Here is a 287744-nt window from a genome sequence, read left to right as displayed (position 1 = left end):
ATCAACTACTCAAATGATAAACATTGAGCTTAAAGTACTTTTTGATGCTATACAAATAAACTAAAAGCAACAGACAAACAGTGACCTTTTATGATGTCAGATGTGTTCTGCAGGTCCTTTTTTAACACTTTTAAGAAATAAATTCTGGTAACGTAAAACCAATGAAAATAGGAGTCGAACATGTTATGTTGGGTAGTTTTTAAAACTTAGTCTAGTCTTAATGTCTGCTCTGTTATTTACTGGATTTTCATAGGCTTAATGCAAATTAAATAAGTATCTTTAATTTGTGCTTTATTTTTTTTAGATGATTAGATATGCTGTATTATGATGAATAAAACCTCTTTGTAGTTGGCTAACATTTCAGATGTACTGTGAACAGAGAGCATCTCAGCCTTCACTTCAGCACAGGCTGTGAAGCTGGTGTCTCAGTCTACTGCTGCTGCTGCACTAAGCGTTTCTGTGTGATGGATGTTGTCTCTGAGCATTGTGAACGGCTGTTTGCTAATGAACAGATCTGTTTAGCCAGCCGCTCTGCTGACCTCTGACCCCACTCAGTCTCCACGCAGAGGGAAAATAGTCCACAGCAGCGCTCGGTAAATATATGAACGAGGATGGAAAATGCAATTATTGGGCGGGAGTGTGGGCCCAACATGTAGAGAAATGATTAAAAATGATGCAAAAAGTCATATTTCAGATGTTCAGTGTTGGAGCAGGAGGGACTGATGATCATTCACCAAACAGGCGGCGTGTCCTCCACTTAATTACTGAGGGAGGGAGAAAACAGCCAATCAGCCGCCTCCATTTCTTATTTCTATTTCTATTTCTTGCAGTTATTTTTTGCTCACATGGCATTTATTTGCTGTGTTTGCTAATATCAAATAGAGAGGGGAGAAGTTTAATTTTGTGGTTTTTGCTGAGCAGAGGAAGAGCCTCTCCTCTCCATGGATCTCTGTTTCATAGTTTGGTCACTGAGGCTGAAAGTAAAATGTTAGAGATGTTCACAAGCTGAGCTTCCTCAATCTAGTTTAATCTAATTAAACTGAAATATAATGTTTAATATCCTGTCTGACAGAGTTGAAATCAGTGGGATGAAGTTTGCAGCAAGTTAACCTCTTCAGCAAATGGACCACATTTACCCCAGATTGTCAAATATAAGGTGGTAGCAATGTGAGGCAAACACAAATTTGGTGATATTTGTTTTTTTCAGAGCCGAAAAAAAAGCTTTTTGGGGGTATTATATTTTGGGCTTCTATGCCTTAATTAGAAAGGATTGGACAGTGGATGCAGGAAGAGAACCACATGTTGGAGTCAAATTGAGGCTGCCTACTTGAGGACCCCAGTCTTACGTGATTCATGCAGCCTAACCACAAGGCCATAACAGACCTGCATGGGCTGTAAAACATTTAGCTTTGACACCCCAGTAAGTTGTAAGTAAGTAATATCAGTAATGAATTGCATTTTAACTTTATTTGAATACATTTTTATTGCATTCAAACAACATTCTCACCAGTGTCTCAAGAGATTTTGGATAAAATGAGTGCAGTGATATAGCTGCACTCCATAATTGCACTCTACCACCATGCGTTCGCCTGCAGACTCCAGTCATATTGGCTGCACCTGTACCCACAACTCATGAATGGAAGCTCAGATTCCCAATACTTTGGTAATAACGTTTAAATCATTATGATGCAGAGTGCAGAATGCATTTGTTTTGCAGCCTGGTCGACATTTTTTCCAGTGAAACTTGACATTCATTCGTTCAATGGTGCCGTTATTTTCCATTACAGTAGAAGCAGAAAGCAGCACAACATGTTTGCTTTATCGAAGTGCACTGAACCAAAGAAAGGGCACAATTAAACAAAACAAACACTGGATAAACAAATATCATACTGATCATACTCATTAACACTATTGACTTGCCTATAGTTTTGTTTTTATGCAAGTTTATGATTTTTAAAACTTTGAAAGTCAAAACTTGCCAGTAACTATTGTAGAGATACCAGTGGCTATTGTAAAGATGCCAGTGACAATTGAATAGATGGCAATGACTACGGAATAAATGGCAGTGACTACCGACTAGTTGCAACTGACAAATGTAAAGATGCCAGTGACAACCATATAGATGCTAGTGACTATCAAATAGATGCGAGTAACTACCTAATATCTGACAGTAGATGCCAGTAACTAACAATGCGTTGCTTTGTGTTTTCTTGAGGGCACGGATATGGAGGTATGTGTCTGTATGTGTACTTTTTCTGTGCAGACAGTGGCAATAAATTTTCCTGTGAAGGACATTAAATGATCTATCTTTCTATCTTATAAATGCCAGTGACTATTGTAAAGATACCAGTGAGTATTGCACAGATTATCGAGCAGTATCTTACCTCGAAAGGCCCATCCCTAAATATTAGGGACAGTTTTTATCAAGCATGGTTTGCATGACTCTGGTTAGTTTGTACAATGAAGGCATCTAACTGGAAACTACATAATGAGATCTCAATGAGAGATCTATCAGTAACTGTGCGCAGGGCAGAGTTGCAGCCTTCCCAGCTGCAAAATGCAAGTTCCAAAAATGGGCATCTTAATTCAGGTGTTAAAAGTTTACTGCAGAACTTTGGGCCACCACAATTCGAGCAGCTTTGGACCATGGTTTTTAAATACCTAAAGTTTTCTTATTTGACAGTTATGGGACAAGGAGTACAGCTAAATACATCAGTTGTGATTTTTCTCATCACTCATTTGTCATAAAGCTGAAGGCTTACTGTGCAGATTATTTGACATCAATACATTCTGACAGCTTGAGACCAAAACATGTAAAAAACTGCTCTGCAGCATCATTGGTTATTTCTTTTTGTCAAGGAAGCTGAAAAAGAAAGAAGACAATCAGAGGCCACTGTACCTCACACAGTCTGAGTTTTATTGAGGGAACAGTTCAACTGGAGTGTGCTTGTTGAGTATTTATCAGCGTGTCAGTGTGAGGAGGTTAAACAGCTGATTAACACAGGACTGAACACGTGCAGCTCCAGCAGCTCCTGCAGCTCTGCTCCATCTCTCACTGTTATGTTAATGAGCTCATTCAATATGCAGATTCAGTCCTCAGAGGCCGCATGCGATTAATTGTTCTTGTTGACTCGAGTAATTGTTTGTTTGCAGATTTAATTTGGAGATTCAGAAAGTGTTGATGGCATATGATTTGTAGTTGTGTGTGTGTGTGTGCGTGTGCGTGTGTGTGTGTGTGTGTGTGTGTGTGTGTGTGTGTGTGTGTAAAAGCAGGTTATGTAATCTAGACCTGCAGATCAGCTGATGGTGAGGGTGAAGCATTCAGTGAGGCAGTTTGGAGGAAGGACAAGGAGATAAAGCTGTTTGTGGACTGTGTCAGTTCAATCTGGGTTATTTACCATTTTACACAGTTCTCTGAGTGTTTTCTTTCTTACAACTGCTTTAAAAGTCAAATTCAAGTATCAGCTTAACCCACTGAAACAGGAAGTCACTGGGTACAGTCACTTCAGTTAACCAGATACTGTGATGATCATGTGGTGGTTATGTGATAAACTGGGCATTACTGTATCATAGTGTCGTCATTGTGGTTGGACAAGTGTTGAATTGCGTCACTTCACTTTGCTGTATTTCTTATCCTACTGTGACCTTCTTTTTTTCATTATTCTTCATTTCATAATTTTTTTCTATCATCATCTTTGTTTGAAGACCAAAAAAAAGTCTGAAACGACAAACAATTCACAAGAAAAATTAAAACCTTCCTATCCAACCTTATATTTTTTTCTTTTCTTTTTCTTTCTTTCTTTCTTTCTTTCTTTCTTTCTTTCTTTCTTTCTTTCTTTCTGTTCCAGTTTCTCTTGTTTTTTTCTTCCTCCCTTCCCTCTTTCCTTTGCCTCCCCTTTTTCTTTCTTTCTTTCTTTCTTGCTTTTCTTTATTTTTTTCCTTCTGTTCTTCTTTCCTTTGTTTGTTTCTTGCTTTCTATTCCATTGTTTCTTCTGTCATTTACTTCTTTCTGTCTTCTTTTTTTCCCGTCCTTCCTTCCTTTTTCTGCTTTTTTCCTGTTTCCTTCTTTTTATCCTTACTTTTCCTGCTCCCTTCCTTGCTGTTTCTTTTTCCCTTCCTTCCCTACCCCATTGCTTCTTTTTGCTATCTTTTGCTGAACAGCAAATCTGCAGCAGAGTGAAGTCCAGAGTTTGTCTGCATTAAACACAGCTGGGCTGAAGAAATGAAAACAGACTTTATTCACTGTTTTTATAAACACATGCTGATTTTTACCTGAAGTTATCACAGGGAATACATCAGTTCACACCTTAAACTTAACTGTAGATACCCTCCAGCACTAAGGTACACTGTTTTTTTATCATTTGTTTGTGTGTGTGTTTGTGTGTGTGTGTGTGTGTGTGTGTGTGTGTGTGTGTGTGTGTGTGTGTGTGTGTGTGTGTGTGTGTAAACACACAAACAGAGTCTGTGAAAGTAAAGCTCCTCCTTTCCTTTGTCCTCATCATGAGGCTCACCGTCTGAAGTGAGAACGTCTGATTTATGCTGATTATCTCAACATGTGTGCAGAGTGTGTGAGTGTGTTTACTGATGGAAACCTCCAATATTTCCTCAGAAGAAGACACACAGAGGGTAGTCTGTGTAATTTGGGTGGATTACTCCTTTAATCCTGCAGCTCTCTGATGTCTCAAAGCAAACAGTATGGGTGTAATTAGCAGCATTAGTGTTAATTAGCTGACGGTAATCTGAAGTCAAACACGCAGAACATGTTTCTGATTCTCCGTATGAAGCTGCTGTTTGGTTTGTTCACGACGTTCAGACGGAGACTGTCTGATCTGGGATGTCTGGAGCACAGAAACCTCCATGAGTACCAGAGCTCTTAGCTTCCTCCAGCCGTCACACACTGTTACTCAACCTAACTATGTTTGCATTAAGGCCCACTTTACGTACCAAAATGTACACGTCCCTTCAAATAATGTTACTGTCACTGTTCACATACTTCCATGCGTCCTTTAGGTTGGCCTTGCTGTCAACCAATACATCATCGGGGAGGCTTAATCTGTATCCCTATCCGGACCCTTTAACAGGCCTTTATGTATCAAGTAAAGAGATGGGTTTTCAGTCACTTTGCAGACAGCTGCTGGGTGTCAGCCATGCCCTCATATGGACAACACTCGTAAGTTTAATAGCTTTAATTGTGGAGAGAACAAATTTTTCTCCTAAAAAGTGTGCACTGTCGGAGAAATTACCTATTAGGATTAAAATAATCTTTTGACCAAACCTGTTTAATTCAGCCATTAAGATCAGCTTTTGAATAGGTGTGTATGTGATTTCTGCTGTTTCTGCAGCCAGCCTCTAGTGGACACTGTAGGAAGTGCAGTGCAGTTTTTAACACATTGGATTGACTTCATTTTTAACTTTAGGGTTCAGCTTGGTCTCTTTTTGTTCACAAAAAATAAACAAAAAAAACTAAGATGATGATTGGAAAACCTTAAGCTTTCAAACAGTAACACACAAATCAATGGGTGACGCCCATCCAACTCTCACCCTCACAGGAACATGTGTGCAAGTGTTTGTGTGTGAGTGGGGACCCTAAATCTCATGGGATAACTGTCCAGAAAAATGAGTAACTTGATCCATCTTTTTAAAATGTGCCAGTTAATAAAGACACTGAGACATAATTGAATTTGTGGCTGAGTGACCTTGAAGAAGTTCAAACATAAAAAATGATGGATGAAACATCCACACACATAGACATCTCTACACACCCTCAGTGGATTACTTCTGGTCAGCTGGCTGAATATTTTTAAATATCCTTCCATTTTTTAACATAATTGATACTTATAATGAAGCTTTAAAGGTCAGAGTGCTGAACGTATCAACAGAAAAACACTTCTTTCAGCAAATTCACAGATTTTTAGACTTTTTAAGCTGAAAATATTTTGTATTTCCAGTGATTGTGTGATCACATTTTCCACATAAATGAAAAAATGAAGCAAAAGGTCAAAACAGTATGGGGTTGGACTCATGGCCTGTACATGGGGCGCATGCTTTATTTTTTTTTTTAAATCTCTGATTCAACCAGTTTGGGATTCTTCTACCGTCCACCTGAATGTATATATATGTGATGTTTGAGTGCATGTTGTTTATTTATTCTGCTTTATTTTGTTTGATTTTTCTTTTTTTGTTGAGCGTTTTCACAAAGTTACTGGTGAACCTCGAAGTTTAAATATGATCCTGGATCAGATTTTTGTCTAGATAGCATCCTACTTAAGACAGAGCTTCATCAATCAGCTTTGATTGATATGTAAATATTCTGTGAGGTTTAACACACACACACACACACACACACACACACACACACACACACACACACACACACACACACACACACACACTCTCACATTCTCTCCACTTCTTCTTCTTTGAGTCGTGGTCGCCTAACAAACCGCAGCAAATTACATATTAACTTTCTTTAACGCTACGCTCGCCTTTCGTCTCCATAATAGAGTCGACTTCGCCGCACAGTCTCATCTCCTGTCCGAGACGACTGAAGCTGTAAGTCATCTCTTCATACACGACACGAGCGACCTCCTCTCAAAGTATTTTATGAACATAATCAGACGCATCCATCACGGCGAGGCGGTGAGGCGGCGGGGCCTGTGTTAATCCTCTGTGTTCGCTCCGAGTTTGGAGTTAAATGGCCCTAAAGACTAATGAAAGAGCACTCTGAGCTCTTCTTCCTGCAGGCTCAGGGATTAATCTCCTCTGTCACTGCTCAGTCAGTGTTGAGCACATCCAATCATCTTTCAGCTCCAGATTAAATCACAGTTTCAATTTAGGGGACATTTATGTGAGAAGTTACTGGGCACAGAGCGGGAAGTTCTGCCAGTTTAAACCATGAATAAAAAGGCTCTTTTAGTTAGAATAATTAACTAACTGACTTCTGGAATATAGGTTGCATCTGTCTGTTATCGGGGTTTCTATGAGGTTAAAGTTCTAACTGTCTTTCTACACTACTATTCCTGTTGCATCCGCAGCTTCTGTACAGCTGTGTTGCTCTTACTGCAAGATTTCTCTTTGAGGGAGAGGTCCAGGATCAAATCTGGACTGTTGCGGGTCATAAACTGCATCTAAAGCCTCTCCTCATTTAAATGTGTCTCTTTCTCAGGTAAGTATAACAGACAGTCAGGTGCGATGATCGCGGCCCCGGTCACGCCTGTCGCGTTGAGCGAGTGCTCTCATTGAACTGCAGGCCGCAGCACACATGTCATCAGACTCATATTCATCCGTCTTTATCTGCAGCGGTGCGGACAGATAGCGACCACCAACCGCTGAGGAACAGGAAGCGTCTGATTGGTCAGTGTATCATGAGAGAGGGTGGGCAAAAGGAGCAGATACCTGTGGTTAGGATCTGAAATAGAGAAGCTACAGCCCCACAAAAGTTTGAGCTCTTCTCACAGAGTGCCAGTTTGTAGTGAAGGCAGGAAAGAAAGAGCATAAAAGACAAAGCAACATTTGGGTTTATGTGCATCCACAGCTGTAGAGAAAGATCAGCTTCCTGGCTCCTTTTTTGTCAGGTTATGACAACAAGTTACAGAAGGTTGAAGAGCAGAATTCTGCAGCAGAAAATGTGAACAGGAGGTTTGTGTAAGAATGATGGGTACATGCAGGACATTAGGACGCAGCAAATATACAGCAGGTGTAGTAACTCCACAGCTGGCTTGTGCAACACTGCTACTTTGTGGACTGCGTTAGAGATGAGTTTTGAAGTACAGAGTTGGCTGTTGTCATATTGGAAAAGCTTGACTCAACTTTACGTTGTTCAAGTTAGGGTGAGGTGAAGAGGCGGAGCTTTAGTCCCTTTGCAGACAGCTACATGATGCCTTCCCATAGGCCCTGGATAGAATGGACAGCTTGGCTCTGTCATTTACCATTATGCCATTTGAAGCTAAAATACCCCTGTCCCAGGTGCCACCAAAGACTATAAAGGACTCTGAGAGAATCTGAGTGGAGCAGCGCGACAAAAATATATATATTTTTTCTTTCCAAAGTCTGATCTCCTCTTGACTCTCCCTCCCGACGTATTTAACTAATTCCGAAAAAAATTATGCCATAATATTTAACCTCTAATAACTAATAAAAAGAGGACTTGAACACAATGCAGCCCAATCATATCATCATATCACCACAGCATACAGGTGTGAGAAACATTTTGTGCTCTATTTATTGTTTTAAGTTTTACTACAGCTCATCTGGAATGAACGCAGAGACAGAGAATTTGTAATGAGGACACAGCAAAACTGATGAATTTATTGACTTCAAAATACAATCCTCTCCCTATCAGCTTTTTGGATGGGTGTGTATGTGGTTTCTGCAGTTGCTGCAGCCCCCCTCTAGTGGACACTTGGAGAACTGCTGTTCTGCAATTTCCTTAATTTAAAAAAAAAAAAAAAAAAATGGATGCGGGGGGCTCAGCCCATCCTTATATATGAAACTGATCTTTTATACCTCCAGGAAGGTCTAACAGCCAGCCTTTTTTTGCTTTTTGCTCTTAGACCTAAAACTCAGGACACTTTATTGGTTGTTTAAGTTAAAACATGAAGATTTTATTGTTTTACAGGCATTGTTTATTGATTTTCAATAAAATAAGATTGGAATATTGAAGGTATATGGTGTCAGTTATAAAAAATAAAAAAATAAAAGTCGGTACCTGACCAAATCGGTATCGGCAGGTCAGGCTTTTTAAAGGTCGGTGATCGGTGATTGGCTGGAGAATTGTGATTGGTACACCCCTAGTTTTTACTTTTTTAAAGATTTCTGAAAACCTATGCAGCTACTTTGGTGAGTAAGAACAGTCAAACATTTTAGTAATTTAAAAATGTTTAAATCACATCTATCATACATATCACATAATATTTAAAGTGTTTTACAGCATCAAGAAAAGTGGATTTAAAGTTAGGGACTAATATCTTAAAATACAATTGCAAAAAAATGCTTATGCTAAATATCAGGGAAATTGTCAAGAAAAAAGATTACAAAAAATAAAAAATTGGGATAAGAATGTTTGACCCACAACGCTTTTCTCTCACTACGCCTCTGTAGCAGGGTTTATCAAGGAGCACCTCCTTCTCCTCCTTAATTTAAAGCATTATTTATCAATATAATTGAATTGTGGCTCAGCAAGTCAAGTCTCTGAGTCAGACTCAAAAAGAAGAAGGATCGAAAGAAGCAGGTAGAAGTGGGAATAAACTGCTGCTAATTTGATTTTGACTTAAGATCAGTTAATTCATTAATTTCATTTCCTACAAACCTTTCTCAATGAAAGTTCCCCCTTATTATGTTTTTAAAATGTCTTTACTCTGAAACAGCCATGGCAGGAAGTGTTCAGAGGTATGTCACAACCCAAGCTAAAACAAAGTCAAAAATATGTAAACATACAGTTAGAGGCTACAACATACACAGACAGTGTAATGTGTGTGTGTGTGTGTGTGTGTGTGTGTGTGTGTGTGTGTGTGTGTGTGTGTGTGTGTGTGTGTGTGTGTGTGTGTGTGTGTGTGTGTGTGATGGATGGCTCCAAACGATCCGTTCACTTACAGGAGGCGACGCAATAATCTCTTCGTTTGTTGGCTTAACTGGAACGCCAATACTGTATCGACTGAAATGTCACACACTGAGGCCTTCATTAAACTGCTGTATGTCACACACACACACACACACACACACACAATGTATGTCACACATGACCATGACAGAGCCTGTTAGCAGTGAGTTTAAACTGTCTTTAACCTCCAGCCTTTCACACATTACTCTGCCTAGCCTCGATCTATTCTGGTGTTCTTAGTCTTTTGGAAACAGAAGGTGGTCTGAAGTGTCATGTAAATGCTTGATCCTTTACACTATGACCATTCTCCTGGTAGACTGAGAGTTGGATGACTGACCCGAGGAGACTCCACGCTGTGAAAGTCAAAGTTTTGTGGTTAAAAGTTTGTCCCACACTTTTCCCCTGAGCATCCCTCTCTTCCTCTTCCTCCCCTTCTTATTTAACAACCACAGAGCCCATTTGGTTCCACCGCCGCCCTTTGGTCCCACGTTCCCTGAACACATCAGAGCAGTAATGTCGGCAGATTGTGTCACATTACAGCTTTGGACCATTTGAATGGTCTGACCCCCCCTCCGGCGTCTCTCCTGGCTCTGCACACACCTTGTTAAATCCCACTTTGTTTGCGTCCCTCGTCCTCTGACAGTTAAAGAAGTGACGAATGGCCATTATTATGGAAAGAAGGTTACTTTTATACACGGCTCGCGGCGCTGAGGGGGGGGCGACGGCGGCTGCTCCATCACTGTCAGGGAAACTAATGATAAGATATCATAAGACACAGGACGGCCATGTTAAGATGGAGTGGCCTCCCACTGAGTTTTCATCAGCCGCCGTCTGTCTGCGCTCAGCATTCATCTTGATTCTGCATCTACTCGCACTTATTTTGCTTTACACCTGCAAAAATGCATCAAACACTCGCAGCCTGGGTGGATTTATAAGTGGAGGAATCTGCTCGCCTGATTCAAATGAATAATGATGATAAAAAGTGTCGTTTCCACTCGACTTTTTCACAGCTTCTCTCTGCAGAGAATGCTGCGTGTTTGCACACCAAACAGTCAAATTTGTTATAAAAGTAGAGTTAATTCAAACAGCTCTGGATCGAAAACAAACAAGACAAATCTGAGCTATACCAAAGCAAATTTCACAGGCAGCGGTGACTGTTTGGTCGTGCAAAAATCTTGGTTTTGTGTGTACTTTTGTCGAATTTAAAGGGGTAGTAGGAATACTGTGCAGGACAGTTTTCAACAGATTCCTAAATGTTAAAGGTATATTCCAGTGTTTATGAAGTGGGGTTGTTTGAGTTTCACACCTTCAGTGATTGTGTTCCTGAAAAATGGATGGTGGAAGTAGTCCTGTGAAAAAAACAGCAAGCAAGCCCACATTTCCTGCAGATAGCGCAGAGTCTGAACAGTATTTTAGCAAATTTTTGAGAGACTTTGACCAAAGTACTTGAGTGTACCCTCTACTGAGATTTTTTTAGCACCATAAAAAACGGATATGCTTCTCCACCGGCAGTGGTAGGCCCAATCTGCAGACAACTGTAGCCTGTGGCCCCGTTTCCGTTACAATGTTTCTCCCAAAAATGGAAAAAATTACAGTAAAATTCAGTGTTTACATAGAAACACAAGCACAACACAGTAGTCCTCCATTGTTGTTTCATGGTTCAGAATGGCGGTTTAAGGTGCCACAATGTCAGTGTTTCCACTGAAAACTCAGGCTTGCTGTCTGCATAGCACTGGTGACCATGGCATTTAAGAAAAATTCCACTCTGGTGGTTTTCAAAATTTTCCATTTTAGGCTGGCTAAAATGCAGTTTATGTGTAAATGCAAGGCAACAATATCTTTGCATTTCATCCTAAGGTTTGTTGTGTATACAGCCCATAGACTGTATAAAAAATGGACATAGTCTCGCCGACGTCACCCGTCTGTTTCTGAAATGGAAAATGAAGCACATTGGCTATAGCGGCCGTATTGGTAGTGGCAAGGGCTTTGCCTACAGCCATAGGGCGCTGGCCGTCACGTGACCCTCAGCTGTGCCTCTTATTGGGGGAGCTCGCGATCTTAATATCCTCCGAATGGCCAAGTTAGAAAAAAATTCACCCCCCGTACAGTGGGTGCTGGTAGTAAAATTAGCGACTCAGAAGGAGACGTTTTTTGAACCAGGCTGTAAATAGGTTAATTTCTACTTTGAAAATGGCTTTTTTTTGGCTTGGTGTGTATGTGACGTCCGCTACTTCCGGAGCCAGCCTCAAGCAAACACTCCCGAAACAGCAGATTTTAGCACTTCCGCGTCGTCTCATATTCTCAGGCTGGAGGTTGCCGCTTGATACAGCCCCTAATTTCGTGGTTCCCAAAGTGAGATTGTGGAATGTCGTCCAAAATCAAAACTGTTTACATTTGCAAATTTCATCCATTATTGTAAAAATAAAAACACGTTTGAATGTTACATTTATTTTATACTGTGTCTCCCAAGTTCATGCACCCCAATGGGCAAGATTTTTGTCTGTTTGACCTGGTCAGCCAGGCATTGGGAGGCTGTGCAGTTAAGTCACCTGTTTGTGGTGTTGTAATTCTTGGTTGACCATGGAGCATGTAACCATTTTCAACTTCAAATTTATTTATGAAGCACTTCAAAATACCACAAAGTTGGTCGAAGTGCTGTACAGGAAGCCAGGAAGAAAAATGTGTTTTGAGGCCGATTTAAAAACAGAGAGTGAGTTGGCATTGGAAAAGGCATGGTCAACCCTCAGCACCCTATTTGTCTTTGGGACAGCTAAAAGAATTCAAGCAAGACCTTGAAGACATTTAAAAGTAAATGAAATGATTTTTAAATCAGTCCCAAACTGATAACCAGTGGATTAAGGCTTAAATAAGAGCGATGTGATCCAGTTTCTTGGCGCAAGTTAAATGTAGAACAGAAGCGTTTTGGACAAGTTTAGGTCACAACAGAGGTTTTTGACAGATTTTTGATAGTCCAGGTGAGTTGTGACAACGCATGGATTAAAATCTCAAAGAGACGTTCAGAAAGAAGAGGCTTACCTTGGGACACTTCAGATGAAAAATGCTGGACCTGATCACTGACTTTATCTGAGCCTTGAGGTTAAAGTCAGAGTCCAGTCGAACACCTATATTTGTTTTGGTCTGTGTCAAATGTTGGCTCAAAGGACCTAGATCAACACAGATATTGGAGGCATCACTGGGCTCAAACAACATGTCCAAATGTAAAAGTTTACCGACATCCACGCCTTGATTTCTGCCATGCACTCTAGCAGCTGGTTACAGGAGGATGCATTTTCCTGTTTCAGGGGCATGTAGATTTGACTATCATCTGCATAAAAATGGAAGGCAATGTTATGTTTCCTGAAAATAAATCCCAGAGGAAGCAAATAAGGGGAGAAGAGAAGGGGGCCATGAATAGAGCCTCGTGGCACTCCGAAAGTGAGAGGTGCAACATAGGACTCACTGGTTGCAATGCAGACTGAAAAACTTCTATGGTACCATGGTAGCCAAACCAAAACCTGGAAAGGCTGCACTTTTTAGAGCATCAGGTCCATGCACAAGCCATTGCCTTGAGCAAGTCTGGGAAAACTTGCAGGAAGGTACCTCAGGACCTTGGGAGAAGAGGTCAAAGAGACACCAGAGTTGTGACTCCCTTGAAGACAAGCCCTGTGCAGGTTGCCCCTCAGCCCTGAGTTCAAGGGCCAAGGACCTTGTTCAAGAGGCCAAGAAAAAGCAGCACTAATATTTCCAACTCCCAACAGCCAAAATGACCCAAAGGGAGTGCCAGCTTTTGAACAAGTCAAGTTCAGGGCCCTGATCATGGTCTGGAGGGGGCGATGTCATCTTCAGGGCTCTCTTGAGTTGCATATGTTCCCCAGAGCACCACCATCAATGCTGAGTACAATGTCAAGAACATTCTCCAACCAGTGCTGCACCAGAAAGAAGAAGCCAGGCCCCATCACAGCTTGGAGGACATTCACCAGGTGTGCAGAAATGGTCTTCATGCAAGATGCTGATGGTGGTGTTCCAGGCAGCTTCTTGGCTTCCTACACAAAGAGGAACAGCCACTCAAGACAGGACCCTTTTCAGCCTGCAGCCTCAGTGATTCAGGCTGGATGAACTTGATTTGTATTTAACTTTGAACATAAATCTCACATACCATGCTTCCATTACCTGAATCCAGGCTCAGGATGTGACACCTGCTGCTTCAGTCCATCAAACGACTCAAACTCAGAGTTTTAGAGTCGTGTCTCTCAGGGCTTGCTGGAAACAATCACTTACTGCACCGCTTTAGGAGACTCGGAGCTGAGCAATAATTCATCAAACTTTTAATCAGAGTGAAACAAACAATGATGAGTCCAGAGATCCATGCTGCATTCAGGGTGTGTTAAAAGAAAACGGACTGTGAGGATTCTCCTCTGTGATTGTTGGATTAGAGGCTCAGATTGTTTTCCTGCTGCTCTTTCATTGAAGTTTCCTCTGATTTAATTGAAAGTGTGTGCTGCTTAAGCCCTGGAAAAACACTCCCAAACACGGCGTCTCACAGTTTTCACCGGACCATCCTGAGATCTGACGCCACGTATTTGAAGAGGATTTTGATTTAATTACAGCATGCACACAGGAATGGGACGGAGCTGCGCCGCTTTTAAACCAAAGTTAATATCAAAACAAAATCACACGCTAATCTTTAGATAATTGAATCCTTATTTATTAGGCAGCTTTTATTTGTTTAATCAGCAGCAAAGGAAATGAAGTTCCGCTGCAAATATATGCACAGACCACGACTAAATAAAAGCTTATCTCCTACTAACACAGAGGAAAAGTAAGTAAGAGTTAACGGAAAGTATACAAGTAGACAAAAAGAAGCTGGATTCACTCCCTAACTTCATATAATTCTGTTAATATTTAGTTTCTACTTTTACAAATGTTTCCTCATTCTCATATAGTCAGATGTGTAAACACTTGTTGTGATAAAATACTTTTTACACAAAATGCACAGATACAAACAACATCTACAACACATACAGGACTTTACGTCTTTTTACTGCGGGATTTTAAATGCAGGAATTAAAGCTATGTCTGTTTTACTGTAGTTTTCCAATTTTTATTAATCTGAATACCACACCCAACACTAACATAATAAGTTTATCAATTATTATTAGTTGCCTAAAACATAAAGTGGTCAGTTACTGAATATGAAAAAAAAAAAAAAATATATATATATATATATATATGGGGTATTAAACTTTGGGACTCCATAGCTCCCATTCTATATGAAAGCAAATAACAGTAAGTGATGTGTAATTCATGAATGATGTGTTCAAAACGAACAAATCATCTGGGTGAACAAACTGATCTGAATCACTTACTGAAAGTAAGTGAGTAAGAAAGTAAGAAACTTTAGTTGCGCTCCCCTGCTTTGTGTTTCTCTCTATAGACCAAAGGGGTCACCCAAGCCTGTCCTCCCTCTCCCCATGTCAGTGATATGTACTGTCTACACCAGGGGTGCCCAAATTATTTTCAATGGAGGACCAAAAATTAATTGGTGCCAAAAGTAGACATTATTTTTTTTGTGCATTAATTAAAAAAAAGGAAAATTAATAAAAAACTAAAAAACCTTCTTCATATTTTTTTCCCCCATAAATGACTTCTGTATTTACATTGATTTACAAGGATTATACTCTTTCAAGACAGCGACTGTATGGAGCCAATTTCTGCTAAAAGTACTCATGTTTCCAACTATTTTTAAACTTTCTCTTGCCTTGACTCTGCATCTTCTCAACCTCTGGTCTTGGACTTCAAGGTTTTAGCTGATGGGACTAGTGCTACTGTACTCCTAATGTAACAAAGTGTTTACAATTATTAATGAATGAGAATAAATGAAAATAATAACAAAATTCACCATATATATATATATATATATATATATATATATATATATATATATATATATATATATATATATATATATATATATATATTTTTTTTTTTTTTTTTTTTCAAACATGAACGGGGGGGGGGGGGATTCGCTGGCAGGCCAACTTTGGCCCCACTTGGACAGCCCTGGTCTTAACCAAAAGGACAGAGTCTTGAGCCTCGACAGTTCCCTCACCAAAATCAAGGAAGCAGCAAATATTCTATTTAATATTAAAGATTTGCAAAATTATATGTGCAAAAAACTTTGATAAGTATTTCTACATAAGGAGGTTCAAATATTTTTCCGACAGCACCTCATACCTGTCACCAACATCTGTTGAATGCACTTTCCTAGTTTTCATTGCATTTACCCTGACTGAGGTTCAGGCCCCTGATTGGTCAGCTATGTGTCTTGTGAGCAGGACATAAGGAAGCGTGGGAGTTGTTTTACTGGTTAGGTGTGAGCTTAAATGAGCTTTAAAAAAGTTACCAGAGATTTGATTCTAGTTTTTGACTCAAATCCTGAAAAACTGCTTACAATGGAGAGCAAAAAAATGTGAGTGAACTTTTATTTCTCTTAATCACGTTATTGGGCGTTGAACACCAAAAGCTGTCAGGTTGTCCTAGCCGGAGGGCCCTGGAGATATTTCCTCATCAGTATTCCTCATGTATCTATTTAGCTAATTTTCTATAAAAGTATCTAATAACACAATAGCACAGCACCTTATGTAACCAACTGAAGTTAGTGATGAGCATTTACCACCTGGTATTTGATTTCCCCATATGGAAACAACAAAAACAATAATACAATGCCTTGATAACTAAAATCCCGGGTCGATTCATTTTTATAGTGAACATAATTGATCCAATCTACTAATCATTGCATTCCTAATCATTCTGTGTCCAAAAGAGCATGCTGTCAGGATCCAAGCATGCATTTGACTAGGTGAGCTTATGGACTGTGATTTGTGTGGAAATCTTTGCAGTTTCAAAGTTAAAGCAACATAATTTTTAGTTAAAAAGAACACAGCTTTGAATTCCTCGTATTCCATTAGCAAGATGTGCAAACTGTTGATAAGCAAACCAGTGGTGTTTTCCAGGAAGGTTTTTAAACCTCCAACATGAAGACATCAGCAAGTTCAGTTTTAACACCTTTTTGAGTTGAAGATGAAAATGAAGACAGTTCTGCAACAAACAAAAAAAAATGCAAGAGTGGCAAAAGTTGAGGTGAGACTTGAATCAAAGCCTACAGCAACAAGCTTGGATTTTCTAGGGACTTTTTACCTGCTCTGCTTAAGAGGTTTACCCTACCGTGGAAAATTATCTGTATACTTTGAAATAAAAAATGCTGGATAGCTGTGCAGTTCACATTTCTCTCTCTAGAATTTTTTTTACAATAGGTCAGATTTTTGCACCCGGGTGAGACCACAACTTCTCAGGATTTTCTCCCTGGTTAAGTATAATCTTCATCACACATCAGGGATAATTTTGAAAACCAAGACAATAGCTAATCCAGTAGAGTATTACAAACTCATGAAGGCATTTGAAGGAGTTATAAATGGCCGTAATGAGGCTGTGGTTGTGTCTGTAATCCTGCAGACAGCTCTCACTCCCCTCACAGCGTCTCTGACTCTGAACCCAAACGACTGCGCTGTGTAAAGACCATCATTTCCTTTTGTCCCGCGCCATCTTCTGTCTTTATTATTGCATAACAGAGGAGTAAATACAACAGATTCATCCTCTCTAATGACTTCCTTGTCGGCCGTGTCCTCCCTCGACACCCCTGCGCTCGCAGTGATGAATGCGGCGCGGCGAGTCCGAGCTGGAACGCCGGGGGGAGGACGGAGGAATGAGACAAAACAACAACAGGAGGAAAACAAAACTGCTATGGAGAGATCACGAGAGAATTGTACAAGGAGCGTCTCGTGTATCAGAAACATTAAGAAATGTAATGTGCTATTACTCTTTGAGCTGCCAGCCACCTTCCTCGCGGCTCAGCTGATAATAGAGCCGGGCTTTAGGACTCGTCTGCAAGCGCACAGGCCTACAAGGGCCCTCCACACACAGCCCCTTTAATACCAACCGCTCCTGGCGCTCCTCCGACAAAAATTGACATCGTCTTGAGAGCAAAGCAATCAACCAGCTGGGTATTACCGAGCATTTATGTCTGAGCCAGGCCCCAGAACAGCAAATCTTGACCTTAAACAAGCCTGTTATTCCATTTCTCTTCCAGACAACTCGGTAACTCCCTGTGAGGGGATTTCCTGCAGGTTATCTGTGGGTTTAATTCACTGACTCCAATCTGTTTCCTCCCAATGCCGCCGAGAATGAGCAGCACAGAAAGAAAATATGAGCAGAGACTCTGACGTGTTGATATACGAGCCGGCACAGACACCGAGCTTCTGTTTCTCAGAGTAAATACTCCTGAGATCAGCTGCTGAGCTGCACGGGGTGAATGTGGAGGAGAGCAAACTGACACAGAGCGGAAATTCTTATTATGAGCTGATCCTCCACACTGTGACACACCAAGATTTCAGTCCGAGAGCGATGATCAGACAGATGTTATCCAGGAGATCACAAAGAAACAGGACGAGAAAAACGCTTCTGCTGTTCCTTTTTGAACTTTAGAAGATAAAAGTTTGTTTTGGAAGTACAGACAGTTAAGGTTAAAAGAAACATCTTACTTTCAACACACTTTTAGTGTGACACCAAAGAAATCAGCGCCTGTCAGCAGCGAAAACAAAAGCTTTTGTTTGGTGATTGGACTATCATCAAATTTCATTTTACGAAAGAATTTCTATAAATCCGTCAAAGCTAATTGAAGAGCTGTTAGACACATTCATTCAAGCCTTGGTTTTAACCTTTTATAATTAATGAAAGCGAAACTTTTCAGAAAAAGAGGACGTGAATACAAGGCAGCCAAATAATGTCTTTAAATCACCACAACAATCAGTTGTGAAAAAAACATTTCTACCAGATATAATTTTTCTTTGTGTACTGATTTTTTTTAAGTTTGACCACAGCCTATCATGCATGGCTGGGGAGATAGATTTTTGACCTTTATTTCAGCCAGCCACTAGGGGGAACAGTTTTTGTGGCAACCCCACTTCAATGCTAGCAAGATGACATTGATTTTTTTTCACAGTCTATGGTGACCATATACAGAATGGACAGTGTGGCTCCGCTTTTACTATTATACAGTATTGAAGCCATAATACCCACATCATAGGGGCTGTCATTGTGCAGCAAGAGTCTGCACAGGGGAGACTATGAGAGAATCTGAGTGGCGCCGGGTGACAAAAATAAGTTTTTTTTTTTCTTCTTTGGAAAGTCTAAAGCTGCGTTTCCACCAAGCAGTCTGGGTCGGTTCAGTTCTGTTTGGGACAGTTAAGTCTGATCCCGTTTGCGTTTCCACAGCAAACTGTGCCCTCTCGTGGTGGGCGGGATGTAAGCCGGATGCTGGAAGCCGCAGCTAGTAAACAATAGCGCTACGCCGTAGCAGCTTACCCCGCTATTAAATCCAACAAAGAAGAAAACGCGACACAGTAAACAAAGAGCATGGATGGAAGACATGCAGCATTTCGTCCTCTCTGTGATTTTCATGAAACTCTCTGTTACAAAGTGCAATCAAGCTTCGTTTCAGAGAAGTCTGTGTGCCGCCAGGAGAAATGCAGCTGCTGTCGGGGTAAGTGACGATTCTTTTGACCAATCAATCGTCTGCAGTGTGTTGCTCCACCTCCCGAGAGCGGATCGGTTCAGTCTGGCACTCATACGAAAGAGTCCCAAAAAAGTGGGACGGCTCGTCTCGGTTTTTAGGGATCTGTCCCGGGATGAGTCAGTGGAAACGCCGCTAAAAGCGTACCGTACCGAGACGAACCGACCCGGACTGCTTGGTGGAAACACGGCTTAATATCTTCTTGGCTTTTCGGCCCAATGTGTTTTACTACTCCCGAAAAATGTACACAAGAACAGCACCTGTCATTCGTTGTTAAACCTGACGTAAAACCCTGTTTTTAATCTCTGATGACTATTGTAAAAGAAACTTTTCCAAAAAAAAGAGGACTTGAACACAACATAGCCCAATAATCTCTTCATATCACCACAGGATACAGATGTAAGAAACATTACTACAAACTGTTTTTATATTTTAAGGTTTGACTGCAGCTCATCTGGACTGGGGGACAGTGTTTTTTTTTTTACCTTTACTGCAGCCAGTTGCTAGGGGGAGCAGTTTTTGCGGTGAACTCACATCGAGCGGAGAGATTGGACATCCATTTTTCACAATCCATATGCTATGACGTATGAGAAGTAAAAACTATATATATGATAATAACAACCAGATACCCAGCTGTGTGTGGATATGTTATTGGGTGCACCACTTGTCAATCTGGTAGGGCTTGTACCCCCTCACGTTCACCCTCAGATATGCCCCTGTCTGGATCCCACATATCTAGACCTGGATCTGTCACAAGCTCCATGCCGAGTCTCCCAAGGTTAGATCTTTTTAACTTTCAAGACCCACTTTGGCTAAAACTGTTTATCATTTATCTTCACCTGAATTTCCCCAGCATCACATTAGACCTGGAGGCTGTGCCAGCCTCTCCAGGTGCTTTCAGGCTCATTAGACCTTTCTTCAGGTCAAAGGTGGACAAACCCTGCTTTATTTAACCTGTTAACCCTCCTTTCATCCCTTTCTCTCCCTTTCCCTCCTCCTTTTTCCTTCATACCTGCAGAGAGTTGGAGTATTCATCTAGCAGCACACCTGAACTCTGCGTGTACTCCTCCTCTGACCTTCTGACCTTTTCCTGTTAGAGCTGTGGAAAAAACTGAAGTGGAAGAAAAGACATCCTTTTTTCCCTCGTTCCAACTCAGACTGCTCCTCCGGCGGTGTTTTGCCATCGTGTCCTGGGATCTGCCCGTCAGTAAACACCTCCCGGGTTGACCCAGACATCCAGCTAACGGCCTCTCTGCCGCGGTGTGAGCCGTTAGAGCCGTGGACTCCGCTCAGAGGAGACGGCATCATTTCCTCCTGCATGCTCCCTCTGGGAACACTCGCGGCAGTTTAAGTGATTTCTCTCTGAGCGTCCCCATAAGTGCAGCAAATATTCCCCTTTAAAGCCCGTGGATTGTAAAACATGATGTTTCTTCTTTTTAAAAAGCTCAGCCATCACCGGCCGCCATCCGAGGAGATGAGCTAATTAAATTGGTACTTTTTACAAGTCTTACTCAATAAATCTGAATAAATTAACAAGGCATTACTAAGGCTGCTACATTAAATTTGCATAGTGCATTTAATGAATATGCAACCGCGAGTGGAAAGGTCTGCCACTGTGAACCCCGCTGAATTAGCATAACTACTTCCAGCATGTTTCTTAAATAATGCTCTCATTTGCACATCACTGAGTTGGCTAATTCTGGCTTCGGCGAGGGCGGCCTCGTAATTAAAGAATCCCACTTTAATTTTTAATGAAGTTTATGTTACATCAATCCTGACAGTAATGAGGGGGACGTAGAAACAAAAAGCCTGCTAATAATTAAATTCACAAACCAGTTTGAGGGATAATAACTCCTGAGGAGGAATTACATGACTAATTATTAATTAAATATTCATAGTATCGTGCAGCAGAGGCGGTGGCGGCGGTGATGGTGGCAGCAGCAGCAGCAGCGGTGGCGATGGCTCACTGTAAGCAGCCGCCTTGGCGTCGGCGGAGCCCAGATGCCAAACGGCTTTTATCTGTGAAGGAGTTGAGAGGCGCTCCAGACTGTCATTAATTATAATGACCCGAGAAGAAAAACAGGCTGTAATTGGAGGGTGTCTGTGGCGGTGGGACGTTGGCGTAGTTTCAGCCACAGCTGGGGCTGGAGGTTTCAGATTCACTTAAAGCACAAAGGTCTTATCTTTAAGAATGTATGCATCCCTTGTAACAGTGGAAGGAGGGGGTCCAAAGTTTCAGAGTTTAGGGGAAGGGCCAAGTTTTAAAAAAATTAAGGACATGTTACAGCTCATTTTCCCCCGTTACCTTTGTATTAGCTCTTAAATCCTTTAAAACTTTATTCAATGTTAGTCAAATGTCTCTCCTCCCTCAGAGGACGAGTTGATGACAAACCTGTGTTTGACTCTAAAAGACCCGTGCGGGTGTGTTTGCAAAAATAAAGCCAGGTAGTGGCAGAGTAAAAGCTCGTCTGACTGCAGCTGGTGAATAAATAAATGCATCCCTGTGACCTTTGACCTCTGTAGACTTAATGAATCATCATATTTTGACCAGGATTAACAGAGAGATCTCTCTAAAGGTCTAGAGATGGCCATGTTTGTCTCTGTTTTGTACCCATCAGTCAGGCCTGATACCTGAACATTGGCTGATTAAAAGAGGTCTCCCTCTCATGGCACAGACCTAGACCCAGACCCAGACCCAGACCCAGTTCTGCTGCTGGCTGCTCAAGGCTTTTTTTTCAGAAACTTCACATTTCCGTCTTTCTTCAAAATTCAACCTTCAACCTGGGGGAGATTTCCAGTTCCAGACTGGGCACTTTTGAAAAGTATTATTAGTTGTATTATTATTATTATTATTATTATTATTATTATTATTATTATTATTATTATTATTATTATTATTATTGTTGTTGTTTACAATAAAAATACTACTACTACTACTACTACTACTACTACTACTAATAATAATAATAATAATAATAATGATAATTAGTATTCTTGTTATTATTATTATTGTTATTATTATTATTATTATTATTATTATTATTATTATTATTATTATTATTATTATTATCATTATAGTATATAATAATACTATATATTAGTAATATTATTATTTACAATAAAAATACTACTCATACTACTACTACTAATAATTCTAATTATTAGTGTTATTATTATTGTCTTATTTTTTGCTTTTTTTAAATATTTTATTGTTTTCATTCATCATGGACAGCAAAGACAGAATTTCATTCACAGGGAACATGTTCCTTTACAGTGCACATGACAAGAAACATTTTGGACCTTGAATTTTTGAAGCGTCCACACAGCATAGTTCTCCCACCATCATGTTTAGCTGTGGGGTGGTCTTTGGGTTCTTTCTGCAAACATAAGCAGCATCTCTGTGTCTCTCCAAAGAGCTCTAGTTTGGTCTCTTCTGACCAAAGAACCCTTTGGCTGCTTCCAATCTGCAGAATCCACCTCCAGATGGTCCTGAGCATCATCCAGTCTGCTGGCTTGAGGGTGTCTCTGTCTCTTTCTTCTGTGGACTTGGACTTTTCCTTGGCCTGCATCCTCCACAGCAGTCCATTTCTGGGACATCAAGGCTCTAGTGCTGGTTTTCTTTGACACTTTGATAATCCCTGACTCGGCTGAGTCCTGAACTTGTGTAGTCTGGGCTACATTTTTATCTCTCTGGTTTTTCTAGTCTAGTCTGAAATCCTTGTTTTCCCACTTGACTTGGTCTTGACTGTGTGTCCCTCTCTTTGAATTTTTTTGTGATACTTCTCATTCCACTTCTTGACACTTGGAAACAATGCTGATATAACTTTGTACATCTGTGCTTGTTTGATGATAGAAATCAAACAGGTCATGTGACTGTTTAATGTTTGATCAATAAGCGACAGTAATAGAATATATTTTAACAAAACAGTCACAAAAACTGTTTCTTACTTCTATTTCTTCAATCACATATCCACAATTGGAGTTTTTACTCCTCTGAATTTAGACAGAGAGGCACCCGACGCTCTGCGGTCCAATCACAGCGGACAGTTTCTGCCATCTTTAGAAGTTAATTTCTGAGGTAATGAGCGCTGAGCTCCCGCTAATTCAGCATGGCGCTCTGATTCAGATGGAGGAGGTGGAGGAGGGCCATCCGCCCTTTTCTCATTACAGACTTGTGAAACATTCGCATTGCTCGTGTATTTAATTGAGCTGCAGAAATGCAACATCAGGAGGACTTGGGGATAAATAAGGAGAGCTCCCATTGGTCCCACTGAGGAGCTATTGATGTTCCATAAATCCCAGTCAGGAGGAATTAAATTGAGTTATACCACGCTGAATTACCTTGCATCTAAATGGCGTCCAGGTCCAGGCAAATGGAATAATTAGACCTCGCCAAAATGTTATGGAGTGTTATCCCGAGTGACGCGGAGCTGCAGATATTCACAAATGGCGCTGCACTCGATTGGCTGCATTTACCGGGAAGCGTATCAGATAACAAGGCCGAGCAGGGAGCACTTGACGAGTTCAGAGAGGAGATGCTGAAAATAACAGCTGCCTCTGCGGAGACGTCGTGAAATAGTCTCCAGAAATACTCAGTCCCACATTCAATACTAATACCACAGCCCACAAACTCATTTAACACTTTTTTATTGTGGGTGTATCTAAATTTCAGCATCAGTATAACATCTGATTTGGCTTTAGCGGATCTCTTCCAGATGTTTCACATCCTGTAAACCCCCCGATCGTCTCTAAAGACGCTCCTCGGAGTCTGTAGAGCTCTCTACAACACGTTTTTATGAGCTGACAGAGTTCACAGGTGCCTTCACTTCAGGCTCTTCTCTCGCTCTGATGGGGTCGCCGTATTGGCAGCCTGGTGGAGTAATAATCTCTTAACGAGCGCCGGCGCCTCATTCGCTGCTCTTGACAGACGCTAATCGGCGTCTTAATTAGCAGCTCTCCTGAAGACCGCCGCTCATTTACTAATCAGCCTTCAATTTGCTTAATCAGTGGTTTAATTGAGGTAATCTCCTCCTGAACGCTGAAAGCCACTCAAGTGTGAGACCGACAGCAGAGACAGGCCTGCTGAACTTGAAGATGCTGCTGGGATGCAAACATCCAGGAAGTGTCCAGAGGTTCTAGAAGAGGGACGCCACCATAACAGAAACTTAGGCTCTAAATTTGTTTGGAGTGAAACTTTAGATACATCTGGACCTGATACCAAAGATAAATGATCTCTAAACTGGCACTGATCTCTTGAGACATTTTTTAGTCAAAATGTGATTTTTAATCTGATTTTATTCAGTTCTGTAGCATTTTTAAAATTTCATGTAACAGAGGGTTTTCTCATTTTGAAGAATATTGTTTTGAAAAGTTTTGGAAGTAAAAATATTTTTGGATGGATGAATGGATAGATGGATAAGTGTGAATACATGAATAGGAGGGTCATGGGTAGATGGGTGGATGGATGGATTTTGGAGTGGATGAACTGGGTGTACAATACTGAACAAACAGATGGACGGATAATGGATGGATGTGAATACATGAAAAGGAGGATGGATGGATGGATGGATGGATGGATGGATGGATGGATGGATGGATGGATGGATTACTGAGTGGATGAACCGAATAGACAGGATGGACAGTAACAGACAAAAAGATGGATGGACAGTGGATGAAAGGATGATGGATAGGTAAATAAGTGAATTCGCGAATGCATGCTTTGATGCATGGATGGATGGGCTGGATGGACAATTGGCAATGGACGGATGATGGATGGATGGATGGATGGATGGATGGATGGATGGATGGATGGATGGATGGATTGATGGATGACTGGACAAATGCATGGATGATGGACAGATGGATGCATGCATGGATGGACTGATGTATAGATATACTAGATGGTTGGCTAGATGGACTCATAAATGCATGGATGATGGGCAGATGGATAGAGAGATGGATAAGAGGATTTATGAATTGATGAATGATAGATAGATAGATAGATAGATAGATAGATAGATAGATAGATAGATAGATAGATAGATAGATAGATGGATACATAGATAGATACATAGATAGATACATAGATAGATGGATAGATAGCTTTTTAGGACAGCCCTTCAATAGGGGTGTGACAAGATCTTGGGAGATTAAATTGTGATGATTTTTCTTGTTTCAATGAAAAGCTGCCTTGTAGGTACAGAGCAGAAGCCTATCAGCATACACATGTCAGACAGCGAGCTGTTCAAGTTTCTATTTGTGACCTGTGGGGGCAGTAATGCACCTTTGCATCATCTAGTCTATCAGAAACTGACAAAAAGAAGGAAAGGAGCAGGAGCAGCAGCCTATCAAGCACGGACCGAATGATGTGTCTTGTAGTTTGAAATTATCAGCACCCAGTGGAAATAGCAAACTAAGTGACACGGACAGTATTTAACAACAACAACATTTAACATCGCAGCACACAAAGATCCACGGCAGTTTGCTACTTGACTCCACTGCAACTGTGATAAAAACTGTCAAAGGCCAGACAACACCGGCAGACACCTTTGCATCTTAACTTCCTTCCTTAACTTAAAAAAAAAAAAAAAGGTCACTCAGTTGGAGGGCAGATAGCCAAGTGGTTTAGGCCGCGCTACATGAGGTTTGCCCTTGCACGGGTGGCCCGGGTTAAAATCAAGCCAACGGCCTCTTTCCTGCATGTCATTCTCCACTCTCACCCTGTTTTGCGCTCTATCAAAAAAAAATGATCAGTCTCTGTTTGCACTTTTTTTGCACTCTGTAAGGACAAAATAATACTTTCTTTACAGTTTTGTCCATATTGCTAGCACTTAATAAAAATAAAAAATATATATTAAATTTTATTTGTGGAAAGCAAGTTCAACAGTGAAAAGCTCGTGCCTGGGTCATGCATGAATGCAGTGCTGTAAAACAACATCAGGAGCAGCAGGAGGTAAATCTCACACTGCTTCTGAACACACTCAGGGTCAGGAGTGTGTTCTTAACCTTTGACCTTTGCTCTGTCTGCGTGTCTTTTTTTTCTGCTGCTACACTGAGGCAAGGAAATAAAGTCAGCGTGGGTGTGCAGTCCCTTTAACAGCCACTTGAGGCTGACTCTACGAGTGAGTCAGCCTCCATTTGGTCTCATAATGTGGACTAGCTGCTGCATTAGGACAGAGTAACTGACTCTCATTGTTTCAAGTGCTCTCCTCCTGATAAATCAGCAGCTTCATCAGACTGAGGATGGAGGGGGGTTCACGTGGAGGGACAGGGGTTGTTGGAGGCGTGCTGGGAGGTAACGGCCATGACACATTAAGTAGGACCCATTCATTTATTTCATTATAAGGGCTCTGCAAACCTGCGGCGGCCGGATCACGAGAGGGTCGTCATTAATCCATCACAAATGAGAACCTCAGCTGAGCAGCGTGAGTGGATATTTACATATGTGATGGAGAAAACACACACAGGTTCATGATGTTGGGTTAGATGGTTACAAACACGCACTGACAGAAAAAAATAGTTGTTGAAGAAACAGTTTTTAATACATTAAAAAAACATCAATTTGTAAAAAAAACTAAAAATACAAAACCAGACACATCTGTAATCTGCTGGTTGGATTAACATCTTGAAGTGTGACAACCTTTTTAAGATAATACACAAATTATCATCTCTTGGTCTGCCTCCCAGACGCTACATTTGTGTGTGTGTGTGTGTGTGTGTGGAGTGAGTTTGTGCTTTAATATGCAGAGTAGCAGTGGCGGTCGTGGTCCTTCAGCACGCTCCTCATCATCCCCGACACTTGAGCTGCACTTAGAGTTAGAAAGGAGGTAGACCACACACACACACACACACACACACACACACACACACACACACACACACACACACACACACACACACACACACACACACACACACACACACACACACACACACACACAGGCCATTATTTAGTAGTACTGGATCTCCAGATTACCAAAACAAGAAGCCAAACTCCCACAGCCTGAATTCAACTGAGTGAGCGTTTTATTTTAAAGATCTTTATTAATCAGATAAAATTCCCGCTCACACTCTGAGGAAAGTTGATGTCAGGTAATCCTCGGTATGAGAGCTCAGCATCCTTCAATGGATGCAAATAAGAGCAGAAAAAAGCTGCAGTGTAGAGGAACCACTGTATTAAGACGCAGTTCCAGGATAGAAAAGGCTGGAAATATTCCAGGGGAAGTTAAGATGCGGTGCACATACTTGTTTCTTGTTTTTCTGACTTTGCAGGCCAGTTACACATTTACACATCCTGGTTTAGAGGGGCATTTGTTGAAACGTTGATGCTACCAGAAGACGTGTTTTACTCCATTATCCGAATAGTGAAACCTGAAACTTATTGAAGGACACAGATTGAGCCTGTGATCTTTTTCCCTTATATGTTTCTAAAGCTCTGAAACTAAACCAGACTTGTTATTGCAGTTTGTGCTCATGAACAACTTTTTTGGCTTCTGTCGTTTGCTCTTGAAAGATGACATCTAACAACAACAGCCCGGTGCAGTCACAAACCAGATGCATTTGTCACATCGTGTTGGGACATTGTGTTTTAATTCAACACTTATGTTTGTATTTTATTCTATTCTATTCTATTCATAATTTATTTTTTACTCTGGCAAAATAGTTTCATGATGATGATCTTATTTTATACATCAAAGAAATTACAAAGGCCTATAACATTATTAGGGCCTAAGCCCGCCAACAACAGGTGCAGCAAAGGCCCTCTTGAAACCGTTCTGATTATTCTTTCTTTCTTTCTTTCTTTCTTTCTTTCTTTCTTTCTTTCTTTCTTTCTTTCTTTCTTTCTTTCTTTCTTTCTTATGCTGCTTTAACTCCAAATTGTATGCCTTCAGCTCGAGTTATATATGAAAGCTCCACGCTACAAAAGTAAGTCATGGCAGAAAATGTATGCATCCAGTGTTTTGGTGCTGATACCTGCTCCACAGCGCCCCTAGGTGAGGACAAATGCACCCCCTCCTGCTACTTTGAGCTACAGGCCTAAATTTTGTTTTGTGCTAAACAATCATGCCAAGACCTACAAAAATAGTCTCTTACAACCACAGTGAATTGGGAAAGGGAAGTGTGGAAATTGGAGTTTCCAATGGAGTTGGAGTTAAATTGGAGTTAAATTTTACGTAATATTTAGATGATTTACAGGGCACGTATTTGAATGAATTAGTCCCAACTGTTTCCTTTTTTATTTCAGGAAAAAATCCTTTAAGATACAGACTCTCTCTAACAGGAAACCCTGGCAGAGGTAACAGCAAACAAAAGTTTCAAACTAGAACTTATTTTATCGATGAATAAATCAAAAGTGTTTAGCATCAAAACATGTACACCCACACACACAAAGATGAGACCATCTTTGATACCCAATCCTGGCTGTCGAGTGACCCTGAAGCTCAGACCAAAACGAATCAGTTGCAGTTTTCCAAGTGGACCCTGTGACTTGGTTCTGAGAGTGTTTACAAAGTCACGATCAAGCTGCAATTCCAGATCTGAAACTATGAAGCTATGAAGTGTTAAAAGCTGCAGTTCCTCAAGTGTCCACTAGAAGCTGTCTGCAAGAAGCACCAGGAACCACATACACAGTTATTCAAAAAGCTTATTTTTACAGTAGAAATTAACATATTCAAAACTTGTTGATTCAAAACTTATTTTTAATCTGAGTAGCTCATTTCTCAATCAACACACTCTGCTGATTTTTTTTATAACTCGTTATTCAACTCGGGAGTTTTGCCCATATAAGGACATGGCTGAAGTAATGTTTCTGCACATTTTTAGTGTTTACACTTAAAGTTATTCCAATTAAGTTCTGAAATGAATCTTCTTTTTGTACAGTTGACCTCCACATTTGTCTACAAAGCAAGGGCAGAGCCAGGATTTCAGTTTTTCGTGGGCCTAACAAATATCATTTGGCCCCTATATTATAAAAGTAAGTAGATCACTGAGATACTACTGTCACAATGTGTGGTTTTGATGCAGATTTAGTCACTTTTTGCACCTTTAATATTTGATTGCAAATGTTTTAGTGCAACAGACAGACCCGTCTCTTTTTTTAATACTCTAAAAAGATTGCCAAACTTAGCTGATTTTATAAAGACAGGGCATCTAACAATAACAAAACAAAGATAAAATGACAGTGAAAGCAAAATGGATTTGTTGTTTCTCCATCTTTTAATTTAAAAATAAAGAGCTTCAACCGGTGTGTGAAAGTAAAATCAAATACTAAGAGGTATTAAGCAAATGATATAAAACTGCCAGCACCATAAGCAAACTAATTTTATTCATCATCTAAGACAGTTTGTAAGTTAAAACACTAAATCTATCCCACAATTCTGCATCATGGCTGGATGTGCTCTCCCTTGACTGTAAAGTTAAAATCTTTGTGTCTTGGTCGCTTATAAATCAAGTTATCTGACGACATCACCTCAACCTGAGGGGGGAAGACTTTTTTTCTTTTTCAGAGACGTCTCTGCATTATTTATCTCCAGCCTAACGTCATGTCTCAAGTTGCAGGTCTGCTCTGTAGATCATTGTGTAAGCACAGTGCAAGCTGCAGCAGCTCCTTTAAAAAAATGCACTTTTTGCATTTTGACCTTTTGAACATGTCACACTTTGAACCTTGCTTTATTTCAGCTCCCTGCACTCTCCCTGATGTACTTCATTCTTTTAGCTCTGGACTAAAACGGTCTCTTGTTTTCCTGATTCTGGTCGTCCTCCCTTCGTTATGCACTGAAGGGACATCCCTCCTCTGTTTCTCCTCCTGTGCTCTCTCACATTCTTCCTGATCAAGGCTTTTTGGGGAGTTTCTCTGCTCTGACTCCAGGCAGTGAGGACAGAAGGCGTCGTCTGCTGTACAGACTGTAAACCCCCCTAGAGGTTAAAGTAAATAAATAAGTAAAACAGACTTGGTTTGACGGTGACACCAAGACAAGGTGTGTTTTTGCTCCGTGAAATCGGGGGGAGTCAGTGTTAGCCTGATTTTGTGGAAGTGATGTGGTTTAAGGGATTGAAGGGGAAGTTTGGGGTCATCAGGTTGTGTCAAACAGGTTCCACAGAGTCCAGATGTGTGTGAGAGGAAGGGACGAACGTGTGTGAAACCAGGAGAATCTGCGATTGCAGCATCTGCAACAAAACAGAGAGGAAAAGAAAAAAACAATTTAATTAATGTTTTCTATACACACACACACACACACACACACACACACACACACACACACACACACACACACACACACACACACACACACACACACTAACAAGCTAAATGACACAAAGAGGACTCGTTGAATATTCATCGCTGTTCATGTCACATTGGCTGTTTTGCAGAGCAGAAATAGAGAAAGAATATTCATCAAAAAATGAAACAGTTTGTGCTGCAAAACTGTAAATTTCACAAAAATAAACAAATAATCTTTATAATCGCCTTTAATTTTTTTTTTATATTGTTAATGTTGCTATAAATGTATTATTTTAATCACTGAATACTATTAATGTGATGAATCTGCTGTTTTTGCCTCGTGCTCTCTGAATAGCTGCAGAGAAGCTTTTGGCAGGAAGTTAAAAATATAAAACTATAAACCTTTAATTGCCTTAAATGCGAAAAATGTCTTGAAAATTTTACAGTTATTTTAAATACCAGACCTCTCACACACCTAAATTTTTTATTTGTAGATGATTTTTTTTATTTGTTGTATACATAAGAGCTGCAGACATCATGAATAAACTGTTAAACTCGTTTTTTTAAATTAAAATTTGAAAAAAGAAGTTGAATTTAAACCACTTATAATGTTAATAATGGTGATTATATTTAACTTAGTTGTTATAACAGCCATAACTATAACAAAACATTAAAAGTAAAAAAAAAACTGCATCTCTAAAACAAACAGAAACCACTACTTCTATGTGGCTGAGTCATAGTTTGTTAATTAACAATTAATCATGACATTTAAGAAAAAAGAAGGAATACAAATTCAAGATCTGAACTTGCATACTTAGCTTTAGTTTATTTTGACTTAGCCCCTTAGATAAATACCAGCCTGCAGATCTAATTGTTCTGATTTAATTCAGATGTTAAAAATCAAACATTACTTTAAAATAACATGTTCTTATCTGTTGTAATTATTATAACATTTGATAAAACTTTTAAAAAATCTTTTTGGTTGTTTTTTTCCAAAAAATAATGTCCAAAAAAAAAAATCAAATCATGATGTAAAATATGATCATTCTTGAAGTACAGATACTGGATGGTAAATGGCTCTAAGAAATAAAAAAAAGTTTAATATTTCAAATTAACAAACAAATATAAAAAATAATAAAATGGAAAAATGAAACATTTAACAGAAACAAAAAAGTCTTTCTCTGAATAATCAACTCTTTATTGGATCTTTCTTTTCCCAGCGTCTCCTTCACACTTCACTCTCCGTGCTTTCCGATCGTGTCTCTGCATCCTGAACGCTCTCTGTCAGATTATCAGCTCAGGGGTCAAAGGTCAGACGTGTGAAAGTGGCTGTTTGGTGTCACCCCCCCTCACATCTCCCCCCCTCCTCCTACCCCCGCTCCTTTAAGGTCCTCTGGGAGAATTAAAACCTTCAGCTCTGGGTGTTTAAATCCTCCCTCTGAAACATCTGAAACATCATCACCACTCATTCATTCAGCTGATTCACGTGCTGCCTTTAGGGACTCGAAACACTGCGGGAAAATTAAACTAAAGATTAATAAAACTGACCAAAATAAAATAAATTCAACAAAAACATGAAAATAAATGTTTATCTTATCTAATCTGTTTCATTTAATTATTATTATTATTTTTAAATTAAGTTATCCTTTCAGCAGTTCATTTTTATTGATTATCGATTGTCTTGTAAATCGTTTAAATTAGTCTGTTCAACAGTGAAGTGTCTCTTATTTAGTTACCTATTGAAATAGTGAGCGTTTCAGTTGTTTCATGTAAACTGGTCGTTTTTATGTTGATCAGCATTAATGTGACCAAATTAAGTAAAATCAATCACTGTCTGACAATTAGCCTAGTTATACTATTTTTTTCTAAGAACGTAATAACCCTTTGAAATTAAAACTACAATATGATGATTTACCCATTTAACTGTCTTTAACTATGATAATAATAATAATAATAATAATAATAATAATAATAATAATAATAATAATAACAAAAACAATAATAAAAATATAATATCAGATATAAATATAAACGTACACGATTTTAATGTCTAAAAAACGCAGTTTTGACGTTAAAAGAGGTGCAAAGTTCAGAAATAATATGAAGGTTTTTGTTTTCTATTAATTTTGACAAAAAAAAGATGATTTCAAAAAATATATTTCAGCTTCAAATTAATAAAAATGAGCAATCAATAAATTTTGTGTCAGGATGCAATCAATCACCGGATCAACATTAGAAGTCTGTCTATTAACATTTATGATAAACAGTTTTGACCACTAAGCAAAAAAAAAGAAAAAAAAAAGAAATAAAAAAAACTAAGGTCATTTGTGATTTTTAAACAAATGATAGTGAAGAAAAAATAATTCTGATGTTGGAATGTTTTAACTTTTCTCCTTTCAGTGTGTTATAAATATACATGACGAATGAGAAATTTGACAGGCTGAGCGTTTGGAGGAATAATGTGGTAAAAAAAAATGAACAGATTTCTTCAAGTTTGTGTCGTGATTCTTATTTGTAATAAAGCTCCGGAATATTCAGCTCTTCCACGGTAAATTTCTCGGACAATAAAGAATAAAAAAAATTGTGCGGAAAATTAGGATTATCATATATAAACTGGTTTATTCGGTAGGGATGGCCGGTCGGTTTGTTCGCAGAAGCTTCAGCTCGCAGCTGCTCAAGAAAAAAAAAACGACATAAAACAGAAACAAAGCAAATTGCCATTAAAGGCGCTCAAACAGCAGCTCTCAGCGGATCTATTTGTCAATGCAAATTGTTGGGGGGCACCCAACACCCCCCCTCCCAAACCCAAACACACACACTTCATACCCACACAAACACGCTGTGCGTAAAATGTGTCCAAACATACCTCCACAGAGCGCCGCGCAGCTCCGTCACAAACATCCCCAATAATCAGGCTTCATGCTCGGCTCCTCTCTGCTCTCTGCGCCGCTGAGGCTTCAGATGAAAATGTCTCGTGTTGGCTCAGTGCGTCCATGTAAATACGTGTAAATGAAACCACATCGTGCCCCCCGTTTCCCCCCCTGAGCCCCCTCCCTCCTCCTTCTCCTCCTGGCTGTGATCATGTGATAGTGAAGAAGTGGCCCATTAATGAAGCTCCTCTCCGGGGGTCTTTTCTGCTGCTGTCACCGCTGTCCAGCCCGCACACGGGACAGATCGGGACAGGGACATGGAGGAGGCAGCAGCCGCTTAGCGCAGCTCAGCAGCGGGGCAGGAGGAGGACGGACACCGCGCTGCACCTGCCGGGGACCCGCAGCAGGCAGGCTGGGAAGCTGAAGAGGAACAAGCCGCTGCTTCTGCAACTTTTCCTCAACTTGTCTGCGGACTTTTGGCTCCAGAGTGAGCGTGACAGACGGAACCATGCGCGCTGACACCAGGCAAATCCGTGTCCGCGCGTAAAGCTGCTTCACAGAGTTGGAGCTGTTTGAGCAAAGTTTGGAGAAAGTGAATCGAGTCTTTTCTGCTCCTGTTGAACTGAGACTGAACTCATCCCGGGTTCTGCCCGGTTCAGCAGCACCATGCCTCGCCCCGGGAGGAACACGTACAGTGACCAGAAGCCTCCGTACTCCTACATCTCCCTTACGGCCATGGCCATCCAGAGCTGCCCGGAGAAGATGCTCCCCCTCAGTGAGATTTACAAGTTCATCATGGACCGGTTCCCGTACTACCGGGAGAACACGCAGCGGTGGCAGAACTCTCTGCGCCACAACCTCTCCTTTAACGACTGTTTCATTAAGATCCCCCGCAGACCGGATCAGCCCGGGAAGGGCAGTTTTTGGGCTCTCCACCCGAGCTGCGGCGACATGTTTGAGAACGGGAGTTTTCTGCGGCGCAGGAAGCGCTTTAAGGTGGGCAGCATGCAGGCCACGGACCATCTGGCTCCCAGCAAGCCTCAGGACGCCGCTCACTACCTGCAGCAGCAGGCCAAGCTGCGGCTGAGCGCGCTGCACGCCGCCGCGCACCTTCCACCGATGACAGGCGGATACAACCTGAGCTCAGTGTCGCAGCCGTCTGGCTTCAAACACCCCTTCGCTATCGAGAACATCATCGCCAGAGAGTACAAGATGCCCGGCGGGCTGGCGGCCTTCTCTACCGCAGGGTACCCGCTCCACAACCAGCTGACCCCGGCCTGGCCGCACATGTACGGCTCCAGCATGATGGACACAGCGGCTCCCCTCTCTATGGCAACCAGCGACTACTCAGCCTACAGCATGCCCCTGAAGTCCCTGTGTCACAGCGGACAGACTCTGCCGGCCATCCCGGTACCCATCAAACCAACCCCCACCTCCATGGCGGGCCTGCCGGGGCTGCCCACACACATCCCGGCCTTCCTTGCGAACTCTCCCCAGTCTCTGAGCCCCACATCCCCGCAGACAGCAGCCGGGCAGAGCAGCCCGGCCGCGCCCGGAGAGGGGCTCTCCTCGTCGGCCTCTGCGCTGCAGCCCGCGGTGACTGTGCACTGACGGGACTCTGAACCGCTCTGACTTTTTAAAAAAACATTTCATAAAAGAAACAAAAAGAAAATAACTTTTGAAATTCCAAAGCAGTGTTTCATCTCCTGGACGAGAGTGAGGAATTATTCTTTTTCAGTATTTTTGTTTTATTTTGTTTCTCTTTCAGTTATTTCCAGAAAAAAACGATCCATCATCCTGAGCATGTTTTCCCCTTCATTTAAAGAAGCACCAGGTTGACCTCTGACCTCTCAAAGCTTCTTGATAAATTGTATTAAACATTTTGATTTCAATCAGAGCCCAAACTGATCTCTTCCGGCCTGCTTTGAGTCCTGCAGAGCAGCCAGAGTCGGTGTGTTTTGGGGTCGTGTGGTGACAAATGATCAGGCTCTTTTGTTGCTTGAAGTCTTTTCTTCTCAAAGTGAAAGAAAACTCTCAGATTAATGGCTCTTAAAGATTCCTCCACTCGGGCCTCTCTGTGCTGCTTCTTTTCTGCTCTGAAAACAAAAGTTCAACCAGAGGAGGAAGTTCATTTTTCACACCTGCAAGAACAAAATTCAGGCATCCTAAGTGAACCAAACAATCTGTTTGACATTCACGAAGAGCTTTGGATTATTTGGTTCTGAATTTTTTAAAAAAATATTTTAAGCTTTTGAAGTCAGATATTTGGTTTTATTTAGCACCAAATTTCATCTTCTTTAAAGTGCAAAAACAAAATCTTCCTCATTTTTTCCACCCTGTTTTAACTTCTTCTTCTTCTTTTTTTATCCATGAAAACAATCGCAGAGAAGAGGAGATAAATAAGACTTGAATCATGTATTTATGTCAGAGCTTCTGTTAAAAAGAGGATGCAAGGATCTATCTCTGATGCACTTTTTTAAAAAAAGAAACTAGATGTTTTTTATTATTCTGACAGCTGTGTTTTGGTTTAACTTGAAGTTTTTTTTATTTTATTTTATTATTTTTTTTTATTTTAAAGCTGTATAAAGAACTGCTGTCTGTGTATTTGTACCGCTGCATGCTCCTCCTGTCTGAACATGTGAACTGTTTCAGTGTTTGTACTGTTTCGGGGGCTGAAAGCTTGAAAAAAAAGCATGAATATGAACGGTGGACTTCTCATTCCCTGCGCTCTGTCTGTGAAAAAAGAAAGCTGAATGGAAGGGGAGAAGAGGCCTGCAACACACACACATTCACACAGTTTCCTGAATTCCTCCTTAATCTGAGTTTTTTGGGTAAAAATCTCCAGATTTCAGGAGCTTGAAATTAACACTTGGCTTCTGTTAAAATAAAACTGAACTCTGTGTTTGAATATTTCAGGTATTATTTAAAAGAAAGAAAAAAATCTTTATCTGAGGAAATATAGACACGGTTCATTTTTTTTTAAATTTATGATCTGAATTTCTCCAAAAAAGGTTTAAAAAAAGAAAATCAGATCTATGAATTTTAATGTTGCTTCCAAAATTTATCCTCTTCATGATGATTAAATTTATCTTCACACCGCACTGAACGCCCCTCTCCACATGCAGATACAGGCTTCGAGTGTAAATCCTTAAAAAATCCTAGAACTCAAACCTTCACCTGCTGCCGACTCAGAGATTCTCTTAAACTGGAATTAAGACTGAATTATTGTCTTTCTGCAGAGTTATCTCACTTAAAACACCAGAATTAAAAGGCAGCTGTGAATTCTCAACACTCTTAAATATTACACAGACTTGAGCGCAGGTGATGTGAATAGACATTGTTTTTGCAGTTACACAAAATCTTTGTTTAAGATGTTTCTTCATTGTCAGTGCTCATATTGTGCCGATACAGATTTTCACTGGAACATTTTCAAATAAAATAAAAAACTCTTCATAAATCTGTGTCCTCACCTATTTTTTTATTTTTTCACAAAATCCAGGAGAGACACCTTTAAGTCTGAGATAAAACAGTGCTTAACCTTCTTATCTGCAAAGTCAAAGACCTCTTATTCATTTAGATGGAGTTATTAACCAGACTGTAGGGAAATGTAAGTCAGCAGCAGCAAAGAATCAACCAGCAGGTATCAAACAATGCATAAAACAACTTCAAATGTTTGGTCAAACTATATAAACATACATGTTGTAGGTTTTATTGCATGGAAGCAAAGTTTGATGAGTTAATGTCCTGTTTCCTTACCCAGATTATCAAGCAGACTTGGTGCAAAAGTCAGGCTGCTGCAGATAGAGAGGACATGCAGAATCTCTCCTGCTGGAGCTGCTCAGTCTTGCACCTCTACCTTCACTCCACAGCTTCTACCCGATAGATTTATTTCATTTTAGAGAGTTATATACTTAAAAAGGTAAATTACCTCCAAATAAGGTACAGTATAGTCATTTTTGAATAAAAAATGTACGTTTTGGACATTAATATCATTAAAGCTGTAGTGTAGTGTAAAAAATAATCCACAGCAGCAGAAATGTGTTTTCTGCATCATGAATACCCGAGTACTTTTACCCGTGCTTGCACTTCACAGATTCATTTGAGCGTTTATTAAACTTCAGTGCAAAATGTCTCATTCTCATGGAGAGCCTTCACAGTGTGGAGTTTATACTATAACCTAAGAAAAAGATTTGTCTTTTCATTTGAAAATGAAACTCCAGGTGTTTGAAATGTGTTGATTTTAAACCTTTAGGCCTTTATTGAGAGAGAGGAGAGTGGATGGAGTTAGATGCAAGAGTGAAGCATGACACCTTGCCAGACTTGTGCAACAAAAAACAAGTATTGTCATGTAAACTGTGCCTCTTTAAAACAGTAAACAGCAACTTCAAGGTCTGAGAAGTAAAACCACTGCACAGTGTTTTTAAATGCATTATGTAATTCCCCCTCTGGGATTAATAAAGGATTTCTGATTCTGAGTATTCCAAACGTCCAGCAGGGGGCAGATCCACTGATTGCAAAGAGAAACTTGTTTGTACAGAAGCCTAACCTGTTTTAAAATATAAATTCAAAAAAAAATCACAACTTTATAAAAGTAAAATATTACATGAGTAAAAACAAACTGAGTTAAATACAGAAATCAAATTTTAACATCTGCGGACATTAAACACGAGCCAAACAGCAAATCTGGTTAAAAAATAATGTTAATTCAACATTTTTTGGCAGATAATAATTAAATTGTGTTTCTGTTTGAACCACATATCACCTGGAAATTTGCATGTCACAAAATGTATTACACAAACACACATTAAAGTTAATTATAAGGCTGTTTTTTCCAGAATTTTTTCCTTAATTGAATATAAACACAGCTTCACAGTCACCAAATTAAAAACTATGAAGTATTTCAACCTGCACATCCACTTCTCTCCTTTTAAAGCTGCCAATTTATTTCAAATCATATTGTTATTTGCAGACAGATAAAAATCTGGTATAAACTATCTGCATGCATGCTGCTCTTTTTCTACCTTTGGGGAAGTTAAGGATACAAACACACAGTGTGTGGAAGTAAAACAAGCTGTCATGACTTCTTTGCAGAGATAAGACTTATTCAAAAACTACTGGAAGATAACTTCAGGAAAAGCTTTCAGAATGATCATTTTTGACCATGTTTCATCTCTACAATACACAAAAATCAGAACTAAATGAGGTTTTCTGACATATTAAAGTCAGAAGTATGTTTTTGCCATCTGTATAATGATTTCAGTTCAGTCTCAGGCAATGTTTGAAACTGTATTTCATTTGATGGAAGTGGAATTTCTTCTAAATCCTTAACTCTCAGTCTGTCTGTTTGTCAGAGCTGCAGACTCTCAGAGGTCAAAGTGTGTCTCATAGCTTCAGTTTTCCCTCTGAGTGTCTGCTCGCTTTAATCAACTCTCCACTGCAGTTTCTCTAAACCCTGAAAGACGACAGACAGCGCTTCCACGGAGAGAAAAGCTTGTGTGAAGAGCTTTTTTTTATTCCTCCACAGTGACGGAGGTCTGGTGTGTAAACAGTGGCCGGTTTGTGGAGGAGCGGTGAATTAGCAGCAGGCAGCGTCTGGGCGGCCGTAAGGGATTAGCCAGTTAACACTTCCCCGGTGCCAAACACAATTGTGTGCCGTCAGTGTGTGGAGGTCTTTGAGTGTGTTGCTGAGAGACGGAGACTGTTACCGTAAAAATGTCACTTTCTGGATATCCCCCCCTCCTATCCCTGCCTGGCCCGGCCCCTCCCTCCCTCCTGAGCTTTGTGACCACACAAGTAAAACAAATGACATTTAAAGAGGAAAACTCCCGCCTGCTGTTATTGACATTCCTGCTCAGAGAAGAAGAGCGAGGACTTTACAAAACACGAGGAACAATCCTGCATGCAAATATTTACTGAGGCAGGAGGAATCAAGTGTTGAGCTGTAAAACACACCGACCTCTCTGCACAGAGTCAGGAGGGAGAGAAAGGAGGAAGAGTTGATGATGATGAAGGTCCTGATGCTCTGTTGGGATCCAGGTACCCCGTTTAGATGAGGCCTGACAATGCGAGACCACACAGTTGTTGCCTTTGATTTATTGACTGATTTACAATCATTCCTTTGAGTTTAATCCAAACATTACGGTAATACGGTATCTATCTCACCTCGACTTTTAACAGTTTGCAAAACTCTTTCAACACATCTAAACACTGTCAGTTATTGGGGAAGACTTAAAAACAGATTTACTACTCATTTCGTGAATGAAAGAGGAAGAAGATGGACGAATGGCAGGAAGTTACAAAATAAGTTGACCATTAGAGCAGAAGTAATGTCTTAGTTCTTAGGAAAAAAATGTGCTTTTAAGGAATGAAATACTAATGTTGAGCTAAAAATAAAGAAACAGAAAAACTTGGCAACAAAAACTGATATGTAAGCAAGCAGTTTTATTTCTTACTTCTAATAAAAAAATGTCTAATCAGATTTAATGAGCCACATTAACCTAAAAATCCCCCCCCCCCCCCCCCCCCCCCCAAAATGTGTCTTATTCCAATATATTTAAAGCCAAGAATCATAGCTAGAAACAAAAATCTGCCAATCAGTTGACAGAAATGTACTCATTTAATTTCTTGAATTAAGATTTTTGTTTTTTGTTTTTTTCAGACTTTTTGTATTGCAAAAAGCTCTGGCCTCATTTCTGTCTTTTAATACCTCAAGATAAGACATACAAACCAACAAAAACGTAGATTTCAGTTTTTGCTGTGCAAATGCTTCTGGGTATTAACGTTCTTTCAGTAGGGGGCAGTAGTGGAAAATTTCCTCATTGCGTACCTCTAACTTCAGCATGAAAACAAAATAAATAAATACATTAATTAATTAATAAAATAAAATAAAATAAAATAAAATAAGATAAAATAAGATAAAATAGAATAAGATAAAATAAAATAAAATAAAATAATAAAGGCATATATTTGAGTCCTCATACAGATGTTACTGTGAAAACCATGCGATAAACACTTAATGGTGTAAAATTGCAGCAAAACTCAGCAGAGAAGAGGAATTGAAAAAATGAATAAATAAATAAATCTTAACAGTGTAAACAACTTCTTCTACTCCAGTTTGGTACTGTGGTAGACGTGCCTTTGCGGTACATCATCTCCTGCAGTTTGGGAATGGACAGCGCACGGAGTGTTAAAAAGTATAAATTTCTTATGTCTCATTTCCGAGCATCACATTCATGCAGAAAACATAACCTAGTCTTGAGTTATAGAACCCCATGTGTCATCTGTGTCTGGTTACATCTGGTAGTAGCCATTAACTGGAGCTGCAGTCCCACTTAGAGGTGAGTGACTGTATTGCAGCTCCGACTTGCTATTAAATAAAAACAGACATTAATTGTTTAAGCGATGAATAAATCTGGTGCTGACTGGTGCTGGTTTATTGGTTAGTTCACTAAATGTGCACATGTCCAGTTTGAAAGTGTAGAGTGTGCATGAGAAACAGAAGTGAGAATGGAGTTTTTGTGGAGGACCAATGTCTAATAGTGGACTGACAGCTGCGTTTACATGCAGATATCTGTGCAGAGTATTGAATGTAGCTGTTGCAAAGATAAGGCTACTGCAAGGAAAACACTCCTGATAGGAAAATGTGGAAAACTGGCTTTTTGTGGCCAAGGCTGATCCAGCTGCCAGTGCATAGCTAACAGAGAAATGTTTCACATTGTCGTTTGGCATTAAAGAAACATACGTTACTGCTCCTCTAAATGCTACACAGTCACACTAAGTGTCTGCATGGAAACATAAAGCTTATTCATGCGCAACATCAACACACAGAAATGTCATTTTGTAGTTTCAGCGGAGAGGAAGAGCTCAGGAGACGACTCAGGTCTGACTGAACATATTCAAGGCAAAATATCAGCTGGACGTCAGAGAGCAGCGTTGGAGCTGTAATTAATCACTGACTGCAGCTCTTGTTCGTTAATTAGAGACTTCAGGTCGAGGCGCGACAGCAAGGTGTCTGGAAATCTTCTCCTGAAACACTAATTAACAAACAGATTCTGAGCGCAGAGATCAGAGTGAGGAGGAGAGCAACACACAGAGAAGAAGAAGAAGAGGAAAGTGATGATGATGATGACACACCGGTGCATGCAGCGCCCCGCCCCTGACTGCCAAACAGCTTGTTTGCATTGATGAATGAATTTATCAGATGATGAAATGTTGTGAAAGATGAACACTTTTATGTTTTGGTGAATTAGAGATGTGGAGGAGCGTCACTCTGCAGGAGGTGAAGGAGACAGGAGGGCGACTGGAAACAAAAAAACAAGAAACATTTTGATCAACTTGCTTTAGCTTCAACAGAAACAGAAAATAACAGATTTATGTTTATATCACTTCATTAATTGTTCTTTTATTTCAAACTTCTTCCAGTTTTTCCCCAAAAAGCATTTATTTGAAAAACTTTATCCTTTTAAACAGCGGCTTTTCCTGCCCCGCTTCCTACGGTTTCTCTTTTCTGTTTGTGTCTGATTTTTTAAAAACCCAGCAAAAACACCAGAAACATTTAAAACAGTTTAAAGTTACTTCAACAAGTGATCTAAGAGTACAAAAGACATATCGTGGTTCTTTGAGGTGTTGTAAACGGGGTTAAAATATACGCGTTGATTATGATAGTGACGAGAAAAGCTGTTCTTTTCAGTTTACTGAATCATTAGAATCAGTTCAGTAAAGTGATTCAATCAAAAGATTTGCTCACCGAGTTCGCAGGGAGCCAGTGAAGGTGCTGGGCAATGGGTGTGACGTGTTTGAGGGAGCAGAAGTGAGTAAGTAATCAAGCAGCTGAGTTTTGAACATACTGAAGTTTTTGAAGGTCGGAGAAGGGGAGGCCAGAAAGGATGCTATTACAATAGTCCAGTCTTTACTGTGTGACCATCAATGATGAGAGAAAACTCCTGAGCAGAGGGGAGGTGGGATTTTGAGCCAAAGATAATGAGTTTAGATTTATTACAGTTGAGTTTGAGGGAGTTCCTGTTCATCCAGGTTTTTATGTCAATGAGGCAGCTTGTGATGGTGGAGTGATGGTGTTTAATGGGAATATAGAATTTGGAGTCGTCTGCATAACCGTGGAATTATTGTCCATGACAGCATACGAATTGACCAAAGGGTAACATGTAGAGGATAAACAGGAGGGGGGCAAGCACTGAGCCTTGGAAAAGAGACTCAGAGGCAGAGGCCTGTTCAGTACGTTCAGTAAACGACACTCAGTGAATGATTGGTGTTGGAGGCAGAGCTGCTGTTCAGTATGTTTCGTGAACTGAGAGGAATCCTCTCAGTCAGTGAGTCAGTGATTGGTGTCAGAGCCCCATGTTCATCGAACGACTGGCTGAATGTGAACATGCAAGAATGGAAGTCACCAGCCTCAGTTACACACACACTGTACTGACTGAATTGAGGCAAGCATTAAAACAGTCTACCGAGTGAAATTCAGTTGTATATGTAAGCCGTTTGCAAACTGACAGCAGCTATAAAAAAACAAACGTTTCCTGACACCTTTTTGCATTCCTTGATTTTGGAGACATGAGCAGGAGATGTAGGGATGCCCTTGTCCAACACAGGCAGGCTTGGGTGGTTCTTACAGTCTTGAGAGACAGGTACAAGACGGGAAGGAAGTGGCCGCAACTGAAGTTGAGAAATGAACCACTCTTTTTAGGAGGTGATTCAGTTTGGTTTGTTCACCCAGATGATTTGTTTGTTTTGAACAAATTATTTGCAAACATCACTACATGCTCATATTATGAAGAGAGAGAAAGACTTCTTACTTTTTTGGAGAATCTGAGCTTGTATCAAAAGTTTGCATGAGCTATGTGCGCAGGTTTTTAAACATCTACGTATTCATATGTTGTTGAAATCTTTGAATCTGTCTTTAAACTAATCAAAACACTGAGTTCCGGAAAAATAGCACCGGATCACCTCAAGAGCTTCACGAGACTTGCTGAAATGATGAGGTCATTGCATAAGGATCTCCTAACTGGGCCTCAAACACAAAGTTCTGCCCTGACAGGCCTCCAGGGTGCTGGCCAATCAGAAGGAAGGGGGTTTGTGGAGCAGGGAGTCTTAAAGAGACAGCAGCTAAAACAGTGTTTCAGACAGAGGCTGAAATAAGGGTTTTCTAAAACACCAGAGGGAGAAAAATAGAGATTTTTCTAAGGTGTAAATCATGTAAAGATACTACAGGGGCACCAGAGGGTCAAAACAAAGAACAAAAAATCTCCATATCCCCTCTTTAGTGTAATTTGTACGGTTTAAGAAAGGTGTGAGGTGACTTTTTGAGTTTGTTCAGTTAATGGATAATTTGAGATTTCTTGTCAGTGCTTTAAAGAGAGCTTCAACTTTTTATTCCTCTATTTAATAACTTCTACTCCACCATCAACTCCTTAATCAGCCTGTAAACCATTGAGACTCACATCTTTACGATGACAGCGGAAAAACTGAGTCTTCATTGTGTTTATCTTATATTTTTCAAGGGTAGGAGAGCCATGTCTGCTTTAGTCTTTTCCTCAGAGTTAGAGTTTGATCTGTCTCTAGATTTATCTCTACCTGATCTCTGAGCTACCTGCTGAGCCAACACTCCTGCTCCCCGTCCGTCCTCAGGTGTTAATCGACCTCTCTGTGTCCTGACGTGGAAGCTGGTTTTCCTGTTAAAACTGCTCCACACCCCCTCAGGCCTGACATGGCCTTTTCCCCATCTGGAGGAACGTTTCAATCCTTTTTCTCTCAGTAAATGTGTTTTCCTCCCGACAGTAATCTACGACACCTCATCCATCTGCTCATCTTTTCCCTTTAAGCACTGGGCTGGTTTTTGGCACCTCAGCCCATCGCGGCGGCTTTGAAGCGCCCTTGTTAGGTGTTAGTTTATGGCCGGCCGCTGCAGATAAGATTCCTGAATGGGTCGTAAATTAAAGTCGTCACACTCAGGATAAAAACAAACCTGGAGGCAAAAGTACACAGAGGTCATTAAAGCTGACAGAGTCTGTTATCACCCAACACATTCTCCAAATACAAGAGCAGCTCGGCCTGCTGCACAGGACCTGCGGGCAGATTTTAACACGCAGCATGATGGGAACTAGAGTAATGTTAGCTGAAATGGACATGAAGTCAACTTTAAAGGATCAAAAGTTTTCTTGTACCGAAGACTAATAAATCTTGATTTTTGGGGAGGTAATGTTAGTGGAGGGACTGTAAATACATCTGATCTGAATGCATAAACAAGGCGTGATTACTAGTTTTCATCTCTGACAGGCTCAGATTATGTCTGGTAGCTTTCAGGAGGGATCACAACTGAGATTTGGCTTTTTGTGATGAAGAAAGGGGCCTTTTTTGAACCAGAATCAGCTGTTTATTTTATTTTTTTAAAGAAAAAGTGACATATGGCAGCTGTTTCTACACAACACATTTCTATATTGTCCAAGGTTGATTTTCAGTCATGTTGCCGGACACTTGAAATAAAAAATAAAAGCCTGTTAGTATCACAAACAAGGATGCTGAATTTCTAAAAATCCAATCTAAGCAATGTATTAGCTCCTGTGAGGATTTGTGGCGCCCCCTGTGGATGAATATTGCACACTTTGACAACAAACAAGCTTCCAGGTATGCACAGATTTTTATAATAACTTTGCCCAACCTCAGTAAAAACAGAAACACAAGCACATCAGCCTAACATGGCTGCAGACTGCAGTTCAGCCCTGTCTACTGGATGACACGTGACACATAACTCTGCATTAAATTTGCTTTTTCCTTTCCTTCCTAACTCCCTTTAATTTCAGATTTTGGGGGAGAAATGTCTCCACTTTATCTCTGTCCACACTCAGTACTTTATTTTCACAGTGGTCCCTGAGTTCAGCAGGTCACCAGGTTAGTTTACGGCGCTGAGCCCACCTGACGGCTGCAGGGAGCTTCCCCTCCCTCCCTTCATCATGCACAGGTGCATTATGGGAGGGCGGAGCTGCCTGCCACAAACCATTTAGAGAGCAGAGAGGTGAGGGAAAGGGGGGTTAGTTAGTGGGCGTGTGAAAAGAAAACGACACTAATTCATTGGCAATAAAAGCCCCCCCACCCTACACACACACACACACACACACACACACACACACACACACACACACACACCCGCCCCTGTTCTCAGGCAGTGCTGTGCTCAGCAGCCTCTCCCCCCCTCCTCCCAGGACTAATTGTCAGACATGTGGGGGAGGAACCTGCCGCTGTGCCAGCAGCCTGCGACCACCGCAGCTAATCAGCATCATTCTGAACACACAGTGAGACAATGAGGGTCGATCCGGACGTCCCAGCGAGGAAAGAAAAAGTTATTTCCCACATAAAAAGTTACAGTCACACTCAACAGGGTGGAAATATGATGCTGTGTGAAGATTGGACACAAATTACAGCTGGTTTCACCCTCTAAAAATATTTTCTCTTTATGTTTTTGTTTTAATAGGAACAGAAGATGGACAAAAACTATCACAAAATAAGTCTAAAATGTAGAAACCATGTTCATAATAATTTTTGCTTAATATATGTGTCTAAAGGTCTGTGTTGAGATTTTCTGATGTAGAGGCTAACGTGTTTAAGTCTGATCAAGCAGCATTCCCTAGTCCAACGATGTGAAGCCTATGGAAGAAAAAAAACTGCAGTTCCTCAAAGGTCCACCAGAGGCTGGCTGCAGAAACTATGTACACGTAATCTCTAAAAAGTCTTCCTTCTAGATATATGCTGGATCGTAATCCACACATTAAAATGAGATTATCATGCCAATATTACTGGTTACATGCTATTTTAAATTGCTACATTTTAGCGTCCAGTTTGGGTCGAGTAGGACCGTATTGATCTACAGCACGACTAGGTCTCTATGAAAACACCACACCGGCTGACTAAGTTTAGCAGTGAGAAGAGATAAAACACAGAGATCTGTGTTTTTCTCTGCTAAAAACGATTTCTCTTATTAATTTTGTAGTGATGGTGGGCACAGGAGCCTAACTGTCAGACAGAAAACTGACAGAAGTGCTGAAAAAAGCTAAACGGGAGAGTGATACAGCCCGAGCTAAAGGCTAATTAGCCTAGGTCTGTTCAAACTTGAGAGTCTATCGATAAAATGAAGAGTGAGGTTACATTAGCTCTGCTTGGTGGATGACTGGCAGGACATAGCTAACCAGGATTTACTTACGTTACACATTACAGACATGTCTTAGCGCACCAGACTGCCAGCTGCACTGAATATAGACAGCTACTTAACTACTTACAAACTGATGGTGTTTACTTGTTGTCACGTTAGCCTAGAGACACATCAGAGCACCGAGCTGATGATGTCGCTAACATATAGCCGGCTTGATGACACGTGTCAAATCGTAGCACTAAGTAACTGTACTGATAAGTCCCTTACCTCAGCATGTTGTATCCAGTAAAAAGTTTTCTTGGACATTGAAAATTTGTTTCGATCCAATCTCTATTTAATTTCAAGACAAACACACACCTCACTAAAAGTAACTTACAACAACGTCCGGAGGCTCCAGGCCACAAGATGACAGATCCTCCTCATAGCATCTTTAACATGCTACGCTCTGAGTTGCTGTGAAAAAGCAGAAAATGTTGCAGAACTGGAAGAGACCACAGTGCCCTCATGTGTTTGGGAGGAGTATTCAGCACACAAACCAGGCTTTAGGTTAGATGCTAATGCTAATGAAGCCAAGTAAACAAATCGATCAGTTTACCAGCTAAAGTAAATAGGATACGATACTAGCTGGAGTTAGAGAGCTGGAGAATTTTGGGGAAATTAGCATCTTTAAGTCTTCTTACAAAGCTTATAAACTCCTGAACAGCAGAGGAAACTTAAACATCCTTCATGTTTGAATTGATCTCTACACACACACACACAGGCACACACACACACACACACACACACACACACACACACACACACACACACACACACACACACACAGGGGGAAGCCTTGTTATTTGGGTCACACATAAAATCAAACAGATTCACCTCTAGCTGAGACGGATGATTTATTCAGACGCTGGCAGCCGGTCTGCACGGCGACAGATTGTGTTCTTGGTGATCTGCCTGACAGCGCCGAAGGGGAGCTGAGAGACGAGGCTCTGCAGAGACCCAGAGACAGCATGTAGCTGAGCTTAGCTTAGCTCAGAGACTGGAGGGCTGGAGAGTCCTCTGTGCGTGACTGTATCTCATTTCATCCGAATCTTGTGTGATTAAAATAAACAGACATAACAGAAATAAAACTAATCAAGTCTTTTTTTCCTTTGCATCATGGTCACCACATCCCGGATTTGATGCTCAGGGTTTATATCAGACCATTGGGGAAAAACTGTTTAACTAAAAGTTAGCACGAGACCTTCACAGAGACAAAATGATGTCATCACATATCAGACTCATGCCACATTGAATGAGTTGGCCTCAAACACAAAGGTTTGCCCATAGCTCAGCCTTTGACCAATGAAAGTAAAGGGGGTTTGTGGAGCAGGCAGCCTTAAAGAAAAGTAGCTAAACGGAGGCTGTAATAATGTTTTATTTTTCTTTTGAACACCAAAGAGAAAAATTAAGATTTATTTGAGCTGTCAATCATGTAAAGATATTAAGGGGGCACCAGAGGGACAGAATAAAAACCTAAAAAAAAAGCACAGTACCCCCTCTTTAAAGCCCAGGACAGTTAAGATCTGTTATTTCAGGTTAAGTGCTGTTCAATTTTGCAGCTTAGCCTGTTTGTTTAGCATACCTTCTACTTATCTGATAAAGCATGTCATGAGTTGGACATGTCTTGAGGGTTCAAGGTAAATGACTCAGCCCATACCATCCATCACCTCTTGGCTCTGAACGTCTCTCACTGGCAGTAACAAAATGTTTAATTTTCTCTGAGTTTTAAAACTCTTAAGGTGTCGAGTTCACACACCTCTGATTAAAAAAAAGCATCACTGGTCCAATCAGACAACGGTGAGACACATCTGTCAGTCTCTCCATTGACAGAGATTTCTGAGACTTTGACTTACGGCGGCGGCTCACGCCTGCTTTGATGTTTGTTTCTCTTTAGTAACACCTCGGAGGAGCACAGGTCAATAAGTCGAAGTTTACTCACAGGTGAGTGATCAGTCAGCAGCTGTCTAGTTTACTTGCTTTTTTCACTCCATCAAGCTGCTGTCTGTTAGGAAAGCTCAGGGAAATGCTGCTTTTAAAGCTCCATCAGTGACTTTCACCAATCCAAACAGACTGTTTCAACACAGAATTGATCCATGACTGTAGTCTGTTGTTGTTATAGTTTTCACATTAGGTGTCCCCAGGCTGTCTTTGGTTTGTAGCACTCACTTTTGGACAGTTTTTCTGAAAACTTATTTTGAATCCAGATGCAAGAATTCCTGAATTTCAATATGATACCAGGAGAAAACCAAGCTCTGTGAATACCTATTTTCATGAAACTGTTATTTCAGGTTTGGGTCGCAACTTGTCTTTTAGGGCGTATTCAGAACTGGACTGTTTGGTCCACTTTAAACGGACCAGGATTCGTTTCCCACGCTAGTGCGGACTTTCATGCAGGTGTGAATAGACACACACGAACCCTGGTGCGGTTCGTGGTTCTTCAACCGGACCGAGACCCACTTTTTGAGGTGGTCTCGGTCTGCTTCCAAACGAACTCTGGTGCGGTTCGTGGTTCTTCGGTGCAGGTCTAAATACAAACCAAGGTCCATCCAAACTAACGACAGGATACATGTGCCTTTTGGGCCTATAAAGCCACCGTAACCTGACCGTCTTTGGTTCATACCTGATCCTCCATCTTCTGTTTAGCCACGCTGTTGCTGGCATGTTGTTGGTCAGGACACGCAGAGCATAGCGTCTCCTTGCTGCGCGCATTCGTCTTTGCTGTTCCAAAATTTGAAACGGTGTTGTTAAGCCTGCTTTGAAGGAGCTGCTCTTGAAACTGAAAATGATTTTGCAGCTCTAATAAGAGCACAAACACACATGTTTACCTCCATTTCCGGGTCTGTATTCTGTGTGCCGCCCTTTGTCAGTGCTGTCCAATGAGAGCACTGATCGTCACACACGGGGATGTGTTTACAGAATATAGTCCACTTGCAAAAAGTACAATCTGAATACGAACCGCACCAAACGAAAAAAATAAAGTCTGCTTTTCGTCCGGACCAAACAAGTGGACCAAAGGACTTTTCTGGTCTGAATACAGCCTAAGACTGACCATTGTTTCTATCAGTGTTCACTAATTATGTCACTGTTAGATGATTACATTTTCAGCATAATGAACCACCCACACCTGGTTTTCAGGGCGGGCAGATTTGGGGTTTGTCGAGGTTGTCAGGGTTTGTGGGTGGGGATGGGGTGCTGTAAATTTGGCCCCCACAAACCAGTGTCCAGGAATGAGCATCAAAGTCTCGTCCTCCTTCCTCTCCGTCTTTCTTTACTTTCTTTTTGTCTTCTTTTTACGACCCACTGTCCTGCACCTGCAGCCTTTTTATCAGGCGCAGAGGACAATTCCAGGCCGCACACATTCTCATTCACACGTACAAGGAGAAGATTAGGCCCAATCCAGCGTCCTTTCACTCCGCTGAGCCTGAATGACACGACGAGGGGAGGCAGAAAAGAAGAAGTGAAAGGACTCCTCTGGTGGTTTCTGCTCCTGAGGGGTGAAAGGCAGAGCGGCGAGAGAAAGGAAAGAGGGAGGAGAGAAAACAGAGGCCTTTGTGTTTCACTGAAGTGCTAATTCACAACTGATTCCTCTTAATACACTCGTGAGACTCTTTTAATTGTCTCAGTTTGTGTTTAAATGGTTTGTTTGAAGGTCTTTAATTATATAATGGAACAGAAACAAGACCTGTTTAAACATCTCTAACCTGCTCTGGAGCAAGATGACCATGATGGATGAGTCAGCCATCTGTTTTTCACACACTTCTTCAGGGTGTTAGCTGGTAAAAGTTAACTCTATGCTGGTTTCAAAGCTCTTAAAGGGTTCATTTAACATGAAACTGGGGTTATACATACAGGAAAGTGTTTTAAACATTCTGGTTTCTATCAAGATAAATGGTGGTAATGTTTGTGCTGTAGAGTTCATTCTTTCGTTTCACACCTTAAAGCCCCCAAAACTTTTTTTTAATGTCCAAAGATTCTTCTTTTTAACATTTTTTTGGACAAACTTGTCTCCATTTTCTTTGTACTGACAAAGTTTGCTTGTAGTCAAATTAACGCCGCAACTCTACGTAACTGTTGATAAAGACCTTACCTCATAGTGATGTTGTATCTGGTAAAAAGTTGTCTTTAGCAAAAAAAAAAAAAGTAGAGTTGAGAAGAAGATTTGATCTCCATTCATTTGCAAAACAAACACACACCTTGTTAAGAGTCCCGTCTTCACCACAGCGTGCCTGATACCCCGGCCAACACACCAGAGTCAAAAGTTTATGACAACAACAAACCCAAAAACAATCATGATGGATGTTGAGGTGGTATTGATACTGTACCACTTGCATAAAAGACAAATATAGAGGCAGCTTTGTATAAGTCAGTGGTCTGTAGAGCTGTTAAATATACCGTTAAAGTGTCATCATTGTTATATCTTCTTTGTGTCTCACTAAAGCTTTGTAGCAGGTAGCAACAGAAACACTGCCCCCATGGTACTGCTCTGTTTGTCATGTATCTTTAAGCTTTATGGAAACAAAGTAAGGAAAAAATGAACGCCAAGCATGAACAGAAGTCTCCGGATCCATTTGTAATGTTGATCATAAATGGGCTTTTACACTGTGTGCAGATGTAGGTGGATGGATATTTTTCCATCTGAGAAATAACAAATACATAAACTGTATAATTAATGGACGCAGTCTACCCAACGCTACCCATCTGTTTCTGAAAACAGACTTTTGAAGCAAATTGACTGTCGTGGCCATATTGGAAGTGATGGGGGGCTCTGTGCACAGCTATAGAGGGCTTGTCAGTCACGTGAGCTCGCGATCTTAATATCCTCTTAAATGCAGAGTTAGAAAAAATTGTCTCATTCTTAAACTGGAGGTTGCCACTTGATCAAACACTCTGAAAGCAAGGTGACGAGTTCAACCCAGTGAAAAGAAACAGTGGCCAACCAGGGATTGCTGCAATCAAATGAGTATGCTTGTAAAGGGGACATATCATGCTGATCCCCGACTTAATACTTACATATAATATAATAAAGTTGAAAACAAGACCTTTCACCCCCTGAATTTTCAAAAAATGAGATATTGTTTTTTTTTCTGATATCCTAGAACGAGATTTGATGCCTCTGAAAATAGGTCATTGCCAGTTGGCCGCGAGATTTCGACCATCGTGACGACACGAGGATCCTTTCTTTTTACTGGAGTAATCTGATAAAGCAGCTCCTCCTCTGTGATGTCAGTTAGTCACACAACCGCCATCGAGGGATACACCCACCAAGAGCCGAGTATAAACGTATAAACTATACATGTCACAATACCAGTTTGACTCACCGCACTGAAGCGTCCTGAGATGATCTGTGTAGAGGTGGATTTTCTTCCTCCTGAGCTGCAGAACCGTCCGGGTATGACTCGGGGTCCAATACAAAAGGACGTATCCTGCACTCTGTCATTTTATTAGTGCTATCAATGCCTTATGGTGAAGTTTTGGCAAACAGCAAACTCGCTCGGTCTGCCCCATCCAATATGGCGATTTTGTAAATACTGCCATGCTGCAAAAACCGCTCCCTGGCTCTACCCCCTCCGCCCCTCTGATAGAACTGACCAATTAGAGCACAAAGGGCTGTGACGTTGCGAGGTTACTGGAGGTCATTCTCCAAACGGAACGTTTCAACGAGATCTTCAGAATGGCCTAAAATGAGGATATCGAGAACGCTATTGTGGGGCAATGAAGGAACTAAATGACTTGTACTGAGGGCAGAAATGCTTTACAGGCATCCTTGTCTGGCATAGTGGAAAGGAGAAACAAGCATGATATGTCCCCTTTAAGCAGAAATACCTGGAAATGCATGGAGGCAAAGAAAGAAAAAAGGTGGTTGTGCCACTAATACTGTGGAAGTTTTAGACACTTTATTTTTTCAATCTAAGCATCCAAAGATTACTTTGGGGTTAGACAGAATCTTAGTTATACATGGCAATGCCAAACATCTGTCGTGTCTTATCAGCCAAAGATAGCTGACCTGTTAGCTTCAGTTTAGCATCTGACATACTTGAGGCTAAACTCTGGAGGTTTTTGGGTTAAAAGACAATTTGCCTGAGAATATGTGAGTGTGGATGTAGGAAGAGGACTGAATATGACCCTCCTCTCCTGAAGAAGTTAAATGACTGTTGAGACACTTTCCTCAGCCTTTCAAAAGACCGTATTGTCAGTGAGGAAATGTTAATTGTGAGGAAATTGTCTCAGTGGCCTCTGCGCTCTCAAACGCTCTGCAGTAAGTTTTTTTCCCCACACTTTTCACAGTTCAAATCGGTAAAACTAACAGTGCACTTCCAGCCGTATTTGCTCACAGCCATTCAGCGCTGCACAAAGCACGGTTCAATCACTTTCTTCCACAAGTGGGACTCACGTTTTGTTTCCACAAAATAAACTACCGGAGCCGTCTTTTTCTCTCTTTCAGCCTCCTCGCAGCTTTTATTTCACGGCTGCCCCGGGACTCAATGAGGGTGTCAGCGCTGAAGAATGCCTCGCCCCCTCCTCCTCCTCCTTCTCGCTCCGCTCGCTGGGATTCAGCCGCCGTCCAGCCGGCTGACAGCTTCCCCACCACATCGCCCGGCGACTGAAGGGACCACACACGCTCACACTCCAGGTCCCCCATGCCCGGGTAATTCTTCTTCTTGGCTTTTTTGGAGGGTGAGGGTGTTTGCAGCCACAGGTCTTTTCTCTCTGCCAGGGTTTTTCTTTTTTTTTTCACCCTCAAGGACTTCCAAACAAATTTCAAGCATGAGAGTAAAAAGCTGCTGAGTGAGAGCAGACAATGAAAATGTCTCCTTTCAGTGATCAGGGTCAGAATTTCATATGTCTCATATCTGCAGAGGCCACTGACTATCATCACAGAAAACCCCAGTCTGTCTAATCCAGAATCAGTTTTATCCATTCCTTCAACTGAGGTATCTTTATCACAAACTGGAACAACATGAATCCCTGAATGAGTGAAAGAACAGATTTAAGGTTTTACCTCATCCAGGATCCCTGACATGTTGAGGATTGACTGATGGATGCTGCTGACATCTTATAAATATCTGTTTTTATTCTTCTCTGACTCCTCCATCGTCTTTCAGACACAGCACTCCGTCGCGCTCCGGTTAGTGGCCGACTGACTGACGGGGCTGAAAATAAATCGGCTGGGCTGCAGCCTCACAATCAGTCTTTAAAGTTAAACAGCCATAAAAGGCTGCAGGAACTCTGACCTTCACAATCTAACCGAGCAGGAAAAGCCAATGATGTGTACAAGGCCCCGCTCGGCCCGGGCAGATTATGATAAAATATGTCTCAGCGTCACAAAAAGATAACCGCACGTCTCCCTGTGACAGATATGAGCCCGCTATTTTAATAACAGCCCAATTTCTGCGGCACTAAAATGTTTTACTGTCGGCTATAAAGCATGCGGCGTCTGACACGGGGAAGCACGCGTCACCGCTGAATGCGCCTAAAGTAAGATGGACCATGTGAAGCCGCAGAGGATTTAAAGCAGCCGGTCCAGAGGTAAGTGCTGTAACATCAAAACATGCTGGCGTCCGCCTCTACTTCTGCTTCAGCTCAGCCTGGATGGGTTGGTGGCTTCTGACTTTTAGCTGCAATTCTCCCTTCATAAAACTCAGTTTTTACAGGAGCGAGCTTAAACTGAGGGGGCTTGACTGAGGTTTAAAAGATAGAAAAGCCCAATAAACCTCACCCTGACTGAAAAATTAAAAGGAAAACTGTTCAGACGCATATGAACTTGGAGTTAGGACAAAGTGTGTGCTGGAAAGAAAATATAAATATGCAGAGTAAAAGTGTCAGACTAACAGGCATCAAAGCAGTCTCTGCTCTGCATGGAGGAGTTCACCTTGGCACCAACCGGCTGTGTTCATCTAAATCTTGTGTTATTATTATTGTTTAATTTAAAGGGACAGTGCATGTTAATTAACATATATGTAATTATGCCAGAGTTTGCCAAAAGGCTAGTTTCCATCTGTAGACCCCGTTGTTTTCCCCGTTGTGTTGTTTTCATTAGCAATGCTCACTGTCCTCACTGTTTCTCTGGAACTTGTGACATTATGAAAACAGGTTTCTTTAAATAATCTTTTCTCTTTTTAGTTCCATCAACGTTTCAAATGATTGACAATATACCTTTTAAAGCCCATAATACAAAAGTGTATGACCTCAACCTAGCTTTTGTTGAGGTAGTGTTAGAGAAAGATGTAAAGTTAAGGCGGGCTTTGAGCGTCCTCACTAACAGCAGGGTGTCTGTCAGTTATGTCAGTTGTGCCTGTGATTGGGAAAAATTAGTCCTCTTGAAATACAAAGTTATATAAAAACAAGTTGTTTAGTCTAGAATGGTGTTTTGAACCAGGCTGTAAAATATTATAAAGCATTTTAATCACTGTGAGGAGGGGGTATGGGGGTTCTGGTGTTTCTGCTGGCAGCCTCTAGTGGACATTTGAGGAACTGCATCAGCTTCATGTTATAATGTTTATGTTTAGGACTCTCAGAGACACCCCATTCCCCTGGTTTGAGTAGTTTTGTATATTGGCTTTAGTCTTCAGGTTTTCTCACGTTTCTCACAGGTACAGAATGTCATTAAATGTATCGACCTCTTCTTAAACCAGTGATTCTCAAAGTGAGATCCCAGGACTCCTAGGGGTCCACAAACCATAGCGTCGGGGTCCGCAAAAATTTAAAAAAGATTGTTAAATGTGCTAAATCACTGAAAAAGCTTAACAAACTGGGATCTCTTGCACCAATGAAATCAACTTTTTTCCAATACTCCCGCCCAAGTTTTGTGCCATTAGATCAATTCTGATATAATCATGGCGTGTCCATCACTTAATTTTGTGCAACTATGAAAAAACAAAAAATGAAAAACTCAAAACAAAAGACACCTTGGAATCAAAATTTCCTCAAAGTTTACACAAGGAATGACATTTAAAGTATAAATGTGGCCTAGTTGTATCATTGCAAAGTAATACATGGTTTGTCATTTCATAGTATTTAAATGTGCCAAGATTGTTTGAATTGTGCTTTTGTGGATGACTGTCTGCAAAAAACCATTGGACATTAAAGATTTGTAACCCAGAAAATCAAACGCTGTGCAAGACACTCTGTCGCTTACATTAACTTTGCTTGTTTGTGTTCAATCTCCTTTATTTTTAAGATTAGAATTTCGGATCTTTCATTATTGCAGAGGTTTTTATGTAATTTACTGGATGTATCTTATCTCAGTAGAGGGAAATTCTCAAGGGCAAAAATGCAAAAGAAAAGATAACTTGGTGCATTTTGATGTAACATAAAACTAAAGAAATCAACAGCAGATTTCACAGCAATACAAACAGATGCTGTATTTTGGTTTAATTGATTTTTATTATATTTCTAGTCTTAAGCAACCATATAAAAGATGAATAGCTCTGCATCAAGGATTATTCTTTCTTCTGGAACAGAAAAAAAAGCTCCAGTTGGACTTTGTCACTTAGAATTTGTCTTTCTGGAGGGCGGTCACCATTAACACATTAAGGACCTGAAGGAAGTCAGATCAACTCTCCAGTTTAAATATTTGTGTTGGTAATTTACTAATCTGTTCTCTGTTTCTAAGTATTGGACCTCTTTCTTCTGTTCCTCTGTACCTTCTGTCAGTCTGTGAGGATCCGTCTGTGTCTCGAGGGACGTCCCTCCTCTCTGCCTCTCCGCTCTCCTCTGCTCACGGACGCTGCTGCAGTGCCTGCCGCTGTTTTATTCACTAAACACAGTTGGTTCCCTCTTTGTGCTCATTAAATATTTAATGGGGAGTTTAAGCGTTTGGTGGGATTAGGCAGCGGTCCCCGGGGAGTCGGCGTATTGTTTCTCTTCACGGCGGCTAGTTTACAGACTGTCTGTTTAATCTCCCGTTTACATCTCGGTGTTTTGTTCGACGTGTTGCTCTTCTAATGGGTGAGAGGGAGAAGATAGTGGATTAGTCTTCACAGCATGAGCTGACGGGGATCCAAACTTTGTGTCCATGGGTGTGTTTGTTGAGGTTTTCTGTATGAGGGAGGTCTGGAAGTCCTACAGGAGGGTCTTGGATGCATTTAGGATGATCTTTGGTTGCTCAGAAGTCTGGAGGATGGTTAACAGGTCTCTGTGAAGATGTTCTGTACGACCGAGGTTGGGTTTGTGTGGCACCCAGGATTTGTTAGACGTACAGAAGTGAGTTAATGGTACATTCAAGGCAGTTGTGAACATACTTTATGTGGTTTTATGGGTGTTTGAGGAGTTTTTGACTCCTGTAAATATGTTCTTAAGGAGATTTATTGGTTTAAAAAGGATTTGAGTGTCCTCCTTTAAATTTAGGATGGTTTTTCTCATGTCCCTTGTATATCTAAGGTGACCCCCCTTTCCATTAAGTGGTCCAGTATGGACCAGTACAGTTTGGTGTGGGTCGGATTAGTAAAGCCTGGTCCTGTTTGGGTTTCCAAAGCCAACCGTGCCCTTCTTGGTTGGCAGTGTGTAAGCCGGATGCTGATAGTCGTGTCAGCTACGTGATAGCATGATGGCATGGCAGAGCAACACAGTGTGCCCCTGCTAATAAAAGAAAATAAATACAGCATTTTGCTCTTTGTTACAAAGTGCCACTATGTAATGATTCTTTTGACCAATCAACACAGTGCAGTGTTTCTAGTTCTACCTTCTGGGGTCGGATCAGTGTGTCTGACACCCAACTGAGGGGTACCAAAAAGTGGTATGATAGGTCGGTAATTTGGGGAGCTGCCCTGGTTTTAGTCAAAGGAAACTGCACAAAATGTGTGACGCACCGAGACGAACCAAACTGAACTGTTTAGTGGAAACAGAGCCTTAGATGTAATTGTTGAGGTTCTTGGAACTAAACAGTTTCTGTAGACCACTGTTGTCTGCGTTTCACCACCAGACCTGTAGAGGGCAGTAAGACAACAACAAAGGCTATTAAGCAAAGATAACGCCGCAGAAGACCAAGACAGGCAGAGTCTGGGAATTAAACTGTTCCAGTTGCCTGTTGTGTGTCTGCATGTCAACCGTGGAGCCAAAGGGTGGATTATGTATACAGCACAATGACATATGGAGATAATACACAGGTTAATGCAGAACACCACCAGACCAGAAAAGGGCAGTTAGACAACAACAAAGGCCTTTTAGCAAAAATCACTTTAAATCAGGGGTGGATCAATTCCCCCAGAGCTATATCTAGACCCTAAGCACCCTAAGCTGTTGATCTTGAAAGGTACTGTTTATTGTTTTTTGTTGCACAGATGAGGCTTCCTTTGATATGTGAGCTCACTCTTGATATCTTGATGAGGTTTTCAGAGTGTTCAAAGAGGTCTTGGACATGATGCTAGAAGTTTCTGAGGTTTTTTAATGGAAGGTTTAAGAGTCAAGATGTTTTAAAGAATGCGATTTGGGAGGCAGTTTCCATGTTTGGTCATATTCTCTGTTATTTTAATAATATTCATAGTTAATAATCTGAATTTTTAAAAATGTTTTGCCCTCTTTTGTCCGTACTGTAAAGCTGTTATTAAAATCGACTGTGCTCCTCAGATCATTCCTGAAGCCTCTCTGCGTCCTCTCTGTTGGCGGGTTTCCTTGTTTACACGCATGGACTTGATCCTAGTTTAACAGAGTGTTTCACATGTGACTGGCAGTCCTGCTGTCTTTGTAGTGGCAGCGCTCTAAAAACTGACACCCTGCGGCTCCCAGGGGCCGGGGGACGTTAGTATTGGGGGACTGTGGGGCCACGCCTCCCCGCCGCCATATGCTCGGGATAACAAGTCAAACATGGGACTCTTTCTTGGCTCATTAAAGTGTTCGACATTTGGCAGAAGACAGCTTTTGTTCCTGACCCATTTTTAGTTTGGAGCCTTTTCACTAAATGTTTCACTCTATCCCAGATCCTTGAAAACACCAACGCTGCTGACCTTGAATTATTTACGTTCACCAAAGACGTCTTGTATGTACTCCACAAATGCTCAGCTGTGTTAGGGCTCAAATTATTGACTTTTTCATCCACTTTTTATATTAACAGCTGAAAAAAACGTATCTGATATTAATCTTGCTCTCTGGCTGAATGATTGTAGATTTCTGCTGTTAAATTAGCAAATTTTGTTTTATGTATGCTGCAGTAATCCATTTATGGGCCTGTTTGTCCCCTAGATTACAGTTTTTCAAAGTACATGCCCTGACCCCAGGAGGCACCAAAAGGACGAAAGATGGGAGAATGGTACAAAAATAAGATTTGGGAGCAAATAGGTCACTTTTTGCTGTAAATATAATCTCTACAAACTTTTGCACTAAAAACGAGGAGGACAAACTATGAGTCTGGGTTTTCAGCATGAGAAGTGTTTTGGTTTGTTGGCCATGTAGGATATACTGGCCACAATTCTGGTGTGGAGAGCAAAAGCAGGCAAAATCCATACCATCTGACAAGGTTTTATTTATCTGCATTGCACAAACTGAAAATGAAGTCTGTGTTTATGTCTTATATTTAGGGAAATGTATTTTTTAGACTTTGTACGCATGACCCACATTCACCAAGTCTAGTAAAAGGTCTTCATTCAAGGTGTTAAAAGAGAACAATTACACTACACTGCAAAAAACTGAAATCTCATCAAGTGTTTTTTGTCTTTTTTTAAGTAACAATTGTCTTGTTATACTCTGTATAAGCTACATTCACCTGGTCAGTTAAAAATGTCTTATTTTAAGTTATTTGAAGACAAAAATGAGGCCTGATTGCTTACAACAAGTACAAAAAATCTGCTACTGGAACAGGAAAAATTTGTTAAATTTTTTTCTTGAAACTAGAATAATAAAAGTCATAATAAAAGTAACATTTTTCTTGTTCCATTGGAAGATTTTTCTTTTAATTTGTTATAAGTGATTCAGACCTCATTTTTGTCCTTGAATGACTTAAAACAAGACATTTTTCTGGACTGGTCAGATGAATGTGACTCAAATCAAGTCTAAGAAGACATTTTCTACTGAAAATAAGACAAAAACGCTTGATAATCTTTTTGCAGTGTACGAAAAAGGTTAACTTGTCAGGTTTCCTGAAATAAAAATAATGTGCATAATATGTGTATAATATAAAAAGTAAAAAAGCACATTTTTCTTGCTCCATTGGCAATTTTTTTTAACTATTTACAAGCAATCCAGGCATCATTTTTCTTCTTTTAATATCTTAAAAGAGAGACTAAGATTAAGTCAAGCTTTCACTATGGCAGCAGAGGACGACGTGCTGAGATTTGTCCCACTAGAACTTAAATTTGAGTCATTAGAATGAATTTGAAAAGCATGACCTGAAACTGAATTTGTTTTGAAACTGAATTCATCTGCTTTGAAATTGTTTTTAACCTACTTGAAAATTCAACTCTCTATAGTCCTTAGATTAAAAAATGCAAAACTCATTTTTAATTTGCATAATTTGAATTCAGTCCTGTGTGGCACAAACATTATGTCATCTATGTCTGTGACGAAGAGTAACAGATTCACAGAAATCCTCTTTGTGTCCTTGTGTGCTCCTAACCTGAGCAGTGTGAGCTGATAGAGCCATTTCCATGATGTCTGAATACCACAGATAGAATAATCGTAGTTGTGTCACACTGAACTGAAGTTGAATTTTGTAATTTTGAATTTAAGAGATATGGATAGTTGACTTCGAGTATGGTTTCAAGTATGTTTAATACAATTTAAAAGCAAATAGGATACGTTTTAAAACATTAAAATGAGTTTCAGATCATGTTTTTCAACCTTCAACAAAATACTTCAAATTCGGTACTAGTGGCACAAATCTCAGCCCATGGTTTCAAAACTGTATTTAAAATAAAAGGTGATGTCATAGGACTGAGTACATGTTTTTTGCAGCCTAAGACTAGAGCATGTTTGTTTCTCTACGCTAATGTAACTTCCTGTTATTCAAAGTTAGGAACTTTAATTTAAGGGCTGGTGTCTTTGGCTTTCATTGTGTTTTCTGGGTGATCGTTGAGTTATAGTGAGTATGTTTTATAGCTGAGCAAGCCTGCTTCTTATCTTTCTTGTGCTTAATTTAGAAAAAAAATTAGGTAGCAGGTTAATGAAACTTGAAATGTAAAGAAGACACTTTGCAGAGTTATTTGAAAAGGGAGATTTCCATATTAAAAAAATGGATTTGTTAAAAGAAAAAAAAAAAAGCTTCTGAGCCCAATTTTTTTTTACCCCCTAATCTCATCTTTCCAATAAAGAGACTAAATGTAAACATGACTGAACAGAAATGGGAGTCTATCTGTCTGTCTATTGGATTAATATTAATAATAATAATAATAACACCTCCTCCTCCCATTGTCCCGACGGCAGAGCAGAGTCTTCTTTTATTACCCTGCAGGGTCATTTACAACCCTGTCCCGTCTCTTCATTGGTTGAGGAGATAATCCTGTGATAAATCCTGTGCCGTGCCCTTCACAGTTGTCATAGCAAGACCATAAACAGCATTTATAACAATCTGAGGAGGAGGAGGGGCAGGCGCTCTGCTTAGCATGCAGAACAGATTAAGATGGGACGGGTCTGCTTAGAGCCGCCGCTCCATCCGTGACAGACAGACGGACTCATGGGAAATGTTCCACCGCCGGCCCGTTTATCCTCAGCGGGAAATGAGCTGCGGTGACGGCTCACTCACTGGAAAGAAATGCAAGAAATTTCTCTTTTTGGGGGATAAGAAAAAAGGTTCCCCAGGGACAAAGTTAATTTATGTGACAAAACAAGTTCTTATTCTGTTTAGATCCTCCTGTTCCTGCCGTTCATTCACACCTGTGCTTTCTGCTGAGTCACCTGGAGCACTCATGATGCAGCAACATCCATGTGGAGTTTGCAGTGCATGCTGGGAGGATATTCTGATGCTGTTTGGCTTTGTTTTTTTTTCAAGTAAACAAACATATCAACACCACATTCTGTGAATCAGGAAAGTGACAGGGTGATGCTGCATTCTTCATCTTTGGTATAGTCACGTGCTTTTATTTTGAAAAGTCAGGTTTAATGTGACTAGATTTTTTAAGATCAGTGTAAATGAAACAGATAAAATCTGACCACTGGATTCAATTCAGCTTTTAGTAACTAAGAATGAGATAAAAACAACAAAAACAACTCCCACCCCGCTTCGTCATCTTCAGGGGTCAGGCCCTGGTGTTCAGTCAGCGGGCTAAACACCACCAGAGGACTCTTCACAGGTATGCAATTAATCTTAATTAAAGCTGAGTGTGACAAATGACACACACACACTCACACGCCCCTCCTCTTTGTTCTGCTTTCAGTCGGGATAAAGACGCTGCAATGTGTCCGGCTGAAATAAAAGAATAAATTAAATCGGAGAGATAATGAAGCTCTGGGACTCATCACAGACCATTGTAGAATAAATCTCAGCAAAGATTAAAACACAACACATGGAGAAGAAACAAACACAAAGAAAAATCAAAAGATAAGAATAATTTCCTCATCCGATATTAAAAAAAAGTCAATCAAAGTCAAACTGCCAAAATATTAGGCTGCAGACGCCTTTTGGCCCAGAGTCACACACACTGCCGTGATGGCGTGATTCTTTGAAAGCATGTGTTTGTTCTGGAAACAAATGAAGATCAGATCATCTTTTTAATACTACTTTTCTTTGTTGAAGACAGCTTTTTACCAGATACAACTTGATAAAGTATTTATCAACAGTTACATAGAGCTACTGTTTGAAACGTGACAACTGGCAAACTTTGCCTGTTTGTACTATAGTTTAGTAACCAGCTGTAACTATCTATAGTGCTACTCACAGCTAGGTCCTCTAAGACGTGTCTGCAATGTGTAACGTTAGTGAATCCTGGTTTTGTTTCACCAGTGCTCATCTACCAACTCCAACCTCACCAAGCAGAGCTAACGTAACCTCACTCTTCATTTTATTGATAGACTCTTAAGTTTGAACGGACCACTGCAGAATAACTGCTGACTGTGGGTTGGAATGGACATTATCACAAACAGCTTAACTCGTGTTCTAGCTTTTAGCTTATGCTTTATCCTTTATAACCTGTTTCAGCCTTTAGCCTGTATTTTTAGCCTTAAGCTTGTGTTTTAGCCGTTAACCCATGTTTCAGCCATTAGCCCATGTTTTAGTCCTTAGCCTCTCATCCGTTATTTTGTGAATTAATCTGATCTGTGACTGTATAGAGCCAGACTGATGTATGCTAGCCATTATAGGATAATATTTTCTAGATCCATCCACCAGCCTTTTAGATCTGGATAAGCTTTCAAAAGGATAGACAAAAGAGCTTCAAGAACTAAACAAAGTCCAGTTACTTTTTTGGATAAAGCTTGAATTTGGCTGCTGGAAAACAAGTCAGAGTCCCTAGCTCCAAGCAGAGGGCTTGAGACCAGAATCAAAGGTGCTGATTGTAAATTGAGACTCTGAGGGTGAGATTAACCTTGATACAGCAGTAAGATTGACATTATGCATTTCTTACATATGATACCAGTTGGCTGCATGCTTTGATGACTTTTATTAAATGTGCACATATTCTTGATACTTGAGCCCATTTCTTTCATTCTCCTAACTGCTCCTTTGTGCAGCTCTGATGATAAACTCAAGCCAAACTAAAAGTGTCCCCTCCTGTCATTCATCCAGTGATGAAGTCCTGCAGCTCTGCGACGCTGCTGACTGTCTGCTGACTGTCTGCTGACTGCTCTGTAAAGAAAACAAAGGACAAAAAAGCAATTAAGTCCAGTAATAAAAGCCTGAGTACCATAACATGCTACATTAAATATCCACCCAGCCTAATAAATTAACAGTAAGCAGCTTCTTGAGCAGTTTGTCTCTCCGAGGTTGTTTACTGGGGGAAAAACTTGGACTCTTCAGCAGCAGACTTGATTTTACTCACGGTGAAGTGAACGGAAGCCTAATGAGGCCAAAAACTGTGAATTCAAGAGAAGTTTGCTTTAATGGTTCCCAATTCTACTTTAGCATCACATGACCAGTCAAAATCATTTTAAAGCAGGTAACTGTATCAATTTCTGAGATTATGATCAGGGAATTTTATGATCCACAATTATTTCTCAGTGAAAAAATAAAATGAAGCATGTTTTCACCACAAACGGATGCTCATTTCACTTCAAGCAGACTCACAAGAGTCACTCCTCTACTCCCTAGCTTAGATTTCAGTTTTTGCAGTATTGTGTCAGACAAATTTTTTTGTCTGTTGATAGTTTTAAAAAAGGATTTTAATGTTACAAAAACAGATGAAGCCAATACACGTGTTCACAGACTCTTCTTCATGTAGACAGTCTTGTTGTGATTTAAACTGGGCATAGAGGTTTAGTGTAGAGTCTATGTAATCATTAAAGTGTAAATTGTCTTTGTTTTAAAATCTTAAGAGAGAAGAGGAGGAGGAGGTGAAGAGATGACGAGCTGTAGTTCATCCTGATGTTTTTTTCACCTCCTGAGTTATTAAAAAACTGCAGTTCCTCAAGTGTCCATTAGAGACTGGCTGCAGAAGCACCAGAAACCACACACACACTAGTTCAGAAAGCCAGTCTTTGTAGCAGAAATAAACGTGTTTACAGCCAACTGAATCTTGGCAGTTCTTACAGGAAGCACGTTCCTGCTGCACAAACAGCCTGAGCACTGTTTGATTTCATGAATAATTTGACCCTTCTGAGACTGAGGTTGTTGTTGTTGGACTGAGGATGTTGTTGTTTACCCTTCATCCTGTGTAAAGCCGCTGCAAGACACAACAGGTGCCTGTTCGCCTTGAACTATGAGCCTGACAGACAGCACTCAGGGCAGCAGGTAAAGCTGCTGCATCTATGCAGATTCTTCCTGATGAGAAAAACATTCATAAATCCCTTTTTCCTTCTTTTACTCATTTAGTGTCTTAATATTATCCTCTTTCTTTTCTTCCTCTAAGGTAAGAAGAGAGAGATGCAAGAGAGTAAGAACTAGGAAAGGATGCAAGATATCTAGAAAGTAAGAGTGGACAAAAAAGATAAAGACAGAGGGAAGGAAATGAGAAAGAGGTTGATAAAAGAAACAGAAAGAGGAGAAGACTCAAAGCATAAGGAAAGGAATGGGACAAGAAAAGATAAAAGGACAAAAAATGAGACAATGAGGGGGAACAGATAAAGAAAAGTTTGGATGTAGATGTCAGAGAAGGAAGGAAAAAGACGACAAGGAGACCAGGAGTCTCCTCCACCCTTTGCATCCTCTTCGTCTCCTTCCTCTGGCGTTAACGAGCTTAACGAGCCGCTCCTCCTGGCTTCACACAGCGAAGGGAGGGAGACTCATTAATTCTGCAAATGTGTCTAATCGGCTTCCAGCTCCACCTGTTCACATGAATAAACACCAACATGAGGCGGGAAGTGAGCCGCATTTAGCTTTGAATTCTCGTTAACCAATCACAGAGCAGGGGGCGGTACAAGATGTCCACTGTACCATTTGGCTCTGGGTTATTCAGTGTTTCTGTTTTGGTGTCCAAAGTAGCGGACAAGCCTGACCATCAACACTTCTTTAATTAGACTCTTAGTCTAACACTCATTAAAACCTCACACAACACCATGATTTTAAACTTCTTTATGTACCATTTGAAGTTTGTTTTTTTGTTTTTCTTAAAAAAGGCTTTTTTTCCCCGAATTGTAAAAACAATCACACTCTTGTGTATTCAGGCTGATGATACAAAACTTTTCAACCCCTGATCCCCAAACAGTTTGTGACAAAAATCATGTGGCCTCTTCCATGGAAAATACCAAACAGACCTATCCAAAAACAGACCAGAAAGGACCTAAGGTACTTAATTTAGCTAATCAGTCAAAAAATTGCACATTTTTATTTTTCATGGATGAATCTGCCACTTCTCAACCCGTCATTATCCTGGTTCAATGGCCTCAAGGGCTTTTAGCAAAGAACAGCAGAACAAACATTTTCTGTTTGCATGGTTTTACATAAAATGTTACCTCTTTTTTTATTTGTTTGTTTGTTTATATTTTTAATTTTATGGATAAAACTTAATTGTAAAAATATTTTTATTTTTCTGCAACTGTATCTTCATTGGGATTTTCCTTTTTCAATTACATATTAAGAAAAACAACAACAACAACAACAAAAAAAAACCTGCCATACCTCAGACTGACACATAATTGACTAAATGACACTAAATACAAAAAAAAGATAAGGTATGTGTAAATATATTTATAGATATAGATATAGATATAGATATAGATATAGATATAGATATGCTATTTTGCATGAGGCTTGGCCAGCTTGAGCAGCACATTTGCACACTGAACAAAGGTTTAAAAAGAGTCCAGTAAAGTTGTCCAATGTGTTAATCATCATGGGAGACAGAGGTCATCATATTTCCACATCAAAACTTCAATAATGATTCTTCAAACTCGCACAAACTCCAAAAAGTCCTGAACTCACCTAAGCCTCAGTATGGACCCATAAATAAACCCCTGATCCAACCCCTTCCTGCTCCCACAGCCTAACGAAGAATCCATCTGGATTTAACGAACAAATTAAGGACATTTAATGTTTAAAATAAGATATTTTGGTTCATCTGGGGGGCACAGAGAGTGCTGTCAGTATGAGAGGATGAGAGAGGAAACAGTGAGAGTGGAGAGTGTGAACTCCGTTTGTCTCTGAGCTCCAAAACAGCAGCCAGCATGGTGCCAATTAGCACGGAGCACGCTAACATACGCCCTCCTGTAGTTTCTGATTAAAGTGCATATTGATGGTATAAATTATCTCCCACTACAATAGATAGCTGGGCATCTATATGTAAATGTTTAATTAACCCGTGGCTGAATCGCCGCACCGGTCCACAGTGGAGGTTATTAATCTGATGATGGCGGCCATAACGCCGGGACAACACCGCCAAAATGAGCCGCCCGGATGCGGTGGCAGATTCATCAGAGACGCCAGCTCATTTCCTAAAGTGCTGTTTGTTCTCAGTGATGAAGTCAGCACCACATCCCTCTTTAAGGTGGACGCAAATCTGCCTAATGGTTGTTCTGGCTGAATCTCACCCACAGGACTTAGAACAAGATCTACTGTGCATGAACGTTTTCAGGGGAAATTCAAAGAACCTGAGCTCAGAAAGTCACAGAAACACTTCTGCCTCAGTTTGTTGGTATCAAAAACCACTTCCTGATCAAAGAGTTTCAGGGTCACAGCTTGTTTTCTGATTTCCTGTCTCATCAAACACATTGTTTTCATTTCTCTTATGTCATACTTCGCATCAAAGTTAGAAGGTCCAACCACAAAACGGTCTAAAGACAAATATTAAAAATCCTGGATTAAAGCAAAAGCAGTCTACTTAAATACAGGTATGATAGGCAAATACTTAGGGAATCATAAGCAGTTGAGTTTTGGTTGGTTTTAACTTTGAATTGCTCACTTGGTGGTCCAGATATCTTTTATTACACACAGAAGAATAAGCCACCCACTAGCGCTGAAGAAGGCAGGGTGTAACACCTGCACATGTATCTGTGTTTTTCCCCTCCAGGGTTGCTGAAGTTGTGACCTATCCTTGGGCGACAGGTCCTCAGGACCTCTCTCCTCTGGAGTCCCCCAAGGCTCCTTCCTCAGACCAAGCCTTTTCTTGCTTTACATGCTGCCATTGGGGTTGATTTTTGAGAAGTGTAATATTTCCTGTCATAGTTATGCTGATGGTGTTTGGATCTACCTGCCTTCATCATGTTTGATTCTGACTGTGGGAACAAAGTCTTGATAGCATTTTGACCCAAAAACATTTTAAAATCCATTCAGACAGGAAACCAGTGTAAAGACCTCAGAACTGGAGTGTTGTGATCCTTTTTCTTGGTCATGGTGAGGACTCAAGCTGCAGCGTTCTGAATCAGCTGTTGACTGAAGATGAATACATGGGACAGTTTTTCTAGGTCCTGCTGACGCAAAAGACACATTCTAAACTGGTAGAAGGTCAACTTTGTAATTGTCTTAATGTGTTTTTTAAATTTCAGGTTTGAATTTCTGGCATGATGAGTGATTTTGGGGGGTAGAATTTGAGGCAACTCACGGACTCACAAAAAACAATGACCCCAGTTTGATCTTTGTTGAGCTGGAGAAAATGTATGGTGCATTCCATTTGTACTCGGAAGTTAGAATTTCCAAGTTCCGAGTGGAAATACCCAACTGGAACGCCCCCCAGAGGTTGGAATTTTCAACTTGGATGTCGGAGCACCCACACAACCCCCGAGTTCCCAGTAGGAAAATTCCATGTTCAGGAGTAAACATTAATTAAGCTCCTGTTTTACTCTGTTTATTTTAGAATTTCAGACTAGTTTCTTGCAATAATTTAATCGTGTACATAGTAGTATCCGATTTTATATACAGAAATTTATAACAGAAATTCCGCTGTTATGGCAAGTCTTTCTGACTTGGCAACTGGGACGCTTAATTTGGAGATGATGTCAGGCCCACTCCCAACTTCCCAGTTCCAGAGCACAGAATCAGGCTCATCCAATCATTGATTTTTTCCAATACATTAACTCACAGCTTGTCTGGGGTCATGATCGCCTAGACACAATGTAATGTGGAAAAGTTTGAACCAGGAACCTTTTATCTGTAGAGTACCAATGCTAACCACTGCACCACCGTGCAGTAATCTCAGTAACGGTTAGATACATTGTGACATGTCACTGTGGGGTGCCAATTTTCAAAGCTCAAAGGCATGATGATGGCATAGAGCATTGTTAAAGCACCGTTGTAAGCAAATGTATTATTATGCATGTATGTTTCATCAAAACAATGACAAACCCTATAGCTTGTTTTGAGTTCTTGTGTAAGTCATTTAGAGATATGACCACCAATCTACCCATTTCTCCATCTCTCTGTTCTCTATCTGTGTGTCTGAGATAATTGTAGTGTCAGGCTGGCTCCTCTTAAAGCCTCCTGAAAGTGAACATGTTTTCCCATAAAGACATCTGTCTGTCTGCAGCTCAATATTTGCCATTTTGTCGTCTTTACAAGGCAAATACCCCGTTGACACTTTACTCACAGAAGAAGCTGCATGAATATTTAATGCGCTGTAATAGAAAGACTCTGAGTGCTCGTGTATCAGCGGAGCCGTGTTGTTTACAGCCTGCGGAAAACAAAATAACAACAGGGAGTATTAAAGCTAACCTCTGAGCCGTCAGACGACGCTGCTGCTCTTCAGTGAGTTCATTACAAGAAGACAAAGTGAGAAACAACAGAGCAAATAAACACAACAACAACAATGCTGCTTTCTGTGACAAAACAACCGACAGCAGCCGGTTCAAAGGTGCTCTGAGGAAACAGGGCTGCAGGTGAAACAGGTGAGATTCATCTGATGGAGAAAGTGTTTACCTGAAGGAGATAAACAACAGCTTTTCATTGTCTATTCTCAGAGTCTAAAATTAGTTCTTTAAACCTCCGGCGGGAACGAGGAATTACACATGAAGTCTGGATGTTTACGTTCACAAACAATGTTTTTAAAACATGATTTGAGTTTTCAGGGTTTGGATTTATGGAGGGTAGATGTTTTCAGATAAACATATCTTATAACTATCAGTCTGGTCTTAGAGCACTGAATCAGTTTTAGTTAAAATAACCAACCACTTCCTCTTTCCTTAGTTTTACTGGATGTGAGTAATGTACTTCAGCAAAGGTGTCGCTCAGTGGTCAATACTAGGTCCCCTACTCTTTGTTTTCATGCTTCATCAAATCAGCAGAAACCAGAATGTGCAGTATCACTGTATGCTGACACCAACCAAATATACCATAAATCACCTCCTTGTTAGCGCAAATATCTTATCAGCCAATCATGTGATAGAAACTCAATACAGGTAGACATAGTGGAGATGAGCAGCTGAAGTCCAAACTGAGCACCAGAATGGAGAAGAGCTGATTTAAAGGACTTTGAACATGGTGTCATTGTTGGTCCGTCTCCTGGGATTTACACCCACAACGATGCGCACATATCCAGTGAGCAGCAGTTCCCTGGGACAAAATGCTTTGTTGATGCCAGAAGTCAAAGAAGAATGGACAGACTTGTTGGAGATGATGGAAAGACAAGAAAAGCCAACGTCTGCAGAAGACCTCAGGAAACTGAGGCTAGAATTCACACAGGCTCACCAAAACTGGACCAAAGTAGACTGAAAGACATTGGCTGGTCTGGTGAGTCTGGATTTCTGGTCCACATTTAGATGGTAGGCTCAGGATTTGGAGAAAACAACATGAAAGCATGGATCCATCCAGCCTTGTATCAACGGTTCAGGCTGCTGGTGGTGGTGTAATGGTGTGTGGGATATTTTTTTGGCTCACTTTGGGCCCCTTATTACCAACTGAGCATGGTTTAAAGTCCACAGCCTACCTGAGTATTGTTGCTGACCATGTCAATCCCTTTATGAGCACAGTGTACCCATCTTCTGATGGGTACTTCCAGCAGGATAACGCTCAATGTCACAAAGCTCAAATCATCTCTGGTTTCTTGAACATGACAATGAGTTCCCTGGACTCCAACACAGCCTCCACAGTCCCCAGATCTCAATCCAATAGAGCACCTTTGGGATTGATGGAACAGGTGATTCTCATCATGGATGTTCAGCCAACAAATGTGCAGCAAATATGTGATGCTACCATGTCAATATGGAGCAAAATCTCTGAGGTTTCAGCCGCTTGTTGGTTGAGGAAAAAGGGGGTCCAACCCTAGCTTATCTAATTTCAGCTGCTTGCTCTTCTTGCTTCCCCCTTCATTTCTCTTGTGTTCGGAGTCTGTTGTAACTTTTTATGGCTTATTTGTTGGTCATGGATGCCAAACTGGTTATATCTGCGGTGGTGTTTGTGATGCCTGGGGATCCTACATGTAACCATAGTCACATTGTTACCTCTGCCAAGTAGGTTATGTTTTTGGGAAAGTTTGTCTGTCTGTGAACAACATAACTCAAAAAGTAACAAACAGATCGTGATGAAATTTTCAAGTAACATTGAACATGGAATTAGGAAAAAGTGATACAATTTTAAAGGTGATCTGGATCACTGTCTGAATCCAGGACTTTTTAAAAAGATTCTTATTCATTGTTAGATGGGGCTGTTTTCTCCATATATGTGTATATAACTCCACAATTAACGGTCGGATTGAAACAATACAGGACAAGGTCACCATAATTTCTAACAGATGTTAGAGTACAATCCAGATCCTGGCAGTATTCTGGATACTAAGATCTGGAATATGAAATATGTACTGGGTCATCATAATTTTCAACACTGTCAGGTCACAAACTATCGTACAAACCTCCAACTAACACCAAATTGTAGCAGACAGTCTGCTGAAAGGGAGTATAACATTAAGGTAGGACTTAAGTGTTAAGTGACCATCACAATATGCTTGGTGGAGGTTTGCAGTCTCCGAGTGCTTTTCTAGTTTACACACAAAAGCCGCTGTTAGCAATCTGTAGCATGTTGATGCTAACTCATGCTAGGCCTGAAGAAGGTGAGGGTGCCATTCTTGTAACTACGTTGCGACATCGACATGGATCTATGTTTAAGACGAATGAACTAGAGATGCTAACCTTCTGAGATGATGTTCTCACACCAAACTGCATCAATAATGTATTTGGCCATCTTGGACTCAAATTCCATGAAATGATGCAGCATGAGCTTCTGTTTGGGAGTTTGTCTGCTGCCTCTACTGAGACCTGAGGCCTTGAATCACTCTGTTCACAGCAGTGATCTTCCTCCAGCCCTTTCATTTTTCTTATTGAACATAGTTTTAAAAAGTCATGAAATGTTTCTTCCAAAAAGTCTGTTCTGACAGCGTGAGAGCGTTTAAAGACTAACTCTGTGATGTCTGCTTCCTGTGTGTTGATGTTTCCTGTCTCCTCCTTTGTGACACTGACTCTGAGAGATCTTTAAAACAACGCTCAGCCTCGCGCCTGTAAGAGGAGTCTTATTTCTCTCATTATGCTTCCATCTGTCTGTCTGAGTGCACAGAGACAGACACATCACAGACCAACGTGTGGAAAGATCCTCTTTCCTGCTCTTCCTCTGCCTCTGTCAGAGCCGTACAGAAGAGGAAACCGTCGCCATCCTCCCTCCCTCTCTGCAGGAAAGTGACAGCCCGTCTAATTGGGATTAATCAACTGGCAGCTCCAGTTGAGTGGCGGCGTCGCGATCTGAAGAGAAATGGCATTGACCCACAGAGAGAGGTGTATTCCGCCCCGGGGCCGGCGCTTGTAACGATTCATCTTCCTCAGCATAACATTATTATTCCCAACTCCAGCATAGAGGAAGAAGGAGCCTCTTTAGGATTCCTGGGTCAGGAACAAAAAGCCAGAGAAACCAAACTAATCAAAAAAGAAAGAAAAAGAGCAGCACTTGACAGTTTTCGCTCACCGAAGACGATGAAAAAAAAAGAATAAAAGGCATCTGAAGGAGCCGCAGAAGCAGCAGCAGCAGTGCTACATTATTCTTTTTTATTCTCTCTCTCGAAGCCATCGCTTTGAATTACAGAGGGAATCTTTTTGCTGAGAGTCGGGCGATGAGGAGGAAAAATCAAAAATTCATCTAAGAGACTTTCAGGAGTGAAGACACAGAGCGAGGAGAGGCGAGGAGGAGGAGTGTTTTGTGCTGGAACCAACATTTGCAGAAAGTTCCAGCTCCTTAAGCAATTATTAGCGGTGATAGTTTGACATGTTCAAGAGTTGTCAACAACTGGCTTTAAACAAAAGTACAAAGCAGAAATAAACACTGCCCGCGGTGGAATTAACTTGGGGGACGTGCAGGGAGGATGAATTAAACATGTGCTGCTGCTGCTTCTTCTTCTGCTGTTACTGCCGAGCGTGGCGTTCCTGTTATCAGGAGGCTGCGGCGCTCACTCTGCATCTATATGGAAAACAGAGCAACACTGTAAAAAAGACCATCACATCCTGTCAAGTTGACTCATCACTCACTCATTAACTCATTTACTTCAATTAAAGAAACATTTTAAAATACACTAAACAATACTGAAAGTCTACAACATCACACACTTTCCACGGACACAAGATCTCACAGAAACTTCAGAAGACTTCAGAAGATAAAAACTGGTGGACGAAAACAATTGTTCCTATGATGGAAATCTTTTCCAACAATTTTAAAGAGGGGGTATTTCCCCTTATCGTAAACATGGATCCAAAGTATCAACACTGGGTGTTCAGACTGAGCATGTGCAGATTTTCAAACCTCCATATCCTCATATGTTGTTGAAATCCCAGAATTTATCTGTAAACTGATCAAAAAACTACGTTCTATGAATAACACAAGATCTGTACAATAGCTGCTTAATGATAAAGTCAATGCATAAGTTGAAAGGGTGGGCCTCAAACACCAAGGTATTTCCTTAGCTCTGCCCCAATCAGAGGGAAGGAGGTTTGTGGAGCGGAGCATCAAAGAGATAGCAGTTAAAACTAAGAGTTTCAGACAGAGCCTGAAAAAAGAAAATTGAGTAGAATAGAAAATACTTTATTTATCCCCAATGTGAAATTCAGGAGGAGTCACAGCAGCATAAAGAAAACAAAAGCAAGAAAGTGTATAGAAAGTAATAAAAGCTCCATAAGAAAATAGATGCTGACAGCTTGTCCATCATTCTCCTGTCATCCAGCCTCCACCTCCACAGGGTCCAGGACTGAGCTTCTTCAGCAGTCTGTTCAGTCTCTGTCTCCTGGATCCTGTCTACTCACAGCAGATGAAGTTCCCCCAATGTAGCGTTGGTGTCTAATGTTAGCTCCGTTAGCCATGTCTGTGAATAGCATGAGCTACTCTGTCTTCTGGTATTCCCTCTGTTGCTGGGATAGCCCCGCTAGCTCGTCCATCTTAGTGGAGATAGATCTTACGTTCTCAATAACGAAGGATAGAAGGACAGGTCGATGTTGTTACTTCTTAGCTCACACCTGAGAACCAGCACGTCGTCCTCACCTCCTTCTCCTCACCTTGTAGGAAAAATCGGGCCTTGCACCAGTTAGCATTGACATGCTACAGGCTGCTAACAGCTGGTTTCACATGTAAGCAATGCAGCTATGGTTACACGTAGGACAAACACAGAAACAAAAGTAGTAAAAATACCACTGAAGACACAACCATTTTGGTGTCCACGACCAACAAATGATCCATACAAAGTAATGACTCCAAATGAAGCCCACTCCTAATGCAAAGATTACGAAAAAGAGACAAAAAAATTACAGGAAACAAACAAAGAAGACAGAGCTGCTGCAACAGGCGGCCACAATAAATAATAATAATAGCAATGATAATAATAATAATGTAGTTTTCTTGTTTGTTTGTTTTTTGTTTGTTTGTTTGTTTTTTTAAGCTGTGAATCATGTAAAGATACTATGGCAGCTCAAGGGGGACATAATAAAGACTAAAAGAGCCTAAAATACCCCTCTTTAAATTATGGACTGTATAGTATATGAATGTAGTGTCTCTGATGTTGATCATCTTTTCCTGAGGCTGAGTTGTGAAGCTCATCATCGTAAGTCTTCTTATTGAAAAAGCTTAACTAAACCAAAGATTTCATATTTTAAGACTGGTTGATCCCACCCGCTCTAAATGTAACAAAACAGTTCATGTACAACTGTGGTTTAAGCCCGCTGTAACCCCTGAAGTCACTTTACCTGAGTGATACCTGAGAAATGTATCAGCATAGAGACCAGAAGTCTTCTTAAATGCGATTCCCACATCAAAAATTTGAGATGAGAGATTTTTCTGACAGCTGAGAGATGGCAGGATCAGTTTACAGCTTTCTGAATCAAACCCATGTTTTTTACAGTGTAGATCACAATCATGTGCAGCTTCTTGCATCATCTCGATCGACATGTAATGAAGCGACCCTCGGCTCCCCAGGGGGTCGTTCGTTCACTCTGTTGTTCTCAGTTCTGCTTTTTATTCTGACTCCATTTACTGAAATATATTCATCCTCTCTTGCCGCCGCTGCCTTGCTGCTAATTAGCAAAGTGCTTAAGACATAAAAGATTCAAGTTTTATCTCTTTAATCTCTTATTCCCTGTAGTTCTTTGAGATGAAAACAGGCGCTCCCTTTTTCTGCCATACATGCAAACAGCAGCTAGAAACATCCACGTTCACAAGATCAGATTCTTTAATTCTTACTGTGTTTGTGTAGGGGTGTTCATTTGCAGATGTTATCATGATATTTTTCTGGATTCATGTTTTTTTTTTTTTTTTTCTTTTTAAATGAGGTTTCCCGTTGCAGAATATGAGAACAGTGCATGCAACTGCACACAAAACAGCAGCTACTTCCTTTCTTATACGAAATCTGGCACATTATGCTGAGGTCAGACTACATTAGAAAATGAATCAAAAGAAAAAAAGGTTGGAAAAATTTAGCTGAGATATTGGTAGAGTTTGTTGGGCTCTTGCAAGAGCATCTGTCCTTTTAAGATGCGTGTCCAGTCTGCTACAGATCATAAGGTAGGACAGACATCCTCAGGTTGTCCATCTAATAGCCAGGAGACAGAGGGGTTTCTTGGATTCCCACCCTACTGATGATCCTCTCCTGGTTCATGTTGGGCTGTGAAACCTCAACCTGTTGACTCCAGGTCTGTCTCATTATGTTAAATGTTTAGTTGTAGGCAAGATAAAAACCATCTGGTCTTAATAAGGTGTGTTATTTTGAAAGTCACCGTGTATTTTAAGTTGGTTTCCATCTACTTTTTGCAAACTGGCGTCACTGCTCCAGCATCTGGCAAAAAAAATAGCGGGCCTGCATATCTGATCCTGGGAGTTCTGGCCCACAGCAGTTGAGACTACAGCGCTTATACTGGTACTAGAGCGCAACAGCATCTGGAGAAAAGCTGAACCTGGGATGCATCTAGTGTGTTCTGGTTGTTTTTAGGGCTGCCACTTTAATGGGTTATCCAGATGAATTGATGACAATGCAAATTAACATGTTACAAAAATTAATGCAAGATTAACTCATTGGCTACCAGCCATTTCCAGACCATCTTAAACGATCTTTCAAGATTCAAATAACATTGTTTTCTTTGACTATGTGAACACCAAAACTACCTAAGGAGACTGGGCTCTCTTCTTTTATGCTTCTCATCCTGGTTTTGATCCAGAAAACAGACAAAACATACTTTTTTTGATCACGTTCGTCTTGGGCACTCCATCCTATGATCCTCTCAAAGATCTTCATTGTCTTTTCTCATGATCGCACCGCTCTTTCTCTCTGAACTACCCCGACACATCTTCAGTTAGACCTTGAGCTGCCTGAACTTTTCTGACTTGCAGCGTCTCGCTATGTCTTTGTCATCTCACACCTTGTCCTCATGTCCATACTGAGCTCTCATCCAAAGAGTGCACCGCTCTCACCCACAGTAGTTTACGAGCACAATTTCTGATTTTCAAGCTCTGCGGTCAAAATGCGCGAGCATCTTTTTGACATAGGTTTCTGGTGTTCCTGCTGCCAGCCTCTAGTGGATGGTCAAGGAACTGCAGTTTTAACACCACATTTCAAGACAGGAGGTTGCTGCTTGATTATGATGATTTACTGTTGATTTTAAGAAAATCATGATTTGCTGTTGCCAACAGGTTTTTTTTCTCAATATATTGATGTTTGGATGTGATTTAGTGCCTGACTTCCTGCTCTGCTACATCTGCCTTGTGCTGACTGATGCAGCAGGGAATCTTTCCAACTTCTACTTTTTTTTTTTTTTTTTTTTACTTCATTTGAGACTATCTAAAACTATTTTCTTTCAAACTTTCTTGCAACATGCCCCCCACCCACCCAAAAAAAAGAATGAAAAGAAGATGTGATTCTTGTGTGAAAAATAAAATGATGTTGCACAAGCAACTGCTGCAAAAGTACTTTAATTAAATACTGCTAAAACTATCATTTCTGTCCTTTCAGATCACAAAAAATATATAATCAAATAAGGACACTTAATTATGTTTCTTGATGAGTTGATGTTGAAATTTTACTTTTAACTAAAAGAAAACTCATTGTGGAAAAACCTGTTTAAAGCCCACTGAGATCTCTGCTCACGCTGTCTTAATTCCTGTCCTGTACCTCCAGGGAACAGCTCCTTCATCAGGTGGGACTGCATATAGCAGGTACACACACACCCACACACACTCAGAGTCTGAGTGTATGTTTCATGTGATCAGAGCTGCTCTAATCCTGTCAGGTCGTCCCAAACGGCGCTCTGAGGAGGAAGGGTTAATTCAGGTGATGCTGATGCCGAGCGGAACAATTCAAGATTCCTGCCTGTGCTGCGTACAGGAATATGATTAACAGGAAGTCATCGACCAGGCGGCATTCTCTTCCCGTACTCACCACCATGGTCTGGATTAATCCCACAGAGGAGTTATTAGATGAGACCTGACGCTCTCTCCTGGTTGTTTCTCAGTTCCTGCCTCTCTGCACGCCAACCTTCGCTCCTCATAATCCATTACGGCGTGATCAAAATGCACACTGTTGATTGATTCAAATGTGTATTAGATCAGGGAAGCAGGAGGTAGATTTAGAGTAATGGAGTCTCAGACCTCCTTCTCTCAGCAGATGGATGATGGGAGCGTCAGCTAGCCGTACATGGCAGCCTGCAGCTCCATCAGCCCTGACGCCTGAGATAATATTTGAAGTGTGATGGCTGTTCATGTTCCCGCTCTTTGTTTTTTTCTCTTTTTTTACCCAGAGTGCATATGTGTGACAATCAGCTGCTTGTCTTCAAGTGAAGCAGGTAGAATCAAATCTGCAGGACGACATGAATGAGGTTCCTCTTGATAGTTTACAGATCAACACACTTCAACGTTCTTACTTCAGCATAACACTGATAAAGACACGACTCATTTAAAGTTTACTGAATTCTTTAAAAAAAAAAAAAAAACACTTTATTACAAAATAAACCATAGCCGTGACAAAATTAAACTACTAAATAAAAACATAAAATTAAATCCATGAGTAGTGAATTGGAGCCCTCACCTGTTTGCACCGAATTGATTTTCATATTTGTCTGTGATCTTTCATGTGTGAGGTTTTTTGTGGGTTCTTGTTGACAGTCAAGGTTTTTCAGTTGTTTTGGATTGAGATACAATTTGAGCACTGTTTACTGATTGCTGTTTGAACTCAGATGTTATTTACAAGTATATTACAATTCATTGATCCATGAGATAATTAATTCAGGAACAATACTGGGAACACACCAGTTTTGATTATGGTAATACAATAGTAAAATTCAGATTTTGGTTTTGATATTAGGAGAACAAAGTCAAAGTTTGAAAAGTTAGGATTCACAGCAATGGTTACATCTTGCTAGAGCTGCAACTAACGATTACTTTGATAATCGAATAATCCACAGATTTTTTATTGATTAATCCATGAATCAGACATAAACCATACTCCCTATTTTTTCAATTCACTTTATTCAGACTTTTTTTTTTTCACAATTACAGCCACTACAATGTAAAATACCACATCCATAACGGGTTATTTTTCAGTTGCTAGTTTCGGGGTTCAGGATGCAATCCATCAATACAAGCTGCTTGCCAAGGTGGACATAACCCGTTTCCTGTCAAGAAGTCTCTCAAGGTTTTTGTTTTTCTTACTTTTTTTTTTGTTTGTTTTGAATGTTCTATTAAAAAGAAAAACAAAACACAAAATTTACTCATAGTCCCTGTAGACCACTAGAGGGTGCTTGCAGACCACTAATAGTCCACGAACCACAATTTGAGAAACATTGATTTAAAGAGCACGGGTAAAATAGGAGTACTGGCACTGATTGCTTAAGAGCAATAAAATGAAACTAACCAAGTATTTGTCTTATTTCTAGTTTTAAATGCCTTATTGTTAGGGCTGTCAGGTGATTAAAAAATAATCTAATTAATTCCAGGATATGTGATTAATTAATTTAGTTAATCACATTTTTAATCTCATACCTGCTTAAGGTCTCCAAATAAAGAATTTGAATTCCAGGACATTACAAAATTGTAGTGCATGAATAATCAAATGAATACTCAAAGAAGAGAAGATTTTTAAATCCACATTTTTTTTCAACTGGCCAAAAATAAAATGTGTGTATTAGGCATCATTTGGATTACAACCGTTTACTGCATCTATAGAAGTAAATTGTGTTTTTCAGTGGGGGTAGGTGGGGCCTGGCCGGGCTTGTCAGTCAAAATCATGCTCGTGAACTACTGTGGGTGAGAGCGGTGCGCCCTTTAGATGAGTGATCAGCATGGATATGAGGAGAAGATGTGAGATGACAGGGACACAGCGAGATGCTTCAAGTCAGAAAAGTTCAGGCAGCTCACGCTCCAACTGAGGATGTGTGGCGGTAGTTCAGAGAGAAAGAGTGGAGCAATCGTGAGGAAAGATGACGGAGATCATGGAGAGGATCAAAGGATGGAGTGCCTGAGATGAACACCATCAAAAAAAGTAAATTTTGTCTGTTTTTTGGAGCAAAAACAGGAAGATAGACATAAAAAAGAGAGTTCACTCTTCTTAGGTAGTTTTGGTGTTTTCACAGTCATAGAAAACAATATTTTATTTTATGGGTTTTGAAAGGTCGTTCAAGATGCAATGAGATAATTTTGCGGTATTTTTATATAATTAAGTAATCTCATTAAAGTGACAGTTCTACTTCTTATTTCAAGATATTAGAAACCAAAAATGGCACCTAAATTGTTTGTAAAGTGCAAAAACTTCTACAGATGGGTCAAGAAATCAGTTTTGAATATGACTTTCTCCTTATATCAAGAAACTTCAGGCATTCAGAGCCTTATTTTTCTGACTTTGAAAAACTTGTTGGCTGAATTCAACATAATGTGTAGTAAAGCATTTGCACTTGAAATTTGACAAAAAAAATACTGCTAAGTTTTGAGCTGTAGAGAACAAATGATTTACTCTTTGGAGGTAAACAATCAAGCATCTTAGACTTATTTTGACTCAAACAAAGAATAAAAAAACTATCTACGATCCCACAGTTATTTTCAGCCTCCACCAAACAGTCTAAGTAAAGTGCCAGCATGCCGGCAGCCTCTCTGCCTCTCAGCTCTCATCCTTCCATCCATCAGAGGAGCTAATTCCCACCCAGTACAAACCAGCTCCACCTGAAAAACAGCCATAATTTTGTACGTCCTTATGTATTTATCAAGATGAATAATCAAAATGATAAAGTCCCTCTTCCCCAGGAGCTGGGAGCCGAAGATCCTTCACCGCTGATTGCTCCGCCACATCAATATTCAGGCGATCAGCGGCCCATGAGTAAACAGAAAGAAGCGCTGGCCTCGGCATATTTAAAGCTCAGCCGCTTTAGCGCGCTGGCTATTAAGTGATCCAGCCGTTATTTATTTCCTTTCCTTGTTATTAACGCCGGACGTGATATTATTCTAATTATATCAGGCCCAATCAGCAGTATTGCCTGTCTCTGGCTCATTTCCATTAGCTTTGTCTTTCACACTGTGATACTAATTCAATGAGACATCAAACATTTAAATGGAGCCAAGATGCAGAGGTCAGGAGTTTTTTCCCTCCTTGCCTCCGCACTCTGTTATTGCCTGGCTGTAATTGTGTTTGTCCCCCCGCCGAATGACTAATTGTGCCGAGCTGCCCGTCCCATCAGATGAACCGCACACTAATATGTTAGTTTGCTCTCTAATGCTAATATGTGTTTTGTTGTGGACGAGGCTCTGCTGGACTCAGTCCACAACCCGGATTTCTGTCACAGAGGCAGATTTACAAGGACAGGAAGGCGAGCAGAAACGACAAGTGAGAGCTGAGGGAAGGGTGCTGAGATGGGACAAACTAGTGACCAAAAGAGGGCACAAGGAGGTAAGGGAAAGATAGTGGACAGTGACAGGGTTCAGGGGAAAGCAGGGACAGAGGTTAGGAAGAAGAGACTGGGAAAATGATGAGGACAAGATGATAAGAAGAGGACGACAACCTGTGAGAAGAATGATGAGAGAAGTCAGAAGAAGAAGAAAACAATGGCTGCACAAGAGAGCAACATGATGTGATGTGACGAGGAGAGAAGCAACAACACAAACCGGATTCAACATTGATGTGCTGTTCCTCTTGCAGCCCATTAATTGGCCAATCCAGGGGTGTCCAAACTTTTTTAAAGGGGGAAATTTGACTTTTCAAAATGACGAAGAACCAGCTACTCTGCCATGTTTATCAACCCTGAAAGTAAAGTATGAATTCTTCTTTCTTCTTCTTCTTTCAGTGATCAGCCCCTCAGTGTGCTCAAATGTCCTTCATCACAAACTAATGAAAGCTCACCCGTCTCTCAGGTTTCATTTGATACCAGATGATAAGTGGTCAGTTTTCAACAGTGTTTCGTGCTGCGTAAACATCAGCAAACTCTGCTTCTGACCAAGGAACATGTTCTCCATTAGGGGGCGATATGGGAAAATATGTCAGGATGTTTTTTTTTTTTCATGGCAGGATCCGAATCTGGATTTGAACAAGATTGTTTTTCAGATTCAGACTTTTTTGACCTCAAATAAAGCAGACAGAAGGAAGAAAGGGAGGAAGGAAGGAAGGTGGATGGACACGGGTGGGAAGAAATTAGAAACAGTTGGTAAAGAAAGAAAGAAAAAAAGAAAGAAAGAAAGTAGAGAAGGAACAAAAAGTAAAGCAAAAGAAAAGGAAGGTAAAAAGTAAGAAAGAAACAGACAAAAGAATTAAGAAAGGCAAGGAAGGAAAGGAAGGAAAGGATTGAGGAAGGATGGAAGGACTGAAGGGGAGGAAGGCAAAATTAAATAAAAGAAGAAAGGAAGGGAAGGAAGTGAGGACTGAAAGGGGTTGGAAGAAGAGGAACTGAGGGGAGAAGGAGGGAAGAAAAGAGAAAAAGAAGGAAAAGATAGAAAGGAGGAGGAAGATGGCAGATGCAAGGATGAAGGAAATAAGATTGATAGAAAGTAAGAAGTAAGGAGGAAAATAAAGGAAAGGAGGAAGGAAAGAAGACAGAATGAATGAGGAAGTAAAGAGGGGGTGATTGGAAGGGTAGGAAGAAGGGTGGATATTCAGGAAGGAAGAAGGGTAAAAAGGGAAGGAAATAAGGAAAGGACATCCAGAAAGAGGAGGGAGGGAACGTTAGAAATAGGGAAAAGGAAATAAGGAAGGAAGGACTGAAAGGAGGAAGGGAGGGAAAAGGGGAAAAAAAAAAAGTAGCCCCTAATATTTCTGATCCAGCACTCTGAACCATTTTTCTGATTCTTTTCATAACTATACTCTGGTTTATATTTAAATGGACCTCAGGCCTGACTTTGGAGATGCCTGAGCTGATGACGAAAGTCTGTGACAGACTTTAGTGTTCACTAGGGCCGTGGACTCTGATTGGTGAGCATCACGGACTGCAGCTCTTCATGAGCTGCTGGTTTATTCTGATTCCCAGAGGTCCAGATATTCTTCTGTCATCAAGTCCACACCTGACAGGAAGTTGTCCTCTTAGTTTGTTGGCATTAGCTCGTATTTTGCACGCCTGCACCACCAGGTCACTTTGGATCTTGCCTGCTCTCCATTCAACAGAAAAGTTTCTCCGCTTTTCCCTCCAGTGCATGTTGTTTCCCTTTCCTCGAGAGAGGTTTTTAGTCATGACACTTGACGTCATCACTGTGGCAAGTTCTTCACAAACAGGGGTCGATGACCTTCTGTTTGACCCTTTGAATCACAGATTAAGTGTGAAATTAAATTAGCCTCAGCTTTTATTAGCTCTGGATGATATGATGCTACAACATGTTTTCATATGATAGTAGCTCGGGTTGAAATAAGACACAAAGCATCTGAACATCCTTAAAGTAGCTGCAACCTTTGTTGTTAGTTCAGTGGTTTTCCTCCACAGTGATGGAGCAGAGTTGACAGAGTTGAAGTGTGTGTGTGTGTGTGTGTGTGTGTGTGTGTGTGTGTGTGTGTGTGTGTGTGTGTGTGTGTGTGTGTGTGTGTGAGAGAGAGAGAGAGAGATGGGGGGTGGGGTCTTGATAATAGTACTTAATTTATCACTTAAAGTGGTAGGCGACCTCTGGGCGTCCCGGTCCCTCCATCACCTCCTCAGCTGCTCCCTTTAATTGTCGGAGCGGAGAGAGTAAATGAAAATCAACTGGCCCCATAATGAATGGAGGCCATTACTCTATTCGAACCACACACACGCACACACACACTTATACACTCATACACTCACAGTAGCCACAAGAAGGTCGACTAAGGTCCAAGAAAACAGACAAAAACACTCAAACCTGTGATGTTTCCTTTGTTCCCTCTCAGACAGTTAGTTTGATCAGATGGTTCCTAGCAGAACCCTCAAAGTGCCACCAAATGAACTGATAGAACATGAGACTGGTTATGGTCGAGGACAGGGGTAAAAATCCTGAAACAGTTAAGAGAAATTTGAATCACTGATCTGTTTTGAATTTCATACTTAACTGAGCCTGAAGACTAGTAAATACGGCAAACTGATCACAGAAAAACTCCTGAACAACACTTGTTGTTAGAGACTTAACACGAGGACAGCAAAGTAGCGATTGGCAAGAATATACAGGCTGCACCACTCAAGGCTGCATGGGTGACAGTAGCGGGCGGCTAATGCAACATGAAATTCCTGTTTATAATGTTCGCTTATACATTACGACAAAGACATCCCTTAAAAAGTTATGGGAAGTGGAATGATTTACACATCAATCATTACTGCAGCTTACTCCACCGACCCTCTCACAGTGTTTGCAGACATTAAAAGTTATAAAACTCAAAGCATCGATCTTTTTGAGAACCACCTTGTTTGCTTTAGAAGTTATCACTGAGGATTTTAATGTTTCAAAACCAGTTAAAGTTTTCTCTAAGGGGTTGTGAAGTAAAGTTCTTTACTTGTGCTCATACATGAAGTGAACCATGTCAAAGCACACATCTCTGAAACATGCTAAAGCAGAGAATTGAATCGTATCTGAGCACGGCATACTTGCGATCACATTGGCCAAATGAATTACCCTTAAGGGTTAAAGTGTGTTTGGGCATGGTTCGAATAGCCAGTATGACAGCACCATTAAAGGCTGTGTTACGCTCTCTGAGATGCACGAGATCTGCGCCAGAGAAAGCGTGAGGCTTTTATGCTTTTTTAACACTCCACGTGGCAACCGTTAGTGTCCATTCCCAAACAGAAGGATGCGGTGTATCACAAACATACGCCTACCAGAGTGCTAAACAAGAGTTGAAGAAGTTTGCCTTTGTTTACAACACATTTACATATCTGTCCCAGAGATTTTCCTGGTTCTTTAAACAGATTCCTCTTCTCTGCCGAGAGTGGCCGCAATTTCACGCCATAAATTATTTACCACTCGGTTATCACGGTGATATCTGGGTGAAGAGTCATACAGATGCCTGTATTTCTGCATTTCGACCACTAGGAGATTCTGTTCTTCCACCATCTTGTCTGTGCATCTCTGTCTGGCAGGTTAAAATACAACGTTCAAGAGTGTGTGACGCAACAATTTCCTGTGTGAAAAGGACCAAGCAAGAGGGCATAGGTGCCAAAATAACGTTATTCATCCGCCCGTAGCCACACAGACTCCCAGGACGCATCAAGCATAAATCAACCTTTGGCTTTGCAGGCTGCAAAGTTTGGCACCTCTTCTGCCCAATTTCCAACCTTGGAAAACTGCAGTTCCTCCAATGACCACTTGAGGCTGGCCGCTCATTTCTCCTGACAGCACACACTCTGCAAGGAGTCAATAATTTATAATTAATCAGTTTTAGAAATATCAAAATGATACATAATTAGGAGCACAACCAACTCCATCTGCTTTTCTCAGAATGTCACTGAGGCTACATCCATGTATTATCCTGTCTATACTTTATACTATACTATAATAATATGCATGGAAATGTGGGTGGATTTCTCTATTTTTAGAAAGGAAACTGGGATAAGAGAGTTAGCAGAGCATGCAGAAAAGGGCTACCAAGCTAAACCAGACCCCAATACTTGGTTATATTCTACGTAAATACAAATACTTTGCACCACTGCCATGCACCCTCAACACCTGCAGCATTAAAGCAACAAAAACATGATTAATTCACCAGAAGTCAATGCATGTTGTTCAGTATTACCCTACACTTTTTACATCTTGATTGTATTTTGTTTTAAACCTCTCTGCCTCTCTGTCACATAACTTTATGTCCTTCTCCAGCTCTGATAATGTGACGTAAACTTGTGTAAACACTGTAAACTCTGTTGACTCTGTGTTAACCAGCAGCCCGGCCCAGCCCGATCCTTGGGCACAGTGCCGCTCTGCTATAAGGCTCAGCGATGAGCCGGCTGAGACAGATTTGTGGAGGAGCGTCTTCACTCAGGACAGTGTAATGAAAAGCCTCCCCGTCTTTCTGTGCTAAAGAGTTCATTACGCCCCGTCATCAATCCTTCCTCTTTCTGAAGCATTACATTCATCAGGAAAATTAAAAAAGTGTCATGTCTGCGGTGATTTGTATTCTTCCATCAAAAACACACACCGTCGAGCCGCTTCAATTTGCATATTCTCAGGATGTAATAATAACTCATTGGGGCCTGGCTCAGCCTGGGCAGAGCGGGGATGAGATGGAGTCTCTCAGCAGGACGGGAGAGAAAAGATGAGGGGACGGGCCAGAAGATGGATAAAAACTCAGAGATTTGACTCTGGGAGGGACAGAATCTCCTGTTTCTGTGTTCACAGCTTTCTTGAGTTTCAGTAAAATCTTTATCTTATGGCTCATTTCCACCACATCCATCTCTGGTCCATCTCCTCTCTATCACAGCACATGAGCTGATAGGTTTCAATCTTAGTCAAAGCCTTAACTTCTAGTGGCTCTGCATAAGATCCAGCAGAATGAAGCCCTTTGAAGACCGGAAACCAAATCTTCTCGAAATGCTCTATTCTGGAAATAGCACGAGATCTGCACGAGATCTTGAAATCCCTTGACTGGCTCATGACATATATCAGGGAAAGCCTCAAACACCAAGGTCTGCCCATAACTCCTAAACAGGCCTCCAGAAGGGTGGCCAATCAGAGTGAAGGGGGTTTGCAGAACAGGGGGCCTTACAGAGGCAGCAGCTAAAACAAAGTTTCTCAGACGGAAACTGAAATAAGAGTTTATAAAACACCAGGAAGAGAAAAATAGTTGTTTTTGTAAGTAGCCTATCCGATACCAAATCCAGCTGGTATGTTGGTGTCTGTGTAGCTGAGGCTGAGGACGCTGTGGGGGTGGTGTTGCCTCTCGTGGTCAGGCGTGTGGGGTAGATGAGGGTTATTATGAGGATGATATATGCACAGGAGAGAGGGATCAGAGATGGAGGACACAGCTGACTGAGTCCATTTACATGACGGCTTTGTTAGAAAGTTCAGAGACGGGTGATACCGTGTGATCTGCCTGACAACAGACGACTGAGATTTAGATTTGAAAAGATGTTAATTAAAATGTCTATTTTTGGATTTACAGAGTGTGAGGAGATGAAGGTGAGGTCATCAGATAAAGGGTTAAATCAGAGCTAGGTCTCGATCATGGACCCAGGTACTCATAAATATTAGAGCCTTCCAAGTTTTCCAAAAAGGAGCTCTGAAGGTGAAGATATTGGGTAAGGGGGCAGGTATAAAGAGAATTACTCAACTTGTGACATCACAAGTTGAGCGGACTCTTAACAGGGCTTCAGACTGACTGTTATCAGACTCAAACAAAGAACTGTGTTGGTTTATTTCTCATCCTGTGGGTCAAAGAGCAAAGTATATGAGTGAAAATGCTAAAGAAGAGGGTTTTTCATGATTTTTCCCCTATAAGATTTTTAGTCAGAATGCCCAAGATAAAAAAAACAAAAACAAAATAAAATCTAGAAAAGCACCCAGAGTGAAGACCTCCGCCAACCATATTGTGATTGTGGCGCAACACTTAAATCCTACTTTAATGTTATACTCCCTTACAGCATACTGTCTGCTAGAGTTAAGTGTTAGTTGCAGGTTTGTACGATAATTTGTTACCTGACAATGTTGAAAATTATGATGACCCAGTACATTTTTCATATTCTGGATCTTAGCATCCAGAATATTGCCAGGATCTGGATCGTACTTTTACATCTGTCAGAAATTATGGTGACCTTGTCTTGTATTGTTTTGCAAAGCAATCTGACCATTTATCGTGGAGTTATATACACATATGGTGAAAACGACCCTATATCATAGTGATAAAGAATCCTTTTTAAAAAAAATCCAGGATCCAGACGGTGATCCTGATCACCCCCTTCAAAAATTAACCACTTCTTCTCATTTTGAACATTTCCTAAAAATTTCATCAAGATCCGTTTGTTACTTTTATAGTTATGTTGTTCACAGACAAACAGACAAAGTCTCCCAAAAACAACCTTCTTGGCAGAGGTAATAACCATGGGAAATATGATGTTTCAGCATCCATACAGATTAATCAGAGCCTTATCTGTTGTGGTTTGCTGTAACCCGTAGTCCTCTGTTTACTTTCTTGACATATTTAGACAAACTTGAGGAAATAGTGTTTTTCTCGGAAAACAACTTTCTCCAGTTTGAACCACAGACCCATTTACCATTGGTTAACTGAGTTCAGTGGTTTATGAAGCTTTGTAAAGAAGTAAGCCACACACACACAAATAATAATAAAAAAAAACATCACTCACGGAAGATAAACAACTTCCTGCTTGCATCTTTGTGATAACATGCATTGTAAAGGGGTCTATCTGTTTCTAAAGCCCATTTTTTAAGCCAATCATCATCAGAAGCAATTTTAGGACTACTAAACTTAGGAGGCGGGCTTTAGGGCTGGACAATTAATCGGAATTTATTGTGATTTCAATTTTGCCACCTGACAATCATTAAAACAATATAATCGAAGAAAAACAATTAATATGCCACACAGTGTAGATGTATGCAAGTTCCTGTGCTTCATAGCTCTTCTGTGTTCCATGTGCAGCCACAGCGAGTGTGTGTGACTTATGTGTATCAATAATACTGTATGTGCCACTTGCTGGTTCTTTAAAGTTGTGTTGAAATCAGTACTGAAGTTTTTGAATAAATGAATAATTGTGTATATTAATTGTGATTTCAATATTACTTAAAATAATCAGGATTCTTATTTCTTCCATAATCGCCCAGCCCTAGCGGGCTTTGAGCCTCGCTAATAACAGCAGGTACCCACCCGTCGAGAAGTGAGTAGTGCCTCTGATTGGGAAAACTAATGATTTTAACTCAGTAACTGTTTAGGCTGAAGTAATATCTTAAACAAGGCTGTAAACGTGTTTAGTTCTGGTGTAAAGATCAGCTTTTTGAATGGGTGTGTATGTGGTCTCTGGAGCTTCTGAAAGCAGCCTCTAGTGGACACTTGAGGAACTGCAGCTTCAACAGAGGCTTCATGTGTTGTGGCCAGTTTTTTGCTTCATTTCATGAGAAATCAAGGACAAAAAATAACAATCTGAGAGATGCTTCATCGACTGAGATTCATCATCCCAGGTGTCATGATGTGGTGTTAATCTGTTGACAGTTTTAAAGTTTTATATTTGGATAAATGAGTCTTTGTCTCTCCATGAATCCAGGATCAGTCGCTCTCTAATTCTCTGACCTCCAAGTTGATGTTTGAATCTTTCCTGTTTGTTCCCGATGTGTTTTCAGTCTAATCTCTGTGTGCCGTGAATCTTTCATTGGGGGGAGCTAATCAACTCAGCGCCTACAAACAACATCAAATAGTGAGAGGCGAGTGTTTGACTGGGATTGGCTCTGCCCCTGCAGTTTGTTTTGAAGTGCTGAACACTCGCCAACGGCAGGAGAGGAGAAATTCCTCTCTTCCCCTTCGTTCGCTTTCATTTTAATGATGCTCTTCCTCAAGCTTAAGTAAAGTCTTCCACAGAGCCAGAGAGGGTTTACAACTCCTTTGAAATCAGATGTGAGTATATATTTAATTTGGCTGCTGGATGGCTGCAGGCGCTTGCAGACACACTGATTAATTGGCGCAGAGTTATGCGGCCTTATAATGTTGCTGCTCCGTTTGTTACAAGCGAAGAGGAGGATTCAACTGAGATAAAACTTTGTTTAAAAGACAGAGCTCCTCTGTGAGTTTTCTGCACCAGCTACCTGAAAGTTTCTTGACTTTTTCTCACTTGTCAGAACTGCACGATGCACGTCAGGGAGTGATGATTCCCTCGGTAAATTTGGAGCGGGTGGCTTTCCATCGAGAGTGTAAATAAGTTGGTGTGACATAAATAATGTGCACAAGTTTATCTCATAAAAGCAGCATATTCATCCAGGCTTTGCTGCGACACATGTTCAATAAAAGATTCCACAAAGGCTACATGTGTTTGTCTGTTTGCCTCTCCTGCTTCATCTTTGTATGTTAATGGGGAGAAAAGTACACTTTACAAAGGTTTGCCGTTCTCCAGCAGCGCTCGGTGACATCTCAGGGATGCGTCAGCCTTTCAGCCGGATCCTGTTTCAGCAGCAGGGCGAAAAGAGATGAAATATTTATGCTAATTGTTGCAAAACTTCCCACAAAAGACGACAAGAGGCATGTGACGGGGAACTGTCAAGTATTGCCGCCGTAATGACGAGCCTGAAACCCACCGAGGAGCCGGAATCAAAGGCATTGTGAAAGCAGAGCTCGGGTCCCGGGCGGGGGCGCAGAAGGTCGTAACGCCTTTAAAAATATTTATAATGAAGGGCTGGCATCAGGAGCACGTCAGGGTGCATTAGCAGACACGGGCGTCAATGCGCTGATCCAACCCTGCAGGCTACCTCTGCCTCTACCTGACTCTTCAATCTCTCTTAGCGTCTGTCAGCGTCTCAGTCAAGAAGCCGAGGCCCGACATGAAAGTCAGGATGCAGGCCTGATAAACTTTGCATATTCCCCAAGAACAAGAGCAGGAGAAAAAGAAACAGCAAGATTAAACATGTGCTACTCAGTAGGCGGGCATAAATAAAAATTTTAAAGTGCCGGCGCTCTGCTTCATTTGCATTCAGCTTTGGAGAGCAGAATGAACAGCGGCTAAATCACACAGAACCAGCGACTTTGTTTCCACTCACAAACAAGTGTTTCTGCTTCTTCTTCATGTGTAATGATGATTCAACACGCCGCGGCGAACACATCCTGTTCAGCAGGAAATATTTGTTGTGCCGTCTGCCCGTGTCAGTTTTGGAGTTTTCTGCAGATTTCTGTGCATTAATCTGCGTTTCGCCACAGGAAATGTGTCGTGGCTGGGCTCCTTCCCTGGGCGTCGCTTTGATCAAAGGCCCGGTGGAGAAACCTCCTTCAGGGCGACGAGAGAGAAGGAGACGCTTGATCTCTGTGCTTAATTAGCAGCCTGCTCCTTAATTGTTCCTTTTACAGAGCAGAGGGGTGCGTGTGTGTGTGTGTGTGTGTGTGTGTGTGTGTGTGTGTGTGTGTGTGTGGTGGCGGCCTAGCATGCTCATCATAATTCATGACTTGAAGCTGTGATTTGAGATGAAAAGCTGCTAAATGGTTAACAGAGGCCGCTGAAATCTGGCTGTTTGCATTATGCATGAGGGATTTGTTGTTGTCTTTTGAGCGATTCTGGGAACAATCGCTGACCACAGAAATAAATTGTGTGATTGCGATATATTGGAAAAATGGACATGAAGAGATAAGTGAAAGTTGTGATATTATTATTATATATTATATATTTTTTAATGATTTAATTAATCATTGTTTTACATATTCACTTAAATCACAATAAGTTGAGTTTATACATTTTAAATTTGTATATTTCTATAGTCTATGGATCTGCATTTATAGTAAATAAATGTTACATAAATAATATTTATTGGAGTTTGGGCTCACATAATTCACACCCCACCCTGCTAAAGCCATGTCAAGGTAAGGCCCCCCCAAACTTAAAATTCTAGACACACCCCTGCTGGTCAGCTTGTTCTCAGTTGCAGGTCAGCAGAAAACTTTGCTCTTTATTGGATAGATTTATTACTAGTTACAGTAAAAAATGGGGACTCAATTTGCTCAAAGGTAAAAGTGAAATAATTTGGGGTGACCATACGTCCTCTCATGCCCAAATACGTCCTCTTTTTTTGGTCGTAAAATTTTATCCGAGGGAATTTTATGAAATTTCAGAAATGTCCAGGTTTTTCTCAGCTTGTTCTAAAGACCATTAATATCTATAATAATATCACCAGCATTATTCTGATAAACCTACCTGTCAGATGTTGAGCATGCACGCTACATGCGTCATGACACCAAAGACCCAGACCGCTCCTTCTCTCAGATCGAAACAGAAAACATGCTTTGCACTGCACGCTAAGACAGATAATGCTAAAGCATGAATACACCTTTACAGACAAACTGCAGAAAAAGTACCTCTCTTTTCCTCGTGGTCCTGACCACCAAGTACAGGGCTGCCATGCAAGGTGAAAGCTCCTTCAAACTGACAAACTTCTTTATACCGCTCGGCAAATCAGAGGACGCTACACACATTCCCTAATAGATGATACAGGTGGTAGCATCTTATTGTTTGAGGTCTTCAGGATAAAAAAATATATGATTTCACACTGAAGAGAAAAAAGACAAGACCTTCTACTTCCAAGAGAAACCTGACTGAGACCATTAAAACCAAACCTGAGGCAGGATGAGGCCGCTCAGTAGGCGGTGACCCTGAGGCTCCTGGGTAACGTCCTGATGCTACAGCATCATTAATGATAGAATTACCTGAGTGAAAAATAAACATCCTTGTTGTTTCAGGATTTGATAGAGGGTGTGTTTCTTGATCAAGTTGACATGCAAGGAGAATTTGAAGGTTTTATTGTCAAAATATGCAAACTAAGATAAGAAATAAGCAATGTAACTGTGAATTTATGTTGTTTACCAGAAATGAAGAAATTTGAATGCAAATATATGCAGAGTTTATCACTATGCGTGTATTTAAAAAACCCTGCTACACCATCTTATCCTGCCTAAAAGACACTTTTCAGTGAATATGCAGAATATTTTTTTATCCTTGTTTTTTTTTTTTTTTTTTTAGGCGAATGTTAAAACTGACAGAAGGACTCAGATTGTGAGCATTTCCTCAACATGACCATGACCGTGACTTTCTTCTCAACAGGTTCTGCTTCAAACATTATAAACCTCTCATCTTTGAAGGTTAATTAACCTGCAGCTGAGATTTTTCCTAACATCAGCAAATATACTTCTGTAAAGAAATATTTTGGAAATGTCCCGATGACTTCTGGTCTTTAGGACCTCTTCAGATTTTAAGGTGGATTATTCTGAGATTCTCTATTATTGTATTTAATAGACTTTCCCCTCCTGGCTTCACCTTCAGAGTCCTTCAGGTGTTTTTTGGCACTCCATCGTCAGCAAAGATGGCGCCCATCGAGTGCTGATCGGCGAACGAGTGGCGGCTTTAATTATCACGTCGGTGTGGCTCGGCGAGGGAGGAGACGCTGACATTTGGTTCATGTTGGAGTGGCTGTCGTGGTGATTTCTGAACGCCGCCTGAAGGTCCAGGGAGAGTGAGGGAGAGAGGGGGATGATGGGATTGAAAGGGAAGGCCGGCGATGGGATTACGGGAGCGTGACAATCGAGGATTAGCTCTGCTTTAAACAAATAACTCTCGTGCAGGTCAGCGGATCAACACTCAGCGTGGAGGAGCTGGCGGAGGAGCTGAGGGAGGAGCTGAGGGAGGATTCACTTGGACATCATCCATCCATTCCTCTGTGTGTTTATCCAACACACAGCTGGGTCCGTTAGCAAACAGGTGGAGAGCTTAAAATAAAACCTTCAGAGGATGTACTTCTAACAGCATCACATACATGTCAACTTTTTTGCAAGTAGATTTGGGTTTTTTTAAAGGCCTATCTGAAGACCAACTGCTCTCAGCTTCCCGTACTGTCACTTTAAGAGGGTACCATTTACCTGGCTTCATTGCTCCTCCTCTGTCCACACGATCCAACACAGGTGAGAGTGGACACATCAAGTAAGGAAATGCAAATGAACCCTTGAACACTTCAACAAAAACTTTGGTGCCCAACTTTTGTCGTTAAAACAATGTTTTGTTCGATTTATAAAGTTTTATTTTGCTCAAACATAAATTTAAATGTGACATTATCTTCAGTTTCTGTCCTCATAGAGTGACCCCATGGTGATAAATAATGTGATATCAAATCGTTTTGTCTTATTTTTGGCAGAAATGTCTTTTTAGACTCAATATTAGCCACATTCACCTGAAGAGTTCAGAAAAATGTCTTGTTGGTGTTTTTTTTTTTTTACTTGTTAAAAGCAATTCAGACCTCATTTTTGTCTTTGAACAACTTGAAGAAGAACAATTTCCTGGACTGATAAATCGAATGTGGCTCATATCAAGTTAATAAGACAATTTTACTTAAAATAAGACAAAAACCCCTTGATAAGATTTCATTTTTTTTTTTTTTGCAGTGCTTGATTTGCTTCCACACTTCTGTTAACTTGTTTATACTCATGATCCATATAAGTTGAACCCTACCAGCTCTTGAAATAAGAAGCAGTTGCCAAACTGCAGTTCCTCAGCTGTCCACCAGCTCCAAAAGCATCAGAAACCACATACACACCAGTTCAAAAAGCAGATTTTTGAAGCAGAAACAAACGTTTACAGCCTGGTTCAAAACATCATTTTGGTTTTAATAAATATTTTTTCTCAGCACACACTTAACACAACAAGGATTTTTTATTTGTTGTGACACTTGTGACTTTTCCCATATAAGGGCAATGTTGACTTGACTGACAGGTGGGGAGCCTTAAAGAGACAGCAACTAAAGTGAAGTGTTTCAGGCAGAGCCTGAAATAAGTGTTTTCTAAAACACAAACAGTTTTTGTTTGTTTGTTTTAGCTGTAAATCATGAAGATACTACAGGGACACTAGAGGGACAGAATACAGGCTTAAAAAATAAAGCACAATACCCCCTCTTTAAGGATGCTTTTTCAACACCCCTTTCTCTCTGATTGGCCAGCCCTCTGGAGGTCAAGGACTGAGTTATTGAGTTACGAGCAGATCGCTGTGTTTGAGGCTTGCCCCTCCAACATATCATGAACCACCAAGGAGATCCATATGTGATGACATCATCATTTCAGCAAGTCTTGTGGAGATTTAGTGCTACTTATAGAACTGACTGTTTTGATCAGTTTACAGACAGATGCAGGGATTTCTACAACATATGAATATGTAGAGGTTTGAAAATCTGCACACGCTCAGTCTGAACGCTCAGCTTTGGCACTTTGGATGCATGTTTGAGACATCAAAAAGCAGAATACCCCTCTTTAATGACAGATTAGGCATGCTGAATTACAGCTGCATTGAAAACAACAGCACCAGCGATCATTCATCGTGTCACCTCTGCTTCCTGCACCTGATGATCCCTCCCTCCTCACCCTCGACCAAACAACAGTATCTGTGTTGTCTCTGTCTTTTCTGCTGCAGAAATGCAAATTAGCGACTGTTGCTGGAGGTAAAATTAGCATCTTTAATTAAAAAATTAGCAGCAAACAAACAATACAAAACCTACGAACCATTAAAGGAAAAACAACCTGAAGCAGTAGCAGAGGAATCTTTTTATCCCTCTTCGTCTGGATTTAATGATCAAACATGAATTAATGCGAGGGTACACAAACACACATCACAAATATGTGTCTATGTAGGTCTACTGGGGGGTAATTAATAACCAATATTTTGACATCAAATGCTGACTTTGATCCAACAAACAGCCATCTATCGACAGGGGAGAGCTGCAGCTGAGCACAACCAAAGTTTCACTGATTTTATTATTGGTTTCTTATCTCATATTTATAGATCAACTTCAAACAAAACAAAGTCTAGTGTTTGAGCCGCGAGCCATGACGCTACTTTCATTCTCTTGGGCTCCATGGAGCTGAAATAAATAGCTTATGTTCAGATTGTACTCCAGGAACTGAAAGTAGATCTGCATTAGGATGAGCATCCTCAAAGAGTTAACTTTTGTCTTTGAGGCAAACGTGCTGCACCTTCTTATTCTTTTAAAGTAACATGGGCGGAATTTATTTTTCCTGTTTTCGTCACTCTCAAATAGTTTTTTATTTATTTTATTTTTTAGCTTGCATCTTTGATTTATCGTTCTTAAAGTTCTATTTTTCAGATTCAGTCACACTTTGACTCTGCTGTATCAGCTGCAGGGAAAATCCGTAGCCTGTTAAATGAGCAGTTAGCACCATCTAGTGGACAATAAGTAAAGTTACAGCATCTTTAACTGGGGCTGCCTCCTCGTTTATCCCCAAACTGCACTCTTGTTAATCTGTGCCCTGTTTCAGAGAATACATATCAATAGACCAATAAAAATGCGTAATTATTAAATTATTTATGAATTAATCACCCTATATTTGCATAGTACCTGATCAATAATCAAAGATAATAATGACTTTTGTGGAAAGTTACTGCAAAAACTGAAATCTAAGCAAGTGTTTATGTCTTATTAGATACTTCCAAGATATGTTAAGACAAAAATGACACCTGGATTGATTGTAAAGGGTAAAATCAATCCACCAAAAAAGTATTAATAATGTTCTTTTTTAGTGTCTTGTATTAGAAATTAAAAACTAAACAAGTAGGGGGTAATGGGGTTAGTTGTCACACTTTTTACATAAGTATAAGTTGCTTATCGTGAAAGCATCTTTAAACAGCCATTCCTACATTAAACTGAAGCTGAAGGTAGTGGCTTGCCTCTTGAAATATGTAGCCCTCTCATTTTCCAACTCCCTGTAACAGAGAGGTACTCAACTATCAAAGACACTGACACATTGGGACAACCAGCCCCATCACGGAGATCGTTAGTCAGAAAAGGCATGTTAGTCAGAAAATCGGAAGGCCTGTTAGTCAGTTGGCCCACTACTCAGAAGGCCTGTCTAAAACCAAACCAAACCAAAACATCAAATTATTTTTTTTAATCTCTTTCAATACTCAAAACACATTTCCTGAAAAACCATCCGTATGTTTTATTGTGAATAACACTCTGAACACAGGATTTCTCTTGTGAAGCATTCGTTTACACTGTGGCAACATAACTTAAGTAAAGCATATGAATATTTCTCCCCACACACTGGACTTTGAGGGGTTTATTGTTAGCTAGAAACTTGGAGTACTTCTGGCTTTGTCCTTTAATATTTAACATTTTAGTGACATTATGTGATACCTTGACATGAAAATAGAGATATAACAATAAAAAGGTGCATCTTATAAAACAAAACATCCACAATGTGATCTCATTTCAGTTGTTATGCTTTCATAAAGCTTCAGAGCTAAAAGCTTAGTTTGGTTCTCATAGTCTTTAAAGTCACACCATCACTTGTTGCTGTTGTCTGCAAAGAACAGGTCAGATGATGCATGAATGTCACATTTTAGGACATTTTAATGGTTGAGTTCTCAAAAAGAGTCACTTTTTATCACATCCAGCAGACAATTTGTTCAGTGGGTGCACAGTACATGATTGTTGTTGAAGTCATTTCTGTGACTTTAACGTTGCAGTGTGGGAGTTTGTGAAGACTTTGTAATATCCTGAGCACATAATTTGCGAGTATCTGACATGGCTTGATAGATATTGGTCAACATCCGTGCAGAACATGCAGTTAGTAAAGACCTCACAAAATATGTCAGATATCTTGCGGCGTGCGAGTCAGAACATCTGAACATGTGATACAAAAAGATATCTCTGCATTTGCACAACAAAGGAGCAGCAAAAGTCCGCATCTGCTTCCTTTATTTTGACGACGTCACGGTATTTTCTGCAGGATCATCCAAACATAAAAACCATATTAAAAAGCATGACGAAGCAATACTTCAGGTTAAAGCTGTAATGCTCTCTGCAGCCTGTGGGGGGTGCTAATGTTTTTCTACAATGTTGATACTGCTACTGTTCACCACAAGAGGTCCTGTTAGTCCAAAAAGACCACTTCAAGCAGCAGTGCAAAGTAGGGTTTCCAAAGAAGAGCTCACGACTGTCCTCACAGAGCTGCTCTGATGTCAGGTCATGTGACCTCATCACATCAGCTGATTGGTTAAATCAGTCAGAAGGTCAGAACAACTCCCGTCGTCCTGTTTTCAAGTGACACTTTCACTTTCACTTTAACAAATAATTATGCATAAAACCAGTCACATTTTTGTCAAGATCATAAAGTCTTTGTTCATTTTCTATCATCAACACTTTAACACTCTGAAAAGAGGAAGTGACATCACACTTCAGGTGCAGCCTCCTGTGGGTTTGTCAAGAACCTTAATCTTTAGATTCTCCCGTAAATGTCTTCGTACAGCAGCATGCCACTGAAGATGGTCAGGGGCTCCACAGAGTGAGCCAGTTTGCCCATCACCAGGTCCACGCAGACCGTGTCCCGGGCCTGCAAAGGCAGGATGATATTGAAGACGGCCAGAGATCCTGGCGTGGTTTTAGCCTCGGCTACAGGGTTGTTCTCCAGTCCTTCGGGCTGGTAGCCTCCAGAGTCCACCCGGGCCATACCGTAGTTAGATTTGGACAAGACCGCCTCAATTTTCTCATTTCTGTGACCCGTGAGGATGGCGCTGAAGAAGTAGCGTCCGTCGACAGGGGCAGTGAAAATACCTGGCATTGTGAGAGAGAAAGAGTTAGAAGTCGGATCAACTCGTAACATCCAATTAAAAATTTAAATGTGGCCTGATTCACCAAAGGATGAATGAGTACAGACAAAATACAAGGCAAAATTTAAGCTTAACAAATTCATACTCAAATAAATGCAAAAAAAAAACAATATGGAGGATAAATTTTCATACAGGCCCCTTTAAAAATTTTTGGCCTCCCTGTAATAATTTATGGCATCTGATGTGTAAAAAATGGATGTACAATTGTTAAAAGTTAGAAAATAAAATAATAAAAATTATATTGCAGTAACTTTTCTGTCCACATGGGGGAGCCCTCAGACCAGCTACAGGGGTTTCAGGGTGAGGACTCAAACGCTAATAATCTTTTGAGGTCAGATGGCCCAGAAAAAGCCACTGATTGGTTGACTGCCCAAAACAAAGATGTCAGCCTGCTGTTAGCATGCTAAACTAACAGAAATAATCTTATTTTATCTTTTCTGAAATAACAGGCCTGGGTAGTCTCTGAAAAGATTTTTTTAAATAATTTCGAAGTATTGTGATGCAGTCAGCTGTTTATAGATTCAAAAAATAAGATTTATTTAAATTAGGATGGAAACAATGAACTTCTATTCACAATGGACTGGAGGAGTTACGTTGTTTTCAAAAATGGAGACGCAGAGAGATGGTGGGTCAACTTTAGAGGTCACGGGTTAGTTAGTGGAGGTATTATGCAGACCCTTTGTTCCTAAAGATGCTTTGATGTTTATATATTTAAAGCAGAAAGGCTGGCAAGTCCGTAAAATTCTTATGTGACAAAGACAAAAAACAAGCGTGAGACAGCTCGGATATTTCCCCAAACCATCCAGCATGAAGCCAGGATAAAAACAGCCCTGTAGACACCACCTGTCCTCATATTCACCTGTTTTGGGGTCGTAGAAGTCTCCTTCATTCACAAAGACCTTATCAAAGATGATGGTCCCCGATCTCTCCATGGGGAAAGTCAGAGCAGCAGAGAATGACAGTCTGGGTATGTGAGCGTCAGCACCAGGGACGCCTGAAAACACACACGAGCAAAAAGACAAGACTTTTTTTTCAGTAGATGATGAGAGAAAGTGTCTCATATTGAGTCTAAGAGGATGATATTAAAGTTAAATTAGGAAATTTGCTTTGATTTCAGTTTTTGCAAGGAAGGTTGAAGAAGTTGCAGTTACACTGCAGTGCGCTGATTTTTCAGTGCCTGTTTGAGCTTTATTTATGTGTGAAATGTTACTTTCAAAGTTATAAATGACTTACCTCTTTCACCTTTGGGACCTGTAGGGAATAAGAACAAAGGAAACTTAAAGAAGGCAAAAACACGAACTTACACAACACTGTCAGAGCTGCAATTAGTTTATCTAAATTTGCATGTTTTGTGAAAATTTCATGTTTCATTTTGCCTTCCTGCAGATGTTCAAGCTCCTTAGTCTGCATTATCTCTTAACTCTGTAAGCAAGAAGCCTGCAGCTGCATTTGTTCTCCCTGTGGCACAGACTAAGTAAAGGTCAGCAAAAGGTTACAGGGCAAACCTGATTGATGCCTAAAGAATTAAAACGTCAGGTCAAAAGACATCAAAACCAACGGAAGACAGAATTATATCATACAAACATTAGTAGCTGCATTTGAGCGACGTTAAGAAAATGTGCATGACTCTGGACAATGACAAAGGCTGTTGTGTTTGCATCAGCTGATGGCTGAGGACAGAATCCTTTAACTGGACTGGCCAAACTGGGGCACTGACTGATTGACTGGCGACCAGTCCAGGGTGTACCCCGCCCCTCGCCCAATGACAGCTGGGATAGGCTCCAGCCACCCGCGACCCTGAACAGGATAATCAGGATAGAAAATGGATGGATTGCTATTGATTGAGTGTCAGGTTTTTTTTTTTGTTTTTTTTTTAATTTGGTCCTTCATCAAGACCTCAAACTCCATGGCTTCAAACTTCACCATTTTTTTTATGGCCATTTTGCTCTCCCAAACTTGCCATGGTTACAGTCCGTAGCATGCACTTGCTCATGCAGTCATAGTCATCAATAGATCACCTGCAACATGCCCACTAATAACATGTGCAATTTTTAGTTGCACACACAATTTAGTGCTTGTTATTTGGGATCCCGCCCTTAGCGTTGATGAGTAGTGAAATAGTTGCACCTGTTAATGTCGACTTCTAGCAGACTTTCAGGAAACTAAAGTGACATCACTGAACCTTAAATCTAAACTCTACCTCTACCTTTAACCTTGAAGTTATTAGATAAAGTGTCTGTCATACCTGGTAGACCTCGCACTCCACTTTCACCTTGTTGCCCCTGAGGTCCAGGAGGCCCTTTTGGACCCGGCTGCCCACTGAAGCCTCTCTCTCCAGGGGGCCCTCGAGGTCCCGGCAGGCCTATAGAGATGACAAGAACAATATGACATAACAACAAAATACAGAACTTCTCAGGCGCGGTCTGCAGAAGCCTGCACTAAATGAAATGCACAGACAGATGTGGGGAAAGAGTGTGACACTGAGTTTTAAAAAATGGACTTAAGGTGACAAGACAACAAAACATGACAACAACCGAAGATTAAAAACAAAAACAACACAGTGAAGAAAGACCAAGCTGCAGTGGTGGTCACGTTGGTCTTGGTTTTAACAGATTCAGAGATGGTAGCGCTGTTTATGTAAAGAAGTGTTAGACATGGGGACTTTGACCTCTTTCAGACCTCCACTGTTATCACAACAGGACAGACTCTTAATACACAGATTAATTAACATGTAAGAGACATAGCGCTCATGGAGTGGTGACATTTTCTCCCCATGAACGGATTTCCGTTAGTGTGTTAACAAAAAGAGCTCTTTCAAACCTCTGGTGAGCAGCGTAGTGCCTACAAAACAAACGGTACATCATCAACAACACCATCTGACCTTCCTGGTTCATCCCTACAGTTATTTCTCAGCTGCACATCTTGTCTTACACAGAGAAGTTCAGGCTTCAATTGGTCAAATGGTTTAAGTTTAAACCTCAGAAAAACTGAGACTTCCTCATGTTTTTGTCCCTCACCTGTGAGGTCTTGCTCAGAGAAGCCCTGCAGGTCTTTAATGACTTGGTTCAGGCTGGAATTCAGGGTCTTCATTCTGGTGTAGACGTCATCCTGGTTCTTTCGGAAAATGTCCATGACCCCTCCGTGATGGATGACCGTGTCATTTAGACCAGAAACACACGTCCACAGACTGGAAACATGTCGATTCAGTCCTGTCAGAGATCAAAAGAAATCCCTTAACAGGAGCCTCTGAAACAGTTACGGTCATAGACAATCAGAAGAGGACAGGACAGAAGTTAACTACAAGTCTCAGAAAGCATTGGGTCAAAACGTTGAAATGCAACACTCTTAGACCTCACAGCAGTCAACCTGAGGATCCAAACTAATTTCTAAAACCCAGGTCAGGGAGGCTCTTATGTATCGAGGAGTGGTAAATAAGTCATATTGACTTCAAACACCTGAGGACAAATAGTCTGTTACGTTAAGCCCTGAATTAAGTCATGCCCCTTGACCACTGGAGGAGGAAAATCTGGCCCTAAATCTGTCCTAAAATCATGAAAAGCATTGTCAGCCTTAGCTGGAAACTTTGAGCATTGAATAGCCTTAAAGAATTCCCTAATATCTTTTCACTTGTATAATGTTGAATAAGCATTTCAGCACATTAAAGAGGGGCTATTCTTCTTTAAAGAGGGAGTATTCTGCTTTCCCATTGATCCATTTGAAACATGGATATAAAGTAATAATGCTGGATTTTCATACAAAACATGTCAATCAGTCTTTATTTACAAAGCCCAGAATCACAGCAAATTTTATCTCAAGACACTTTCCAAAAACATTAACAGGCCTAATAGTAATAATAAGATAATGAGTCAGATTTACAAAGGGATTTTAAAGGTACTCAAAGATGCTCTAGAGCTGATACAATTAATACACTTGTAGCTTATTAACAGGGATCCAACACCAAGACAAGATAAGAAGTAAGATAAGAACCAATCAGATTGAAGTGGCTTTCTGGAGCAGGGAGCCTTAAAGACACAGCAGCTATAATGAAGTGTTTCTCAGATGAAGGTTGAAATAAGTTTTTTCTAAAACACCCGAGGGAGAAAAATTGAGATTTCTTTGATCTGTAAATCATGTAAAGATACTACCACAGGGGCACAAGAGGGACAAAATACTGACTAAAAAGGCTCAATACTCTCTCTTTAAGTTTGATAAAACCAAAGTAGAACTGGGTTCTTCATGCTTGGAATTTAAATTGAATATCGATAGAGGCAAGGCGGTCTACTTGTTTTGTGTCCAGGTTACAACTATCCTCTCTGACAATACACATAAAAGCAACCCCTCTTTAATGTTTTAACACAGTACAAACTAGTTATTTTTTAACTGCTACAGTCTTTGAGTGTCAAAAGTAAAATCAGAGTTGATTAAAAAAAAATCAGTAGACATGTATTTATTTGCTGGAAAAGTATCTTAAAGCTGCATTTTCAATGTTTTTTTTTGTACTTTTGATAATAAAATTAGTTGGAAAAAAATGCAAAGTATGTCTGTTGTAACTGCAAAAATCCCAAACATTGACAAATACTGACAAAAAAAGTTCTCTAGAATAACCGAAAAAGTAGTCCGAGCCTCAGTGAAGCCTCTGCTGATTTACAGCGAAACAGAGGCAGAAACAGATAAGCTGGTGCAGTATGTTTCCATCAGAGGGAGTCTCCTCAGGATAAGATGTGCTAAAGGGGCAAATTTATGCTGATGAACATGTTTAATAAGCTAACCGATGACAGAGAAAGCCTCATACCTTCCTTGATCTTGAGGATGGAGTCAGAGACACTATCCAGTCTCCCGCAGACTCCCTCCAGCTTCGACAGCCTCTTCTCTAGACCGTCTCCAGACCTCCTGCAGTCTCCCATCTCCACCAGCAGCGTGTTCTCAAACCTCCTGACGTCCCGGTCCACCCCATCCAGACGCTCACGGCTATCCTCGATGTGCTCCCTCACGTCTGCCTGGATTTTGTCCAGCTCTGATATGATTTTATCCTTCGTGTTTCCTGTTGGGATTCAGATTATTAGAATGAGTTTAATTTTTAGGTGCTGTTGTGATGGATGCTCAGAGTTGGTGTGACTGAGCCGGACGCACCGAGGTCAGTGATGACGCTGCCGTGTTTCTGCACCGTGTGCTCCAGTCCCTTCAGGGTGTCGTTGATGGAGCTGAAGGTGAGGATGACTTCGGAGAGTTCACCCTGCAGACTCTTCAGCTGGTTGTTGTTGATGGAGCCTCCAATCACGCTGTGGCCGTCTAAAGGCCTCTCAGCATCCAGCCCAGGTCCACGTCCACTGGTGCCTCCAGTGCTGCCAGGCCCGCCGCCTAGTGAGAGGTCACGTCACATGTGATTTTAGCAGAGTGAAGTAAAGTCCAGAATGAGACAGACATCTTTGCTGGAAAAACTACCTGCTGGAGCATCCGGGCCGGTTTTACATTTACTGCTGCACCTCCTGACGTCGTCTCGCAGCAGGCGGACTTCATCCTCCAGGTGTGTGCAGATCTGAGAGCAGCCGTCTCTCCCTGGGTCCACTCGGATTTGGATCCTGTTAATCTGGTTCTGTAAGCGCCCCAGTGCATCCTGGGAATGATTCTTCAGCTTTTGCAGTTCGTCTTCCATCTTCTGGCACAGCTCGCAGTCGTGCCCCAGCATCTCAACCTCCGTCACGATCCGGTTGAAGTGCTCTCCGTGGTCCCCGGTCAGCGCTTTGATCTTACGGACGTCATGGCTCAGGTCCACCACCTGATGAGGATGTCAAAAAGTTGTTTTTTTAATTTTTATCAAAGATTTAATTCACACAAGCTCGGTCTATTGGCTTTAAACTGAAACTTGTTTTGAGTTTGATTTCCTGTAACTCACCCTGTCGAGCAGAGAGTCCCCGGACACCGACAGGTCTTTGAGTTGAGTGTTGAAGTGTCGTATCTGATCCTCGTTGGCGACCACTCTCCACTCCAGCGACTTCTCCGTGGTGTTATCCCTCTCTCCTCCTGTCCCAGGCAGTCCTCCCCATGAACCTCCTCCTGTGGTTCCCCCTCTGCCTCCTTGACTCCCTCCTCCCACTCCACCTCTTCCTCCTCCTCCTCCTCCTCCTACCCACCTTCCTCCTCCATCTCCACCAGTTCCTCTGTCACCTCCTCCTCCGCCAGTGGTCCCTCTTCCTCCCCCTGTGTGTCCACCATCTCCTCCTCCTACCCATCTTCCTCCTCCTCCATCTCCTCGACCACTACTGCCTCCTCCTCGTCCTCCTCCAGAGCCTCCACAGCCACACTCCTCCATCCTGTGGCTCAGGATCGAGGTGTTATTCTCCAGTCTGGACAGCCTTTTGTCGTGGTCACTCACCCTGTCCTTCACCAGCCCCACATCCAGCTCCACATCTCCGATCCTGAAGGCCTGGTCATCGAAGCGGTCCAGGAACACCGTCCTCAGGTCTTCCAGCTCTCTGTGGAAGTAATCCTTCAGGTCATTTTCCAACAGCGAGCAGCTGTGCTCGGTCTGCTGCACTGTGCCGTTAATCCGCCGCTCCAGATCCTTCAACCGGTTGTCTAGTCCATCCTTTGTCACCACAGCATCCCTCCCGCTTCCTCCACCACCTCCAAAACCTCCTCCAAAGCTGCCTTTCCCGGTGTTTCTGCTCCCTCCTGTGCCACTGAGCGCTTTGTCCAGGCGGTTGTGCAGGACGTCGAGGTTCTCCGATGCCGAGCTGATTTTGCGCTCAGCGTCAGTGACACGTCTCTGGAGGTCGTCCACTGTATCACAGCATCCCTGTGAACGTGAGACCTCCCTCTGCAGCCCGTCCAAGCTCTGCCGATACCGCACGTCCATGGCGTTGAGCTGCTTCTGCAGAGCTCGGATGGTCTCTCTGTCAATCTGCTGCTGTCTGCGCAGATCCTCCACGCCAGCCTGGAAAAAAACATCCTGTTTTCAATTTTTTTGAACCTCTTTCCAATTCTTCCTTTCCTTTCCTTTCCTTTCCTTTCCTTTCCTTTCCTTTCCTTTCCTTTCCTTTCCTTTCCTTTTTCTTTCCTACCCACCTTTCTTCCTTTCTTTTATCCTTCATCCTCCTGTCCTTTCTTTCCTTCCTTCCTAAGTTAATTTTTCCCTTTTCCTCGCTTTGTTTGTTCTTTTCTTCCTTCCTTCCTTCCTTCCTTCCTTCCTCAATTTCCTTCCCCCTTCCTTTCCCTCCTTCATCCTTTCTAGATCCATCATTTCTTACTTTCCTTCAATTCCATCCTTCTTTCCTTTACTTTAGTTCCTTTACTTCCAATCTTCCTTTGAGTCTTCACTTCACTTCCTTCCTTCCTTTCTTCCTTCCTTCCTTCCTTTCTTCATAAATTTCCCTCTTTTTATCTTTCCTCCATCCCCCCTCCATCATTTCTTTACTTCCTCCATCCCACCTTTCCCACTTTCCTTTCTTGAGTCCTTTTTCTTTTCTCCTTGTTTCTCCCTTACTTTTACTGTACTCATCTTCCTTTCTGCTTGCCTCCTCTCCTTCCATCCTTACTTTTCTTCTCTGTCCCTTAGTTCCTCTCTTCCTTTCTTTCTATTTTCCATTCCTTCCCTTCTCTCCTTTCTTTAACTATTTTTCTTCCTTTCTTCTTTTTTCTTCCTTCCTTCCTTCCTCCTGTTATGTTTGAGGTCAAAATAGTCTGAACATGAAAAACAATCCTGATAGAATTCACATCCTGATCCTGCATAAAAATATCCTGACATGTTTCCCAGTTTCACCCCCTAATGGAAAATATTTTCCTTGGTCAACCTTGGTTCAAACTATTTTTTCTCCAGTGTCTCTTTAATTTATTTATCTATTCTAATTTTATCGCAGAAATACGATTTTGGTTATGATTAAAAATCTCTACTGGCTGATAGTGACAGTTACCAAACTTGGCCACTAGAGGCCTCTGTTTACCAAAGACCAGAGGCTCATCCTGGCCTTTTGTGTACACGACTATAATGTTAAATCTATTGATTCTCGAGAGTCTAAAGTCACCTATAACTGAGTCCCATGAACTAAGGTGTTTGATTTTATCAAGTTACTGAGAACACCTCTTTGTTCAGAGTTTCTGCCTCTGTCACCAGACGTTGATATGATACCTGACAGGAGGAGCAGGACAGAGACACCCTCCTCTCCAGCTCCCTCAGGATCTCCTCCTTCAGCGAGTCCAGCCTCCCTCCGCTCACTCCTCCTCCGGTCCAACCTCCATCTGGGTCGTTGGTCTTCCCATTCACCAGGTGGTTGTTGATGCTGACCAGGGTTTTATCGTGTGCCTGTGTGCGGTTGTCCAGCTGGTCCAGCTTGTTCTGAATGCTGTTGATGGTTTCTTTAATTTCTGGCTGTGCTGCGTCAGCAGGGTTTCTCCCTCCTGAGGGGGTGCCTCTTCCCCCTGAGGAGGTGCCTCTTCCTCCTCCGCTAGAGCCGGGCCTGTTCATGTTCTCCTTCACGGTGTTCACAGTGTTCTGGAGGTCCTGGAGGTTCTTGGTCAGATGCTGAATCTTGTCCTCTAGCTGCTTCACCTTGTCATTGTCAGATTGTCCTGGAGCAAAGAAGATGAAGTGAGGGATGATAAGAGGGGGTATTCTGCCGCCCCAGGCTCGGGACACCACAGGGACAGTATAAATTATATTAAAAAAAAGCACAATATACCCTCTTGAAGCATTAACAAGCAAAAACACAAATCAACAAAGACTGCAAAAAGACATATATGAAGTTATGAGGTATAAATCAGTGCTGCATAATGTGTTGATCTTTCTTATTAGTTATTTGTATTATATTTAACACCCTTCAACAAAGTGAGACTGTTCCTTAAAATGCTCCCATGAAAACAATAGCAGATCTTATTTACCGCTCTGTCCAGATCCAGAACTACCTCCTCCATAACCTCCTCCTCCAGGTCTACTGCCTCCATTTCCTCCTCCATGTCCTCCTCCATGTCCTCCTCCATGTCCTCCCCCATGTCCTCCTCCACCTCCTCCTCCACCTCCTCCTCCTCCTCCTCCAGTTCCCCCTCCTCCCGGCCTAGGCTGAGGTCTTGTGGTGGATATCTGCGTCCCCGCTCCTCCAATTGGACCGTTGTTGCAGTCCTCTCCACTGTACCCATGGCAGCACTTCCACTCCATGTCTGTCACCATTTTGTACGCCACTTTGTACCGCGGCCTCATGTAAGTCCTATAACTGCAGAGATGAGATGGACTAAGTCAGAACTGTACCTGAACAGGAACACCTGAGTGTTTCACCCCCTCAGACGCCTTAGGTACAAAAGTCCTACTGTGTCTTACATTGCTGTCAAATCTTGATGTGTTCACTGACTTTTCCTTTCTAGTTTAGCATCTCGCATAAAAGCTTGAGAAATTACTTCTTTATTCAACTGAGGCATTTCAGATATGTCTGTGTGTGCGTGTGTGTGTGCATACTTACACCACCACCCTGCTGCACTGTGTGTTCCCCCAATTGCAGGGATGATAATCAGGCTTCACATAGGTTTCTACTCCATCCTCGACCACACAGCTCACCGTCTTTGTCACCACAAACGCACACCAGTTCCTGTTTAACACACAAGGTGCACATATTTTATATTAAAGTGCCAGAAAATGTGTAAAAAAATAATTTAAGTTCCTCAGAAGATCATGGAAATGCCCCCTAAAAGCTAACAGCAGCTTAGGTAATAAAACCACCTCCTCCATGGCAACAGCTGCAACACGTAAAATCAAACACCGGCCGAAAACAAATGTCAAAAAAAGTTAGTGACTGGCTGCAGAAAGTTGTTTTTGAGGCTACAGCTCTGTTCCAGAAGCTTCCTGCTCTTCCACATGCATGCACAGAATGCCAAAGCCCAAGGCAGGGGGAGCACACCTCCCTCTTTCTCATGTAGGTACATTAAAAACCAAGGCAGGAAGAACACACCTCCTCTTTTTTTCCATGTGCATCATTATAAAGCCATAACAGGGAAAGGACACATCCCTTTCTTTCATTCCCATACATGAAAATGCAAGGCAGGCAGAGCACATCTTCTCTCACTTTTATGCATATGCTTGAAAAATCTAGGCAGGGTGAGCACACCTCTGCATCTCCTCTCTTCAATGAATGTGCATGAATGACAAAGGCAGGGAGAGCACATCCCCACCTCACACTTTGAAGTGCATATATAAAAGTCATGGCAGGGAGAGCACACCTGCAGCTCATCAATAAGCATAACGACAGAGACAGAAAATCACGGTACTGTTTTTACAAACATATGACACGTGAGACATCTCACTCTGTCGGTGTTTGACATGATCTTCCTTCCTGTCTTTACAATTTGAAGCAAGTTGAAGAGGTCTGATTCTGTCTGCGTAACTGTTTTGACACATTAAAAGGAGGTATCACTCTGCCTTTCTTGCATGTCCTTTCTGTGTAAGTATTTCGAACAGAGTCCAACTGCCTGTTTCTCTATGATCACACAGTTTATAAATCACCGTCACACACTGGCACCCAGGGCTTTAAACCTCTGAAGGTTTTCCCCTAAGCTCTCTTGGTATTTGTCGGTCAGCAGCAGATTCAAACGGCAGACAGAAACCATCTGTCGGGTCAAATGAGGTCAGGACCGAGCACGTGCAGATGTTTTGGAGTGGTTCATACTTTCTCTTTTCCACACAGCTGACCTCTCAGTCCTGAATGTCTTTCAGTTTTTCTCCCACAGATACACCAAGTGAAAGCTGTTTTGCAGCTTGTTGTTTACTGTGGGGTTTTACGGCTGTGTGAACTAAAAATATGCAAAGCTTGGACTGAAAAACAGGCTCACATAAGACAATCCAAATATTGCAGTGACACATTATTTTTCAAAGAAGAGCTTTTAGTTTCAGTATCTAAAATGGGCCAAAAACAAAGGACAGAGAAAAGCAAAGAACAAAAAGAACAGAAAAGAAAATAACGCCCAAACCAGAAAATTGCTTTGACTGTGTTAGAAATTGTTGTTAAAGCTAGATTTTGAGACATTGATTCATACGATTACACAGAGCAATTCGCAGTAAATTTACTGTAAACTTGTCATATTGACTTAATAAAAAAGATTTTACACTTAATCACAGTAAAACTTAAAGAAGTCTCCAAAGGGATGCCCCTAGGTCCAAGTCTAGGACCCATCTTATTTTCAAATCGATAATTTGCGTAAAAATCTGTCAAATACCATGTATCCCTTAAATGCTGATGATACTATCATCTATTAATGCCCAGCATCTGTTGCACAACCTTTTGAGTTGCTGTAGTCAAATTTTAATGTTGTCCAGTTTCGCAGCTCACGCTCAACTGAGGATGTGTGGCGATAGTTCAGAGTGAAAGAGCAGCGCGATCATGAGAAAAGATGACAGAGAACATGAAGAGGACCAAAGGATAGCGCGCCTGAGATGGATGGGATAAAAAAAAGTATGTTTTGTCTGTTTTTTCGATCAAAACAAGAAGAGAGATGTGAAAGAAGAGAGTCCTATGTAGTTTTGATGTTTACATAGTCATAGAAAACAATATTATTTCAGTCTTGAAAGATCATTTAAGATGCTCTGAAAATGTCTAGCTGCCAATGAGTTATTCGTGTTTCAGTCAGGACCACTTTGTTAAAACAATTTTTATTAGGTTGCAGTTTCATTTGGCTGTATGGTTCTGTTCTGGGACTCCCTGCTCTCCCACGTGCTTGCATGGAAAGCAAAAGGCAAGAAGAGCACACCTTCCTGCCCATCACGAGCCGTCTTGAACGACAGAAGCAGGGAGCGCACCAAAAATAAAAACCCAGAGAGAGCAGAGCAATTGACATTAATACATTGACAGGAGGAGCTGGGGTGCAGCTGTTTAAATAGCCTGCTCTGAATGCAATTTTCCAATGGGAGGCAGCTGAGCAATCAGCTGATCTGCACCGATGATGACAGCTAAGCTGCTAGACCTTGATGTCATGGCCTGCCTGAACTAACGCTACGCTTGATTGATTTTTAACACATTAATTTGTGGTGTAATTAATCAAATTAACACATTAAAGTGAAAGCCCTAATCTAAATATCAACCTTCCTCTTTTATCCAGGCCAGGAACCAGCTAAAGTGACCCAAGAGACAAGTGCATGCACTGCTTATTTGCATGCAGTCCCCTGCTTTGGCTGCAGCTGCACAGGCAAGCAAGGAGGGTTTGACCACCAGTTAGTGACTTGGAAAAGGGGTGGGGTCCACAGCAGCACCCACTGCTTGTTAAGAAGAGTCAGATCAATACGTGCTTTCACGTCAGAGTCTCCAAAGTTAAGAAAAAGAGTCACCAGACAGGTCTGAAAACGAAACATAGAGATGAAGTTGCCAAGCTAGCCACACTAAAAGCTGGTCTCTATCATTCTCTTCTCAACCAGCTGCAGGTGCTGCCGTGGACTCTTCCCTTGGTCCAAGTTTTTCCCATGACATTATTCCTCTGTCCTACAGCGTCCTTTACAATCACAGGCAAATTACCTGTCATGCAAATTAGGCGATGATGTCATTTAGCGACTCTTAGAATGGCCAATAGCAACTTTTCTTACTGAGGAATTGGCAACACTTGTTTGTAGTTGAAAAATGTCCAGAGAAATGTTAGAAAAACTGTCTCACTGTAAGAAACAGTATCAGACAGAATTAAACCTAATGGATTTAAGTTTTTTTTTTTTTTTTATGTTTCTGTTGACGTCCTCTCAAATATATATTAAAAAGCAGCGTAATAAGAAGTCCTCTGTGACAAACTAAATGACTTGGCTCGCTCTGATGTGATCAAGATATGCTGTAATGAATTAAAAACTGTGCAAAATGAACTAAATGAAAAGAAGCATTAAATAAAGAAAGAGCACGAGGCAGTGGCATCATTTCATTGAAGTTTTTAAATTCAGTGTATAAATGAAAACATCATGCAGATCATCTGACATCTTCACACACACAGATCCATTAAATCAAACCAGTGTGTGAGACTAAGTGTGTGTGTGCGTGTGTCATATTGTGGCTGAAATCACAGGAAATGTTCAGCACATGGTGCTGATGTCATGGTGCGGCGGTAATGAGGGGTGTGTGAATGTGTTTCTGTGTCAGCAGCAGAGAGACTGCCTCTTTGTGTTTTAATTCAATTGTCGTGATTTATTGTTCCGGAATGCAGAACCAACCAGCGAGCGGGAACTCCACTCCTGCTGCACGAGAGAGACGGCACAGATGTCACAAAATGTTCCTGCTTTCATCTGAAACCATGTTTTTAAGTGGACAGAGAGCAGAATCTGCAGCAAGGGAGAAGTCATCATCATCATCATCATCCTGGAAACACATCAGACAACTTAAAGGTCTTCACTGATTTTAAAAGGGAGGAGGACCACACACACAATCAACTTTTAACATCACAATCCTCTGAACACACACACACACACACACACAAGAAGATTTTATAAGAGCTCCATATCAAACATGACTTTGGGGATAAACAAACATGGAGGAAGACCAAGTTTTGGCATCTGTTGCAGCTACAACAGCAAAAACGGGGAAAGAATCTGGGTGCATGAAGCAGCTCCTCTTCTTCTTCTATAGTTCTGTCAACAGGGAAAAGTTTTAAGGAACAAAAAAAATCTACCAAAACACAAACTTCAACATTTGGACTTTGCAAGGAAGCACCAAACTAGGGATGGGTACCTTTCACCTTTGAAACGTTACGGTACCTGGCAATCAGTATTGGTACTCAACGGTACCAATTTTGGGTACTTTTTTGTGTTCATGTGGTAAAAATATCTAATTGTTTAATAGTAGAATGTACTTTTTTTTTCAATTTAACATTTATTCTACAATATTTAACCTTGCAATGCTGTGTTCATGTCCTGCATGGGAAATCACCTACTCATACAGTTCCTCACAGTCACAAGGATGCGTTTAGGTACCAAAACATGGTACCTTTCTATTTTACGTGAATTGGTACCCGGTACTTTTGACAGAGTTCGGTTGGTACCAATTAAAAGTACCTAATTCAGTACCCATCCCTACACCAAACTTGGGACCCTGACAGGAGGAGGAAAGTTTTATTCTCTGAGGAGAAGCCCTGATGGCTTCCAGTGTCGCCTTCGAACGCTGCAAAAAACTCTAATCTTATCCAGTGTTTTTGTCTCATTTTCAGTAAAAATGTCTTTTTGGACTGCATATAAGCCACATTCCTGACTAGTCCAAAAAAATGTCACATTTAAAGTTATTTATAGATTAAAATGAAGTCTAAATTGCCTGAAACAAAAAAAAATCTGCAGTGGGGTAAGAGAAATACGCTTGTATTAAGATATTATTCTAATCTTGACAAGCACATTTCTCTTACCCCTCTGGCAGATTTTTTTTACTTGTTTTGAGCAATTTAGACCTCATTTTTGTGTATGAAGAACTTTAAATTAGGGGTGCACTGATCACAATTTTCTGGCCAATCACCGATCACTGATCTTTAAAAAGCCTGACCCGCTGATACCGATTTTTTATTTTGTAGAATCGACAGCATATACCCTCAATGTTCCAATCTTATTTTATTGAAAGTCCTTGAACAATACCTGTGAAACAATAAAATCTTCATGTTTTAACAATCAAAAAAGTGTCCTGAGTTTTAGGTCTCAGAGCAAAAAGCAACAATGAATGGCTGTCAGACCTTTCTGGGGGTATATAAGATCAGCTTTATATGTAAGGATGGGCTGATCACCGATCCCTAACCACTGAACACTGATTCCCCAAAATTAAGGAGATCGATCGGTGCATGTCTATTGTCCTCTACAGGTGAATGTGGCTTATATAGAGCCTAAAAATACATTTTTACTAAAAACAAGAGAAAAACGCTTGTTAAGATTTTAGTTTTTGGCGGTGAAGGGATGTTGGAGCTTCAGGTTGTACAGGGGCGTCACTCAGCAGCTGGCTGTGTGGAGATGTTACAGCCAGGAATCCACCAGAAGCATCTCTGGTATTTGCTTCTTGTTATAAGACATGGGAATACTTCTCAAACCTCTCTATCAAGATTTCTAGTGAGGCAAAATCATCCTGCTGCTTGGACAAATCTTTTGGCTAGATTTAAGACAACTCATCAATGTTTTTATCTTGTACATGCTCCTTTTTGCAGTGCAGAGTTCCCAAAAGTCTAATACACCAGAACAGTCGCTGGATTTGTCACTTTTTAAAAAAATGAGTGTGGCAAGATGGGATTGAAAACTCACAGCCATAAAGTCGCTACATTGGCAAAACCAACTCTCATCATCTCACATCGGCTACGTGTTCAGTCCTCCAGACAGCTGGAGTCACACACCAAGGAGCTCCCTGACTCCCACCCCAATGATGATTCTTTCCTGGTTCAGGTTGGGCTGAAAAACCTCAAACCTGGACTCCTGGCCTGGCTCTGCTCATTATGTTTGTTGTTGTAGTAGAGATATGGTTTGCAAAGGGTTTTTTTTTTTTTAATTTGAAAGTTACTGGGTGTTTTTAGGTGGTTTCTGTGCACGACTTCCTGTCCAGCTTGATCTGCTTTTTGTAAATTGATGCGTCACTTCTCTCACACCCTGCAAAAATAGGAGCCTTTCATATCAGATCTGGAGGTCTTGGACTTGCCAGGGTAGGGACACACCTTGAATGCAAGGGACTGGAGAGACACCTGGTGTATTTTGGTCATGAGGGTCCTCATCTGTGCAGTAATGACTCTGTCTTTCAACAGGACAACACTGTAGGACACATTCCTTTAGGACCATCCTGCACCTTCCCCTGACCCAAATCTTATTGAGCATATTTTGTTAGTTTCCAGACTGTACAATAATGTCATGTGATTTAACCACCAGACGGTGTTTCTGCATTGAAACATGTTCACTTCTTGCTTATTTTTTTCTTTGGATGCCACAGTAAGAGCCCCTTACTGTTGCTTTAATATCCTTAGACTGAGATACTTGCCGAGGTAAGGAGCAGACTGAGAATCTCTGAGCATTCGTGTTGCTTCAGGATCGGCTCCCAGTCCACATAAAGGTCCTTTTTTCATTTCCTCTCTTAAATATGTTTCACATTGGTCCCATAAATCTCATAACAGCCGGGCTGTTTTAAATCCTGCAGCCTGCTGACAATGCAAAAGCCATCAAAGTCAGCCGATGACAGCTGCACATCAGGTAAGTCAGACAGACACTGCTTTGGTTTGCAGAAGACACAAACTAAAAGCCGGCCAAGTTTAACATTTAAACTCAGAGTTTTCCAAACAGGCTTGAGGTCAAACAGAAGAGTCAAACCAATGTTTTCTGCAACTTGTGTTGTGCTGACTCCTGAGTTCTGACAAAAGTTCACTCAGTAGGAATATATCCCGCGTGCTGGCTTGGTTGTTTATCTCTCCAGCTATGTGCATTCCCCCCTCACATGTTAACATCAGCTGGTCACTAAAAGCTCAACAACACGCCCTCATTCTTACTGCTGTTATTTACTCCACAACACCTCTGCATCACTACCAGTCTTTGGCGTTTCATCATCATCATTGGACCACACCTCAAGCACACCAGGCTGAACCTCATAGGGGGAGAAATCTGTTCAGCTCACAGCAGACGCCCTTGGATTACAACATCTCCCCTCAGAGTTTAAAGCTGTTGTGAGGAGTTTTCAGCTGCAGCTGAAGGCGCTGAAAGGAAGATGCAACAGGCTGTGGATGCTCTGACTGATGATTCTCTGTTTTGTGATCCAGGATGTGTCGTTGTTATGTGTTGTGTATCTGTAACTTTGTTGGATCATGCTCCAGTTGATGAGGCCAGGACACACTCATAAAAGAGATTTTACTCCCAACAAGTCCTTACTAGTTCCATACTTAAGATAAAATAAAGCTTTTTTTTTTTGTCAGTATTATGAGATTCTGGTCCAAATTATGCAAAAAGTCACCATTATAGTATTTATACAAAAACTTATGAGTTCCAATCTTTTGATAAAAGTCATGTTTATGAAGTAAAAAGTCAAACACTGGGAGAATAAGACATAATTCTCACATAAAGTGACTAGAAAATGAAATTATTAGACAGAAAGGGAGTAAAACTGTCAGAGAAAAGTTTCAGGTTACAAAATAAAATGTTGAAATGATGAAAGAAGGGAAATTTTGGGACAGTTATTTAAAATTATGAGGTTAAATGTCTTCAAATTAAGAGCCTAACTGTCAGACAGAAAAAAGATAGATGAGCAGAAAAAAGCTAAACAAGAGAGTTATAGAGCACAAGCGAAAGGCTAAAACACAGGCATGCAGCAGTTATTCTGCAGTGGTCTGTTCAAACTTGAGAGTCTATCAATAAAATAAACAGTGAGGTTACGTTAGCTCTGCTTGGTGAGGTTGGAGTTGGTAGATGAGCACTGGTGGGACAGAACCAGGATTCACTAATGTTATACGTCTCAGACATGTTTCAGAGCACTGGGCTGTGAGTAGCACCAAATATAGCCAGCAGCTAAACTACGGTACAAACTGATGAAGTTAGCTAGTTGTCACATTTTAAATCGTAGCTCTACATGACTGTTGATAAATACCTAACCTCTTCACATTGAATCTGGTAAAAAAAAAAAAAAAAAACTGTCTTGAAAAAAGTAAAGCAGAGTCAAAAAGAATACCTGATCTCCATTGGTTTCCAAACATCTTCACAACAGTTTGCACAAAACTTTGAGCCAAAGATATCACTGTATCCACTACAAACTTATAGACCTCACAGTCCCTCTCAATTATGAGATGGTAAGTTACAATTATGAATAAAAAAGTCTAAGTAATGAGATAAATTTCTTTCAAAAAGTTTTAAAAAATTATGAGATTGAATGACTTTAATTATGAGATGGTAAGTAATAATCATGACATAAAATTTCATTAAAAATAATATATATATATATATATATATATATATATATACATATATATATATATATATATATATGTGTGTGTGTGTGTGTGTGTGTGTGTGTGTGTGTGTGTGTGTGTGTGTGTACATTTATCTAAAACGTTACTTGAAAATTAAAAAGTAGTCATTAAGAGAAGTTTGAAAAAAATATGAGTTAAAAAGTAAAGATCAAGAAATGGTGAGTTTGAAATTAGTTTAAATGTCCAAAAATTAGATTCAAAAAGACAATCCAGAGATAGTTAGGTACAATTCTGCAATATGTGGTCAACAAAAAGTTATTATTCTGGCATAAAAGTCATGTCAATGAAGTCAAAACGCTGGGAGTAGAAGCGGTAATTATCTAATAAATTGTCAAAAAATTTAGACATACGAGGAGAACAATGAGGGGAAAAAAATGATATGATGAGAAGTTTGTCAAAGTTATGAGATAAAATGTATTTAAAGTGAATTTTGAGATGCTACGTTGTAGCTCAGAGATAAAAGTCATGTTTACCAAATAAAAAAACACGAAATGTCAAGATGATGATAGAATGGGTAAATTTTGTGACAGTGAGTTGTAATTCAGAAGTAAAAAGTCAACATTTAAAAAAAATGTCAAAAATTATGAGATGAAAAGAGATTTGGGTAAAACATGAGATAAAATGATAATAAAAGATAAATGATGAGATATGAAGAGAAAATAATAATGAAATTGGCTTCTGTTGTCTGGTCAAGACATTCAGAGGATACTCAGGGAAAGTAGTGTCTGTTCGCTCTGACTGAAAACATGTTTATCTCAGGATCTCAAACAGGGACACACACCAACACAGCTCTCTGGCTTTCACACACACACACTGAGTCTCAGGAGTTTTAAAGTGTGAGATAATGTTAAAAGCACGAATGACATCAGACACAGAGACTCAACCCAAACCAAATATTTACTGCAGAACAACGATCCACAGTGACACTAAATACTGCTCTGTATTTACACTGAATCCATCGAAACGTTCCTGAAGTCCACAAATTTAGATCCAAACAGTCGCCCTTCAAACACCAGCCCGGAGAGGTGTTTCAGAGCTGCAGATTCCTCCGACAGAAAGTCCTCATAGTATTCATAGAAACACAGTGAGCCAGGAATGGTTCCCTGGATCGTTTATCCTCTGTATCAGGAGCAGCTGTGACCTTTGACCTCTGGCTGCAGAAGTAAAACAAAATGAAAACTGCTGATAGAGAAGGCCGGGTTTCTCTTTGGAGGGGGAGAACTGATTATTTTTACCTGGAAACATATTAGCAGAGGTCACGTGGAGGGAAAATAAACTCAAACAGGGAGTCATCGCTTCATGCTTCTGAAACTGTGAGCATCAGGACTGTGACAGCCAATCAGAGAGCAGGATTGTTAAAAAAAAGACCTCGTAGAAAAAGACTCAAAGTTGAATTTCTGCCATTTCAGCGATTTTCTTTTCAATTCAAATTTTTGAACTGCAGAGAGAAATCGGCTCCAACCGCACAGGAATCCACAGAAACACACACACACACACTCACACACACGCACACACACATACACAGTGATTGATGTCACTCTCCCTGCAGGAAATGAGTCATCCGGGCGTTTGTTTCAGTTTTCTGTTGATGATATCACTGCTGTTTCACTGCCAGTGTGTGTATGAGTGTGTGTAAGTGAGTGTGTGTTTGCTCAGGCTCTAAATGAAAGTGATAACTCCAGACTAACACAGATTACCAGTATCTTTATCTAACACAGATTGTTGCTCTTGTACGAGATTAGATAGATGCCTTCTGTTTTTGGAGCGGTGTGTGCTTTGAATCTCGGACGTTTTGGAAAACTGTTTTTTTAATTTTATCCAGAGTTAATAACTTTTTACTCAGATTTGATAATTTCTAAAATGGGTTCTATAAAGTTGTGATGTCGTGTGAAAGAATGGCTAGACTTTTAAGCTGTGCCGATGTTGCTGCGACATGTGTGCTGTCTGGGGGAGTGCTAAAATCTGCTGTTTCTCAAGTGTCCGCTTGAGGCTGGCTCCAGATGGACAGGAAGTCAAAAGCACACCAAGCCAAAAAAGCTGTCTTCACAGCAGAAATAAACATGTTTAGAGCCTGGTACAAAAAAAATTCTCCTGTCTGAATTACTAATTTTGCTACAAGAGTACTCCCTTGTGGGTACCCACTAATACTGAGTACCAATACCACAAGTATTTTTGATACATAAAATTTCAAATAACTGTGATGGATAATTTCTAACAAAGACAGTACAGTCACTCCGCCATTAAGATTACAATCAAACACAAAAAAAAATGATCTTTGAGTTTATGATTTGTTTTTAATAAATTAACAAAAGTGAAAAAAACTAACAACTGCCAGAGTTTTAGAAGTTTTTTAAAAGGAAACTAAAGTGCAAAATAAAACAGTTGGCGTCAAACTGCAGCAAAGTAGTGCCAGCTACTGGTAGGAGGACTTACTGGATGTAAGATTATTACTCTTTGAATATTGGCTGCTGGTATAAAAGACAGGTATCGGCCCGATGCTGATATCGATACTAGCCCATCCCTACCCATTTCCAATATGGCCATGCCAGCCAATTTTCTTCAAAACTCTGTTTCAGAAACAGAAGGGTGATGATGTCAGGGTGACTAAGTCCGTTTATAGTACAGTCTATAGTACTCACCAGCTTTTGGCTGATATTACCCACAGTGACTGGCATATAGAGATATCATCAGCCAAAACAACTGGTGGGAAAAATATGGGCGACAAACAACCATATTGTAACCATATTGTAATATTACCTTTTACCAAAGTGGTACAGAGAAAGTGTGATCTAAACGCTCCGCTACTTCAACTTCTGTCTGAGGAAAACAGTGAAAAAGGAGACTCCCATACAGGTGGAAGGAGAACCAACAATTAACCAGACCATAAACAATGAAGAGAAGCCACAGCGTGTGAGTACAGCATCAATCTCCATCACTCCAAAGCTTTCCTCAAACCCCTTTAACTCATTAACAAATAGCTAATAAATGAATGAACGCTGAACCAAGTGGAAAAAGCTCAGCAGGGTGAGCCTTGATGGGAGTAATGAGGAGAATAGGGTCATTTAATACACAATAAAAGATAATGAGGCCAGTTTGTGATTTAGGAGTTTACACTTCATGCTCTGAACCTCTTTTGATAAACAGTAAAAAGCTCAAAATGTCACTGCAGGAGTATTTTTTCAGCAGCAGCCAATCAGACACAGGCAGACTCACTCCTCCTGGATAACTCTGATTTTATTCATGTGGTCAGATCCCACTTTCTCAGCCAAACTGTGGACATGTGGACGTGGTTCTGTGTTTCCCACTGAGTGTAAACAAAGCCAGAACAGACAGTGAGGGACACATATGCTCCAGAGAGGATCTGCAGGCAGCTGTGTTCGGTTTGTGAGGTTTAATAACTATAAATGTTTACGGTATTCCTTTTAAAATCAAAATAATTTTCAACCCAGTTTAAGTGACCCTCCTTTGGAGACTTTTAGGGCCAAGTTCACAACAACCACTGCTCAATAACCATGTCTTTGATCATATTCATTTGTAACCCTTATGTTTTAGCATCTTTACATGATTTACAGCTAAAAAGACTCTATTTTTCCTAACACTGGTGTTTTAGAGAAGCCTTATTTCAGCCTCTGTCTAAAATACTTTGTTATTGCTGCTGTCACTTTAAGAATACTCGCTCCTCAAACCCCCTTCACTCTCATTGGCCAGACGTCTGGAGGCAGACCTTGGTGTTTGAGGTCCACTCCTACAATATTTAATGAACTAATGAGGAGATCTTTATTTGCTGACCTCATCATTGCAGTAAGTCTCATGAAGACTTATTATGATTTTGGGAAGATCTCATGAAGATCTTGTGCCATGAGAACAGACTGTGGAACAGGTTCAGGGATTTCTACAACAGCTGCCATCCAGGAACTAAATGGCTCCAAAATATCATCATAATGTGAGCAACCAGCTCTGTAAAGAAAAATGGACGGAAGAGCCAAGATGGGATCATTGTAGGTGTTTTTTCATTTTGAAAAAAGAAATAAAAAATAAAATAAATAAATAAAATAACATAAACATGTGCTTCCATTTTTAATGTATTTTATGATCGCTCTTCTGAGCCACAAAAATGAATAACAAATACACATTTAAAAAATACAATGTGGATATTTTGGAAACGTCTGAAGTGTTAATAAAAAAGGCTAAATGTCCAATGGTTAGCAAAATAAAAAGATAAAATGTTCAGTTCTTCTTCATTTGTGAAGGAGAGTCCAGCATTTTTAAGCTCTGCTTTTAGAAGGCGTATCTGAAGTTTTTCTCTGGTTTGCTGCAGTTTGGTCAGCTTGATTTGTTTCCCTGCCAGGAGTATCTCTGCTTCTGCTCTTTCAGTTTCTCTTTGTTTTTACTTAACTGTACTGAAAGGCTTCAATGGTAGCCTCAGTTAACTTTATCTACTTTATTACGGTAATGGTCAAACAAGTCAAGAGCAAAATACAAATAAAAGTATTGACACTAAATTGTACAAATGTTTTATTTGACTAATTTTAAAGTTTTACTACATATTCTTCCTGAAATCCACCTTGAAATCCTACCCCCTGTTAGGAGCAGGATAATCCTGTTTTTTGGATCAAAGTGATACAAATCCTGAAAAGTTCTGGACAAAACAAACTGTTTGATCCGGATTAAAACTAGGATTGGATTGCATGATCTAATCTGATTTTGAAATCCTTCTTTCCCTTTTGAACAACCAAAATCCGATTGGATTACCTTTAAACAACTGGCCCATAAAGATTTATAGCATACCTGTGATGTATGGAGGAAAATTGCACTACACCTCCAGTCCAACAGAGGGCAGTAAGACAACAACGAATGCCTTTCTGCAAATATTACCCCATAGAGGGACACAGACAAGCCGTGTAGCACTGCAGTTATCCTGTTAGCATGGAGGATATTCAACCTGTGCTGATTTTAAAACGTTTGACTCATTAAAGCCTGAAACAGCTTCGGACAAACAGCCGACTGACCGCTCCCCCTGTCTGCCTCTGCCGTCTCCCAACATAACAGAGGTGGGGCCATGTTTGAGCTTTGAAAAGGAGCCTTTCAAGGAGCTCTGAAGGTCTCTGGTTTACAGGGTCACTCCTTAAACTAGAACGCCAGGAGCTGACAGAGACACATTCACTCGATCAGGCGTAAAGAAGACCATTGTTTAAGAGGTACTAAACCACGTCTATCACAGCTGGGGGGTCATCTTATTGAGGAAGGAGTATTTACAGTTGTAAATTTATCTCCCAGAACCAAACATATTTAGTCCCTATAGTTCCCAGGAAAGGTCTTGCAGTGGAAAAGCACTTTAAAGTGAGCTGAACGCTGGTAATAAGTCTCGAAGGACCTCTAAATTAAAATTTAAGACTGCACTAAAGGTATTTGAAATACTATAACTAAACAAAAACTTCCCTGAAGTGTACATTTTGCTGTATATGTCATGAAACTTTATTTTCAGCTCCATCACATCAACATGTTTTCCACGCCTTCCTGCCAAAAAACACTGATCTTAAAAACAGCTCCCTAAAAGAATCAGTCCAACACTTTCTTTACAAACACACACCAGAGCGTAACACACCCTTATCATCATGGCCTTCTGCCACCTGACCACACACACAAACACACAGAGACACACACACACACACACACACACCCACACACACACAGAGTAGTGAAGTATCTGAAACCCAGATGTCAACATGTGTTGGTGGGACCTGATCCACGGCAGCTCTGTGATCGTCACTCGTCAGTTTTCAGCCAAACGTAACTGAGTTTCCAGAAAATGCTCCAGCTGAAACGTGACTGTATGGAGCTAATTCTGCAGAAACTACTGCAGGAGAAGATGAGGTCATTAGAGGAGTAAGAGCAGAGGCCTAAATGATGGAAAAACACGTGGAAAACATAAAAGAAATATGCCTTGTGTTGCTTTAATGTGAGGGAGGTTACAGCCTCCGCGTCACTCCTCTGTGAGTTTTTCTCTCCATACTTCATTTACATCCTGTTTTTTACCTCTGCCACACCTCATCAGGAAAATCTGAACACATATTTAAACTCTTTGTAGTTTTCAGAGTCTCTAATGAATGTATAAAGGTGGTTTTAGCTGCTGGGTAATAAAAGGGGAGGCTGTAAATGTGTTTGACCTGCAGCTTCTGTGTCTGCTGATATAAAGCACTCTACCAAAAATAAGGGAGTCCTGTTTCACTCAGAAGCTTCTTCTTGACAGTCCCTCATAGATTCACTCTGGTGTTCATGTCCAAAGAAAGACATATCAGGGACTTTTAACTAACTTTTGGTACTTTTGGTGCTGTGGGCTGGAGCCAAGTCCTCCATTAAGCTCATCAGCAGAAGGAAGCATGAAGCGCTCTTAAGCCCCATTTCCACCAAATGGTCCAGTATGTATCAGCACAGTTTGGTACAGACTGGATTGCTAAAGTCTGATCCTGTTTGCATTTCCACAGCCAACCGTGCCCTTGTTGGTAAGTGGCGTGTGAGCCAGATGCTGATAGCCGTGTCAGCTACATTAGTGGTCCCCAACCCCTGGGCCACAGACCAGTATCAGTCCGTGGGTCAATTGATAATGGGCCACAAATGAAAAATACTCGACTTACATTATTTCAGTTTGATTTATCTGACTTTGAATGATGTTTTATTTTGAAAAATGATTGGATTCTCTCTGTCATACCAGTCTATGACTCAATCTTGACGCCAAAACCCCCAAGCTAGCAAAATAGACAAAAACCAAACATCTTTGGAAAGTCTTTTTCGGTGGAGTAAAAGAGCCAGTTAGGAGACAGAAGAATAACTGGTCTGTGAAAATATTGTCTGACATCAAACCAGTCCGTGGAGCAAAAAAGTTTGGGGATCACTAAGCCTAGCAGCAAGACACAGTGTACCCCACTAATAACTCCAACAAAGAAGACGAGAAGACGGGAAGAAGAGCAACGATGAAAGATATCCTGCAATTTGTGTTCTTTGTGAACGACATGTGGCTCTTTGTTACGAAGTACAGTCAAGCTGTAGCACAAGAAGTGAGGATTTTTTCCACCAATCAACGGACTACAGTGTTTCTAGCTCCATCTTCTGGGGTTCGGATCAGTATATCTGGCAGCCCAACAGAAGGGTACCAAAAAGTGGAATGGTACGGGTCGGTAATTTGGAGACTGGTCCTGGTTTTGCTTAAAGGAAATGCCAAAAAACAAGGTTTGTAATGTTCTGATAAACGTCTGTGTTGATTATGAATATCAGAAAATCAACTTGTACCATTGAGGTATAGTCCAGTCCTTTTCCTTCTGAGCTCGGGTAAGACTCTTCCGATGTGGTCTCTAGTTCAGGAGTGGGGAATTCTCATTCCTAAGTTGTAGCTAAATTCCCTGATCCTCTTAATGCTCTGACTTCATGCTCAGTAATACACTCAGCACACTACTTGTGAGGTTCTTGATTGGGTTTTTCTCAACAGTCCTCTCCAGTCTGTGGTTCATCCTTTTTCCCATACATTAACCTTCAACTCCCCTTTCTAGTAATCTACTTGGATCCAGCACTCTGTTTTGCCCTCTTTGTGGAAGGGGGTCAGTGACTGTCTTCTGGACAGCTGCCAGTCAGCAGTCTCCATCAGGACTGTGTCTGACTGGACCAGACTAAAGCCGCGTTTCCACCAAGCATTTCAATTCAATTCATTCCATCCCCAGAAGGTGGAGCTACAACTTTGCAGTCCAATCATTTGTTGAAAGAATAGTCTTTTCCAGTGTGATAGCGGCTGCTGTATTTCTGCTCTTGGCTCACAGGCTTCTCTGAAACAAAGCTTGATTGTGCTTTGTAACAAAGGGCCACAAGGAAATCACAAATTTCTGAATGTCTTCCATTGTCTCTCTTTGTTTACCGTCTCCTGCTTTTCTTCTTTATTGAAATTTTTTGGCCAGGTTTACTGTGTTGCGCTGCTATGGTGTCCCGCTGTTACATAGCTGATGTGACTATCAGCGCCTGGCTTACACACTGACTACCAGGAGGGGGCAAGGTTGGCTGTGGAAACGCAAACAGGATCAGGCTTAACCAATCCGACCTGTACCAAACCGTACTGATCCAAACCAGACTGCTTGGTAGAAATGGGGCTAAAGAGACCATTTAAAGGCTTAGGAAACCTTGGCAGGTGTTTATAGGCCCATTAGTTTTTCCATATTTTTACAATCGCTGCTTTTTGTAAAGAAACATGGATTCATATTGTCACATTACTTCAGCTGAACACTCCTAAAAGTATCTTTGTCTGTCGATATCTTCCACGCCCTGCAGCACACTCTTCTCTATTATCTCAGTTCATCTCTATTTCTGCTCTTAATGGGACCATAATTTATAACACAAGCATCTCACTGCTACGAGAAAGACTGGAAGCAGTGACTGTGACCATAAAGTCACTAGGAAAATATTTACAGAGGTGATAAATCACGTGAGAGGCAGACTCATTTCCTGAAAGACTTTCACCCTGTTCTGACTCTTTTTTTATCCACAGTGACAGTCAGGCACGTCGGTGGCGTGGTCACTTGAAAAATGAAGGTTTGAGGCTCCTCTGTTTGGCTTTACTTAAGAAACAGGGGGTCGTTTTAATTTATCATAAAACAATTCATCAGGAATGATCTGTTTTTGAAGACTAACTTCCCTTTTTTTTCTTTTAGTTTACATTTTATTTGAAAAAAAATCAATTTCACATTAATTTTTGTTTCTTTTAAATTATTTTTCAGTCTTTAATCCTGTTTTAGTTGGTAGAATAGAAAGTGGGACATAACCAACCTGAAGTTCTCACTTTCTTTACTTATAAAGATTTCAAAACAAATCTGCTTTGCTTCAATAAAGATAGTAAAAAGTCTTTAAGCCAGTACTGTCCTGCCTTAAGGGCACCTGTTGGCCTCCTTGCAGCAGTTTCCTTGTCACAAGACTTTGCTGCATGTCTTAACACACACATCTTCTATATTTTCTGCACCACTTGTGACACTGTTTTTATATTTCTTATTGTATATATTGTTTTTTTGCCGGTAAGTCTTGAATCATGCTTAAAAAAATAAATAAAATCAAAAAGGAATGAAAAAAATATTTTTAAAAAAATTCCTCAGCCTTGACTTCATTTAACTTGTGTTCAATAAATACACTATAATTAGGTTCTTATTCATAAATACAGCTGCAAGTTCACCTGTCAGGTGTCAGAAACCACATTTACCCGATGCCTCTACTCCTAGGTTGAGTTTTCCATCCTTGAATTTTTAACGCAAAGTTTCTTTTACTTTGTCGCCTTTGTTATCTGAGTTATGCACTAACTTTTTTCTGTGTTTGTTTTTTCTTAATATAGCTGAATTCTATCTGTGTTGGACAGGACAAGATGAAACGTTGCTGGGAATTGTATTGAGTCACAACAACAACCCCTAAGAGAGAAAGTTAAGATATTTGTGTTGGATTCAGAGAGGAAAAAAAGAAAAATGTTTCCAGAAAATTAAAAACTTGAGTGATGAAACTCTAGATTTTTTGTGAAATGAGTAAAAATAAAGTTTGTGTGCTTCATTTCTTTGTATTCCTGCAGACATCCACTTTTAACCCACACAAAAAGCATCTCTCCATGAAAACCCAGTGCAGGTATCCTCTCTGTGACATCACACTAACATTAGCAGAACCAGACCAGAACCTGAACCAGCTGCCCCCTGACGCTTCCTGTGCTCAGTGTCAGATTTAAACATCTGTTGGACGCGCGCACGCGACTCAAACACACGCTCTCGTTAACTTCTAAGGTGAGCTCATCAAACTTCTACGTCAGCTCCTCCTCCCTCAGCATCATCACCATCATCATCATCATTGGGCTTTCCGTGCACGTGTCAGCCTACCTGTGTCTGCTGGCGGCGCGAGCTCCGTGCGTGTTTGTGTGCGCGCCTGCATACAGGCTGTAGGAGTTCCGCTGCGGGAACGCGCTGTTGGCTTGTCCGCAGGTCCAGAGCGCGAGCAGCAGCAGGATGAGCGCGGCCATCCCGCTGATCAATACACGATCAATGTAGAGGATCGATTCCTGATCAGGGTCTGATCAGCTTCTCAGCTGTGGGGAGGAAATCATCTTCATGGACACAAAAGTTCCCAAAAAGTTCGTCCTACCGAGCCATGATCCGAATCCCGATCCAAACACAGAGACCTGAAGCAGAGTCCAGTCTCCTATATCCCGCTCCGGGTCCGCGTCCTGCTCTGGCTCCTGACCTTTTAATCCAGGCTGGATCGGTTCGTAATCCGTGATCTGGTCAGAGTTCGTCCATCAGAACTTTTTCATGAGAAACAAAGAGGAGAAGAAGAAAACGTTGCGACAGACTGAACCGAGACCAGCTGCTCCTCCTCTTCATCACCGCCCCCCCGAACTGACCCCGCCCCTCCCTGAGGAGAAACCAGACACGTGCAGATCCGCAGCCTCACCTGAAGACCAGCAGCCCTGCAAGTAGCAGACCAGTATGATCAAACCAGACTAAAAGACCAGCACAGAAACAGATCAGAACTTCCCATATCAGAACTTGTTACATTAATACACTGAAAAGAAGACGAAGTAAAATCATTTATGATGTTCAGTGACTCTGAGGGACAAGGGTAGAATATGGTCTCTGCATTAATTCTTTTAAAGCAGAGGTGTTTTGCTTTTCCAATACCCCTCTTTAAAGAGGGAAAGTCATGATGAATGATACACTTTATCAGTCTAATTATATTTGCAAGATTAAGTAGTTTCCAGAAAGGTCTAAAGTCGTTCAGATGAATCTGTTTCTCTGGAAAGCAGCTGGCTCATGTCCGTTTCCGGTTAAATCAGTTGTGTGTCTCATCATTTCTAACATTTCGTTTGAAACGAGCCAGCAGAGATGAGATCATCCATCTGCCGGGGTGTTCACGAGTCTGAATCTCTCTCAGAGGAATAACAGTAAGTCTTACACTGACAGAAAAAAAGAGAAACATGACTGTTCGGATGTTAATAACATCCAAACTAGGAGCGTAGAATATTCAACAAGACTTCAAAGACGTTAATGAACTAGAGCGACCTTGACGTGTCTCTTTGACGGGACACAGAAGAAGGAGGAAACATCCTGCGAGCTTCCTGTAGTTGGAGGATGTTTCATATCTGCTGCTCCCTAAAATAAACTGGTACCCATGACCTTTGACACACACACACACACACACACACACACACACACACACACACACACACACACACACACACACACACACACACAAATACACAGAGTAGATAAAAGCAGCAGTCTCTGTGATGATAACATGACATACACCCTGTGGGTGTGTGTGATTTGTGTCACTGAGCATGCTCAGACCCTGGAGTATTAAATCAACGTTTTTAATGTACTTTCAGTGATTTATATGTTCTAACCAAACAACAACCATCACAGCCTTTAGCATTCCCAGTATTTCCCAACTTGGGGGTCACTTAAGTTCATCCGTCAGTATATTTTTGATCTGTCTACCTTTTTCCCTGATTAAAGCCTTAAAAAAACTCTCTTTTTACTCTTACCAGTGTTTTTAGAAAACCCTAAGTTAGGTCTTATTTCTACCCCCTCTTCTTTCTGATTGGTCAGCTCTCTGGAGGCCTAATGACGGTGAAGCTATCGGCAGACCTTGGTGTTTGAGGCCCCACCTTTCCAACATGTCATGAACCAGTCAGGTGATGCTTTATGCCCAATTTAGCACTTAAATGCCTACGGACAAGAAAATATCACTGGTTTAAAAGATCAGATCTACTTTTTAACTCTACTTTTCTTCATTCAAGGCGACTTTTACTGGATTCAACGGCACAAGGTAAGGTATTAACCAATAGTTACGAGAGTTACGGTTTTAAACATGACAACAAGCAAACTTTTTCAGTTTGAAGCTTCGTAGCCTGCTATATTTATAGCTACTCTCAGCCAGGTGCTCTGAGACATGTCTGTGACATGTAACTTTAGTTAGTCCTAGTTATGCCCTACCAGCGCTCATCTACCAAGCAGAGCTAACATAACCTCACTCTTTATATTATAGATAGACTCTCAAGTTTGAACAAACCACTGCAGAATAACTGCTGGATGTGGGTTGGAATCAACATTAGCACAAACAGCTTAGCCCGTGTTTTAGTCTTTAGCTTGGGCTCTATCACTCACATGTTAAGCTTTCTCCTGCTCTTCTGTCCTTTTTCTGTCTAACAATTAGGCTCCAGTGTCCACCATCTCTACAAAATTAGTCACAGAAACATTTTTCAGCAGAGAAAAACACAGATTTCTCTACTAAACTTCATAAGCTGGCGAGGTGTTGTCATGGAGACTTTGACGTGTTGTAAATAAATCTGACCAGGAAGCTGAGAAATAGCATTAGGAATAACCTATATTGTTGCTGATAATCTCATTTTGAAGTGTGGATAACAATCAGGTATATATATGGAGGGTAGAGTTTTCCAGAGAACTTAGAAAGTCCTCACAGAGACTTTAAGGGAATTGTAGTTTGGTGTCTTTTCCACATTACTCGTCTGAGCCACTCAGGTAATTAAAATGTGTTTTCAACAGATGCATCATGTGTTAGTCCTAAATTAAGCACTTTGAGGGTGTTGCTGAATATTGAAACACATTTAATTTGGAGAGACTTTTGGTGACAGATCCAGATTAGTTTATTCAACAGGTGATGTTTTTTTTTTTCTTTTTTCTTTTCTTTCTTTTTTTAACTGAATTTTAAGATTCCCTGAACAATCAGGGTAAAATAAAAAAAGAAATGTTCATGCTTCATTCAGGACTATACCACAAACTCAAAGTTGAAAAAACAGAACAGGTAAAACACTTTTAAAACAAAGATATATGTCTCATTAGTACTGAATGATTTGTGGTGTGACCTCATCACAAGTCTCATGAAGAGCTGTTGAAGTAAAGGTTTGTGAAATTTGCACGTTTGGTCTGAACATCCAACATTGACTTTATATCTGTTTGAAAAATGAAACAGACACCCCCCTTTAAAGTCATTGGAAAATTAAAGAAATGAATGAAATCTCCCTGCAAGTTTTCCTCAGGACTGGCTGATTCAACGTTACATGTCTTGTTATGATTCATGGAGATAAACCTTCTCTGTTTTATCCATGAAAACAAACTGAGCTCTTCCTTTGTTCAGAGGACTTTTATAATAAACACGATGAGCAGCAGACGTGTCCACACCTGACCAAACTGATAAAACTGTTGATGCTTTTCATCCTAAAAAAAATAAGAACAACAGAGTGTGAGAGTGTGAAAACACAAATGCACAATGGAAAACCTCTCTATCAGATCCCATAAATCACACGCTGACCCCCCTTAAAGGCCCCACCCTGCCCTGGGTGGAGGAGCAGACCACCCAGACTCCATCACTCAGGCTAACCACTGTTTGCAGTTTTATGAGGCTGTTTTTAAATGTAGCGTTTGTATTAAACACGGAGACACATTCCAGAGCCGGAGCCTCAGGTGAGACAAAGAGGGAGAGAGTGTTTTATCAAAGAAAGACAGTCAGGGAAACTACACGTCTACAAACAGCTGAACAAGACTTCAGAGCACCTTTGAGACCCTTCTTTATTACAACACAGAGTCTTCATTTGTCCTCCAACTTCTACCAACACTCTTGTACAATCAGGCAATCTCTGTTGTATACTGTATGCAGGCTTGCTTTTCAAAATAAATAAAAAAATAAATATGCACCACAAAGAGGGAAGGTTGGGAGACAAATAATCAAAACAAGCTATCAGACTCTGAGGACTCTGAAATAAAGAGATCAGATGGAAGGAGGTTTGACGTGTTCAGAGCTTTTTATGACAACAAGGAGGAAGGAACACCTCAGCAGGTGAAGCAGGGCTGTAGTTAACGTATTATCAGCTCCATTTCCACCAAGCCGTTCGGTATGGATCAGTACAGTTGGATCACTGAAGCCTGACCCGTTTACATTTTCACAGCCAACCGTGTCCTGCTTGATAGACGGTGAGTAAGCTGGCTGCCAATAGCTGCTTCAGCTACTTAATGGGGCTATTACCCTGCAAATAAATCCAATGAATGCTGTTTGGTGACAATTTTTCAAACAAAAAGAAAGTCATCCTCATGAAGTCAACTGGAAAGCCTTTGCACACCAACAGCGACGCAAATAAACGGCACGAAATTGTGAAGAATTGGGTGACGTCATATTCACTCTCCACAGCTATTGTTCTCCAAAAGATGTCATTGTAATCGTTTTCTTTGTAGTTTTTATGTCTTTTGTCGCAAAGAACAGGGTGTTGGAACACAAATACAATCAATGTTGACTTGTCAACAACGAGCATCTTGATTGGTCGGATGTGTACTAAACGCAAGCAAAACTTTGGGAAAATAGACCTTGGCCCCAAAAAACAAAAGCCGCAATTTCACTCCACGAAAGAATATTGCTGGTGTGAAAGCTAGCATTGAAAAACAGTAGGCTTGGAAAAAGTAAATAGCGTGCAAAATATTGGTGTGAAAAATATGCGTCTGGTGTGCAAAGGGCTTCATGTGTTGTTCTTTATTATCATTGTCACACGAGAAGTGGCAATTCCTTCCACCAATCAACCCACCGCAGTGTTTCTAGATCCACCTTCTGGGCTCAGATCAGTATGTCTGGTACCCCAACAGTAGGGTACCAAAAAGTGGGACAGTATGGGTCAGCAGAGATGAACCAAACTGAACTGCTTGGTGGAAATGGGGCTTGAATGACCACTAAATACTTACTACACCGTGCCAAATGCTGACAGTCTGGGTTACTCTTCTGTTGAATCTACTCCATATTATGTATAGTAGGTCTGTGTCAATCCATGAAAGAGAGTGTGGCACACTTTCCATTTGCTTGTATTAGAAAAACTGAAGAAATTGATTTAGTTAAAAAAAATAAAAATAAAAAAAAGCAGAAAAGAATGGAAAAGAATTAAATAAAATGTTTCAAATGTATCTATCTCAGGTCTCATAGCGGGGCAGGGTGTCAGTTAGTGGTGGGGAGAGATTTCTGTGGGGCTACTGAACCCCAAACATCTCTGATAGGGAAAAGTGACATCCTGTCCTGCAATCCAGACACTGACAGCAGAGCTGGTGAGAACATCTCTGAGCTGCTGTTCTCTACGAAGTCACTTTGACCAGAAGAGGAAGTGTTAACAGCAACATTGTTCAGAGCTGAGACTCATATCTGTTTAAGTTAATAACAAAGCTATGTGAAGTAGGAGGAGTCCTGATCACCTTGTACAAATAAGCAGGAAAATAAATTATTTTAACCATAAGATGATATTTTAATCATTATTTTTGCCTTGACTTCCAGATGTCTGGTCAACACCCTCTGCTCTGGGTTTGGGTCAGGATTCTAAATGAACAACCACCTGTTCTCTATAATGAATAACTTCCTTATTAATGTTTATTAATGCTTGTCAGTAGCCATAAAAAATAAAGATAAAAAGTAAAAGCTGTTTTGATACAACATATTACTCTTTTTCATCATTGTTCTTTGTGGTTTTTTAATCAGTATTTACATGCCTATTTTTCAATAAATGTGCAAAAAAACTACAAAACAATGAAACAAAAGAAACTCTGAAAACAGTTTGTTATTTAAGTACTGTAAAAACTGTAATCCAAGCAAGTGTTAATGGCATATTTTTCATGAAGATTAACTTATAAGACTTAACATGAGCTACATTCACCTAGCAAGTCCAAAAACCGTTTTATTTCAAGATATTTAAAGACAGACATAACGGCTGAATTGCATGTAAAGAGTCAAAAAACAAGTGGATTTTATTTTACCTCCTTGGTGGATATTTTTTACAAGCAACTCAGGCATCATTTCTTTCTTTTAATATCTCGAAATGAGACATTTTTCTGGGTTTTGGCAGGTGAATGGGGCTCTGATGAGATATTTAAAATGAAAAAAAAAAAAAAGAACCAAAAATACTTGTATAGTCTTGAATTCCTGCGGTGAAGTATTCAGACCCTCTGAGTTTTTGACCCCCAGAGGTCGCAGACTACAAACACTCGTCTGATACGTTATCTGCAGAGTTCATCTGTCTGATCTGAGATCACTCAGAGGTCTGAGTATGATCGGATTGCAGGGTCTGAACTCTACAGGTCTTTACCTGACTCTAGTGGACTGGTGATTTTAATAAGTTCTGATTTTGGTGAGTCCTTGAGACTCTGTCAAATTTCTGCACAAGATACTAAAGTAATAAATTTCTGTCTTGGTCCTGAAACACTGTCAGAAAGAAGCAGAGACTAGAGGTTTGACTGCAGATTACATTCAGAGTGATGCATTTCATGTCGTGTGCAATTAAGTGTTTCCCTGCATTAGCTCTATGAAGCAGTTTATTTTGAGGATCCCATCAGCTTTTAACTCTATATTTAGACTTTCACCAGCCTCTTTGGTGGCTGTCTGAGCTGTGTCTATGTCTCTCATCCCCTGTTAGCTGTCAGCAGGTCGACGTGCGGCTGAAGGGCTCTGCCAGGCTTTACGGCTCTCCCGTTTGTCTTCACAGAGAATAAAAGCGGACAACTGTTAACATTCCTGAGGTTATTGTAAACAACGGCGCCTGAAGGCAGCACGTTGTCAGTCATTTATCAGAGAGTTTGTGATAAAGATGGAAAAAGTCTGCTCTCTCGTCTTTGTTTCCATCCGTTCATGGAAACACTGATGCCTGTCAGGACACGCTGAGGGAAACGCTGCTCCCTGATGATGTTTGTCCCTTTCATTGACTCTAGCTTGTTAGGAAAATTAAATACCAGGAACTGAAGTACTATAAATAACCATCAGGAACCAGAGAGTCTTAAACAAGCACATCTTTACAGCTGATCCACTCAGCTGTCAGACATACCATCCTGAAATCAGCAGCAGGCGGATCAACCTGCTCGCTCTGCACAGGTGGAAAAACACAGGTGACAACCTGAGAGCATCTCTACTAATCTCTGCTCTGTGCAGCTGAGTGGTAAATACCTGAGTCTGATTGTACAAAAACATCACAATCAACACAAGGTGCAGAAAGTTGTTTTCTAAACCTGTCCTCATTTGTGCACAAAGCTCCTAAAATTCCCCAAAGGTGGGCTACAAGTTTTCTTTCAGGTTTATGCACCCCAATATAATATTTTCATGAACCAATGCGAGGGCAGTGAGGACGCAGCAGGAATGTTTGCATCGTGTTTGACTCATGCAACAAGTGTGAAACTGGATCCATGACATCAAAAACTAGAAAAGCAGACCTCCTCCAAGTGTATTGTGATTGTCACACAACACTTTAGTCCTACTTTAATGTTATACTCCCTTTCAGCAGACTGTCTGATACAATTTGGTGTTAGTTGCAGGTTTGTACGATAATTTGTTTCCTGACAGTGTTGAAAAAGATGATGACCCAGTACATATTTCATATTCCAGATCTTAGCATCCAGAATATTGCCAGTATCTGGATCATACTTTTACAACTTTCAGAAATTATGGTGACCTTGTCTTGTGTTGTTTTGCAAAGCAATCTGACCATTTATGGTGGAGTTATATACACATATGGTGAAAACGGCCGTGTCTCACAATAATAAAGAATCCTCAGAAAAAAAGGTCCTGGATCCAGACAGTGATCCAGATCACATCCAAAATTGAATCACTTATTCCTTATCCCATTTTGAGCTTTTCCTGAAAATTTCATCAAGATCCGTAAAGTCTCTGTTGCTTGGTCCATGTGTGGCCTGCACACTTCTGATGTCATTTCCTGCTTCCTAAGACTCATCCCCCTCCTGTTTCCCACCATCCATGTCTGTCAGGAAAACTTTGAGGGTACAGAGTGAGGCATGTGGGCCCTGAGCAGCTTCAAGAGCTGTTTCTTATCTTTGTAAGTGCTGTTCATGATGGCTTTTTAAACTCAGTAACCACCCATACTGACTTCATTCGATGACTCAGATAACAATTTTAACGCCCTCTCCCTTAAATAAAGATTTGTATGTGAAGCCATCTCTAGCATGACTCTTCTTCAGCTTCTCTGCAGCCTGAGCAGGGAGCTCACCTACAGGCTCTCAGAGCGACCAGAGGCCAGAGCTCACCCCCCACCCCTCTGTTATGTCACCTGTCCAGCCTGCAGGTGATCACCTGGCAGCCCGAGCTCAGGTGTAAACTGTAAAACAGGACACTAATGGTGCAGCCATAAAAGAAATGCCTACAGACAGAACTCTGGGCACAGTTTACCCAAATGCTTTCCCTCTTTGTTCCTCTCCTGCACTAATTTTAATTGAGTGAATGTGACGTTTGAGATGATTTGCACATTTCAAATCTTTGAATTTTATCTATCCGGGGCAGAAGTCGACTCCACCTGCAGGAGTGAATCAAGCTAATCTGTTTTTAAGTGCTGCTGTAAAACCACAGAAGTCCTGAGGGTCTCCTCCTGCTGATTTGTTTGTGATGGTTCCCATCAGTGGGGTCAGAGGTCACAGAGAAAAGAATTTAAGATGCAGTTAAAGTGAATTAACAGTGTCATAACGTTGTGTTGTGATGTGCGTTATGGGTCCTATTAGTGTTGTTTTTGGCAGCCTGTTTTAATTTCAGCTTCAGTCCAGTCTTTGTGTCAAAATGTCATTTTAGTTTTCATTAGTCAAGTTTCAGTTGACTAAAAGTCTGAGTATAGTCTTATGTTAGTAAATGAAAACTGTACTTAAGTCTCTTTTAGTAATGTCGTTCTATTTAACCAAGTAATATAGAAACCAAGTAATATACCAAGAAATATATATCTGTTTTACCTACCAAATATGTAAGAGGTACAGACATAAATTTGAAGGTGCATTCTGTAGAAATTAGAATTTAGTGATATTGAGCATTCTATTTTTGAAATGAGCCCATTTGTTACTAAAACATTGCATCACTAAATGACAGAGGCCTTTACAGATCAAACAGGATCCTGAAGATGGCCTCATTTATTTTGATCATCATGTCGATGGGTCTTGATGCTACGGGACATGTCTCATAGCTGGAGAAACAACAGGCAGAAAGCTCCATGTCAGCCACATAACCCTCTGATAGCTCATGTTCTGTTTGACAAAGCTAGACTCCAACAATGAAGTACAAATCCACCTCTGACTGTCCAAGAGAAAAGAAACAAACATAGAAACTCATACGTTTGTTTGGCCATAAACCATGAAAAAAAGCAGTTTAGGAAAAATAAACATTGCTATGGAAATATTGTCCAGTGGTAGGCTGCACCTTCACCTGTGCAGCAGAAAACAGCCAATTACAGCATCGTCCTTCAGACCAAACATTTTCATTAATGACTCCCAGCTTGGTAACTCCACACTGTGGTTTACTTTCCTTTTAGTCTTTGTCTGTCCTGTTTTCATTTTATTTCTTCCTGATCATTTTGGACCAAAATGTGATGGATTTACACTCATGTGATGCATGTTTGTGATTCTCCATCATGAAACACTCTCAACGCCAAGCCTTTCATGCAAAACAACAAAACTCTCTCTTCTTTATCAACAAGAAAAACAACAACCACCGTCTTTTTATTCTCTAAAAACAACACCAACCCCTTACCTTCTTCTCTGCCTGACTTCCAGGTAGAATTCAGGTCCGGTGTCCAGGCTCATATCCAAAACCGCATTTTGCCATCCATTATGTCCACCTCTGTGAACAGGACCTGGGGTAATAGAAACATGAAAAAAAAAAGAAAAGAAAAAAAACGTAATAACATTTAATTTCATTTTGTCTCATCTGGTCATTGAAGATGATGAGAGATTTTAGCAGAGTTTTCATTTTGTAAATGACATTTAGTCCCATTTTTATCATCAATATTGGAAAATAGATATGACATTGTGGTCACATGACCATCACATTGCTTCTCGTCTTATTTTTGTCACGATAAAAGTTTGTTGATGACGATATTTGTTCATAATTTTCATCAGTGAAGGCAATACTGTTTTCTATTTAGTAGATTTTACATATTCGTTGTGTGATACTGGTTAAATGTCATCATTGAAAACTCTCCAATATAAATGTTAACGTTTGTGCTGACGACACTGCGATTTACAACTCTACACCCGTTACTTAAACTCACTCATCTACAGCCTGATTTATTATTAAAAACTTGTCTTAAAAACAGACAAAACAAACCCCTCGCAGTCTTCTGATGCTTAATCTAAACTGTCGAACCACTGTGCAGCCTGTGCCGTGAGACCAGAAGTGTTGACGTGACCTCAAACTTACCTTCACTAAATTTAGCTCCATCATTTCTGTGCTCTCAGTTAGGAGGTTGTTTTTAACCTCTGGATAAACACAATTATCTCTGTGTTCAACAAAGACTAATGATGGGGAACAAATCACAGAAATAGAACTAGAAATCTCGTTTCTGATAAATGTTTCATTCCTCAGCCGGATAAGGAGACGGCTTCCTGCAGCCTGGTTCCTTTCTCCCAGCAAAGATCATCTCCAGAGGGCAGCTCTGCGTCTTTTCAGCATCCGTCCCACCCCTTTTTTTTATTATTTGCAGAAAGGTTCCTCTCCAGAATCCCAGTTCTCATCCCTTTCACCTGGTTCCCTTCCAGGAGCTGAGGAAAGCAGCCTTTCTCCCACCCTGCATCCTCTCCTGCAGCGTGGTTCCTGTTGAGCCGCACGAGGCCTCTCTCATGGTGCCCAGATCCTTTCCCTCAGTTTGGTTCCTTCTTGCCAAGTTTATCAGAGCAGCTCAGTTGCTTTCCAGAAACCCAGCTCCCTTCCAGGAACCCAAGTCCTTTTCTGCAGCTTGTTTCCACTCCAGCGGCCAAGTTAATCTAGGAAACCCTCTTTTTTCATCACAACACTCTTTTTCATGCAGTCTGGTTCTCTCCTGGCAGCTCATGCAGCCTAGAGTCTTTCAGGAACCTTTCCTCTAAGCAGGGTGCATCTTTTTCTGCAGCCTGGTTCTTTGCCCACTTTGTCTCTTGAAACCAGTTTTCAATTCAGTCCCTGCTGTCACCAGTGATACCAACATCCAGGACCCTTTCTACCAAGCCAACACCTTTCCCATACCTGTGTCCTTTCAAAATCAAGTTTGCTTGTTCCTTTATCCATTCTTTCTACAACTTGTCCTGATCAGGGTCGCAGAAGAGGTTGGGGCCTATCCCAGCTTCCACTAGGTGAGAATTCATGTTCATCCTGGACACATCACAGCACATGCAGGCTTTTTGGGACTCCACAAAGTACCCATGGAAAACCCATGAATGCACAGGGAGACCATGCTAACTCTACACAGAACCAAGAACCACCTTGCACCCTCATTCCTCTTCAGAGGCTTGAACTCCTTTCCAGTCTGGTTCAGACAGTAGACAGCTCTTCAACTACGACCCGTTTCTTCAAGGTGCACTCAAAGCAGCCTGTATCTTTTCTGGAAACTGTGAGTCTGATCCTTAAAACCAGGTTTACCTCTGCCAGCTTGCTCCACCTGGGGCTAGAGCCTGGTCCAGGCCAGATTCCTTTACTTCTCTTCTGCCCATCAGATCCTGAACTATGAACTAGTTCATTACCTGCAACCTGGGTCCTGCCAGGCAGCCTGGATCATTTCTTGAAACCCCAGCCCTTATCAACGGTCTGGTTTTAAAAACTAAGATCTCTTTTGCCTGCCAGATTCCCCCTGCAACCAGATTTCTCTCAAGAAAACCAGACTCCCTTCTGCTGGCCTTTACCCAAACTTAGAATATGGTTTCTCACCTGTAGTATGGAACATGTTACACTGAAAAAAAAAAAAGAAATAGTAAAAGCACTTGCAGCATAGTTTCCAGACAGATACCGTAAAATTTCAGTCACACTGTAACACAGAACTATGTGGAATAACTGTAAAACACATGTCTAGTTTTTACCGTCAAAATAAATTAAAACATGGTATTTCATAGTTTTTAAATGTTTTTTTACACTGTAAATTAACATAAAAATTCAGTCAAAAATATGTCATTATAGAGGAAATACCATTATTTAACAGAATTTTCCTAAACTATTAAGGTCAAACACATTCAATGTAGTGACAATGCAAAGAGTTGGGCAAAAAAACAAATACCGTTATTTACAGCATAAATACTTTTTCTCGTGATGGTGTTTTATAACTGTGAGTGAGGAGGGCACACAGTGGAATTGAGACTCTGCTGAACATTGAGGCCGTCTGTGCAACACTGCATGGACAAAATAACACATCATGTACATGGCACATGCCATAGAACACAGACAGACAGTCTGCCCCCTGGGGCACAGACAGCTGGTTCACCCCTATGGGGCACAGACAAACGTCTGCCCCCTGGGACACACATGGCCGGACCACCCCCTGGAGAGCAGGCGGCCAGTCCACCCATGGAGCACAAACATGCTGTGCCCCCTGTACAGCAGGGTCTCATATCCACAGTGTGTCCTCCTCACTCATGGTCACAAGCCCTGTCACAATTAAAAAGGCTCTGCTGTGAAAAACAGGAAAATAGTTAAATGAAGGACAAAAACTGATGGAGGACAAAGTGACCACTGACTCAAGAGAGGAAAGTGTTTCCAGGAGAAAAAGCAGTGTGCTCTGTTTGGAGGTTTTTTGGTTTTTAAAACCTGTCACTGATCAAAGAAGAGTTCATTCCTGTGTTCTAACAGTTATTGCACAGAGTTCTGTGTTACAGCATTAAACTGTAATTTTACAGCGTTCGCCTGGAAACATTGCTGCCAGTGCTTTTACTGTTTTTTTTTGTTTGTTTGTTTGTTTGTTTGTTTTTTAACTTTTTTTTAATTCAAATTTTTACAGTAAAGTCCAGTATTTTAGCAGTTATTTCACGTAGTTCTGTTTTTTTTTGTTTTACAGTGAAGTCCAGTATTTTTACAGTTATTTCATGTAGTTCTGTGTTTTTACAGTGTTTTGTTGTAAATTTATGGTGTCTTTCCGCAAACTTTGCTGCCAGTGCTTTTACCGTTATTTTTTACTGTTCTTGTTTGTTATTTTTTGTAGTGAGTTGCAACCATGAGTGAGGAGGGTACAGGCAGCTATATGCTCTTACTGGCATAATAGCTTAAACAAAAAAAACATCCAGGATGTTGTTTCTGCCATGCTGCTAAACCAGCTTCCTCACTTTTTGCACATTTTCAGCCATCCAATTTAAGGAAACCAGGAACTCTTCTTCAAAAGGGACTGGTTCCTTCCTCATAGTCCAATTCCTTCCCTGCGGTATGTTGCTCCTTTAAGCACACAGTACCCCACCTGGGGACTGGTTCCGGCCTGATGCCTCTTTTTCTGCAGCATGGCTTCCAAATAGTCAACAAATCTTTCTTGGCTGCCTGGTTTTGTTTTGACAGCTTGGTTTTTCTCTGGGTGACGGCTCCTGAACTCTGAGCTGGTTCCTTAACTGTGACCCGACTCCCTTCAAGCAGCCTGCCCCCTTTGTAGTAACGACAATCCTTTCCAGCCTGTCTTTCCAGGGGCTTGAGCCTGGTTCCTTTTCTGCATCATAGCCCCCTTTGGCAGAAACTGGACTTGCTCCCTTGCTTGCAGCTGGGCCTGATAACTTCTTTCAGCATGGCGTCCTAATTATGGGCAGTTTTTTTTTTTTTCTACCTGCAGTCTGGCTCTGTTTTGATTTCGCCTCTGGGTGGCAGATCCTGAGCTATGAGCTGTGTCCAGGTCTTTGCAAACCAGCTTTAGGAAACCAGGACCCCTTTTTGCCAGCCTGATCCTGTTTGCAGACAGTACCTCACCTAAACTTGCTATCAAGCCAGATTCTGTCTCTTCTTTGCATGGTTCCCTGATAAGCCACAGTTCCTCACCTGCAGCCTGGTCTCTCTTCTAGTCTGCTTTCTTCCTGTCAGCCTGGTTTGAATTTTTCCAGCCGGCCCAGCCGTGTCACCTGATACCTGCTCTCTCTCAGTGTTTGCAGAGCAGGCTTTATGTTCTACATGGGAACAGATTATGAATCAGAGCAGATGTTGGGATTTAGTGAAACACCTCCAGTGTGCAGCACGATTCCCGTCCTCACTCCTCTGGTTGGGTTTGAACTCTGACTGATATCAATCATGGTTTATAGGAATGTTTGGGAATGTGAACCAGTGGAAAGTGGGTCAGGAATTCCAGGCCGGGCTTCACCAGAAACACGACCACCACTTATTAATGGAATTTCAACAGCCGAGATGGAAACATTTCAGGCTGACAGACTGACAGACGGGTTTCTGCAGGAGGAGGCGTGAGAGAAGGACGGGATAATGACAGAGTTAAACATGAACATCCTCAGCTGCAGTGAGGACAGACACGCAGGGTGGGGAAGCAGGAAGGATTCAGGGCCTTTACCTTTACATGTGTAATATTTTCAATGTCTGACTTTTTATTAAAGATCATAAAGAGGAAATGAAAGACAGGAAGCGTAAATAATCTCTGTGTTTCAGGATTCTCCACCCTAGCTGAGGGAAATTCCTTTAAATGGCTTTCACTGTCCCTCCTTGGCTCGCTGAACGAGCTAAAGATGGAGAAAGAAAAAGTGTTGCTCCATGAGGATGGATTTGGCAAACTTTTGCTGGCAGCATGACTCCCTGGACGGACCTGATGTAACCGGCTGTAATCTCACCCGGGTTTCCCCCTCCCTCACACACTATCTGCTGTCACACACATTATCTGCACCCAGCTTCAAACGTCCCAGGCCTAAACAAACTCCATTCTCCTGAAGTAGAGAGTTTGTTTAAAGTAACTCTTGTAGGACGGGTTTATCCGAGTATGAAACAAATTGTAAATGACAGCAGTACCTTTATGTGACCTTTTCTTTAAACTCATGATAACATCATTTAACTCTTGATAGCAGTGACCCCTGTGGTTGGAATTGGTAAAGACTCAGTTTCCCAACTGCACCATCATCCACTATGGTAAAAAAAAAAAAAAAAGTGATTCTTGACAAGGTGTGCATTTGTTTTGGAACCAGAACAGAGCCTGTGACACTTTTTAAAAGAGAACTTAAAGATAAACCAGTCCATCAACTAATCCAGAATCAAATCCAGTAAGGCATCAAAACAAGTGACAAACCCAGGGTCAAACCCAGCAACAAATCACATCTAGTGACAAATCCAATTCAGATGAAAAAAGAAATACAGCAACAAATCCAGTGACATACAATCCAGCAACACTTTCTGGAGTTTGGAGACTTTGATGTGTGAGCATGTATCATTCGTACTCTTCTCAGTGAGAAGGCTTAAGCTGCGGTAGTCCAGTGTTGCCAACTCCTCAGTAAGAGAAGTAGCCATTGGCTATCATAGAAGTCATTAAATGAAGCTTAGTGAAAGTTCAGTCAGGAAGACTGTGTGCTCACACTCCTCTGTTCCTTCACTCACTCTTTCCCACTTCTCCCTATCAGCTGACTGGGGGCGTGTCAGCTTTCTCCCCCATCCAATCACATCATTTCCACTTCAATCGCAAGCCAATAATCTCATAGCTGTCAAGTTTAAATGCCATCTGCTTGTCATCTGTCTTTCAGGCTCTTGTCACGACCCTCCTCCTCCTCCTCGGGCACTTCCAGTCTTCATCACTCAGTTCTCTGCTCTCCAGCCCTACAGTCCTCACCGAATCTTCCAGATCCAGCCTTCTCAAGACTGTCACCACCACCACCAGTGTCTAGACTCCATCGGCAGATATGCATAATTCATTACACCATTGTACCCCCTACATTGATTATTTTGCTTAATGCTTGAGGGGGTCTAGCTGCCAAACTTTCCTTTGCATTTGTTCATTAAATCTGTTCATAACTCTTTCTGGTGTAAAAGTCTCCCTTGATTGAAATGATGTCATCCTCTAATTTGCAGAATTGGCCATTTGTGTGTAGTTGTCATGAGGGCTGTGGAGAGAGGAATCATGGCAGAGACTAATTTTCGTCCGCTCTTATATTCTTTTAAATGTCAAAATATCAACCCTCTTCCTTAAAGCCCCATTTCCACCAAGCAGTCCGGTTCAGATCAGGAACCGGTCGGCATGATTAAGCTTGGTGTTGTTTGCGTTTCCACAGCCAACTGTGCCCCCTAGTGGTAGGTGGGGTATAAGCTGTAAGCCAACAGCTGCATGTAGGGTGACGCCATAGCAGTGTGACACAGTGTACCCCGCTAATAAATCCATGGAAGAAGAAAAATGTGACACAGTAAACAAAAAGAAACTATGGGAGACATCCAGCAATTTGTCTTCTTTGTGATTGGCATGAAGCTCTTTGATACAAAGTGAAATCAAGTTTTGTGTCAGAGAAGACTGTGTGCCACCAGGAGAAATGCAGTCACCATCGCACAGTAACGGACAATTCTATCGACCAATCAGCGGTCTGGAGTGTTGACGCTCCACCTTCCTAGAGAGCGGATCGGTTCAATCTGGCACCCCTACGGAAGGGTCCCAAAAAGTGGGAAGGCTTTTCTCGGTTATTTGGGGATCTGTCCCGGGATAAGTCAGTGGAAACGGCAAAAAATGTGCGCCTTACCAAGACAAACCGAACTGGGCTGCTTGTTGGAAAGGCGGCATTATTCCAGCTTGGGACCGGCAAAAGTGACCAAACAGACATGAGTATGGGCAAATCATCTGCATGCAGTCGCCTGATCCAGCTGAGGAGTGGGCCCAGGGCAGCGCCCACTACTTGTTGAGAAGAATGAGATTGAGGCGTGCTTTCATGTCAAAGTCTCTAAACTACAGAAAAAGTCACTACATCTTCATCTCTGCAAGTCTCTAAAATGTACAACCAGCTCCTCTTCTGGGATTTCATGGCTTGACTGGATGGTTTAAAGGGGTCATCACCTCCTGCGTTGGTGAGGTTGAACCTAAACACCAGAAACAGTTAGTCAGCAGTGTATGAGAGACTTCTCCTGATCCAAACAGAGTCCACATGTAGTTTAAGGAAAGCTGCAGTTAGTGTTTTTATGTAAACGGCTCGGCAGACTTGGTCTAGGTGGTCTCTGCTGAGTCTCTGAAGTGTTTATGGTGTTACCAGTCAGTTGTGGATTCACGTGGCCGTGTCGGTCCAATTCAGGCCGATCACCTTTAAACAGAAACAGCTTGGTATTTAGTCTGAGTCTGCTGCAGGGTAACTCATCTAAACTCAGTTTACAGTCGCTGGGGGTGGAGAGCATACCTGGGGGCCGAGTTAACCCTTGTTTTGCTTTTTCCACTGCTCTCTGTAACCTCCCCCATCCTCCTCCTCCTCCTCGCTCCCGCTTTGTTTATTTTACTTCCATCAGGATCTTTTCTTTCTGCAGAGGAGGAGCTGCTGCAGCAGCAGAAGAGGCTCCATGATGGGAAGGTTACATTACCATCTTCAGCTCAATCAGAGAATTAGCCTGCACCAGAAACACAATCATGACACCATAACTGTTCCAACGGAAGAAAGACTGTTCTGATCAGTATTAAACAAAAGCACAGCATGAGAAGCAATCAGCATCCACCAAAACATTACAAATGTTATGCTATTTAACATAGTATAGGTAATCTAACAATATCAGCTCCAGAAGTAAAACGATGCAATGTCCCTACTTCCTGCAAAGGAAGGAACACTGTTGACACCTGTGTTCATCACTTTGCCGGGATTTGTAATAAGGATCATTTGAATACAAAATTATGGTCGCTCTGAAGTGCAAAACATGTACAAACAAAACAAAACAAACAACAAATGTGTTAATGAAAAAAGTAGGTACACGCCCAATTCTGCATTCATGTGTGAATTTTCACACAGTACACAGTTTGTCCCAACTTAAATCTGGAATTTCTTCAAATCTTTTGTCTTCTCTGCTCAATGATCTCTTTGCTGAGAGGAAAACATTTTACCCATTTGGTCCTCTTACTCTGTTATAAAGGAAACTGATGGGTCTTCTTTCTTCCATTGAAAAAAAGGATAGATAATTTGTCAAATCCTAAATGATCCCTCCTGAAGCAGGTAACTACTTTTTTAAAAAAAATATTTATTTTTTGTTTTGTTGTGTTATTTTGTTATTGTTATTTTAATTTATTGAATTGTTTGTTTTATTTTCACTTTCAGTATTGCATTTTTTTTCTAAGTTTGCATTTTATCATTTTTATTTTTTTATTTTTCATTTTTTTTCTGTTCTTTTTTTTTTTTTTTTTTTTTTTTTTTTACGAGTTTTTTGGTTTGTGTTTGAATTTTCTGTGTTCATATGGATTTTCCTCTTTCCTTGGGGGCGGGGGTCTTTTTCATAATTTTTTGGGGTAGTTTTTGATTTGTGCTTCTTTTGATTATCTATTTTTTGTTTGTTTTTGTTGTTTTGGCATTTTTCTTTTGCTTTGTGAAGTTTTATTATTTTTATTTTTTCTTATATTTTTGTACTGTCATGTGGCTTGTAGGCCCTTCAGGACCACTATAAAAAGTTAAAGTGCAATGGATTATTTGAATAGATTCAAAAACAGGGACACACAGGATGTTGTTTCTGCACAAGCTTTATGACCTAGTAGATGTCTTTTTGGCTCATTTTCCCAAGTTTTTAGGTGCAAAAGTTGAGCAATCCTTCAGTGAGTAATGACAGGCAGTAATCTATAGTGGTTTGAATGTTAGATTAAGGGAAAACACCACCAAGAATCTCAGTGTTGAGGTGATTATGTTGGCTAGAGGCAGCTGTTTTGGTTTGTAGACCAATCAGAGGCTGTGTTTATAATCAGCTGACCTGTAAAAGTCTACTCCAAAGTGAGGGGTATTTAAGACCACAACCAAACCTCAATGTCCATATTTACCAGACCACCAGTTCTCACAGATCTCTACATGAAGACTCAAAAACCTCCACGACTCACTCACCAGACCACCAAACATTGCTCAGCTCATTTACCAAACCAACAAAACCCCAGGGCCCTCATCACTACACCAACACATCCCCCTCGCCTGACCCCGTCCACAGACCCAGTCCACAGAGCCTGTCCACAGACCGCCACATCTCTGGGTTATTTGTTTGAATCTGCTGCAGAACAATCTCACTCCACTGGGGAAGTCAGACCTTTGACATGTTAGACTCAACTGGTCACAGCGCCTGGTTCTGGCTGTGGAGAAATCAAACATCCTCCTCTGGCCGGCCCCAGGCAGCTGGAAGTCATTACTCCCACCCCCTCCTCCCTCACTCCCTCCCTCCCTCCTCTGTGTCCTCCTCTCCCTCCCTTTTCCTCACACACAGCCTGACTGTGTTTTCACCACATTATAAATCCATTCAGGACTGTGAGCCAACTGTGTCGACTTTAACAATATGTTTACTGGTTAGTTGGAAGATCTCAAACATGCACGCCCAACTGAGGACGTTAAATATGCAGCTACAGGGTAAGAATGCTGGAGACGGTACGCAGTGAAACTCTGTGAGAACAATAAGAGAGACACCAACACATGGAACGCTGAGAGAGAACAGAGTGAAAAACAGCTCAGCAAACGATAAAAAACCAGTGTAAGAATACGGAGAGCATTACGTTACAACACTGAGAGAAAACTGAGACGTATCACTGTGAAATCAATCCCACTGCAGGATCTTAGTGTTCTCTGAGTCCTCTTGGTGTTTTTTTGTCACCAAGTCTGCTTCTGCATGAAAACTTTTAAACCTTTGGCTGTAATTGAGACGTTTGCATGGAGTGTTTGTTTTTATGTCGAAGTGTGCACTCTGTCTCGTGCACAGATCTTTGTCTGTGGATACCAAACAGTGCATCTTTCATTCACAGGTGATTCGTGCAGCACTGGTCTGCCGTTGCACCATGTTCCCGCCTCACTCAAGGTTGCAATAGTTGTTGGGAGACAAGTGATGCACGAAAGGAATGTGTAGCCAGGAGAGACTTTGAGCAGCGCAGAAAGAGCAGAAAACAATCGAGGGGGTATTTGCTTCCTTGTCTTGTCGTGCCGAATGCCTCAAGAAAATGTATCCTCAATCATTTTCTGCCTTTCTGCCTTGTTTCAGTTGTGCTCTAAGAAGACAATGGTCCTAAATCAGAGAACTGTAACCCAAATGCTCTGTGATTTTATGATTGACCTTTTTAAATATGTCGAACATTTTTGTACCAAAAAATTTTCCAATGCTACGCTACCTGGGGCCAGGGTCGGTCTGTAAAAGAAAAAAAAAACAGTATTATTGTGGAGATGAATTTTATCCCAGGAGATTTTATCAAGACTAAATATTTGCTACGCCTACTGACAGATTTCTTTTGAGTGAATGAGTAATTCACTGAGTCGCACACCAAACCCTGTCTTCAGTGTTTCCAAATACTCTTCATTTAGAAACGGGACTGCTTTGACAGATTGTCTGATCCCATTTGGCCCTACAGGCTTTCACACGTCTTTATATTTTATGCCAGCACAGATTCTTTGAACACTAAAACAGCTTCCTAACAGATGAGACAAACAGCCTTTTCTATCCATTGACTAAAAATAAAAATCATCCGTCCACTTCTGGTGAAATATCCTGCATTTTGAATATTTTCTTTTCCTTTCTGAAAGTTACGCCATTTTTTTGTGTTGTTGAGGTTTTTAGCAGGCTAGCTGTACCCGATTAGCCTCAGATGCGCTATCACTGTGGAATGTCACTTGACGTAAAAAATATCTAGATTTTTGTAAACAAATAAAAAAATAAACCAACTTATAAATTTACAAATAGATAACATTAAAAAACAATAACAGCTAAGGAAAATTGTATTTAAAAAGCCAGACTCATATAGGTCTATGATAAAAAAAAAAAAATCAATTTCTATTTTCAAAATGTGACTTTGAATTGTTCTGAGGGCCAGGTCATACCTGTAAAGGGGCAGTAATTTAAGGACATCACCGGTCCCTCTGTCTTGATCCTTTCTTTATACTCTATCACCTAAGCCCCATTTCCACCAAGCAGTCCGGTTTAGATCAGTACGGTTTGATATGGGTTGGCTCCATTAAGCCTGGTCCTATTTGCGTTTGCACATCCAACCGTGCCCCCCTCGTGGTAGGCAGCATGTAAGCTCAATGCTGATAGCCGCATCAGTTAAATGATTGCGTGATGCCATGGTAGCATGACACAGTGTAACCCGCTTATAAATCCAGTGAAGAAAAACTTTATCTGGTTTGGTAATTACTGCTTATTTCGTTCTTACTCTATCTCTTATTTCATCACTGTATTTCATTGTATGTTGTATTGTGTGAAGAGCAATGGTAATAATAAATTTCACCCCTCAGTTTAATTAAGCATTTCTGATTCTGAAGTAAAACCTGAAAGTTACTGTAACCATGAGTGAGGAGGGAAGGCCGTTGATATGTGACCCAAGTGGTTTGGGTGATGCAGCTTCTTGTAAGCTTCATGGTTAAAGCACATCAGCAACACATCGGTATGATGGTATATGAACATTTAGAACCATCCAGAATATTATGAATGGTTTGACATATGCAGCAGTCTACAAATATTCAAAGACAAACTGCAAAAAACAGATAACAGAGGGTGTAGAGGGTACATTTTGTTGGCTTTTATTTTGAAATGGTAGGTTTTTGAGGAGTCTTTTAAAAGAGGAAAGTGTGTCAGAGTTGTAGATGTTTGGAGGGAGAGTTCAGAGTTGGGATTACGATTGCAAAAGCTTCGTCTCCCAAAGGTGTGAGGGGGGCGAGGTCATTGAGGGCTCTGTAGGTGATGAGGAGGAGCTTGAAGTGGAGCAGCGAAGATGCTAACAGATGGGTGTGATGTGAGTTTTGAATACTGAAGTTTATGGAGATCAGTTGCGAGGAAGCTTGGTGTGCTTTTGCTGCCGTGAGCAGTACGAGTACACAAACATTTGGTGACGCTGAGTCCTGAATCAGGCCGTGCAGCCTGATCCCTGGAGGGGGAAAATCAGGCCCTAAATCTGGATTAAAGCTGAAGGGATGGTTTGTTTCGTTTGATGTTGTGGCTTTTGGTTCTTGCATTATTGCACTTTGTCAGCTTCAATAAATCAGTTTCATTAATTGAAAGCTTTGGTTTTGGGACAGGGAGGGAACATCCTTTGATTCTTTCATGTTGCGATCCTAACCCCCTGGATGGCTGCGTAACAACAACACTCCAGGGATGGTGTAAACAGAGCAAAAGGACACGATTATGATTATGACATGATGTTGCATTGTCTCGTGCTTTAGTTTGCAAAACACTCTGCAAAGTTTCCTCAACACCTGAAAATGCTCCAACTTAATGACTCATACCTGGGAAACCCCAACGCTGTATGCTTCAAAACAGAGGCTTTGCTTTATTACACGATCAAAGGGTTACCGGAAAAAAAGCCCAAACAGCTGAATCAGACATTCAACAAGCTCAACGAGAAAACAGAGAGAGCAAAGGAGGGAAGACGCTCTGTTCTGTGTTGCCGAAAGAAATCTCAGGCGTGTTTAATCCGTGCTTTTAGACAGAGGAGTGGCACACCTGAGCCACGCAGAGTGACTCAGAAAACCCAAACCCTCTGTCTCTGCTCTCCAGTCTTAAAGTTTTGCAGGTCAGTCTGGAGAAACTGATGCTATGATGGTGAAAGGAGTGAAAATAACTTCCAGCTTTGCTCCTGATGCTGAGCGTGTGTCAGGATGTGATTTTTTTATTTTCTTTTTACCTCCCACAAACTGAATTTAATGAGTTTAACTTCCAGCAGAGAACAAACACCGTGACTCAGTGCTGCTGTTCAAACAGTCGCCCATTAAACTCAGGTTTATGCAGCCATAAAAGCTGTTGCACAAACAACAGGAGCAGCATTAAGAAGAAAGCTGCACTTAGGGAATCTGCTGGGATAAATACCTCCATTTTACTAGTTTAAGACCAGTTAAAAGACAAAAGAAGAACACCACCACACTGGAGACAGCAGAGGAGAAGAACAAAAGAACGGCATTTGTGTTTCTGCTCTTTTTTTTTTTTATCAGTGACAGAGGAAACCAGCCCTTCCTGAACAGACCCCAGAATCAGACTTTGATATCTGGAAACGTCAGACTGATATTCACTGGAATTGATCAAACTGGATTCCTGTAAATCTTACTTTCCCTTCCTTTGAACTTTTTTGAACTTGTCTGTAACAGAAGTCCATCCATTTTTTCTACTGAAGACAAATGAGGTGGTACAACACAAGACAAGAGAGAGACTAAAGAGTGGATATGCACAGACCGAATGTCTGGTAACACCTCATGCTGCTTTAACGTTCAGTTAAACATGTTTATTATGTCGTACTATGTCCTCTAGGCTTTTGAGAGGTGTTTATGGATAAATTCTTCGGGCTTAGTAAAAGTTTCAAAAGCTGCTTTTACACCAAAAGTATAAACAAAAACTTATTGATTCTGTACATAAAGAGTTGAAATGACCAACATGTGACAATATTATGTTGGGATTTGATGCTAAGCCGTATGTAGAGTGTAGGGTCATGATGCCTTAATACACGATGCATTGGATTGTGATGTAAGACCATACAATGTGATGGTGTGCTATGCATTATGATGCCACATGTACAACAATACTATGTGATGTGTAACAATGCAATGCAAAACAGGACGATGTAAAAGATGCATTTTGATTCAAAGTATTGGGTTCACCGGTCATCTGATGCAATACAATATGATACAGCACGATGCCATGCAACACTGTATGATGGGTTACAGTACCAGAAAGGCAATGCAACATCATACAATTTGACTTGATGTGAGGCAATGTGATGGGCCATGGTATGGTACAGTACAATGCGATTCGGTACAATGGGACGAATTGCAATGCAGTACAATGCAATACAGTACACTACAATGCACTGCAACACGCTATGCTATGAAGCAATGCAATACACTGTACTGTGTTGTGATATGCTGTGATATGCAGTGATATGCTGTGATACGCTGTGCGCGATACAGTATGATGTGATACGGTACACCACAATATAATGCAATACAATGCAATAAAGGGTGATGGTTTTTGGTACACAACAATGCACTGCAACACGCTACGGTACGAAGCAATGCAATATGCTGTACTATGTTATGACATGCTGTGATACGCTACGCGTGACACAGTACGATGTGATACGGTACACCACAATATAATGCAATACAATGCAACATAGTACGATGGTACAATGCGATTCGGTACGATGGGATGAATTGCAATGCAGTGCAATGCAATATGGTACACCATAATGCAATGGAGTACAATGCAATACGGTACACTACAATGCGATACGGTACACTACAATGCACTGCTATACACTACGCTACGATACAATGCATTACGCTGTGCTGTGTTATGATGTGCTGTTATACGCTACACGTGATACAGTACAATGTGATACGGTACACTACAATATAATACAATTTAATACAAATACAATACAATATAATATAATGCAATATAGTACGATGGTTTTTAATACTTTATGATGCATTGCAATACAGTATCACGCTGTAATGCAATACAGTACCATACAATGCAGTGCAATATGGTACAGTCTGATAAGGTACACTACAATGCACCGCAGGACGCCACACCACAATACAAAGCATTAAGCTATGCTGTGATACGCTACGCTATTATACAGAATGTTGCAATACGGTACACTACAATGCAATGCAATATAATACAATGCTTTTTGATATGGTACCATGCATTGCAATGCAGTACAATGCAATTTGGTAAGGTACAATGGGATGCAGAATGATGTGATACTATGTGATGCAATGCAATATTATAAGGTAGGATGTAATGCGATGTGATAAGAAATGAAGCAATATAGTGCAATGTGATGCGATGAGATGCAATGTGACGTTTTGCACTTCACTGCATTGTCTTGTGTTGTGATTCCCAAGATAACGAAATACATTGCGATATGATGCATTTGTTGCACCCTACTGCCTTGCTCCCTGCTGCCTTGTGCCCTCCAGCCTTGGGCTTTGCTGCGTTGTGCCCTGCTGCTGCATTGGGAACAATGCATTGCGGTACAAGATGATGTGGAAGAAGTGATGTGGTACAATGTATTTGGTTGAAATATGGTGTGATTCAATGTGTTGTGTCACAAAGCTTTGTGCTCCATTGCAAAAAAAAACTGAATAAATATCAGAAGAAGAGTCAAATACTATGTGCATGAGTTTTCAGGGTGATCTGGCTTTTGGCAAAGCTTTGACTTTTATCTCACAAAGTTTTTGGGCTGTTAAAGTTTTAAGTTGCATCGTTGTCGCCTTAGTCAGGACTCTAGTTTCCACCTTTACTGTTTCCGTTGAACCAGAGAAACTCCTGTGTCCATATAAAGATGACAGGTTTCAGACTGCTCTGACTCAGAGGTTAAATCCACATCTATATACAGTCTGTGAGTTCATCCTTAGTGCTGTAACATAACAAACAGCCCACAGAGAGCCTAACTGAGTCCTGACATCACAACAATCTAAAGTGTGAAGCTGCTGGAGCCTGAGCTGTGAGTCAGACGTAAACCTGAGGAGCAGAGGAGGACGAGAAAAGGTCAAAGTTCTGCACTTGTTTGAGTTAAATGAAAGTTAAAGTAAACAGGAAGCTCTCTGTCGCTAAAACTGAACATTTGGTTACAGACAACGCAGCTCTGAGGTAAACACAAGAAGGTTTTCATAAAGAGCTGTCGTCTCCTGGTGCTTTCTGAAGAAATACTTCAGGATGAAACACACAGATTCTGGGTTAAAACATCAATGCGCGTTAATGAACACTGACTCAGTCTTAACAGCTTCTTTTGATCCAGAGAGTCTCATTAAAAAGTTCGAAGTCTTGCTTAAACCCCACTTTAAGATCACGCTGAAACGATACATAAGCTTCAATTTCATCTGCATCTGTTTATATTTTTGACCCCTGCAGGTCAAGGGTGACATTCAAGATTGCAGAGCAACCCTTGAAGGAGGTCTAAAGGATCTTCCTGTGGTCTTGGGTGGTTTCAAGCACAGTGGCCAACAAGGGCCATGCTCCAAATGCAGAAAAGACGCATCAGAGCAAGACTGCTGGCTCTAACTTTAAGCTCTGTCTCCTGGAGGCCGCTCAGGTTGAGTCAGAGCTCAGAGAGTTTGCTCAGGGTTAAAGGAGGTCTACGACTTGTTGGGAAACACTTAAAGCTGGTTTTCAGGCTCCTTAAGAAAGAAACACAGACAGATATCTGACAGCAAACATGAGCTGAAGATGCTGAAATCTGCTGAAGATGAATCAGGAAACAAAAGCGGAGCCAGACTTTGATCAGGGATCAGTTGGGTCTGTCCTCAGAGGTCAGCGTGGACTCCTCAGACTTAAACTCTTTGTTTGATTTCCTTTGGATTTATTTTGATGAAAACTATCAAAGCTGCAGTCTGCTGCTCAGCTGCCTCTTAAAATAGACACTCAGACTTTTCCAGACGGTTTTCATCTGTTAAAGTTGTTTTCATTGCTGAAACACTGACAGATCCGCCCGCTGGACTCCAGGATCCTTGAACGGGTTCCAGGAGGGCTGGAAGGATGGAGAATCCCCTCAGGGTCATAGAGGAGGACTCCTGAAGTGGGTTTTAAGGAGGTTTAAGGAATATATTCCTCTACGAGTCGACCTGGTTGGCTTATATATTTAATATAATAAATACATCACAGATAAAAACCGCTCTGAGCTCCTCTCAGGAGCACCCAGTTGTGGATTTTGGTCTCTAATTGCTGATTTCAGTTCTGCTCTATTACACTGCAGAACATGTTCATCGGATGCAGGTAGATTACAGGTGTGTTTTATTCTCCAGGTGTGTACCATTTAATGCTGGGTTCTCATAAAGGTGATGATTATTTCCCCTTGTGCTGACAGGTTTTCATGTTTTATACGGGTGTTTTTTTCCCACAGTGCTGACAGAGACGTGGGTTGAAGGAGTTCAGGAATAGGTACGAGTTAGAGGAAGGTTTTAGTCTTTGATGGAGATTAACTGGTTTGTGGTTCAAACTGTTGCAGTGATGAGGTAACCACGTGCAGACAGATATCCTAAATATCAAAGAGTCTGAGCAACAGGTGAGCTGGTACTGAAGCTGTGCCCCACTCAGGAAGCAGAGATGCAGGTGGAGGGGGTTTTCCACAGTTATTAGTGTATCACATTTTAAACAAAAGAACAGTCACAGTGCATTAAAGAAGCCTGACATTAATCTCATCTTGAAGCGTTAAAAGACTAAAAAAAAAATCCTGCCTGCAGTTTAAGAAAAGTGTACTTGTAAAGTTTTTTTTGTTGTTGTTGTTGCTGTTGTTTTTCTTAAAACATTTTTTTCAAACTGTTGAGAATCTGTTTGTCCTTGTGATAAAGTACTTACTGTCAAGGTTAAGTAATTGATTATGATTGACTGGACTCTGCATTGAACAGTTTACAGATGATATTCATAAATAAATACAGCAATTAATGGCAATACGTTGCTGGGTTTCAGAAAGAAGCTGATGAGATCTAGAAATCAGTTGTATATCTCTCGAGATTCAGCAATTCATCAGGACTAATTTATGAATCAACAATTAATTGCTTTTAACTGTTGAGACTTAGTGATTAATTGTGATTTAATGTTAAGATTCAGCAATAAATTCCTATTAACTGATCAAATTTAGTGATTTATACTGTTAATTAATGAGATTCAGCAATTAATTGGATTTTCATGTCAAAATTAATTGGTTAAGTATGATTAATTACGATTTATTGTGGTCAGTTGTGATTAATTGTTGAGACTCTTCAATGATTGACAAATTAAAGTTGAAATTCTGGTAGCAACTGCAGCTATCTATTGAAAAACAGATTGTTTTGACTGTGAGATTTATCCCAGTTGACTAAAGCTTCAGTGATTAATCCAAATTGACTGTTGCTGTTGAGTTTCAGACATTAAATATTAAGATTCAGCAATGAAACAAAATTAAATGCTAAGAAAAAAACAATAAATTACCATTACTTACTGGATAAGTTGTTGCTGAGTTTCAGTGATTCAGTTCAATTAGCTGCTGAGATCCAGAAGTTAGCCGTTACAATCTGTTGAAATTCTGGGATTATTTTAACTGTTGAGATTTAGCAAAATATCATGACTAAATGTTGAGATTAAGCAATTTCTGTGGTTAATCACACTTCATAGTTGAAATTGAATGAGTTACTGCAACTAACTTTTTTATCCTTCAGTCTTCTATGTTTCTGGTGTTTTTTGTTTTTTGTTTTTTTTTTTTTTTTGCTCTTCTCTCATTTTTTCTTTTCTTTATTTTCTTTAAAAAGTTTTTTTTTTCCTGCTCAGGTCTTTCCTCTTTAATTAATTTTTCCCTTTGTGTCTACTTCTCTAAAAAGTTTGATAAAACTATCTCCGTCTTAGTTTCAACCTGACCCTCACTCCTCAGACCCCCTGTCCCTGAATCAGACTGATCTCGACCTGCAGACGTGCTGAATCTTCACATCCTCTCAGCTGCTCAGGAACAGGGAGTCGTCAAACATTTGTCAGGGAAACAATAAATCACAGACAGGATGAGCGACGGTTTATCAGCTGACTGACGTCCTGAGAAGAAGTCTGCTAATAGGACAGGAAGCTGGACCTCCATCATCACCAGAAACTGATGGTTTTGAACTTTGGCCAGACCACAGACATGGAGCAGGAAGGTTTCAGATTTCTCACGGTGAGACATCAGCATGAAGGTGTGTTCAGACCAACGAGTCATTTTTCACATGAGTGAGGTCCATTTTCAGAGTTTGTGCTTTTCCTTCTGTCTTCTGTCTTAACTTCTTACTTAAACTTTAATGCATTTAAAAGACAAATGACAACATTCAACTCCATTACATTTCATACATCATACATCTACATGGTTTGCAACACCCTGGAGTGAACTTGTTGCCGTCTATCATTATCATACCATTTCACTTTATCCTATGACTGTCATTCTGTGTCATGTCCTCTATAATTTTACTATTTATATCTCTGAGTAACAGCTGTCCAGACCTCTAACTCACCCCTTAGGATCAATAAAGTTTTTTTTTCTATCTTGAAGAATGTTGTCACTTTAAAATTTTGCTCTGAAGTCAGACAATGAGTTTTCTTATTTTATTCTAAAATCCGATCAAGATGACAAACTGTGTTACTGCAGACTTGTGTGTGGTTTGTCTTAGTGGTGTTGCCGTACTTACATGTCACCTGGGTAGGTGTCAATGAGTTATTCGCGGGTTTCAATGAGTTAATGGCAGGTGCAACTGAGCGATTGGCATGAGTCACATCAATTGGTAGGTGTCATTGTGTGATTGGTAGGTGTCTCTAAGAAATGGCAGGTGTCATTGAGGACCTACAGGTGTTGCTCAAGAACTGGCAGATGGCACCGAGCAATCAATGGCAAACCATAAGCCGTTTTTGAATGGCAGCCCTACTTAAGGTTTAAAAATCTGCACATGCTCAGTCTGAACGTCCAGCATTGGCACTTAATATCCATGTTCAAACATGCAAAAGCAGAATACCCCCTCTTTAACATTGTAACTAAAGTGGGGCACAGAAGCCAGAGAAGAGAAACCTGGATCGCTTTAACAGAAGCTGGATGAGGCAGGTTTGGCTCCCTCTGGTGGAGGAGTTGTGCTTAACTCTCTGTACAGATAAAATAAAAAAGGCTGCTTTAAAAACCCTTTTGCAACACTTCTGAGGAAAGTTGGATCTAACTCTATAATTCTAAAATCTGCTTAAGTTTACTGAAATGTACTTAATGTAAATGTTACATATCTCAGCATTCTTTCTGCATTGGCTTTAAAATCCCTGAAAGTAAAACTCTTATTGCTTTCGTTCAAGTCTGAGTCATCAGTGCAAGAGTTCAAGTTGAGTCACAACTCCTGGAAATCAAGACAGCAGCTGCAATCAAGCTGTCCTGAAGTTCTGCAGAACTTTAATGCACCGTGGCTGTGAGTATAAAGTGTTTTTTATGTATCACCCTCCATATTTAGTAGAGTCCACCCTCGATAAAATAAATGATAATTAAAAAAACAAACAAAAGGGCAGTAAAGTTGATATTAAAATCTCTGCAGCTGCACAGACGTGAACCAATCAGCTCTCAGATCAGACCTGTGATATACATCCTGTTTCAAAGACCCAGAGATCAGCTGTTTCTGTTCCAGATGTTTCCCAACCAACAGCAGCAGATCTCAGGTCAGATTACTTCAGGAGAATTACCCAGGATGCACTTGGAGCTCCTTTTCATGGGTAGCCAATCATACCCTACTTCAGCTAGAAAATGAGCCAATGAGGAGATAGCTCTGTTTTGAATATTAATATATCAACAAAGGAGCCAACATCTGGAAACCATCTGGACCCAGAGCTGTGGCCCCACGTGTATGTGAGTGTGTGTGTGTGTGTGTGTGTGTGTGTGTGTGTGTGTGTGTGTGTGTGTGTGTGTGTGTGTGTGTGTGTGTGTGTGTGTGTGTACTAACTTTTACTCACATTTGAAAGCAGTGAGAGTAAATCCACAATCCATCCAAATCCGAAAGTTGAGTGCGGGTTCAGGATCAGAGTCAGTGCTGCTCCCTGCTGGTTGGATTGTAACAACAAAAAAAAAAAAAACTCAAAATAAACACGAGCATCAGGGCACCTCAACACATGAACATATAGCTGGAAAAACAAGAAGAATAAACAGTGTAATTAATAGATTTTCACAATAAGTACAGGCATTTGTATCTTTAAAGACATTGTAAAACTCAACATTTAATCTAAATTACATAGAAACTAATTACTCCTGACAAAGATTGTTTTACTTGAAAACAAAAAGGATCAAAAATAAAGCCCTGAGTTATACCAAGGTCTGTTTATTTAGTTGTTATGACAGAAATTTGGTTACAGCAAAAATTTCAAAAGAACATGAAGTCTGAAGTCGGCAGGTTTGAATCAAATAGTTCAGAGCTCATGATCACAACTCTGTTTGCTCTTTCGTTTCTAAACTGTGATTTTTAATCTTCATCATCCTCATCATCTAAACTCTGATTATTGCATTAACATCCATAGTGCAGCATGTCTTCATGGCTTCATCTTTTAACGTGCAGCCTGCAGCTGAAGAGCAGGGACCAAACACCCACGACAGTTAATCAAAAAACACTGAACTGAAAATAAAACAAAATAAAAAAGAACAAACTTATATAAACACAGAGAGGCATCGATGTGTTTTTGATCATTAAAACAAAAACATTACATTCTTTTCTTCCTTTTACTCAGTCGGAGATCATCCTGACTCCTCCAGCAGTTTTATACATCAGCTGTTTGAAAATAAAAAATATTTTTCTTTTACAAAATGGGCTGAAAAAATAAAAACAATCAAAAACAGAAAAGCATACAAAGAAACAGAACAGTTTAGGCTCTCAGCAGGCGTACGAAGGAAGAGAAGATTCTGATGTTTTTCACTGGCAGAAGCAGCAGACGGAAGCCATATCCAGGACGTATTCCTTTCTTCACTTCCTTCTTTCCTTTTCCTTTCTTGTTGTTTCATTCTTTTTTTCTCTATTTTGTTGTTTCCTACCTTTTCTCCTATCACCCCTCTTATAATTTCTTAATTCACTTTTTTCTTTTTTCCTTCTATAGTCTTTCTTATTATTTCCTCCCTCCTTTTCTTCTCGGTTTCTTATTGTTCCCTTCCTTCCTTCCTTCCTTCCTTCCTATATATTTTGTTTTCCTCGTCTTTCCTATTGTTTCCTCCCTCCCTCCTTCCGTCCCCATTTCTTGTTGTTTCCTTCCTTCCTGCTTTCCATTCTCCACTTTTTTTTCTTCCTTTCTTTGCCTCTTGTTATTGCCTTCCTTCCTTTCTCTCTCTTATCGTTTCATTTCTTCCTTTTTCCTTGTTTATCCTTATTTTTCCTCCATTTTTTGTCTGATTGCTTCCTTCTATCTTTTTTCTTTCTTACCCCCATCCATCCTACATGTTTTCTTCCTTCCTCACTATTTGCTCTTCCTGTCCTCTGTCCTTTCTTTTTAAAGCAGAGGAACAGAAATCCCACCATTATATCTCCTGAACTGATCTCTACTGACCTTTGTTTTTAACAAACACTGTATTCAAAAGTTTCAAATAAAAAAGGTGGATTTCAAAATAAAAGTACCTTCACCTCAGGTTCATTCAAAGTCAGCCTGATTCTTCAAATCTGCACTAAAGCTGCACTAAACAAACAGGACAGAGACTCAGAGCCACATTTAAGATTTGAAACAAACCCAGATTTTAAAAATAAACTCACAAGTCTCTGAGAAGTAAATTATGAGAATAAGCAGTGATATAAGTGAAAGTTTATTAGTCTCTTCGACTTAGTTTCAATCAATCAATCCCTTCCTATTCCTGGTCATGATGAAAGTCTTAAATGTGGCTCTGAGAATCAGTCATAGAAAATTGAAGACAAACAAAAAGACACGACACGAGAAGAATAATATAAAAAGTGAGAAAAAGGAGAAAAAAGTGCAAAATAAAGTGAAAGGAAGCAATGGAAGAGCCTCGTCTTGATCCTGTGAACACAGATCTGGCAGTAGCAGCAGGTGAGTCACCCGTCGATTAACGTGTTTGTTTACATTTCTTATACAGGTACACTGTGTGTAAAAAAGCTTTGAACCGGAAGTGACATCAGTGCTTGTTGTTTGGTTTCAGAAAGCGTTGGGATTTCTGTCTCGCCATGCGGTGCTGCTGCTGCGCCACCTGAGCGTCAGATATGGCCGCCTGCAGCTTCTGTGGGTGACATACAGGGAGGAGGTGAGGGAGACGCTTGACACACACACACTCTCACACACACACATACCTACATACCTACATATACATAAACAAACACACTCACATGAACACTTGTGCATACCTGAGCAGTGACTGCATCTTTGAGCTGGATATTTCTCACTGGCTCATGATTGTCTCTCTTTGGCAGCTTCAACTTCTGCGTCTCCTGAAACACACACACACACACACACACACACACACACACACACACACACACACACACACACACACACACACACACACACACACACACACACACACACACACACACACACACACACACACACACACACACACAAGCACACACATACACATGCACACACACACACACAAAAAGCTTTAAAAAGCCAGTGACCCTATTTACGTATTTACAGCAGAAATGGGATAACTGTTCAAAGAAGTGAGAATTTTTTTTTAATCTTAAGACAACTTATTGATTCAATCTGTTGACCTTTTTTATTTTCCGAGAAATGGCGATTTTAATTTCAGAGTTTACTTTTTATGTCAGATTTTTTTCATTTCTACATAATCTGATTTTTGTAATAGAAATTACACTTTTTTAAATAAAAAATTAGACTTTTTTCTGGGAACTGTAAGTTTTTTCACAGAAATGTGACTTTTTTTTAACTTGGGCTTTGTTTTTTTTTTGTTTGTGTGTTTTTTAAAATATTTCAAAACTTATTTTACATAGAGTTTTTTTTTCCAAAAATGTGAGTTGTATATCAAAATTGTAACCTTTTTTTCTAAAAGGATTTTTTTAATCTAATATTTGATTTTTTCTTTAAATGTGACTTCTTAAATAAAACTATATGTAATTTTTACTTCTCTAATTTTGTTTGTTTAATGAGTCTTCTCTTCACTATTATTTCTTTCATATCACTAGTATTTTTTTTAGTTTTGTTTATGTTTTTATTATTTTTATCATCATCATTATTATAATCATTATTGTTGTTTTCATTATCTCTACCATTTAGAAGTGGCCTAATTCTTATTATGCACGTAAGATGAATGCATGGAGCTAGTGAAGTTTGGACTTCCTCTCACTCCTTTTTGAATATACAAAAGACAAACTTATTTGGATCCTTGGTTGTTGTTTTCTTTTCCCTGTTTCCTTTTTTATGTATTTATTCTGTTTTTTTAAATAATCATTTGTTCATGTTGAAAAAGAAAGAAAGAAAGAAAGAAAAGACTTTTTTGACTTTTTTATCTCAAAAGTGTGACTTTACAGTGTAAATCACAGGGCAGACAGCGCTCTGTGAAGTCTCAGTTAAAGTTTAAGCTCTTCTTTTAATGTAATGTTGTGATAAACTCTAAAGTAGGAGTGTGAAGTCCTGTTTGAGGTGAATTCAGCTCCAGTTTTGTCTCAATCTCTATGATTTTGGTACCTTGCAGTAAATCTTCAGCTCAGTTCCGACCACAGCCGGAGGACGGTAGAAGTTCTCATACAGACACTCCCAGTCTTTGTTGAAATGTCCCACAAAGTCGATCTCCTTCACACACATCACCCTCCTGCACAACCAAAAAGATGTGGTTTTGATTCAATAAGAAGATCATGGTGATAAAAACACAAATGAAGACCAAAAAAACATAAAATGGTGTAAAACAACGTGTGAGGTTGTTACCTGTTAGTAACGATGATGTTCGTCTTCCTGTGTCCAGGATACACACAGTGATCTCTGAACACTTCCCCTTCCAGCTGTTTGATCTCTGAGCGCTGCAGCCACAAACACAACATGATCAAACACACACACACCAACACATCAGATAACACACACCACACAGGAGGATAACAGGTGATCTAAATTGGATCATAAAGAGACTAAATGTGGTCCAGTGTGAGAAGAATGAGCACATCTAGCTCTTATCCATACATTTCTCACAGCAGCGTTTCTACAACTGTCACTGTCATGTTTTCTCTGTGTGTGACTGCAAGCATGAGGATCACAGTGCATCCATAACAGTAAGCAACAACATAATAATATCTATTCTATGTGAATGTGTGCTCTGAAGAGAACTCAATGAACTCAAACTCAATGTGCAGAACAGACGACTGCTGGGGACCGAGCTGTGATCTCAGACTCTGAGGGACTGACAGTAAACACATCAATCCTCCGTTATGGTCAGTTTGATGTCAGGTTCTCTTAAGAGGAGAAAAACAACAAAGAAAAGAAGAAGAGCATCCGAGAACAAAGGGTTGTGGCTCTGACAGAAAAACAAAGAAATAAAAGAGCTAAAGATGGAGCATGACACAAACACCAATGGGACTCTGGAACAAACTCCTTTGAAGGCTGAAAAATGGAAAAGAGAATGACAATGAAAGGGTCAAGACGGGAAACTTAATAATGCGGCAGAACTTGAAAAAAGAATGGACAGAGCAGAATGAGACTGAAGGGGATGGGACAAAACATACAGTAATACACTGGATCAGAACAGAAGATAATAAATGTAATGGATTGTAATGAAACAGAATGTAGCTGAAACAGAGTAGATAACAATGAAATTAAAGGAAAATAGAACCTAATAGAGGAAAATGAAACAGAAAAAAACAAACAAACAAAACAACAAAACGCAACGTGAAAGTATCTGACGTAGCATAATATAATCAAGAGAAATTAGTTAATAAAAAATGTTTTAATCCATCAGTATCGTTTGCCTTCATATTTAACGTTTCCCTTATCGATTCTTTACACTATGCCAGTGCTGCCGGACCTTACATTTACTAGTCTGCCGCAGCCATCTTATCTTAGCAGTTAGATAACGTTTCCCAAGAAAACTCTGATTTAGGATTTTCAGCTTGAAGTTTGACTAAAGAACAGAGATTACACAGAAATAAACATTACTCTATCACAGGAGATTCCTATTCAGTTCAACAAAACATAGAGTGAGGCATCAAAACTAGGGATAATAGAAAAATATTAAAATCGGTATATTGGGATTTTTTGTTTGACAATACCAAAATCAGGATTCTCAGGATTTATCCTGATTTATCAGGAGAAAAAATCAATTTTGTTTTCAATTTCAAATTCTTCATTTCAGTCTTAATTTATAAACTGGATTGGAAAAAAGTTACCACTTTTCTCCAGCAGAGAGTGAAATGTTTCTCTCTGACTCACATGACGCACATTTTATGGGAAAATATGGCTCCTAATAAAGTTTGGAGACATTAACGTCAGCATCATTTTACTTTTTCACATGGTCTAGTGTTAAAATGAAAAAATTGTAAATATCGAAGAATCGCAATTTAAATTGAATCAGCACCCCAAATATTGTAATAGAATCTAATCGCGAGACTAGCATATCGTCCCAGCCTTAGTCATTACTTAACACACGTAATGTAACATTCTTTAAACAGAAGAGAATGTAATGGAACGAAATTGAAAAAGCATAACCACAGCCACATGTGACATTGTGTAATGTTGCGTAACAGAACAGATATAAAAAGAATAGAGTAAAGCAGGGTGAAATAGAGCATAGAATCAAACCACACAGAATCCAATAGAACAAATTTTATTTGTACCCTGAGCGGAAAGTAAGCTTCAATAAAATAAGAAGAAAGAAATCAGACATGTTTGAAAGAATCAAATTTTTCAAAATGGAGGGAGTTTTATTAAAGATCAGCACACACCCACCAGCACACACACATACAGAGTTAAACACACAAGCATGAGAGGTAAGAGGTCATGCATACGTCACAGATATATAAGTTCAGACTGAGCTATACAAAAATCACAAAGACAGAATAATATTTACCACTATTTACACACTGGGAATGAAAAGTGATGCTACAGTCTCATACAAAAATAGTGCCAAGATCTATGAGAGAGATAATAAAATAAAATCTGATTCATCATCTGTCTATGGATCAATAAATTATAAACGTTAAGAAACAAAAACTATAATAAAAATGATTATCTAAAATAAAAGTGACTCAAGTATTTCAGAAATAAAAGCTGAGTTTGGTCGTTTAAAAAAAGTAAGAAGCCAAGCAGAGTGTAAAAATGTCTGAGGTATGACAGCAGGAGATTGGTTTGGCATGCATAGAAACCTGAAGTATATCAGCACAAGTTTTTGGTGTATACGGAACAATAGATTAAAGCCTGACAAACAATATTTATACAATACTAATGTAGAAATTCCAGTATATATTTTATTTATATATAGTATGATTAATTTAACATTACACTGTTCTTATAAAGGATAAATATAGGTTATTGTGGTTAAAAGCACTTGGATTATTAAGTCGACTCAGGCAAACCCTGTTTATTCCTCATCCGGCTGCATGTGACACAAAACACAAGAACAAAAAGAAGAAGAAGAAGAAGCAGAGGAGGAAAAAGGGTTAGAAGCAGGTTTAAGCAGAAAATCACCAAAGAGCATCCAGTTAAAGGGAAACTCCACACAGACAGAAACACACTCGCCAGGTTCCTTGATGATGTTATAAAACATAAAGTGATGCAAGGCAACGCACCTGACTTAACTGATTAAACAAAAAGTAATGTAGCACAGTGTAACACACACACACAAAAAATTAGCCTCATGTAGTGCGATGTCATGCAACTGAGCTAGCGAAACGTATGCAACTTAAAGTAACTATGAGTAAAATAAATGTCTGTAATTTAAATGTTACATAACATAAAATAACATGATGTAATACAATAGAATACAATTGAACAGAACAAAAATGATAGTATATCCATGGATTGTTTGAATGTGGACATAGTTTCTGTGACATTTGATTCTGGAGGAGAGTTTTGAAACTTATGATCATGATTTTTTGTTAACCAGGCTGTAAACATGTTTATCTCTGCTGTAAAGATCTGCTTTTTGAAAGGGTGTGTATGTGGTTTCTGGTTTTTCAGCTGACAGCCTCTAGTGGACATTCTTGGAACTGAAGTTTTACACACTTCTGGTTTGGCTCTACTTTTAAAAACCAGAGGTTTCTGCTTGATCCTATCATGCTGTATCCTGATTTTGGAGTAACAACCTGACAACATCACCACTAATTTCACAGCTTATGTTAATATACAGACAGACATTTCTTTCACAAACAGATCTCACCTGGTAGAGGTCAAAACCTTGTGATTCTGTCAGGTCATACGGTCTGATGATCCCATCCTCCCTGATCAGACGCACCGGCCTCAGTTTGTTCACTTCCTCCGTCGACTCCGCCACTCTGAGGACGCCAGGAAGCACAAACATTCACAAACATTCACAAATCAACAAATTGATTTGACTGAGTTGAAAGTAAAAGAAGCCTATCAGCTGTTTGTATGAGCTCTTTCGGACTTCATATCAATAAATAAAAGTGTGTTTCAGACACAGAGCAACCACTGCAGACTGCAGACTTTTCTTTAGTGCACACGATGCTGTTTTCAGCTGGATGTCTCACCTTTCTTGGCCTCTACAGTGACAGCATGAAACAGTAATATTAACAGGTTATGGTGAACTGACTGATGTGTCACATGACAGATGGATGCCTCCCATAGAGGAGGAGGATGAAGATCACTGAAGCAGGGTGGGGATGTTTAAGGAACGGAAGCAGGTTTTCCAGACAACCAGAGAATAAACTAAGTTTTAAAGGCACTGAGAGGAGTTTTGACCTGGTTTTAAATAATATCACTCATTATGACGTAGGTAGTAAAATGAGATTGTTACTAGTGCTAGGGTAAGTTAATTCTTTTTTTCTTTTTTGTTTCCCAACCTTATGTTCAGTTTTAAATTTAACAGAAGCGCGGATGTCATGAGGAATATAAACTGGTATGTCTGCTCACCTTTAAGGAGAGTAAATCTGCGTTTAAAAAAATTTAGTTGTTGAGTTACAGTTAATAATTTCACACCTACAATCAACAATAATCGCTCTGCATCCTGAAAGCTGTCTCAAAAAAAGAAGAGCTGTACTCATTCATTTACTACCACACTCCCAAATAAGACACGTCTTTACCACAGAGGGAGACGGTGTTTGTGGGAATTTTTTTTTTTTTTTTTCAGAAAAACACTACCGACATTGTCCAGAAGGGGCATCAGCATCCACAAACACAAAAGCTCCTCACAGTGCCTCTAGATGCTGTTTTTCTTTATCAAGTTATATAAATTACCACAATTTAAACACCTGACAAATTAAATAAAGTTGAACAATAAAGAAACGTAAAACCTTGTATGCACACATACTCAGCATTTATCATGCGCTTTCCAGACGTGCCAACATCTTCAGAACTTCGGATATTTACGTTGGTGTTATCATCATCCTGTCTACAATTAATTATAACACACCTTCCAAGAAACTTTAATGACAAGTTTCCCTAGAAAAGATCAAGACTTCCTGAACCCTTCCTGTAAAGATTTACAAATAAATTTGAGCAAAATATGACTGTTTGAATCCCTGTCCTCGAACCTTATCAATGGTCCAAGGGCTCCCCCTGTGGTATAATTTTTTTTTAAATACATCTTTGATAGTACAACCCTTTATTACATTTTTAATACCATCTATCAATACAAAAATATCTACAGGCTTTTCTTCATGTAAAACAAATCCAGGATGACAAATGTAATAGATATTTTGTTTGACTCTGATATTAGTGTAGTTTATTTTGGATTCATGGTGTTAAACCTTTATAAGACTTTATTTGACATCCCTTTGTTAACATATCGTGATTCCCCCCCTGGCATATTACATGGTTCTGCTCTATTCCTGATAGGTTAGAAGCCTTTATAATACATAAACCAGGTGTTACAAAGTTAGAAAGAAATGCTTCAGTTTTGAACAGGCTTTGTAAAACTCATCCAAACAGGAACATCAAGTTATGTCCTGACCAAAATTTATAGTAGAGTCAACCTCCAGTTCGTCTCAGTCAGACACTCTTTAAGTGTCAGCATTTGTTGTTTTCCTGAAAAGATACACTTTTATTTCAGTCATGCCTCATTCAGCTCTCCAGTTTGGCTTTATTTCCCCAACAAGTCTTATCAGTGATATTTTCCCGCCTTCATTCAGAGGGGCGTGGCCTGTGCACCTCAAGATGCCACAGCAAGCTGAGAGGGCGGGGCTACGAGCATTGTTACGGTGATGGATGCTGTGAGCATGAACCATGAGGATTTTATTTGTGACAAGATGCAACAACTTACCATCAAACTGCTGCAGAACAACAACATGCAAAAACGCACAAGTGCAGCCACTGAAGCTCGCCTCCTTCAACTCACCCTTCAGTCTGACTCAGATTTACAGGAAGTGTTTAAGGAATGCCAAATATGGTTCTAGATATGACCTGGTCTTAACCCTGAATGTCAGACTCTGAGTTGCGGTAAAGGAGTCCAGCTTTAGTGGCCATGATGAGAAATACTCACACACCAACACCACAAGAAACAGAAAGAACGAAACTCCAGGAAACAACAATACGAGACAGAAAACAAAAGCAGAAAATATAAAAATTAGTGAGCAGACAGGAAGCACACAGACACAGGAAGATCTTCATCAAGTGTGATACTGACGCTATCAGAGAAAAGAAACACACAGATTAAACTACCCCAGAAAGAAAAGACACACTCTGATGACAGAAACACAAACATGTAGAGAGCTTTCATGAAAAGCAGCGAACCTCTGGATGCCCTGGAACGTGCTGCTCGCCATGTCCACGATGCCCCCTGTGGGTCGAGCCACCACGCCTACCAGGCCTTTCCCGATGCCCTTGAAGAAGCCTGCTGCTCCTTCCTTCTTTGCTCCTGCGTACACACACACACACACAGACAGGTTAATACACCAGCTGACGTTTTAGCTCACCAGCTAATGAGCTAAAAGAAACTTGTTTTGATCAACACTCACCCTCCACAGGTTTGGTGACGATGCCCGTGACTCCGCCAACGACGCCCTGTGGAGACACACAGTGTTAGAGACCATCTTACGCTGACCTCAGATCAGCTGATGAACTCTCTTCAGATCCCAACCTTCAGCAGTCCTTTCCCTCCTTTAGCCAGACTCTCTCCAAAGTCTTTTGGCGCCCGGTTCATCTCCTCTCGCCGTTTCTGCTGGTACTCTTTGTCCATGGTGATCGCTGCCAGACCTTTTCCCACTGACCCAGTGATTCTGGAGACCATACCTGCAGCACCACCTGCAGGAGGCCAGGGAAAAGGACAGGTCAGAACCATCTGTCAGACAGCTGTCATTTTCATACGGCAGCTTTGCTGATCCACAAATAATTCCTAGATTACCCACAATGCATTCTGGGAAAACGCCTATATTTCACAGAGCAACTCTGACTCAACATTTAGACATTTACTAAAGCATAGTGTATGAACAAGGGACAATTCTAAAATTCTAAGGGAAAAAAACAATTCTAAAATTCTGTTGTGAAAACAATGAGAATTCTGGACTTCTGAGGGAAAAAATGAAAATTCTAGAATATCGAGGGGGATAGAGAATTCTAGAAATCTGAGAAAAAAGAAAATCTAAAATTCTTAGGGAAAAAAAGAGAATTCTAGAATTCTCAGAAAAAAATAATAACTTCAGACCTCTGAGGGAAAAAGAATAATTCTAGAATCTTGAAGAAAAAATACAATTCTAGAATTCCCTGGTGAGAAAGAGTATTCTAAAATTGTCATTTTTGTCCAAGACTTTCTCAGACATCTAAATTAATACTTTTTTTTCTTTTTGAACAGAATTGTTTTATATTTGATATTTTATATTCTGAAAATTGTGGCTTGAGTGACAGAAAAGACAGCGTTCAAACGTGTGCCTACTTTTTTTATCATCACTGCTGATGGACTATTTGGAAATCATAACAAAAGCAGCTGCCCTTGGTTTTGTTTCTTACCGACTGTGTGACCCAGCAAACTTCGGACTCCAATCACAAAACCTTCTGCAAACTCCTCTGGACCCTGGACCGCCCCCTGGTGGACACAGCAAGTAGTGTGATTTATGACGAGCACTCACATGAAACATGAGCATGGACTTCAGTCATACAGGCACTTAATTATTATCTGCAGTATCAGCTTCCAGCAGACATACAGCACATTGAGGAGCAGATTTGGTCTAAAACTTTAAAACTAATCTTTACATTTCTGAATAGAAAAACAGAATAATATCAGTTACACTATCCATAGCCACAAAAACATTGCTGCTTCATAAAAGCTACTTGTGTTTGTCACCTGGAAGGGTTCGTAGAAGAAAGCCTCCACTCCCTCAGACAGACCTCGGATCAGTCCAAACGGGTTACCTAGAACATCCAGACCCAGGACCAGGACATACATCTGCTTCAGGAACTGAAACCAGGAACAATAAAGTGCTATTACATCAGATAATCATCAGTCTTTAGTTCACATTTAAAACTGTTTAGGTCAACTTATGAAACAGTTGCCGTGGATTTGAACCATTTCATTGAAATAAACTGTAAAGACTGGAATACCCAAGACTAAAACAGCATAACGTAATCCAACACAGATGGGTTATTTCAATACCTGCTCACTGTAGTGTCGGCCCACCGTCCTCATCAGCTTGTCTCTGTGGTAGAACTGATACTTCACCTCGAAGAAGGCCAATCTGACGTAGAAAGAGTGTTAGCGTGGTATTAGAGGTTGTTTCTGATACAGACTTAATGACCCAGAATGCATTTCTCCACAACAAAACTATCACTCCGAGAGTAGCAGATAGTGTCTCACTTGAAGATGAGGTCGTCAACGTCCGTGAGTGTGGCCCCAATACTTTTCAGCAACAAGTTGAGCGACTGAACGGCTGCTACCTCTTTAGCAGAGTCATCCCCGCTGGAGCCCAGAGACAGGCTGAGGTGGAGCTGAGAGATCAAACATCAAATCAGGTTGGCAATGATTCATTATCTCTATTCTGTGCTCCAACCCTGAGCCTCTCCTCACCTTGATGGGCGAGATGTGGAAATGTTCGAAGAAGCTGAGTCCTGACGCGTCGCTGAGTGACGCCTCTGTCAGCTCTGTCTGAAGCTGCTGCAGATCTTTCTCTATCAGCTTCGTCTGAAACATTTCAAATGTTAATCCTCAAACTGTGCTGTTCATGTGTCAGAGAGTTAAACATCAAGCCTCCCTCTACCTTCTGTTTGTCATCCTGGGCATCAGCAGCCGGTGTAAACAGAGCCAGCATTGCTCCCAGGAAGCCCTGATCGATCTTCACTGCCATCTCCTGAACCAGAGCCATGAAGTACCTGAAGGGCAGATGAACATTCATCACCCATGTTCGTTTACCTTCTTTTAAAGCTATCAAACCTTCCTAGAAAACTGGTTAACATTCATGTTAACTGAGCTACCCTTTATTAAACCGTGTTATTTTGATTATAAATTATTTGATTCAGCACTGTCTGGTGTAGATTCATATTAAACTAGTGTGCCTTCAAATGAAACCGAATTTTGGCTTTTCTGAGAATTGGTTAACAATAAAAGACCTTTTTTTAACAGGTAAAAAAAAAAGATTAGACCTTAATTAAATACAGACCTAGAAATTCAGGCATTAAAAAAGGGGTTACATCAAAATCATGATATAATATTCAAAATTGTGAGACACTGAGTCATAAATATATATAAAAAAAGGGAAGGGGAAATTGAAAAGTCAAACTAACAGTTAAAGCTAAAATTTCACTGTAGTACTTCAAAGTGCTGAGATAAAACAGAAAATAATTAAGATAAAAAGTCAAAATTCAGAGATAAATATTCAACATTAAATTAAAATCATGAGCCTAAAAGTTTAGGTAATGTTTTTCATGAAAAAAACAAATGACAAAAAAACAAAACAAAAAAAAACAAAGCTTGAAAAATAAAAAAAGTGAAAACCACAAGATATTTAGTCAAACTTTTGAGATTTAAAGTAATTTTTAATACATATAAGGTCATAAATATTAGACATAAAAATAATTTTATGTTTAAAAAATGTTAGTAATAAATTAAAAACTCAAACTTTTGAGATGAGAAAAAAAAATAGAATATGACAGAAAAGCTTATTTCTTAGGTGAAAAGATAAATTAGAGGGCGGGGGTGGGGGGTTATGATAAATCCAGTCAAATTTTGTGGTTAATAAATGAAAAATTTGAAATAAAATGTCAAAATTATGAGATTAATAGCAAAATATGGGATAAACAGTCCTTATTTAAATAAAACTTCAATATATAATAAAAGTCATGAGATTAATAATAGTAACTTTAAATTTCAAATATCTAATTTCTCATTTCATATTTTTGAATTACTATCACATTATCTTGACTTCGCATTTTGGATTTTTTCTATCATAATATCCCCTTTTTTGAAATCACATGCAGAACTGGGTTTCCATAGTGTACCCATATCAAAATATGTTCAAAAACTTCAAACTGGTTTTGTGTAAGCTTTGTTATAAACTGGTTAACCATCATGATAAACTGGTTGGCTGAACTGGATGTGACTCACTTGAACTGCATGACCTTGCTGTGCTGGTTGAACCTGGTGATGATGGAAACGTCAATGAAAGGTTTCGGCTCTGTGGAGACAGAGAGATGGAGAGACTCAGACCAGATCAAAACATGAACAGCTTCGTCGGGAACTTTCTGTTTCCTCTGGACTTTTTTCTAACAGCAGTAAATCAGACGATGGTCAAACTTTCCTGTGAACAAAAAGTGTGTATAAGCTGTGTCAGACCATCACCTGAGTCCAGAGCGATGGATTTAGGAGGAGGAACCGGGTGAAAGACGATGGGGAAGATGGCACCTGGCAGCTGATTATCCACCTGGGAGGAAAAATCATGTCAGCTGAAAATGTGTTTCTCTGTGTGTGTGTATGTGTGTTTATACAAATGTGTGTGTGTATGTGTGTTCACCTGCAGCCAGTGCAGCTGGGCCCTCAGGCAGCGCTGGTGAGGAGACTGTTTGAACTCCACCTGGATCCCTGACAGGAAGTTCCTCCTGATCTGGCAGGAAATCGGCTGCCGCATCATCATGACGGCTCCGGTAAGATTGACCTGGCAACAAGTGACATCACGCATGGTCTCTCATCCCATTGGGCAAAGCAGTGGAGACGTTTTCTGGTTACTTTTAAAGGCAGAATGTTTGAGCTTAAGGAATCTAAAGTTAAACCATGAGAGCCTATGACTGTGTGTGTGTGTGTGTGTGTGTGTGTGTGTGTGTGTGTGTGTGTGTGTGTGTGTGTGTGTGTGTGCATGTTTGTGTGTTCTTCTGACCTCTATGTTGGTCTCCAGTTTGATCCAGCCCCCTTCAGTCTTGGCTCCGTTCTGCTGACTCTGGTAGGTTTTCTCCAGCAGGTTGATGTTTTTCTGACTGAATGGCTTCCAACGGTTCTTCGGCTTCATCTCCCAGACCACCCCAGAGCTGTAACACACACACACACACACACACATACACAGTTTGAGCACCATCTGGTGAAGTGTTTACCTGCTAATGACAGAACCTGAGATGAAAGATGAGATGATGAGATAATCTTACCTGGTAATGCCAATGTAAGCGACCTCCTGTCGGCTTGTGTTGTTGATGAGAGACAGCCCGAGGTTTTGCAGCGACACCTTCACCTCCTGTTCGAACTGTTCCAGCTCCTCCGCCTGCCGAGCCTTCGTCACAACAGCGAGGTCTTCAGTGAAGAGCAACACGCGCTGACGACCGTCCAGGAAGGAGACCCAGTGGACCTGAGACAGGCTGTCATAGGTGAACTGACCCACCTCATCCTGGAACAGAAACAGAAAGTTAGACAAGGACTGTACCAAGTCATGGTTTCAGCATGTCTTCATAAATGGTAGGTGGGATACCTCAGGGTTCTACTCTTGGTCCTTTGTGTTTTTAAATTTTGTTAACACTGCCATGTTTGTCCTTTGAAAATTACTGTTGGCAGTTATATTTATAATATCTATGTTTATCGCAGTAAAAACGGGCAATGAAACACTGACCTTGAGCAGGTCCAACTCTCCAGAATGTTCCATGCAGTTCCAGCAGAGGGTTCGGACGCCTGCAGGGTCGTCCCACGCAAACCGCCGTGCCTCGCTGGGCTTCAGCTCATGCATCACCGTCGAACCGCTAATGGGTAACACAAGAAGCGGACACTGAGTGGACTAAAACCAGACTTCAGCAGCACCTCTCGCGACCCGCTCTTTCACACACGAGTTTGCTTGACATCCCTGTTTTTTTATTAACCTAAAGAACATGTCTTAGTACAGAATTTAAAACAACTGGACTAAAATAGTTATAAAGTAGGACAGAGAAAATAAACTCATGCAAAAAGTTGGCAAAGAGGAAAAACAAACATTTTTATTTGGGTGTTTTGATGAATTTGGATCTGCAGTTTCTCCACTTTTGCAAAGGTTTATTCTAATTCTTTGTTTCCTTCTTTCCTAAACATGAGTTTATGCTGGTGCGTTGACCTCTGACCTCTGCTTGTAGCTGATGGTGACCCAGGGCGTGTGGTTCAGCAGCAGAGCCGGAGCCGCTCCTTCGTAATAGTCACTGAAACTTATGACCGTGGAGTGATCAGAGATGTTGACGTCCACGATGATGCCCCCACACTGAAAACACACAAACACGTGTCAGAGACCTCTGGAGATCGCTGAAGCCTCGTATGTTTAGAGACACTGACCACGTCCAGGCTTAGCAGGGTGCCGTTATCCTGCTTGTTGAAGAAGAAGAACTTGGAGGTGGATTCAGACCCAACCACACGGAGGCACAACTTCCCTGAAGTGTTCTCCGGCCACAGAGGGAGGCACTGCGAACAAGAAGAAAGAACACATGATAAAACTCCTCCAGATTACTAAACAGAAGCTCCCTGACTGGACATCAGTGTCGCTCACCTCGGTGGAGGTCAGGTAGTGCCACTTGATGGAGTTCTGGTTGGTGACCTCGCCCACCTCCAGCTCGTACGACGACTTGTTGACCAGAGTGTAGAAAGGACTCATGGTGACGATCCGGGTCAAGTTGAAACTGCTCATCTTGATGCTGACCCCCACCTGGAGACACACAAAGCATGATGCACAAACTGGAGCCATAAGAAATAAACTAAATAACAGGCTAGTGTCACCTGTTAGGGGGATGGTAGATGTGTTTGCGTGTAGAAAATTAAAAAACAGCAAGAAACAGCTCTTAAAAAGTTGTCCAGTGTCTTGCTTAGTCTGATGACAGATATGTGTCTCATGGTATTAAATGGTTCCTGTGGCCCACGATAAGAAATCTGTACACCAAAAAAACACACCATTCTAAAAAAAAAGCATAAGATCTTCTCGAGACTTGCTGAAATGATGAAGTCATTGCATAAGGGTTTTGGGTAGGCTTCAAACACCAAGGTTTGTCCATATTTCTGCCCCCCAACAGGCCTCTAGAAGCCTGGCCAATCAGAGTGAAGGGGGTTTGGGGAGCTGGGAGCCTTACAGAGACAGCAGGTGAAACAAAGTGTTTCAGACAGAGGCTGAAATAAGGGTTTTCTAGCACACTTGGGGAGAAAAACAGAGATTTTTTCAGCTGTTAATCATGTAAAGATACTGCAGGGGCACCAGAAGGACAGAATAAAGACTACAAAGAGCACAGTACCTCCTCTTTAAGTCTCTGCTGAGCTTTAGTTTTGAAAAAGTTGTTCTTGTGTCATTTCTCTCTGTTTAGCTGGAGTCTGTGTTATAACAAAAGTACCAGTTTAACATTTAAACAAGATTACTTCCTGAAAAGACTGTTCCTGCTGTTGCAACACAGAGTTCCTGAAAAGGTTCCTTGGGACAGTTCCTGCTGTCAAAAGCAACTAAACAGATGCCCACAGCACCGTAATACTGGATAAAAGGGAGACTAAGAACAAATGCCGAAACTGTCATTATTATATCTGCCTAGTGCAACAGACAAGACTGCTTATCTTGAAGTTTAAACCTTTTTCATTAGAGGACTTGGAGCAGAAATTCCTTCGACAACAAATTGGATACAATCTTAACTCCAGAATCTCTCTGAATTTGATGTTTTGTACATGGTGCCACAACAAAAGTTTGTGTTTTTCTGAATGCTTTGTAAGTCCAGGGATGAAAAACTCTCAGTCAACCAGGGACTTTGAGGTGAGGTTAAAACAAAACAGGGTTGAGGACTTGAGTTACCAGGAAGTCCATGTTGTTGGCAGGACAGCGGACACAGCCGTAACTTCCCACGGTGTCCAGAGAGAAACCATCAGACCAGGAGCTGGTGGAGACGCACAGCTGGAGCTAAAACGACAACAATTGAGAGAACTAACTCAACAATTATCTTCAGGTGCCGACACCAAAAACACGAGGCTGAAGACCACTTCCAAACGTGCATTAACAATCACAGTTTGAGAGGAAACACAGAGTGTAAACATGACGTAGGTTTTGTCTCACCTTGCTCTTGCTGAACATATTCTTCTTCCTGAAGGAAAACAGGATGATGTCTCTGAAGTCGGCCGGGTGTTTGACGCTGACCTCCTCTGCTTTGTACTGCAGCACGCGTGACGTCTTGTTGATGATCCAGTATGGGCTGAAGATGGACAGCAGCATGCGGCTCGACGTCTTGGTCACATGAACGCTCACGTCCAACGACATGCTAGTGTCGGCGTCACACGTGAGACACACAGCGAAGAACTCGGGGATCTCCTGATCGATGCGGATGTGCCCGTGCCAGTCGCGACCCTGATACTTCATCAACACCAAGGACAGGATCTCACCAGAGACTCGAGCGTTCAGGAGGTCTGAGGAGCTGCCTTCTGTGAGCTCAAAGGAGTCCGGAGAGTTCTGAGAACACATCAGAAGAAACCAGATTAGATTCTTAAACCCAGTACTCTGTGGACTCTGAGGATTACTGATCTGCCGTTTACCTCCATCATGTAGCGGATGGTGTAGGGCAGCAGGTTACGCAGCATGGCCATTGGATGGAGGTGGATGACATAGGCGGGGTCCCAGTCCTCCTCTCCGTGGCTGGCGATGTGTCTCAGGTCGTCAGGAACGGCCAAGGTGCTGACCGACAGAGGCTTCAGGCAATTATCTGTCGCTGGACACTGAAGCACTGAGCGCACCTCTGAGCTGCGGTGAACCTGCTCCTTCCACGCCACGCAGGTGGAGGATGGACGGTACTGACCCACAAGACTTCCTGCAGGCTGCACGAACAGCTGACACCTGGAAAAACATACATCATCAATGATTTTGTCATGTGATAAACTGTGAGTTAATGTTTATTTTGGCGCCCCCTGTGGACAAAACAACACCTCCATACATGATAATGCAAGAGAAGAGAAAAGTTAATTGTATTGAGTCTTTTTTCTAGTTTCAAGCAAATTTTTTAGTAAATTTTTCTTGTTCCATTGGAAGATTTTTCTTACTTGTGTCAAGCAATTCAGACCTCTTTTTCTGTCTTTAAACAACTTGAAACGAGACATTTTTCTGGACAAGTTGGGTGAATTTGGCTTATTTTGAGTCTCAAATGAATTTTTTTACTGAAACAAGACAAAAACACTAGATAAGTCTTCCATTTTTTCCAGTGTTCAATCCATCAACGTCCAGTTTGATGGAATAAGTGAGGACATGCATAGATGGAAAAAAGACTGAGGTAGTTTTTACATGATGGTCTAAGCACTGGTCAAATTTTCTCTGCCTTGATGAGAGCACGAAGCTTAGGTGAAATTATGTAGATGGCATATCTAGTAGAAGAATATGTGAAGCTTAAAGACTCTGTATTGCTGTATGCAAAAAGAAAAAAGGATGGGCCAAAATTTCCTTCTGCACGTGAGCCAGTTTATCATCGTTACACTACCTGTAAGTTTCTAAGGGGATGTGAAACTCTGTCTCAGGTTGAGCCTCCCCCACAATCTGCAGACTCCTGGAGTTGGAGCAGTATTTCAGGATGGTGAATGGCACAGAGAAGTGGTTCTTAATCTGAAAAGATGAAAAGAGGAAACACTCAGGCTCTCTGTTTGAGCACCAGCAGGACTTCTTTCATCCAGATGTGAAAGATTCAGACCTGAAGCGGAGAGCGCACGGTGATGACTTTGTTTCCCTCAGCAGCATCGATCTGCATCAGCACTGAGACCGCCTCCTGATGCATCGGACCCCGGATGTTGTAGAGGCGACGACCTGGTTTGTCGACAGCGATGTTGGAAATCTCACTGTATCCGGTGGGAACTGAAGGATCATAGACTGAACTTAGATCTTAAATCTCATCAGGTGTGACAGGAGGATGCAGAAATGTTAGAGTGAATTCATGCAGTGGAGAAAAAAAGGCATCCTGACCGATGGAGAGGTTGAAGAGGCAGCTTTCCTGCCGCTGCAGAGCCGACAGTTTCCCCCGTGACGACAGCTCAAACATGGAGTGCTCCAGATCCATGCTCTGATCCACCTGCAGCTCGTGGAGTTTCCCCTGAGTGGATGAAGCCACCGGCCTCAGGTTGGCGCTGTGCTGCACGATGAGAGGAATCCCCAGAGAGTTCCTGATAGTGAAGGGAGCCTTCTCCTTCATGGAATAGTCAAAGGTGGAGGCTGTGCCCTCTGAAAACGCCTGATCGACACAGAAAGACCAGATCAGGAATCTGTTTCTTTTTGAAAACCGCTCCTTCAGGTTTACTTGAAGTTTAATAACAACAGAAAGCATTGGAGTACCTTGGAGAGGTTCTGCAGGACGTTGAGCGTGCACTGAGACACTGTGATGTTCATGGTGTCTTTAGAGCAGATGCTGAGAGCCGTACGAGGATCAGGCAGGATGACAAAGTCATCTCCATGAACGGGACTCTTGTCCTGGAGCGGGCTGTTCTTCATCTGCAGAATCAAACACAACAACAATCGTTCTTACCGAGCTTCTTTCACTGATGCATCGTCTCACATTTAAAAACTAAGGGTCTTAATTTTGTGGGTGATTTTCTGTGACGAGTTTCTGATAAATACAGTCCAGATTGAATTCTAGAGGTTACCAAAAATTGATAAATTGTTTCCTGACAGTGTTGAAAATTATGATGACCCAGTACATATTTCATATTCTGGATCTTAGTATCCAGAATATTGCCAGGATCTGGATTGTACTTTTACATCTGTCAGAAATTATGGAGACCTTTTCTTGTATTCTTTTGCAAAGCAATCCGAGCATTTGTTATAAAGTTATATACACAAATGGTAAAACCAGCCCTATCTCACAATGATAAAAAATCCTTTAAAAAAGTCCTGGAACCAGATGGTGATCCAGATCACTTCCAAAATTTTTAATCACTTCTTCCTTATGCCATTTGAGCATTTCCTGAAAATTTCATCAAGATCTGTTTTTTACTTTTTGAGTTATGTTAATCACAGATAAACAAACAAACACACTTTCTTGGCAGGGGTAATTAAATCAAATGTTTTATATAACACCTTTTACTACGACAAAGGATTGGGCCACAATAGAGAAAAAAAGCAAATCATAAATTTAAAACCATAAATTTATGAGAAATAAGTCAAAGGTTTTTTTAAGAAAATACCTTTATCTCATAAATTTACAACTTCATTATTTTAAATTCTCAACTTTTTTCTTGTAAATATTTTTTTTTATGTATTTATTAATTTTTATTTAACTTGGCAATAACCCTCCATCGTATTTTATAACTTGAAATGCAGCTCCAAGTGCATTGAAAAAGTGAACACTGGAAATTCAGGACACAATAAACATATTACACAAAAATATATATAGAATATTCAAAAACAGTAAGACAACAGGGCTATAAACATTAAAGAGACACAGTCTGATAAATTAAAATTATAAAATAGCTACAAAAAGGCACTTTACCTTTCCAAACTCTTTGGAATGCGCTTGTACAAGTGATCAGAAAATCATGGAGTCTTAGGATTTTTTTTTTGCTTTTAAATCAATTAAAAATCTTAAAAATCCATCCTTACTGTCACAGGTCGCCAGAGCAAAGAGGCAAGACCTGGGGCTTTCTTTCCGAGCTCTTCTCGGTCTTGGTTAAAACTCTTGCTGCTAAATTTTAAAGCAGTAGCAGCTGATCAAGTGAAGTGTTTATATCTAGTTCCCAAAGTACAACCTGAATCCATTTCTCTGCTGGGATCAGAACAACCCAACTTCAACTTTTAAATCACATAAATTCAAGATAGAAAGCAGGAGACCCGAGCTTCCCCCCAAACTAACAGGTAGGCATCAGTAAAACATAAACCTCGTCTTTGAGCAGGAAGGAGTTTTCCAAACTGAGACATTTGGTTTTGAGAGCACTACGCCACAGGAAACTATTTGTGTTTTTTTCACCTTTATACATACATGTAGATTATATTAGAGTTGTAGATAGACAAAGAGGCTCCTGCAGTTGAAAAACAGTTTAATTTACAAGAGCCACAGATTTACCTCCACCTCCAGGTTCCATCTGCGCCTGCCGCTGTCCACTCGCTCAATCAGAGGCTCCCACACGGCATGGGTCTCATTAAAGTAATTCACCTACAGAAAACAACACAGGTAACACGTGTTAGCATGATGCAGCTGTCAATATTTTAATGTTTGTTGCAGCTTCAGTAACGTCTATCCTTTTGCTTCAACGTGTATAACATTTGTAAAAAAAAAAAAAAAAAAGGAAAAGATATAGCTGTCTGCTTTAATAGAAGAACTTTTTTGCTGTTGAGCTTCAGGCTATGTGTGAAAAATCTGCAGAAACTGTCTTGAAAAAACAATGTATGTCTTTATTAGTTTCTGCATATTTCCATTAAGTGCCAGGTGTTAAAGATGGCTTTCAGAAGACACATCAGTCAGCATCTGCGTAAAGAATAAAGACGAGCTCTCACCTCCAGCGTCATGTCGGCTCTCAGCTGCAGCAGAGACGACCAGTTCTTGGCTGATCCGTTAAAGGAGGATTCAGCCAGAAGAAGAGGGACAGTCCGATGACCTAAACCAGACTCCATGGTAACCTGAACAACCTATGAAGCAGAAACATGTCATCAGAAGGAGGCAGACATCTCATCTCTGTCGTACAGATTTATTGGGTAAAGATTAAGTTTCGGACCTTGATCTCTGCAGCAAAGCTCTCGCCCTCATTGCGTCCATCTGGCTCTGAGAAGCTCTCTGTGACCTCCATAGCCTGGTCTACTCCCAGGAACCAGTAGTTACAGTTGTAGATGTTCATGACAGACCAGAGGTCACAGGTCTCAGTCCTCGATTCTGCACTCTGCTCCTCTTTCTTCTTTGCTGCCATGGCAGCTGTGATGGTCATCACGGCATTGAGGATGAACGGAGAGATCTGCAGAACAAAGATGATGAAGGATGATGAGTTCACTGACAGCTGGAATTTACAGAATCCTGCAGCTATGCTATTGAACAATCCGTACCTTGACAATGACCTCCTCCACCACCACAGAGCCCTTCAGCGGTTGGTTGGGATGCGTTTTAGTTTCCAGGGCGACAGAGCACGGCTTCAACACCTGGCAGGGGAAGAAGAGGGTTAGGGAGTCAGAGGGATCAGGTAAACATGTTTTCATCTGCAGGAAACCGAAATGTTTCCCTTCATTGTTAAACTCACTTTTTTTTAAATCTGTCTTTAATTTTGTTATTAAATTATAAAGAATAACCACCACTGAGGATTAGGGCCACAGTTACAGAACAACCGGGTAGCTGCAGCTGACCTGCTCTGTCCCTTAAAGAAACAAACAGTTTCCTTAAAGTTTAATGTTTTCCTCAAGTAGTTTCTGACTTCTGTGCTTTATCACTGCTTTATTCTGATAACATGGTGTAATTTTCATAATGGTGAAATTTTAATTTTGTAAACATTCCGACATTAATTAAAAGACATTACTCTCAAAACATTACCTTTTTTGTAACATTCTAAATCAAACTTAATAATAATAGGACTTAAGTCACACAACATATGAACTCAATTGTCATAACCTATGACTTTAGTTTGGTAATGCTACTGTTGTATTGAGGGATGGGTTCCAAATTAGGTACTTTAAAAGGTACCAACTGAATTCTGTCAAAAGTACCAGGTACCAATTCACATGAAATCAAAAGGTACCATGTTAAGGTACCTAAATGCATCCTTATGACAGTGAGGGAGTGGAAGAGTGGGCGATTTTCCATACTGGACATGAACACAGCATTGCAAGGTTATATATTGAAGAAGAAATAAGTTTAATTGAAAAAAAATATACATTTCATTTTTAAATAAATAAATATTTTTGTACCACATACAGCCAAAAAAGCACAGAAAATTGGTAGCGTTGAGTACCGGTACCAATCACCAGGTACCGGGCATCGGTACCGTATCGTTTCAAATGTAAAATGTACCCATCCCTAGTTGTATTCTCTTAATGTAACATTATTTTTGTAACAGAATGACTTTGTTCTTGTAATTTTTTCTTAAGATGTTAAAGCTTAACTTCTTACCTTCCATCTTCTTTTTTAAACATTGGGAATTGTATCAATAAGGGTTGAAGCTATATTTTCTTAACATCAGGCCTTTATTTGGAAATGCTATCATTTTGTTCTTGCAACATTACTTACATTAATTTGGGGAAATAGAGATTTAAAACATTGTGACATCTTCACGATTTTAATCCAGTAACATTGTGAAAATTATCTCATGACATCATTACTAAAATCTCATAACATTACTGCTTTAATCTTGTGACATTCTAACATTAATGTTATGACATTAGTTCTTGAATACCGTAACATTGTGTCTTTAATATCATGTCACTACTAGAATCTTGTGACATTACAAATGACTTATCCCTACATAACATTTTGCTTATAACAGTGTGACTACAAGCACTTCACATTAGGACTTTAAATCTGTAACTTAAAGATTTGATATTTCAATCTTTACCTTGTAACAAATAATTTACTTTTGTTACCACAAGATTATATTTGTGCAAGATTAAGACTTTTGACTGATTAAATCATATTAGTTACAACTTTGTTCCCAGGACAAATATGATGATAATAATATTGTAACATTAAGACTCTGATTTTGTAATAACACAGTATCAATCCTGTATGGTCATAATTTTAATCTCATTAAACAACTTTCTTCTGTTTAATTCTGACTTCAAATTTGATGCCATAATGACTTATATCTCTTACAATACATATTTATTTTTGTATCATTCAGAGTTGCTGCAGCTTTATCACTAATGTTAATAATGGGATGTCTTATGCTTCAGTACAGACCAGAATAAACTATTAGGGCTCTAAAAATGAGAGATAGACTTCCTGTGTTAGATGGTCTTTCTGTTGATTTGATAAAAACCTCAGACCTTCAAACTGCTGTTTTACTGTGATGTGTCTTATTGATCTTACCGTAGTGACAGCTTTGTCCGCGTCACGGATGAAGGGGCAGGCGAGGACCTTCAGCTCCCTCAGGTTGGCTCTCATGTTCTGGGTGCCGTCCTCCTCGCCCTGTAGGGTGAAGTCGCACTGAAACGAGGCCACTAAAGCGGGGGCGTCTGCTTTCATCAGGCTGGCTACGAACATCACCTCTGGGTCCACGACCACTGCCCGGAAACGCGACCTGACGGCAGAAGCTGTGGGAAGAAAACAGCGAGTTTAGAGCAGCTCAGGTCAGCAACTTTCCACGAATTAATGTCCAGAATGATTCTTTAGTTGCTAGTTTACTTCATTTTTGAATTCGCAACATTTACCAGTCTTAGCATCAGCTCGTGGCTCAGTCGTCTGCTTCAGCGGCAGTCGGTCGCTCTGCGCAGAAACAGCACTCTGAGCCGGACTTTGCGGCAGAGCCTTCAGGAAGAAATCAGCTACAGCCATCAGAAATTCTATGCTGGCACAAAGGTAGAGCTTCTGCAGGACCGCCACCACCTCCTTCTCTGCTGCGCTCTGCCTATACGTCACATCGATCATTGCCTCAGAGCTCTGCTCTGCTCTGCGACCGAGCATCCTGCAGGAAAAAACATGATGGTCACCACGAACATCCCAAACTAACAGCCATCTGAGGAGGACAGAGATGTTTCAGCAGCATCTCTCTAGGGTCACGTGACTCTTACCGTGATGTCACCCTCTCCATGCCGGTCCTCAGGTCGTCCAGCGTGCAGTCAGTGAGGATGGTGGCCACCTCCATGCTGCCGTTGTTCAGGATCTTCCCTGAAGTCTTGAACAGGTGCAGAGCAAACTCCCCCAGTCTGAGGTCGTCCTGGTGCCGGAGGTCAGAGGACTGTTTGGGGTCGTTTTTGTACAGAACCAGACCAAGAGACTCGAAGTTGAAGCTGAACTTCATGGTTTCAAAAGGTTCCTCCTCCTCATCACTGCTCACCGTCTTCTTCTCAACATCTGCTGAACTCGTGAAGCAGAAATCAAGTCATGAAACATGTCTGTTTTCCAGTGAAACTAAAGCTTGACTTAAACGTGCAGCGTGTGTTTACTAAACAGGATCACGTCTGTCACACCTGTGGGCGCGCCTCCTGGTGACTGGACCTGCAGACTGGCCTCCTGTTGAGGGGCGCTGGTCTCCACACTGCTCGCCTCTCCCAGATTCTCCTTCAGGATCCTCAGCAGCACCTTCAGGTCATCCTGACTCAGCTCCACCTTCAGACATAGCTCTGATTACCAACTCAAACTGCAAACAGAGATTTATCACAACATGTACACTCTGAACCTTAATGTGGACCTCTACAGGAAACCCGATATCCAGAGAGGATCTCATAACTTTACAATTTAAATCTTGTGACTTAAACATTGTTAACTAAAAACTGTAGCATTTTTTCTTTGATGTCTTCAAAGTTAAATGTTCATTTTTGTAACATTACATCTCTTAAATTGTAAAATTACATCTTTAAAATTGTAACATTGTTACCAAAATCTTGTTACTTTAAAACTCTAATCTCAATACTTTATTCTTTTAAAAATCTAACTTAAAACCCATAGCTTTAATCTTGTAACAAAGATTGATTGTAAAATTGTATCTTGAAGGAACTGTGTATCCATTTGAAACCAATAAAATTATGACTTTGGTTTTGTAACATTTTTACCTCGTTCTTGCAAAATAACATTTTAAACCACATTTTTATAAATATAAAAAGAGAAATTATATTTCAAATTACAACCTCAATCTTGCAACATTACAACACTGATATTATATTATGATTTTAATCTGGTAACTATAAGTCCTAATGAGCCTGACAATCAAACACAGTCAAAATTCTAAACCTGATGGGGAGCTCTACAGGGACTCTCACATTGAGACCTACAGACCAGCTGATCTTATTTATCTCTATGCACAGAGGAGGAGACTAATGACGCTACATATCAGCACCACAGAAACTAAAAGTACCTTTGGAGGTGTACAAGTCAACTGGTTGCAGAAACAAAAACAAATGAGTTACAAAGAGTCCGTCACGGAGAAGAAAACCCTGCAATTCCCTTCTACGTTTTGTAAAGACAAAGAAGAGGCTTTTATAAAAGACCAGAGTGAGAAGTTTTCTCTCACTTTAGACCTGCAAAATCCTGATTAGTACTCAAGATGAGGTCAACTATCACACCTATAAACTCCTGCTCTTCCATCTTTTCCTCCTCCTACCTTCATGGGCTTCAGATCCCCAATGATCTCCACAGCCACCATCTTCTTGTACCAGGACGCTGCAAGGTTCCTCTTGATGTTCAGGTTCAGGTTTACAGGCTCCAGCAGCTCGATGCTGGGTTGACCTGAAGCGGGGTCCATGCAGGTCCTGGAAGAAAACACAACGTGACTCTCTTCATCACTGACACTGCGATAACGTTTAAATAAAAGGACAAAGACTGTTAAGTTTCTGATCTGTGAAGCTGACCTGGACAGTTTGAGGTGCTTCAGCTTGATCTCCATGTTGTCGATCACGGCGGGCAGAGGACATCCTTTAACTGGCAGCAGAGAAAAGCTGTTTTGCACCGTGATCAGACCCAGATCCATCATGAGGGCGTCGTAGGAGGTGGAGGACTGGGGGATGATGATGAGCGGAGCCTTCAGGTTGATGTCCATGGCCAGACGGAAACTCTTCTGGGCGAAGTCTCGAACACTGGACGCTGCTTTCTCTGCGGCCTGAGCAGTCGCAGCACTGACAGCTTTTTTAGCCGTCTGGAAGTTGTTACTGAAGTTCTGCAAATGGAGACATTAACCAAAGAACTATCAGAGGATGGAAAACTAAACCTGTAAGAAAGAAAACTCCAGATGCAAATGAGAGTTTGTCAAAATTGCGAATGGTGTACCACAAGGTTCTGTCCTTGGGCCTCTTCTTTTTTGACGGTTTTACCCTTTATAAAGGAAACTGTTTCAGCTTTTTCTGGCAGAAAAATTAATCTGCTTATGACACAATTATGTGGATTGGGGAGTCTTAAAACAACAGTAGCTAAAACAAAGTCTTCTAGACAGAGGCTGATATAAAGGTTTTCTCAAACACCAGGGAGAAAAAAAAAGGGTTATTTTGCAATAAATTATGTAGAAATACTACAGAGGCATCAGAGAGACAGAATAAAGACTAAAAACAGACCAACACCCTCTCTTTAACCTCTGATAATACCAAATAAGAACAGGGATTAAGCGAAATTAATCTTCACTCACCAGCAGAGACATGATGAACTTGTGCAGGTAAATCACTTGGATGCAGCCCACATTCAGCTTCAACCGACCATCAGTTTTTGAGGTGTCAGCGTATCCGGCGCCCTCGGTGGCGTTAGGAGTCAGACTCATTGTAAAGCTGAACACCTCGTCACCCACAATGGAGATGGCCTGAGAAAAAGAAACATCAGAGATAAACTTCATCATCACATCGTGTTTGACTCGATCAAAACAAGGAGTCAGAGAGGGCTGCTGACCTTTTCATGGATGCTGACTGGATCGATATTCAGAACAAGGAAATCTCTCAGACTGGCTGATATATGAGTCTGAGGCCCTTGCACCAACAAGGAGCCGTTAATACCTGAAGAACAAACATAGATTTATAGACATAGATCAGCTAGACTTGGTGCGGATAAATGATGGCAGACATGAACTCAGGTGTGACTCTGTACCTTGAATCTTTATGTCGGCCATGCTGCAGCTCTGGTCGCACACCAGCACGTTGAAGGCTCCCAGGTTCATCATCACCTTCAGGTCGATGACCTCGCTGTCTACAGGGGACACCAGGGCAGCTGACCGGGAAAACACAGTATTTTATTTTAACTACATTAAAACTAGGACAACGCATGAGCTCATTGTATTACGAGTGTGTAGTGTGTGTGTGTGAGAGTATGAGAGAGATACTGACTGGATTTTGCTGATACAGTTTTATCCTCTGTCTTTGATTTGATCTCTTTCTCCGGAGACGAAACGCTGCCAGACGACAGCGCCGCAGACAGGAAGTTCATGGCTGACAGCAGAGCCTCTGTGTGGAGCATGAGGTCAAGAGAGGTGAAGGTCACCTGGAGAGACAGAGAGAGAAGAAATGAGGTCAGAATGTTACAGATGTGTAATTTAAAAAGTATTTTGGAGATAAGAAAAGGAGGAGAAAAGCTAAAGTTTGGGGAGTAAAGTGTTTCTTGATGGTTACAACTGAAGAACAAACAGCCCGTGCAGAGCTGCTGTAGCCCAAAGAAGTCAAAAGAAGCCATCAATACTAAGTCTGTGTCTCAAAGGAACCACTCTACTTACACCATGTTTGAACTGATGCCTTCTCTTGTTTTTATAAGACCATTCAATGTGGGTTTCCAGTTGCTTAAACTGATAACATCAGAAAGCTCTAAGAGCCAAAATGAAGATTCGAACAGTTTCATTCTGAAAATCAACCAGATGTTTTCATTTTCATGATTCAGTGGAGACCACTCTTGTCAGAAGAACTTATTATCTGCACATTATATATTATATTTGATGGCCAGAGCCCAGATGTAGCAGAGGAAGCTAACGCATCATCTCTTCTGCTGTGACGGATCAGACACAGTTTTAGTGAGAGCTCCCTGTTAGAATACAGAATCTCCTCCCCTAACTACAGATTTTGTATGTGATGTGAAAGATCAGAGAGAGATTATGGAAGATGATACTTGTTGAACTCACGTTGATCATCTTCTCTGTGTTCTTGTAGGTTGTGGAGAAGTTTGGTCCTGAGCGGTCAGCCTGAGGAGACACAATCACACAGGAAGCTCAAGTCAAGATTACATGATCCCAAATCCTGTCCTCTTCTCTTCCTCCAGCTATCTCCTGCTCCAGGTTACAGGTAACAAGCTCCATTATTGAATTGAAAAGGACTTTTCACCTTGAAGTATTGAACTTTAAGCAGCTCAGCTCCAGTTTCCACAGAGGAGCTGATGAGACACAGAGGATCTCCGTTCCAGTCTGAAACAAGATGAAGACAGAATCAGATCTGACTATACCTTATAAAGACAGCATGTACTTTACAGTGAGGAGGATAAAAGTGGACCGTGACCAGCTGAAAGTTTCTGACCTTTGAACTCCTGACACTGTAGCGTGATCTTTTTGATGTATGTAGAGGCACACATGTCGTACTTTCTCATTTTGGTGTCGATGCCAAGCTGAGCGACGTGGAAAACCAGGAAAGGAGACTCTTTGTTCTCGATGGGTTTCTTCAGGGTCAGCAGCACCTGGAGAAGGAAACATGGAGCAGATTTAGACACCCCAATAATCTGCAAAATTTTCAATCTGAAGGAGCTTAATACAATTGTGAGGGGTTTGTGGACGTTGTACCTCTTTAAGCTCAAAGTTGAGCAGGACATTGATTGTGTTTTCAGTCGGATCACCGTTGGTGGAGACCTGAACACCGTTAGATCCTGTTTCTGAAGGTAAAACCTCCACCTGCTGCTCAGCAAGCTCGGCCTTCTCTGAGGACGGAGGAAACAGACATTTCAGAAACTCATAACAAAATATTTTAATGTCACTGCGCCAGAAAAAAGTCAGGTGAGAATCATGATATCAATCTCTACCTTGAGCCGTCTTCTTCTTCACATCCATGCTGTGCTCTACACTCCCATCCCCGATGTTCTCCACCATGATCTTCATCAGAACCCCGAGGTCTTCCTCGCCCAGACTCATCTGACGAACACAGGAAACAATATCAGATCTCCACATAAAGAACATGAACATGTGAACCTAAAGAGCAGCAGACAGGTGCGGCTTACGTTGAGGGAGTGGATGACTCCCTGGACCTGGACACCGGGGATCTTGGTGAACCAGGAAGCAGCCAGGTTTCTGGTGATGCGCAGCTCTAAGTTGATCGGTTTGAGGATCTCGATGTCCGGCTGAGACGGGCCTTGTGTCAGCGTTGCTCTGAAAACACAACAAGTCATCAACCTGATGTCTCTGTTAACTTGGTTACCATTTCTTAACATCCGGAATACTCTTCACCTCCCTATATTTTATCAGTTTTTCTAGTTCATTGATATGTATGAAGTGTGAGGCCTTATTTTTAAGCTTACACAACCCTCCGTCAACTATTTCCATCAAAAATGAATACATACATTCTTAAATAATTTTTTTCTGTTTCGTTTGCATATTTTGCTCTGAATGAGTACATAAAGGCTCATCTAGATGCATGCACAAAATCACAGCTGCAAACAAACGCTCTAGATGAAGGACATAGCATGTCTACAGGATCAGTGGGCATAAATGTTGTGCAACAGTGCATGTATGCTTCACAGAGTGTTTTTCAAAGCAGCTTGGTTCAGTGCAGAGCAGGTGTTCTTGGCTTTTCATCCCGAAACCCTCCAAAAATAGTGGTTCAGGAGGGAAAACAATGATCAGAAGAGCTTACAATGCTTTATAATGTTGCTAAATAGGAAATTAAACCACAAATTAAAACCAAATGAACCTGATTCTTTTGTTATCATGATTTACTCACCTCAGAATGTCTTCAATGGAAAACAGATCCAACATTTTCTGTTTGCATATGAATTAATTTTGTTCATATTTGTACAATAATGGATGAAACATGCAAGTGGAAGTAGTTTTTGTTTTTTTTTTCATTAAGGAAGGCATTTTCCCTAGCTGGTTGTAGCACCTTTACAGCTCATTTTGTATTATTCTCATACTTAGATTTCTTTTTAGATCGAAATGTGTGTATCATCAATTAATAAACCAAATAGAAGACAAAGTTGACATCCATTAGTCCTGCTGTGGTCCAGGATCATGGATATGTAGTTGTTTCATGGTTGTATACTATGTTTCCATCATCAATGGCTATTTCTTATCTATATGATCTATTATTGTGTAGTTCTTAAATCAAATCGTAACTTTAATACTTTTTTTCAGTCTGTAATCTCTTTAAAGAGTCTTTTTTGTTTCCAAAGAGGCTGTGAGGAGGATTTGTTTGCAGTGGATTGCACTGACACCTTTAGCCTGAAATCTCTTTTTTCTGTTTGACAGTTAGGCTCAAGTGTCCACCATCTCTACATCATTAGAAAGTCCTCACGGGGGATTTATATGTTCTGTGTGTTTTCATTTTTGTATTTCCCAATGCAGTTCTTTGGTAAACTTTGTTGTGATTATTAAATGTGCCTTACGAATGAAGGAGACTTAATAGGTGTTTTATTTTGAAACTGATCAGATTGTGTAGTTAGCACGCCTGACTTCCTGTTCAGGTTCCATTTTTTCTGCAGAGAGGGATGGGCAATGGGGGTGACCTTCAGGGCATATCTTTGGCAAAGTACTGTAAGGAGAACATTTGAGGCCAAAGCTATAGGTCTCTCTGTAGAGACACGAGCACTGACTGAACAAGGTGCAGATAATTCATGAAGAGGTTTTAAAAAAGCACGAAATCCTCATAAGATCTTCATGCTATATATGTATCTCGTTCTAAGTTCGTACACTGGAAAAAAGGAAATCTTTACAAGTGTATTTGTCTTATTTTCAGTAGAAAATGTCTTTTTAGACCTTAACAAGCCAAATTCATCTGACTAGTCCAAAAAAATGCCTTGTTTTAAGTTGCTTGAAGACAAAAATGAGGTCTGAATTGCTCGAAACAAGTAAAAAAATCTGTCAATGGAAAAAGAAAAATTTACTTAAAATTTGCTTGAAACTAGAATAATACCTTAATACAAGTAACTTTTCTCTTGTGTCATTGGCAGGATTTTTTGTACTTGATTCAAGCAATTCAGACCTCATTTTGGTCTTTCAACAACTTGAAACAAGACATTTTTCTGGGCTAGACAGGTGAATTTGGCTTGTTTTAAGTCTAAAAATAACTTTTCTACTAAAAATAAGACAAAAACACAAGATAATTCATTTTTTGCAGTGTACTGATCCTCAGAGTTTTATTCAAGAGCTGGTTTGTGTTCATACCTCGAGAGCTTCAGCTGCGTCAGCTTGACATCCATCTTCTCCACCACCGCAGGCAGAGAAAACCCTTCAACCTGCCGCAGAGAGAAGCTGTTCCCCACTGTGATCAGACCCAGATCCACCACCACGGCATTATTGGAGGTGGAGGACTGGGGGATGATGATGAGAGGAGCCTTCAGCTTGATGTCCATGGACAGACGGAAACTCTTCTGAGCAAAGCCCCGCACGCTGGACGCGGCCTTCTCAGCTGCCTGGGCGGTTGCAGCGCTCAGAGCTTCTTTTGCCGTCTGGAAGTTATCGATGAACATCTGTAGGAGAAAGCGGAGGTGAGAGGAGGAACAAGGTGCCTTTAGAGGATGAGGAGGAGAGTCAGAGGGCATTCACTGCCTGGACAACCATCATTTCTGTTTCACAACCTTTGAATGAACAATTAAACCTTTTAACGATTCCTAAAATTTATCAAAAATGAAATAATTCAAACAGGAAGCACTCAATTTCCCAGAGGTTTAAAGGTTCATGAAGGTTACGGAAACAAAAATAAAGAGGTATAAACAGTTTCAGGGAGGGAAGTGAGGTCACACAGGCAGAGATCATGTGACAGTGAGGGGGAGGAGTCAGTGATGGTGGCTGAGTGATTGCATAGCACTGATGGAGGAGAAGTGTTGCATGTTGTGTATGAAAATCATGAGATCCTAATGTTTCTCTCTCAGGCTGTTACATCAATCCTTCTCTGGGGGACTAAATCTGATCTCAGACCGGGTGCAAACTTTATCCTAACATTCAAATCGATCTGAGAACACGCCAGTCTTTAGCCATATGGTGTTTTAAGGTGAACAGAGGGTGCAGTGGAGTCGCTGAGTGAAGCTAAAGCAGCAGGTTTGATGCAGTTCAGAGCTGCATGCTCGAAGCTGTACCTCATCAGCAGACGCATACTGAAAGCTAAAAGAAGCCTGGAAGAACAGAAAAACATCAAACAGAGCAGAGACATGAGAGACAGGAAGCTGTGGAGAGAAACATGCAACAGGAGACACAACAAACTGTCACATTACTGCACAACAACACAAAGATGTTCTCCTGGAGCTTCATGAACTGACATTTGCAGCTAAATCACAGAACTCCAAAACCTCAGAAAGATAAGGATAATGAGATCTATAGATACTTGTTATACTCAAATGTGCTTACCATGGCTAAACCTATTTAAGCACACACCTATGTGCGTTTAGGTGGTTTCCATGAACCACGCCTGATTTTTGAACAAAAAATAAACAAAATTGACCCATCCCTGCATCCGGCTCCAGCTTGCTAGAACGCAACGGAGTGGAGCTGATGTGAGCTAACACATTCACATGAAAAGAAACCGATCTGATCTGGTGCCATGACAGATATTAGCAGGGCCGGAGACAGGTCAAAATCAATGGCTGAGTATCAAGTAAGAGGAAAAACCCAACAATGGATTTAGAATAATTAACATCTTAAGTTAAATTTTGGACAAAAACCTTCTTTTAAGAAACCGGACATGTTGTTTCTTATTCCTTCTACAGTTTTTATAATCAGCACCAGAGGCATTATTATCGTCTTATATCTTGAAATGACACATTTTGGACTTGTTCTTTATTTTCATTTATTATTTATTTTTCATTGATTAATTACTATTTTAGTTCTAGCTCCTGTGTTTCCTCATTTTAATTCAAGGCATTTCCTCAGTCCTCTAATTCTGATTCTGATTTCTGTCAGAATTTCCTTTTTATCTCTTTGTGTGTGTGTGTGTGTGTGTGTGTGTGTGTGTGTGTGTGTGTGTGTGTGTGTGTGTGTGTGTGTGTGTGTGTGTGTGTATTGAATGTGGTTTGGGGGGGGGTTGCGGGGTCTTATGTTTTCCACTTTATTCAATTATGCAATTTTCTTCTTTTTATTTCACTTGTTATTTAATTTCTTTTTTTTTTTTGTAAAGCACTTTGTATTACAAAGTCCTGTATGAAAAGTGCAATACAAATAACGTTTGATTGATTAATATTGGTTGGATGTAATGTTTATTAAATCTAGCAGAATGTTTTTATGAGCCTTTAGACGGAAACACTGGATTAGTTTGGAGTTCTTGCAGTGCATTTATAATGTTTATACTCAAATATCTTTAAAACGTGGGGCCACTCTGCAGAGTGCTTTAACCACACTGCATGTTTGCTGAACTGTAGTCTCAGGTTTTGATTCCAAGCCTCGACCTTTTGTTGAATATCTGCTGCACATCTGCAACTCCCTACTAAATTAATTCCCCAACAACTTGGCTCCAATTCAGACAAACCCTCCAGAACGTACATTGATAAAAAGCCTAACGTGTTGTTTTTCATGGGATGCGTTATCCTTAGTGGGACATGTTTCATTGAGGCTACATTAATGAAGCTATTCTACACATCATGGACTTCAGGGTGCACACCGCCAGAGAAAGCGTCTATCAGAGTGTCATGAACAGAAAATTAACACAAGGCTGCAACACAACAAGTGTCAAAACAGGAGACAAGTAAACAGGAGTGTGTATGTATTTATAAAATATCTGACCAGCAGTGACATGAGGAATTTGTGCAGGTAGACGATCTGGATGCAGCCCAGACGCATTGTGACCTTCCCGTCCACCTTCGACATGTCGCTGTACCCCTCACCCTCCGTGGCCCCGGTGTACAGAGACAGTTTGAAGCTGAACACCTCCTCACCCACAATGGACACCGCCTACAGAAAAAGAGGACTCAAGTTAAAGTTCATGAAACAAAAGCAGAACAATCAGAGCTTTTCTGTCGCTGACCTTTCTGTGGACGGTTCTGGGGTTGACGTCCGTGACCACGATGTCTCTGAGTCGAGCAAACACCTCCGTCTCCTTTGCCTGCACTAGCACGGACGCGTCGATCCCTGCAGGGCAGCGACAGAGAGGTGTCACATGATGCTCTTAATCTACGTTAAACCTCCTGAATGTTCAGCTAAAGGAGGATAAACCTGCCACATTGATCTCTCACCTTGGATTCTGATGTCAGCGATGCTGCAGCGATCATCAACCACCTCCACGCGGAAACATCCCAATACGGCAAACAGCTTGAAGGTGAACACATCGCCATCTTTGGCTGCTTTAGACACTGCAGAGAAAACACACACACATACAGGATAAGCCTGTGTCTGTTGGTGGTGCCTGAACACGCTGTCACACCTGTTACCACTCCAGACTCACCTGTCCGGCCCTGCTCGCTCTTCTCCACCTGTTTTTTGGCGTCCTGGTCTCGGCTGGTGCTGGATTTCTGTGGCATGGCGGTGTTCAGGTAGCTTATGGTGGACAGCAGCGCTTTGGTGTGAAGGAGGAAGTGCAGCGAGGAAAACTCCACCTGAAGGAGCGTCAGGGAAACACACCTGTCAGAGACCTAACTGGACGGCATACCAACCTCAGAAAAGTTCCTGAAATGGACTCATGAGATGCTGCAAATTCACTTTGAGCTGAAAATACTGCCACTAACAAGCTTCATATTCAAATTAGATGATTACTTTTTTAGATATCTCCAAGAATCGAAGGAGGGTGAATAAAAAGAGATGTAAAAAAATATTTTAGTTGTGTTTTAGCCTTAATCTCATGGTTAAGCTGTTAGCACATTTTAGCCTTTAGCCTGTATTTCAGCCATAGACTATTAAAAAAAAATAGATGTCATCTTGCTCAGCTGGAAGTGAGGTCACTTAAAAAACTGCTCCCCCGGTGACTGGCTGCAGTATAGGTCAAAAAATCTGGCTCTCCAGTCATTCCAGATGGGCTGTGGTCAAACTTTAAAAAATTATTACACCTCGTAGAAATGTTTCTCACGTCTGATTGTAGTGGTGATTTGAAGATATCGTTTGGCAGCTTTTTTATTCAAGTCCTCTTTTTTTCTGAAAAGTTTTGTTTTCAGAAGTTATAAGAAGTTAAAAACAAGGCTTTACGTCACATTTAACTACGATTAACAGCTGCCGTTGTTGCGTATTTTTTTCGGGGACTGTAAAATATGTCTGGAGGTCAAGTCAAGAAGTAATTTGACTCTCGAAAGAAATAAAATATATATTATTTTTGTCACCCGGCTCCACTCAGATTCTCCCAAAATCCCTCACAGTCATTACTTCGCAGACTCTGGCAGCACAACTGCTACCAATGGCGACGCCTGAGACGGGGCTATTTTGGCTTCAAAACCGTGCAATAGTAGTCACACTGTCCACTCTATATACAGTTTGTGATTTTAGCCTTTAGCCTATGTTTTAGCTATTAGCCTGAGCTCCTATTGTAGTGTTTAGCTTGTGCTAAACACAGTAAGATTAAATATAAATGGCTGAATGCAAACTTGCAAAAAACAGATTAAACTGCTTTATCCACTCAACCATAAAGAGCAAAAAGTTCTTCACAGGATCCTAAAGTCACACTTGATGACACAGAATCAAAGCAGATTTATCCTCCTGATGTGTTGCGACTAAAGGGATCTGATATGACAAACTCCTCCTCTACTCACCTTCAGTGTTTGCTCTGTGTTGTTGAACATTGTCTGAAAGCTGGGACCGCTTTGTTCAGCCTGCAAAGGAAAACACACAAACATGTTCACAACAAAGACAGGGTCCATCTACGTGAGTTGATTCTTTCTTTCTTTATTCTGAGATAAAAATAATAACTTTGTTCTTTAAAAACAGGTCTACAAAGTTGAACTTTGGCCTTAAACTGAGTTCTTGTTTAGGTTTCGGTCTCTGAACAGAGCTGAGCTCACCTTGATGAACTCCACCTTCAACAGGTCAGAGCCCTCCTCCTCCAAAGAGCTGATCAGGGGCAGAGGACGATCCTTACCACCTACAGAGACAAACAAAGTATGAAGTAAACCACACCTGAAGAGGACACAGGTTAAGTCAGGTGATTCAGTCCTTAGGTATTACCTGGTACGTCGCAGTAGTCCAGTGAGATCCTGCGCAGATACGAGGTGACCATCATATCGAAGGTCCTTTTCTTGCCTTCAGCTCCGAGCTGAAAGACACTGAAGGAGAGGACGGTCTTCTCCTGGTCCACTTGCCGGGTCAGCTCCAAAAGCACCTGAACACATGAAACAAAAAACTGTTAAGAAGCTCCGCCCCTCTGGGGTCACATGATAGCTGAGACACCAACAAACCTCTTTGACTTCGAACTTGAACTGAAGGTCTGTGAGCTCCTCCAGAGCCAGACGCTGCTGGTCGTCGTCTGTGGACTTCTCACTGGTGTCTTCGTCTGAGTCTGAAGAGCACAAATATTGATTACAACAGCTGTAAAAAGATGGTTTAAAGGGTTTTTATTTTTGAATTGATGGTTCTTAAACTTATCAGGGGTGTGTGACACCGACCTGTGTCTATGGCGTCCAGGAGGGAGGGGTGAAGGCTGAGCGGTTGAGGTCTCGTCTCCGCTAATGGACGCATCTGCTGCAGGAAACATTGATTCAAAGATCCTGACTTAACTCATCTTTTTTCTTCAGATAATGACAGTTTTTTGGGGAAATTAAGTCCCTCTACCTTCTCTGTGGGTGTGGAAGGAGTGGAACCTTTAGTGGGCAGTGGGATGCTGTCAACCAGCTGCAGCACATTGTGGATCTTCTGGTCTGAAATCTTAACATGCAGCAGCGGCAGCTCTCCTGACACCTTCATCCTGAAAGATAAAGCATTATGAAGCTCTTAATTGTGAACAGGTGAGTCAGCAGGTGAGTCTGCACAGCGGTGAAGCGTGTACCTGGGCATCCTGGCATCCTTGTCCACCATACACTTTGCTAGCTGGACAGTTAAATCCATGGGCTTGAGGATGTGTTGGACGGATGAATCCTGCAGCCGAGCAGACTTCCACGCCTCCCCTGTGATCAACAAACAGCTGATGTCACTAAAACACACAAACCCAGAGCTACAGTGTTTTTATAAATAAGTATTAAGGTCATACCTGACTTGCTGTAGAGCACCTGGACCCTCCGTAGCTCCACGTTGTACCTCTCGTAGGCTCGATCCATGATTTCCTCCAGAGAGGAGAAGGAGGACGAAGAGGGGATCCGACTGCTCTGCTCGACACTGTTCAACTGAAATCACACGTTTGACTGCACATCACAGAGAGAAACCACACAGCTGCAGGGGTCCAGACCTCTAACAGGTCTCTACAAGAACTCGGGATGTGCTGCAGGCGAAAAAAGACCCTACAGAAGCAGACCACAACAGACCCGTCCTAAAATATTGTTAAGTCAGGCTCTTAGAATTATACTGTAAGGCTTTTTAGACTAAAAAGCATTGTACAAGACTCACAACTGTCAATAAATCAACTCTTAAAGCGTGTTCTGACTGATTTAATCTCAGTTATGTGTAAAGAGAAAATTTTAAAAAGTTGTATTAAAACGTTATTCTAGTTCAAAGCAATTTTTTCTTGTTCCATCGGCAGATTTTTTTTGCTTGTAACAAGAAATTCAGACCTAATTTTTGTGTTTAAACAGCTTGAAACAAAACAAATTCTATGGACTGAGCAATTGAATGTGGCTCATATCAAGTATAACAGGAACATTTTTTACTAAAAATAAGACAAAAACACTTGATAAGATTTCATTTTTTGCAGAGTGACTTTCTTAGTCCTGAGTTGGTGAAAAACCTGGACCCTTGTGAAATAAACCCTGAAAGCGGAAACAAGGTCAGACTGACCTGTAGACTACCAAAGTCCACAATAATGAGGTCTGAAGTGTTGCTGTAGAATCCGGTCTTTGGCACCAGCAGGTAGGATGGCTTCAGGTCTATTCTCAGGTCCAGGACCTTCCTGGTCTCAATGATGTGAGACAAACCTACAGAGACCAGAGTTCATTAAAACAAGAACACCTGTCCAATCTTTAAGACTCTTGTTCCTCAGAAAAAACTCACCTGTGGCAGTTTTTTCCTTAAACTCCTCCAGTTTGGAGAGTGTGGCCGAGGTCAGGACTTCCAGATCGACCCCTTTTCCGGTTTTAAAGAACTCGGCTAAACTGTTCACCGTCAGCTGGAGGGGGAAGAAAAGGATCATGATTTAAATAAGGATAGGGAAGAACACGGACTGATAAATCAAACATCTGATCTGGGGTCGGATCTCGTGTTTACCGCATCGTAGATGATCTCCACGGGCTGAGAGTGAACTCTGAGCAGCTGGTCGGCTGTGCTCTCCTCTGGGTTTTTCTCAAACACAACGCTGAGCAGAGAAGAAGACGTGTCCCCCACTGTGGCAATAAGAGAAGGTACCGCCCCCTGCTGCTGCAGACCTGTAACGTACCAGTGCTGCAGCCCCGCCTCGATCCTGAAGGCGGACACAGAGAGCTTTAACACTTTGTTGACTTTCTCGTCATTTTATGCTCCACAGACAGACGTACGGCCTCACCTGAAGGCCTGAGCTCCTGGTCTCTGAGATATTTTGGTGCTGAGGTCGATCATCTGGACTTTGAGGATCTCTGGGATGTCCGGCAGCTCTCTGACGGTCACTGAGGTCCTGATGAGCTGGAAGGTGATGACAACGCCCACGTACTGAAAACACACAGACACAATCAGCCTCTGTCCCTCTCTTTCTCTCACAGCTTCATTTCCTCTGCAAACATTTCACCTGTTTGGGCAGAGCAAGGTTGTGAGAGCTGCCGCTGTAGCCGATGGCAGTGTAGAGCTTTTTCTTCTCCTCTGTTGTCATGATCTCGTCCAAACCAGAACCTGAAATATCAAAACAACAATATAAATTTCCCTTAGTTCACAAACACAAAGCTCAACCTGAGCAAACTCTTTTTACCCACTACCTGGGTGTGACACCACACCAGACTTAAAGTTACACTCTGCACACTTTTAGACTAAACCCATTTTTGTGTTTTACCTGGGTGCTTCAATCAAATTTCTGGCTCCTACTTTACACTCATTTTTTTTCACAGAAGCAGATTGTAACCCTAAGAAAAAAAAGTAAGCCTTGCTACAATTACCAAATTCGGGCTGATTCTTTTCGTTGTTGTTTGTAGTTTTATTTGTTTGTTTTTTTCAGAAAGAAGAACAAGCAAAATTGATTTAACAAATCATATATTTATCAAACAGCCCTAATTTAATCCCACCAGATATTCAAGCTGCAGTTTGTCCCATGATTCACCATGTTTGTCCAAAAATACACCCTCGGGACTTAAAAGGACCAAATGTGCACAATGTAGTAAGAGGTTGTTGTGATGCAACAGAAGCTAAAAATGTCAAATAAATTATAATACTTATGCAACATCTGCTGGCAGCATTTTTGACAATTTGTCTGTAAAGCGCAGAATCTGTCCCTCAGCTACAGTTAGAAAAAACAAAAACAAGTTATCAACAAGCTGTCAATAAACCAAGAACAACTAGCTTACGGAGTCCCCCAAGGCTCCATCCTCGGGTCCCTTTAGTTAAGTATCTTCTTTGGCATAAACTACATATTTTATGAAATCAAAGGGAATCTCATGTTGGATGTTTGTTAAGTTACTTACTCTCTGTCTCCTTGCTCTCCTCCGGCTCCTGCTCCTCCTTCTTTGCCTTTCTGAACCAGCCAAAGAACCCCCCTCCACCTCCCTGCTTCTGCCCTGCAGCTGCCTTCTTTGCCAGCTCCTTCTGCCCAGACCGGATTACCTGGAGCACAGAAGAGACCACGTTCAGTTGAAACATCACAGATCTGTTTTTGGTTTTCAGCGTGAGCAGGTGAGTCTGGTTTACCTCCACCTGGGCCTGCTGCCGTGCCAGGGTGATGTTGAAAACGTCCAGAACTTGCTCCAGATCCTGAAAGGAACAAACACCAGACGTCAGACTACAGTTGGTTAGCTTACCAAAACACAAACCACCTGAACTCTAAACTCAGCAGCACCTGGATCTGCTGCTCCACCTCCGGGTTCAGCTTGTTCTGGCTCAGCAGCTTGTTCTTGTAGACGCTCTTGTAGGCCTTCAGGTTCTTCCTGTGCTCTTTGATGTTGGACCAGGACCACATGTGAGTCAAGCGCCGGATGTGGACCTCCACGATGCTGTTGAAGCTGTACCTCCACCTGACAGAGACAGGAAGAAACAGACATGCATCATGAGCTGGTCTGAGGTTCCTGTCGTTGCTTTTTGAAAACATTCTCCAGCACATTCATCCACCTCCTGCTTTAAGAGTGAAACTCCTGTTCAACTGACCAGAGTCTGCTGTTGTTGTGGACGGGAACATCCGGCCTGAACTTTCTGTAGGGGGCGTTCTTGAACATGCAGTCGACAGACTCCAGCACCTCCACCATGGACAGGTACTACAGAGGATCACAATGACACATCAACCAAACCTGCAGAGTGCTAAGGATAGAGGTGTTGAGCGATGATGTGCAGTTCGCCTGAGCTTACCTGAGGTTTGGTCATCTCGATGGCGATGTTCTGAACCTCCATGTGAAGTTTGGCTTTGGGAGTTTTCAGCTCCTGCTCAGCGTTCGGGTTGATGCACATTTTAGCCGACGCAAAGATTGGCTTGAAAACTACAAACAAAGAAAAACATTTATCAGGGAAGAGGTGAGCTGGTACAAGAGCTTCTATAGAGTTCTTCTTAGAAATTTCTTGTAGAAATACAGGTAAAGGTAGATTTATGATCTAAAATACGCTGGATTAAGATGAACTTACTGTACTGATAATGAGGAAGCTCCTGATCCTTACTGCTGATCCCACTTTTTAACTGATCCTGCAGGAAGAGGAGAAAGAGAGTCAGATGGTTACAGAGAAAACTGAGTGTCTTCAAAAAAGCACCTTTTGTCTGTTCTGCATTTTTTCAGTTTGATAGATAAAAAGAAAAGCAACAAATAAAGATCACTTTTTAGGAGCTTAGAGAACTTTAACACACTGCCCGGCATGAAGAATTGACTGTTTAGGCTGGATCAGTTTTTATTTTTCGCTATTTTCACTGAAATATGAAAAAAAATCTAACATTAAAAAACAATAAAAGGATTAAAGAATATAAAAGAAGAATAAAAACGTAGGATCCTAAATCAACTCAATCCAAGCACCAATCAAGGGCAGACTGATCTGCTGGGTGCTTTGCAACAGAAAGAGTAAATGTTGTGAACAAATTTAGTCATATTGTTGAGAAATAAGAGCAAATTTTTACAGCATTTGTAGAAAATGGGACAGCACTTGCACTAGTCCATTGGGAACCAGAAGGGTCCAGAAAGTGTTGATATTTACAAAGTTTGGAAATCACTCTGCACTCTCCCCCAGTGAATGTTTCTGTGCAAAGTGCAACCAAATCCATTCCGAGCATGTGCTTGTGTGTAGCATGATTCCAGAGTGAGGTCCAGATGGTGGGGAAGGCCCCCAGGTGTTAGAGGACGGAGCTCATGTGGAAGCGTGCAGTGGAGTTTTGAATGTTTTGCAGTTCTGTTTGGACGATGCTTCACAGATAATGTTGCATTAGTCAAAACAGGATGTGGTAGATGCATGCATTAGTGTTTCAGCAGCAGATAACTTTTGGGCCGATGATTATGAGGTTGGTTTTGTCATAGATAAAAGTTTGTTATGCAGCCATGTTTTTCTTTCAGAAAGATATTACCAAGGAGGAGCAAGCACATTATGAGCAGGGAGGTACCAAGCACCGAACCCTGGGGGGAGCTGTTGACGGTCAGTGAGGTAGGAGTGCAGTTCCAGTGATGGCTGTACATTAACACTTCATCAATTTATCTTTTGTCTAGAAAAAGACAAACATCGTCGTCTTACCACAATGTCTTCCCATGATCCTTTGTAGAAGATGGGGCTGTCAACATTCCAGTAGGCGCAGAGACTCTCCAGACGCCCGAGCTAACACCATAAAATACACGAATGAATGTGAATGAATAAATTAATAGAAATCGTATTAGTCAGGTGACAGAGGTTTTAGTACAAGCAGAGCATCTCACCTTATAGATGATCTTTGCTGCTTCGTTCAGGATGCACGCCTTCCAGTTTTCATCTGTCGTCTGCGAAGCAAAAACACATTTACAGTCTTACACCTGTCATAAGCACAGGGTTTATACCTGTGTGTAAGTGTGTATGGGTGTGTGTGTTACCAGCAGGCTGAGCTCAGACAGTGTGACTCCCATCGACAGCGGGTGCTTCGGGTCTGACAGCTGAAACAGTCACATGACAGAGACAATTACAGAAAACCCTCCCCTCCTGATCCAGGTTAGATGACTTCCCATCTACTTGCACTCAAACACAGGGATCCAGAGCCTGAACTGGTACTCACGTTGTCCTCGTAGCGCAGGTGGATGCTGCTGATCTTCACCTGCAGGTTTTTGATCACCTGAGCAGCCAGTTTCTCAAAGAAGGAGTCCTTCTTCTCCTCCTGAGGTTTTTCTGAGCAAAGCAGAAAAATATGAAATTAGACAAAGCCATCCCAGATCAGGGATTTTAAAACTAAATCAAGATCCTTGATTTTGGACATGCTCCAGGTACCAGGATCTTCAAAAGCTACTAACAATAAAACCTTAGTTTGAGATGTCTCCTTGATAGACGGATCCTTTCAGGTGATACAAAGTGAAATATAAAACCCTTACCTGCTTTGGGGTCGTGTCGTTTCAGCTTCTTTAAACCTTTTTTAGATTTTTTCTGTTTTTTTAATCCTTTTCGCACTTTGGCAGCGTTAAAGAGAGAGACAGCGGTTAGAGACAGAACAGCCCGAAAACAGGCGAAGAGGAAGCAGGAAGCAGAAACACATCCAGCGTTAGTTACCATTCTGAGGCTCCTTGTAAACAACGCTCTCCAGGCCGAACAGCAAGTCTCCAGATTGAGACGCTGTCAGCGAACGCAGCATGAAGGGCACAGAAGAGATGTTAATACATTCAGCCATTTATTAGTCTGTGTACTAGCAGTCCATTTATCAGTCTGCGGTTTTGGATGTTAGCTGTTTTTATCACTTTATTTGTCACCAAAAGCTGCTTAGGTTTCTGTCTCTTCTGCTAAAATAAAATGTGTTGAGGCCTCTAAAGGAGCAAAAAACTAAGTCTTCAAAAAAAACAACATAGATCATCTCTACAATCTGAATAAGACTGCACAGATGTGCTTTTATTCACTAAAACCTTTGTTTCCTCCTATCCCGTTGATGGAATAGTGTCTGTTGGCATGTCATGATGTATTTCAAAATTCTCCATGTTTTGTGGATGTGCAGACAGAAAGTTTTAATTCTCAGAGAGCTCCATGTCAGCAGGTTAAATAGCCGCAGAGAAGCAGAAAGTAGCCCGAAAAGATACCAGACAGCAGCACAGCGTGAGCCAGGTGAGTCTTCAGATGTAAGAAGGTCAGTGAGAGGTCAAACAGAGGTCATCCTGTCTCACCTCGGCGTGCAGCCATCTGTAGCGCCCCCTCGATGCGATGCAGCTCTTTCTGCTTGGCCTCCTGCTGGTATCGCTCCTCCTTTGCAGAGTCATACTTGATTGCTTTGAAGAAACAGAGATGAGAGTCAAAAAAGAAGAAACGGATTTAATTTGACATCTTTTTACAACCACAGGCTCCACTCATCCGCTGCCCGTAGAATAAAACGACAAAGATTACCAGGATTAGTATGAGTTGAGTTGCTGAATGTCTTAAGACTCCAGTAATGTGTCTGTTAACTTCTCTACAGCCCTCTTCCCAAACACTGTCTTTAGAGGTTGTTAGCAACACATGGTAGCTTTGATAACTTCACACAATACAGGTTTTGAGTCAAAAGAGAACCAGACACCAACAAATCCCATCAAAGTCTACAAGAAAAGTCACAGGATCAGACTGTAGGAACTGGCGACTTTAGGATTTATGAAGAAAAACCCAGATTAGAAACCGGCTAAATCTACATGAAAACATAACAGCTCTGAAATAAAAAGGTTGAATGGAAAACGACGGAGGTCACAGTCAGGGAGGACGCAGGGCTGCACGATGAGATTCTACACTTCAAAATACCCAGTCATTCCCATTTCTTCAGAGTAAAAGCTCTCCAGCCTCCCACATCTGATAAAAAATAAAGCTTTTATTGTGAAGGAGAGCTTTGTAGCATCGTGCAGCCTGAACAGAGAGCAGCACCTTGAACCTGAACAGACCCGATGTAAACCACCACCTTCGAACCTCGCAGTCTTACCGTTAAACGGGCACTTTTCCATCTGAGATCCAGCTAAAACACACACAATTCAACTCAGAACTCAGACTCTGAACATTTTCCTTCAGGAAATACATTTTTAGGAATAATTCATAAAGCGTGCATGCGTGCCTCTGAAGAGGCTATTGAGGACAACTTTCAGTCTGCCAAACTGCAGAGGAGGGAAGCTCTTGACATTGACAGGCTGTCATGAGTAGAATAGCTTTTCAGCATCACATGAAAGTCGTTTCCATGTTTTCTTAGCCTCCTCAAAAGAGAGACCGGCTGACTGCTGAACTTCAGAATCAGGGGGAATAATCTTGCCTCTGTGCTGGCCTTGGATCAGCAGACAAACTATGCACTGTTGCAACTATTGAAGGATATTTTTAACTCTGCAAACTGGTTAATAATGCACCTCATGTTGCATGTGGCCTCAGCTAGAGAAAGACTGCTGATGTTATCCTAGGATGGTCACAATGAGGACAAGTGGAAAAACTGACAGTTTGACAATCCCGCTCCGCCCACACTGCAGAGATGAGCAGCCTAAAATATAACTAGAATGCATACACTGTTTTCCATTTGGGAGTATTTTAGTTTTAGTATTCATGTGCCTAAAGACAAGATGGCAGCACTCAAAGCGTCACTTACTGGCTCCAGGGACGACCAGCAGGTACAACCCCTCCAGCGTGGCCACCACAGCATCATTGTAGAGATTCTTCCAGGGAATCTTTAATGTCAGCTTCCCTGAAATTGACGTTTGTTTACAAGGTGAAATTATTGAATTTACAACCACAGAATCCAGGCTGTCCAGGATTGCATCAAGAGCAGTAAACAAAAGGGTTGTACTCACCGATCTGTCCGGCTTTCACTTTGAATGGTACATCAAACTCACTCTGAAACACAAATATACCATCCCCATAAACCTCACAGTCAGTTCATTAAACACTCAGCTGACAAGAAATTCTCTAGGAGCAAAGAGCTACTGAAGCATAAAACTCTGGAAGTGTTACGAGACAAAGCCCCAGAGCAAAAGGATCTCATGAGAGAGAAATTATTGGAGCATAGGATCCCAGCAGTATAGAACCAAAGGAGAACTGAAACCTTGAAACAAAGACCCGTGATACCGCAGGACACTGGGAGAATAAAAGAGAGCCTGTTGATCTGAGTGTTTGGGTTAGCAGAAGCAGGAGGAACAAACTGAGACTCACCAAAGCATTTTCCTTCACTTTCAGGTTCTCGAGCACGACATTTCCTGCAGAGACAGAATTGTAAAGACACCTTATCACTAATGGGTATCTATTAAAGGTGTTTATAACACTTTGGCTTCACTGTGCCGAAGTAATTTGTTCTTGGACCTAAAAGTTGGACCGACTGCTAATCTTGACTGACAAATACCCCACCTTACTACTGGCCATAACTCTGCCTGGATACTCTACCTGACTGCCTGATACCCCACCTGACAGTTTGAAAGCCCTACTGACTGTCTGATACCCTGCCAGACTTTGTGACATCCAAGCTACCTTCCTGACAGTCTTATACCCTACCTGGATAATTGCTCAATAACAGATACCTTTACTGACTGATCAGTGATGCATTACCTGACTTGTCTGATACCCCACCTTACTGGCTAACACCCTACCTGACCATCTTAAAAAGCGCCTGACTGTCTGGTACCAAATCTGAAAGTCTGATACCCTGTCTGACTATCTTGTATCCTATTAAACTGTCTGGTACCTTAACTGACTGTCCGATACACTACCTGACCATCTGGTACCGCATGCAACTGCCTGACATTCTAGCAAAGCATCTGTCTCTTTTCTTGATAGTCTGATGCTCTACCTGACAATCTGGTACCCTACCTGACCAATCTCATCCAACTGTTTGATACCCTATTTGACTGTCTGAAACCCTACCTGACAGTCTAATGGTCTACCTGGCCAATCTTCTCCTATCAACTGTTCGGTACCCTCTTTGACCCTCTGAAACCCCACCTGACTGTGTGATACTCTACCTGAGAGTGTGATATCCCATGCAGTTGCCCAATACCCTACCAAATCATCTGTTATACCCAAGGATACCCAACATGACAGTATGATTCCCTGCCTGAATGATTGACTGGATAACAGATACCACCTGGCTGATTTACTTACAGAAGGGTACCCTACCTGATAGACTGATACCCTACCTTAAATGACTCACCTTCAGTACAGTCAGGAACATACTGGTGTTTAGTGTTTTTGCACTCATGTTTTGGATGAAAATGCTATCATTTTTTATTTATTTATTTTTTTTATGTTGTACATTGAGATAAAGTTTCACGCCACCTCATACAGAAATCTGTCTACTTTGTCATATGGTTAAGGTAACCGTTTGACCTCATCATGCAGGGACATTACTTTAAACATATGAGGTCCGGCTGATCTCTAATAGGTAGGGGAAAATGCACAATTGGCAAAAGCTGGGGTTCTAGTGTAGCCTGTAAACAGACATTACTGGTTGCATGTCTTGCTTTAAATGGAGGAAAACGTGCTCTGGTTCAATCATCACTGGGTGTCTGCCTTGGGGACCTTCTTTTCAAACAATAGTGATGAAAGGTGATAACAGTCCTGGAGAATCCTGCAGATCCAGCTCCACACTCAAAGCCAGCACCAGTCGCTACAATCACATGAGGTGGTGGGAGGCAGATGATCTTGTTTTTCAGCCCGTTTTCTTTGTTTGTGATGCTGTGGATGACGTCACCTGCCCTAGAGCGTGGGATGTACCATGTCCAGGAGACAATAGGCTGAGAAGCTAAAACCACTGACTGAAACGGGGTCAGAACCTCCAGTCCTGGTCCAATGAGAGCAGAGGTGGTGAGGTGTTTATCTAATCTGAATAAAAACGCAAAAACCTTCCGACACATCTTAGTTCCCTCTCTGAACTGGTGGTGTTTGTTGTTTTCCTTTTAAATATTTAAACTATAGTGTAAAGAAAAGTTTGCTGCTTAAAGCTCCCATGAGGAAGATCAAAACTAATAGTTTTCATTCTTTGTTGCCTACAAAAGCAAAAGCTATCACAAATTATGATTGACAGTTTTAAAACTGTACTGTCTTAAGTCAAAAGCCAAGCCAAAGCCAAGTATTAAAATTCACAATAAGTGACACATGACTGTCAGAAGTCAGCAGGATGGGATTCGTTTGTCAGAATACACTCTGTATCATGATAAGCTAAGAGTCCTTCAGCCACAGGGGGCGCCAAAGTCAGAAACCAAGAAGTTCCTCACAGGAGCTTTAATAGAAAAATGCCAAACTACTGGGCAAGCAGTCAACTTTTCCAGCTTTCAACATGTCTGACCTCAAACCAGTGCTTCCTACGATGTTTTAAAGTAACAGCGTTATAGACGGTGAGATGTCAGGTAATAAGACAGCCAGCTATAAATGTTCTCCTTAGTCTCACCTGTCACTCCTCAAGTACACCCCTCAGGACCTGCTTGTTCTACGACCTTAACATGTTTCTTTACAGCAGTACGTAACTTACAGTTTGGTAATCAATGAAACCTGTCTGTTAGGATTCCTGTCTCTGTATGTAAGTTCATTTACATCAACATGTGTGACCGAGACATGCAAGTAGGTATGAAGCAGCTTCAGTGACGTGCAGCACAGGCAGCTTTACTAAATATTCTTTCTGATGATATTGAGCCTGTTGCAGCCACAGCAGCGTCTTCCTCTTCCTGAGAGAAGGAATGGACTGGCGCAGGTCGCTGTGTGCTGTCTCATATTAAACACACTGTTTGTTAAAATATTATCACAGCATATGATAAGTCAAGCTGAGGGTTGATGTGGTCATACATCGAGGATATGAATGTTTGATCAGCCATTATGTTTGTTCCAATAACAGGTGATACAACACACACTCCTTTCATCACAAACCTGAAGATCAGAGTCAGACTCCAGACTAGAGGTCACAGCTCTGAGAACGAAAAGCGAGAAAAGGCCGAAAAGAAAACTAGTCTCCTTACTGGCTGTAGAACTTTTTCTGACTTTTTCCCTCTGAATTCAAAGATTTAATCTGATCTAAATTTTAAAATTTAAACTTTTTTTTTTCAAAGTTCAGAGGAAAAAGCTTGAATTCTGACTTTACCAGAGAATACCAGTATAATTTGAGAATCTGAATCTGAAATTCTTGATTTCATATCACAAGTAAGACATTTTCCTCACAACTCTAATGTGTGAAAATCAGCCTTAAAAATTCAAATATTAATTGTCAACATTAAGTATTTTCACAGAATTCTGTGATATACTTCTGAGCTTTTTTTCATAATTCAGGGCCATAATTCTGTTGAAGACGTGAATCTGACAGAGGGATTATGGCTATGGCTTTTTGACTCACAGTTTCAAAATTTAAGACAGCATTTTGAGGTAAAAGTCAGAATCAGACAGGATTAGAGATCTTGGAGTCAGAATCTGCCTCGTGGGATTACAGATTGACTTTTCCTTTGAAAAACTGTCAAATTCTTACTGGGATAACAGAAATAGGTCTTTTTCCACAGATTTTAGTAATATGGGTGTGAATTTGGAATAACATTTTAAGATTTAAGTCAGAATTCAGAGGAAAAAGGTAAATTTCTAGCTGACAGATCAAAGACTGACTTCCCTCCTTTGTATTATGACATTAATAGAGAGAATTCTGGCATTAATCTCAGAATTCTGACTGTGAAGTCCAAAAATACCTAGTGAAAATTTAGATTTAATTCAAATTTCAAACTTTTATCTTATATTCTTAAGATTTAAGTTAAAATGTAGACCATTTTTCCAGAATTCTGACTTTGAAATTAGAGTATGTTGTTTCAGAGAAACTAAAGCTGGATTTCTTACTGAATTATCAAGACAATGACTTCTTACTCCTGATTCTGTGATTCAAGTCAAAATTTGGGGCCTTTTTTCACAACAGTGTCTTTATTGGCCCTTAATTTAGAAAAAGTCAGAATACTAACATTAAATTATTCTGACCCTAAAATCAAAATCTGCTTCATGACTTTTGACATTATCGTAGTTCTTAATGAAATCTTGGAAGTCTGGCCATTAATTCAGACTCATTTATATTCAACTGCTTATCCCATTTACTCTTGCAGGTAGCTGAAGCCTATTCCAGCTGTCTTCAGGCAAGGGACCAGGTACACCTTGAACTAGTCTCCAGTCAATCGTAGGGCTGACACTCAGAGGCAGACAACCTTTCACACCCACACTCACACCTACAGGCAATTACAAATCATTATTTAACCTGATGAGCATGTTTTTGGAGTGTGGGAGGAAGCTGGAGTACCTGGACACAGACAAATTTAGGGAATTCTGATATCCAAGTCTGTATTTTGACCTGAATTTTGACCTTTCAAACAGACCATTTCCTTTAATTCTGCTATTTTTTGTAGGATTTTGTAAAAAAGAAAATTAAAAAAATTTTAAATTCTGACATAATAAATAAATAAACCAAAACCTCCACAGACATTTTCTTCTGGCACATTTCCTGTGGCCCTAATCTTATCCCATATCTTAATATATACTGTATCATGAGACTGTGAGACAATCCCTGACCTTAAGTCCAGTACAATAAAGCGGGTCAAAGTCTGCATATTAAACGATCAGGATGTACAACAGATAAAACAGATTTGGGTTTGACTCTGAAGTCAATCTCCACATTTAAGCTCAAACAATTACTTTACAGCTAAACTGTAGATTATTTCATGACGGCTGATTTGGGGTTTAACATGAGGCTTGAGCGGTCTGCTGGGTGAGAAAAAGAAACTGTGAATGTCTGAGGCTTTTCACACTCTCTCTGTCTACTTCCTCTTTTCATGAAGCTGTGTCACTGCAGCATCCGGTGATATGGAATATTTCTCTCCTGCTCCACTTATCTCATCCAGCAGCAGATGATAAGAAAAGTGAAACTGCTGCTTATTCAAACTCAGCTGCAGGATCGTTGAGTTTACAGATAATCCTAATCAGAGGTGTTATTGATGAGCCTGCTGATCTACAAGAGTCAGCCTGTGCAGCAGCGATTGCATCTGTAGTGACACCTGGAGGTTATTTCTCCACAACAGCTCTAAGAAAGCTGATTATCTGTGGAACCTGTTTGTTTGGATGTTTGCTCCTCATGTATGACCGTCTGACACAGACATATGTGGCAGAGCAGGTATGAGGAAGCTGCACGTGGTGCAGAAAATGCTCTTATTACCATGACGCCTGCATGAATTCTTTAACGTAAAATAGAGATGAGATGAGATGTAGTGATTCGAGAGGGGGTTATTTATCCTAATAAACTGAATCTTTCTTGTGTTTTAATCGCTGCCCCACTTTTTAGGGACTAACTGCTTCAATGCTTAATCCAAGCATTGTTCAGAGCTACTGGAACAACACAAAAGAAAGCACATGTGACTTTTTATGATCTTAACATGAGACCTTACAGTTTTATTGTAAGTGAGAGGTGGAGTAGAGGATTTCATGAGTACATGTCCTGTATTGGTTTTGGTTTTAACCCCATAATAAATAAATACAAATAAGCTCCATACACACAGCAGATACGTGTGTTGACTCTACAGGACAGGCTGTGTGTGTGTGTGGTTTTAGCTGATAAGCAGCAGTTTAGACAGTCAGTTGACTGAATTAAGCCTATTTGCCAGTCAGTGAGATTAACAGTGCAGTTTCACAGATACACTGATCCCAGATCAGATATTTAGACGCCAGACAGGTGCAGACAGCAGGCTAATGTGTTACTATCACCTTACTGTACATTTAATGTGAAACTGCATTCAGAAATAGCATCGTTTTTATGTGTCTCATCACCCGTTTTCCACTTCAGGGAAAACGAAACTCACAATAACAAGCTCTAATGACAGAAACCTCTAATTCTTCACCACAACAAGGCGCTCCTCCTCCCTGTGTTTTGGTGGAGATGTGACAGTGACAGCACCATACGCCTCCAATAAATCCACAATAGCATCCAAAAAATAACTGAAATGTGAATTTTTTATACGCCGAATTCAAAATTTAAGCCTATAGTTTAGGTTTAAATGTTGAGATGTGTGAAAAATGTCGTAATTTATGTGAAAAAGGCAGAAACACCAAAGGTATTGTATTTCTCAATGGAGTCTCGCGTGACTCCGTCCCGTCTCGCGTTAGCTCCCCGCTAGCCTCAAACCGTACCTCCCCAGATCCCGATCTTCAGCTGAGACTTGTCCAAGTTCTCCACATAGTCCCCGATGAACCTGTTGAGTAGGTCGCTGACCAGAGACTCGAAGACCATGACTTAAAGCTCCGGGTTGGACCCTGTTGGAGGGTCTCCGTGAGCCTGCACCTGGTTTCCTGTTCAGCTGATGTGATATGCGGGCGTTCGACTCTCTCCGGAATCCATTAGAGTGTTTGATTGATTAGTGCTGTCTGCGCGTCGACAGTAGGTGATGTGTGAGAGCGTATCGATCGGTCAGGTGACGGTGAGTCAGGACGGGAGGGTCTGTTTCTACAAAAAGACGGTGTGATTTGAATTTAATCTTGGTTCGATATCAAAGAGTCTAAATGCTAAAATAAATATTTCTGAAGAGTTATAACCCTGTGCTGAAGTAAATATTTCAAGACTAGAGGACATATCAGCAAACTTCTTTTTTTAAGCTTCATCCCTTCATTCATCTACCATCCTACATTGATATTTTTTCGTTTATGTTTACATGAGAAAATCTACAGCTTATCACAAAAATCGCAAAAGTGGTTGGTCAGTGCTGACTCAGAAAGGATATATAGGCCTACGGGGGTTTTATATATATATATATATATATATATATATATATATATATATATATATATATATATATATATATATATATATATATATATATATATATATATATATCCGTGTAAATGTGGTTTGATAAAATTAGTATTAACCAAGAGAAACGAGAATTAACACCGATTGTCTCAGTGCCACAGTTACAGTTGTGGCTACTAGAAGAGTTTACATATAATGCTGATCATATATATATATATATATATATATATATATATATATATATATATATATATATATATATATATATATATATATATATATATATATATATATATATATATCTTTCAGTTTGTCTGTTATTGCTAATTGGTTACATCAAAAATGTACCCTTACTGTGGTAATACTGGGTTTCATATTATGAGTTATCAAGCAACTTCCTCCAACACTCTATGTAATATTCACTTTGGTCTGTGTTTTGTTTGCTTGGTAAGATTTAGTTATTGTGAAAACTTCTTTCTACAAAGTAAATAAAAAAGGAAGAGGAGAATTTGTTTTTTGTGGATAGAAAAACATGTTAATCACATTAAAAAATACAATGTTCAAAGTCGAACTTATGAGATCATGTATCAACATGTTGACATTTTAAGACAATATCATTAAATAAAAAGTCAACATTAAGGCAGTGAAAGTAAAAAATTTTAAGGCCGTGAAAGTAAAAATTTTATATATATATATATATATATGTGTGTGTGTATGTATATATATATATATATATATATATATATATATATATATATATATATATACGAGATTTAAAACAAAATTAATTGAAAATAAAATGATAAGACTCAATATCAAAAATGTGCGACAAAAATAAAAACCGATGGAATAAAGTTAAATGAGGAGCCTTAAAGTTGAAATGATTTGAAAAAAGTCAGAACAATGCTTGAAAAAATGTTTTTTGAAAAAAGTAAAAAATAATCAGCCAAAAGTAAAAATAAAAAAAGAAATGAGATTAAAACAAAACTATAATAAACAATAAAAACAGTGTATAAGAAAATAAAAAGAAAAAAATATGAGACAAAAAATAAAGTTATGAGATGGGAAGTAAAATTAATACTACTTTGGATTTCAAAATTGTGAAGAGGTGAATTATTCATTCTGTTTTGGTCTGAAGTTTTAATGAAAATATTATTCAAAATGAAAAATGAGTTTTGAGGTCCATTGTTTTGGAGAAACTAAAGACAGCCTGGTGTTTTGTTTAAGTGTTGTTTGAGGAAAGAATGAGGCACTCATTGTTTGTGTCAGATGTTCCCTGAGAGCAGAGACAGTGGATGAGGACACTGCAGCCAACACTTATGTACCACAGGTATCGCAGGTATGTGTCCTCTTTAACCCTCCTGAAATCCGCTGACAGATTCAAGTCGCCCCAAGGCTCAGAAACATAATAACACATGCTGAGGGGACTGCATGTTTCTGTTTGAGTTTCTGAAAACAGAGAACACAGGGTGCACCATTTCTTAAGTCACAGCTCTTCAATAGTTAGATTACATGTTAGTGTCACAGTGTCACTGTTTTACATACAGTTTGTTACTAAATGAGCCGAGGTGACCCCCTAAAGGATCCCCTGAGGGTGAAACACTAAAACTGAAAACTAACTACCTCAAACAACCTTACAAAAGGAAACCCTAACTAACCCTCTGAGTGAGAAGTTTCAGTGACATGCCAGGCTTTGCTTTAGGAGAGTGCTGGAGGATAACCAATCACAAGCCACAGATGGTTCAATTTAAAATAGTTGATCATTTAATCAAAGAGCCCTTATAAAAAAGTATTTTAAATAATTAAAATCTAAAATGTAATAATTTAATTTAACATATTGCCTCTCAATCCCATTACATTTATGTTTATGTTCATACTTTTTCAATATTTATATTAAAGAGCTATGGGCAGGCCTTGGTGTTTGAGGCCCTCTCTTTTGGAAGATCCCTTTGTGATGACCTAATCATTTCAGTATTGTATAGATCTTGTGCTAATTTCAGAACGTAGTGTCGTGACCAGTTCACAGACAGATTCAGGGATTTCTACAACATATAAATGCGAAGAGGTTTAAAAATCTGCACACGCTCAGTCTGAACATGCTGCATTGAGACTTTATATCCCCTCTTTACAGGGACTATGTGGAGTTTCTAAGTGATCTTGAAAAAGTCTCCCTTCTAGATATGCGTTTTAAGACATGCCTTTGAAGACAGCCTATGTGAGACGTTGTGATGTTGCTCCACACTGAACTCTAGTGTTCACCTGAAGCACCTCACCTCTTTAACCTTTGTTTCCACAGCAACTCCATCTGAATCATGAAGTACAATTGTTATTTACCATGAAGCCACCTGACCTGCTTCATTAAAAAAAAACATTTCCTGCTGATGGACGTCATCAGCCGTTTAAAGTTCAGGGAATTGGCACCATTTTTGTTGTTGGACGAGGAGGAGGATGAAGAGTTTAATGGAGGAAGCAGCTGATCTAATGTTCTCTGATCAAACACCCCGCTTGTTTCAGAAACAGAGTGGATGTTCAATAAAACGCACGGCTTGGGTTATTAGGTGTAGAGGAACATTTTTATTATCATCCAATTAGAGAATATTCCAGAAATATTCGGATGTAAACAAACACATCAGGGAGTTCATGTCGCTCTGCTCTTTTTTTATCCAGAGGACACTTCTAATCACACAAACCTCACAGTGTTCCTGTTTTTTTATTCTCTTAATTTAATCTGTTCGCATATGGAGTCCATCAGACACACACAAACTCACGGGCACGCTTTCACTTGCAGCAGAATCAGCATCCGGTCATCTGTCAGCCTCCATCTGATTGTTTCTGAAGTCCCACAAGTTCAAAACCCAACCCCTAATTACTTTATTATCATACCCTCTGATGGTCATGTGACCTCCCTCCTCTCAGAGGCCTTTAAATCGCCCCTCTGACCCCTGAGACACAGAGAGGGACGACAGCGACAGGTGAGTAACCTCTCTGCCTGTGTATGTCTATGTATGTGTAAGTCAGGGTCTGTCTGTTATAGCTTAAATTTTTTCAAAAGCGATCAAGAAACACGTATGGGTTAAAATGTCCAACATTCAGTAATAATACAAAACATAAAATTAAACTATAAAATAGAATATGTCACAATTCCATTATATACAATTTTTCAAGTCCTATTAACATGTTTTTTCTGATAAATTGATACAACAATCTGCTTTCATGTGTTGCAATCTACTGATTTGTTCCTAATCTTTCTGATGGGCTAACATGCAATTAAACCGCAATGATAATTGGGCGGTATTGTGTTTTGGTTTTGTGAACTTCACGCACAAATATTCATGCAAATTTTCAACCTCAGATAGGGGTTTGATTGCACTTTTTTAAAGGAGTTTTACACTTTAAAAGTGTGCATTTAACCTCAAATATCAAGCTCTAACAACTCGTTGCAGAGAATTGTTGAATGTCTTGGTGATGATGGGCTTTACAATGCAGCAAAAAGACACTCATACTCAGCAAATATTGAATCCAGAATTATTTTCTCTCTCTCTCTCTCTCTCTCTTTTTTTTCTTGTGGAAAAAAGTGGTCTGTTAGACTTAATTTGAGGGACATTCTCCTGACAAGTCCAGAAAAAAAAGTTTTCTTTCAAGATGATTAAAGACAAAAATAAAACTTGAATTGTTTTTAAAAAGTAAGAAAAAATGCGCTTAAGAGATCAGAAAAATGCACATTCTTGTGTAGTTTCTTGCAAAAAGGCATTGCCATTTGATTTTTATGTAGTGCAGAGAACAAATGAGTTAAACTTATTGAATAATGTGTTGTAGCTATGTGTTAAGGGTTTGCTGTTTTTGAGGAAGGCTTGGAGACAGAATCTGCCTCTCTGACTTGTGTCATCATCGTCAGTTAGTTCTTTCTTCTTCTTCCTTTTTTTAGTGATTTTCTGTATGTTTGAAACTGTATGGTGTATAAGCACAGTGGTTTCCAAAGTATGAGACTTGAAATGTCTTCCAAAGTTTTGTGCATGGGTTGTTTGTCTCATTGCTCCCCCTATACATTTATTCTCTCAAAGGAGATATGCAAATTAATCACTTACAGCAACAAGAAAAAAAAATCCTTAAATTTTAGCTGTGAAGCAAAAGACACTAAATCAATGGCAAAAGAAATCTTTTTAAAAGATAAAAGAGTGAGGTGAAGATTTAGAGACACCTAATAAGCACATGGATGACACAAGTGCTTTCGAGGAGAACAGTATTTGGGTATGACTTGTGCAACAAAACATCAGATTATGAAAAGGTAAAACCAGCAACTTAAGGACTCTGCACAGTAAGAGCTGGATACAAAATATAAATTCCTCCAAAGGATAGTTCAGTAGAGATATGAAGGAAAATCTTGTCCTGTCACTTAAAGGTCTAAAGTCACTGACTTGTCCTTTGTTTTTAAGCAGACTGCATTTGTTGTTGCGTTGCATCTAGAGTGGATCTTTCTGAAGAAGCTAAGGATTGTGGGAGTTGCAGTTCTTCTCAGACAACAGGATGTTTGGCACTGTGCTCCTCTGCTGTTGCTCCTTCACTCTGCTGAGTCTCTCTTCTGCTCTGGTTCATGGAAACATCCCTCTGGATGACGCTCCGGCTGCAGGTCGCAGAGCCGACACCTCTTACCTGTCAGACATAAGTGAGTAACTTCTGTTTGATTGCTTCCAGCTTCGTGGAGGGCAGGTAATGAGACTGGCTAATGCCTTTTTTGTCTGCTGCTCAGCAGAGAGAGGCCATGCCCCCGATCCTGTGCATGACCCCGCCCTCCTGCCTGTCGACTCGGTGGAGGATCACTTCCTGATGGACACCTATGATGAAGTATGTGATGCTTATTCTTGGATAAAAATGCTTTAATTTGATTCAGCATTTAGTTTTGGGTAAAAGTATAAGCAATAAAGCAAATAGGAGGCTGGTGTTCCTCATGGAAGCAGTCTTGGTCCTCTTCTGTTTTCATCAAAAGTTAAATCCTCCCTTTGATTGATGTTGGATCATGAATTTAATTCACTGTTATGCTGATGACACATATGTATATCTACAGGCCTTGGGTGGAAGGTGGTTTGTGGAGTAGAGAGTCTTAAAGAGACAGCAGCAAATATACATTTTTTCAAACAGAGGCTGATTTGCAGTAGGATTTGTTTGAGCTGTAACAACAGGTTGAAACATTGAAACCCTTCCTGTCCCCGTTTCTAGGACTCATCAGCAGGTTTGCAGCTGCAGGGTCGAGCCATGCGTTCCCCTCGTCGCTGCATCCCCCACCAGCAGTCGTGCCTGGGTTACCCTCTGCCCTGCTGCGACCCCTGTGACACCTGCTACTGCCGCTTCTTCAACGCCATCTGCTACTGCCGCCGGGTGGGCCACGCCTGCCCTCCCAGACGTACCTGAGAGGAACACACGGGCTGCTGACAGGAATCACGTTAAAGCTCTTACTCTTCTAGTTGTATAAAATGTGATGTTTGTGAAACAAAGTGTGAAGTAAAATATATTTTCAGAAGTCAAATGAATGTGTTTGGCATCATTAACTGTAAAAAAGACAACAAGGGGGTTATCACAGACTGTGCAGGCCTGAGAAATGAGATGACGTTTGAGTTATTTGGATGTTTGAGTCTGTGAATGAAGCCACGCTGGAAAACATGGATATCTTATCAAGCAAAAAACATTGTTTTTGACTTAAAACAAGACAAATTCACCTGACTAGTCCAGAAAAAATGTCTTGTTTCAAGTTGATTGAGACAAAAAATCAGGTCTGAATTGCTTGAAGTAAATAAGAAAAATCTGCCAAATGAACAAGAAAAATTTGCTTGAAACTAGATCAATGTCTTAATACTAAAGTAACTTTTCTCTTATTCCATTGGCTGATTTTTTTTCTTGCTTGTTTTGAGCAATTCAGACCTCATTTTTGTCTTTGAACAACAAAACAACAAGACATTTTTGTCTGGACTAGACAGGTGAATTTGGCTTGCTTAAGTCTAAAAAGACATTTTCTAAGGAAAATAAGACAAAAACACTTGATAATAATACCATTTTTTTTGCAGTACAGATGAACACCCCAACATTCAATATCCCCAATCAAAAGAAAATATTAAAAACAATATGATTTTATTGTGCAAATTTAATGATAGAGCATCTCAAGCTGACTCCATCGTTACTGAGTCATATTTCGCTCTGACAAAACATTACGAGACCAGCGCAAGGTTCTCTTACGTCAAATCTTTGTGTGTTTCAGCCAATTTTGTCCTGTGTCTGCACACCTTGTTCTGCTTAATGATGGACTGGTTAGTTCCCCCCACCTGATCCAAATCTGATTTAAAGAGGAAAAGGACAAAAACAATGCTTTGACCATCACTAGTGTAGAGTGAGGAATAAGGGTTAAAGTCTACCTTTAATGTCAGAGGGATCAGAGGGATCAGAGGGGTCAGAGGGATACAGAGGGCGTCAGGTTGCTTTCACTCTCCAAACTACTCCGACGACGGTTCATAAGAACCAGATCAAGAAGCAAAAAGCATCAAGTAATAACAAAGCTACAGACATCAGAGGACCAAAACCACTCTCCACTCTCCGCTGAGCAGGATGAGATCAGTTTGTTGTCAAGTAAAATTATCTTGACCAGTTTTAAGACGTGTTCTTATTTATTGCAGTGTTATTATCTTGTACCTAGGCTCCCCTTTTTTTGCAGTGTGATAATAAGACATGGGAATTTTAAAAAAATGTCTGTCAGGGGGTAGAAGTCACCACATAATGCTGGAACCAGTCTGAGAGTTCAGTGTTAATAAAGGAGAGGGACAGATCTGGTGTAGAGTTCATGCATTTTATTGGTGTTATGAATCTGAAAGCTGTCCCATGTGACAAGCTTAGTTGGCAGCGATGGTCTGGTCCATCCAGGCGCGGAGCTCGGTGACACGGGCGTACACACCGGGCATGGTGGGAGTGCAAGTGCCGCTGCCCCAGGACACAATACCGACCAGGGTCCAGGCTCCAGCCTTCTCACAGACCAGGGGGCCACCAGAGTCACCCTAAGGGAAACAACCACCGATTATTAGCAACATATAGAGAATGAAAACAGCTCAGGATGTGGGTTTCATCTGTCGGCACCACTTACCATGCAGGAGGAAGCTCCAGCGGCTCCAGCGCAGATCATCAGGTCGGAGATCTTGCTACCCCAGTACTTCTTGCACTGGTCGTTGGTCAGCAGAGGGAGGGCGGCCTGCTGCAGCAGGGCAGGGGTGTCGGGAGCTACAACGCAGAAACACACAAATCATGACTGACTCAGCAAAAGCTTAGATTTTGTTCTGCCTGCTTTTGCTCTCCATTCTGAGCATTTATTATACTACAAACAGACACCACTTCCTGCTCCTCTGTGATTGGCCAGCTAAAGCAGGCACACTCACCGTTGTAACGGGTCAGGCCCCATCCACTGGTCACGCATCTCATGCCTCCAGCGAAGTTGTCTCCGGTCTCGGCGACGCAGACAGGGGACACACGCATGTTCATCTGAGCAGGGCTGGCGAGCTTGATGAGCAGGATGTCGTTGTTGATGGTGAAGCCATTGTAGTTGGGGTGCTTGAACACCTGTCAGGTAGAGACGACAGTGTCACGACTTGAGGATGAACGAGAACACGAGACATGACGTTTAGTGAAGTTTTCGTCACTCACCTTTCCGACCTTCATGACCTGGATGTCCTCAGCGTTGGAGGAGCGGTCATGCTCTCCAATGATGACGCGGTGGGAAGTTCTGCAGGAAGAATTTAGTGTCATAAAAATTGAAAATCTTATTTGTTGAAACCTGAATGGGCGGACATGTTTACCTGACGTTACAGTGAGCAGCGGTCACAACCCAGTTCTCGTTGATGAGAGAGCCTCCACAGAAGTGGAAGCCGGTGTAATCCTGAAACACAAACATCAATGAGTGTGTGTTGGAAACAAATTGTTTGTTTTTGTGGGTGTGTGCTGTGTTTGATTGTTTACCTGAAGGGACACCTGCCAGGGCCAGGAGTGGGGCACTGCCTCCTCACCGTTCACGATACGAGAGTATCCAGTGATGACGGGGGAGATGGCGGGGTTGCCGCAACCTGGTGACATCGTAGTGATGTAATTTAAAACTTGTATAATGTAAACAGGAAGTGTTTATCTATGTCAATTAATCTGTCCACACAGCTGTGAGTCAACGTATTCCTTCATTTAAGGCCATTTTTGATGATCATCATTCCCCTTTAAAAAATATTTTTCCTCAGTCAGACATCACTCTATTTTCGGTTTAACTTTTAGCCAGGAAATATTTTTTTGTGCCCCCTGCAGGACATGAAAAAGAACGCAGGTTGCACTTCTCTCCAGCTTCTGAAACTAACACGCCAAGATGCAGAGGGCTGCTCTTGCAGAAATTAAGCAGCAGGAAAAATTTGAGGTGTAATCAGATTAAATTCTGCTTGCATTCACATATGCAGCCCACCTGGAAAATTTGTGAAATTTTCAAGAGTTCTGTGTATGTGTGAATAAATCTAGAGATACATTCATCTGTTTAAACTTGAAAATAGAAAACAATGAATAATACAATAAAATGGTAATGATAGTAAAAACAAACAACCTATGAAACTCCTGCTAGGATGCTAGGATAAATCTTACAGATTCAGAGTCAGATTGAGATTCTTTCTCACCGTAGGCGGCGCCGACGAAGGCGAGGCAGGAGAGGATCCACAGGAAGGCCATGGCTCGATCATGTCGGCTCTGTCTGAGCCAGTGGCTTTTATACGGCAAGGATGCAACATGATTGGACAAAAAAAGAGACCAGGCAGAGGACATCTTATCAGAGACGCTGGGAGTTTGGACAGGTGGAGCTGACGGTGAGTTTTCCACTGGAGAAGGCGCAGAGGAGGACTCCAGAGTTTTCATGTAAAGCTTCAAAGACCAATGATTATTTTTTTTAACTGTCTAAGAACACATTTAAGGAAAGATGCTTGATTATGAAGTCGTCAAAAGAAGCAGATCTCAATAGTTCAAGACAAGATTAGTCCTGCATCATCTCTGATGTACAAAACAAACAGCTGGACTGCACTTTTTACCTGTCCTTTGAGTTTTCTCTTGGACTCAGGCTTACATGTGTATTTAGGCAGGAATCTGGGCTACTTTAGCTTTCTCTGAATGCTGAAGAATGGAAATCACAACCCTCATTTGTTAGATGTTTTAGGAATTATACTTGCCAAGTGTCACCAGACATGCAGGGGTGTATGAAGGTGTTTGCATGGTTGGATGTGCGATTTGGAGAGGTCATTTTTATATATGTATACTGAAACATCTGTGCAGAGTTCAGGGTAGAGGTTTAAGGGTCAAACTCTAGTGTTCACTTAAGTAACTGCAGAAGATGTTAGACTCATTAGTTTTGCTGATATAAAGCTTCAGAACTTTGAATCAGAAACAAATGAATGACATCACAGAAAATTTGTCCTCATGTTGAGTTATCAAAAGTAACAGAAACATCAAAAAGAAGAAACACTGATGCCTGGAGAAGTACCAAGGGCTGTAAGAGGAACAAGAGTAGATGTGAGGAGTGAAGACAACAACACAATCCTCATTCACTTCATAAAAGAAAAAAGAAAAAAAAGAAAAAGAAACAAGAAATGTAATCAAGTGTTTTGTCTAATTTTCAGTCAAAATTGTCTTATTGGACTGAAAGGGACTGTGAGGAGGATCTGTTTAAAGTAGAATGCAGAGACAACTTATGGCCCGGTGTCCCACGCACACACTGGTGAAGCCGTGACTTCACAAGGTGTGTGTTTGTTTTGTTAATGAATGGAGAACTGATCTTCTTTTTAACTCTACTTTTCTTTGTTCAAGACAACTTTGTCACTGGATACAATTCCACGTGGTAAGGAATTTTTCAAAGTTGCCTGGCGTTACAGTTTGAAATTTGACGACAAGCAAAATTTGTCTGTTTATACTTAAGCTTAGTGGCTGGCTATATTTATCGCTACTCACAGCCTGGTGCTATGAGACGTGTCTGTAACATGTAATGTTAGTGAAACCTGGTTATGTCCTACCAGTACTCATCAACCAAGCAGAGCTAACGTAACCTCACTCTTCATTTTATTGATAGACTCTCAAGTTTGAACAGACCACTGCAGAATAACTGCTGCATGTTGGTTGGAATGGAGTACCAACAGTTGTTAGCACTAACAGTTTAGCTTGTGTTTTAGCCTTAAGCTTGTGTGTTAGCCTTTAGCCCATAGTTAGCCTGTGTTTTGGCCTTCAGCTCATGTTTTGGCTCATGATTAAGCTTTTAACCAGAATCTTAGCCTTCAGTCCATGTTTTAACTTTTAGCTTGTGCTTTAGCCCTTTGCACATGTTATGGCCTTTAGCTCGTGTTTTTGCCTTTAGCTTTTGCTCTATCACATTCCTGTTTAGCTTTCTACTGCTCTTCTGTCCCTTTTTCTGTCTGACAGTCAGGCTCCTCTCTTCTCCTCTCTTCTCACTACTAAAGTTTGTTGCTGTGGTGTTGTCATAGACACTTTGAGGTGCTGTGAATCAATCCAGTCCTGTCTGACCCAATTGGGTAGCTAAGAAATTTCTGGTGTAATTTATGTCTTTTAATTTCTTGAAAATAAGACAATGAATATAGTTAATATGGCTTGAACTTAGTCTAATAAGAATTTTAACAAAACTAAGACATGAACACTTGGCTATAAAATTTCTGTTTTGCAGAGTTAGATACTGTGCAGGACCCACTTACACCTTGCACATGTTTATATATGCACTTCTTTTTAGTGTCTTGATCCAGATTCAGGGTATTTTTGTTCTGTGCATGATATAGAGTTATGATAAAGGAACTCTGAATCACGTAAAACTGAAATAGCTCAAACATTTATAAAGCCAAATTTTTTTTTATTACATTCCACATTTGCATTTAACAAACACTTTTTGTCTAAAGCATGTGCATCCAGACAGGAGGTCAAAGTCTAATCAGACATGCAATGCTGGAGGTGATGCACAGGAGGAGATTATCTCAACACATAAAAAAGCTGATTTATTTTAATATTTTACAATATTCTGTCAGTGTCTAGTTTAGTGTTCTAAATGATATTAAATGACTCATGCCTCTGTCTCTGTATTAGTGTGTTTATGTCATGTTGGGGGTCAGCCAGTCCAAACACATGTTTGTTTCTCAGAACAGTTTTTATCAGCTGCAGCTCCACATGAACATTATGCAGACGTAAGATCATGGGAGCACATGAACAAAAGGATTATATGCACAAGTATGAATGAAATGTATGTGAGGAATGTGCATGTTTTGTCTCAATGTGCACAGAGGAAAACAAGAGCAAAGTGATGATTTTTCGTATCTGGATTTCCTTGAGTTGATTTCGTTGACTTTTTTTTTTGCAAATGAAAAACATTCCCCTCCTTTAAACGTCCACAAAGAAACATTCAAATTATTAATTCTGCATAATACCATGTTTCTGAGTGTTTTCAATTATGATCAGAATATTTAGTCGTGAGCTGGTGACATTAAAAGCATGTACATAAAAAGCCAGTGTTGGCTAACTAATGACGTCAGAGCCGCCTGCATGCAGCGGAGAATAATGAGGTGATTCCTTTCACTGCTGTTCATGTTTCTGGTTTTCAAACACATGCTGAACATAAAAGCAACACAGCAAACACAAAAACATGGTTTGTGTCCAAGTAGGTGTTAATGAGGCTTGCAGGAAATAAACGCTGAATGCATGATTCTTCAAATCCGCTCTGAGAGCCAAATCTTTCAGCACCAAACATTATGTGTGAACACAAACAGACACATTTTTCCAATGACATTTCTTCAGAAAGTTACGTTTTGCACAAAACCAGAAGGAAATATTCAGGACTTGTAATAATTTCATGCAACAAATACAGAATACATGTGCAGCTGTTTTATTTTTCTGCCGAGTTTGTTGATGTTGTGAAAACATTTGATGAATGCAAACGATTCAGGTGCTTTTATTTTGTGCAAAACTGAGTTCAATTTTTTTTTAATTTTGGAGGGGGGGCTTTTATGCATTTAATTGGATAGGAGAGAGGACAGTGGACAGTGTAGGAGTGATATACAGGAAAGAGTCCACAGGCCAAATGAGAGTGATGTCAGAATCGGTGGAGGGTACGCACCATCTAGTGGTCACAATACCATAACATCTTTTAAAGAGGGGGTATCCTGCTTTTCTATTTCGTAATTGTCAATATAAAGAAGTGATCCTTGATGTTCAGATGTGTGCAGATTTTTTAACCTCTAAATATTTTTACGTCATAAAAATCCCTGAACCTGTCAATCTGTAAACTGATCAAAAAGTGAGATCTTGATTAAATAGTTAGACTTGGAGTGCCCCCTGTTGGTTGTGGTAAAGTCTCTTAACACAAAACAATTTGAAACCACAAAGACATGAATAAGTTTAATTTTTTTTATTGTCATTCATTGAGCCAGGTGGTGATCAGGGCTCTGGGGTTCTTGGTTGCCCCCTGGTGGCGACAGTGTTGCTTGTGAGGATTTAGTTGGCAGCAAGAGTCTGGTCAACCCAGCTACGGAGCTCGGTGACACGGGCATAGACGGCAGGGGTGGAGGTGGAGCAACGGCTGCTTCCCCAGGAGACGATACCGACCAGAGTCCAGGCGTTGTCCTTCTGGCAGACCAGGGGACCACCGGAGTCACCCTGAAAGAGACAGGAAGTGGTTAGAAAAGGGGCAGAGACAGGTGAGGGAGGAGAGAAGCATGTCAAAAAAGTGAGACAGGTGAAACAGAAAGAAAGAAAATTTATAATGGAGTGACGCTAGTGTAACAGGTGTAAGACAGTTGAGCAGGTGGGCGGGGCCTCACCATGCAGGAAGTGGCTCCAGCTCCTCCAGCACAGATCATCACATCAGAGATGTTGCTGCCCCAATGTCTCTTGCACTGCTCGTTGGACAGAAGGGGCAGAGCGGCCTGCTGCAGCTCATTGGGAGTGCTGGGAGCTGTGGGAGACAAAGCTAAATACTCAAAAACACTTCCTCCCAAACATTTGAAATAAAAGCATTAACTGTATACAGCTAGACTACTTTTTTTATGATGCTAGTGAAGTGTAGCCTCACCATTGTAACGCATCAGACCCCATCCGGAGGTGACGCAGGTCATGCCAGCGGGATAGTTGTCAGAGGACTCAGCGAGGCAGACAGGAGACACATTGCGTCCCAGGGTGGCAGGGCTGGACAGCTTGATCAGAGAGATGTCGTTGTTGATGGTGCGGGGGTTCCAGCCGGGGTGGGTGAACACCTGGGGAGAAAAGAGATGGGGTTAGCGGTGGGAGAATGGGGGGGTGTGATCTGAGAGCTGATTGGTCAATGTGGGGGGAATCTCACCTTAGCGGGCTTCAGGATCTGGACATCCTCGTTGGTGCCATAGCCTTTGTTGTGCTCTCCAGCGACCACACGGTGGTAGGTCCTGATGGGGAGAAGGATTTAAAGGGCCGGTTCACAAAAAATATCAAATAATACTAAGATAATTATCTTGGGCGCCATGTTTGATAACTTTTAAACAATCTTGCAAGAAGCCCTGAGATGGTGCTGAGGTGGACTTTAAGCCTCTTAGCTAACAGCCACAAGACACTCACCTGTAAGTCAAGTAAAGTATATGTTAATGTAAGTTATACATGAATTTGCATAATTAGGAGCATAACTTAAATACAATTTAGAGTGTAAAAGTCATCAATGGGCTAATCAACAGAAACTCTTTGTGCGCCAAGCCGGGAACATGACTAATTCCTTTACAAATTTCTGGGTTTTAACACAGGCCCTAAACACTCCTATTTTTTGCAGCCAGCCTCTAGTGGACACTTGAAGAACTGCCATTTTTTCATTTTTGTGCTGTCTTCTATGAGAAAATGACCTGACATTTCAGTCGACTGGTCAACACTTAAAGTGTTTTCAAAGCCCATCAACACAGAGACCCAAGAGCTTTCAGGCTAGAAAAACTATGATTGACAGATTACCAACTTCTGTTATGACCAAGGATAGAAAGGTATCAATGCATTATCATCCCTGCGACAAAATATCTGAAAACAAGATGGCTACAAGAACGCCCATGGCTGTTGAAAGTAAGCAAATATGCCATGCAACTTTTCCAAATCCAGCTTTTAGGGAACTGACCTGACGTTGCAGTGAGCGGCGGTCACAACCCAGTTCTCGTTGATCAGAGAACCTCCACAGAAGTGGAAGCCGTTGGATTGCTGTGAAGAAAAAACAATCAGAACTTAGATCCTACAACGACAGAGTCTGAGAAGAAGCAGACAAAACAGAGAGGTTTGTGTTTGGTCATTAGCCGACTCACCTGAAGGGACACCTGCCAGGGCCAGGAGTGAGGAACAGCCTCCTCGCCGTTGACAATACGGGAGTAGCCGGTCACCTGGGGGGTGACAGCGGGAACACCGCAGCCTGAGAGATCAACAGGTAACAGATGTTAGCGTGATCAAGGAACTGACTTAAAAACCACACGCCATGTAATCATATGTGAGTCTCACCGTAGGCGGCGCTGACGAAGGCGAGGCAGGAGACGATCCAGAGGAGGGCCATGGTAGCAATGACGATGATGTTTCAGAGCAGCAAGCTGTCCTTATATACCTGAACCTGTTCGGTTTCAGCCAATCAAAGCAGACGCTTATTCGTCCAGCTGCTTATCAGACTTTGTGAGGCTAGCTTTCCCATGAGTCACACACCCCAGACTCCTGCTTTCCGATTGGCTGAAAGTCAAACCAGTCAGCAAATGTTTCAGCACGTACACACAGATTCCACCTCATACACCCATGAACCTCTGATACAGTCATGAATAGAGTTAGATTAAGAATAACAAGAGCATTTAGTGGATTTTAAAGCTTGTGTGTGGAGTTTTTAAAAGTTATCAAAGAGAATGAAAATTTTGGAATGCATTTTTTCAGCAAACAAAAGTATCAAAAACAAGACTTACAGAATTTATACTGTATTTCTAATACTTAAAACCACTGTTAGGGGGTAGGTGCCACACCAGAAGACTCACAAAACAACCTCTTGATTTATGTTTCCAACAACAAAAATCCACGTCAAGGGACATATTTTCCTCTTGTTTCATCTTACCATCCTGTTTCAAGAAGAAAAAATCACAGAAGATCCTACTTAAACATTTATAAGATTAACAATCATGGGAAAGAAAGTTCCTCACAGGAGCTTTAAGTGTTATTGAGCCTTAGTACACTGTTTTGTTTTGTTTTTTGATGGGGACAACAAATTGGGTCCATTTTCGACTCAGAACTTTTTATTCTATATCTAAACAACACTTCTATGTCATCAAATACAGTAAAACTGATTTGTAATGCAGATGACACTCACTCGCTTCTTTCTGGTGAGAATCTGCATCATGTTTTGAAAGTTAAAGATCTCATGTAAGTTAAATAAAGACAACACAAAGCTTATAAGGATATATCTTCAAATTCAAATGGCACTGTACCTATGCCAACATTCTAGTGTACTTCTTCCCTGTTGGCAAAGCCTGAACTCTTCATACATGTTGTGTTGGTGGTCTTCAAAGATTTTCAGCACCTCAGGTCTGCAAAAGTTGATGATAATGTAGATTTCAGAACATCTATGAACAAAAGTTCAGCGGTTGTTCTACAATTAATCAAACTGAGAGAGAATGTAATGTTTTGTGGGTAAATTCTGGTGCAAAAATGGATAATGTTTCAAACTGAAGACTAATACTGTGTTTAAATTTAGGTTGAGTTCACCCATCAGCAGCTGCGTGTGTTCATGTGTGACATGTTTACACACTGATAACACTCCCTGTACAGTCAGCAGTGTTTCATCAAACATGAGAAAGACCTGGACAGAAATAACTCAGGAATAACTTCCTGTTTGAGTGAATTTGATGAATTCAGCGGAAACTGTCTGATATCAGACTGAAAAGAGTCAGCGTGACTCTAAACCATGTGAGACATGAGTGAAGTGTGTTTTTAATGAGCAGTTTCAATGCTTCAAAATAAAAACTTTTATTAAAAAATGTATCCATAAATCATTTCAAATCAATAAAAACAACTGTCTATTAACCGTGCGTGTGCAGGAGAAGTGTGCACAGTCGGGTCAATGTTACTACAAGCCTGATAAGCTTGGAAAGACGGATAAAGATTATGACACTCAGTGGTAACTGATCATTAGAATAGAATAGAATAGAATAGAATAGAATAGAATAGAATAGAATAGAATAGAATAGAATAGAATAGAATAAAATTTACTGTATCTATCACCAAAGGGAAATTAAGAGTCTTTAAGTGTACAGTGCAAAAATTCAAGTCTATATGAATAGAATATATAAGTATCCACTTGGAAAAATGTCCATCAGGGACGGCAGCTTGGTCAAAATTCTCCAGTCAGCCACCACTTCCACAGGGTCCTCAAGGTCCACAGGGTCCAGGACTGAGCTGGACTTCTTTACCAGTCTGTTCAGTCTCTCTCCCCTGTATCCTGTTTGCTCACAGCAGGTAAAATCTCTCCAATGTGGCATCCATGTCCAGTGATAGCTCTATTAGCCGTGTGTCTGTGAATAGCATGATGCTACTCTACCCTTTGGTATTCCCTCTGGTGCTGGATTAGCATGGCTAGCTCATCCATGTTATTAGGGATAAACCTTTCATTCTCCAAAACTATAGGTGCGGGTGGAAGGACAGGTTGATGTTGTCTCTTCTCAGCTCACACCACAGCACCAGCATGTCAAAATTGCCTCCTTCTCAGCCTGCAGCGGTTGGCATCAACATGCTACAAGCTAATAAAAGCTCAATTCTTGCGCATAAACCATGCAACAATGGTTACATTTAGAAAGGAGGACAGGAACAAAAAGTAAATACACCACTGCAGACACAACCAGTTTGGTGTCGATGACTGACAAATGAGATATAAAAAGTTGCAGACTCCAAAATGCAAAGTGAACTAAAAGATAAAGAAGAAAAGGAGAAGAGAACAATGAAGAGAGAGCTGCTGCCACATGAGCAGCACTTAGGCGCATAGATTTAAAACCTTGACAGTACAAGAGAAAATAAAGCGCAAACTATTCCAAATGCCAGTGCATTTTTTATGTCATTAATTTGAACCCTGTTGATTTCACCCTCACCGCTCATGATTCAAGTTTCTTCGTAGAGACTCGTAATCAAAATTTTTTCCCACCTGCGCCACTGTTGTTGCGGCATTGCAGGACAGACTCCAGTATGAAAATATTCATGTTGTCTAGCTTAGCTTGATGAATAAGTATGCTAACAGGACCCAGTGTTTTAGCCAAATTGTTTTATAATTTTTTTGTTCATTTTATGGTCCATAGTGTCAAAAAGCAGAATTTAACCCTCAATCTCTTCTACTTTAATCTGTTCTCTTTCACTTCATCTGAACTTTTCTGTTGTCTGTGACTTAATCCTCTAAGTTTGTTTCCAACTGCTTGTAAAACATCCTCATTACGCTCATGCTTATTTAATTTATTTCATTTCAGGAAGTGCTGATATCAACTCACAAGCAAAGAAGGAGGGAAAATTACATGAAAAGTTCATTAGCAGGAGAAACAAGTGACGAGAGGTCAATTTGCCAACACATTTCTTTGTCAGATTTACAGGAAATCCGATTAAAGAACTTTATGAGTTTTTAACATGATGAAAATGTAGGGGTTAGCAGCCAGTTGTTTTCAGCAACGATTCAGAGATGGATTATCAGTATTTGAAGAAGGAGAAGGAGGGTGGAGGAGTGCAGTGTCCAAAGAGGAGAGATCCATGGAGAGGTGCTGGTGCGAATGTGAGGCTTGAGGTGGAGTTTCCAGAGGCACAGATTGGGCTGTTGCACTGGGGCTCGTGGAGGCTCTGGAAAATGAAGACAATGGCTACGTCTACATGCAGTCAATACTCAGGTTAGGGTCAATATTCCAGTTTCTGAAACGTTCAGAATAACCCTTTTTCATGCCTGAGTAAACAGGGTTATTCCTGTTTTTATGGTATCTCAATCAAAACAGTGACACACGGAGAACGTCAAGACGTAACGCGTGTCATTTCCACTTCTTCTTTCTGAATCCATAGCAACAGCATCAACAACAACAACAGAACGTGCGCAGAACACAGGTTAATGGAGATAGCCTGATAGGCGTATACATGACCAAATATCTAAGTAAGAAAAGGGGTAACCCAGGGGTGATTTGGGGGTTTTAAAAAACCAGAATATGAGCGTATCCCAGTTTTTAAAAAGGTTTTTAGGTGTTTATATGGCCCTGCAGAACTGGGTTATTGCTAGTATTTCAAATATGAAAGGGTTAGTGACTGCATTTTAATGTAGCCAATAAGGGTTAGAAGGCAGGCGGAAAACTCTAGGACACTTAATCACCGAATAGCCCACTGAGGACAGCACTGTACCATGTGTTTTGGCTCCCAAGAAGCAACTTTGGCTACCCCTGTGCATGCGACTGCTAGAGGCAATTGTCTCAATTGTCCTGTTAACAGGTCAATGGTTCAGTGGGGGCCTGTTGGGCCAGACGTTAGTGTTTGAGGCCCAACCTCTTGTTGTGTCACGAACACAAGAATCATAAAGAGTTACAGCTGCATCCATCTCAGCCATCGCTGTTAGGATGTTGCTGCCTAATTAAGTAAGCTAAAACTAGCTATATTCGCACACAGCTTCACTTACCAAAAAAGGACACAGCGCCGCTTATCGAAGCGCAGTGAGATGTTCTCAGCCAGAAGTCAGATCAGTTAGTACTGAAATGAACTGCATGCATTTGTCTTCTTATTCCTTCTTTTCTTTTCTTTTAAATTCTAAATAATGATTTAGAAATCCTTTTCCTCTGAGGGAGCTCCAAAAACTTACAGAGTCTTGTATACTGTTGTGACTTATATTCTGTATTTTAAAGTACTTTATACCCATGTTTAACATGTGGGAAAGCAGAATACCCCCTCTATAACAAAATACAGAATGGAAACTTTACCAATATCTGTACAATCACTAGGACACACAAAAAGAGTCAACATCACACCAGATAACAGAAATGATAGCTGTTACCACATACACACGAATACACCAGCGTCACCTTATTATATGAGCAGTGTCATAAATTATTAAAGAGGAAATGAAAGCTGTGGTCTGCAAACATGTCCCCCAATCACCTTCTGGGCTCTGTCACATTTCTGACTGGAATACTCTTTTTTTTCCACTCTTCAGCTCAATATCCTAACACAATACGCAGGAGGTTATGACCCATATTTCAATTCTTTCTGTCAAGGATTTTATCTAGTTTTTTAGGGAAAGGTGTGGAAAGTAGTGTGCATGAGTGAGTTGAGGTTGCAGGAAGCTGGCTCTTATTTTGGCGGTGCAATGGGCCCAGGTGCTTAAGTTCTTGTTGGAAATACTAATCAGCTCCAGAAACACCTCACAGATAGCACATGAAAAGTATTACACAAGGTTAAAAAAAACTTTATACAAGCAAGAGCTTTATTTGCCGCCTTGTGGCATTTATATTCCTCCTTTTGGACTTTTTATCCTGCTTCCTCAAACACTCCAAGTGAATCTCAAAGGGATTTTATTTTGAAACTCCCTGACAGGAAATAGTGCAGTGTGTCACAGTGAACTCCTGGGTCTCCAGCAGTCTGCAAAGTCCGGACTCTTGAGGTTGGACGTGTTTGACCCAGATCATGGCCTCATTCTGTCTCTGTCTACTCCTGCTTTAACCCCCAGCTCCACTCGCGGAGCGTCACCATGCTGCTGCCGGGGAACGACTCCTCCGGCTGGGCTGAACTCTTGGAGTTCAACCGGTCCGAAGCGGTGGAGAGTGCTGCAGAGAGCGGCGGGTCCGGGCCGGAGGCTGTGATTGTGCCGGTGGTTTTCGGGCTCATCTTCGTGGTGGGGGTGGTGGGGAACTCTCTGGTGATGCTGGTGATCGGGAAGGTGAGATACACCGGTGGAGGGGGAGGAGGAGGAGTGAAGCATTCCAGCAGCCCAACTAACATCTTCATCCTCAACCTGAGCGTTGCAGACCTCAGCTTCCTCCTCTTCTGCGTCCCTTTCCAGGCCACCATCTATTCCCTGCCAGAATGGGTGTTTGGAGCTTTTATCTGCAAGTTTGGACACTACTTCTTCACTGTCAGCATGCTGGTGAGCATCTTCACACTCGTGGCTATGTCTGTGGACCGATACATCGCTGTGGTGCTCTCCAACAAGTCCTCGTGCGTCAGGAACCGCAGGAACGCACTGGTGGGTGTGTGCGTAATTTGGATACTATCTCTGGTGTGCTCGATTCCTGTAGCGCAGCACCAGATCCTCACCAACCACCCCCAAGCACCGAACAGCACCTTTTGCTGGGAGAGGTGGTCCGGAGCTTCCAAACCCACCTACAAGGTGACCATCCTGGTGATCGGATACCTGCTGCCGCTGCTGCTCATCAGCTGCTGCTACACAAAGGTCAGTTTAAAAAAACACAGACAAATTAACAGGATAATGTTTCACTTACTGCTGCTGTAAAACACAGATTAATAACAGAGCACAAGGACCAAAGGGCGCAAAGTCCCGGTGCAGGGTCATAAAAGCTGTGCGTAAAAGTAAAGCTTGTGGAGACAGACTCCCAGAGACCCGGTGAGACGTTTCAAAATAAAACTAATAATGAAAGATAAAGTTAAACTGGGTCAAACATAAAAATGGTGTCTGTTAATCTCAAGTTCTGCCTGTTAAAGTCCATTCTTGTCATCTTAGTAAAACTTTGGTAGACTGTTTGTTTTTTTGTTTTTCAGGTTTTGTTTCACCTCCATAAAAAGTTGAAGAACATCTCCAAGAAATCTGAACGCTCCAAAAGAAAGGTAAACACAATCTCTGTTAGCTTTCTGCTTCTCCAGTCCGCTTTCAGGAGGTTAGGCTGCAGAATCAGGTGAGCTTGATCTCAGTCAGTCCCAGCCCTCACTTTCACCATTAGATGAGTTGGGGAGTGGGGGCCAGGCAAGAAGTGTTGTTGGCTTCACGCAGGACCCATTGTTCAAAGAGCAGTTGTGTCAAACTGGGGGAAAGGCATTGCATTGTTGAAGAGGAAGACAGGAACAAAACAAACACAAGTGCATAAGTGTAACTTAACATACCAAATAATTGCATTAGAGAGGGGGTATTGCGCTTTTTTTTAAGTGTTTATTTTGTCCCTCTGGTGCCCTGATAGTATCTTTACATTATTAATAGCTCAAACAAGTCTTATTTCTCTCCCTGGTGTTCCAGAAAAACCTTGTTTCAGCTTCTGTCTGAAACTTCATTAAGCTGCTGTATCTTTAAGGCTCCCTACTCTAAAAGCCCCCTTAACTTTGATTGGACAGCCCTGTGGAGGCCTGTTGAGCCAACCTTGGCCTTCTGGTGTGTCATGAACAGATACTTATGCCATAACCTCATCGTGTCAGCAAATCCGGTGAAGATCTGGAGTTTCAATTACAAAGCAGTGCTTAGAATCCTAATAATGTTGAAATGCGCCGGTTCATACTGCGCTTCCTCTTTCAATTATTCGAGCAGAGCTGCTGGGAGATAGGCTGCGACCCACAAATGTGAGACAATGCTGGTCACAGTGTGATCACTCACTCACTCTTTGTTATCTGTTTTACCCGGTTGGAAATTTTGATCTAGGAGAACATCTCCATCGTCTGAGGGCTTAAACTTCCCTCACTTTTTCCTCTGTTCCCTGCAGCTAATCACGGTCCTATGAACGACTTTATTCTGCAACTGGTAACTGAGAGTGGCACACATATTGTCATGATGACAGTGGCAAATTGGTCTGGGTCAGAGTTTGCTTACAAGTGCACACATTTTACAGCCAGGTTTGTTTTTAAAGATCACAAAGTTTGTATGAGAAAATGTGCACAACAGATTCAGGCCCTGTTTTGTGTGTATGTTATGCTCATAAATAAGACCTCAGGTGAAGATCAGGTGAAGACTTGATGCTAGTTTTAGAACAGTGATAGAGATGTGTTCAGAGCCACCAATTTCATATAACACCTCAAAAGTAAACATGCAAAAGAGTTCACTAAAGGAGAAAAGATTAAGCTGCTTACGAACCAAACTCTGGACTCTAAAGGAAGGATAACTATCCTCAAAGAGAGCTAAAGGCCAAAAAGATTAGCAAGACCTGCTAATCTCCGTGGCTGAGAAATCAGGGCTAAGCCGTCTTCTAGTGGTTACCTGGGGCAAAATTAGCTAATAAGAGTTTTCCTTTTATAAAAGAAAGAACATCAGAGCAGAAAGTAAAATTCAGTAAGGAATAAATAAGTGAAAAAAATCACAAGAAAAGCAGAATAAATTAGAAAGCCTGAGTATAACAGCTCTGATGTCAGGTGGTTGCTTCAAGTTTGATGTAAACTAGGGCAGTGCAAGCTGTAATCTGCTTTGTGACAAACTAAAAATGGCAAGGGATCTCACTTGAAACCAAGGGGTATGAAAAATGTCTCATGCTTTGGATATTTTAGTCAGATATCCAATCCTTTGCTACTCCCCATTGATATTAGCCATGTTTTGAAATGTTTGTTGTTTTGTGAAATGACTTGTTATAACAATCAAACTAATGCTGCTATTGCTACAGCTATAGTCAACTACACGGATGTCAGACCAGGGTGAAAGATTCACAGGAAACAGACTTCACTACAATCAACTGCATTTTGAGAATTATTAGACTGCTAAGCTTCATCCAGGAGCTGCATTAGCTACATAAGCTATGATAAGCTAACGTTACAGTATTCTGAAGCTGTATAAAAAACTTCTGAATACTGTAACGCTAGCTTAACGTTAGCTTTTTCTAGCTCAGCTGTCTCATTGCTCATGTTATGCAATACATCACAGTTTGCTGTGAATTTGTCACCCTACAAGACTACAACCACTTATTGTACAGTCGAGGGTTAGCATACCGCTTTCCTGCCTATGAAAATGCTAGCTAGACCAAGATAAATGCAAGTATTTGGTGATTTAAAAAATCGGATTAGGATCCAGTGCCAAATAAGAGAAGTGAGACATCCTAACTGAGGTTTAGGGCTGCTACTTCTGAATTACATGACATGATACGGCTTCCCTGAGATGACCCGAACGCAGCCTCCAATCAGCCCCCTGAGCTAATTTCATTTCACATCCAGCCTGCAGGTCTCTGCCCTGGTCTGTGGTCAGGGTTGGATAATGATGAAAATGATGATGAAAGCATGGAGTCACTTTGACTGTGGCAGAGTTTCTATCATCCTGAATGATTAAGTTATCGATCAAACAGCTTCTGGCCTCAGGAAACGTCCACACCCTTCCTGTAAACGAGTATGATGAGGCGCATCAGTCACTGTGCGTTAGAGACAGAGTCTGCTTCCTTTATCTTCTTCTTCTGTTGATTAAATGCAGCAGCTGAGACCCACGTCTGACTCTATTGTTTACAGCCAGGTATTAAAATGGACAAGTCCATTTTAATACCTGAAATTGAAAGAAACACAAATCATTCTGAGATTCATTTTTACTGGTTTGCATTCACACCCAACACCAGCAATGGCACATTCTATGCATACAGGAATGAGTGTATAACGCACATAATTCATGAGTGGCCAAGGAGACAAATCTTGCTGCTCACACAATAAAAAAAAATCTTTGTGCCAATTGTGCTGACTTTTTAGAGCCACCCAATTCATGTTATTAACACCACTATCTCTGTCATTTGCGTCACCCAATTGGTGTCAATCATGCTACAAAATTCATGCAATTAATGCCACCAAATATGTACAGGTCATTCATGCCATTTTCCACTGGTCAATAATTTAATTGAGAGCCCTTTCTGTAGCTATCACTGTGCCCTATTCTTGCCACTTACAGCTCAAAGTTTGCATTGCCAAACTGGAGCTAATCCCACTGCCTTTTTCATGCCACTCAATTTGACATTAAACTAAGGTTATTGGGACTGTCTAATTTGTGCCAATCACATCACGATGCCCTGGTTTCACCAGTCATGCAACCAAGTTTTGGTAATTTATTTTTTATCCAATCCTGGTGGTACCCTTCCATCAATTTTGACTTTGCAACCATACTCTCCCCGGGACCCAGAGACTTTGGTTTCCTTGTTTACGCTGCCCAGCAGGTCATGGCGAGGACCTCTCAACGTATCTTAGTATTCGAAAAAAAAAAAAAAACAAACCTACAAAGAACAGCAGCTGTCACTCAACTTAAACATGAGGGGCAACATCTGGTTTTGAAAAATGAAGCCTACGAGGAAGTGCTAAAGTTGCTGAGGCTGGCTGCAAAACGATTGACAGTCACGTACACACCAAGCCGAAAAAAAACCAGACTTTTACAGCATTAAAACATATTTACAGCCTGGTTCAAAAAACGGCCTGGGTCTGAAACTTTAATTCCTCTGTCGGCACACTGTACAGGGGTGATTGCTTTTTTCTAACTCAGCTGTCTATGTTTTTGACCTATACTGCAGCCAGTCACCAGGTGGAGCAGTTTTTGCGACAACCTCATATTGAGCCAACACTTCACATTTTTTTTATTCACAGTCTATGTTAATCCTGCACAGTTATTGTCATTCACGCCACCCAATTCTCAACCTTTTACGCCTCAAAATTTGTGTAGTTTGCCGCCCAATTTCTGTTACTTGCTCAGCCCATTTCACATTGCCAAATGCCATTTCACGGCTCCCAGTACTTAAAACCCACACCTCTAAGTTAATGTAGGTTACCACCCAATTTGAGTTAATCACACTACCCAAAGCCATTTCCTGTAACTCCATTCAACCCATCATTCAATTTTTAGTAATTCATTTATCTAGTCATTTATGCTCAATTTGTGTCATTCACACTGCCTCTCCGAGTCAAGTTACATCCTTACATTGACATTACAGGTATTTGGAGTTTGGGTTGAGTGCAGTATCAGTTTTAAAACCTTCATGATACCAATTTCACCAAAAAGACTACTAGACTTTTCTATGTCAGAAAAGTTTAAAGGAGCAGGTTTTGTTTGGTTTTGGGATCATAACAATCCATTTTGTGCGACTTCCAAAAGTTGGAAGATGAGATATTGTGATCGGTCAGGATTGACTCAGCTTTGGAGACAGCCTCATGTGGCCACTCAAGGGACTGCGGCTTTTGGCACTTCAGTGTTGGCATCTTTTCCACTTCTCGAGCAGCAAACAATCCAAGAGATGTGTTGGCTACCTCAGGTACCCTTATCCTTCCTGTCTCACCTTCAGATGAGCCACAGACACAGAGCTGGTGTTAGCGTGGCCACCCCCGATGACGGCCGACAATGAGCAGACGTCCTGTTACGGCAGATCAGATCAGTTAGCAGCAGACAGTTTACAGCAGATATCTGCTGCTCCACGGGTCAGTGGAGCAGGAACAAAGGCTGCTGGGTAAATATTTAGACAGCAGGACTAAGAATAGAGGAGATTCACCTAGAGTCTGACTTTGAGGAACAACGACGGCGTCGGATCAGCAGAAACACTGAACTCTCTGTGGAAACAATCAGACGCTTTCATTTCATACCTGAGCTGTGTTTCTTCAGTATTTACAGAATCCTGTCCTCACTGTAAATCAAGCTAAACCTGTTTAATGATTATGTGCAGACGGCTCTATTATTTTAACCTGGGAAATAAAATAAAACATGAAAAAAATGAAGATCGAGAGCCAGGAACAGAAACCTGCAGCCCATCTGAACCTCTCTGCAGCTGAGGCTCTGTAACAACAGACTTTCTGTTCCCATCAGCGCCTTTTTTTTAATATCAGACTCCAATTTGCAGTCAGAGCTATATTAGCAGGTTTGCATGATGCTACAGGCAGCTATAACAGATTGTTTCTCACAACACACAGGAAAACTGAGATCCAAGCGCAACGTGGGTGGTAAAAAGCAGGTTACTGGAATAAATCATTCAAAGAGACTTGGCAGGGTCTTGATCTGGTGGTCCTTCATCCACACCTTGATGACTGAGCATTGATTGAGCCTCAGACTTGGGGAATAGGGAGCAGGAGGAAGCAGTTTTTATTCCAGGATGACCCTTAATTCCTTGGTCCCTTCCAGCCTTGCTGAAACCTCCCTAGAACTTAAGGAGGAAATTAGGGGACCAAATTCAGGCACTGATGATGTGTTAATGTTTAGTTTACTACTCGTTCCTGCTGATGCGGACGGAAACACAGCTCTGGACTCCGAGCGTCACAGAGATGGTTGTGAAACTGTCAAACATTAAGCTGACAACAGCAGAGCTAGAGCAGGTGCATCCTGGTACTAACGTTTAGGTTGGACTGCCATAACAAGTCCGTAAAAACGAGGCAGAGCTGTGTTTGAGCATCAGGGCCCCAATGATGATGTCTTAGGTCAGACCAGTAAAAATAAAAGTGTCTGAAAGTTTAATTCTCACGCTTAGGGTTCTGAATTTGAGCTCAAAATTTTGAGATTATAGAGTCAGAATTCTGAGGAATTGCTCAAACCTGCTGTTCCTCAAGCCTCCACTAGGGGCCAGCTGCAGAAGCACCAGAAACCACATCCATTCAAAAACAGCTTTGAGGAGGCTTCTGCTGAAGGCTTTTGTATCCCTATGTGATGTTGGACTAAAGAAGACTCTGAACTTTCTCTTCTGAGCTCAAACATCAGTTTTAAAACCTGTCAGAGGACACGTCTCCGTCAGCTCTCTGTTTGCAGATCTCAAGTGCTCCATCTCTCGTCCACCTCCTGCTCTCATCCCTCTGTTTGCTTTATGAAGCTCTCACTTCATCCATCAGTCCTCAGATTCACCTGCAGTTAAACCCTGTGGATACGGAGTCCATCCGTCTCACAGCTGGAGATTTGAGTCTTCTGTCAGAGCGTCTGTGGAGTGTTAGGACTGTATATTTGGGACATAGTTTGGGAACAGAATCTGGGACCTGTTTGTGAGGTAGACGGGAAGAAGCTGTGGCGTGGCGTTTTGGTTCTGATAGCAGACGGGATGTGATGAGTCAACTTTTATTGGACTGGTGCACTCCTGCCTGGTTTCCAAAGAGTGTGAGTGGTGTTTGGAAAGTATTTTGTTTTGGGGTTTTTGAATATTTGTGGAACATCTTTGAGGCCTTTATAAAGTGTTTGGGAAAAAATTGTGAAGCCAAGTTTTCTTACAAGTTTCTGTCGAGTATTTTGAAGTTTCTTTACAGAGTTTGGGCCTTATCTTTGAATTTTATCAGAAAAAAAGGTCAAAATTCTGGCTGTACATATTAACTTTTACTCTCTCAGATTTTGGGGTTTAATCTCACTTTTGATCTCATAAATCTCAGATAAATGGCTTTAAATCCAATTAATTTGATTGAAAATGTCAAAACTTAAATTCTTAGCTAGAAATTCGGATTTTTAATCTTGGAATTCTTGTTTTATTCCTGGAATTCAAACTTTAAATCACAGAAATTTTATTTCTTATCTCAATTTTATGTTTTTTTTTCTTTTTCTTTTTTTTTTTTTTTTTAGAATTTTGATTTAATATTTGGATCCTGACTTGAAAATCAGAATGACTTTCAAACTTTAAAAATTTCCTCAAATATCAAAGTTCTAACTTAAAAATAACTCTATAAAAGTTCTGTTTATTTAGAGGCTTACACTTTTCTTCACTTTTTAATATTTTAGTCTCAGGGTTCCGATTTTGAGTTTCATAACTCTGATTTTGATGTTAAGAATCAAATGATGAATCTGTTTTTTAAATGTCAGAATTTTGACCTTAAATTTCTTTAATTTTGGATATGAAAGTCAAACTACAAATCTAACCTTGGAATACCAATTTGAAATCATGGAATTCTGGATTTATTCCCTGGATTCAGATTTCGAATCCCACAATTTTATTTAGATGTCTGAGTTCTGATTTAAATCTGCGACGTCTGGTTTTAATCTTGGATTATGACTAAACTCTGAGAATTCTGATTTTGTTGTTTCAGAATTTTGAACCTAAGTCTTATAATTTTGTCTTGAAATGTCAAATTTCTTCTTCGGTCTTATTATTTAAATGTCAGAATTTTTTCTTTTTATAATGTCAGAGTTTAAGTCTCAGAATTCTGTTTTAAAAGTCAGAATTTTTACTTTAAAAGTCTAAAGTCAAATATAATTTTCATATTTTGACTTTGAATCTCAGAATTTGGATTTCAATCTAAGAATTCCAACATCAGATCAAAAAATTCATATCTAATAGTTTTGTTTTTTTTAAACTTTTGATAAAAGTTTGTCAGCATGTGCTGTGAGGGGAGAGAGTACTCAAACTGCATTTGAAGAAAACCTGTGCAATGTTTGGTGCCTGTCCTGTGGTGTTAGATCTTCAATCCCGTTTCTTAACAAGACGACTGATACGATGAATTGAAAATACTCATACAAGATACTTTTTGATGGTTTCATATTTGTGCAGTGAGGTTGTGGGACACTGGGCAGAGTTTGGACCATGTCTGCCTGGTATGTGGATTACCTGTGTCTGCTTAATGTTGTGACCTTATCTGTCTCTCCAGGCCTGGCTCTGAGCAGTATTTCAGGAGGATCTTTGGAGTGTTTGGGAAACTACCGAGTCATGTTTGGTCGCAGTATTTTGGGAATGTTTGTGCATATTTGGGAGGGAGAAACACAATGGTCATGACATGTTTGAGGATCCACTGAGGCGTATCTGCGCTCTGTTTGGAGGGTTATGTGTGGTGTTTGTGGAGTGTCTGCAGACTGGGGAGGTTCTGATATGATAAATATTTAGGGCTGATGTCTCCTCTGTCTTCTTCCAGACAGCTCAGACGGTTCTCCTGGTCGTCACCGCCTTTACCATCTGCTGGATGCCCCACCACATCATTGCCATGTGGGTGGAGTTTGGAAACTTCCCCCTGAATGACGCTTCCTTCGCCTTCCGCATCGTTTCCCACTGCCTGTCCTACGGGAACTCCTGCGTGAACCCTGTCCTCTACGCCTTCCTGTCTGAGAACTTCAGACAGGCCTGCCGACAGGTGTTCGCCTGCCGCTTCCTGTCCCCACCTCCTGACAGCAAAGTGGTTCGCTTTCGTACGGAGAACTTCTCAACCACACACTCCACCTCCAACATATGAGGAGCAGAATCAGAACATTTTATGGATTTCATTCTGTCACGACAGGAAGTGACTCTTAAAGAGGACAAGTTAGTTCTGTTAGAAAAGTAAGAAGAAACTGTGACTTTCTAAGTGACCTTGAAATATTCTTACTTTTATGTATTTATCTGTTCACCATCCACGGTTCAAAATGAGATCATCATTTATGTTATTTCTCAGTTTCTGTTGTCAGATCTGATTTTCACAGGAGGAGAAAAGAAGAGTCACTAAACTACACGACAAACTGAGTTTACAAAGTTTGATTGTTCTCACCTTTCAAACAATAGCACTAACAAAGAAATACATTACCTCGTTTTTTTTTGCATTTTGGGAAACGTTTTGCTCAAAGAAAAGTTCAAAAGAAGATTCAAATACACTCCTTGGCAGGAGCCACCTCCTTATGACAGCGAGTGATGGTGCTCATGGGAAAAATACTGACTCTGTCCACAGGTGTCACTGTGATCAACGCCAAATGAGAAGTCCTCACAGGGCCTTTAATGGCAACAGACTTTGGTGAAGAGAGCAAAAAGTGATGTCAGTCCAGCCTTAACTAACATGTATATAACAGACAGCTGCATGTACAACCCTGGAAAAATGATGGTAATGCACGGAGTAAAAAGTCTTTCATTGCAAACGGACGGCTGCACCAGAAACCTGAACATCTTGTCTGCAGACAATAGCCGCAAGATTCCAAGATGTGACTCTTCAGGCATGATGTGGGTCCCATGACATGAAGACAACATGTGATGCATGCATGTAGCTCCTGTCTGTGTCTGACATCAGTCTGGGCTTTAAGCTGAACAGAAAACGGTCACTAAAATGTTGTGACTGGCTCAGAAAAAAAGAACCCTGAATTTTTTTATTTTTATTTTAGGTTGGACAATTCATCTTGAAGTGTCTTAAATCTTAATTTCTCTCAAATATCCCATGAGAAATGAGAAATCCTTTGCCTTTTATTTATTTACAGTGTCATCATTATTTCCTGTAAGTGTTGTTTCAAAGTGCCTTTGGTTATCTGCATGAACATTTACATTTGAAAAACAAGCATCAAGCGAAAAACAGCACAAAATAATCCAAAGATATCTCAGAGATTAAACATTTGTGTCCTACATTTTATTCATTCCCTTCTTAAACCGTATTTTCAGATTATTAATAAATTTATGTAACACTTTTTTCCATATTACATTTTTTAATGGATTAAGCTCAGATTGGCCTTACCTTTTAGACAAATTTTATTTTGAAAGAGTAGAATCTAAAGAAACACTCCGAGCACTCTTTTCAGTTTCATTTGTTCATTTTGCACTCTTAAAAAAAATTCAGGGCATGCTAACCTACAGTAAATCTTCAACGAGATGCATAGAAAGTAATTAAACAAATTTGTCTGTAATCATGTTGATGTACTTCGAGATGTGACTGTTAAACACAGCTCCTTTGCAAATGTAAAAAAAATAAACAGGATCCAAAGAAGTTCTGGAAACTTTTCTTCCATATGAGTCTCTGATGTTCTCCTCTTGACCACAAGAGGGAGCCAGAGTAAGCATAAGAACCAGTGCAGGTGGGCGGGCCAGTTCATGTCGGCAGGGGAAGCTGGTCCCTCAGGCAGGTGAGCTAACTGACATGTTTGCTGTTGGATGAGTTTCCGGTTGATAGAAGCTGGTGGATCCAGTTCAGGTCCATTCTGACAGACCGGCTCCTTTAGGGATGAGCTGAAGAGATAAAGGAGAGGAGTCCAGAGAGAGCTGAACACCAGGTGAGTCCAGTTTAACACTCTGGTTTGGTCTTGGTAAAAGTTTCATTCAAGAACCTCCAGGCTGTGTGTAGGTTTAGTGTTTGTGTCAAATATTACCATTAACTGCTTTGTTCTTTAAAATGCACCAACATGCTGAAAAACTGTGGTCATGGAGTTTCCTGGATCCTGGGTTTTATCAGGTTGTGTAAGGCTGTTCTGTCCTCTAGTGGAGGATGATGGTAGTGAGGGCAGCCTTGTGGCGATTCCTGCCCTTTAATAAAACCATGAGCAGCTGTTTAACATTTTGATTTACTGGAAGAGGATCAGGGCCAATGAAACCCCCGAAAAATGGATAAGAATTGAATACTACATCTTTTTATTCTTTTTTCTCTCCAGGATTCTGAGAATGCCACGAGGATTCTCCTTATTTCACAAAATTTTAAGATTACAGTTAGTTGTAATATCAAAGTCAGAATTGTGACTCTGTTTTCCTCGGGATTCTGACATCAGTCTCAAAACTTTAGCATTTTTTTTATTGTCTAATTCAAACCTGAATTACAATTATTTTTTTCTCTCATTTTTGTAATTTTGACTTTTTTCCCTCAGATTTCTTATAATAATTATGCCAGAATTATGAGACTTAAGTAAGAATTCTTACTTTAACTTCTCATTCCAAACTTCTTTCTCAGGATCCTGTAATATCAGAATCATCAGAGCTCTGACTTCTTCTTTTGTCAAGTTACAGAATAATTTATATTTATCGTGTTTTTTGCTCAGAGCTCTGACTCTTATCATTTTTTTCTCTTAAAATCCAGGAATACAGTCAGAATATTGATGATTATAGTCTGGAATTCATCTTGTTTTTTGTCTATCCTCTTTCTGAAAATTTCTTACATTTTACAGGGTAATTTTGGAATTTTTCAATTTGATTCAGATTTATTTCATTTTCCAACTCCAAAGTCTGGATTTGATTGCACTATTCTATAAGGGATTATGAAGAATGGCATCAGAATTTTGGATTTTCAGAAAAATGTCTCTCAGAGTTCTGACTGAAATCAAAGATTAAATACATACTTTTACTGTTATTTCTAAGAATTTGGACTCTAATGTAATAATTTAGATTTTTTAAAGAATTCTCAGATTAAAGGTAGAATTCTGATTTTGTATTGTCAGATATATATTTTTTGTTTCATATGATATTTCTTGTATCTTCTTCAGGTTTCTGAGACTTAATGGGATTTTTTCATTCACATTCTGACTTTAATACCAGTCTGATGTTTCCTCAGAATTTTTAAAATTATGTTTAATAATAGAATGAAGTCAGAAGTCTGTCAGAATAGACTGTTTTTCTCAAAATTTCTAAAAGATGATGTCATAATTTTGAGATTACACTCAAATTTCTATTTGCCCTGACTCAGAATAAATTCAGAATTATGACCTTTTTTCCAGTTATTTATCTGACTAAGTTTCTTTTTTTTTTCTCCCCAAAAAAACTGAAACTACATCAGAATTTTATTTTTACCCAAAATTATGAGAACATTGTCAAGTTAAAAGATTTAATTCAAAGTTTGTTTGTTTTTTCCTCAGGATTCTCAGACTAAATTTAGATTCTGATTTATTCAAACAGCAGCCTCTTGCTCTTTAATCATAATTCATAATTTGATCCACATGAACACGATAAAATGTTTTCTAGAAATCCAGCTGTGAACCATAACCGGCCTTTTCCTGATACGCTCTCTGATAGCTGATGTCTGTTTAGATAAATCTGTGCTCTATTTCAGTCCCAGCATGATGGATGGAAAGGGAGACCAAGCAGCTGATTGGGGTAAACCCAAACCTCCTCCCACCTTCTCCTCCAGCCAATCAGAGACAGAGAAAGGGTCCAGGTGAGTCATAGAGACAGGTTTAGTTGGAGTTTGAGTCATACTGAACCACACGTTGAATCCTTTGCTGGTTGTTTGATGTCCAGGTTAAACCCTCTGGATGGAGCCAGCTTCCTGTCCCTCAGCACCATGTCCTGGATGACTCCTGTGATGTGGTCCATGTCCAGGAAACAGCTGGACTTCAGCTCGCTCAGTCTGTCTCCTCTGGATGGAGCCGACAGCAACGGGGACAGGTGAGGTCACAACACCACAGCACACTGTTAATAAAAAAGCTCCTCTTTGAAATGACTGAGGGGTCTGTGTGTGCATATGTTTTATGTGTGTGTGTGTGTGTGTGTGTGTGTGTGTGTGTGTGTGTGTGTGTGTGTGTGTGTGTGTGTGTGTGTGTGTGTGTGTGTGTGTGTGTGTGTGTGTGTGTGTGTGTGTGTGTGTGTGTGTGTGTATGTGTGTGTGCAGGCTGCAGACTCTATGGGATCAAGAGGTGTGCACCGTTGGTCTCCAGAAAGCGTCTCTGAATCGAGTGCTGCTTCGTTTTCAGAGAGACAGACTGCTGCTGGTCCTCTGCATCAACGTCCTCTTCATGCTGTCTCTGTTTGTTGGATCAGTGAGTCCTTACAGCCAAGAAATTTTCATCTGAGAGACTTATCCTGTTCCTGTATCCTTATATGAATGGAAGAGGACCGAGTACAGTGCCTTGTGGGATGCCACACTAAGACAAGCTGTCATCTTTTGCTCACGTATTCTCACACTCGTGCATTTTCTGTCCTCTCAGGGCGTCCTCGTCCACGAGATCCTCGGCCACATCATCCACATAGAGTCTTCTACAGTTTGGGGTGGTGTGGCTTTGTGTTTTGGTCTGGTCTCCGTGGAGCTCTTCAGGGTTTGCTGCCTCACCCTCAGCTGGGCCATCAACCTGAGAACAGGAGTCAGACTGAAGACGGGTTTCTGCATGCTCGGATTCAACAAGATCACCTCCCTTAGGATGCACAGCCGAGTCTCTGTGGGACAGGTGGGAAAGAGACGAGTCAACGTTTGAGGTTCAGTGTCTTGCTCAAGGACACTTTGGTGCATTGCCTGTAGGCTAACGGTCTGTCACATTCTCCCTCTGTGGGCCAGATGGTGAACGCTATAACCAGTGACAGTAACAAGCTGTTTGGAGCCGTCCTCCTGGGCCCCCTGGTGCTTCCCTTCCCCCTCCTCCTCATCATCTGCTCCATGTACACCTGCTACATCCTCAACTACACCGCTCTCATCGGCTTTTTCATCTTCATCATCTTCATCATCCTACAGGTGCTCAGATAGGAGAAAAATATAGAGAAACTCTCCAACAATGTTAGCTATATTAAGCTTAAGATTTCACTTCTCCCAGCATCCTTTACCGGCTCGTTAACGCCACTTTTTCCTCTGGTATTGGTTTGAAAACATCTATAAATAATACATTTGCTTGCATTCATTAAACATCCACTATCAAAGCTCTGCAGGCTGAAACTGTTTGGTGAGACTTGGTTCAATAATTAGACATCATGTAAAGACTGTGCAGATCTATCCTTCACGTAAAATGTTTGGGATCCTCTAAAACCGACTCTGACAAGTAGAAATGTTTCTGTGAGCTGTATCTTAAAGCATTTTCACAGTGGTTTTAGCAATGATAAAGTTTTCTTTCTGTTTTGTATCAGTTTGTGTTTGCCAGGATTGTAAACCACCTCCAACAGCGGGCCGCAATTGTCACTTCAAATCGAGTCTGCACAGTGAACGAGCTTCTCGTTTATATCAAACTCATTAAGATGTACGTGTGGGAGTCGGCCTTCGACAACAAGATTACAGGTTTGATACTGATACCTTGATTGATTGCAGTGACACCTGTGGCCATAGTCTGTAGTGTTTTGACAGAATAGAAAAAACATTTCCCATAAGCATCATGACATTTTATTTTAAACTTTTAGCTTGTGTCTCAGTCTTTAGTTCCTCATTTTACCTTTAGTTTGTGTTTGCGCTCTTAGCTAATGAATTTGAATTTAGCTTGGGTTTTAGCATTTAGCTCGTCTTTTTGTTTTTAGCTCCTGCTTCAGCCTTTAGCTCGTGCGTTAGCCTTTTGCTCTATCACTCCCCCGTTTAGCTTTCTTCTGCTCTTCTGTTCTTTTTTGTTTCTGACAGTTAGGCTCCATTGTCCACCATCACTACAAAAATAATCACCAAAATCATTTTCAGCAGAGAAAAACTCAGCTCTCTCTTCTCACCGCTAAACTTCGTCATAGAGACTTTGACGTCCTGTAAATCAGTTTGGTCCTGCCTGACCCAATTAGGAATTTAAGTTTTAGGAAAAACCTACATTGGTGCTGATAATTTTATTTTACAGTGTGGATTATGATCAGGCATATATCTAGAAGGGAGACTTTTGTCAAGATTAATCAGAATCTCCTCACAGGGGACTTTAAATGTAGTAAAGTATTAAAATCCATCTCCATTTAAAAATACACTTAACCCCCTGTTATCCTCAGATATTACTGTCTTGTTTTACTCTTATGGGCTCAGTTTGACCTCAGGTATATTTACCTCCAGAAAATGATTTCTTTAAAATTGTTGACTAGGTTTTTGTTAACTCATGGAACAATGAAACTGATCAGTGAGTTGGCCTGTCCTCTAGCGCCAACGTCTGGCCAAACTTTTGAATTAGAATTAATTTATCATAAAAGGTTTTCATACAAATCTTCTCAAATTCAATGACAACATTAATGACTACAAGAGTATTAACCCTGTTGGATTTGGTGATGAAATGACATTGCCCGTAGCGCCACCATCAGGTCAAACTCTATTTCAGACGAGCACATTTATGGCTCTCACAGAACAAACCAAATTAATTGATGTTGGTGTGTGTATGTGTGTGTGTGTGTGTGTGTAAGTCAGACATCAGGACCTCAGAAAGGATGATGCTGGAGAAAGCCGCGCTCATCCAGAACCTCAGTGTGACCATCAGCCCCCTCGCCCCCATCATCGCCACCATGTGTACCTTCATCATTCACACCTGGCTGGGTTTACCAATCAACACCTGCACGGTACACACACCTGCTGCTCCTAATTCTGCACCTACGACGTGAAAAGTGTGTTAGTGTGACTTCAGAGGTCTCTATTCCCCCTCCAGGCATATCCCACCATCACAATCTTCAACTGCATGAGATTTATCCTGTCCTTGGGGCCGCTCGCCGTCAAGTTCCTGGCTGAAGCTGCGGTTTCTGTGAAACGCCTGGAGGTGACTTAAAGTTTACTCCTCAAAATAAATAAGTGTACATGAGTACAGGTGTGTTTGTGTTGCAGAAGTTGTTGCGGATGGAGAGTCCAGAGCCGTACATCTCTAAAAACACGTTTGCAGCCGTCGTCATGGAGAACGCCACTCTGTCCTGGACCAAACCAGCCCATCCGGCTGAAACAGAGGACAAGGACGACCTGGTGTCTGAATCAAGACTGAATGAAGTGCAACCTTCTCTGAGGAACATATCCTTCACTTTACAGAAGGTCAGAGTCAGCTTATTGTAGCTGTGTCCTCCTTCAGGGGGCGCTAGATTCTGGTTTCTGAGGCTGATAAAGCATGTGTGTGTGTGATCCTTCAGGGCCAGCTGCTCGGTGTGTGTGGGAATGTCGGCAGTGGGAAGACATCCCTGCTCTGCAGTCTGTTAGAGCAGGTCAGTGTTTTGAACTGGATTCTTCAAAGTGACCAGCAGGGGGTGACCTTACTGTGAAAGAAAACTGAAACTAGAGGCAAAGAGAGTTTATGTTTCACCTGATTCTTCCTGCTGCACAGCAAAATGTCAAAGCTAAGCAAGTGTTTTAGTCATATATTGAGTCAAAATGTCTTAATTAGACTTAATCTGGGCTATGTTCAACTGACAAGTCCAGAAAAAGGTCTTGTTTCAAAATATTAAAAGAAAAAAATGATGCCGACTATTGATGTTGACTATTTTTTTTTACTAAGAATGAGACAAAATGGAGTGAAAATAGTGAACTATCCCTTTAAAGTCCAGACTCATGAATCTGTCTCTGTGTTGTTCAGATGTACCTGCTGCATGGATCAGTTTCTTTGAACGGGTCGATGGCTTACGTCTCTCAGCAGGCCTGGATATTCAGTGGGACGATCCAGGACAACATTCTGATGGGGGAACCTTTGGACCAGTCCAGGTAGGAAAAACGTCCTCCTGAGTCAAAGCAATCAGCTGATGCATGACGTGACTTTTAGGTTTTCTGCAGGTACGACAAAGTCATCAGGAGCTGCAGCCTGGAGGAAGACTTCAGCATCCTGCCTCATGGGGACCAGACTCTGGTAAGGACTCCAGTCCCGTCTCGTGGTGTTATTGTGCTCTTAAAGTCCCACACAGATGCAGAATCATATGTTTGTGTGTCAGTTAGGAGAGCAGGGTGTGAACCTGTCAGAAGGACAGAAACAGAGGATCAGTCTGGCCCGAGCTGTGTACTCCAACAAAGACCTGTACCTGCTGGACGACCCGCTGTCTGCCGTCGATGCTCACGCAGGAAAACACATCTTTGAGGAGAGCATCAGGAAGCAGCTGAAGGGGAAGTCTGTGATACTGGTCACTCACCAGCTGCAGGTGTGTTCTCTCCCTCTGTATCCTCTCACTCTTTCTTTGTGAGATGTGTACAAATCTGTGTCTGTCTTCATCTCTGTCAGTTCATGGAGCTCTGCGATGAGGTTCTGGTCCTGAAAGACGGGATGGTGCTGGAAAAAGGGAGTCACATGGATCTGATGAAGGCAGAGGGACATTACGCTGAGCTCATCAATACACACCTGAAGGAGAAGGTATTCATTTTAACTGCCCGTGAGAAGTAGGGCTTTGAAAACCCTTCTTTGCATGTTGTTTTGGGGTTTTATGCACATACAAAACCCGCTTCATTGTGCAAAACAGTCTGTTCTGAAAATGGTCATAGAAACTACCAACAGCTTTATTCTCTGCATACAGAGTAACTGATGCAGCTACAGCAAGGAAAACAAAGACCTTTACTCAGCAGTTTTTTGAATTTATGTTTGAGAGACTATTCTCCTCATGTTGTGTTCAGCCTCAGAGAGACAAGAGTGAGAAGACGACAGCGTTCAACAACCACAGGAACAGGAACGGAGAGATTATCAATCCAGGTGAACAAGTGCAACTTCACTTTTCACTTTAATTTATCAAATTTTCTGTGCAAAAAAAAAAAAAAAAAAAAAAAAAAAACCTCTGACAGTGTTATTTAAACGTTTTTGTCCTCATAGCCTTCCATATATCAGCCCACAACAAGGACACACCTCCATGTGACTTCAAATGTGAGTCCCTAAATACACGCTGCTGTTGCACCGTTTTCTTAAAGAGGGGGTATTTTCCTTTTTTAGTATGTATTGTGTCCCTCTAGTATATTTACATAACTTACAGCAGAAAAAAAATCCCTATTTTTCTCTCACTGGTGTTTTAGAAAACTCCTGATTCAGCCTCTGTCTGAAATGCCTCTTTTTAGATGCTGCCTCTTAAAGTCTCCCCCTTCCCTCTGATTGGCCAGTCCTCTGGAGGCCTCCTAAGGGAATAGCTATGAGTAGACCTTGGTGTTTAAGGTCCAGCCCCTCCAATGTGTCATGAACCAATAAGAAAAACTCCACAAGGGGGGTTTGTGGAGCAGAGAGTCTTAAAGAGACAGCAGCTGAATAAGGTGTTTCAGACAGAAGCTGAAATAAGAGTTTTCCAAAACACCAAGGACAGAAAATAATAATTTGTACGAGCTGTAAATCATGTAAAGATACTACAGGGGTACCCAAGTGACAGGAAAAAGACTGAAAAAAGAGCATGATACCCCCTCTTTAATCTAACCTCCCCTGTTTTCAGCTGATCAGCTGATCCGTCAGGAGAGCAGCAGAAACAGTTTTGTCACCTGGAGGACGTTTCAGCAGTACTGTCGTGCTGCTGGAGGTACACAGGCACAAACACAGACACACAGAAACACAAAAACACACACTCAAATGATACATAAAGAGATGGAGGTAGAGTGTTTTCTCGCTGCAGGTTACTGTGTGAGCTTCTTCATTCTCTTCATCTTCATCCTGATGAGCACAAATGTCGCCATGAGCTACTGGTGGCTCAGTTTCTGGCTGCGGCATGGACATGGGGTAGGACACACGAACACATACACACAATATCAGTCTTACAATTATTTAATGATATTATTATGTTGCTGTCCGATGTGCCTCCGAGAGACAGGAAGTGACATCCCCAGTATGTGGTTTTAAACTCAGATTGGTTGAAATATCAAATCTGGTGATGTGAGATAAGAGGTAAAACTTAGTTGTTGTTGTTTTTACTTCTTTGCAGAAGACTGAAAACTTCTTTTTTGGCTTTTACTATTGTTGCGAAAGTTTTGGATCCAGCCTCTGGTGGACACTGGAGGAACTGCAGTTTTTTGCACCTCCACTTTGGCTTCATTGTCTAGATCTATTTGAGGTCAACTGGAAGCTGATTTTTGGTTTTCTTTTGTTTCTCAGGCAGCCAATGTGACCACGTCTGCAGACGTTGGAAACCTCTCTCTGAACCCCGACCTTCCGCTCTATCAGCTGGGCTGTGGGGTGATGATCTTTAGCCTGCTGACCGTCTGCATGGTCAAATGTTTCTGCTACATCAAGGTCACGTTTCATGCTTCCACAGCGCTGCACAACAGCCTGCTGCAGAAGGTACGAAGCCCCGGATCCATCCTGCACCTGGCATGAGCAGAGGGTATCAAACTGGACAGGAAGTCAGGGAACGACATAGACCATATGAAAAACTTCAAAATAAAACACCACAGATGGACTGCTGACCGTTTACCAGATTTTACTGTGGAGAAATATATTTTTGGTGATGGATGGGATTGATAACAGCTTTAAAACAGACACAGAGTTCAGAAAAAAATAAAAATAAATAAAAATTACTTTTTTTTCAGCTCCAGTGAAAAAACTAATGAGAAAAATTTTAGGAGAAAATATAAAATATAAAATGAAATATTTTTAAGAGAGAATATTAAAAATGGATAGAAAAAAGGGCCAAATTACTCTAAAGGAATCCATAGAGCCAGTTTACTCAAAAAAACAGACAATACCAAAGATGTACTTATAATATTTATTTTCTTCTCTAAAAAGCAAAAATAAAATGAATTTCTTTAATATGAGTATGACCTGGAATTGACCCACTTACGGGGCAGCCTCAAGTGGCCAGTTTAGGAACTGCACTTTTATGGCACATTACATTGAAATTATAGTGATAGTCATCTTTTACATGGCACTTTTTCTAGCCTGAGGTATAAACTACTTTATTTAAGAAAAGATAAAATTGATGAGGAAAGCAAGAAATTAAACCAGTTTTTGTGGTAACCTCACTTTGAGCCGAGGAAGATAACATCCATTTTTTCCCTGTCTATGAAGCCAACTTTGACCTTGCGTGAGATTTGTGAGCGTACCATTTAGCCCACATTCAGATTGATAAATGCCTGTATGTGTGTGGATATGAGCTTACAACCATTTTTGGGTTGTACACATGTTTGATAAATGAGGACTATTGAGAGGAAATACGATTCTTTACTTTGCAGGTTAGTTTACATTGTGGGCCCCTGAATTTTCTGCTTGTGCCTCTAAAATGTTGAGTTCAGGGCCACTGTGCTCCCCCAATTAAAAAAAGTTAGTCTGGAGCCCTGCCTTAGAAGTAGATGATCAGTTTCAAAGGGACAAAGATTTAAGTTAAAACAAAGTCTGGTTTAACAGGAGCAACCCAAAGAAGACGTTTATTACTAAGGGTGCAAAATGAAAGAAAGTAGAGTATCAGTAGTTGTTGAAAGTGTCTCCATAATCAAGTTCCAGGATTGTGATGTTTAGAATGGGGAGATATAGGATCTGTGACTCTGATCTGAGTTTAAAGTCTGCAGTATGCAATCATTTTGTACAAGTTGAATTTTTGTCCCCCTAAGGTCATATCGAGTCCAATGAGTTTCTTTGAAGCAACATCAACCACGCAGATCCTCAGCTGTTTCTCCAGATGTCAGGAAGAGATCGACTCCTTCCTGCCTCATCATCTAAACATCCTGCTCTCTCTGTGGTTCACGGCCGTCTGTGTCCTCATCATCAACTCCATCATCTTCCCCATCATGGTGGTGCCCGTGTTGGTTCTGGTGACGGTCTTCACGCTCCTCCTGTGGTAGGTCAGACACTGATGCAGGAAGAACAGAAAGTTTTCAACTCAGCTGACAAGTGTTACTGCTTGTGTCTGCAGGATGTTCAGAGGAAACATCATCCAGCTGCAGAGGATGGAGAGCATCAGTCGAGCCTCCTGCGTCTCTCTCTGCTCCACCATCGCTCAGGGTCTCAGCACCATACAAACCTACAACAAGATGCACAGCTTCACCTTGCTGTGAGACTCCTTCCACTTCCTCTGATATAATGTCTTACTAACATCAGAGATCACCTGACCTTCTCCTGTTTGTGTTCCAGCTTTAAGAAGCTATCAGACGCCAACACCAACCACCTCCTCCTGCTGCACTATGGGATGCGCTGGCTCTGCTTCTTGGCCGATTCTCTGTGCGCCATTATGACGCTGCCGGTCGCTCTGCTTGTCGTCTTCGTCTCTAATGACGTCAGCAGCCCACCGGTTAAAGCACTCGCTCTGTGCCTCATCATCATGGTGAATTTTTGTCTGCAGGTTCAGAGAATCTTTGTCTAGATCTGACCCTGAATCCCAATCTGATCACAGGTCTTTGTTTCGTTCAACAGCTGACGAGTAACTCTCAGCCGATGATCCAGTCTCTGCTGGAGGTGGAGGTCCGGTTCATCTCTGTGGAGCGTCTGCTTCACCACATCAAGGTAGGGTTGAAAAATGTCAAACTTGGTCCCACATTAACGAACACACAATGAGAGGAAGCTGAGTTGTGACATCACCCCGGCTGTCTTTCAGGGCGCTGTGTCAGAAACCACCAGGAAGGAGCATCAGGTGTCAGAGGACTGGCCTCAGCACGGAGCGCTCACCTTCCTGGATTATAAGCTGAGGTACAAGCAGAGCTCACCTGCCGTCCTGAACGGGCTGCAGCTCCACATCAGAGGCGAGGAGAAGCTCGGCATCGTGGGAAGAGCTGGATCGGGTGAGTTGACACCAGATGAGAAAGTTTGAACAGCTCTTATAGGAGTGGGAAAGTTTTTCATCAAAGATAAAATGATTTTCTGTTTCTAGGGAAGTCTTCCCTGGCTGCAGCTTTGTTTCGGCTCGTTGAACCGTCTGCAGGAAGTATTCTGATAGACGGAGTGGATATCACATGTCTTCACCTGTCTGACCTGCGAACGAAACTGTCCATCGTCCCTCAAGACCCTGTGTTGTTCACAGGGACTGTCAGGTAGCCGCTGCCTCTTTTAGATAAGAACTAAGACTATCCATGGTTTTAAACAGGAGTGTGTTTGTCTGCAGGTACAACCTGGACCCTTTTAACCGCTACAGTGATGAAGAGATTTGGGCAGCTCTGGAGAAAACCTGCATGAAGGACACAGTAGGAGTCTTACGATTTTATAACTGATCGAAACAGAGATCACAGACTGTTTGCAAAGATGACAAAGTGAAAACAAAACATTTTGTGCTCCCACTGCTGACTGGCTTGAAGTTTTTAAGCCTCCTTCATGTGGTAACAGATGGTTTATGGGTAAAACTTTGAGATTAAGAAATTTAAAATGAGACAGCAGCAAATTTGGTTGTGCAAACATTACAATAAGAACATATGAATAAAATAATACAATAAATGTATCCTAAGAAAAAAAAATTAGTCAGTGCAACAAAGTGCTTTAAGTTATTCAGCTGCAGGTGCTGCCATCTAGTGCCAGAAGAAGTGCTATCTTTTAATTTTATATTAATCTAAAATAACACAGTCACAGCTTGAAACACTAAAAACTAACTCACCAAGACCTCAGGTGACACAGAGTGTAAACCAAAGGTCAAGAAATACATCAAGACACCCAGAAATCTTAATTAAGACAGAAAACACGAGAAAAAAACTCCAAAATAAAATGCTAAACTCTCAAGAACACAAAGGTGACGACTCAAAATTAAGTTTAGGAATCTCTTATAAACATGAGCAAGATCTTCAAAATAAAACAGGAAATCAAGGACAAATACAACACCATGGAAATGCACAAAAAAAAAAAAAAACGAAATTATGGCAAAAACAAATAAACTAAACAAATCAATTAGTGACATTGAGGTTTTAAAAAAGACAATAACAAGATGATTGACAGCTCTGTCGACCAATGAGAATCCTGCTGGAGTTGAAACGAAGACAGCAGTTGGGATTGGATATTAATACCATGGCTTCTCCAGCTGTTTCCTGTTACACTAACGCTATTTTTTTTACACCCGTAGCAGGCCAGGGTGTCGTCCATCTTTATTTGTGATCTTTATGTGAAAAGCTCTCTTAAAGTCATTGTTTTTAAACACGAAAGGTATGGTTATGGTTTCTTCTTCTCCAGATCAGCAAGCTGGAGAACAAACTTCAGGCCGAGCTGACGGACAACGGAGGACAACTATCTGTGGGACAGAGACAGCTGTTGTGTCTGAGCCGAGTGCTGCTACGAGACTCAAAGGTCCATCCATCTGTCCATGTCTTTGTCTGGTTGTCTGATTTACCTTGTCTGACTGTTTCACTCTCTCATCAGATTGTCTTATTGGACGAGGTGACTGCGTCTGTGGACGCAGAGACAGACGCTCTGATCCAAAGCACCATCAGTGACGCGTTTAAGTGCTGCACCGTCCTCACCATCACACACCGCATCAACACAGTCCTGCAGGCTGACAGGGTCCTGGTCCTGGACCAGGGAGAGGTACCTCTCATTGAGAAACCACACATTTTGCACAGTTTGGGCTTTTATTTTGAAAGGTTTCCTGTTGTCATTATGCAGGTGGTGGAGTTCGATCATCCAGATGTGCTAAGACAAAAAGCAGACTCTCTTTTCTCTCAGCTTCTGGCTGCTGGGAACACCGGAACATCCTAAAGAACTCAAATGCATCACACAATGGACTCCTGGAGCTTTAAAACATAAGGTGTCCACAGGGGGCGCCAAAGTCAGCACAAACTGCTTCTCACAGGAGCTTTAGGTATAAAATTTCAGACTTTAATAGTTGTTGTAAAATAATTATTGTATACAGTTTCTTTTGGATTTTTTTTTCTTGTGAATACATATTTTTCTGCCTCAAACTGTCTCTGGAGAAAGAAAAAAAGCTTTTGGATCAAATTACACCATGACTTCCTCACAGAGCTATAAAGAGATAAAACAGCAACCAGTGACAGCAGAACAATAATCCTAACTGTTTGTAATCTGACTCATGAAAGTGTGTGTGTGTGTGTGTGTGTGTGTGTGTGTGTGTGTGTGTGTGTGTGTGTGTGTGTGTGTGTGTGTGTGTGTGTGTGTGTGTGTGTGTGTGTGTGTGTGTGTGTGTGTCTGTGTCTGTGTCTGTGTGTGTGTGTGCTGGATTACAGTACAGTATCATTTTAATCTGAAGGTTTCAGCTTCATTTATGATCAAAACTAAAACATTCAATCTTTTTTATTCTGAATTACATTTAGACGTCAAATAAACATGAAGAGGACGGTGATTGTCGATTTGTTTGTGTAAAGCCGGCAACACACCGGATGAATTTAAACCACATTCAAGGCTAAAAATGATCAAGTGTCTAGAGTTCATACAACTACCTCAACTTACTGCAGAGGAAGAGCACACCTTCCCACTCTTTTATATTCATAAAGCCAAGGCAGACAGAGTACACCTCTCCCCTCTTTTATGTACATACATGAAAAGCCAATGAGTCAAGATTGGATCCCCATCTCTTTCATGTTTGTTCAGAAAGACAAAGCAGGCAGAGTACACCACCACTCCATTTCATCTGAATCAAAAATAAAGCAAAAAAAGGGGCAGGGGAGCCCCCTCCATGCAGAAATTAAAGTGCAAGGCAGAAAGAGCACATCTCGTTATCTATTATGTGCTTATATGAGAAGCCAAGATAGGTACCTCTTCTGTCTGTAATAAAAGTACATAATAAGGCAAGGCGAGCAGAGTACACCTTCACTCTCTTTTTTGTCTTTACTCCAATAAAAGAGAAAAAGAGAAAAAAACAAAGGCAGAAAGAGCACATCTCGCCATCTTTGATGTGCTTGTATGAAAAGCCAAGGTAGGTAGAGCATGCCTCACCTGTCTGTAATGAAAGTTCGTGAAAAGACAAGCCAAGCAGAGTACACCTTCACTCTTTTTTATGTTTATACTTCAAAAAAAGAGAGAAAGAGAAAGAAACAAAAGCAGGAAGAACAAATCTCACAATTTTTAATGTGTTTATGTGAAAAGCCAAGGCAGGGAGATCACATCTCCTGTCTCTTTCATGTATGTGCATGATAAGGCAGGAAAAGCGCACCTCCCCTACCTTTTACACACAAGTGAAAAATACCTCCTCTTCAATTTAAGGAAAGAAAAACATGATAAAATAGTTTTAAACAAAACACAACTTGTTTTATATTTTCCTTTATTTTCATCTACATGATTTTCAAATAAAACTGTTTTCTTTCTAAAAATAAGACTTGGCCTTTAAAAACCCCTTTCCTAAAGATTAACTGCAGTTTTATAATCTGGGTCATTTTATATTTGGATTTAATGTATTTTTAAGTTCGGTTTCAGTAAAGTTTCCAGGGATTCAGACCCATCGAGCGTCATTAAAGTCATAAATAAAAATCTGTCTGCTCTGCTGTTCGTTCAGAGCGGTTTGGGAGGCAGAGTCGTCCTAAAGTAGATTTACCTTCAATCACCATTTATTAAATCTCCATCCATTAAAGAGCACCACCCTCCCTCCTCAGCAGCATCCACTAATCCTGATTACAGAGGCAGAGAGGAGGACAGGGTCTTCACCCGTCACATCCCACCACGGACGCCTGAACGCATCACGGAGTCAGGGCTGGAGTTCAGCAGCTGGGGGAGACACAAGGAGAGAAGACAGGATGCATGGACCATGATGGACCAAAAGACTTTGGGAAACAGGGACGAGACAACAGAGTGAGACTAAAGACAAAGTCTGGAGGCAAGACAAGTCAGATAAGGAAGGAAAAAAAGTAGGAAAGAGGAGACACAAAGAGTGTAGGAGAGACAAGAAGGGAGAAGGGGACATTGGGCTGAGGGGCCTAAGAAATAGGACGGACAGAGAAGAGAAGACAAAGTTAACAAAAGAAGACACAGGAAGGAAACAAGACAATGAAGGAGACCTTAGGAGACGAGACAAAAAACAAAGGGGATGAGGAGGCAGAGACAAGGGAACAAATGAAGACAACTGAGGTGTAGTAAGAGAAGAGGGAAAGATAAGACACGGGAAGATAATAGGAAAAACAGACAAAAGTAGGCACAATGGGGCAACAGAGTGAGACAGAAAGTATGGGAAGACCGTAGGCAAGGGAGACATCCAGAGGGATAGGTGTCCAGCCAAAAAGGAGGCCAAGGAGGAGACAGGTAATGAGGTGCTAGGATACATAAGGAGACAAGTTATATAGAACAGACTGTGAGAAAGAAGGTTAAGACACAAAGAAAGGAGACAAGAAACAGAGAAGTTACAAAGGAGACAAAAAAGACTTTTTGACACTTGAAGAGACAGAAAGAGACAAGGAAACAAAGCAAGACTTGAGGACTCAAGAGACATGTGAATAAAGAAAGACTAGAGAAGACACAGTGATCTCAGCGGAGGAGACTAAGGACACAAGGATGAACAGCTGAGTTGGATAAAATGGACAACAGAGGACGGAGGGGGACAAACGGGTCATTCAAACGCTCATCCATCAAACGGAGTGCGTCTTCAGGATCACAGAGGGTAAGTCTTCCTGTTTCACCCCCAGTATCCAGAGACGTGTTGAGATGATTTTTGGAGACATAAAGCAAAATGTCTCTCTCGGTTCAAATTGATTATGTTGTATCTATATTGTATATGTATATATGTATATTTTTTGCAGCTAAACTGGAGATCCAACAGAACTGAAAACTTAAGCTGAACTTTGTCCCAGTTTTAAATGGAAGTATGAGATCTTTAAAAGTCTTACATGATGTTATGATTATTGCAATAAAAGATGGACAACATCACAGGTCCCCTTTAGTGAAACCAGACACTTTAATTTACCCTCTTGCTGTGTTATAGGTCAAATGCATCACTGGTTGACAGCACTGTTGATAAAGAAACCTTCTGCAGCACATGGGGCTAAGACTAAAGCCTGCTTGAGGCCTCTCGGGCAGTTTCTCTGCACTAATCGTGCTTTCCAAAAAGAGTCTATATTCAGCACTGGGGTAATTGATCAAATCCATGAAAACAGACTTGGGAAAGCACCTTCCAGAAGTCCAGGAACTCCGGTCATGAGCCCTGGAAATGGTTTACAATGACTGTATTATGTTTGAGTTGAATCTGATACATTGAACAAAAAAAGTGCATCATCACATTTAATAGGTCCAAGTCAAGGTCCAACACCTGAGAAGACTCTCATCAAGTCTCTTCCATCTTAGTCTGAGTCTGGGGGATATTTGGCCTTGATTGGTTGCTAGAAGTGTGTGACAGTAGGTGGTGGGGATAAATGAGCTCTGGCTCCAAATGAGTCCATTTTAAAGTGACTTTGGTTTGAGTTTGCTGAGCAGAATCCCGTTTTCCACATGTCCTTGGGTTAACCACAGCTTGATGTATTTGGAGCAGTGATACCTGAGGTGAACAGAGTCTGTTTGGTCTTTGTGCTTGGCTAGTAGAACAGTGAGGCCTTGTTTGGCTACACCTCCTTGATGCTCAAGGAAAGAGAACGTGTTTTAATCCAGATTAAGGGTCTGATATTCCCCCCTGGTGATCAGGCTCGTCATAACTGATTTAAGCATTTGGACTCAGTGCCTACTCAAAAGGGAGAAGATCCTTTAGTCAGATGGCCCACTAATCTGAAGGCATGTCAGTCAGAAGGCCCATTAGTCAGAGAACCAGAGGGCCCTTTAGTTGGGAGGGCCTTTAGTCTAAAAGCCCTTCAGTCAGATGACCCACCATGTAGAAGGCACATGAGTCAGAAGACCCTCCAGTCAGAAGGACTGTTGAGCAGTAGGCCAGTAAGTCAGAAGGCCAGTAAGTCAAAAAGACCATTAGTCAGAAAATCAGTAGGCCAGTTTGTCAGAAAGTCTACTAGTTGGAAGGCCAAATACTCAGAAGGCCCTTTAATCAGATTGCTGAACAGGTGGAAGGCATGTCAGTCAGAATTGCTGTAAGTCAAAGGGCTGTTAGATAGTGGGCCAGTTAGTCTGAGGGTTCACTTGTCAGAGGGCACCTTAGTCAGAAGGCCCTTTGATCGGAAGGCCCTCTAGTTAGAAGGCTCTTTAGTCAGAAAATTAGTTTTGATGTGGTTGACATTTTTTATTTTTCTTTGGACCAATATTTCAGATAAATTGTATCCTTTCATTGTGTATCCTCCAATATTCAGATATTTTGTTCTTTGTATCCAGATATCTGTATCCTTGTATCCTAATTTGTACAGATCAGAGCTGTCTTAAAACATGGGTAAGGTGAGCCATGGTGCCTGGGGCCTGTCTGCTGCCCTGAGCGTCGTAATATCAATGCATATCACCATGCCAACTATTAGTCATATGCTGATGACATACAACAGTACATATGATCTCACCACAAGACCACAAAGCACTTTAATCTGTCTGTCCATGTTTCAAAGACATCAATATTTGGATGAGCAAGAACTGTTGAAGATTAAATGAGGAAGAAGATGCTACATGTTGAGAGAAGTGAGATTGGCTGGGTTAGTATCAATCATAAAAACAGCCTAAATATAGGAATGAAACCTAGAGCTCACACTCTGATAACAAACTCTCCTGGGTTGAGTTCAAACGCCCTCACAGAGCCGTGTTTGTGACCCTGTTTGTCATGTGATCTGATACGTTTGCGGTTAATGAACTTCATGTGATTTCTCTCCACAAACACAATCAGCCATTTCTTCTCTCAGAGCCACATGTGACTGAAATCAGACACATTTAACCTCCAGAGTCTGTGGGACTCTTCAGCCCCAAAGACTCGGTTGTGTAACCCATTTTTAACAGTTATAAGGAGAAACCATCAGAGTTCTTTTTATCAGGAAATCTGCTCCATCAGACTCTGGGAAAGATCAGAGGTTAAGATAATAAATCACCCTGGACTTTGAGATCGAACTGGAACAGCAGGCCCCTGTAATCCTTCCTGAAAAAGCTTCTTCAGAAATCTCAGAATACAAACTTTGAAGAAACAAGTATCATCCAATCACAGCAGAGCAGGGCGGGATTAGCTCACACTGTGTGCTCTCTGATTGGTTTAGAGCTGCTGCTTGTTACCCGTCAGTGTGGCCAAATTAAAGCTCTGATATAAAGGCTCATTATGCAAACAAGTTGCTGCTCTGAACAACATTAATCTGATCTAAACCCTGATAATCCAGATCCTGCTGCACTCGCTCACACTCTCTGTTCATTGTTTGGAGTCTCAGCTGCCGTTAATCCGCCACACACTTTTCATTCAGCTGCTCGATCATTCACACACTCCAACAAGTGTTCATAAACATCATTTGGAGATGGGAATCATTACTAATTTTGAAACATTAGCAGAAAAAAAAGTAGTGCTGAATTGTTAGTTTTGGTGATTTTGACTCTCCTTTATGCTGATGATGCTCTGGTTTATCTAGTTTTATGGATAAAGGCGACTTTGCTCCTTCTGTTTTAGCTCCTGACTGTTTTACAAAGTGAAAACGTTTTGGTCCAGCTTTGGTTTGCACATGGTGGTGAAAATCAAACTCTTGGAATACCATCACATTCACTGTTGTGGTGGTGCATTGGTGCTTCAGGCCATCTGGGGGATACTTTGCTGAGGAAGTTTGTATCTCTGATGGAAAAAAATCCCCCACCTCGGTCAAAAAACATATGCTGTTCTATGCAAAAGGTGACAAATTGTTTTAGCCTTTAGTCAAACTTGCCACTAGGGGTGGGAGAAAAATACAATAATCTATATATCAGGATTTTTGGTTCAGCAATATCAAAATCAGGATTCTTTGTTATTATTATTTTTTTTCCTAATTCAAATTCTTCATTTCTGTCTTTGTATAAAAGTTACCACTTTTCTTCAGCAGAGGGTGAAATGTTTCTCTCTGACTCATGTAATGTGCATTTTATGAGAAATTTTGGCTCCTGATATAGTCTGTAGACATTATAATCATTTAACTTTTCTCACATGGTCTGGTGTTAAAAGAGCAAACAAAAAAATCGCACAAATCCTATACATTGAAGAATCGCAATTTTAATCGGCACCCCAAAAATCACAATAGAATCGAATCCCGAGACTACCATATCATCCCAGGCCTACTTGCCACATTGTTGCTCCATACCAATATTGTGGACAGGGGTTTTATCAGTGTTTGCAGCTTGCCGTTTAGTGGGTAGTCTATTGGGAATGCTTCGTTGTTAACACCATAACCTTCATAGTCAGTGCAGTTAGCAGGTCTATCATCTTAAAGAAAAGCTGCCAAATACCATGCTACAGAAACGGTTGAGAAGGGAGCTGATTAAAAGCAGGAAAAGACAGAGAGAAATGAACACAAAAGGCTGGATATGCCGAACTAGACAATATCCAGTGGCTGCCCCTTGCCTGAGAGTGAGGAAGTAGAGAAGCTCCTTGAAAGTGACTCTATCGCCCTGTTCCCACCAAGTGGTCCGGTATGGATCAGTACAGTTTGGTACGGGTCGGATCAGTAAAACCTGATCCTGTTTGCATTTCAAACCAGACCAGGAGTCAGCAGGTTTGAGGTGTTACAGCCGTGAATGAAGAGAGGCTTATCAATGGAGTGGAAAGTACGGGAACTTCTCGGCTGTCTGTCATGCAGCTAACGGTCTAAGAATATGACAATGTGGAAGTGCTAAAATCTGCTGTTTCTCGAGTGTCCACCTGAGGCTGGCCCTGGAAGCCACACCAAGCCAAAAAAAAGCTGTTTTCAAAGCAGAAATAAACATATTTACAGCCTGGTTAAAAACATGTCTCCTGTCTTAGTTGTTAATTTCACTATCCGCACACAGTGTACAGGCGGTGATTTTTTTTCTAACTCTGCAGTTCAGAGGAAATTAAGATCACAAGCTCGCCCAACCAGAGGCACAGCTCAGGTCACGTGACTGACTGGTGCCCTATAGCTGAAAGCGAAGCCCTTGCCACTACCAATATGGCCGCTATAGCTGATGTGCTTCATTTTCCGTTTTAGAAACAGACAGGTGATGCAGGGGAGACTACGTCCATGTTTTATACAGTCTATTCTGAACAAGCAGCCTGTGTGAGTTGATGAACGCAGTTGACTTTCAACAGAGTATAGCCAGACTGCAGCCGTATCTGTTGTATTTGAGGCACAATAGCTGCTGAATGATAAATTTCTACACGTTTCAGCTTCAGTTTAACAAAATATTCTTTGAAATCGCTTTTTGAAAAGTTAGCAGTAAAGTTCTGATGAGCATGCTGACACACTGCCATCATGTGTTTCGGAAGAGTACTGCAATTTGACACTGACACATTGATGTAGAAGTACACTGTAGAGCAGGGGTGTCAAGCTCAAGCTATGTTCATCCAGTCTTGTCATAAGGGGGCCACTTCAGGTGTTCCATGACAAAAAGGAAAAAGAAAAAAAAAAGTTTAACTTTTGAGCAATTGCACATCTCAAACTGGATTTTTTTTTACGGTCATGTATGTATTTTTCTTGCCGAATACCTGCAGCCAGACTCCTGAGAGCACTTCCTTTCAGCTGGATTCAAAATCCAACTGCACTTTTACCGGGAGGAGACAATAACCACATCCTCTCTTCTCTGGCTTCCTGTCAAGATCCAGTTAAAGTTTTCTTGAATCATCTATTAAAGTTTTCTTAACTGCACCAACACACATCAGTTAAGGCACTGAGGTCAAAGCACCAGACGCTTTAGATGTCTCAAGAGGTGACCAAGCCTCTGCAGACTTTGCTGCCGCGCTGCGAGGCAGACATGTCATATTTGGTCTCTTGGAGTTTCAGATGTTTGCTTCAAATCCACCTTCCTTTTAAGTTGGTGTGACATCCTGAAGTTTTTTCATGCAGCTTTGTTTTGGCTCTCTTTGAACAAGTCTTTGATGTGTTTGTGATGTGAAATCAAAAACTTGCAAAAACCATTCAGTGGTTAATCATCTCCGTTGGAAAAACTCAAAGATGCTTGATCATATCTTAAAATAAAATATATGTGCAGTAAAATCTGGACTTTCTCTTCATTCTACCTGGTTTTCCTGCTAAGGTCATGTGGACTCACTCAGATTTGGCAAATCTTGGACTGTGGATCTGATTGTTCTGTTTTTTTTTTTCTGTGAAAAGCATTGCAGGAGAAATTAAAATAAGGGGAAAACAAAAGTCTGAAAAGTTGGACACGCTCTTATGTTAATGAGGAAAACGTCCAGCTCTGAGATGTTTGTGCAGATTTCTCAAAGCAGATTTGTCGAGCCTTGGAAGAAAACGCTCTTCTGTTGGAGCTCGACGGGTCATGAGACTCCCAGAAGGATTACCTCGGACCCAAGTCATGAGACTGGCTCCAACAAAGAGCCCTGCTGCCTCACATGCTCGTCATATGAACCCGCTCAGCTGCATAAAGTCAACTCCTGACTTATCTACTGAGGCTGCAGGACGAGGCACAGAGAGCCTCAGAGAGCTGGAAGGTCCTGGTCCTCAAAGAGCTACAGGGTCCTCTCAAAGCTGTGCTGGGCCTGCTCTAGCTTTCAGGAGCCAAACGGTCCAGGTTTGAAGATGAAGACTTATGGAAGTTGAAGTCAAGACAAAAGGCGCTACAGCTTCAGGACCAGACGTCCTCACAGACTGATGATCCTGGACATGAAGCTTCTCAGAGGTTTGTTGGATGTTTTAGTTTCCTCATTTGAATTCAGAATTTCTGAAAACTTTCAGAAAACAGGACTAAAACTCAAGATCATATCATTTCTGGAATCTAATTTCCTCAACTTCATTTAGAGGCAGTTAATGTAAAGGATGTTGGTTGAACTGCCCTCCCAAAAAAATGTTCTTTCTCTTTAATTTCTGAGAAAAAAAAAAAGACTTCTTTGTCCACTGAAAAGTTTTGCTATGTGATGCAGAGATCATGTGAGAAGGAGTCAGGACAAAAAAATGAACAAAAGATCTATGTGTTTGGTCATCTTCTCTAAAAATATTCGAAGCAGACAGGAAACCCTCGCACTAAGTTTTTTTCCTCCTGGGTTTTTTCTTTCTTTCTTTTTTTTTCTTTTCCAGCAGTTTTTGTCGTGACTGCAGTATACCTACTCCTTCAACAGTTTGTGTTGCTCTTACTCATATAATATTTACACTCCTGCAACATTTCTTACTCATAAACTTTTTATAACACTGTCAAATTTCTTTTCAAGCACACATTTCTATACAATGTGCTTTATTACAATGATTTATTAATCTGTTGTTGTGACATTTTTGTTTTTATGTGTGATGACTGAAATATTTTTTCTCCTATGAAATTTCGATCTATGTCTTTAACAGAAGTAACTCTTCTACCAAAATGTTAAGGATTTTGGTAGCAGTGTTTGACAACAAGTGCATTTATTCTCAAACACTACTGAAGAGTTTCTACCATTGCAAAGCAGCAGTTCTATTTCTAAAGACAGTAATCGCTGGTGCACTTGCAGTAAACCGCATTTGTTGTCATATTTCCAGGCTCAGACTCAGGAGGATGTAAAGCTTTTGAGTTTAGTTTTAAAAGCAGAGATAGACCTTAGGTTGGTGGTTTGTTCTACAGGAAAGGGCCAAAGAAGGGTTAATCCATGCTCTATCTTCTTTTGCACTTTTCATTTTGCACCAACATCTCTTCCACAGCCTCCTTGTCCTGCAAAATCTGTGGAAGTGAAGTCCTGCACCTCTTTAAATTCAGGCTGATATAACTCATTTATTTATGCAACATTACAAAAGTTAAAAGCTGTAAAACATACAAATAAATAAATATTTCTCTTATTTTATCTCTTATCTCTTAAAAAAATTAAGCAAATAAGGAATTAGTGTATACGACTCATTCTCAGATACCCTCAGGCCTAAGGAACACAGATAATATGTATGATAATAGAATATAAAATTAAAAATTTGAAGAAATATAAAGAATATAAGAAGTATAGAAAAGTAGAAAAAAATATTACTATTTACATACTTTTATAGGAGTGAGAACAAACAAAAGCGGATTTCATTAAGTATTACAAGCTTTTTACTCCCTATAAACTATATACAGTCAATACTGTCACAACTATTTACACAGTTTACAGTCTACATGTCGGAGGCGTCATTTCAATCTGCAAAGCAGTTTCTATCAATAACGAGACAGAGTGCTGAGAGACTCTGAGCAGAAGTTTTACGCCTGCTCCCCGTGATACCACGGGGAGCAAAATTCAAAGGATTTTTGAAGTGTGAATGCAGGGTGTATGTCCAACATTCAGGGCTTACTGAAAGTGAGAATGAGTGTAGAATTTTTGTTTTTTACATAATTTAGCTACAGCCTATGATTGTTTTTCTGCAAGTTTTTAAAGAAGACTTAACAATCAAAGCAATGCTGGTGAAATTCTCCCATCTTCTGTGGTCTGTTTAGACGTGTTGCTGACATCACGTGATATATTCAGGTACCCTATGAAACTTTAGAATCTGTGAACTATACCTTTTAAGTATACCTTTTAAGTTTTTGTATTGGACAAATAGTTTTAGAATTTCTGTTATTTAAAGATAAATGCTGTTTGGACTCTGCCTGTGGGTTTGGGATCCTGAGGGTTGATTTCATTTATTTTTCTGAGCCTAACTTTTTAATGATGCATTGTTTTATTTTCAGACAGCAATTGTAGTAATCCTGCATCTTTCTTCTCCATTAGCATCATCCCATCTCCAACGTTTGCTTTTCTGCTGTCATATCTGCAGCAATGTCTCTTATTCTGACACACTCATTTGCAAAATTTCCAACAAATAAATTAATTTTTATGTAGAACTTGTGACTTTTATCTCCTCTCGCAGTCATTTTAGAATTGTTCCCTTTCGCTCCATTCTCTGCCTGTAGTATGTCCAGGCATTTTGAGTCCTGCTGTTATGTTTGTGCTCCTAAGTTCAGCCTCTCCTGCAGGATTTTAATTTCATTGTTCATGTGTTTGTTGTCAGGCTGCCTTGCTTAAGAGCAGATCTTTACTCTTTTAACTTTTTTTTGCTTTAAACTCAAACTTTTCTGTCACATGCAGCACCTCGTGACTGAACGTGAACATGCGTCCAACTGAAGAGATAATTTATCAATGAGGTGTTCACTCATTCATTTCCTGATGAGAGGAAGTCAAGTGACGGATGTGAAGATGATGATGTTGGTGATGATGATGGGGTGGTTCATCATGCACGTGAAAAAGACAATAAAAGTGCAGCTCATGTGACTCTAATCCTCCATCAGGCAGAGTGCACGAATTTCACAAAGTGCTTCAGTGACTCATGACACACACTTACACACACACACAGAGCGTCATTAGTGGTGTGTGGATTTAAACACAGATTTCAGAGCACTCCTTTATGTGTGTGTGTGTGTGTGTGTGTGTGTGTGTGTGTGTGTGTGTGTGTGTGTGTGTGTGTGTGTGTGTGTGTGTGTGTGTAGCAGCAGAAGCAGGATTAGGCCAAGCACAATAAGAGGATTTGATGCACAAAGAAACAAAGAGCTCCTCTCTCTCAGTGATTAGCTGGATTCACTCAGACATGAACAGTTTGGTGTTTCAGACCGTGGTGGAGTTTGAGTCTGAGCTGCAGCTTAATTTAACGTCCAGAGTTTAATGACGGTTATTTTAAACATGAACGCTGAGATTCAGAAAGTGCATCCTCCTGTTTGACACATTTTTCCAAGTGCTAGAGGAAAATTTTACATCGAAAGAAAAGATTTGGGAAATTTGAAGAAGGGTCATTCAGCTGTCTCATTATTTTAAACATGGATATTAGGTACCAGTGCTGGATATTCAGACTGAGCGTGTGCAGGCCTGGCCAATGGGATGGAAGGTGGTTTGTAGGGCTGGGAGCCTTAAAGCTGCATGAACATGATGCACAAAAATGAGCATGAGAGAATCAGCACGAGAGGGCGCAGGTAGCTTTTATACTTCCTAACACTCCACACAGCTTCCGTTCCCAAACTGCAGGGGGCACTGTATCGCAAAACGCACATTTACCTGAGTACTAAACCAGAGTGGAAGTAGTTGTTTATGCTGTTAACAACATTTTTATCAGTGCGGCCACTATTCTATGCTGGGAATAGTTCATCAAATGGTTATCACAGGTATCTCTGTGTGATGAATCAAATAAATGAGTGCGATGTGGGAATTTTCCACAGATACGTCAAGCTTTAACCAAGCTTATAGAGCTTTTGCACTTTCACTTTGTTGAGACACAGTATGGAGACATTTTGTGCATGGAGTTCTCTGATATTGAATGATACTCTTACATTCAAAAAACCAAATATTTAGAATAAATTCAACCAATGGAGGCAGGAGTAGACCACCATCTCCATTGTTCTTAACTGTTTTCTTTTCTAATGTTGTCGTTCTGTTTGTCTGCAGACTCAGAGAGCATGGATCGAGAAAACCTTCCAGAAGAGAGAATGTGTTCAGATCATTCCAAGCAAAGACACCAGCAGGTAAAGGACTCAGTCCAGATCAGGTTTTTATGGTTGTTTCATGTTTAGTAAATGTCTCAGGCCTGCAGCCAAAGAGGGGACATAATGGATGCCTGTTAAACCTTCACAAAACATGGGCTAAATTTAAGATGCGTCTTTTAGATGCTAACAAGCTCAGATTATGTTCTGTGGAGTAAAGTCAGAGTTTGAGAGGAAGGATCAAACAGCAGAAACAGTTCCTTTCTGTTGGGCATCTTAGCAGCAGGAATTTTAACACAACTTCTACAGTCTGTTGGAAAAAGTGATCAAAAGTGTCTTAGACCTAGAGATCTTGGCCCAGGTATTCACACAAGTTATCCATTAAGTTTCTAAACACTCCAGGCCTGAGGGGAGTTTGGAACAAGTTTGATCTTGACTACATTGGCCAATGATGCTAACTTACTTGTATATGCACATCAATAAATGACAGTATCATCAGCATAGAGCAGCATAGAGCAGCATAGAGACCATTAATGTAAATTTCAAATAACTAGTGGGCCCAAAGCTGAACCTTGTGGTACTCCTTAATAAACACCTTGCTCACGAGATTCCCCTGAGATATTAATGAGACTTGCTGAAAAAATGAGCCAATCAGAGGGAAAGGTTTGTGGAGCTGGGAAGGTTGAAGAGATAGCAGCATATAGTCATCGATCAGCAAATAAGTTTTAGCTGGTAGAAATAAGCAGATGAAGGAATTAGTGTTTCAGATGTTTCACAATATTTCCCATCGCCTGTCCGGTTAGGTGTGAATACAACTTCACACAGATCCTCCTTTACATAAACAAAAATAGGTTCTGCTGTGAATTTACAATTTTCAAGCCTTAAACATGTAGGAGCACAATTGGCTTAGCAGCTTAGGTCACACCCTATAAGGTTCATCCTCGAGCTGATGGCTTGGGTTCAAATCTGGCCAGTGGCCTGTTTCCTGTATCCCCTATTCTCACCCTGTTTCCTTCTCAATCCACTATCCTATCCTCTCTAATTTAAGGCATAAAAAGCCCTTAAACAAAAAAGAGCAGACTTAGACATGCTGAATATCAGGGTTAAAGTTGATGTTAACTGGCGCCAGATGGTTATCAAGTTTTGTTTTTGTGTTTCCAAAACTTTGGAAACTTTATCAGGAACAGGCTGCCTAAGAAGCTAGCAAGCTTCACCAAAGCAAGGACTCTCTTTTCTGTCTTCTATCACATTTTTGGGATCTGTCGGCATCAAGCATGAAAAGAAAGATTGCAATGGGTTTGATTCTTTACCTGTGTTTCCCTGACTATATTATTTTTACAAGACATGCTCTGCTGTGGTTGTTCAGGTGCAGCTGTGGCCAGCTGGTGGCGCAGCACGGCTCTGTCCCTCAGGCGCCCAAAGAGGACGGGGCCCCCCTGGTTCAGCTGGAGACCCAGCCCACAGAGAGATGGACCCCTCTCAAACACACCCAGACCTCTCCAACCGATGCCTACGGAGTCATTGAGTTCCAGGGGGGAGGACTCGCCAACAAAGCCATGGTGCTTCATCAGTTCACCACGCAACAGTTCTCCCAGTTTCTTCCCCTGCAGTGACCAATAAGAAACATCTCTGCTTTCTTTTCTCCTCCAGTACATCCGTGTCTCCTACGACTCTAAACCAGACAACCTGCTCCACCTCATGGTGAAGGAGTGGCAGCTGGAGCTCCCCACGCTGTTGATATCTGTCCATGGAGGCCTGCAGAACTTTGACCTGCCTCCCAAACTGAAGCAGGTCTTTGGGAAAGGACTGATCAAAGCCGCCGTGACCACTGGTGCCTGGATCTTCACCGGAGGAGTCAGCACTGGTAAGTAGCGTAAAGTGTAGAAATCATAAAATACATTTCCCAGGTCCTAAACCTCCTCCCTCATTCCAGGAGTGATTCGCCACGTTGGGGACGCCCTCAAAGATCACTCCTCAAAGTCCAGAGGGAAGGTCTGTGCTATCGGCATTGCCCCGTGGGGTATCGTGGAGAACAAGGAAGACCTGATTGGGAGAGATGTAAGTTGAACCAGATCAATCCAAATGGCACTGTGCAAGACCAGAAGAGATCAGGCCAGACCAGAAAAAAGCAACCTGAGATAATCAGGTAGACCAGATCAAACTGAACCAGGCAAGACTAACATAGACAAACTCTACTAGATCGTGCCAACTCCATGGATCCAGATCCAGACAGTACCAGACTAAACAAGACCGAAGCAAACCAAACCAGGCTGAAACAGACTGACCCAAGAGACCATGAAAAAAAGACCTGAAAAGACCAAATTGGACCAAGTCTACCAAAGATCCAGACCAATTCTGATAAACTAGGTCCAGATTCTACAATACTTGACCAGACAAAAGTAGACCAAACTAGATCTAAACCTGACAAACCGGGCAAAGTTAGACAGGACAGGAACACCTACAAGACTGACAAAACCAGACAAAACCAAACCCATCTAACCTGACCAAGTTGCTGATCCAGATCCAGACTGTTCCCCACCAGACCAGACCAGACCAGACCAGACTAGATTGGACCTGCAGATGGTAACCAAACCAGACTGACTAAACCAGTCTGCCCCTCCATTCCCTCATCCTGAGACTTCATTCCGACTCCTCATCCCTCTGATTGCTGATTGGACCCTGTTTTTGTTCCAGGTGACCCGGCCCTACCAGACCATGTCAAACCCTCTCAGCAAGCTTTCAGTCCTGAACAGCAGCCACTCTCACTTCATCCTGGCCGATAACGGCACAAACGGGAAGTATGGAGCTGAGGTCCGACTGCGACGACAGCTGGAGAAACACATTGCTCTGCAGAAGATTAACACACGTAAGTGACGTGATGCCGCCGCCTCCTTTTTATTCCTGTGGCTTTACGACAGGGTGTCAGGATCCAGGACTAGATTGACATCTCATGTGACCTGTGGGTTTCCCTTTGTCATCCTATGCCTGGAGCTGTCTGTAAGGCAGGGACAGCAAAGGGAGGCTCAGCTGTCACCTCTCACTACAACCAGAGGAGCCAACCAGACTATGAGAGGAATGAAGCTTATCATTGTTCAACAGAGAGAGGAGTCTCCAACAATGACGGTGTTTCCTCTATGTGTGTGTGTGTGTGTGTGTGTATGTGTGCTAGGTCTGGGTCAAGGTGTCCCTGTGGTGTGTCTGATCCTGGAAGGAGGCCCAAACGTCATCTCCATCGTGTTAGACAGTCTAAAGGAGGAGCCTCCGGTCCCTGTGGTCGTCTGTGATGGCAGCGGGCGCGCCTCGGACATCCTTTCCTTTGCTCACAGATACAGTGAGGAAGACGGGTGAGGAAGAGTCAGATTGTTCAACAGAAGGACTTTAAAGGTTAAAGTTTCTGATGCATTTGAAGCTACTTTTGTGTCTGTTATAAATCACCACATCATCTGCATCATCATCTGTGTGCAGTGCAGCACACAGAGTCAGAGTCACCTGACTACTGTTTCTTCTGCACAGGTTGGTTAGCGAAAGTGTCAAAGATCAGCTGCTCGTCACGATCCAGAAAACTTTTAACTACAGCCGCAGCCAGGCTCAGCAGATCTACCTCATGGTGATGGAGTGCATGAAGAAGAGAGCTCTGGTATGACTCATTGTCACCTGTCCATCTGCACATGTTGGTTTCCCTCTGCACTGAAAAATAAAACCGTTCCTTTACGACTCGTCCTGTCATCTGTGTGTCCTGATTCATCTTCCACCTTCCATCTATCACCTTCAGCCAACCCAGACTTCAAAATGTATTTATATTGTTATGTACTTGTTTCAAAAATGATGATAAATTGACAGAAGAAGGAGTTGTCCCAGACTCCTGGAGGTAAAACTTACTTTTAGTTGTTTTGGAGCCATGAGTTGCATGAATGAAAACTTGCTCCTGCACACAGATTAAGTGCATCAGCTGCAAAACTGGTTGTAGTGTCTGCAGGTAAATCCTTGAGGAAATGCCTTTTTTGTCTCTATCATCAGCTCTTTGTCTTACAAAAACAGGAAATGCAAGTAGAATTAAAAATACCAGGAACCTCACTTTGCATAGAAATATAAAGTGCATACAAGGTCTTGTCCTAAGTTTAGAGTCTGATAGTTTCAATTTTGAACATTAACAGATACTTAATGTCGCGTTTTTGCCGCAGTGTCAACAGGCAGAGGTTAACTCTTTTCTGCAGATCCATTTGATGCTCACTTTGTTGTTGGAGTTCATCTGAGGTTTTTGAACAAGCTACAACCTCCAGTATAAAACATATAAAAACCATGCGGAAGTGCTTAAAGCTGCAGTTCTTTAAGTGTCCACTAGAGGCTGGCTGCAGAAGCTCCAGAAACCACATACACACCCATTCAGAAAACAGAAATGTTTACAGTCTGGTTCAAAACATGATTCTAGTCTGGATAGGTAATTTCTCCAGCAGCACACAATGAACAAGGGGTGAATTTTTACATATCTTCAAAATTATTAAATGGACAAATTTCGTCCTCATGAGGGCATGGCTGACTTTACCAATGGGCATCCTGTAGCTGTTTGCAGCGTGTATAAAATCCTGCCTTTTTATAGCATCCTAGCTCAAATGAAGCAATGTTAAGTAAAACTTTGTTGACAGGCTTCAAAAGTCTCAATCAAAAACAAATGGGTGACATCACAGAGGCTATGACCATATATTGACCAATCAGAATGATTTAACACCTTGCTTGGTGACAGGTCGATCAGAATTGTATAACTGCTTGTATTAACGGAAAAAAAATTAAAAACGTGGATGCCGCATGCAGTATAACTCATAGGGGCAGTGTTGAGGCAGAGTGGATGTCTCAGAGTTGACAGCAGCGACTGGGAATTACAGCAAGCCTTGAGGACAAAATACTCTCCATTGCTTTGTCTGGGTTGATTAAGTGGTGTTACTGATCATCTATATGCCGATGATGAAGCTCTTTCAGTCTTAAACTCAGCGTTTGTATGAGAGTGAACTCCTTCAGTGTCTGCAAGTTTGTTGTTTACATCCAACACATCCTGTTGCTCTTCACTTCCTGAGACTTTTGGCGTGCTCTCTGCAGGTGTCCTCCAACAATATGCCTAATTCACAGTTTAACACGTCAACAACCACGCTTGTAATGCAGCCAGACATTTACACACACACAACGATAAACAGAGAACACATCTCTATCCTGACCTGATCTCCTCTCTGACTCTAAGTCCTGGGAAATGTGCGGCTCTCCCCTCTGGTCTAAAACCTGCTTACTGTGACCTCAGCAGTTCAGATATTAATGTAATGATGACAAAGGTTTTACCTTTGACCCAAACCAGCACAGCTTAATGGAGATTGTTCTATGACCCTCAGCCATTTATTTAATCCCACAATCCTCTGTTTCTGCCTGAGAACAGCTGCAGCGGACGGTCCATAAATTTAAATAAAATCACGTCGATTCACTTCAATGATTTGTTTTCAGATTAAAGCGATGCAGGTTTACGTTTCTCCTGAGAAATGAAGCAAGATGAAATGCACAAGGATTAAATCAACTAAGTACGGTTAAATCAGTCAGCACTGACAGGTTTTAGAAGAGGGGTTCCCCATATTTCGGAGTTTAAAAATAACACGTGCATTTATCCCCTGAAGTACAAAAACTGCAGCTCCACAAGAGACTAGCTCCAAAACCAAAGGAGATCCAAAGCATCAGTTTGCTCAAAGCAGACTGAGCAGAACAGGAAGTTGTGCACAAAAACTACCAAAAAGCATGGATAACTTTTAAAATAAAGCGAAGTGCATCCAAACCAGATGGTTTTATCTTGACTACAATAACGAACTGACAAAATGAGTGGAGCCAGACCAGGAGTTAAAGTTTTACAGCCCAACATGAACCAGGGGAGGATCATCATTGAGGTGGGAGTCCAGAGAACGCCTCAGTCTATGACTCCAGTTTTCAGGAGGTCTTGATACACAGCCAGTGTGACATGACGGATGAGAGAGCATGCAGTTAACACTCAACAGAGCGGTTTAGGATTTTAAAGAACCATCAGAGGTGAACAGCCAGAAATTTTAAAGGAGGTCCAGGCCTCTATCCCAGGTCTGTCTTCTTGTTTCCCTTTTTCCAAATCACTCAAGTTTGTTTTAGGCTGTTTTTATACCGTCTGCAAACCAGGGCAAAGAAACTAAGAAAACCAGGTTAAAAGAAAGTGCCATTTCAGAGAAGTGAACTGCACCTTTTGTTCATATTGTTGTTTCTGTAGATCACGGTCTTCAGGATGGGCTCAGAGGGACAGCAGGACATCGAGATGTCCATCCTCACGGCTCTTCTAAAAGGTAGGCAGGGATACGTCTCCTGGTTATTCACAGATTGGTATAGATCTGCAATTCAAATGTTCAGGGCAGACTGGCCACCTGGGCGCTCTAGAAAATCAGTTTGGGGATGTTTGAGTTCACTCCATATTTTAGCATGGCATTAGCACACTAGCTTTGGTAATCAAAGCACTAATTCAAGCTTTATTCTGTTTTACTCTATTCTAAAGAGAAGCAACACCAACAGACTACTCCCATTAACAAGCTCAAAATTACTGCCTTTTGGTTTGATTTAAAAGATCGTGAGGAGTTTCTCAGTAATGAAAAAGTCTGACTTCTAGGTGTATGCCTGAACACAACCCACAGCTCCCCAATCAGGTCAGACAAGAACAGATTAAATTACAGCATCTTGAAGTCTCAATGAAAACACCACACCATGTGACAAAGTTTAGTAGAAAAGAGAGAAAGTGTGAAAAGAGATCTGCGTTTTTCTCCGCTGAGAAAGGAATAAGGACAAAGCAGAGGAAAGCTAAAATGGGGGGAATAACAGGCTAAAGGCCAAAACACAAGGTAGAGGCTAAAACACAGGCAGCAGTTATTCTGCAGTGGTCTATTAAAACTTGAGAGTCAATCATTAAATGAAGAGTGAGGTTACACTAGCTCTGCTTGGTAGACGAGCGCTGGTAGGGCTTGTCGTCAAGTTTCAAACTGGAGCTCTACATAACTGTTGATGATTACCTTAACTTACATCATGCTGTATCCTGTAAAAAGTTGTCTAGAACAAAGAAAGAAGAGTTAAAAAGAAGATCTGATCTCCATTCATTTACAAAACAAACACACACTTTGTTAAGAGTCGCGTCTTAACGACAAGCTATGTGCGACTTCAGGCAAAGGTGTCACTGCAAGCCCCTTCAAACTAATAATCTCACAGTTCCTTAAAGGATGGTGCCTTTCTGTCTTAAGTGTAAGCTTAATAAAAGTCAGATATAATTGAGGAGAGGATAAAACAACTTCTTTGCTTACATTTAACGAATAGGTTTGTTGATCCTTCTGTGATGATGAGATTGTTTCAGCAAATCTGGTGAAGATGTGGTGCAGAGCAGAAAGTTCTGATCAGTTTACGGACAGATTCAGGGATTGCAGGGTTCCAAGTTAAATAAAAGTGTGTTGTCTTTGTTGTTTTGTGTTTCAGGTACAAATGCCTCAGCATCTGATCAGCTGAGTCTGGCTCTGGCGTGGAACAGAGTGGACATCGCTCGCAGTCAGATCTTTGTGTACGGACTCCACTGGCCTGTGAGTTTGATGACACAGATATGTCTTTGCTTTCTTAAAAATTTTAGACTGTTATAAATTTCTTTAATGGCTGAAGTGTAGATTTTATTTGTTAATGATACAGTTGTATACTGTAACTGTCCCTATATTTATCCCTGTCCAGCCTGTGAGTGCCATCACTTCCGACCGTCCTAAGAGTCCAGTTCCTCAGCGAGCTCCAGCCGGGGGAGGAGCAAAAGGAAAACAGAGAGGAAAAAAAGGAAAAGGAGGAAAAACCAAACCTGAACCACCTGAAGAGACCGACCCCAGGAAGCTGGAGCTGCTCAGCTGGGTAAGAAAGAGCAGAGAGAGACCAGATTAATCAGAATTCATGATTCTAACTTAAAAAAAAAGCCCAAACATATCATAGACACTTTATAGAATCATGATACAGGTTTTTGAAGGTTTGTTTGATACTTTAGCTGGACAGTTTAGCTGTGAAACAGAAATTAAAACTTGAGCTTATAGGCACCAATAATGCTAAATTGTATGCTATCTAGTTTAGCACACACAGCAACCATGTAAACATGCCAGAGTTAGCCATAAGGCTGATTTTCATCTGTAGTCCCTGGCAGACCAGATAGAAAAGGAGTCGACGTATACACAGTTTTTATAGACAATTTATCGGTGTTTTCTGAAACACACAACTGAATATCATCAGTATAACAGTTGTACAAGATTCCCATAAACAGTCTGTGTGAGGGCGAACTGGAAAAAAGGTTAGGACAGGAATATGCAGACATCATCCAGACATCATTAGCATGCCTGAGGTCTCACTAGGGGCACACTTCTGGCACTGAAGGACCTACAGGAAAGAGAAATAGGTGGAGGAAGAAACTCACCTGAAATTAAACTGTGGCTTCCTATCACCCAAATTTGTCCTTGTCTTGCCCTGAGGAGCCAGATTTCCTCAGTGCATTCAGCACTCGCAAGCTGAGTGCAAAGCTTCTTTGTTTTATCCAGATACTGTTGAGTCATTCTTTGGAAGCCATAACTTTCAAGATGGTCACAAATATGACCATAGGCCTCAGAGGCTTTGTGCATCCAGTCCAACTGACTCTGGATATTGGAATCTGCCCACATTACCGGAAGTGTCTTGAGCTTAGCAACACACCAGTGAGAACCTTTTACCACCATTTTTTTCTATATGTTGAGAAGAGCGGAAGCAGCAAATATATAGCCTATCTTATCCTCGTTACATCTGTGTGCTTGTGCATGAAGTGAACTGTGCACAAGCATGGCACTCTTGCGGTCACACTGGCCAAACAAGGTGAAGCAAGCTTGAGCACCCTATGGATTGCCAGATTGACCATGCCCAAAGACAGGTCCCAGCACAGAGCCCTGGGGCACGCCACACAACAGAGAAGCTGCCTCAAACACAGAGGGACTAAGTGATACAAAGAAACATCTGTCAGAGATTACTTTAAGCGATTCTCACCAAACTCATGAGTCTGTCTCTTAATATATGTAAAACATACTTCACGTTATTGGGAGATAATACCTACGATGATGATGATAATTATGCTTCTACAGGTGAACTCTCTGGAGCAGGCCATGATGGACGCCCTGGTGTTGGACAGGGTGGACTTTGTGAAGCTGCTGATTGAGAACGGCGTAAACATCCATCACTTCCTCACCATCCCTAGACTGGAGGAGCTTTACAACACGGTGAGAAACACCAAACACGACTCATTGGACATGTCAAGAATTAATATTTTACCTGTACTGTACCTGAAACAGCTTTAGCTTTAGGTGACCAAAGAATTTTCTTGTATATATATAGTATATATATATATATACTATATATATATATATATATATATATATATATATATATATATATATATATATATATATATATATATATATTTACTTCTTGACTGATAGAGTGTGAATGAATGCACAAAATGTATCAACATGCAAATCTATAGGTGCACAGATAGTAAAAAGCAGAGTTATTACATGCAACATTTTTTACTGTGCAAAACTGATAAACTGGTGTTTATCAGTAGTTTAAGGAAATTGATTTTGCACATGAAAGCAGGACCGAGCATTTTATTTTCCATGAATCTAATGATTAAAAAAAAAAAGGAGATTTCTAAATGTTGTAGCACGAACAGAAGGAACTATTTCAGTGAGAAAGTGCTGTTAGTTCTGTCTTTCAAACTCGAGAGACACTTTTTGGCCATGCATTTGTTGCTTTCACAACTTTTATCACTCCTGTAGGGTAGTTAAGAGTCAGCAGTTTGAAATTGGAGTTAAAAAATCTATCTTTAGATCTGCAGACTGAGTGAAATCAGGTCATTGGTTGGTTTTACAGATGCAGCTGTGACGTTCTGCAGTGAAAGGAGCATGTTTGTCCGTGTCTGAGTTGAACGCCTTCTATAATAACACAAAGGTCATTCCTCTCGGTTCTGAAGACGAGTCATTAAACAAAAGCTTTCTGTTTTAACCTCCATATTCTCACTGACATCCTGATCTGCAGCTTAACATCCATCAGTGATCCCAACCATCTTTGTTACATCACCGCCGTCTCTAATCTTTATCTGCTTCACTCAAAAAGAGCCTCTTAACACAACATGTGGCGCTCATGAGAGTCAGAGCAGAGGGAAGCTCTCTGCCGCCGTCTGTGAGTGATGGTGTGATGATGTCGTCTGACCTAAACTTTGTTTTGCTGCTATAGAAGCTTGGACCTGCCAACACGCTGCACTTTGTGGTCCGAGACGTCAAGAAAGTGAGTGATTTTCACATTTCCTCCCCTGCATCCTGAATAAAAAGAACAGTTTCTCTGTGAACCATAAAACCTGGATCTGTTTTCTCAGGGGAATCTTCCTCCAGATTATCAGATCACACTGATCGATATCGGCCTGGTGCTGGAGTTCCTGATGGGCGGAGCTTATCGCTGCAAATACACGAGGAAGAGCTTCAGGACACTTTACAACAATCTGTATGGCCTCAAAAGAGTGAGTCTCACACACACACACACACACACACACACACACACACACACACACACACACACACACACACACACACACACACACAAACGTAATACACACAAACATGTGGTGACTTCACTACTGTTAAACTGTTTATCCACTAGATAGCAGCAGAGAGGGGTGAAAGGCCTGATACATGAGGAAGGAATAAATCCAGCTGTATGAAGAAATAAATGACGAAAAATTTGCTCTTCCTCACACTGACTTTACGTTCAACATCAGTGAGATCATCTGTCACATAATCCCATTAGAGAGATAACAATAATGTTAACTTTTTTTTTTGTCTGTTTCCATTTGCAGCCAAAAGCTCTGAAACTTCTTGGGATGGAGGTTTGTTCACCTTCAATATTCTAACACAGGCTCTTAATATGTAAATAATCCATTTGAGAATCTAATTTCTGACCCTAAGACTCATACATTTCCATCTCCCTCTGCAGGACGACGAGCCGCGTGCAAAGGGGAAAGGTAAGAAGAACAAGAAGAAGGAGGAAGAGGAGGACATCGACGTAGACGACCCTGAGGTCAGCAGATTCCAGTACCCATTCCACGAGCTCATGGTGTGGGCCGTGCTGATGAAGCGCCAGAAGATGGCGCTGTTCCTGTGGCAGCGAGGAGAGGAGGCCATGGCCAAAGCTCTTGTGGCGTGTAAACTGTACAAAGCGATGGCCCATGAGTCGTCTCAGAGCGAGCTGGTGGACGACATCTACCAGGACCTGGAGAACAACTCCAAGTGAGTCTGAAGTCCATAACCAGGCTTTTAATTTTGTAGTTTTATGTAAGGTTTGTTCCTGTTTTGCTGATGAGATCATTTCTTATGATCACAAACATTATGTTTAAAAATAAAAATATGTATTTACTACTAAATAGAATACAAGAGAAACTTCATACAAGAATTATTTCACAACATTCATTCAAGTCTGAAATTTTATACTTAAAGCTCCTGTGAGGAGCAGTTTGAGTTGACTTTGGCGCCCCCTGTGGACACCTTGTGTTTTAAAGCTTAAGGAGTCTGCACACACACACACACACACACACACACACACACACACACACACACACACACACACACACACACACACACACACACACACACACACACACACACACACACACACACACACACACAATCACAAAGCACTTACTCTCATAAAAGGCCAAAAATAAACCTGGCAGAGAAGAATTAAATAGTAGAGTAAAATATTTTTAAAGAAATACTTAAATGAAAAGGCATTTCACAAAACTTAAATTAATTTAATGGTTTTCTGAAAACATCACAAAATAAAACAAACTGAAGTTCACAGATTAGATAAAATTATTTGAAAAAATAAAAAAAAACATATATTTAAAAAACTATATTAAAAAATGTATAAGTACTTTTTAAGAAATCAAATATATTTTGCCAAATCCAAAAAATATATATTTCAAATCTAAACCATTTTAGATATAATTGAATGTGGATAACTTAATAGCTAACATTAAAAAAAAAAATAAAATTAAGATTGTTTCTAAATATCAAACATTTGGAGGTATTTAGTTAAAAAGAAAATCATTGAATACAAATTATTACTTAAAAAGCAAAAAAAGAAAAAAAAATCTCAGATAAAAGAAATTACAAGAAGTTTCTGAAATGTTTTTTCACTTTGTTTTAATTAATGTTTTGCATATCAAAAGAACTACTCCTCCCATGTCATTTTTTTAAAGTATTTTACATTTGAAATTTTTCACTGTGATGAAAGAAAAGTTTTTGTGTTTACCACAATATTACTGTACATTATAACATATTTATGTTTCTGTATGAGGACAACCTTAACAAAAGATGTTGAATGGCCCAGGTATTTCTCAGGCTGTCCTGGACTCCCCTTTGGGATCACTTTTTCACATGTCTGCTTAAAATACATTACTCTCTTTTTGTCTGGAAGTAGCATAAATTTCTTCTACATGCACCTTTGAGATGATCGTTGGATGATGTTTGAATGTTGTCAAATCAAGTAATCCAGCAGAGTATCTTAATCTGCATCCCTATCTTAGAGGGACGCTGTGGTATCATCAGACTGTGTATGTGTTGTTTTTGTGTGCAGGGAGTTTGGTCAGCTGGCGTACGAGCTGCTGGATCAGTCGTACAAACACGACGAGCAGGTGGCCATGAAGCTGCTGACCTACGAGCTGAAGAACTGGAGCAACTCCACCTGTCTGAAGCTGGCTGTCGCCGCCAAACACAGAGACTTCATCGCTCACACCTGCAGTCAGATGCTGCTCACCGACATGTGGATGGGAAGTCTGAGGATGGGCAAGAGCAACAGCCTCAAGGTGGAAAAAAAAAAGCTTAGGACTCTTCTTTTTTGCTGCACAATCCAGACTGAATGTGGTGAAAGCACAAAATCATCTGCCTCGAAGTGACAAAGATGTGACTTTTATATTAACAGGTGATTCTGGGGATCGTTTTCCCTCCTGCCATCCTCCTCCTAGAGTTTCGTCTGAGAGATGAAACGTCCTTTTACTCCTCCAAAGACAATGAGAATGTGAAATCCAAAGATGACGACAACAAATCCAGCAAGGTACCAGAGAATCAGAACATCTTCAGCACTATTACATCTGTTGTTTTGTTTTCCAGCAGCTAATAATAAAAATATGTCATCAGGATGCTGTTTCAAACGTGGACACAACATCAAAGAAAGGAGACGAAGAGGAGGAGCAGAAGAACAAAAAAAGGAGGACTCCGATTGGGAGGAAGATCTACGAGTTTTACAACGCTCCTTTCACAAAGTTCTGGTTCAACACGGTGAGTTTAAGACGATTGATTCTGTTTCATCAGTTCCTGGTGGTTGAAAAAGTGTAAAGTAGACTCAAACTTTACGCCCAGACTTAAATCTGAGTCGTGTTTTTCAGATCTCCTACCTTGTCTACCTGATGCTCTATAACTACATCATCCTGGTGAAGATGGAGCGATGGCCGTCGCTGCAGGAGTGGATTGTCATCTCGTACATCATCACTCTGGGGCTGGAGAAAGTTCGACAGGTGAGCCACAAACTTCCACATCAGATTTAATTCAACATCAATCAGGGATTTACGTCTTTATCAAATCACCAACCACTCTTTGTCAGATTCTGATGTCAGAGCCTGGGAAGCTGAAGCAGAAAATCAACGTGTGGTTGGAGGATTACTGGAACATCACCGACTTGGTCGCCATCTCCGTCTTCCTGCTCGGTTTGTTGCTGCGGCTGCAGAACGAGCCATCCATGGGCTACGGACGAGTCATCTACTGCGTCGACATCATTTTCTGGTACATCCGAGTCCTTGACATCTTTGGTGTGAACAAATACCTCGGACCATACGTCATGATGATCGGGAAAATGGTACGACATCAGCAAAGAAGAAGTTTGATTGAACCCTTCAGGGGAGAGTCTGGGTAACAATTTGTTGAATCCATCTCCAGATGGTGGACATGCTGTACTTCGTGGTCATCATGCTGGTGGTGTTGATGAGTTTTGGCGTAGCTCGGCAGGCGATCCTGCACCCAGATGAGGAGCCAACATGGCGTCTGGCCCGAAACATTTTCTACATGCCGTACTGGATGATCTACGGAGAGGTGTTTGCAGACTCCATAGACCGTAAGACTAGAGTTCATAGTAAGAGTTAACGTCAGACGCCCGTTCCTCTTCACCCCCTGGTCTTATCTACTTTCCTCTGACTCGTGTCCTCTCCTTCTGTCCTCACCATTTTCCACCCTCCTAACAACTCTTCTAAGTCGATGTCCTCAACCTGAGTCTGACCACAATCCAGACTTGAAGGAATCATTTAAGGTGCTTTTCAACCAGAGGGTCCAGGAACTTTTAAGCCTCGTTTCCACCATGTGGTCCAAAACACATTGTTATTTCTTAATATTACTTCTTATTATTCAATTTAGACCGTCATTACAGTGGTCAAAAAGCACAAAGTTCCTCAGAAAGTCTCTCTCCACCTTTTTTCCTCAACTTGTGCTAACCTCCCTCCTCATCTACTGTCACTAACACCATAACTGTCATAAGGGATGATTATTTTATCTGTATTATCTTTAGTACACTGCAAAAACTGGAAACCTTATCAAGTGTTTTTGTCTTATTTTCAGTAGAAAATTCCTTTTTAGACTCAATATGAGCCAAATTCACATGACCAATCCAGAAAAATGTCTTGTTTAAAGCTATTTAAGGACAAAGATGAGGTCTGAATTGCTCGTAACCAGTAAAAAAAATCTGCCAATGGAACAAGAGAAGTTACTTGTATTAAGGCATTGTTCTAGTCTCAAAGAAATTTTCAAGCAATTTTTTCTTGTTCCATTGGCAGATTTTTTTTACTGGTTACAAGTGATTCAAACCTCATTTTTGTACTCTGATAACTTGAAACAAGACATTTTTCTGTATTGATAAGTTGAAAGTGGCTCATATTGAGTATAATAAGACAATTTTTACTTAAAAAAAAAAGACAAAAACACTTGATAAGATTTCAGTTTTTTGCAGTGTAAACCAATACTTTCAATATTCGTGGTTACTGTCTGTGAGATCTCTATAACAGCTCCACAAAAGTTGATTTTGACCAAAATAAAGCCTGTAAATCCTATATATTCTCTTTGCTATGTACTCTTTCTGTCTAATCAATCCTCGATTATTCTCTCCCTCTTCTTTTTTTTAAATCCGCGACTCCCGTCATCAGTTTATGCGATGGAAATAAACCGTAAGTATCTCAGATGCAACTTAATTTCCTCTTTCTCAGGGATCTGAAGACAAACAAAAAAACACCCTCTCTTAGTCTGAGTGAACTGTTTTATTGTGAGGTGGAAATAATAAGTCAACCTATGCATGAGAAATCTGTTTGTTCAACTCTTTCTTTGTCTCTCTGCCCGAGTCTCCTCTAACAGTCAGTTGGATGATGATGGTTTGTTATTTGTGTCACAGCTCCGTGTGGGGACAACATGTACGATGAAGATGGGAAGAAGCTTCCTCCCTGCATCCCCGGAGCCTGGCTCACTCCGGCCATCATGGCGTGTTACCTGCTGGTCGCCAACATCCTACTTGTCAACCTGCTCATCGCCGTCTTCAAGTCAGTGCTGGACGCCTGAGAGTGAAAAACCTTGAATAAGCTGCTGTTATTGTCATAAACAGTTGTGTTTGTTTGGATATTTCTGTTATTTACATGTTCAAATTTCTTCTTCTTCCTTCTTTTCTCAGTAACACCTTCTTCGAGGTGAAGTCCATCTCCAACCAGGTGTGGAAGTTCCAGCGTTACCAGCTCATCATGACCTTCCACGACCGGCCCATCCTGCCCCCACCGCTTATTGTCTTCCCACACATCTACATTGTCCTGAGGAGGCTGTGCTGCCGCTGCCGGAGGAGGACGGAGGGAGAGCACGACGACCGGGAAAGAGGGCTCCGTAAGTGACTCCCAGAGCCCATTTGAGATCAATGTACTTCCAAGTGATCTTGAAAGAGTCTTGCTTCTATAAACACCTGATTAAAATCTTAGGACCAGTAGATGACCTGCAAAAATTTACACGTTTCACTGTTGGATCTGTGTCCTCAGAGTTTAAACTCTTCATACCTTTAAGGGCCCGTCTCCACTGACAGCGTTCTTTGAGCTTGCAGCCCCAGAATCAGAGTGCTTCTGAGTCACAAAGTCTTCACACAGCACTTTTCCTCTCTTGGTAGCAACTGTAGAGTCTGTTTTAAAATTTTCTGATTGCCTATTTTTTGTTAACAGTTTTGGAAATTTTTACAAACATTTTAAAAAATTCTTGTCTTAGCATTAGCAACATTTTAGGATCGTGAAGTTCTACATCATTCGAGTCTCTTTAGGTTTTCTCCTACAGGGTTTTCCCCCTCGTACATGAGGCACCAAAAACAGCTGATCTGAACTGGTTTAGTACAGAAAACCATCTCTGCTTAGACAGAAAACACTATCAGTGGACACAGGCCCCTGGAGGATTGGGTAATGTTTGCTGCAAGAGATCAGACTCAGATAAAATATTTTGTTTTCCGCCTTATCAAATCCTGTTAAATCCATGGAGATTAAATCTGTTTTGTTTCCTCAGAGCTGGTCCTGAACGCCGAAGAGCTGAAGAGTCTGCATGAGTTCGAGGAGCAGTGTGTGGAGGAATACTTTAGAGAGAAAGATGACGAGAAGCAATCGTCCAACAATGAGAGGATCAGAGTCACGTCTGAGAGGTCAGGATGAAAATGACTCTTGGTCCAAATTAACCATGTGTGCAAAACTTTCCAGAGGAGCAGCTGCTGCTTTTCATGCAAGATAAAGTGATAAAGTGACAACACAATCCTTCTCCTTTCTGTGCTTTAACGTCTTCAGGGTGGAGAACATGTTCATGCGTCTTGAGGAGGTGAATGAGCGGGAGCACTCCATGAAGGCATCCCTGCAGACGGTGGACCTCCGCCTGGCTCAGCTGGAAGAGTTCTCCAGCCGAATGATGAACGCTCTGGAGAAGCTGGCTGGTGTGGATCGCTCCGAGCTCATCCGATCGCGCTCCAGAGGATCGTCCGTGTGTGAGCCAGCTGCTCTGCTGCGACACGGCAGCATCAACAGCACGGACGGGTACAGCCTGTACAGATACCAGCTGGAGCAGGACGACAGGATGTCTGTAGGAGGTGACGTGGAGGGACACGACAGGAGGGTGCAGCAGAGTCCGGAGAGACGAGGGGGGAACACGGAGGGAGGAAACACGACAGGTAGGAAGAGGAACAGGACATCACGACCACGGATCATGTGACCATTTACATAACATCAAGTGAAAGAGTTAAAATTTAAGGAGCAGAGAGTAAATGTGTTTTTGTGCAATGGGTCTAAAAATAAAGGATGTCAGAAAAACTCAGGTGCAGATGTAGAGAAAAAAAATTTACAGACTGAAGCTCTGGTAAAACCTGCATCCAGAAGACTGATTCTCAGGCCTTTCTCAGCCGAAACCATCTGAGACAAAGAGGAAAGATGGCTCTTTGTACACTTACTGTGGCAGGCCTTTGTGGATGAAATATGCATTGATGGTGCAACAAATATAGAACTAAAAATGACCAAAAACAGATACAAAACTTCCAGAAACATGCAAAAGAGGAGATTCACACAACCACAGCAAGATCCCAAAAAAAGGAATGCAAAATGAAGACAGTAAAATTAAAAAAAAAAAAAAGCTGCACAAACATGGAACATCCTTATCAAGGACTTAAAATGACAAAAAAAAGGACACAAAATAAGCAGAAGGATGTCTAGAACAATCAAAAACACATGCAAAATGTGCTGTTGTTAGACAAGATCATCAACAATATTAGGACTGTATAGAGAATGACAACAGAAAAGTGTGAAATTTCTAAAAATGTAATCCAAATCAAATAGGGATGCAAAATGAAAACAGTAACATGAAAAAAGCTGCACAGACATGCACCATCATCACAAATGACCTTAATGTAGACATGTAAAGAAAAGAGACAATATAAAGATGTTAATGTAAAATAGCTGCACAGACATGCAACATGATGTACTGACGACAAAGCTATGTAAAATAAACTCAAATCAGTGCAGCACAATCATAAAAACACACAAAAAGGTTATCAATTGTTGCACAACACATACGAAAAAAAACTGTAATATATTGACTAAGAAAGGATGCAAAATGAGGTGAACGAGTGCAGAACAATCACAAAAAAAGATATAACAAAAAACCATGAAGGTACTGGCAAGTCTGAGCTCAAAAACAGAAAGGATTGATTAATTTTTGCACAAACTATGTACAAAAACTGATCAAAGGAACCAAGAATCATTGTGAAGGATTTCACAAGTAAAAGAAAAAGATAGCATGCAAAAAAATAAATAAATAAATAAATAAATAACTTAGACAGGAGGAAAAAGTATAATTCATGCAAAAAAAAGTATCTTCTCTTGCTTAAATTAAGAAAAAGGATGCAACTGCAAAAAGATGCAAAAGAACAAAGAAACCAATAATTACTAAAATTAAGACAATATATGAACTGGAAATATGTGAAAAAAATACAACTGCTTACCGTGTGAGTTGAGTTTGACTGTGAGGTAATCTGAGCTCTTCTTGTCTCAGGTGATGTGAAGGAGTTTGGTCCCACCCTGGAGGTGATGGGTCGTAAAGAGCGGGCCAAGTCCCTCTCTAACGTGGACATCCTGATCTCCCTCTGTGACCCAGCCACTGGATCCAGGTCTCCAAAAACCGGATCCAAAGACTCTAATGTGGAGAAAACCCCGCTGGAGGCCACAGTGTCCTTCCCTCTGGAGAGGTCAAAGGTCACTCAGTATCTCTCCTCTCCAGCTCTGACCGATGCTCCGAAGCCCAGTTTTGCTCACACAGAGAAGGAGGAGGCGATCAGTCTGAGCCCCAAACCCGCTTCCAGATCTCGCAGCATGCCACACGGGGGAGCCAAACCCTCCCCTAAAGTGGTGAAAAGGAAGAGCGTGGGGGATGAAGCCAAACCCGAAGCAGAGTACGGCACACCTGGACCTCCTGATGAGGATGAGGCAGGTGAGAGTAACCATGACGACAGAGAGCAGGAGGAGGAGGAGCTGCTGCTGGGTGAGGACAGACTGTACCCGACGCTGCGCTCCAAGAGTCTGAACATCAACCCGAAGAAGACGAGGACGAAGAGGAAGGAAGAGGAGACACCTCGCTCTGCCAGCAGCGTCAAAGACCTGGTGTCTGCATTCAGTGGGGCAGGGGAGGGGGTCCGATCCAGGACCATGTCCAAAGACTCTGAGAGCTCCTCCTGAAGACCTGAAGAGTCTGGTTTTAGCAGACACATATCACTGCAGGTTTGTTTTTCAGACACAGTTGAATAAATGAGGAAGAGTTGGACACACAGAGAGGCTCTTTGAATCTGGAGGTCGGATCTTCATCTGATCTCTGCAGACATTATGAAAACTCCTGAGGGGTCTGAAGGAACTCATCTTCATTTCATCCTCATTTATTTTTGTTACTGGTTTGTTTCTGGAATGTGTAAAGAGTTTTATGATGATCCCTAGTTTCTGACAGCAGACTCTCAGTCTGATAGTCACAGTTTGAGTTTTTCTTTTGTTTGTTTTTGTATTTACAAAGTTTGCAGCTGTTCTTAAGATGATTCAGTTAAAATTTTACTCACAAATCACAGAAAAGAGACATTTTACATCAAAGAAATTCAAAATCACAAGATAAGAGCAACACAATTCTGAAAAACCATTTGATTCATGATTTCCAATGTCAACAGAGGCGTGCAAAATAAATAAAACAATTAGATAGAAAATACAAAGAACAATGTTATGACAGAGATATGTCAAAACAAGATTAAACATGATGATGAATATGAACGGCAGACAGTCACAAACATTTCAAAAGCATGATACTGATTAATAAATCAACAAAATCATACTAGTTGTTCATAATTTCTACTTTAATATTATCTAAATTTTGATTTTATTTTCATTTAATGTTATGACAATTCGACTCCAAGCTTGGAACAATTTGACTTTGATCTCATATACTTGATTTCATTTTGGTTTAAATATTGTAACATTTTGACTTTGTCCCTGAAACATTTTCACCTTGTTTAAAAGAATATTGTGATTTTCAAATTTTTTATTTTAATTTATTTTCAACTGTATTTTGACCTCAATCTTGTAACATTTTGTACTTTAAACTCACAACATTTCAACTTTATTTTAACTTTTATCTCAAACATTTTGAAATCATTCTTGTTTCGTAATATTTCAAGCTTATTTTGACTTTAATTTTGTGACACGTCATATTCAATCTTGTTACATTTTGACTTTGGACTTTAATATCACAACAAAAAAGTGAATGAAGAAACTGGGTTTACAAAGTTTGCTTGTTGTCTATAGCTCTAGATAAATATAAAAAAAAACTTAAGCTTTGTGTCCTGGGTAAAGGGGCACTTTTGATTCATTTGCATCCAAAACAAATGCATGTTGTGACAAGGCTTACATCTTTTTGACAGTGGGTGAAGGTGTTCATGGGAAATGGAGTCTTTATCCTGGAAAAACAGAGCAGATTTTGGCCACAGGTGTCACTGTGATCAACAACAAAGAGATAGTCGTCACAGGGACTTTTACTAAAAACAAGCTTGTGGAATCAATTAAAACCAGTACAATCTGAATGAAAAGAGGGACTATTTAAAAAAAAAAGAAATGTTTTGTGTCTGTAATTGAACACACATTTACAAATAGCATCATGTGGACATGTGCTGATGGAAGGACGTCACTGTAAAGGGGCTGCAGGGAGATGAAGACCTCAAGAAGTTTGAGAGTCAACTCACACTACTCCTAAAATCAGTCCTAGCTGCCATACTTTGGTGTATATCTTGACTCAAACTGGAAACTCTGGTCTTCAAACTGAGTATCTACTAACTGAGCTACTGCTGAACCATAATCCTCTGTATTTGTTGGAATTCTTCATGTTTGTTTGACTTTAAAGGGAATGAAGTCTACCTCTGGATCCTTTCAGCTCTCAATAAAAAAACGGGTCAACTTAAAGACGTAATGCTCAGTGCTTGTGTCTCTGTCCTCCTGTTTCTTTCACCTTTCACCTTTTCAGATCACGTTTAAGACTGCAGATCTGGCTCCAAGTCAGTTGAATTATCCTCAAAAACCTGATGTGACAAAACTGAAACCCTCTGTGTTTGAACCCTCCCCTGAGCAGGACCTGGACCTGGACTCTCAGGTAGTTAAATCGTAAAACATGAAAGGGATTTAAACTGACTGCAGGTGGACTACAGTCTGTTTTACAGAACTGTTAAAGTCTGATCCGGACTCTGCTGAACCAGCAAATCTGGATGTGATAAGACCAGGACCCTGACAGATGCACACAGAGCCGCTCCTCTACTGTTGTGTTGTTTACACCAACGCTGCCATGGCAACGAGGAGGAGCTGCATCTGCTTCCTGGTTTAGCTGTGGAGGACTCACACACCCACACACACACACACACTCACACACACACACACACTCACACACTTGATGTTTCTATGTGTAGCAGAGAAGTTGCATCACACAATGTTCAGTCCCTGCAGACCTGACCTGACCTGAACCTAAAACCTGAACCTTAAATCTGATCTGAACCCTGCAGCAGATTTTTCTCCAGATCCCAAAAACAAGATGAGGATAACAGCTTCACACACACACACACACACACACACACACACACACACACACACAAAGCCTGGGAGTGTGACATTTCTAGAATTTATTTTTGACTTTAAGACCAGGTTCTGAGATCATATTCTCAGAACACCACATTTTATCTTAATTCAGGAGTCTTTTTAAGTCCAGAATCACGAAACAAACTTGAGAATTATCTAACACAGAGTTAAGGACATAAAAAACAGGAACATACAAAGATAAAGACTTCCAAAATAAAATCATAACATTTGGTCTCAATTTAGAATTCGATCTCAAAACATTTTGAGTATATTACAACCTTAATTAAATTTCATTTAACTTTATTTCCACTATAATCTCCTCAAACTATGACTTAATTTGTACCTGAAGTTCCTACAATTTCCACTTAATTTTGACTCTAATCTTCTTAAATTTCGACTTCATTCAAATTTCAGTTCGTAAAACTACAACTTTATTTTTACAGTTCTCATATTAGTTGGAACTTATTTCTGAATAAACTAGAAATGTTTCAACATTTTTTTAACTTTGATCTTGTAAAATGTTAACATTTCTTTATTAAACTTTTATTTTCTAACATTCCCACTTAAATATTATCACATTTGGCTTCTATTTCGTCTTTCTTCTGTGTCTTGAATTATTTCAACTTAATCTCTATTTTATCTTGTTCATCACAATGTAGTTCAAGTTTTTTTTTTGCCTTTAACATTTCAACTTTATTATTTTGAAAGTAATCTTGTATTACTTGAACATTTTTTCTGACTCAAACATTAAAAATAATAATAATAATAAGACATTTTATTTCAGGGTGCCTTTCATAGCACTCAAGGTCACCTTACATCAGTTGCAGAGCACATAAAGTATTAGTAAAAGTGCATTAAAAGCAAGAGTAAAAAGCAAGTTTAAAAAGAGACAAACAATACAAAG

The 287744-nt window shown here is 40.9% G+C and overlaps 10 protein-coding genes across 21 annotated transcripts; 6 read left to right on the top strand and 4 right to left on the bottom strand.

The window, feature by feature from the left end:
* Nucleotides 1–33542: 33542 nt before the first annotated feature.
* LOC141787928 (forkhead box protein B1-like) lies at nucleotides 33543–36736 on the top strand. Its single transcript, XM_074666673.1, has one exon. The coding sequence runs from the start codon at nucleotides 33984–33986 to the stop codon at nucleotides 34926–34928; it is 945 nt and encodes a 314-aa protein (XP_074522774.1). The 5' UTR covers nucleotides 33543–33983; the 3' UTR covers nucleotides 34929–36736.
* Nucleotides 36737–95498: 58762 nt separating this feature from the next.
* Nucleotides 95499–125395, bottom strand: emilin1b (elastin microfibril interfacer 1b). 2 transcript variants are annotated; one of them, XM_074667304.1, is made up of 14 exons: nucleotides 124944–125395; nucleotides 106608–106733; nucleotides 106036–106364; nucleotides 105287–105726; nucleotides 103055–104095; nucleotides 102604–102937; nucleotides 102292–102519; nucleotides 101954–102202; nucleotides 100179–100370; nucleotides 99982–100002; nucleotides 99407–99523; nucleotides 98395–98412; nucleotides 98021–98155; nucleotides 95499–97105 (listed from the first exon to the last, which is right to left on the bottom strand). In XM_074667304.1, exons 1-14 carry the CDS (start codon nucleotides 125081–125083, stop codon nucleotides 96771–96773), a joined length of 3705 nt encoding a protein of 1234 aa, XP_074523405.1. In that variant the 5' UTR covers nucleotides 125084–125395; the 3' UTR covers nucleotides 95499–96770. The 2 variants fall into 2 exon arrangements, with proteins under 2 accessions (XP_074523405.1, XP_074523406.1); XM_074667305.1 differs by lacking the exon at nucleotides 99982–100002.
* A 30317-nt stretch (nucleotides 125396–155712) lies between these two features.
* vps13c (vacuolar protein sorting 13 homolog C) lies at nucleotides 155713–208243 on the bottom strand. Of its 8 annotated transcripts, none has more exons than XM_074665586.1 (86): nucleotides 208058–208243; nucleotides 202088–202131; nucleotides 201730–201772; nucleotides 201528–201623; nucleotides 200107–200208; nucleotides 199505–199567; nucleotides 199330–199404; nucleotides 199020–199129; nucleotides 198841–198900; nucleotides 198691–198750; nucleotides 198512–198592; nucleotides 197426–197483; nucleotides 197156–197283; nucleotides 196958–197064; nucleotides 196653–196827; nucleotides 196505–196567; nucleotides 196282–196420; nucleotides 195399–195499; nucleotides 195180–195322; nucleotides 194906–195098; nucleotides 194693–194807; nucleotides 194480–194616; nucleotides 193740–193872; nucleotides 193539–193656; nucleotides 193325–193457; nucleotides 193159–193234; nucleotides 192952–193052; nucleotides 192722–192875; nucleotides 192559–192638; nucleotides 192310–192369; nucleotides 191019–191169; nucleotides 190810–190926; nucleotides 190602–190705; nucleotides 190361–190528; nucleotides 188725–188760; nucleotides 187814–188118; nucleotides 185656–185803; nucleotides 185461–185569; nucleotides 185225–185358; nucleotides 184965–185121; nucleotides 184776–184855; nucleotides 184577–184636; nucleotides 183795–183948; nucleotides 183559–183678; nucleotides 183364–183467; nucleotides 183110–183277; nucleotides 182343–182647; nucleotides 182096–182243; nucleotides 180966–181104; nucleotides 180567–180852; nucleotides 180207–180460; nucleotides 179866–180089; nucleotides 177897–177989; nucleotides 177575–177808; nucleotides 177357–177488; nucleotides 176926–177015; nucleotides 175203–175358; nucleotides 174837–175101; nucleotides 174568–174728; nucleotides 174361–174482; nucleotides 173429–173726; nucleotides 172956–173345; nucleotides 172698–172802; nucleotides 171423–171578; nucleotides 171212–171337; nucleotides 171007–171140; nucleotides 170529–170655; nucleotides 170074–170309; nucleotides 169812–169959; nucleotides 169452–169592; nucleotides 169280–169361; nucleotides 169046–169115; nucleotides 167703–167814; nucleotides 167513–167626; nucleotides 167303–167433; nucleotides 167102–167183; nucleotides 166793–166906; nucleotides 166459–166534; nucleotides 165593–165756; nucleotides 165471–165516; nucleotides 165247–165370; nucleotides 162716–162830; nucleotides 159280–159371; nucleotides 159043–159166; nucleotides 157740–157823; nucleotides 155713–157615 (listed from the first exon to the last, which is right to left on the bottom strand). In XM_074665586.1, exons 1-86 carry the CDS (start codon nucleotides 208155–208157, stop codon nucleotides 157514–157516), a joined length of 11265 nt encoding a protein of 3754 aa, XP_074521687.1. In that variant the 5' UTR covers nucleotides 208158–208243; the 3' UTR covers nucleotides 155713–157513. The 8 variants fall into 8 exon arrangements, with proteins under 8 accessions (XP_074521687.1, XP_074521689.1, XP_074521688.1 ...); XM_074665588.1 differs by having other exon boundaries at nucleotides 180567–180849; XM_074665587.1 differs by having other exon boundaries at nucleotides 193159–193231.
* Nucleotides 208244–211598: 3355 nt separating this feature from the next.
* On the top strand, nucleotides 211599–214206 carry agrp (agouti related neuropeptide). Of its 3 annotated transcripts, none has more exons than XM_074666967.1 (4): nucleotides 211599–211645; nucleotides 213138–213336; nucleotides 213424–213515; nucleotides 213888–214205. In XM_074666967.1, the coding sequence occupies exons 2-4, from the start codon at nucleotides 213198–213200 to the stop codon at nucleotides 214077–214079; spliced, it is 423 nt and encodes a 140-aa protein (XP_074523068.1). In that variant the 5' UTR covers nucleotides 211599–211645; nucleotides 213138–213197; the 3' UTR covers nucleotides 214080–214205. The 3 variants fall into 3 exon arrangements, with proteins under 3 accessions (XP_074523068.1, XP_074523066.1, XP_074523067.1); XM_074666965.1 differs by having other exon boundaries at nucleotides 213421–213515; XM_074666966.1 differs by lacking the exon at nucleotides 211599–211645 and having other exon boundaries at nucleotides 213116–213336; nucleotides 213421–213515; nucleotides 213888–214206.
* Nucleotides 214207–215545: 1339 nt separating this feature from the next.
* LOC141787937 (chymotrypsin A-like) lies at nucleotides 215546–217397 on the bottom strand. Its single transcript, XM_074666689.1, has 7 exons — nucleotides 217346–217397; nucleotides 216660–216763; nucleotides 216500–216579; nucleotides 216348–216426; nucleotides 216083–216263; nucleotides 215794–215927; nucleotides 215546–215707 (listed from the first exon to the last, which is right to left on the bottom strand). Exons 1-7 carry the CDS (start codon nucleotides 217395–217397, stop codon nucleotides 215546–215548), a joined length of 792 nt encoding a protein of 263 aa, XP_074522790.1.
* Nucleotides 217398–221135: 3738 nt separating this feature from the next.
* On the bottom strand, nucleotides 221136–223277 carry LOC141787938 (chymotrypsin B-like). Its single transcript, XM_074666690.1, has 7 exons — nucleotides 223200–223277; nucleotides 223010–223113; nucleotides 222829–222908; nucleotides 222043–222124; nucleotides 221776–221956; nucleotides 221525–221658; nucleotides 221136–221360 (listed from the first exon to the last, which is right to left on the bottom strand). Exons 1-7 carry the CDS (start codon nucleotides 223249–223251, stop codon nucleotides 221199–221201), a joined length of 795 nt encoding a protein of 264 aa, XP_074522791.1. The 5' UTR covers nucleotides 223252–223277; the 3' UTR covers nucleotides 221136–221198.
* Nucleotides 223278–228412: 5135 nt separating this feature from the next.
* galr1b (galanin receptor 1b) lies at nucleotides 228413–237725 on the top strand. The gene is made up of 3 exons (XM_074666986.1): nucleotides 228413–229122; nucleotides 229449–229514; nucleotides 237411–237725. Exons 1-3 carry the CDS (start codon nucleotides 228421–228423, stop codon nucleotides 237723–237725), a joined length of 1083 nt encoding a protein of 360 aa, XP_074523087.1. The 5' UTR covers nucleotides 228413–228420.
* A 1604-nt stretch (nucleotides 237726–239329) lies between these two features.
* LOC141787806 (ATP-binding cassette sub-family C member 12-like) lies at nucleotides 239330–242391 on the top strand. The gene is made up of 5 exons (XM_074666479.1): nucleotides 239330–239493; nucleotides 241254–241358; nucleotides 241442–241588; nucleotides 241812–241959; nucleotides 242128–242391. Exons 2-5 carry the CDS (start codon nucleotides 241261–241263, stop codon nucleotides 242389–242391), a joined length of 657 nt encoding a protein of 218 aa, XP_074522580.1. The 5' UTR covers nucleotides 239330–239493; nucleotides 241254–241260.
* An 80-nt stretch (nucleotides 242392–242471) lies between these two features.
* LOC141787703 (ATP-binding cassette sub-family C member 12-like) lies at nucleotides 242472–252767 on the top strand. 2 transcript variants are annotated; one of them, XM_074666335.1, is made up of 25 exons: nucleotides 242472–242645; nucleotides 243032–243179; nucleotides 244260–244408; nucleotides 244495–244602; nucleotides 244668–244865; nucleotides 244961–245032; nucleotides 245401–245525; nucleotides 245595–245667; nucleotides 245750–245953; nucleotides 246034–246162; nucleotides 246420–246495; nucleotides 246613–246663; nucleotides 247214–247297; nucleotides 247391–247494; nucleotides 247867–248052; nucleotides 249318–249544; nucleotides 249620–249757; nucleotides 249838–250027; nucleotides 250117–250206; nucleotides 250298–250481; nucleotides 250571–250730; nucleotides 250802–250880; nucleotides 251851–251964; nucleotides 252037–252201; nucleotides 252280–252767. In XM_074666335.1, the coding sequence occupies exons 1-25, from the start codon at nucleotides 242472–242474 to the stop codon at nucleotides 252370–252372; spliced, it is 3321 nt and encodes a 1106-aa protein (XP_074522436.1). In that variant the 3' UTR covers nucleotides 252373–252767. The 2 variants fall into 2 exon arrangements, with proteins under 2 accessions (XP_074522436.1, XP_074522437.1); XM_074666336.1 differs by lacking the exon at nucleotides 242472–242645 and having other exon boundaries at nucleotides 243139–243179; nucleotides 244256–244408.
* Nucleotides 252768–255106: 2339 nt separating this feature from the next.
* Nucleotides 255107–284431, top strand: trpm1a (transient receptor potential cation channel, subfamily M, member 1a). Its single transcript, XM_074666478.1, has 28 exons — nucleotides 255107–255217; nucleotides 265004–265080; nucleotides 266405–266597; nucleotides 266689–266902; nucleotides 266972–267096; nucleotides 267733–267904; nucleotides 268208–268382; nucleotides 268552–268675; nucleotides 271301–271373; nucleotides 272542–272642; nucleotides 272785–272952; nucleotides 274194–274328; nucleotides 275344–275394; nucleotides 275483–275623; nucleotides 275960–275989; nucleotides 276097–276389; nucleotides 277738–277966; nucleotides 278083–278214; nucleotides 278298–278438; nucleotides 278546–278674; nucleotides 278761–279012; nucleotides 279093–279285; nucleotides 280346–280366; nucleotides 280588–280732; nucleotides 280861–281063; nucleotides 281721–281853; nucleotides 281993–282369; nucleotides 283743–284431. Exons 1-28 carry the CDS (start codon nucleotides 255134–255136, stop codon nucleotides 284420–284422), a joined length of 4791 nt encoding a protein of 1596 aa, XP_074522579.1. The 5' UTR covers nucleotides 255107–255133; the 3' UTR covers nucleotides 284423–284431.
* The last annotated feature ends 3313 nt before the right edge of the window (nucleotides 284432–287744 follow it).

Source organism: Halichoeres trimaculatus, unplaced genomic scaffold (assembly GCF_033239565.1).
Source record: "Halichoeres trimaculatus isolate MK-OKI-2021-1 unplaced genomic scaffold, fHalTri1.1 fHalTri1_scaffold_3, whole genome shotgun sequence".
Lineage (NCBI taxonomy): Eukaryota > Metazoa > Chordata > Actinopteri > Labriformes > Labridae > Halichoeres > Halichoeres trimaculatus.
The sequence above is the reverse complement of the archived record's forward strand: the minus strand, read 5'-3'. Positions and strand labels throughout refer to the sequence as shown.

Excerpts from the sequence above, each read along its gene's own strand:
- LOC141787928 (XM_074666673.1), top strand. The coding sequence starts at position 33,984 with ATGCCTCGCCCCGGGAGGAACACGTACAGTGACCAGAAGCCTCCGTAC.
- emilin1b (XM_074667304.1), bottom strand. The coding sequence starts at position 125,083 with ATGGCCGCGCTCATCCTGCTGCTGCTCGCGCTCTGGACCTGCGGACAA. Across the intron at positions 105,727-106,035 it reads TTCTGGATCTGGACAGAGCG|GACAATCTGACAATGACAAG; the intron begins GTAAATAAGATC and ends TCTTTGCTCCAG. Across the intron at positions 102,938-103,054 it reads GGGACTCTCTGCTCGACAGG|GTGGTGGACCTGAGCCATGA; the intron begins GTGAGTTACAGG and ends CATCCTCATCAG.
- vps13c (XM_074665586.1), bottom strand. The coding sequence starts at position 208,157 with ATGGTCTTCGAGTCTCTGGTCAGCGACCTACTCAACAGGTTCATCGGG. Across the intron at positions 184,856-184,964 it reads ACAGTGTCAGGAGTTCAAAG|ACTGGAACGGAGATCCTCTG; the intron begins GTCAGAAACTTT and ends ATCTTGTTTCAG. Across the intron at positions 177,990-179,865 it reads CGGACAAAGCTGTCACTACG|GTGTTGAAGCCGTGCTCTGT; the intron begins GTAAGATCAATA and ends TTCCCCTGCCAG.
- agrp (XM_074666966.1), top strand. The coding sequence starts at position 213,198 with ATGTTTGGCACTGTGCTCCTCTGCTGTTGCTCCTTCACTCTGCTGAGT. Across the intron at positions 213,337-213,420 it reads CTCTTACCTGTCAGACATAA|CAGAGAGAGGCCATGCCCCC; the intron begins GTGAGTAACTTC and ends TCTGCTGCTCAG. Across the intron at positions 213,516-213,887 it reads TGATGGACACCTATGATGAA|GACTCATCAGCAGGTTTGCA; the intron begins GTATGTGATGCT and ends CCCCGTTTCTAG.
- LOC141787937 (XM_074666689.1), bottom strand. The coding sequence starts at position 217,397 with ATGGCCTTCCTGTGGATCCTCTCCTGCCTCGCCTTCGTCGGCGCCGCC. Across the intron at positions 216,764-217,345 it reads CTTCGTCGGCGCCGCCTACG|GTTGCGGCAACCCCGCCATC; the intron begins GTGAGAAAGAAT and ends CGATGTCACCAG. Across the intron at positions 215,928-216,082 it reads GGGCCTGACCCGTTACAACG|CTCCCGACACCCCTGCCCTG; the intron begins GTGAGTGTGCCT and ends TCTGCGTTGTAG.
- LOC141787938 (XM_074666690.1), bottom strand. The coding sequence starts at position 223,251 with ATGGCCCTCCTCTGGATCGTCTCCTGCCTCGCCTTCGTCAGCGCCGCC. Across the intron at positions 221,957-222,042 it reads AGATCCTGAAGCCCGCTAAG|GTGTTCACCCACCCCGGCTG; the intron begins GTGAGATTCCCC and ends TTTTCTCCCCAG. Across the intron at positions 221,361-221,524 it reads CTGGAGCCACTTCCTGCATG|GGTGACTCCGGTGGTCCCCT; the intron begins GTGAGGCCCCGC and ends TGTCTCTTTCAG.
- galr1b (XM_074666986.1), top strand. The coding sequence starts at position 228,421 with ATGCTGCTGCCGGGGAACGACTCCTCCGGCTGGGCTGAACTCTTGGAG. Across the intron at positions 229,123-229,448 it reads TCAGCTGCTGCTACACAAAG|GTTTTGTTTCACCTCCATAA; the intron begins GTCAGTTTAAAA and ends TTTGTTTTTCAG. Across the intron at positions 229,515-237,410 it reads CTGAACGCTCCAAAAGAAAG|ACAGCTCAGACGGTTCTCCT; the intron begins GTAAACACAATC and ends GTCTTCTTCCAG.
- LOC141787806 (XM_074666479.1), top strand. The coding sequence starts at position 241,261 with ATGATGGATGGAAAGGGAGACCAAGCAGCTGATTGGGGTAAACCCAAA. Across the intron at positions 241,589-241,811 it reads GCCGACAGCAACGGGGACAG|GCTGCAGACTCTATGGGATC; the intron begins GTGAGGTCACAA and ends GTGTGTGTGCAG. Across the intron at positions 241,960-242,127 it reads TGTCTCTGTTTGTTGGATCA|GGCGTCCTCGTCCACGAGAT; the intron begins GTGAGTCCTTAC and ends CTGTCCTCTCAG.
- LOC141787703 (XM_074666335.1), top strand. The coding sequence starts at position 242,472 with ATGGTGAACGCTATAACCAGTGACAGTAACAAGCTGTTTGGAGCCGTC. Across the intron at positions 246,163-246,419 it reads ATACACACCTGAAGGAGAAG|CCTCAGAGAGACAAGAGTGA; the intron begins GTATTCATTTTA and ends TGTTGTGTTCAG. Across the intron at positions 252,202-252,279 it reads TGGTCCTGGACCAGGGAGAG|GTGGTGGAGTTCGATCATCC; the intron begins GTACCTCTCATT and ends GTCATTATGCAG.
- trpm1a (XM_074666478.1), top strand. The coding sequence starts at position 255,134 with ATGGACAACAGAGGACGGAGGGGGACAAACGGGTCATTCAAACGCTCA. Across the intron at positions 272,953-274,193 it reads AGCTGGAGCTGCTCAGCTGG|GTGAACTCTCTGGAGCAGGC; the intron begins GTAAGAAAGAGC and ends ATGCTTCTACAG. Across the intron at positions 279,013-279,092 it reads TCATGATGATCGGGAAAATG|ATGGTGGACATGCTGTACTT; the intron begins GTACGACATCAG and ends ATCCATCTCCAG.